This window comes from Dicentrarchus labrax, unplaced genomic scaffold (assembly GCF_905237075.1).
Source record: "Dicentrarchus labrax unplaced genomic scaffold, dlabrax2021, whole genome shotgun sequence".
Lineage (NCBI taxonomy): Eukaryota > Metazoa > Chordata > Actinopteri > Moronidae > Dicentrarchus > Dicentrarchus labrax.
Window position 1 is genome coordinate 12,699,982 of NW_026136702.1, and position 251,757 is coordinate 12,951,738.

The following is a 251,757-nucleotide window of genomic DNA, read 5'->3' on the forward strand; positions in this document are numbered from 1 at the left end:
TTTATTTATTTACTTACTATATTGTGTGTGTTTGTATTGTCTTGTTTGTTCTGAGGTCTGTCATGTTTTGTGATTTGATCTGCTTTTCACCATGTTAATGTAAAGTACATTGACCTTCAACCATTGAAAGCAAACCACTTTGCTATGACTCACAGGAACAGTCTTAGATTGACATATAGTGCCCTCCTGTGTTAAAATAGTAAAATGCACACACATACAGGCAGCCACTATGGTTTGTTTTTTGAATGCCAATGGCAATAATTTTTTAAACAATTATTTGATAATTAAAATAGAAATGTCACATTGATTGACTGATCTTCATTTTGGTCTTCTTATATGAATAAAAACTCAAAAAAGAAATGTACCCAAAAACAGCCACAGAATTGTATAAATTTGATAACATTTATAAAATAACACGTTAAGGGCTAAACTGAAGAGTGGGCAGAGAGAAAATTAAATAGGTGTGTGTGTGAGCTGTGGGTGATTTCTTCTGTACGGTAAAAGGCTAACCTTGTGAAACTTTGTTATATCATGCAGATCTATATATATATATATATATATATATAAATATTGTCACCACTGATAGAGTAGATGCCAAAAACCTTAAAAAAAAAGACCCAAGTTGTAATAAAGTAGAAGTCATCTTTTAATTATATTCACCTCAGTTGTCATCATTTTAAACAGCTACAGCTTTTCGTGTGTGGTCCGATTGTAGCTCAAGGCAGTCATTTCTGTCACTGATACATTCTTTCACAGATGCAACAGGCCTGTAAGCCACAAACTGACACTAAACTGCGAAGGCGTTATATGATTCTGACTTATTTCACACTCAGGAACTGAGTGTGCTTGCATGATAGCACAAGCTATCTCAAACTTTTGAAAGACAAGTTAACAGGGAGGAAATCAGAAAACCACATTGGAAGAATAATAAGCCTCTAACTACAACCTTTTTTCATGTTACTGCTCTTCACTGTCTAACTGGCTTTTATGTTCAGTGTTTGTTTTTGACTTTTTGGAAGTTAAAAGATTTAGAATCTACATATAATTATGCATATGTATATCATCTGTATTTTTGAGGATGATCGCAGATCACAGTGTGAAATAGTTTCCATGATGTCTTATTTCTATAGAAAATGCAGTAACATTAACCTACTTACCTGGTTAGTTTGCAAATGGGTTATATAATGAAATTAGAGTGATTTTAGATGCCAGAATGAGTATAACTGTAGCACTCACAAGGCAATAAGTTGTAATATCTTGAGCACAGTAGTACTAGGGTAATAACATTGCAATTACACAGGTATTAATAGCCTGGTAATAGCTTGTGATAATGAGGTTTCATTTCTGTTATGGCATAATGGTGGGTAAAAACTAATTTAAGGTTATAATGGGGAAAAACATTAGTACAACATTTTTACTTTTAAACTTAGAATTAGTGGTATTAGTAGTTTTATTATAAATTTGAACTATATAACACCATATCTAATATTATTTTACATATAGTGAAATTACTCCATTTTTATTGATAAACCTTTAACTTGAAATAACCAGATTTTTGTGAGATTAACCTATTGATAACCTGTTATTACTGAGATTTTGTACTTTTGTTTTTATTTATATATTCTTTCCATTGTGATACATATCATATTGCTAGGTTCTTACTAATACACAATACTGTTTGATCATTTGCATACAAAAACATAATGAGACATTGATCAAATGTTATCATCCTACTGTTAAACTTGTTAAATTAAGTAGTTACACAAAAACATTAGTTTGATAGTGTATAGAGGAGTAAATTTTGCCAGTTACTCTAGTATGACAGCACTATGTTAAGATAATAATTCAGTTATACTGAGATGACACACTGTTAAATGTAATAGACATTTACAATTTGAGATTTTACAATCAAGAGATTCAGCTGTGGCTGGCATATATTGCACAGCTGCTCTACTGCTCTTGTTATTTTCCACCTTTTGACACTGCCTGTACTGCTTTGATCCACTCTTTTCTTTCCTCGGCTGTAGCAGCTTGGAGGAAGTAGTGAGTCTCATCAGAGGTGATGATCTCAAAGAGGTTGCCGTCAATGTCGTATTTTTTGGCTGAAACCAGGAAAAGAGGAGGAAAAGGAGTTAAAAGGGACGAGTTGAAGAGAAGCTACTGACAGTAAACAGCAGTTATATTTCCTGGTTGCAGTCTGTCACAGTGGGGAAGCAACATGGGGCATGTGTAACAGTGTTTTCACTCACCATCAGGCACATACTCCACAGCTGTAACTACAGATCCACGGAGATGGATTGAGCCCAGGGGGTCATCACCCTAACACAAAGAGAGAAAAGGAAGCAGAAAGTAGGAACAATAAAAATTATGTGAGAAAAAGAAACTCTGAACATTTTCTGGAAGTAATATACAATATATGTACCTTTGTAGGGTCATAATAATGCATGTAAGCGGGGTCGTCTCTCAGTATGAACTTTCTGACCTTCCAGTTTTTTCTCCTATGTCCCTGTGATTTAAAAAAACACAACAAATGTTTGATCTGATTTGATGAACACCCCTAGCAAATGTGACATTGTTCCAAGCAAATATGAAGGACACTTCCTCTTTCCTCTCAGTTTCAAATTACTTGTCTAAATTTAATGAAAAAAAGTTAACACTTTCCACCGCAGGATTACATGTTATTTTTACCCACATGTCTGTGAATGTGAGAGTTCCTTTGAAATGTGGGGCATCTCATTAAAAGATTCTTATGTGAGTTCACAGCATTTATACCTTGTAAATTAACTCTGTAAAGGCCCACAGTACAACAAAACACTGCCACACTTTTACTTGTTTTTTGATTTACCTGTTTAAGTAAACAGCCCTGTTTTATGATGTTTCCTCTGAATTCTTCCTTCAAAAGCACATCTTCATCACTAGAGTAGCCTTCACAGAAGAACCCACTGTCTGCCTGCCAAAAAGCACAGCCAACCACACACATCAAATATAGATACAAATAAATAGCATAAAACACATCCACATAAAACTGACAATCAGTACTTACAAAGTAATAAAGAGCATTTGTGTGATCTAAGAAGGCTGTTTGCTCTGCACTCTCTGCTCCTTTTGACATGTCACCCGCAGGCTGGAGAAAACCCTCATTCAGGAGCCCTGTTGCTAACATGAGGGCCTCAGGTCTATTTCTCGCTTTTCCTTTTGAAATCAGCCACTCTACCACTGTTGCACCTGTGTAAAAATAGGGAAGGAGCGGGGGGAAAGTGATACAGTTAGAAGATAAAGAAAAAAAACAACTTCTTCCACACCTGTAACATCAATAAAACCAAGACAATACCGGTGAAACAGTGGTTGAAGACACGATTGTCCTGCTCCAGTTTTAACTCTCTCACTCCATCATCTTGGTCTTTCATCAGTGTGTACAGCTCACTAAGAAAACACAATGGAGACACAGTCAACATGTATTGCCATGCTGTCATTCGATCACTAAGCACAAGCAATTGAGCATTCACTAAACCTCTATCCAAAATCATTAGTGTCTAAGCAACCATAAGTAGACAAGACAAGCTATCAAGCTTTGCATTTTCTCCACATGCGGAACTGGTGTGGTCTACTGGTAAGAGCGAACGGTGATAAAATACTTGCTTTAACGTTTCTACGTCCGTTCAGGACAGACACATACAGCATGTGTGCAGCGGTCTTGCTACTTATCATGTTATAGTTAGCGGCTAATTTCAATGCATTTGGGGAAGTTTAAACTCCAGCAGTAACAGCCAAACTTGTTAGTTGCCAACCACATTAGTTAGTCCTCATCCACGCAGCCTATTCTCTTGCAACTTTAAAACATATTGTTTGAAACAACAGTAAAACACAAATCTAACCTATGTGTTTCTTGTCTATGTATGGTTTCCTGTAATAAACTAACCCTAATCATGTGATATCATCCACTGAGCTGTCAAGTGCATATTTAACACCTATTTTCAGGTTTGTCTTTAGCCACGGAGTTTTTCACTCAGAGTTACAGCCAGCAAAATTGATAGTCAATAGAAGCCTGGTTTTGTACGCCTTTCTCTGAAATTAAAGATTCTTTGAGTGATCTTTCACCATTATCACTGTAAACTAGGCTCTATAATGCTGGTCAAGAATGGAACCCTTGACAGGTGTAACACCAGCAACTAGCTGAGTCTAGAGTCAATTCTTAGAATCAAATGAATCCATTAATAGGTCTTTTCAAGTAATTGTTTCCACCACGAGGAAGATTTTGCAGAACATACGTCAGGTTGACTGTTTCAGGCAGGCGAATGGAGCGTCTTGTGGACTTCCTGGCAAACTTTTTTCCTCCCTGTATGCAGGTAATGGCCCTCTTGATGTCCTTGACCCAAAACTCTCTCTCCTCCACATGCGAGGCTTGGAAGAAGTGATCCTGCTTCTTCTCTGTGGTAATCTTGAAAACCATCTAAATGGAACCATATCAGTCAGTCACGCTGTTATATTTTCAGTTTTTAATGACTTATTCAGCTGTCTTTAATAAGTAATCTCATCAAATTCCATGATTGTATTTTTAAACTCACTAATCCTTATACTCTGCTAAGTATCATCTTTGCATCTGTAATTGTTCAGATTTTTCAGCAGGTATACATGACATTTTCTTACCGTCCTCTTGCCAAAATCCTGGCAAGGACTGATGAGTGTGGCTCCCTTCAGGGGAATCATTCCTTTGGGAGAATGGTCTGTTTTCTTTTTATAGAATTCCACCCCATCATCTGACAGCACCACCCACACAGCTTTCCAGGAGTTTAGCACTGTACCCTGAGGATCAATAAGAAAGTTGACAACAGGCAGCCATGAGCTGTGGAAGTAGCTGCTTCCAGTATGTAGTTGTTACAGACGGCATGTTGTACATTAACTGAATAGTATGATTTATACATCAACATGTATTTGTCATTACTAAAGGTACATGTGTCTGTTAGTTTGATATCCTCCCTTCCCTTTTCCCTAGTCCAAATATAACCACCAGAAATAGTACCGTACATCACACGTCTTTCTTTTAGCAGTGACCCTCAAATCAGAGTGCAAGGTATTGAAAGTCACTCAAAAGTAATAAAGTTTTGCATAAAAAAAAGGTTTAATTGTTGTTGAGATGATGTTACATGGAAAATGCAAAAAAAATGTTTGGTTTTACAAGAATTCCCCTCTATAAATATATCTTTTGCTTTGTGTTTCATTTCACACACTGAGTTTACGGACATGAAGTCGAAGATTAACGTACAGGCTTAAATAATGAAAGCACGCAGCTACTATCTGACCAGGCAGCATTTACCAGAAGCATTAAAATGCAGAAATGAATCTATAGTTAGGAGTTCTAGTAATACGTATGGGGAAGAAGAATCACTGGCTTTGCCAACCCCACTCTGGACCAATTTGGGTACAGGTTTCATTTTACTTGGTTGGGTTTAGAACAAACCATGACAAGCTTGCAGTGTACTCTGCTTCATTCCCTCCCCGAGGGAACAGAAGCAGGTTGTTTAACTAGTGTCACTTTTTTCAGAGAGGCATGTGTTTGAGAGAGTATAACATTTAAAGTTGCATAACTTGTGTTAGAAACAAAGTCTTCCCAAAATAAATCTACTGTGAAACACATGCATGCTTCAAGCATCCCAAGAAAACTGTGTGCAGAATTGTGCCTGTGCTCATCAAATTCAACCATGCCCAGGGATACATAACATAACAGAAATATGTAACAGATAATGGAGTTGGAATATTAGCCTTTGCCTACTGAACAGCTGGAGCCCTTAATCTTGTCATTCATGTCCTGCACTGTGTGTAATGGATACTTGATCATTCATATTTTCTTTTTATACGTACCATCGTGTATAAACTCTGTTAATCCAAAACACAGTTTTGGATTACAATAAGTATGTTATTAAATTGTGCATTCATAAAAGTGATTTCCACTCTCCAAAGTATCAACACAAACCTGGACTTTTCTTACTGTGTAACGATTTAGTCTTTCTTTCAATACTTTCCAACCTCCCTAAGCTGTCTGTGGCACTCAGCCCCAAGCCAGTTTGTTCCCACGGTGAAAGTACAACTACAGAACAAATGTATGGTTTTATTTTGAAAAAAGTATGCAATGACACCAGCAAGTACACCAGTGTTGATGGAGGTATTTTGGCACAGAGGAAGCTACTGTATATAAAGGTTTGGCTATACACAGGCACTTCTTATTAGTCAGATCAATTCATGTTTGACAATAAGAAAAATATAGAGTACAACCAGTAATCAATATTGAAATGTCAGTACTTAAATCTACAGATAGGAAATAAACAATTGAAGATGATTTTTTTTTTTTTTTTTATTGTAAGAGAGATTTTACTGCTGGACATTGATATAGGTTTTTTGTTTGACCCTTTGCCTTTGACACTGCCACAGTAAGTCATAGGCGACCCATTAATCAGTTGTTTGTTTTCATATTATCTTTTCCACTATGTACATGAAGAAAAGTGTTATCTGCTAACACCTCCCAACTTTAGGCATGACCATTGCCCACAGCTGTGTCTGTTTTTAACAACCATGTTGTCATCAGATTATTCACAGAATTCACACACACTGACACAGAATTAACAAAGTTTTCACAATAAAGGACAAAATGAAAAGAAGATATTGGGTAATAAAGTTGTTTCTGATATATAACACGGAATGTAAGAAACATCAAAAGAATAATAAACGTAAGCAAAAAAACGTTTTATCAAATACACTATACATGCCTTTGATTGGTATGTTAGATGTGTTGAAAGAAAAACAGTCACACTTGGCTCGATCTAAAAAAAACGCGTGAGTGGGTTGAAGGTGTGAAACAAACAAGTCATTGTACATTCTATATTAAATTCCAGTTTATGTGTAGAAAATTGCTTATGCATGAACACACATTATTCATATGTCTGACCCCTGTTGTTCCAGAAAGCAGTTTGAATGTGTTTTCTTTGTGTTTAGCGACGTCACAGTATTTTCATGACATATCGCAAGGAGGCAGCATATGTTTAAAGTCACTGCATCCTTTCTCTCCAAGAGTGTAAAACTGTTTGTATGTAAAACGGTGGAACATTTCATGTTTAGCTCTTGGTTCTGGACAGAAGCAGGAACTTGAGTTTTTGTTGCAACGGTAGAACAGAAGTGAATAGTTGTAACTTTCATGTGAGATGCTCATCTCTTCCTCTAGGTGCTAGTAATAACCATATTCTTTAACAGAGTTGTTTGTCCAGTCTAGCCTTTTTGAGATGTTTATTTATTTATTTTTGCCACAGTTTGGGTGACTGATGCAACAGTGACGGTGTTCATCACCACCACTGTAGTAGTATCACAAACCTGTTACCAAAAAAAAGTTTTGTTTTACTATATTGCCTATCAAGAGTGTGTTGCTTTAAAGCCAAACCTCTAAGTATCACTTGGAATTCAGAATGGATCTACTTTTTCTTACAGAAGCAATCATATCATTGCCAAAGTTGTCAGTTTGGTTACGATATTTAAATAGCGTTAGACTTAGATAAAAAGTATGTTCAAACTCTGCAAATGCAGTGCAAGGAAGTGGATAGCATTTTTTGTGTTTTCTTGTAGTTATTCTTACCTTTTTCACCAAGTATCCCTCTCTGATCTGTTGTGGCTCCATTACCCTGCTCTTTGCTGCTGTGAGCTGCAACTTTTGATAGAGACTGTTAAAACATTTCACACACTCTCCACTCTCTCTCTCTCTCTCTCTCTCTCTCTCTCTCTCTCTCTCTCTCTCTCTCTCTATTTCTGTATCTGTCTGCCTCTGTGCCTCTGTCGAAACCACAACCACACACACACACAAGCAGGAAGTTGAGCTGTTGGGTGTGTTACATTGATGATTGGTCAAACAGCTTCCTCTTTATTACAGCTACTGCTCAGCTGTCTCTAAAACCACTGACAGTATCTAAACTTTATTGTGGACATTTACTGTAAAATGCATCTCTTTTAAATATGTCTATAGATTTAAACAGAGGAGGTTGAACTGGAAAAGAAACAGTAAATGTGCCTCAACTTTAACCACATTTGAATCTAAATGTAAGTATTTTTTTGCTGTGCCTATGGTTGAGCAATTTCCTTTACTGGACTATTCTTCCCACTATTACATTTAGGAAAAGTAATAAAAAATAAATAAAAAAAGTTGATTCTACTTCATCTATTTCTTTATTGTCTTTTATATGTTGCTTTGGTGCATTTTTTGTCGTAAGTAAGGCACATTCAATGGGTTCTGTGAAAGCTGCTGTATAAATAAACCAATCAATAAAGCCTATACTCTAATTCGTATGAGTACATGTGGGCTATGTTTGGGTGCAGCTGACCTGAGTCAGACTTCGGTTAATCTATTTCTGTAAAAGCAAAGGTTCCTCTTTTCCTAATTCGTCTTGTTAATGTGGCTAAAGTGTGTTGTAGTTGCAGTGAAGTTTACAAGCTAAACGACTTTGCATACAACAGGAATTTGTTAAACCTCAAAAGGTATAGGAAAAACTGCAACTGAGAGCTGCAGTCAGCAGAGCAATGGAACTATAATTCTATGCTATGCTGGATTGTTTCACCCACGCTATAGCAGACCATGTGTCACAGCATGCACTTACACAAACTGTAATAATTTCACAACATGAGAAGTCTGCACATCTGAGGTGTCAGCTCTCATCAATTTGGTCACCCGACGGTTTGCATCAGTGGAAACCATCCGAGCAGATAATGAATTGGCTGACAGAGATAAAGATCTGGGTGCTATATGTGACAGAATGAAAAGGTGTTTTAGAAGATTGTAACTGAACCTACCTAGTATGGATTTGTCTTGTACTTTTTATTTTGTTTATCTGAATAATCCTTATTCACATATGAAGCAATTTACAGGTTGTGGACACAATAGAATTAACATCTGTATTGTATAACTGGTGGTGCAATGTACATTTTCTCAGGTTTGTTTTTTTTTTTTTTCTAGTTTTCTATGAGTATTTTTACTTTTGATATTTTAAGTACATTTTGCTGATAATACATACATACTTTTAAGTAAAGTACCTGAATACTTCTTCCAACACTGACTGTAATGCTCTCCAATACAATATCTAAGCAGCAAAATGTGATACAATTGTGAAAAAAAAGGATGTTTACTTTCTGTTCCATTTGCGTCAGAGGCCTTGGTTTATTTTTGATGTGATGTTGTCAGTGTTCCTCTAGAGGGTCTCATAAACACATGTAAGCTGAATGGCATCTGAGATGTGCTGTCCTGCAGTCAAGGGCTACAATAACCCTAAAAAGAGGATTAGAAAGAAAAAAAAGGGTGATAGATAGGAACAATTGGTCAATGAAGATAAAAGGGATGATAAAAATAGGTGAATACCTCATAAGAGTTAACAAATTAAATTAAATGTATGTGTATCTCTGCTGGTGAAACTGCCATGGAGGGGTTTCAGTTGATTGGGATCATTTAGGCGACTGGAGTTATTTATAAGCCTCTTATAATAATCTTATGTGTTCAGTCAATCCTCCTAATGGAAACCAAGTTTAAGCTAACTGCCTTGTTTTAATCACAGTTTTTGATGATAAGACCATAGTAAAAGTCACCTTCTGATGATGATCTCATTCCTATAAACGACAACAGGGACGTTCTCTGTGACCGTGGCGTTTATCAAAGGGGACACTGGCCATACTGTTTGTCTGTCACACTTGAATCATGCCTTCCTCGTGCCCATGCTATGAATAAACATCAAGGGAGCTGGCGTTTATGAGTTTATTGATGAATCTTGGGCCAGTGTGTTTCATTAACTGTCAACATAAGAGTCATAGCTCTGTGGTGGTGATCCAAAAAGGGGCTCGAGGTATGGAATGTTAATTTCACTGAGAAAACAAAGACAGAAGCGAAGAGGACACTACAGAGCATTTGTAATCTCTTGTTCTAATCAAGGACAGCTTCAGAGAAAGAAAAAACATGGTTTTCTTTGTATGAGACACATGAAGTGGCAATTAAAGCACAGAGAAAGGGAATCACAATAAAAACATTTGGTTTATTTCACTGAAATCATGTCTCTGCTCTTCATTCCTCTGCTGTCTTTTCATCTAGTGCACAAAGCATGTACAAGGTACTGTACATCCTGGGAATAGAGAGAAGAAACAGAACTGTTATCACAAAGCCTTGAAAAGAAGTTGAGTAAGGTACTGTAAGCATGATGAAATTGAAGTAACAGGACATCTTTATACCAAAAGTAAACATTCGCCCTCTTTCAATCTCACAAACCCTTTTCACTCACTCCTGAAATACCCTGTGAACATCTGTTGTCAAACACTTACCAGGAGTCATTATGTATATAATGTACTTTGACTATTATAAGGAACTGTCATTTCCTATATAATGCATAAAACGCTCTGTCCAGCTTCCTGGTGAGTCAGAAGAATCTGAACCATGTGCATTGAATATCCTGTGGCGAAAACTCACCCAGACAGTTTGGTACATTTCATCCCTATATTTCTCTCTCTTTTTTCTGAAAATATAGCGCTTTGAACCTGAAAGTGAAACTTCTCTTTAGATCCTGACGGAAAACCACCAAAGTCAGAGTTTGCTCTGACTTTGAAAAACATCACACTTTACTTCAACTGAAAATTATGCAAATTTAAAGTCTTGTGTTTTTCATTGAAATAGTCTGAATATTCCTATTCCTGACTAATTGATTTGTTTCTGTTTTCTCAGTCCTTAAATGTGGTATTACCAACACACAGGGGTGGACAGTAAGAGCACTTACTTGAGTACCATACTTAAAGCTGTTATCAATATTTCTGTAACAACGAGTCACATAACTACTTGGATGTTTGGGGTTGCTCTTTGTGTCAACCCACCGAGAATTATCATCTGATTGTTTTTAGCATTTCAGTGCACTTTTTTGGTTCACTCTCATCAGTTTTGTTTTCAGCCACGGCAGCATTACACCTATGCAGCTGTGTACCATTTTTTTCCCCCAAATTAGTAAACAGAGTATTCACAGTTTACGTAATCTGGTTGAAATTCATATACATTTTTTAATTGCTTAAAGATTTAATCATCAGAAAAGTGCACGTCATGCAAGAGAGTCAATAACAACAAATGTGTAATGGTATAGTGTGTTGATTGACAGACAAGGTCAACTCATGCACTGCGTAACATGCAAGAAAACATTCCACCTTAAAAGTTGCTGATAGCTACTGGTAACCACTGAGTGGCACAGTGAATTGAATTATGTTCCAGTGAGCAAATGTTAATCAGTAAAGATGAGTAAGTAAAGCCATCCTTTCATTCATCATTTACTCTTGACAGTTTCTTTACATGTGATACATTTTCAATGTAACATTACATATAACTTGGCCAGCTTGTGCTTGCTTTGCTATGTTTTTCTAGCCTAGATTGTGTGGTCAGCTATAATTGACCAATGTATGTAAACTTGGCACCACAGGAATGGTGGTTACATAACCTTTAAAACGAGCCACAACTTATCCGTGCGTCATAGGTACACTCTGGTACTACAAATAGCACTACACCTCTGCACAACATGTAAGTGTTAACAGTGAAGAAACTTTGATAAACCAACGCTACACAGCCTGCCCAGCAACATATAGCAGGACAGAGTTTGTGATAAAAGGCAACACTGTGTTCACCAGAACACTGCATATGTCTTTAACTTCAGTATTTCCCTGTCTTCTCTTACTTTATACTTGTAGTCCACAACAGCTTTTCCCCTATGCTGCTGTGTCAAAGTTGAATTTCTCACATAGGGGATCAATAGAAGAACATATTTTATATTAAACACTTATATTATCTTATTTTATCTAGGCAAATATTGTGCTTTTTACTCTTCTACATGTATTTGACAGTTGTATGCTAATAGAGACTTTACATTAAAAAATACATGATTAGATAATAAAGACAATAACATCTGTGTGTCAGACAGAGTGTGAATAATTATGAGGAAAATAATCTGTTTTTGAGCATTGAAGCATGCAAAACTATTGTAGAAGACCCCCAAATACAAGTAGGAACATGATTATTAGCATAATATGTGCTCTCTAATGCTTCTGTACATTTACTTAATCACCATTTTAAATGCAGCACAATTTTTTTACTTGTAACTCAATATTTTCATTCTGTTATTACTGCATTACACTTATGTAAAGGAGCTGCTTTTTCCAACACTGCTAATATAAAACAGCAATATAGGATTCAGCAGTATAGAAAGTTCTATGTTGCTCCAATTTTTTCCTCCTCTCTTTCCTCATATTGAACACAGCAATAAATACTGCATGTGTTGTTCCTCCCGCTGCCCCACCCTCTGCCATAGCTCTTGTTTTGCTGCCCAGGGATTGAGACATCTTCATCCCAGTCCTCTGTACCTCACAAGCGCCATCAATAATTCTGCTAAAGAGTGCACTGAGCTGAAAATGGGAGGGGAGGTTGTGAGGGGGAGCAGGTGATGGCTTTTCTATGGTACACTCAATCTCTCCTCTACCTCCTTCTATTCCTGATGTGCTCCCACACTTCCTAACATGACCTTCTGCAATGTTGTTCATCATTTTATGCTGTATGGACAACAGGCACATGCAGCAGGCATACAGCTCTTAGGCCTGACATAAAGGAGGCACACTTTGAAGCAGCTCGAGTAGGTTCTCAAGAGGGCTTTTATTTTCATAGTTTTTATTGCTGGAGCCATTATTAATCTGAATTATTTGAAAAGTTACCTTAAGCAAAATATTGCAGACCTATTATAAAAATGCATGAAGAAATGAATCAGTAGTTGAAAAACATTTAATACAGTATATTAAAATCCTGTCAGCCTACAGATATATATATATACATGTAGCAAGACTCGCTACTACGAGGGTTCTCCCAGCACACAGACCAACCACAGGGATTACTGCACAAGACAACTTTATTATTTTGTCTGCCGCACACACAATTGACACACGACTTAGCCTGCTTCAACAGTCCAATCAGGTCTGCTCCTGTTGCGTCTCTTCTGTCATGTGTGTTGGGCCCCGAGCTCCAGCACACTACTGCCTTAAAAGAGGTGAGTGATTATTTCATGAGTATCAGCTGAGACAACCAACTCACCTGGCGCTGCTCTCAGGACATGCACAACATACTGCCTCATACATGCTTTCATAAATCACACAAATGTAAATCAACTTAGTATCAACAGAGTGTTACAACATTTCCACACATTCCACTGAACCAATCGCTTATTTGAAACCTAGATCTTATGATACTTAATGAGTCAGACATATTTTTCTTCAGAATTAAGGGTCCATTCTCTCACTGGTATATGTAATAAGGCCTCCCTGACTGGTCTATATATATATATTTATTTTTAATTTTTTCCCCAACCTGCTAAATTAGCTTGATTTGAGAAAAAAAAAACACAGATTATTTGCATATTGGACATTTGTAATTTTGACATTACCTGATAACATGGCACACAGCTGTCTGCATCTAATACACCTAAGTCACTTTGAATGTTTTGAGAAAGCATGTAACTAGTTGTATGATGAAATTATAATTAATTAGTCATGTTAAATGCATGGCTTTATGGAAATGTCAGTTGACCACTTTGATCTAGCTATTGGGTGTAACACGGCTGTACCTGTTTAGTGCTAATTAGCAAATGTACTAACATTGTGCAGTGTACTAACACACTAAACTAACATAGCAAACATGATAAATGTTATACCTGATCAACTCAGCATGAAACACAACGCTTATGCTGTGCAGCCTCACAGAACCACTAGCACGGTTGTAGAGTCTTTAAACTTATCCGAACAAGCTCATTTTCATTCTATATGAGCACAAACCTATTTTTACAGAAATTAAGTGGATCTTTTTCTTACTCCCAATGAGAATCTCAAGGGGTGTTTTGATGAGATCTTGAAATGATAATTAATATATTTAATTTTATAAATGTGCAATATACCATACTGTACCAAGGCCATTTTGTCATATATCTTCCATATGGTGGATTTTTCTCTAATTACCTCTTGATTCAATCATCAGTTAGGGTGTGAAATGTGAGATAAAGGGCAAAGACATCAAGTACACAGCCTGAATTGACAACAAAGTGAAATGAATGAGCTGCTGAAGAAAATGGCCCACTGTGGAGGGACTAATAAACCTGCAGGCTAGTTCAGAAAGAGGAGGAGGCTCTTGCATCTGCCAATTAAATGAAGAGGAAATTAATGGATAAACAGTTTCATTGGGGATCAGAGAAGAATGATGGTGCTGTGAGCCCTGTAGGGAACTACACCGCATCCCCACCATAACCACCACCACCCTTGTGTTGTTAACAGCCTCGAGGAACAAGCAAGCTTATTTATTCTCCTATTTTTTTTTTCTAATCTGTCCGTGCCATTGCCAGCAACTCCCTTCAAGAGTTTAGTTCTAAGGCAAAACTATGTTAATGTGATCTTTTTTTACAGTATATTTGCTCTTATGCAGATAAGTCTTCTTATCCGCCCCTTCACACCTGCTCTGCTGCAAGCTATTCCTGCCCATTATTTTGGTTTGAGCGATTGGGTGCATGCACACCATGTTATGGCTTTCAAAAACTTTATATGGATTCATTCATATGATTTCATTGTACCTGTAACTAGTGAAACTGCCATATAGTAGCAAAACCAAACGTAAAAGCTGAAAGATTTTGAGTGCCTTCATGTGCCTTGTCTAAACCTTTTAAAAGGTATTGATTTGAGTAACAGCCCGGAGCCACTGAGGTGATTTCTTCTCATCATCGGACCGAAGAGCTGATGAAGCCTATCCATATGTCTGTCGGTTCAATCTCAGTGCCTTGATGATTGTTTTTACTTCTCCAGCTTTTGCATAAATTCTACTTGATCTCTAGTATTTTGGCAACACCTGTGGATGATGTTGTTGCGTTACGCCCCTGTAGCTACTGAAAATAGATTCTGACATTCATGCTTGTGGCTCCAGGCTGGCCCATTGTGCCCATTAGTGTACAAGTATTACTTTTTTTTTTCTTTCTTTAAGCTAGGATGAATGATTGTTGCTGTGCATTAATTTACCTCAGGCCATGATCTCCCTTTCTTTGAGACATAAAAACAGATCACACTCAGTCAGTAAAATATGACTTTGACAAAATAGTGTTTTTCCCTTTCAACAGTGATGGGATGTAACTAAGTATTGTTCTTTTACTTTTACAGAACATTCAGTTGGAAGGTGTCAGTTTTCATTCGGAAGGGTCAGTTTAGTAATTGTGAAGACATGTCTCGCTATTTTCAGAATTTTTACAAACGCAGGAAATAATCACCAGGTTAATCCATAATGAAATAATCAGTCACTGCAGTCATACAAAATAGTTAAAAAATAGCTCCACTTCGACCAACATTTAAATCAGTACAGTAAAATCCAGCTTTTTCATTAATTCTTGAGTAACAATAACCTAACAATATAATAATAATTTTTCTGCATTGCGTACTTTTAAATTTAATACTTTAAATACATTTTCCTGATTATAATTACTTACATTCTGATGCAGGACTTTTAGTCATAAACGTATTTTTACGGTGGGTTATTAGTTGATTTACTTAAGTAAATCATTTATACATTTCTAATAATAATGCCACCCCAAAAATACTACTTGGACCATTCTGCAATTTGTATCGCAATGCTTTATAATATCTCTATTGTTTTTGATGATCTATAGTTTGAATTAAAAGTGGGTTAATGTGGCAGCGTGAGAGCACTGGCATGGAAATAATATGTTTTGATGGGAAGGGCTGGCTCGCTTCTGCTCTGGGGGACAGAGGGTAGAAGGGAGTGAGAAGATGCCAAACAACAGACTGAGGCAGGATATAAATCAAATCTCTCTGGAGACAACAGGGCTCACAGCACACACACATACACACAGTGTTTTCTGGGGTCTGCCAGAGCTTTGGTGCCTCAGCCACCAGGTTAGTGACTTCAAAACTCTGTGGGAACAAAAGCATGAAAAGTGATTACAAAAGTAGATTAGTAATTAGGGTGGAAAGCATTAGATAGTTTATTTGAAAGCAATGTGTTGGAATAATAAGATATTATCCAGTGGTGGAAGAAGTGGTGGAAGAAGTAATCAGTGTTATATTATATCATTGGATCATTGATGAATTGATGTGTAAGCAGTACTTATTTGGTTTAGTAGTAGTAATAGTTTAATATTGTAATAACACATCTTATTTCATAAGATGATCATAAAATGTTAAATCTTAATATGAAAAGTGATGTAACGTAACTATATCTGTGTATATTGTGTATCACTTCCCTCTGAAATATAATGAAGTAGAAGTATAAAGACACATAAAATGGACATACTTAACTAAAATATAGTACCTCAAATTTGCACTTAAGTACAGTAAATGTACTTAGTTACTTTCTACCACCGGTTAGTTAGGTTTGCCTTAGTAAATTTTGTACGGTCTAGACCGACTCTTAAAACGTTTTCTTTTTCTTCTGGTATGATTTGGCACTATAATAATAAAATTGAATGGAATATGGTCGTGCAGTAGTGTGCATTATGTTTTATCATAACTGAAAAACAGAACTAAAAGAATCAAACAAAAGGCCGTGGTTGAAAATTGCAAATACATATGAAGGTTAAAGTCTCACCTGCTGCAGTTGTGTATGATTAGTTTCAGGAGCCAAGAGGCAAAGTAGGAAAATTAAATTAGGACATATTCTCCACCTGAATGTCTCCATAACAGGCCTGCATAATTTTGGGGTAAGGTTTTGTCTTTGTTAGCTTTGTCTTTAACTTTATTTTAGCTAACATCATCTTACAACATCTTTTTAATATTCGTGACAAATTGGGGTCTTGTCCTGGACAGATGCTGCCACAAAACTACTACTGAAACTACTCCCGCACCCCCAAACGAGACTCCAGCTTCACGGCTAGACTTAATGGTGCAAACATTTCAAGTTTATCACCAGAAGGCTGTCCTCAAACTGCACACAAAGGGTTAATACCACTGGGACAAATTCCATAATATTTGAATTTTCTTGACATTTCTCATCAAGACATCACTGGAAAATAGTGTACTAGATCAAGGTTGAATATACTCAAACAGCACAGACAAAGATTAGTGTATGACTGACATTTGCTAAATATTTATACCTTCCAGTGGCTTTTTGATTCAGCTCATATATTTGTGATTGATGTGTATATATTACATGGTTACAGGTGGTTTCATTTCCTAACTATAAAAGTAGACACGGGCCACCTGAATGTCATAAGACAGTTGTCCAGTGCACGCATGATTGTTCGATTCTGAAGGCTTCAAAGGATCCACCTGTATGCAGGGAAACTCCTTTCTTACCAATTTAAAAAGTGAAGCTGTATAGCAGTCACTTAGTGCTAATAAACACAGTCTTGTCCCATGGTGGCCTACAGGCAAAAGTTAAAAAGATTTAATAAAACGTATCAATCTTCTTCAGTCTGTCTTAGAAAAAAAGAATCTGGTTGATTAATCAACACTTTCCAGATGGTTAGTGCAGCAACATTTGAAAGATGGCATCCAAAATCCTTGCTGGAGCCCACACATACTGAGCGCTGAGGTTGACATTTTGCCTTGAGCAGCGATTCAAGTGGAGGTATTGTGGTTCTATATAAAACAAGTATTGATTGGCTTGGACTTCTTTAACCATAAGTTATAAAGATGGGTGTTTTCACCCAGGCCTATAGCAGTTTTTCCTTCCTTTCAGAGTGCATTTTAAATTAAGACCGTGTAAACTGGACAAATCGGGGTAGTCATCATGCCATGAGTTTAGAATTGAAAAAATAAAAACTTTAAGGACCTCAGGTCACGGACTTACACCCACTACCAATAAGCTGTTTATAGAAGTTTACAAAAGCACACATTCTAGGCTTAAATGAAAAATAAATAAATAAATACAAAGCTGACAAGGAACCAGAACATCACAGATTATAGAAGCAGAAGTGCCAGCACATAAAGAAAACCATCCTTGCCAGCCTGTACCCTCACCAGTTTGCATTCAGAACCAACAAATCTACAGAGGATGCCATCTCCACTGCCTGCCACTCAGTCTTCACACACTCTGGGAAAAAACAACACCTACGTCAGAATGCTGTTTATTGATTTCAGCTCAGCATTAAACACTATTTCCCCCGTGAAACTGGTCACTCAGGGCCTGAGTACAACACTCTGCAACTTGATATTGGACTTCCTCACAAACAGACCCCAGCAAGTTCGGATTGGTGGTCAAACCTCCTCCACCAGATCCCTCAGGGCTGTGTGCAGCGCCCTCCCGCACACCCATGACTGCATCCCCGACACAGACACAACTCTGTTATAAAGTTTGCGGATGACACCACCATCATCTGGTGGATTTTTAACAATGATGAGACTTCATATCAAGAGAAAATCAACTGTGTTGCAGAGTGGTGCACAGAAAACAACCTCCTGCTCAATGTCAAAACAAGGAGCTGATTATTGATTTTAGGAAAAAAGAGGCAGCCTCTACATAAGTGGTTCCAAACCTTTTTCCTTAAGGGACCCCTTTTCTATCATTTAGTAAACTGACAACCCCTGCTAAAGTGACATGTTTTATAGATATTCCATGATATATTGATAACTGTACAATTAGTGGGGGTCCTGACCCACAGGTTGCGAACCACTGCCCTACATCGGTGGAGCTGAGGTGGAGCAGGTCAACAGTTTTGGGTTTGTGGGAATCAACATCAAAGAGAACTTGTCATAGTCATCTCACATCTCCACCCTAGTTAAGAAAGATCGGAAACAAATGTATTCCTTAAGGAAACGTAAGAAAGCTCAATTCCCATGCCAAGTTTGTGCTAGCTTTTACAGAGCAGCGATACAAAGGATCCTGACAGGACACCCCAAACAGGCATGGGGTGTGCATGGCCCAGGGCAGGGGGATTCTGCAGTAAGTGATTCAACCCGCCCAGAAGATCCTTGGTAGTCATCTCCCCAGCATCAGTGATATCAGTGAGGTAAGGTGCCCACAGAATACTAAAAGACAATACCCACCCCAGCCACAGCCTGTTCGGCCTGCTGCCATCTGGGAAGAGGTACAGAAGCTTCTGCTGACTGCTCATGACTTATTTTACAATTTTACTGGATATAATTTTGTGTATATTTTTGTTTTTACAAATAGCATAAAGGGAACTAAAACCTTAAATTTCATTATCCAACTCATGTCATTATATTTTGTAAAATGACAAGTAAATAACATTGTTTCCTTGTATTTCAACAAGGTAATTCAAAGTGCTTTACATAAAAACATAACAAGACTTTTCTTCTGTTTATTTTATGTATGGTGTTGCTTTGCTATTGTCTTTGATAAACCAACAGAGACATCTCACTGCGGGTGGGACGCCCAGCCAAACAATGATACTCTCCCAGTTGTGTCCTTGCTCAGTGTATTTGTTTACCCAGCTGCAATGTCTGTGTCTGGCTGCAGCCTATGATACAAAATAGCCATACCAAGAAGTTTTCTTTTGCATTCGCTTGTTTGAGAGAGAGACAGAGATAGTGGTGGTCGAGAGGCATAGGAGAGCGTAAACAAATTAAAAGAATATAGCAAATGGTATTTTACATGTGTTGGCTTCAAACATGCTATCTGACATCATACAGTTTAATTTCCTGAAGGAAATTAAATTTGCGTTTCATTCATTATTGATAATGGTTTAATTATGTATTACATGTATTTGACACATCATATGTCATGCCCTGCATAATTTATAATTGTTACAAGATGAATAACATGAGCCCTTGGACTGCTCATTTTTATGTTGCAAGACTCTTGACTGTTGGAAGTATAGTACTGTTAGATGTGAAATTGTTTTGTAGCTACTCCAGTTTTTTTCCAGTATGAAGGATTACTGTGCTGCTGTCTTACTTGTGTGTATCTCCCAAAACCTAAACATATAATTTAAATTCCTTCAGTATTACAGTTTTTCTCCATTGGTTTGGCTCATTTCTCGAAACAGAAATTACATTCTCAAAACTCTAAGATCATTTGGTAAAACAGTCTTACAGTTCAGCACAACACCATAGCTCAGTTGCAAAAGCGCATATCTCTCCCAAACAGTTCACTCATGTGTCAAAACTAAATTTCTTTCTCATATAAATAGTCAGTACCTCCAAAATGCATCGTCCCTTTGGCATTGTGTGAGCACTGCAAATCAAAATGTTTAGATGTTTTGTCACAATGGCAGAGGACCATATCCCTCATGTCCACCTCTCAGTCTTAGCCAAGTCCTTCATTCACAATGGTTACTGTACTAGTCTAGCTAACAGAATACAATTGTGTATAAAACTGAAAAAATAAAAATAAAAAAACAGGATTTTAGGGTAAGAGTAGCCTCTAAGGTTTGACATCACACATTGCACTCACACTGCCAAGGAAAGGTAGCCATTTTTATTCACACACATAAAGTAACCTCCATATCAGAGTAAAAAGAAAATGTATAAAGCATAATATACTGTTATATAAACAAAAACAAGGAAAATTATATGTAGCCTACAGTGCTGTAAATAAATACAGTATATAGTATTCATGCTATTATGTTGATATGATTATGTTGACTAATTTTGACAATTGAACAGACTGTTTTGCATGTGATGACTTATAGAATGAAATGATGCTGACGTTTTGGAGAGAACAACCATTAGACTGAGAATCAATCAATCAGTTTAGATCAACGGGATCTATTCACTTGGAAATTGTGCTAAATGTAGGCTAACTGTACTTAATCATTTCCAAAGATGTACTAAGACATTTGCAATGTGATGAAATCAATTAGAAATACAATTCTGTTGTGAACAATTGCCAAGTGGTTTGGAGGTTTGTCCATGTTGTTTTGAGAATGTAATTCCTGTTTCAAGAAATGAGCCAAACCAATGGAGAAAAACTGTAATACAGTTACAATAATTACAAAGACGATAGGTGACACCCAAGCGAGGGAGTTGTGATCTGCAACTCTCTCAGTTTAGCTCTCAGCCATTAGTGAAGCAATGCAGTTTAGCTTTCAGCCATTATTCATATCCTTCAGCTGCTTTTTCATACAAATTCAAGCTGGCATTCAGTTTAGCATCAACCTTTCAACATCCAACATTGACAACCTTAATTTTTTCAGACATTGCCATAGTTGTTTATGTACTGTGTATAAAGTTAAATGGGTTAGCGCTGATTTGTATGCAACCTTTATAACTGCCAACCCAGCCTCACATCTGGGTTGTAACTACAGTGTACATAGTACTTAAACATATAGTTATAAAGCCCTTTTTCTGAGCTTACATATCTGAACCTGCTGCCAAATATTCTCAGTTATCTGGAGCCCTTGTACCATCTGGGCAAAATGTAATTTCAGCTATTACTTCAGAGGTTGTATTTTCCATCCTCTCCAGGATGGCCAGGGGATTTTGAGAATGCCTCATTATATAAACCGTTAAACTGAGTTCATGAGCCCAAGTGTGTTTATCTTAGGCTGGCTGTCATTTACTCTTTAATTAAGAAACCTTGTCAGCCTCAAGTAGGTAGATCAATTCTATTTTCTTGTCTTCCTCTAATTCACTGACTATTGCACCTATATTGCTTCTATTACATCTATTATCATGTGTTCATGATTAACTAATTTGTTTTAGTTTCTGCTGGTTATTTGACAATGATGTATGGAAATAAGAGCTGTCTGCCTGTAGGCATTGTGTGTAAATTATTTAGAATTTTATCTTTTGTGAGTTTCTCTAAAAATATAGGTTTCTATATATATTATATTGATATTAAGCTATACATAATTATTTTTTTCTGATATGTGACATTTTTCTTGCCAGTTTGATGTGTTGATACTGCCCTACCTTACACACACTAGTATACATTATTTTCATTCTGTATTTTTGCCAAGGTTCTGGTCTGACTCTTTTTTCAAGTGAAGTTTTTTGGCATAGAGCTAATTAGATCCGCCCCCATTTTTATAAGTAACCATTATCATGTCCAATTTCTCATGTTTATAGCATCAAAATTTTATGAAAATCGCTTCAGAATTAAGTGAGTTACAGTCGATTTTGTAGTCAAGCCTGCATCTCTCAGTATTGTTCAGTAGTGGATCTTGACCTCCCCAGCATGGCGACTGTGCAGACGCATGTCAAATCGAGAATTTACATCTATGGTGACTATATCTATGGTCTAGATGGCATTTCTTCCATGCTTTTGCTGTCACCCTTCGGTCTCTGGTCATGACAGTTGCCTTGTAAACAACGTGGAAAGGGGAGCCAAATCAGTTGGTACATTCATGACTGACTACCACCTGCCATCGACACACAGTGACTGGCAAACACCTGTCATTGGCCAGGCTCTTGTTTGATTTGATCTTCATTCCAAAATCCATCCCAACACGTGTGCTGCCTCATGAATACCAAGCAGAGGGCTGCCTGGGAGGTTTCATAGTTCATTATCTGATTATAGGGGACAATTTGTGGGATCACCAGTAATAATGCTAAAAGATGGTTAAGAAAAGCATCTTTAGTGGCAGAGAATCAGATTTGGCATTAACCCAAATGGATATTTTTCTTGCAGGGACAACACAGTGAGCAGTCACTTTGGGCATATTAACTAAATGTGTCACATTTTGTTCGCAATGCTGCAATATCTGTGTCATGTTCACAGTGTCCAAGATGTTAATTAATTATGAAAATTACAAGCACTGCATAACAACTTGCCCCTAATTAAAAAAAAAAAAAAAAAAACTAATTGAGGGATGGTTGTTCTTAAACTTAAACAATAAAAACATTTCTTCTTCTTTTTTTAATTAATGCAATAAATCAATAAATATTTTACAAAATTTTAATTAATAGCAATTTTTGTAGAATCTCTGACATTAATAAACAGACGCCTGCACAATTAAATAATTAAAAATTATGTCCTGCCATGAAGATTAATTAACTGCTTAACTGCAGTGGCATTCATGCACATTAATAAAACTTAGAGCCAACACTTTTTGACTGCAGACAACCGGATATCAAACTGTGTTTAAAAATAAAAGTGAAAGAGAAGATGTATACACTCATTTAACAAGGATAGAAACAACAAGGGCACATGTTACAATAGACGAGGTGTACAGTATGTGGAAATGACTGTGAATATGTTTCATATTGCCAGAAAAATAAGAGTCAAAGTAATATTCCTTATGTAAATCAGATGAGCTCTGGATACAAAGTCAGATGGATGTACAGCTCTGGTGGAGTGTTATGAATCATTCAAGCTGTCAAGAAATGTTACTGCACAGTAAAAGAGACCGTGATCTGACATCTGTATCTGCATAACAAGGAAAGACAGTGACTTCTTAAAGACAAAAACCTCAACATTTCTTTGATGTAATCCACATGTTTTATTCATCGAGAGCTTACTGTGAGATTTGTGGTTTGGCCAAGTGCTGCGTGCTGAGCCATTTAGTGCTAATTCCCCCTGAAATATCTGTTATTGTTTGTGCTTTAACAACAATACTATAGCCTTTAAATCTGTTGGCTAATGGATCTGTCAGACAACCACAAATGGATTTTAATTAGATTAAACATCTCTCTGCAGTCATTGGCCAAACTCCTGATTGGACCAGACGGATTGAGTTATTATGATTAAGCTCAGTGTTTATGGACGAATGATTCCAACCTACCTGAAAATCGATAAAGGACACCCCAAGGACCATTTTCATGAGAAGGAGCTTGCGTTGCATAATAAGGCTTCTTCAGCTTCTACCAGCTGATTAATTACATTCAATACTGGCATTGAGCTTAGTCATTTAGTTTATGTAGAGAAGCATAAGCTGTTTTAATGCCTGTCTCAGATTCAAATATGCCATTTAAGCTGTAATGACATTCCCACCTGAAATTCACAAATCTTTCAGACGTAGTATAATGTCAGGCATGTCTTTGGACTTTTTCAGTCATACTGTCAGGCACAGTGTATATGGTGTCCATTGCTGAAGGGGCTCCTCAGCTTCCCTCTTGTGCTAAATTGAGCGAGAATCTGTCAGCACCCAGGGGTTCACAGATGGGAGACAGCAGCACATTTGTGGAGGTAAAGGGTCATTATTCACCTTTTCATATAACAGTGCTGCACTGTTTATTGTATTTATTTATTTATTTTTACAATAATTCCATATCAGAGGCTTCGAAATTGAAATTAATGTGTGTTGCAGTCTGGTTGTCATTGTTGCACAGTATTTTCTCCCTTTACTGGCACGCAAACACATTTAACATTACAATTAACATAAAACAATACATATTTTACTAAAGACTACATTCTGTAATGCAATGAAATCAAATGAGATAAGATAAAATAATATATATGGGTGGTAGCTTTTCCTATGACCCAAACAGTGTAGCTTATTCTATTAACTTTTTATCCTCATATCATGATCTGCAAAATATCAAAGTAAAAGTTAGTCAAGGCCACAAGGCAGTATAGGTGTCTCACGACTCATCTTTTCTTTAATGTACGTGGGAACATGAGAAAGCAGAGTAAGTTATTACATGGTCTGCTTTTGCTGAAAGAAATATTGAAACCATGACCCTCTTGGGTCTTGGTTGCTGCAGTATCAAAACGGCAAATAAAATAGTATTTCATATGTTTCATGTCCCACAGTGCTAATAATGTGGGACAGTTTTAACATTTTGGTGTTCTGCCGTTTTATCAGACAGACATGATAATAGATGTAATAGAAGCATGTGAATCTCAGATGTGCATGTGTTGCGTTGCTTGACTGCCTCCATTTTAGGTTTGCAATTTTACCAGAGTTATTAGTGGAGGTTTTACATGATTCAGTAATTTGGTGTGCAAGACACTGTGCAGGAAAATGATTAGGGTTTATTTCTATTTCGTGCGTTTGATTAGGATTTATATTGAATAATTTTCAAGTTAAGAGACATTTTTTAACAGTTTTAACAGTTAATTTACTTATCGAACTAGTGAAATAGTTTTTCATTAACTTTTGTTTTTCTGAAAAATAAGTAATAACAAATTACTTAAGGCCCTAGGTTGTGACATGGTCCAAAAATACATAATGAGAATAGAAGATCATAAATATAACAACGGTGATATGGTGATAAGGAACAAATGAAATGGGAAAGAGTTTGTGAATTTATCCTCACTACAACAATTCTCATATATATCCCTCATATCCAGAGCGAGATGATACTATACAAATGTTTGGATGTGCAAGGCAATCATGTAACATAGTAATCTGTCTTCTTTCATTCCACATGCCAACATCCAGGCTGTTAATTGCACTGTAGAACAAGCTGGAAGAACACAGCAACATCTTTCAAGGAAGCAGCTCTCTGAACGTTTACAAGTACAATACACAATAAGCAGAAACAGGTATTTTACAGCAGTTTTTGAGAAGGTTTATATTACATTTTTTAAAAGGAGGAAAGGGAATCAAGTTAGTGCCTGTAGGTTTGTAACACTACCAAAATTAAATTACAAGGATAAAATAATTCTCCGAGATCTAAGCCTCCTCATATTATGTGAAGATTCCTAACACTACATATTTATTACAAGATAGGTCTGACTGGTCTGATCCAGTGTGGAGAGGCCATTTGACCGGTGCCATCTCCTCATTTGAGATGTTATTGGTGGAGATGACACAATTATCCACAGGATCAGTGCTTATGGCTGAAGAACAATTAGGTAGAATCAGAAGACCACAAATAAAAAGTGTTGAATCAGATGGACATTAAAATTGCATTTAACAGAAATGATTTGCTTTTATTTTGAAATTAACCTCTGATATTTCCCTTTAAGGACCAGTGTGTAGGAATTAGTGGGATCTAGCAATAAAGTTGCAGATTGCCACCATTTGAAAACAAGCAACTACACATGGAGAAATGGTGAATGGTGGCTCACTATGTAAATAAAAATGGCTCTTTCTATATTCAGGTGATCATACACTAATGAAAACATACCTAGGGATATTATATTCCATTAATGCCTGTAGATGCTCATAAATGTTACACACTGGACCATTAAGCCTTTAATTTTAGGTTTATGTCTTATCTTCTCTATTGCAATAAGACATGGAAGAGTTGAGAAAAGAAAGTGTGAAAAATGCTGATGTATTTGCATATACCAGGTCTGAAGTTTGGGATTTGCAGATCAGAGCTTACATGGGATCAGTGTGGGATGAGAATGGGAAAGACTTACATGTGGGCACTTTATATATACTCTATAGTCTCATGCAGATTCAGCACTTACATGTAATGCGCTTGACACTGAGGTTGTTTTCACTCTGCTTAGCGAGATTTACAGTAATGACAGAAACAAATAGACAAATCACAACTGATCTTTTCAGTCCTGTCTGATGGATAGATATTATGCAGAGCACACTAAAAACACAGTTCTGTTTTAACATAAGTCAGTTATAATGTCATAATGTTCCCATAGGCAGCTATAATTTGCTCTGGGCTATGGAGGAGTGTTTATAGAGCCTGATTTACTCTACCTCCCAGAAGCAACAGCAGACAGACATGCAGTATGGTTATTTCTGCAAGAAACCAATAGACTAACTGGAAATGTCAAATCTATGGAGTCAAATAAACAATCACAAAGTAAAGGCTCAGTGTTGCAGGTACTGGTTTTAACCCTTAGGTTTAGTTGACCTTGGCTGTACTTCCTCATTTTGTAATGAAAATAATCATAATATATATATATGTTTCCCCCTTTTCTTCTGACCCTATTAAAAACCAATATAGTTTTGCAACAAACTGGGCTTGCACATTTGATGAAGGTGACAAAATACAAAAATGACCATGAAAAATGGTTATTAGTACATATTTGATGTTTTACATGTTACATGTACGTTATGGACAAAAACTGTATATATCCATTTGTTTGCTGAAAGTCTGTGAGAAACAAAAAAACGTGTACAGTATGTTGTCCCACAGAGAGACACTATTCACTGTATGTCTGTGGTCAGTTAGACCCCAGAGGAGATTAACTCTCTGTTAGACATTTTATAAACTTTATATTAGGGATTCTGGAGGTGTAATGCTGCACTACCTCCAATACCAATTACAGAAATTGAGAATAAACATAGTTCGCCAACAGGATTAACAAATGGAGACTAATCCACAAAGAGGACTTGGCTGAGAAATGAGTCAAAGTGCTAGCCTATGTGCTGGGGAGCTGATTAGGGAATTTGGAACAGGTGCGGGTGTGACAGTCAGATGATGCAGGCTTTGTAATGACAGGAAGAACTATTGACTGGCAAACTGACAGCATACAAACTGGTTCCAAACAAGAACTAGCTGTAGCCTGATGTATATATCCAGCTGTATATTGAGGGCGTTCAGTGGGGCTCCAGAAGGATTTGGATTAGTTCCATTTCACTGCTATTTAATTCATTTGATTCTCAGTACAGAATAACAATATGAGAATGAAATCAGAAGCCAAATCCTGCACCAAATGATAACTCAATAAAATTAATCCATCCCTGAAAGTGTGTCTCTGAATCAAAATCTTATCAAGTGGCCCACATATTGTTAGGGGAGTTGGACAAGAAGACATTTGGGAATCCCTGCGTGTGGATAAAAACTCTCTAGCACAACTTTGGGTGGCGCCAGAGCGCAAGAAAAGAGGAAGAGGGAGGTGGGAGGTGGAGTGGATCAACTAATGGGTTAATCCGCCCGCTTTATGGCTTCGGCCGTCTCCACATCCCGCTAGATGATGTGTGAATCTCTTCAGCGGGTGGTTGGACTTGCCACCTGTCAGGAATGGTAAAACAGGCTTCATCGCTGAACACTGAGCCGACCTCTCCCACTGTTTCGTTGGAAAACGTTCATGTTTTTGTGCAGGATCGCCTGCGCCAGTGAAATAAACACGGACAACTTTGTCTGACCGGCTGCGCAGGGGAAAGTGAGCCACACGCATAAACTGGCAGTGGTGAGATTATAAACGGAGTCTCTGAGCGCCCGGGAGGCTCCGACCCCTCTCGCTTTGAAGATTAGAGGGTTGACGACGTCTGAAGGACACTAAGAACAGGATTAGGTATTGTGCAGTCTAACCTACTTCTCATCACTCCTACATCCTGTCCTCTGAATATTTGCGCAATGACCTTTGGTGCACTTGGAATACAGCGGGTGCGCCCCTGAGGTAAGGCATTCATATTGTCAGTTGTTTTAGTCTGCTGGGATTATTTACATTATGTGAAGTTGTGACAAACAGCTAAATCTACTCTGAACGCATAGCAATTGGTATTTGGAAAATGACAGCATTTATTGGAGCCTGTTACGCGCAGGTGCCATCACGATCCTTTAGAATAATATCATCGAAAACTATTTATATATGACAAGCATAAGTTAACGTGATAGTGGAGGATTATTCCTCGTGTTGCGTTGTGCGGCTTTGTCCAGGGACCATGCACCGTATTCACACGCTTAACACGTCAAGCGCTCTGAAGAAACAGCGCTCCATACGCGCGAAGGCTAATGTGATTTGCAGGATGTGCACCAATTCAGAGACGATCAATAGTTCAGGGATTCGTGTTTTAGTCTGTGTTGCTGCATGCTTGGGAAAAGGGTCAAAGCTACTATAACATGCCTCGACTTACTCTGATTAAGACATCGACACGATTTAGGTGTGAGCCATTCTTCTTTCGGAGTGCCACTATTTAAGGACCACATGTGATTTGGATCCTCTAGGACAGTGCCATCATTTATAAACTCCCCAAGCCAGAAGCAAAACTAGACATATTTCTTGCCGTAAGAGTTATAACATGGAGTTGCTTCACATAAGACTGACTTTTATTTCAGGAATCAACAAAATTAATAAAACATTGAAGAACATGACATTTATTCTGTAAGCAAAATGAGTTAAACGGTGCTCTCTTATATCTCTGTATCTCTCTACAGTCCCTGCATCGGCTTTAAATCATTTACAATTTGTAGTAAACCAAAAAAGGCAATAAAGCCGTATAAAATATTGCACCTGATCCTGACCAAACAACTGAGGGCACAGAAAGCTCACTTCATGAGCTTCTTTTGCCTGACTACAGTCTGTCTTTAAGATAAAGCAAAAAACTGCAGGCCAAATATATGAGCACAAAAGCCATTGTAATTTGTTGAGTGGCATGAATAAAGAAACCCCATCTGCAGCAATCTGCCTCTGCATTCTCAGGGCCAATGCTCAGGAAAAAAACATATGATCCTATGATCCTTTTCTTGATACTTTTCTTTCTCTTCTCCTATTTTATTTTATGTGTACTGTAGTTCCCGACAGCTACAGGTTTGTGCCCTAGAAGTGTGCAGGGAATACTTAAAAAGCATTGCTACAGGATTTCTTCATCAGTCCAGGGTTGGGCCAGTTCTTTCCAGAGGCTCACATTTGGGAAATGAGAGATGAAGAGTAGCATGGCTCAGGCCAGCCAGACTCCATTGATATTCTGTCTGTGTCCTGCTCCATAGGCAGCCCATTGTCATGGCCCGCTCAGTGGGATAGCATCTGATGATTGAGGGGTATGGAAGAGGGTTGAAAGTGAGCTTGGAAAGAAACTAGGTTCATTTATTGAAGGTTAAAGATATGTCCTCACAGTCAGCATGTATGCGTGTGCATATTGTGTGAGAGTTGCATTTAAATTAAGTAAATCCAAAAGATGCTAGTTTAGTTCGTATTTCATGACGTGCAGCCCACTACAAACTCAAACTAACATGAGCAGTTAATCGTTGTTTGCTAATTGAATTCACCCTGTTTTGGAGTAGAGATGCCCGATATGTTCCCTGAAGGCCCTTTAATTTTTTCTAACTGTAACCTATGGCATAAGAATAAAGAGAATTCCAAGCAACGCAGGTGCATCCCAAGTTTCAAAGGGTGCAGCCTAACGTCAGGTGCAACAGTGCCACACTGTGTGGCCACTCAGCCCTAGAAGATTCATGGCCAGTCAAGCAGAAAGATTTATCTGTCGCAAGGGTGTGAAATTGCAATGCTCTGCAGTATTCTGTCCAGGGCCGGTGAGAGAGACAGATCCTCCATTGCTTTGGGAAATAAAGAAGTAACAGAGACGAGTCACACACAAAAAAGTAGCAAGCACTAATGGCTGCCTGTGCTCTGTGTCAGGAAGAAGTGATCAAGACTCTTTTTTCTCTTTTTTGAAAGAAAGAAAGGAGATAAGTAGAAAAGAGCAACAAAAAGGGAGTAACAAAGAGCAGTCTGAGCTGTCAAACAATTAAAAGTAACTTTTGAAGAGTGAGAAGTTGGCACTGGAGTGCAAAGGTTTACAAGTGGCTAGTAAGGTTTTGTTCTCTGCTCAGCACTGATTATTTCTTTGCACATTTTTGGTATTGCATCTTCCAAATTTGCTTCCTTGTTGTCAAAGTCAGTGTCACTTTACAGCTTAATTAGCTCATATAGAGCAAATCAGTTCATGCTTAGACTTATGATGTGATTTAATTTTAAAAGGATTACACTCAGATGAATAAGAGAATCAGTCAGGACTACTGTGTGGACTATTCTTACCTGATCTTGTATAGCCTTAATCAATAGGTTCAAGGTATACATTAACATTTAAGAGTTTGCACTCACCTGTTATATTGATGTTTTTTTTCTTCCCTTCAATAATGACTATTTCAACATAGTTAAAACTGTATAATTCAGACGCCACATATATTATTTACTTTGGATATTTTTTTGGCCCTAAAAGAAGAACAATTATGATTAAAAGCTCCATTTGGTCGCACGATGGGAGAATACTGTTACTTTATTGAGTGCTTGCAAAAAGGTTTTGAGTATTTTGGAAACTTGTTTTTGTAGGGCCTTCTGCTACTCAGTGGTTAGATTGATTGAATAGATTTAAACTGGGATTTGTCAGTCCACAGTATGTTCAGCTGATATTCTGTGATCCAATTCCAATAGGGCTAACCCTAGATCAACCTTCTGTTTCTATCCTGAAGTTTAAGAATAGCTTTGTTAACACATCTATTAATTCCAGCTTGTTTTAGGCATTATCACCTGACACTGATACTATTTAAATCTGCACAGATTTTGATGCCAAGTTTCCAGTTTATTTTACCGATGACTGCTGATTTCTTAAATTCTTTTTGAACTGTTGCTCAGAGGTGTCTTTGTCTGTTTCTGTCCTTTCAGTTGCCAGTCTGGTTGAACCATTGTACAGAGTTTAGTTTTTCATGTACAAAACAACTTTTCTTGAAAACCCTTCATACAAAAGGTAATTTATTTGTAAAGAGGACTTTCTACAATCTAAAAGCATGAATGCCTTGTAACTATACTGAATGAGTACTAAATGAGTACTGAATACTGAGGTTTTCTGGCAGGCAATTCCAGACGTTTGAATGGTTTTGTAGCTCTTAATATGATATATATGTCCCATGTATTAAGTAAAAAAAAATTACAATGAAATTGTAAAAACAGCCAGTAAAGATCCAGATTTAGAGGGCTTTGTTTCACCATGGATGGACCCAGTGCTGCAGTGACCTACAGATCAAGAATACATCCTTTTATCTGCTCAGTCTTGAGGTGTTGTAAATTTATAGCCAAAAGCTTGCAGCTGCATTAGGTCTTAGTAAAGCTCGACTAACCGTCATGGCCAGCAGCTGTAGCAGAAATCTGTGTCCAGGCCCCCACTGAAGCATGAAGGGAGTAGATGATTTCATATAAGTTATCTCAGTGTGGCAATACCAATAGTCTCAAAATTAATGGAAATGGAACTTGATATGAATATGAACATCCATGCGTATGGGAGCACTGCAGATCTATGCTGTGCTTTCATTCTCAAGCACAATGACTAGCTCTGTCCTTTCTCATGCGGTTCTCTTTATCTCAGATAAGAACTGTTTTACTTGGTAACAGGTTTCTGAAATAATTTGATTACGAATATGTTGGACGCTTTTTCTTTTTCTTTAGAGCAATTTGTTTCTCAGCTGCTGTGCTTTCACCTTCTTCTTAAGTCTCCGAATGTCGAACTACTGCTGACTGCGCAGCTGTGTCTTGTAGAGAGAAGGAAGCTTAAAGCGTTAGACAAGTATGTTTGGGAATGCTGGGCTTTTGATTGGAATCACTGGCCTGTCTGAGTGTCATCTGCGTGTCATCCCCCCTCTCTCTTGCCCCCCTTTCCTGTCACTATCATATAAAAGCCCCAAAAAATACGTAAAAAAAAAACCAAAAACAGAATGATTACCTGTGTATCTTTGAGAAGGGCAGTGGTCAACAGTGGTACAAGAGTTGTGCTGATTAGCTCCCCAATGTGCCCGTAAGCTATGTGTGTGTAACCCACGTGTAACCTCTCCTCCATGTGAAATTCTCATCAGATGCGTTTGTAAGTATTAAAGAGGCTGCATAATAGTGTTCCCTCTGTATTGAATTGTCCATTTTAATAACGGTGTTGAACTACAAAGCCAACTTGCCGAACAGCAGCAAATGCTAAAATTGAGCAGCTATCATGCTGTTGATATTTGCGCCTTTGCCCCTTGAATCAATAATTAGATGGAGGCTTACTTGCCCCTCAGTCCATCTAATGAGCAAGATTCAACTGGTGCATCAGTAATTTGACATTAAACGCCATCTCCCTTTAGCAGCAGCCCTTGGAAAGAATTTATCATTTTACATTTTTGCTCAAGGAACCACTGACAGCTCAAGTTTTGAGGGGAGACTCAGAGAACCAGATATGCAGATTATTTTCATCTGTAATTTGTAAGGAAGTTTGCAAGTGTCCATATGTTTGCTGATTGAAATTCTATTAGCATAAATTAATATTTGCCCCAGCTCCAAGTCAATACTGCTGTACAAAAAGCAAATAGAGAGGAAGGATGTGAATCACCAAAGGATGATAATAGCTTGACTAAACATTGGCTGCACCATTTGTAAGTGTGGACAGATAACATTGTGGCTATGTTTTAATTTCACACTTCAGCAAGAATATTTATCTGTCTGGTGTGGCAGGTTATGCTATATTGGCTATAACTTTACCATGCAAGACCATTGCAGGGACCCTCTGTGACCTTGCTTCTAAATGTACTTTATCATCATTGGAATATTAGAATATTAACTAGTATAACTAGTTTCAAAACATCACATCCTTAAAATTTGCCTTTAATCTCTGGGTGTTACTTTATGCCAGCCATAAAACCAAAACCAGAGCTAAAACCTATAAACGTCTGTGTGTCCGTCACTACGAGCAACCCCTTTCACATTATCGTCATTTGATCTATGTTATTAGAAACTTATTGACAAGGGCAGCTTTAAATTAATGACAAAAAAAATCCAACTTTGGCACCACCAGTTGCAATATAAAAAGAATACACCGTGGCAGACAACACTGCACTGCTACACCTGGTGCTGCTATTTTGGACTGGTCATTCAGTTTGGATTCTTATAAACTCAAGGATGCACTCAATGAATGTACAAACTGACATTGGAGCTGTGCACTCAACAGCCTCGCCAGGAGAAGCACCATCAGTATAATGATGCTCAAACTGAAATCTATACATTTTTACATTCAGAATTTCCAACATGTAGGTTACACTGTATAGCAGACATTAAAAAAACATCAAGACCCAAGGCAAGATGCAAAGGCCTGTGAAGGATTTTAGTCTCAGAGGGATGAATCTTGAAGCATTTAAGATCCACCCCCCCACCTCACCAATAAAACATCTCCAAATTCTCACTCTTCCTCTCTCCCTCTCTTGAACACGCACTTAAACACACAGATGCGCACATACACAGCTCGCCTTGAATATCTATTTCAAGCCTAAAAATAGTAAGATGCACACAATACCATGGAGCTCTGAGGCAATCTCAGGTTGTGGGAGCACGATGTGTGATTCCAGGGTGACATTTAGCTGATTATGCTTTAAGTCACAGATAACCTAACACTGTGGGGTATTTTTCTCACCACACGAAGTGTACAGTTTGCAAAAATAATCATACAAAATGCAACAAAGTGCAGTGGAAACAGATATGCACAAAGCATCTAACTTGAACTTCCATTAAAGCATCTGCTTCACCAAAGATAATAAAAGTAGCAGCAGATGAAAACATCATATGTGTGTTCATCAAATGAACACATAAAACAAATATAAAAGCCATAATTCCATCGTGGTTTTTACATTGTTTTCCACCATTCGAGTTTTCCTGGCACTCTTTTAAGAATGTCATCTCGCTGCACCCTCCTCTTCTTCTGCAATAGTTTAATGGCACTTGACTGGAGAACATAGTGAATATTCATACAGTACTTGTAGTACGTGTACTTAGCCAAAACCTATTAGATGTGACATGTGAGTACATGTGAGGCTGTCAGACCTCTCTTGGCAAAAAGAAAGCTTACTTTTAACCAAGTGTAACTATTGTTTTAAGCTGTTTGAACAAACGACCAGTGCTGTCGTTTTTTCTGTAGAGGAGATAGTCTCAAAAGATCATATAGCTGGAGGGCCAGTCTATTTCTCTGGATGAAAACAATACCCAACTGTTAGCTGCATGCAGAGAAGGACTTCTTACCACATGCTATTTTAAGGTTTATGTTCATTAAGCATTTAGAATGAAACATCCCACAAGTTTGTATCTGTAAAGGTCCAGTGTGTAGTATTTAGTAGAATCAAACATTGTAGTTGCAGATCACAACTCACTCACTTCACCCTCCCCTTTCCATGCATGAGGGCACAGTGGCTGCGAAACACACAAAACAGCCAGTGTTTGGTTTGTCCATTCCCGGGCTACTGTAGATACATGGCGGTTCAACATGGTGGCCTCCATGGATAGCTACCTACGGCATATGTAGATATGAGCTTATTCTAAGGTAACGAAAACACAACGATTCTTCTTTTCAGGTGATTATACACTAATGAAAACATACCTATGGATATATTCCATATCTGCCAATAGAATCTCTTAAATGTTACACACTGGACCTTTTCACCTTGATAGCACCTATAGGTACATAACAATAAACAAAACTCAATCCCTTGTAGATTTTACTGTGAAAATTGTGCCTCATCCTTAACCACCTGAGTTATACCTTGACTTACAGAACACTGAAAGTCACACTGTTGTCCGCCTGAGTATCACCTGCCAATTGCAGGTGTAGAAGAAACAGAGCCCATCCACTGTCACCCTGGAGGGTCCTTGAGATATAGACTATCGATTCAGGAGCAATTGTGTTTTGCAAGGTTTATTTTTTATTTTTTTGTCACGTTACTCTGTGGAATGCTATAACATCTTTGTATTAATATGTCCTTTCCAAAACAACAAAGATCTTCTCACAGCTCTGTAGCAAAGTCTTAGATTGAATATTAATCAAAGCATACTTGTGACTGATGTGGCCTAAAAAAATAAACCCATTCATCATAAGAAAGGGACATCATTGTTCTGACGTCTGCTGATAATCGGGTCAGATGAAGTAGAGCTTGACTTGATCAAAACCAATGTGGAGCCTCATTTGTAACACACGTACTCCATTAGCCGCCCTACAATGAGCAGACCCTACAGCACCAGCTTAATGCTGTCATTTTGAGTAACAGTTCAGTCTTGTAAATGCATGTTTGATACTATAAATTTTCCACTTGAGAGAAACTGTGCCTAAATAATCCTTTTGGGTGGAGTTTTTGTTTGGGTGCAGGCAATTAACAGTCAGGTTTCAAGCAAATTGCTGAGAACCTTGATACAGTGAATTAATTTATTCTGACAAGTGTGTGTGTTTAGCAATGTGCTTGTGTCCGTGTGAGTGTGTCAGATCGTATGACATTTTTACATCACTAATGGCTGGTAAGAAAGAGACAGAAGGTGAGGAGAAAATTATATTGTGGCCTTCAATCGTCAACCAAGGCCAGGAACAAGATGGCACTTTTCTTCACTTTCTTCATTACCTTCTCCACACTGCTTGTGAATCACTTCCATTCACTGACTTCAACCATACCACTCTGCTGTGTTGTTTCAGATTTCCACTTCTTTATGTTTTTATACACATATAATAATAATAATAATAATAATAATAATAATAATAATAATATTTTTATTTTATTTTAATTGTACTAGAAGTGAAGTGTTGATTGGGAAGAGAGAGAGGGTGATGAGTAGTCCAGCCAGTCAATTAAGGGCACCTTCACCTAATTAACCTCTCTCTCCAAAACGGTAGACACTTGCTGATGAGCTTGTAGACTGAAATACCACAGTACATGTCATGGTACTGAATAATGAGAGTCCACTACAGGCCTTTCAGTTTGAAAAGGCTATTGTACATACAGGTGGCCACTGAAAGGGGAACATATAATTAGATACTTATTCCCAGAAGAGGAAGACTGATGAAACGGTTTAAGTAAAAAATCCAAACCATTTGGTTCACTAGTCACAGGTCGGGGTGTGTATGTGTTCTCCAGTTCATTTGAAATTGAAGTAACACCTTACAATGAGGAACTAAGTGCTAGAGAACCATCAATTATTGAGTAACTCATTATATTTATAGAGTAGCTAATGATTAGTTAATGATTAGTTCTTTAAAAAACAAGTCCCTCATTACTTCATCATTATCTTATGATTACTTACCATTTTGTGGCCCCTCAAGTAAAGTGTTGCCTCATACTGAGTAGTTACTGAAAACTGAATCATTACTTTAAAGATGTCCGTTAGTTACACGTTTCATACCCCCTCAAGCAAAGTTGAGGCTTATATGGAGTGGTTACTAAATACTGAAGCCTTTCCTCCCCTTAGTGGTGCTTCACACTCACTGACAAATAACAGTATTAGGCTACTTGAAATCCATCAATTCTAATGACTGATCCTTTCTTTAGTCACTAGTCCCCACACAGGCACTTCATGATTAGATTAATTCTAATGTGTATGTATCATTTTTGATAACAATCAATTCAAATTTAATGTTACAGGTCCCACAGCAACAAAAGAGAAATCTGTAAAATAAAGATAACGTTGAGCAGCAATAAATACACAGAGCTTTCAGTTCATCATCCAGACTGCATTTGTTTCCTAACTGCGTATAACATCCATGAATCCACTTTGTTCCACATCTCATAGAATGTTTTCACAACTGACTACCTCACATCCCTGGTCTAGAGTACTTCTTACAGTTTTCTACTTCAAGCCACATTTTAGTACACACAATCTCATGTACATAAGTGAAGGGCTACTATAATATAGTGCAAATTACAGGGATACTAAATTGTTCTTTAGCAGATAATGTCTAGTTTGCTCTGATACGGGACTTACACACTCACTTTAAATATAGCCATCACTCACAAAAGTACAAAACATTTTCAATGTAAATCCATTTGGCTATGGCTAAAGATGATATTTTACTCCGTGTAGGAGCCAAACTAAGAGTGAAAAGTAAATAAACCTCAAACCTAGCGACCCGCCTGCAAGACTTAAAGAAACCTAATTACTTGCAGTGCAGCGGGTTTCCAAGGTTTTTAAAGTATGTTTTAAATACTCAGAATTATATTTTTTAAAAAATCATTGTAACACTCTTCTGCATAAAGCTAGGGTTTAGTAAGTATTTTTTTTTTTACCAACTATTATCCTGTAAAATACATGAAGTTCAGCAGCAATGAAAACAAGCAATTACCGTTTGTAGGTGTAGGCGGAAGTTCTCCCCCAAAAGAACCCGGGGCACTCCTGCTGCTGTGACAAAAGTCCTGTGGTTTCCAATGTTCATATATTAATTGCATTTATTTTATATTGTGTTTTCATGCTCAATTTTATATATTTTATTTTTAAAATTGACTTCCTGCCTGACACATACTTACTTGATTACCTTAATAACCGGCACCTGCTCAACTCTGTCTCTTGACAATTTAACTGACCAATCGGACACAAGAGCTAACCCAGAGAGCAGGTGAAACAAGGAACTAAGCAGGTGAAAGGAGGAAGACAGGACAATAGAAAATGGGGGAGGCATGGAGACAGAGCACAGAGGGAGAGGAACAACATGCTTAGTAGAGGAAAAAACGTGTGATGGCGGCGAGAAGAAGAAGAAGAGTGTTGCGACACGTCACAGGGGCAGGGGCAGAGCAAGGAGCTCAGGCTGCCATGTGATTACACTTTAGGATTTCAGTAACACAAGAGACTTCCAGTTAACGTTTGTGGAGGTGTACCCGGTTACTGGCCATTTCTCTTTGTCCTTAGGAGTTCCAATTGGCAGACAGAAGTGTGGGTGCGTTCCCTGATCCGTGGAAGAGAAATGGTGACATTGGACCACACTGTGGTAATGAACTGTGCAAGTCCGACAGCCAGTATTGAACAGCATACCCCTATAATATTCAGACCTGGCCTTCCCTGATTTTAGTATTGGCCATTTAATTTCTGCTGTTCTTAACCTTTTTATGGTTGAACCTTTGTAATGATCATTTTAACTACTCTGCTTTTAATTAGAAATAATATTTGAGTCTAGAGCAGTGATGTGTTACCTGTTCCTGTATTGACCTGCTAAGAATCTCTCTCTGACTCCTTGGTTATTCACAAAATTGCTCACCACCCAATAAAGGACCCTTTAAGTAAGAAATAAAACTCAAATTCCCCCATTATACATACACATTTGACTTAATCTAATCTAATCACGGAGTAATGATGGGTGGCTAGTAAAACTGTTGTCCATGAGGGTAAAATGTTAAAGACAGGATCAGTCATTAGTATTGATGGATTTCAAGTAGCCTATTAAGTGATTTGTCAGTAAGGGTGAAGCACCATTTGGGAAAGGAAAGGTAGTTTTGGTTACTGGGCAGGTACTCATGAAGTAATGATTCAGTTATCACTCAGTATAAGGCACAACTTTAAGTGAGGGGGTACAAAATAACGGACAGATATTTTAAAGTAATGATTCAGTAATCAGTAACTACTCAGGATGAGGCACCACTTTACTTGGAAGGCCACAAAATATTAAGTAATCATAAGTAATGATGAAGCAATGAGTGTCTTCTGACTCAGTATTACGTATCACTACTTGGGGTACACATTTTTAGGTAATTAGTAATGAATGAGTCATTACTAGTTTTGTACCTTTCATTGGTTGCTTCAGAGTTAATGAGGAACCAATCCTAAAGAAAAAGGTCAGTATGAACCAAGTTATTGGTGGGCGAAAAAGCCTTGTGCCAATAACTCAGGGAAACTTCTGAATGAAGTGAAGAATGCAGCTGTCAGTCTTGAAAATGGCAAGTGGATAGACAGAGTAGCCTACAGTTAGAGGATCCGCCAGCATCATTTTAGCATGTTGTATGGAAGCATTATGCATTTATTGTTACCTGTGACAATGACGGCACAATGCAGGATTTCAGCGTATTAAGTATTGTGGGCATTTCTATATAAAATTAACAAAGCAGCAGTTTCTGTTTTTGTATTTATATATTGTATATTATAAAACCTATTTTTTAATCAAGATCAGTCAGTGAAGTGTGTGTGAAGTGTTTATGTTCCTTGTTATTAGCCAGTCAAAGTACACAGTTGTTAACCTCACTGTTCCACCCCTGGCAAGAACGGTGTGGAATTGCATGTTTCTTGTGTTAACAAACTGACAAACAATAGGCAAAAAAAACACATTTTCTGCTGTGTCTGACTGTGACCCTGTATTGATTATTGATTCAAGTTTGGTCAATTGGTTGCCGTTTTCTGACTGGTAGTGGTCAACAGTTGTGTGTCTCAGCTGGCTCAGCTCAATAGCAATAACATGGACCTCCAATGATTTTTGTTATCATACTGCAATGCAGCAATGTTATTACATGTACCGTATATAGCTATTAATCATCCTGCGTGTGTGTGTGTGTGTTTTTTTTGCCAGCAATCCAGCCCATTCAGAGCATGTCAGATTGACCATTTGAGCAGTGGACATTATGTTATTTCAAATCATTCCTTATCCAATACTCTGAATGCAGCAAATGTGTTCACACTCTCTCTGCTTGTGAACACGGAAGAACAGTCATGGTCAATATTTCAACATAATGCCTGTTTATAATTGACTGTTGAAACATTGAACAAGCAGTTCTGTTGAAGTGTACTGATAATGTCAGTTAGTTGCCATAACAACAGCAATTAAAGGAACATTAAGAACAGGATAACAATTTACTGCTGAAGGAAACATTTGAGATTGACAGCCATGACCACTGAGGCATTTCTTGGTATCCATTTGGTATCGTTAAAATACAATGAAAAGGATGAAGCAAGAAATCCCTAACAAAATCAGAGCATGTCAACTTGAGGTGAAGATTAGTTTCCTGTTTTTTTTTGAAAGATTTTCACTTGGTAGAAAAATGTGTTTCAGCTTCCGAGCACCGTACAGTACAGCGTAGGCTGTGGTTAAAGAAAAGGAAGGAAAAAAATACTGTACCTCATTATATTTTTCTCTCTCCTAGCGATAATCACAGTGGTCCCTAATCCATGCTGTTTTTCCCTTATTTTGACATTTTATATCAAATATTTCATTAATCCAGCCTAGCAAGGAGCTGAGAACACTGTTTGAACATGACAGGCTCAAGGGGATGAGGAGGAATGGGCTTTTAATGAAGAGGACAAGGTTTTAGCTTGGGAAAATGAATACCAGCAAAGAGTGGGAATTGCTTCTCTGTCGCTTTGAAGTTAATGTGAGAAGCTCAATTAAACTGGAAAAAAAAAAAAAAGTCCTATATTTTTCCGCACTTTGCTCTACTTAGCACAAATCCTTAACCTTTTGCATAAAGAGCCTTCCCACTTGTCCTGGACATCAGTGCTTCTGCATCTGGTTTCATACTATGCAAAATGGGGAATTTGGTGTTTTTGTTGCATGTGGAGGTATGGCACTCTTGGTTGACAGCAGCGCGTAAATGCACATGGTCAAGGCCCATTACCTCACCAGTGAGTAGTAGTACACTCAATAGAGAAAATTACTTTTTGGTTCAGTGAAATAAGTGATTTTCTCTCTATATGTGAGCATAAACACTTTCTTGCCACAAGGATTGGAAATGCAGCTTGCCAGCAGTCTGTTTCAGTCATTTCACAAGAGGCAAAAACATGATAAAAAACAGGATCTTATTTGCATGAGACGGGTACGTAACCTCACAGTAATCAAATTTGCACTGTTGCTTTGATGAAAGTTTACAGCACATGATGTGCACAATTTTTCAGGAAGCACATCATTTTCAGAGAACTGACACTGTAGATTGAATCAAGAACAATATATGCATTTAAAACTAACAATATGTGCTTCTACTCAGTGATTCAGCAGATTTTGCAAAAAAAACTGGAGACATCTGCAAATATCTCTCAAGTCTTGGTGCTGAATTAAGTGCACATTACAATAAGAATGGATTTAGTTAAACATCAGCTATCTTTTCATTTTCCATCTTTTGTATTTCAAATGTGATCCTACCCTAGGCAGTGGACTGAGAGCTCATGCTGAGTGTGAAACAGACTCTGAATTACTAGTGTTACATTTTGTAGGTCTGCGTACACTCAAGGCCACACTAGACTCTGAAAAATGTTTGGAATGACTGGAGGCAAAAAAGAAGCAAATAAAGAATAAAATAAGAGGGTCATGTTCCAAATATTTCTGATTTATTTTATAAAGAGACAAATTGTACTGTAAACTGTATACTGACATATTTCTGAGGTGTTTCACAGTAGACTGGCATTCTCTTAGGAGAATTATTATCTTATTAAACAACTTATTTCTACACTAAGTTGTATCAGATGAGCAATTGTTTTTAGAGTGATTTGTTTTGCTAAAATTTCACAAAGTATTTGGGTCATAGTGTTCCACTTCCAAATCCTTGATTATTTGGTCAGTGTCTTTTATTAATATGGCCTGCAGTAGTACAAAGAGCTCATGTTCATTATAACAGAAGGCACTAAGACATCTGTCATGTTTTGCCATGGCTTTAAATTGTTTGGATTCTCTCAGTTATGCATCAGTGAATGAGTCATTTTGAACATTAATATCCACCTGGCTGTTGACTACAGTGATTAGGGAAGTAGTAATTTGATGCTGTATCAATGTCGTTCATGTGAAAACTTCTAAAAGTTACATTTCCACTTGTCATTGGCCATTAATGACTTTTATAAATGAGAAAACATGTAGCATCACAGATGAACTGCTTTAGTTGATGTTTTTAATCAGGCTTTTTATATATTCTTTAATCTATTGCGACTACATTACTAGACTACATTACTACCAAACATATTGATAAATCTTCTATTATCATGCTTGGCTCCATGTGTATTGCTCTTTGCATTTTATTTGTACTTCTTTTCCATCTCGCTCTATTGTTTTCCTATTTTCTGGAGGACATCCATTAGAGAGGACACCAAATCAAACCGTTTGCCAGAATGTGCTCTCCTCTTGTCTAATCCTTACCCCTGCGTACCTCCATTATGAATTCTCATGACAACGTCAATAACACCAAACACTAGAGGGCTATTTATACACCAAAACTGTATTTGCATCTTGAAAACAGTTGGAGAACAATCACCATTTTCATAACACTCACAACAGGGGCTTCTTACAAATATTTCCTCAAGTTTGACAGTGCATTTATTCAGAGGACAGACTTTGGGAGCAAATGGCTGAGTAACCTTGCATCCCATCATGAAGGTTATCACTTTTCAAGCAGTGTTAAAATGTCTTGCAGGTGCGGTGACAATTTCACGACCAATTACGCTCCCTCTCACTCATCACTGGCTGACAATGTCGCCCTAGATGAAGCTGAGGATTTTACTCTTGTTAGAGCTAAACTTTGCTGTCCTCATCCTTCTTACTTTACATTTAGACAAATAGAGCTGTACTGACTGTTTAATAAACTTTTTTTTTAAACAATTTTTATCACTGAATTCTTCTATATATTCAGAAGGAAAATACTGGACAGGCCTCATGCTGATGGATGAGCAACTTGAGGTGAAAAAAGGGATTCTGGAGCCAGTGCAGTCCTCGTGTTCATAGACTGTCAACCTGCCAGCACTCAGCCGAAACCTCAAGTGATTGCATACAGACTTTAACACAGTCACACAAGGACCACACAGGCCTCATGATAGTGTACATACAGCATACTGCAGATGGAATCATTAATAATCGAATGCTGGCAGAACCTGCATAGACTGCAGAAGGCTGTGTGCAGTTTGAAGCCAGTGTGATTTATGCATTAGTTTGAAGTCTTTATTAATTAATCTGACAATTTGTTTAGTTAAGCAAGAAACTCACAAACATTTATTCCAGTAAGCCTCAGAATTTTTTTTTTCTTTGACTACAAGAGAAATCAAATTGTTTCTTTGTCATCAAACAGTTTTACCAGTTCAAGGAGTCCCAGAGGAGGTAAAACACTGTTATGTTTCCACTCCTCTGAGGGATGACATTTACCCCCCAAAAACAGATACAGTGCGTGTAGCCTTTATCAAAGCAACATATGACAGTGACATTTTAGAAAGTGTCACGTTGCTCTTGTTTGCACTTGTAAGGCTGACAATAAAGAGGCTTCCTCTCTGCTAGAGGCTTCATTAATGGTTTTCTGAATGTAAAAAAAGGGCCAGAGTTTTTATTGGCACTCAGCAGGATTTTGCAGTAGCCATACACACCTTGTGATCTAAGTAAATTAGCTGTGAAATGTGGAGTTGTGCCGATGTCAGGTTTTAATTGAAGCCCTCTTTCTTTCTCTCTTCCAAGGTGGTCTACATAAAGATATGCACTTTTTTTACATAACCAAATAGAGCATGAAAACCTCTGAAATTAAAAGGTAAATTGTAGATCACACTATTGATTTTTTTAGTCAAAATGATAACACCTTCATTCATTTTGTCTGCTCGTGTTAGCCTTTTTCAGAGTTGCTGAAGGCTGGAGTCCTTCTCAGAATATATTGCCAGCCCACCACATTACAAATATACAATAAAAATTATTTGTATCCAACGCAGTCCATTCTCTGTGCTCCTGTGCCCCTAAACGTGTTCCCATTTAGCAGCATTTGTTGCTTACCTTACTGTTCTATACTGCTATATGATGGGTTATCCAGCAAGATTGGACACGTCACCCTAGCTTATAGATGTTTTCCGTTGTGACCTTAAGTTCGTACAGTAGAAGTCAGTCCAGTGAAAGAGAAATTGCTATGGTCTATTTATGTTTATAGTTTTCCTGTAATCGATTTTCATTTGCAGGACGCAGAGAAAAATCTAGGCCACCTTTGGAAAGGCCACCAATGCCTCAATAAGCAATCAATAACCAGCATTCTTTTTTTACTAGAAATGTTTTAGTGGAAAAAGCTCCACACGAGACGTTTTTACACGAAACTCTTGTATGTTAAATGTTACCAGAATAGGGCACAGCACCTCACGAACACCTAACGGCTGTGTCTGTTTTCAGTAGCAGGTCAGACTGAGGTCTTGTTTCGGCATGAAGCTACAGGGTGTAGTCAGAAAATGGGGACACCAGGATACGGACTCCTCGCAGTGCCGTTGGCTTTGTAATGGTGAATTAAGCATTTTCAGCACAGTCATGGTCTTTCATCTCCTCCAAAGTAAGGTCAACGATAATTACTACTAACATAATCACTGCCCAGTAAGTGATAATCTTGGTCATCTGGTTATTGAAATCTCCTCATTATACATTTCAAATGGGACCACATGTAATTCAAACTGACATTCATCTGTTCATGAAAGGGATATTCAATGCAATCTAATAATTAGATTCAACCCAATCTAAGGAAATGTTTATACTGATTAATGCAGCTGTATGTTAATATGTTCACAAGGTGATCTTATTTGAATTTAGGGTGTTTTTTACAACATCAAATAGGGCTCTTTTTAATTTAGATGTAGCTACTTGGAAAGTACTGTAAATAAAAGTAAGTAAACATTTTAATGTTTTTTTGTGTATGAAGATGATAAAGACTTAAAAGGTACATGTGCTTTTGGCTAAATGCTAATGTCAGAATGCTCACCATGGCAATTCTAACATGCTTATGTTTAGGGGGTATTATGTTTACCATGTTCACCTTAAGATGTGTTAATTAGCATTAAAAGCAAAGTACAACTGAGGCTGATGGAAATGTTTATTTATTTTCATTGTCACAGATGTTACAACAAAGTTGGTTGAGCAATCTATCCCCTGTGTATTTAAAAAAAGATCTGTTTTGTGCTTAGTGGAGGGGGGGGCAAGTGTTCAAAAGTTTGCCCATGGATAGAAGGTGCTTCTAAGCCGGTTTGTCCTGCTCCCCAATACCCTGTATCGCTTCCCAGAGGGCAGGAGATTGAAGAGGCCATGGCCTGGGTGGGATGGGTCAGACAGGATCTTCTTGGCCCTGTTTAGCAGTCTTAGGAAGTGTAGCCTCTGCTGGGCCTTTCCAACTACCGCTGACGTGTTGGTGGACCATGTTAAGTTGTCAGCCACATGCACCCCAAGAAACTTAAAAGGGGAGACTATCTACGCGCAGTCGCCCTCTATCTGTAGTGGGGCAGGGTCTGCTCTCTTCCTCCTCCAGTCCATCACCATCTCCTTGGTTTTGCTGGTATTCAGCAGGAGGTTATTCGCTGAGCACCAGGCTGCGAGCCTCTGGACCTTCTCCTTGTATGCTGTATCATCACCGCCAGAGATGAGGCCCACCACTGTTGTGTCATCCGCGAATTTGACGATGATGTTAGAGTGGTGGAGAGGGGCACAGTCGTATGCGTATAGGGTATACCGGGAAGGGCTTAACACACAGCCCTGAGGCGATCCTGTGCTCAGTGTCCGAGTGGTGGATGTTAGGGTCCCAAACCTCACTGTCTGTGGCCGGTCCGTCAGTAAGCTGTTTATCCAGTCACTGGTGAGGGGTGGGAATCCCAGGTCAGTTAGCTTCTGTCTTTACAAATGTCATGGCAATCCATCCAATAGAACCTTTTTTATATGACTGATTGACTTGTTAATCGTTAGTGTTATCAGTTACACCTGTGTTTTCCTGCTTTGATGAGTCAAAATGTCGCACTAGAGGAAAAGTCAGTAGACTTCATCCTCTGGGGACCACGAATGTCTGTTTAATATTACATGGCAATCCATCCAATAATTGATGAGTGAAAATGACATATTTCGATCTGGACCAAAGCAGTGGACCGTCCAATACTGACATCCCTAGAGCCTTGTCGCTAGTGTTGGTAAAAGACAAGGAAGCCCCAGACCGATCGTTCCTTGGGCTAGGGAGTACTAAAAGATAAGAGAAAATGGAACAGAACAGAAGCAAAGCCACAAAAACAAGACTACCTGTACCATCTTCTCAAAACAAAGTACCACAGTAAACAAAGGTTCCTGGTCTCTTTAATAATCAGAACAGGGTACACCTGAGGGAAAAGAAAAAAGAAAAAAGATGAACGTTAAAATAAACACCACAAAGGACCAACAGAGGGACCACACTCATTAATCTTTCAAATCACTCTTGGTTTACAACTTCGCCTCGTTTCTCTTCGTGTTTTGTTTCTGCACACGTGCCACAAAGGTCATCCATGTACTGGATGCAGAAAAGAAAAAGAGCAAGAGGTCACCTAAAGAGCTAAGCTTCCTCATGAAAAACAATGAATACCAATGAGGTCCCTTTAGTTCTCCACTCTTCTTTTTACTACTAGCCTCTGGGCTACCACACATCCTTCTCCATTTGCTATATGTGAATTATCAAGTGACAAATGTAAACCTCTGTCAACCATGTGAATACCTATTCAAATACATTTGTATTTTTTCACAGAAGAAATGTTGGAAAATGTTTTAAGAAGCAAAAAAGGAATGGCTCAGAGTTTGATAGCAATTCAAAGTTGTTACAGGTCTATGTAGACAGTTCACAACGTGTAATGCAGTTGCTTCCTTTACCCTTTACCCGACACTTAGTGAATGGCTTGATGTAAACTTTAAGGCAGACCTTCAGCTCAACCCAGAGCCCTTAAAATGTGTTCTCTGGACAGTCATCACTGATCATCGCTGTGCTAAGAAATATATGATAAATCTCAATAAATTGCATTAATCGTCTTTCTTTGACTATGGATTTAATGGCATCTGCTGTGATTTCCTGGACTAAATGGAAATATCTCTGTTTCTTTCTATCTCTGTCTTGCTGTCCCTCATTTACTGAGTCTGCCCACACTTCCTTTGCAAAGTGGCAATTTGAGTGGCTGTTTTCTCACTAGAGAGTATCTCAATGGCTTCTACTTTCCATTAAAGCACATCAGCCATGACACGTGTTAATAATAAGAAATATTTCAGCTTAATAGCTACCACCACAGGTCTCGGGCTGTCAGACTGTGTCACAATTCCTAAAGGGGAGCTGCTTTTAGCACCCTGTACTGACTTCATGATGAGTGATCCCATGAAATCAGATGTCACTACATGCAGGATGACTACATTTGTGTACAGGTGTGAGAGGATTACTAAAAAAATATATTTCATCGTGATAACAGCAGTCATACGGTAAACAACCAGTCACTGACTGTATAAACTAACAAACCCATTACAGTTGCACAGAAAAGCAGGTCACATTTCAAATATTGTACCAAAAAGGGAATTGTCACAAAGTACTTTCTGATACAACATAAATGCATACTGTGCATTATTGAATTTAAACCTTTTACATTAGTTTTCACTGATTTATTATTTTAATAACATTATGTTATGTTATTATACCCCCCTGATCCCACCCTCTTCTACGAAGGTGTTTCAGCCAACCAGTATGCAGTGTCAAGGACATACTCACTCACTGGATTCTCACTCAGGAATACTGACTATAATGTTTTTTGAAACGCACAACCAAGCCGGAGTCACTGCTATCGATGATTGCATTGAATTGCCTTTTTCTTCTTTTGGCAGGCCTAGCTTTCCTCCTTTGTAGAATGGAGCTATTGTAGGTGAACAAGTACACACTCAGTCCAGATGTTGTTCAGTCCCAGTGCCTAGCTAGGTGTGCAGCATCAGCTGGTTTTATAATTGAGGTTGCTATATTCCTAGAAAGGTTCACTCAGTGTATTGTCAAGAAGAACAGATGCACACTACTGAATTGCAATGTACAGCTAACTTTGCTTTCTAAAGTATTTTATAAGCACAACGCAGACTCAGTAAATCCTTAATCGTCATACAAAGCAATGTACCCAAGCACAGTCTTTGCCAGCAAAAGGAACTGCTAAGGTAACAGATCATTTTACACAGTCAGGCTGCAGCCGAATGTAGGATAGGTTTGAGTGTTTATAGATGCTTGTCATCAAGTCATCAAGTTTCAGTCTCTATTGTTATTGGTTTTGACAGGATTGTAAGTGCTCAGGTAGAGGGATATGCATGGTTGGATTGAGTGAACTTTTGACATGAAAAACCTTAGTCTAACAACGGACTGCTGAAAACTCTAAAAACAATGACAAAATATTTAATTCATGCCTTGACTTGAGCTACTGCATTTAGAAAACCACCAGCCCATTTCTTGGTGTGTGGAAAAGCAGCACAGCAGCTTCCAGCTTGTTGATGCTTATGATTTATGCTTGTGATTTGGAACGTACACTGTTTACCCCATGCAGGGCTCTTAAGAGCCAGAGCAGCACAGTACTGTACTGTAATTAAATAGTATTTAAAACTGTTATCCCTGAAAGCAGAAACAAAACTTCACAGCCTGACCTGTAGAGATGTTCTTGCTGCTACCAGACATCAGGAAAAAAATTATAGACATCAACAGTTTCACTCTTATTCGATGCTTCTTTATCTCTCCCTCTCCAGTCTGGAGATGGACAAGCTCTTTAACTGAGGACAAATGTGTAAAGAGAAATACTTCAATTAATATGCATACTTAATAAGGATTCTGCAGTTATATTAGGATTTACCATAAAGCTGTTTGATGTGGCACTTCTGTGTAAATATGGCCAAAGCTGCAAGACACACACAAGGAGGCTCAACAAAGATGAGTCACATAATCATTCCTCATATGTCTTTTTTTATTAATATTTTAAGTCAATATCTCTCTCTGTGTGGCTAGGAATCTTAATGTCCCAACTGTCTGAATCTTGTTTACAAGACTTTGTTGTTTTAGAGGGCCACGTCCTTTAATCTTAGCTTTCAAAGTTCAACAAGACATTGATTTGCTTGCAAAAGAATCTCTTAAATACAACATGAACATATCCTTTTTAAATATCTGCTGGTATTAAATGAATGGTAGCAATTGATTGTCTTAATGTCAAAAAAGCAATACATTTTCCTCAAATTTGGTATTCCTAAAAATGCATTATTGAAATTACAAAACACCCACAAGAAAACCTACAACTTCAGTTTGGATTTTGAATGTGAAAGTCCTTTTTTAATACTATATGGACTAACTTTTTTGATACTACATGGACTAACTGCCCCTTCGTTGTCATAACAGCCAGTCTTTCCCGGTAATTTCCTTTTGGTTCTTCAATATGGTTGTTTTTATTATCCTCACAATTGAAGTTCAACTTTCATGCAAACATAAGTTTAGTGTTGTGACAGCACATCAGATTATACATTGTTTATTATTGTGTTCCATCAAGTACCTCCTATAGTCTTCTCATCACTTTGAGACTGTAAGATTTCACCCTGCTTCCAGAATGTATGCTAAGCTAAGCTAACTGTCAACAGTTTCATATTGAATGGATTAATATGAGAGTGTCGTTCCAAACCCAAAATGTCAAAATATTCCTTTATCCGCAATTTTTCTTTTCGTAACCTAAAACTAACCATACCTTTACCATGTTAGGTCATGTTTTTTTCAGTTTACAAAACCCTCATTAAGTGTTGTTTTTGGAGCGCACTGATAAAGCACCAATTTTATTTGTATGAGGACTTGTTGGCCCTTGGACAGGATTGCTAAATGTCAAAGGCGGTTGCAGTGGTGGGATATACTACTGCCACAGGGAGAAGCAATTTTGAAGGCAGACAAAAGCACCATATGGCCTCAACCGAAATGCTGTGCACTTTAGATATTACCGGTTTATATACAAGATGGCTGAAAACAAAACACCAAATGGGATTTCTATTTCCTTGTTATTTGGGAAAATGTTCAACATATTATTGGAATTAAGGAATCTGAGCAGTTGTTTTAATTTGACACTTGGCTTGTACTTTCTATATAAATCATACCAATGCAGTAAGCTTCAGTATAACCTAATAAACTTGCTCTGTGTATCTTTTCTTTTTGGACAGATGTAGCACATGGCAGTTTAGCTGCTGTGAAAGCAACTACTTGCATTCAAACTCTGTCCATCTTTTCAATTGGTATATTTTCCCTTCCACTCCCCTTCTCGGTTCCTTTGCTGCTTCCCCTCTGCTTTTTCCTTTTTCATGTTCCCTTTCTCACCCAGTGTCTATCATTTCCTTTTCTCTCCCTCTCTCTCTTGCTCCCCTCTCTTTTCTCTTGTTTCCTTTGAAGTGCTAAACAATGAGAGGGCTACACTCCCTGTTAAGCTCATAGGGAAATCCAGGCTGAAACTGCATGGCACAGTGCAGCACAGCAGAATCTTGTCCTCGGGACCACATGGGGATGGGAGGGGAGGAAGCAGCATCAGAAGTTTGGTCAGCATGCAGTGACAATGACAATGGCTGCACAGAGCTTTGATCCTCCAAGTCGTCACCAGACTACATCAGCACAGTATGGCTGATGAATGCTATGAGTCATTTCCAGAGACCATGCCTATCTGTGCCTGTCACTCTGATTGTTGAACCTTGACAACTGTCCATTTCTTGACAGGATGTGTATGAGACTATCAGGGTGTAATTATGGAGACCAGAAGATTTGCATGTCAGGACCCTATTGACTTTAATGATTGAATTAAAGCATCTCATTAGTCCAGCGTGTCAGCATAGAGGAGAAAGACAATCACTTGTCCTTCCATTGTCTTTGTCTTCCGTCTATTGTCTTTTTTTCCTTGCATATGCAGCCACAGACACATCCATGCTGTGATGAATGCTATTCATTACAAAAGGATGGAACGGGAAATGAAGCAAAATGAGTGCTTTGGGAAGCAATCCGTGACTGGGGCATATACTATCGTCTGCTGAAGCATCTGAGACATGTGTTTATCCACTCCCACATGCTTCCTTGGAGCTACATCTCACAGTTACTCGCATTATGCTGTATGCTGCTCCGTTTGAAATCTGATACAGCCTCTCTTTTCTCCAATTTCCACTTTTCTGTCTTTTCTGCATATGGCTGTTTCTCTTGCATGTATATTCATACGATAATGCCAACACCGCATGATAGTCTTTCATGTGGCCCTTGATGCATTACTTGAGTCAGTCTGTCTCACAGAGCAAGCTCTACATGTATAATTCACCCTCCATCAACCACTGTTAATGCAAGCAAATGCCTTTCTCCTCTTCATAGTGAAATGACTGATTCCACTTAGGGATTTGTGATGACAACTTGACATTTCATATTTATTTTAATGAATCAAGCATTTTATTAAGTTCATATCTGTGTAGAAATAGCATATGTATCACAATTGCTTTCCCTCTGCCTATAAATATCTGCACTGGTGTTTTAATCACTTTGTGAAGCATGTGTAGAAGATTACTTCAGTCCAGTGGTGCTCTGCAGTCTCATCTAATGGCTGTTTAATTTGTTTGATTACTCTGATGAGGTGAACAAGTCTTGAGGTCTCAACATGCTGCTAGAATTGCCTGAATTCTTAAGCTCTCTGCAGGTCCTTTCTCTCCATTAGAAACACAATTTGATAATTGCTAAGACAATACACATATTTTGTGTAGAGGGTGTGAACACACAGTACAGGTCACTGATAATTGCATAAATGCATTAATTTGAGAACTGATTAAATAATTAGGTTATCTTTTTATATCAACATACTTGTGTTGACATCAGTGTGAACCTTGTGAGGTTAACAACAAATGTAAACATAATTGATACTAGAATTTATGTAGCAAATGTCATGGCAATCCACTAGTAATATAGTAGATTGTTAGCAGGGTGAAAACTAGAAGTATTGTTAATTTACTGAAATATTAACTTAAACTACAAGTAAAAGTACTGATGAAAAAAATGGCCTAAATAGTCCTTTTTCAAAAAGTACTCATGTTTCATGCATTAGCAATTGCAGGAATTCAAAAGGGGGGATCCATGTAGATAACAAAGCACATTTCTCTGATAAATGATACAAGGTATGAATGGATCAAACTAAAGCAATTTGTTTTCTTAACAAATACACCACCATAACATTATGACCACTGGCTGAAGTGAATAACACTGGCACCTGTCAGTGGGTGAGCTATATCAGGCAGCAAGTGAACATTTTGTCCTCAAAGTTGATGTGTTGGAAGCAGGAAAAATTGGCAGCGTCAGGATTTGGGCGACTTTGACAAGGGCCAAATTGTGATGGCTAGACGACTGGGTCAGAGCATCGCCAAAACTGCAGCTCTTGTGGGGTGTTCCCGGTCTGCGGTGGTCAGTACCTATCAATAGTGGTCCAAGGAAGGTAAGAGGTGAACCAGAGACAGGGTCATGGACGGCCAAGGCTCATTAATGCACCCGGGTAGCAATCCAAAAGACGAGCTCAAATTGTTGAAAAAGCAGGAATTTTGTCCGTAAAAAATCCTACTAAAAATGTGTTTGATCCTACTATAAACACATGTAATTAGTATACATTTCTCCCAATGCACTGCAAACAAACAGCTAGGCTAAGGCCTAATGTGTCTCCGTTTGGTTCCAGTTTTTCCAAATCTTCATTGCCTCAGCGTCGGTCAATGTAGTCACCTCTCCAAAGCTGTGCCTGCTGCAGTTTGTTTTTTTTTTGTTTGTCTTCCTGGTTTTTATCTGTGGGGCCATAATTCATTGGCCTGCAGTGTGCTTTGCTTGCCGCATGCGGAAAAAATAGAACAGATGCTGGTGGTTGCAGATCGCAAGCCAACCATGGAGCTGGTTAACATGGTCAACGAAATTAAGTGGGTAGCTTTTCGGGTCGCGTCATATCCCATCATGTCCCTGGCATATTGTAAACAAAAAGTTTGAATAAAAATGGTGGGCCTACTCAATAGTGAATGATGATTTTAAAAGATTGCATAGACTAATGCATACTTAATTAAGAGTGAAATTGTTGTTGGGTGAAGCAGTTAGCCTCTAAAAATTAAACATATTATATATGATCTCCAAAACTATCCCCAGCTGTTTTGTTATGCTAGTTAGCAAGCTTAGTGATTGTAGCTGGCAACCCCACAACGAGGACGGCATCTCTGAATCTGAGAAGCTGCATGTGGTCATTCTGCTCAGCGGTTGTTGATCATCTGTCACTATTTTGTTCTGTAGAATTTTATTGTTGAGGTTATGGAGTTATTTAAAGGCTCTTCGCTGTTGATGGAGCTAACCTTCTCCTTGTTTCCAGTTTATGTAAACAGCAGCATGTTGACAACTGTCATAGAAAACTTTTAAAAACTTAAATATTATGCTGTTAATGCTGTTACTCACAGATCAACATCAACATCAAAGTTGAGACAAATAAAGTTAATTAAACCTCCAAACTAAACAGCATAAACAAAAGAGAAAAGATACTGTCTTATATTCAGGAATGGTGATATGCATGTGAGACCTTCCTGCACTTTAATATACTGATAAACACATCCAGGTGAGTGTTTACCACCAGTTGTGCCAGCTATATATAGTTGCATGGCTCAGTTAAACTTTTAACAATTCAAATCTGATCACGTAGCAGGGACCATGCACATTTACACAACAGCGTGCAGTGTGTGTCCAGCATACTATGTCTGAAAGATTTGAATCAAATAAAAGACAAATCAACCAGACTAATAATGCCAATTTTCCAGCCAAGCTGATCATTTTCATAAAAGTGTCAGAAATACTTATGCAGGTTCCATCATAACACATTACATTGTACAGTACAAGGCTGCTCTCCATCTCGTGCAAGACAAACTCAGGTGTAGGGCAGTTACTCTATGCATCACTGAACAGTATAATGGAGACTGACAGGATGTGTGAGAGAATGATGGGATAGTATCTGAGACAGATATTATGAATTGCTCTCATATTCTTAAATAAATGAGTAGATGATTGTGCTATAGTTAACTGAGACATGGTATGTCCCTGCATCGTCTGTATGTTGATGTTCTGAATTGTGCTTTGTGGATCTAACACTCTTTTTTACTTCATAGGTGTGTGTGTGTGCGTTTGACTAAAGGGCAAGATGTGGTGTGATCACAGGAACTCAAATCAGGTATTTCTTTCTCAGATTTTTGGTAGTTTTTGTAACCTGTAAAATATTCAGTATGTGTGCTTCTGTTGTGTGCATGCATGTGTGCATTAGTGTCCTTCTACTCAGCCAGTCAATTACGCTGTGATCTTGCTCTGGTGGACTAGAGTGGGACATTCCAGAGACATACTGAATCAGACAGGATGGGCCGTTGAGGTTTTTAAAGCATTGCTTTGCTATGTTTTATTGATGTCCCTAAGATGATTCGTCCTGACATTTGCTGATGCTCTCTGTCTCAAGAAAATCTCTTGCCATCATAAAACTGCTTGTCCAGGGTCCCCTTAGTAAATATTTAAGGGGTCCGCCCATCAGTGTTGACCATTCCCTAGATAGTCCCTAGTGTCCAGGGCCCAGGTTGTGTTTTTAGAGTAAGAATTTTACTGTTATTAGGGATTGCCAAGGTTTACACTTACCTTTAAAGTTAGGATAGAAAGTAGACTCCAAAAATACACAGCAACAAACATTTCAATCAATCAAACAGTCTGGCACCAAAAATTAGCGGAAAGTGGCTAAGAGCTGCATAGAGCGGCCGTTTGTAGTTAATTTCCATTGGGATTCACAGCAACCATTTCACAGTGCAGGGAATTATTTTATTCAATGTCAGAAATTCTGGTAAACAGAGCTGTATCTAGTGTTTGGCCTCAACATTAAAGACTCTATCACATTTTGCTGTTTAGGGGTTTCTATGACACATTGAATTGGCAAGCCCCAGACCCATGATTGATCCCCCGTGTTCATTATTGTCTCAACAAAATCTCTGTTCAACATGATGATTTTGTCTTTGCAGTTTGCTTTTTTGTTGCTCAAAGGGCGAAAGCAGCAGCGTATCTTGACAGTCAATATCTGTATCCTGATTGGGCGATGGAGGCGTTTAGAAGGAACTCTGCCTGGGCAGGACTTATGAGGGAACATTGTGTTTTGTTAAGAAATTAATTAGATGTTAGACTGTTTTAAACATTTACATTTATTGTAAACCAGAGTTATGTAACTGACAGACAATGCAATGTTACTCAATCAGACATCAATTAATTTTGGGGGTCTTCCGCTTAGTAACAGCAGCTCAGTAAAGCCCAAATCTATGTCTGTGCTGGAGGGCTCAACACTCAAACTGAGATTTATGTAATTATTGATAGAATTATTATAAAAATGGCTTTTCACACCAGGTTGTAAAGCGTTTCAGCTGATATTGGCGCTGTGTTAAGTCATTGTACTACTCTAATTAATGCAAGTTTTCCAGTTTTCTCCTGGAAAAAATCGTTTCATGCAAGTACTCAGAGTTTTTGCAAATGCAAATTAGGACTCATATGTTGATAATTTGAATTTCTGTGTGTGTGTGTGTGTATGTGTGTGTGTGTGTGTGTGTGTGTGTGTGTGTGTGTGTGTGTGTGTGTGTCACTTTCTGTTTTGGTCTCATTCACCCCCTCTCTGTTTCTATCATTTCTTTGTTGTGTAAATAGAAAAGGTCTGGTGTTGACTTTAGCTTTTGGTCCACCACTTCTGAAGGTAACGGGCCCAGTAACTTACACACACACACACACACACACACACACACACACACACACACACACACACACACACACACACACACACACACACACACACACCACAAAAAGGCACACAGATTTGCAATACACATACTGAGTGACAGGTTCAGAGTTTGTGTGTGAACTGAAGAACAAGGAGAAGGGAGAAGAGAGGCAGGAGAAATAAAGAGGCAGTGGTGCAGGAAGTGGAGCATGTACCACAGCATAGGGGAAATATGCGCTGAGCAAGTGGTAGGAGCAAAAGGGGAGTGGAGATGGAGCTGATGGGGTTCAGATGGTCATAACCATAGATTGCATTTTCGGTCAAGCTCAGGCGCAGATCATGCTCACATGCTGCTATAAGATGGGGGATCAGGATCAGAGATTGGACAGATTGTCAACCTTGTATGTATAAGGAAGTGCAATCACAGGTGTGGCTTCAGCTCAATGGTCTTTGAATCAATTATTGTATGCCTGCACTATATTATAGAGGAGTCAGTGAAGGTATTTTTTGTTCCAAAACCATAGCTGAACCAGAGACACTGGCTTCATCGTCTCATGATTAATTACATTTGTTGTTGTCTTTCAAAACAGTCCCTGCCTCTTCATGGGATTTCTATCAATATAAAGGAGAGGAAATCATGCCTTTGAGACAATCCAATTCAGTGCTTTACTGTAACACTAATATAATCTCCCTCCTTACTCAAGGTCTGAATGCATCTCCCTGACAAAACAGTAATCAGTGCACAGTTCCCTCTGCCTCCCATCCCTTAATGGGATGTTAAAAACTGCAGCATGTTTATTGCTGTTGTTTCACTCATCTCCAATTTCATTTGGATGTTTCCAGTAGGAAGAACACAGACAGCAATTCAGGGAGGCTGCGCTGTCTGACAACTTGGCCTTTTTCTTGTGTGTGTGTGAGAGTGGTGTGTCTTGACATAATGCAACCTGTACTGTACTGAACTGAGTTCACCTGGCAGTCGGTTGTAACAGGTTTAGGAAACAAATGGTGTGTAGATGCAGAGCACCCAGTAGGGTGATATTATCCGGAATAATCTTTGTGTTTGTGGTTTTGCAGTGAAGATCGTCCAGTCGTTGCTGTGTATTCAAAACATGTCCATACCTATTACTATTTCAGTGATGTTTTATTCTGTATTTCTTGTACATGTCACTGTGAAGCAGCACTGTATCTTCAATTTAAATCGTTCTGAATTTGTGGTGGCATGTGGAGGGAAGTGAGAATCTATGAATGTGGGAAGTGGCCAGTAACACTGTGTATTAAGAAATTGTTGGATCCCTCAGCATGGTTGGGGAAAGCAGGAGTATTTACCTTGGTGAGAGATGATCTCCAAACTCTGCTGAGAAGGTTTGGCCGGTCTAACAGTGTATCCTGTTATCTTTATACATACATGTATAGAGGTGAATGACATGAACAGAAAAGAGATCTATCTATCTAGCTACTTGCCCACTGACACTATTTTGGAAGATCACTGTCCCTGCATCTTGGGCTTAGCATTGCCCAAGATGATTGTGATTAGTTTACAGAAATACAAACAAGCCAGAATGTTTTTTTTTTAACTAAAATAAAGAGACGAGACTACAAGCCATCCTACCCTGGCACAAAAAAAATCTACTGAGTGCATTAACAGGTTTTCTAAAACAAAAGGAAATATATCTTCAAATCACGCTGAAAAAAGCGTTTTCTGCTTTTGCATGCCTCTACTCATCAATAAGTTGGTGTGTCTACGATGAAAGGTTATTTTCAGGAGACACAATATCTGACAAGTCATATAAAGGAGTCCTTGCTTCTAAGGCAAAAGCTATGATTAGGGCCAAATTGTAATGCACTTCATTTGCCGTTCATCTGACAGCTGTCTGTCTCCGGTCCTGTTCTGTCTCCAGTGTATTCTAGACATTGCGGCTGTGGAGTTCTTGAAAATGGCCCACTCCTTCACCACCTTCAAATCCAATCTCTGTCACATCACCTCTATCTGATCTCCTGTGTGAAAGGGGTTTATAAATGTCTGAAATCACATATTATTCATCACCCACATGCATGTACATACGCACCCGGTTAAACTCAGGAAACTGGAAAGCAGTGAGTGCGGAAATGAACTTGCAGTTGCCACTGGGACTGCAACAGGGTTTTTGCAGGTGGAAATGACAGAATGGATTTATAGATGAGGTGTGTGCTTCTGAGAGGGACAGCTATTATGCATGTGGAAATAAAATGGTCCAACTAATGTCTAGATAGAGAACAATGTAGGCTAAGCACATTTGGTGGAATTCAGTTAATCTGGAGTCACCGTCTTTTTGTCTCATATCAACACTAGTGAGGCAGATTTATGTGTCTGCATACAGGGACACAGGTCGAGGGCACATTTTCACCAAAGGGAAGTTGGAAGCTTTTGCTCTCTCTCTCTCCTCCTCTCTCTATCTGAGGTTACTTCTTTATCTTAGCGCCATCTCAGTCTTATCTCCCAATCACATCTACGTCCTTTATCTCCTGCATCTTATCTGTTGTGCCAGACACAATCCAAAAGAGAGAGAGACAGATAAAGGGAGAGTAGGACTCATAGAATTAGGGAGAAGAGTAATGATGGGGAATAAAAAAGAGAGATTCAAAGGTTTTCTGTGGGTACCATTAAGCTGTGTAACAATGTGTTAGTCGTCCTTTCCACCAAAGAACAGCATGAAACTGTATCTTGTAAAATTGTAATTTTAATCATTCAAATATTTCATAATGAAAAGGCCATTTTAGGCTTAAGAATTCATTTAATTTTCTTTTTTCGTAGAAAAAACAAAAAAGCCATTATCTTCTATATCTCTGTGGACAAAATACAATGCATCTTAACTGTCTTGTTGGGTATGTATTGATTGTCACCAGGTGATAAAAGATACAATCCTGGCTCTATGGAGAAACTCTGACTCCAATCAGTGCCCTTACAAAGCGCTCACTCTGGCACTTAATTGATCCTAGTTTGCACAAACTGTCAAGTTATGATGGATAATAATCACTTGATACGATTCCATCCAGTTTTAAAGTTGAAAGTCTCTGCTAGCCAGTTGAAGAAGTCAACTGCTCTTCTAGGTGCTAATGGACTCTCTAGAGGTTGCCCCTGGTTATAAAAGTAATAACCTGTGGTAGCTGTCAAAAGAGCTCTCTCCCCTAGGTTGCCAAGGTGCACTCCGAAGGGAGTGAAGAAGAAAAGGCAGGAAGGGGGTAAAAAAAAAAAAAAAACAGTAAGAGGGAACATTTTCATTACAGCCCTCAGTGTTGGTTTCTACAGCCTCTGGGATTTCTAGTAACAGATCTAGTGCTAGTGCTCTGGTCCCCATGTGTTCCAATTATCAAACCCCTTTAGCTTCTATGCCCATGTGAGCAGCCCAAAGACTCCTGTCTCATGAGTATTTTCTGTCACACAGCTGAAGGGCCACTGAAAGAAAGAAGTATTGCAATAATAACCATGCAATTATTTTGTATTTCAGTTGCAAGCAGTTTATTTCTTACTAGTAGACATTATTCCTTAAATCTGCTGTAATTAATATGTTTAGATTAACAGTGGATCACACGGTTGCCTGTATGTGAAAGGTGTTTCTTCTGTGATGAACACAGTTCACTACGCTGTTTTGTTTCAGCTTCTTTCAGCTCATTGTTTTGGTTTTCTGTGTTGGTTAAAGCTCGCCACTCTCCTAGCGTCACTCTTTGACCACAGCAGGCGATTGTTTTTTCAGCAAAAAAGCGCTGATATACCCAATGTCCACTGCCTGTCCAGTTAGTGACTAGCAGGTGAACAGAGGGGAGCATTTAGCAGCTAAAGTGCCAGGTATTTCCCTCAGGAATTAGCGGAGACCAAAGCAAAGCTAAAAGGAGAGTGAATTTTGAACTTACTCAACCATTCAAAAGTATGGAATCCCCTCTAATATAGATGTTCTTCTTATTTCCTTCAATAATTGTTATTATCACTTAGAAAAGTGTAAATGACTATAGTTCATTATTGAACCACAACAGGTCTTTCAATTGGGCTCTAAATATCTTTGGAACTGTTGTTTTTTTTCTCTGCAGTCTACTCAGTGAATAGGTGTAACTTGTCAGTCCACAGTATGTGCCTACAGCTTATGTTCTGTGATCCTACAGTGCTAGCTCTAAACCAATATTCTACTTCTATTCTAAAGTTTTAAAAATACCTTTGCTAAAGCAACACACCTGTTAAGTCCTGCTTGTTACACATTATTTTGCAGTTGACACTGAAACAGGAACATGATCTTTCAATCTGCACAGATACTGATGCTTATTCCAATTTATTTTACCATGCTCATCTGTTGCTCAGAGGCAAATTTGTCTCATTATGCCCTTGCAGTTGTAAGTAGTAGTTGAACCAACCACAGCAAAAAGCATTACTTTTTTGCAAACCATTTATACAAAATACAATCTATTCAAAAGATTAGTTTCTTCAACCTAAAAGCATGAAGAACCATTAAAAATAGAGGGTAGCCCTCTCAGCCATCTAACTGTACCGAATCAAGCTTTTTTGGCAGGCGATTCCAGTCTTTTGAAGAGTACTGCAGAAACATAACTGCTGCTTCATAACCACAGGTTGTGTAAATATTTGTTGACAATTTGGTGAAAATAACTTGACAAGTTAAGTCAATGTTGTCTTCACAGCCTGTGTCTGCTGCCCCAGAGTGGCCAAAAAAAAAAGTTATTTCAGGTTTAAAATCTCAGGACATACAGCTGTTATGCAAGGCTAAGAAAACTGCTGCATGTGACAAATACTTTTGCTCATGTTTTTGTTGGGTTGCGGTGATTGACCTGATGTACCTGTACAGTTGCACCGCTCGCAGATTTACCACACTACTAAAAGCCTTTTCACGCCAAGGACGATTTCTCATGCAGAAAACCCAAGACCGCAATAAAATATAAATTGACTCCAGGTCTGTACTATAAATACTTGCACAGTGGCTCAAATCTGGGAGCAGTTAGATATTTTGCATAATTATGCACTTTCAACTCAATTGAATAGGACATTGTCAGATTAGCTCTTGGATTTAAATTCACATTCTCGCTTAGCATATTTCCTACCTCAGTGAAGAACAGGGAAACACCACAACACGTTTCTGAACAAAATAGTCACAGTTATTTTTAAATCCACCCCCTGTGCAGACTTAAGCCCATGGATATTCTGGTGAGTCAGCTGTGTTGCTCTGGCTTCAACTCGCTCTTTTATTTTAGTTGGAATAACTATAAATAACTAACAATAATTTAATTCTAATCTTTTAGAGTACATCTGCAGCCCCTAAACTGTTAAAAATGTTCAGATTATTGACACTGGACAGAAGTAGCCGTATCAGCCTCCTCTTCAACTCACTCAGACAGTTAAGTTGTCAGCTTACAATAGGACAGAATATTCTAAGTTGATGTTATCAATTATCTCAGGGAATGATAAGTGTAGTTATAAGGCTTATCTGCTCTCCATGTATCTTTATTTCTTACTCTATCTCTTGTTCACTTGTTTTCTTTGACCTCTCTTTCTCTCTCTCTCTCTCTCTCTCTCTCTCTCTCTCTCTCTCTCTCTCTCTCTCTCTAACACACTCTGCCTTGTTGGCTTTCTCTGACCTCCCTCCCTGCCTCTCACTCTCTCCCTCTTGCTTGCCCGCTGTCTCAGTTGCTCTGACCTCTCAATATCACACAAGCTGTCAGTGCCAAACTATGAATGTCCCTTGACACTTATTCGACTCAGACTCCCTTCGGCATTTCCATTTGCACAGAGCCAATTTCAATTTTTATAGTCTGGTGGGGGCAGGGGTAAAGCCAGCAGTCAGAATAAGCCAAAGTTGGAGACATAGAAACAAGCGCCCTAAGCAGAATGTGTGTGTGCCTGTGTGTGTGTCTTTGTTTGTTTCCTTGAAAGGGTGGCTCACCCAACCATGGAGGCTATCTGAACCCACCTTCTGGCAAATCTACTATCTGAACTAACTACCCACGATCCTTTAAAAATAGCTTGACAAGTACAAATACTGACTTGTCAAGTGCATTTCATGGATATTTTTCTTACTTCACTTAGATAAATCAGCCTAATTCATAACAATAAACTGTTAAAAAGGTTATTAGCATGCTAATGAAGATTCATGGCAGAAAGCTCACCAGTAGGAGTGCATGGGGCTGTTGTGCTACAGAGCAGGCTCTCTTTCAGCACCACGGACAGCACCAAATACTTCACTCTGTGTGGGAGGCCGCCTGCTGCCCACATCAGTGTAACCAGAACGACACCATGCGTACAAACTCACCATTCGAGTGTGCAGGATTATTTAATTTTTATGGAAATGTTGGTTTGAGCTCTGATATTTCTTTGGTCTCAGGTGTGTGAAATAGATTTGGTCAAAATGAATATGTATCTGATCTGAATATGTGAGGTTTTGCGGCTAAATTGAGTTTGATCACAGAAAATTGAAATATATACAGTATATATTTAGATTATTTAAGGGATAGGGCTAGAACTATTCTATGTTTGACTTAAATTAAATCCCATGAAAATAAAAAATGTTTCGCTAGTTGAAACATTTTTAAGCTACGGTCAAGTCTTTGTCCTGACTTCATATGCAATTGCAGTGTATCAAAAATCTGCTCTGCATTCAGTCTGAACACATCTAGTTTATTCAACAGAAATTTAGACTGCTGGATTTGTTTTTGCTGTCCCTGTGTCCCATAAGGTTCAAAGTGACAAAGACAAAGTACACAATATGAGCGTTTCTTTTTAATCTGAACTAGTGGCTGTATTCTCTGTCTATTTTCCGTGAAATCAGGGATGGTGCTCTTTTAGGGGGACTGCATTATGAAGTCCAGTTCACATGCCTTTAGAAAATGTACTGGGAGAGGAAGAGAGGGAATGTGTCATTGCACCGTGCTGTGCTCAAAAAGCAAGGCATCCCTATCATACTCTAGATTTTCTTCACACATGGTGTCACACATCAGCTCGTCTAGAAGCTGTCTCATCTCTCAACCTGTGGTATGCGGCACAGTAAAGATGTCACAAAGAGTGAGAAGAGATTGGAAGATTTTGGCATTTTCTTATTTTTTGTGTTAATCTTATTATATCTCAGCCTCTAAAATCAAAGAATAACGAAGAATGATAGACACGCTTGTTTCAAATTGCTGTGCTAAATGCTAAGATTGGAGCCTTTCTCTTAGATCTGCGTATGTCTGTGTATGTGGGTGCACATGCACTTCTCGGCGTGTGTACACACTCCCATGGGATTGCCTACAGGGAGCTCACAGGCAGAGGATTTCGGGACTGAACAGCTGAGTGCATACACACAGTCCAGGGAAATGACGCTTCAACAAGAAGAATTGTTTAATTTGTCCCGAGTGAAAAACAATATTCAAGATGAAGCGTGAGTTTTTGTAGTGCCAGTATCTGCTTGCTTTTGATTTTTCTTTCTCACAAGGAAGCATCACTGGTGCTGCTTTGATGAGTTTGTTGACAATGTTCTCTAAATGCTCACCTTAAAGAGGCAAAAGTGATATCAAAGGGATTTTAGAAAGAAAGCATCTTAGGAATTGTGTTCATTTTCTGCTCATCCAAGTATGACCATGCTCTCCTAGAAATGAGCGTCTCAATGATTTATTGTGCCATTGATTCAAAGAGCTCAAAAAGAAGCACACACCACCAGTTGACTCGTTCTCAAATAAGGGGGAAGCATCGGTTCACTTGCACTTCCTTTCCAGATCCATGTTGACTGGATGGTTATTTAAATCTCACATTGGTGGAATAAATTGATAGTGCTGAATAATGCTACAGATGGTGTGCAACCAATTACCCAAACAGTGCCTATTCAAGTCTGAAAACATCCAGTCGCTCTTTGAAAACAAGTCATATCCAACCATTTTAATGACCCCAAAACCAATTTAATGGGTCTGCAAAATTCAATAGGTAAACAATGCACCTTCCAACCAGAAAAAAGAGTGAATAAACACTTTCCACAGCCCCCAAATGTGAAACAAGAACGCATTCATTGAGAATAATTAAACCATTTCTGTCTGTCTCTGCGGGGAGTTTACATCTGCTAGGCAAAATCAGTTTCTTGAGCTTTAAAGACATGACTGAAGGTGCCCTATTAATGCAATATCACTAATAGGAATTATTTTCCCTGAAGAAGACTTGCCTGCTCAGTGACTGAACCCTCAACTGAATACAAATAAGCAGTGTGCATCATTCATAAAGGGACCCTCAGGCTTCCCTGTATGTACAAGAAAAAAGCACAAACATTGATAGAACTTTGAGCATTCTCAGAAGAATACATGGTTACCTCAAAGTCAACTTAACTGCTCCTGGTTAAAAGTATGTGGTGCCTGTATGATTAGTTTATAGGAGAGAAAGCTTGGAAATTTCAGTTGAATTATGTATCACTCATCCAGCTCAATCCACTGAAACAGATCCTCTCTTCCATACTTTTTTTCTTTTATAAACATTATTACAGTTATAGGAACACACACTGCAGATATTTGCAGAAAGATATTCTGAATAATAGAATAAAGAAGTGGGAAAGGCTTGTTAATTTCTAGTTATGAAACTTTATTAGCTTGCAGCCATTATGATGTTTTTCTCTGCCTTATTCCTTTCTCATTTTTACTGATTAAGTGCTATGTATGAATGTACATGTCTGTGCTAGTATGTCAGTTAAACAAACACAACCCATGCAGACACACGCACCTGGATATGTATGGTATCTGTTTGGTAAATTTCTCACTTAGAAGACTTCACTGGGTCGCTGAGATGAGAACGGCATATCCCTTAATCACCCTCCTCTGTGGAGTGCCTTCACTCCTGCCTGAACCCTGGCCCCTCGTTTTCTTTGCAGCAACAGAGACGAGATGAGAGGGAGAATTAGTACTGTGGCAGGGGCTGATTATTAGAGAGCTTCTGCTCAAAGCCTTCCTCATACCAAAAACAAGCTAGGCCAAGTGGAGGTAGTGATGACTTAACCCGGATTAGCTCTTCATGCTCATCCAGGGCACATGCATGCCAGTTACGGGGCTATTTTTATACAAATTGTAGTTTCTTTGATAGCAAGATTGATAGACTAAATATGCAATCATCTTATCTTGACTTGTATCTTAATGAGCGCTCTGGTGTATCTTTTAAAAATGTGCTGCATATCTTTTGAAATGACAAATCAGCCACCTATAATGAAAAGAAAACCATACAGCTACGTTTGTTTGAAAAGATAGTCACTACCTCTGCCGGTCTTAAACAACACAAACTGACATCATGTGCTCTCTAATGAGCCAATGGTGCTGAATAATATATGGTTAAAATAATCTGAGCACTCATTCAATAATGACTGTTAGAGTTCAAAACTCTGAACGCTAGTAAGTGGACCTTTGTGTTTAGGTTGTTACAATTGTCAGAGGTGAAGAACGAACATACCTTCCACTCTGAATTATACATGTCAGTAGTATTATTTAGAGTAGTGGTTCTGAACCTCTTTTGGTCCGAGGTATACAGCCCTCAGATACCCTTCTGTTGACATTATTTACTATTTATTAACTAAATAAAAGTGGATACTGTTGCAATACTTTTTTTTTTTATACCAGAACATGTGATCTTGGAATTGTCAAGATTTAGGTTTGGTGTCTTATTTTTCTTCTTAAGCTCCCTTTTAGCTCCATAGGGAGTCTGTCTGTCTGTCAATCGGTAGGTCCTTCACTTTGTTCCAGACTGAAATAGCAACTATTAGATGCATTGCCATGACATTTAATTATTCATGGTCCCCGGAGGATGAATCTTACCCACTCCGGTGACCTTCTGAACTTTAGCATTATATGACGTAACAATTTTGCCTCACAGAGCCGCTAGCATGACTGCAGACTTTGACATGACAAAGTCTTGTTGCGGCCATGCCCAGATAATGGGACAATGGGCCCCTGGGCTCAGACATCTGAAAGCCCCTGCTGTACCTTCCAGCCCCACCGCCTTGTGTTGTTTATGTTTGTTTTAATTAGCATCTTTTCAGTGACATTTTTCAGCTTAATCAGAAAGTGTTGCTTTTGATTGAAACTGCAGCTGAACTTTGGTATTTTGTTCATCATTTTTCAAATTAGTAGAGCTACACTGCAATCTTTCTACATTTTGTCAGCTACTGCACACAGACCCCCGGGGGTACAAGGTGGGAATCACTGATTATCATAGGATCACATTTATGTAGGTTCACATTTTAACCATAATATTTGTTATTACATCTATGTTGAGTTTGAATGGTGGTCGGTTTCATTTGTTTAATAGTTTAATTGTGATATTCCCTGGTACATGTGTAATTTGAGTTTATTATGCTCCAAATGTGGGTGTCAGATTTTGTTACAAATCGTAATAGATACTGGGAAGTACTGGGAAACTTATCGAATTACATCTGCTGATTTTTTCTGGGGGGTTTTTGTGGTCATTTTGCTTTAATTTTGAGTAGTGACAGTAGAGAGGGACATGAAAAGGGGAGTGAGATGGATCACATGTAGCACATGCACATGGGCTGGATTGGAACACTCACCATAAAGTGAAAGCCTTTATGTGGTGGGCGCTCTACCAGGTAATTTACCGGGACACCCACATCTGCTGTCTGAAAAAAAGTATGTTCATATTGTCAGAAGAATTAAAATTTCACTGCTGTTGACCTGTCAGTTGTAAACAAGACCCCCAGCTGCGTCTCTCGTGTTGAAGTTGTTTTATTGAATATTCCCTGCAACCTTTAGTCGGGACTTATTTAACACGCCATGTAATTAGAGTATATTGATGGGAGGCTTTTTGTTGTTGGTTAAGCTGGGGGGGAAGAAAAGGCCAGTGATTGTTGAAAAGTGACAGGTGAATCATAGCTAACTGCCTCCAGTGATATTATTTCTCAGCTCGGTGCAGACAGACCAGACTAATGGATTTAACTCTGAAATAATTGACAACTGACAGTAAATAGCTTTTGTTGACCTTCAGTCAGAAACTATGGGTTCACTGTGGTGAGAGAATGGCATCGCAGTGCACACACTGTAATAAGTTATGGATTAGTTTAACCTTCCTGTGTGGGTTTGGTGACTTTCTTCCCTTCTTGTTTATCACAAAGGAAAGATAGGCTGTTGAATATAATATAATAATAATAATCTGTCTCAGGGGGCATACCTGAGTTCTTCAGGTGCATATCTAGCAGATATGAGGGGGATGGGGGCAACGGAGCTTTAGCCGGGCTCACCTTTACTGACCGGTGTAATAAGATTACCTGCTTCACACGTCACGTCCACAGAGAGAGGGAGGGAGGGAGGGAGGGAGAGAGAGAGAGAGAGAGAGAGAGAGAGATGAACAGGGCTGCTCTGTGCAGTGTGCTCGCATTACACCCAGGACACAGCCCTCTGGTGAAGAGTTGTCGGGCTAAAGAGGCTGGGGCAGCAGTGTGCTGATGTGCCCGTGTGAGCAGGCTGTAGCTGCTCCAACAGCGGATATTTGTGGCTCCTTTTGTCGTCCGAAAGGGGTTTTTGTGAAGTACTTCTGGAGCCACAACATGGTAAGACGTGAATGTGTTTTCTGGGCGACTATCGTTTGGCGTTATATTATCAGGCGCACGACTACGATACGCGTTACGATACGCGCACGCACTGTAGCCCAGTTAACGTTCTCGCTGCGTAATTGTCTGTTTGACCAGGGAGCAGGAGCTCGTTTAGGACGCTTGCTTTGCCAATATATGCACCGTATCATGTCGATTCCCCGCCGTGAAATGAGTAATCCATTGGCAAGGCGCAGCCGTTCACCTCAACTCTGCCATGATCTGTGCCGCTAATCTCTGGAGGGTGAAGTTTTCAAACAGTGACTGAGCGCATCAGCGTCCACTTCGGATTATCTAAAGGTGATATCCCATTAATGCCTGTGGTCGACTGCAAAATACAGTAATTGGTTTGACAGACCATGCAGAGCCTGACTGCAGCTGTTTTTTAAACCTTTCTATTGGTTTAGGCTATATAAAAGTGATTACCGAAATAGATTTTTTTTGTGAGGAAACCTCGATGAGTGTCAATTCACCGGCTGAGCGTCGACAGCTGCATTTCTTATTAGGTGACTTTTGTATCTCGCCTCATATGCATATGAATACCGGCATTCTCATCGAGAACAGGATTGGCGTGCAATAACTTCCCTCCCCCTGCGAGTGTGAGCAGTATCGCGCTGCAGGAGGCAATGCACGCCTGTTCAAAACTTAATTCACTCACTCAACGCCTATTCGCAGCCTCAGTACATACATAGAAATGTAAAAAGGTTGATTTTCTTTTTAGACTTTAGAAACCGTTTTAAATGTCCAAAATTGCTGCAGAATCATTTCACTTTTAAAGGAATGTCCCATGCCCCCTGTAGAAGTTGTATACCAACAACTAACCAAGCAGCATTATAGAGTCCTGTAAGTGGTTCTTGTGGCTTATGACTCTACAGGTGTCTGAGGTAAATTGGAGGCATATGATCACCTAATTTATTTTGCATGCTAGAAATAGCCTTAATATTAATTACAGCACCTACTAACCTGTCTGTTCAAAAGATACTCGGCAGGTGATTGGATCCATCTGTCTATCACCTTCCATCACTGTGAACTTCAGCCAATCAGATCAAGGAACCAAAATGTAGTCTTCCCGAAGCCACTCGGGAGAAGAGCGAAAACAACATTTCCATTGAGAGAAGCCTTCAGTGCTTCCTTAATGGACGCTGATTGGTCCAGTACTACATAGTTTAGCCCCAATCGCATAGATTGAAGCCAGACAAGATGGATTATCGCATCATTTTGTGATCTCATGTTTTTGGAATTTCTTTTTGAATAGTTGTTTCTGCTCTGATAATGAGCTTTACTAAATGAAACTTTACACACCAAACACACATACAGCTTTAAAACCCTTCACCAGTCTGCATTATTTTGGTTTAAGGTCACAGAATTAACACTGTGCCTGTACACCATGTGTCACCATGTCACAAACAGCAGTAGAACCCTGTAGAGTAATCATGTGTAAAGCAATTCAACTCTACATGACTGTTCCCCTTGAGACCTCATGGTCATTAACAAAACATCAGAGCTAAGAGAAAAATAAGCCCAAAGGTTATTAGGACTGCAGTTTAGCCAACCAAGCTATGAAGGATAAAGGATAAAGCTAAATACGTGTGGCATACTATGTCATAGAAGCAAAAGCATGGGCATAATTAATAACATTAATGACAATCTGCCATGTTCTAGTGCAGTGATTCCCAACCTCGAGGTCGGGATCCCCACTAGGGGTTGCCAAAGCTTTGTGGGGGGTTGTGAGGCTTTTTGCTTTTAAGGGGGTGTAATAAAACACAGCTGGCTGATATTTCTGGTAATCAGCTCAAAATGTATCCAAGTCACCCGCAGTTACTGAGTTCACTGTTTGGGTTAATTGTACAATTTTGAATATAATATGAAATATCCATAAAATATGTCACTTAGTCAGGGGTCGTCAGTTTAATAAATAAAAGAAAATGGGTGTATCCTGCTGTGACACTTGTGGATGGAGTCATTAATGTTATAGGTGTTGTTATAAGATGTGCTGTTCTTGTTCAACTATTTTAATATTACTCTTGAGCAATGCTTTCCAAGTGCCTGTAACTATAAATACCATCGTACAAAAAAAGTAAGGACTTCTGGTCTGAAACCACGTATGAGCTAATGCCTTAATGTTTGTAGTATAATCCACAGGTAGTTTAGGTGCTTCACAGATTTATTAATTAACAGGCAATGGTAATGGTAAAGGGACCTGTACTTGTATAGTGCCTTTCTAGTCTTCTGACCACTCAAAGTGCTTTTACACTACGTATCATATTCACCCTTTCACACACTGATGGCAAAGTCCATCGAACAGAAACTAACACTCATACACATTCACACACTGATGCACGGCATTGGTAGCAATTTGGGATTCCGTATCTTGCTCAAGGATACTTCGACATGTGGCACCAGGAGCCAGGGATCAAACCCACAACCTTCTGAATAAGGAACAACCCGCTCTGCCTCTGAGCCACAGCCGCCCAATGCTACCCTGATAGTGTGTAATTAGACATCTGCCCCTGCATGTTAGACAATCAACGTCAGATAGCCTCTGTACCATATGTTCACCTAGCTTGCGTGTGTGTCATTGCTTTTCTGTACACCTCCGCATTTAGCACATAACTGTCAAAAGATGAAAGATAAGCAGCCTGATGAGGTCCTGCAGTTTCTTCTATACAAGGACTTGTATGTTACTTCTAGTGGGCAGTTTCTATAAGGAATCACATGATTAGGCAGCTATGTCCTAAAGGCCCAAGGTGATGCCTTCACATTGCTTGTTGTTTATGACCGACAGCACAAAACCCACAAAAGTTCAATTTATGATTGCACAACAGAAAGAAAAAAGGTAAAATTCTAAGGAGAGAAATTAAAGTTGTTTGGCAATTTTTACTTTTTCAGAGACTTTCAAGATTAATCAATTATCAAAATAGTTGCTTGATAGATTCATTTTGTGTTGAAGGCCTAACCTCCCTGGTACATTGTGTCAGATACCCAAGAAGTATAAAAATATGTCTGTAATATCTTTGACATCTGTTTGTGAGTGGAGTTTATGAACAAGACTGTGTGAAATTAGCACTTTCTTTTGGGGTTTTCTTGGAGCCTGTGATTGGTGGCCATTCGAGGAACTACATAATAACATACTTCTGCACCTCAGCTTTGCTGGTTGCTGCTTGATTGATATGAGGTCTTTACCTCTGCTATGAGCTTCAGGACTGGTAAAAGGCATATACCATTTTTATTGTCATAATGGAAGACAGAAAGCTCAAGGCACTCTTGTCTTTAAGTATTAATAGGGTGAACTAAAGACGTTATAAAATACTCTGGTAACTGAAGTGAACCTGGAGTGAACCAGAGGGGATACATTAGACAGTGGTGAATTATCCTTGGAAGTAATGGAGTGTCTTGTTCATACCAAAGGATAGAGAGGAAAGCCTTCAGGGTGTGGTTCATACAGGTGGAAGTTAAAAAGAGACTAATCATTCCACTGGGTGGTCGGCCTTCACTACATGTAGCACGTTATTTCAGACGGAGCAGCTTGTTAGAGAACTGGATGGCTTTCCATGTTATTCCACCTCAGCATTATCTTTCAATATTGAAATACAATGCTCAGCAGTCCACAGTTACATAGCTGAAGGCACCTGGTGCTTGGATCGCTTTGGGTGAGCAGCAGTTTGCATTCATTTAGTTTTCACCTCTTTATTACATGCACTCACACCAGACTGATGTGTGTGCATATGTGTGTGTGTGTGTGTGTGTGTGTGTGTGTGTGTGTGTGTGAGTGATAAAACGGTAATTAACAAGGCCTGCAACACTCCCATGACTGACTAATGATCTAATCTTCTGCGTTGCATCAGTGCTTTACACAAAATGCATTCTGGTGCTGACACAAATAAGACTGCACTAATTGTGTAGCCCTTGAGCAATAAAGGCATTAAACAATCTTGGGAGTTTAAAAAATGGTCTACTTTTAGGCTTTTAGTATTCTCTAATGCTAAAATGTGTAACATAAGCTACTTAAAGGTGGCCTGTCTTTGGTTCCTACTGACGATGTAAATCTTTAAAAGCAGGTCACACATATGTACTTGCATGTCTAAAAAAAAATGCCATGTAAGTCATTTTTAACAAATATTACTCATACAGGAGTAAATTGTGCATTTGTTGGGGACTATAGTCAGCTGCAGATTTGGTGAGCAAGCGAGTATCTACAGCAGAGGGACCACATATGTGAGATTGACTCAAAATAAACTGTGCACATGTTGATCATAATGAAGAAACATGTCACCCAGTGCAATGGTGTGTTACACTGATGTGTTTTTAATAGTTTTTTGGACATGCCTCAGAGGAATGAGCTACAGTATATCAGGCTTTGGCTTCACAGGCAATACATGTTAGCAGAATCAATTTATTGTTGGTTTTGGTTTTTTCTCTGAATTTGTTGGCAGTAAGAAAAACACAGAATATTGCCTGCTGTATCCTTTAAACGCTGTTTGATTCAATCAGAATTTTTTTCTGTGTTTTGAGCGATGAAATGAGAAAAAATTCCCTCAGGGGTTTTATTTAAATCTGCATTTATTGATTTTTTTGGCACTTGGGGGCTGTGTAACAAGTTTTAACCACGGCACCGACATATTATGACTTTTTAAAGTTGTTTTAGCCAATGTGTTAGGCAAACAATTGCCTTTTTGCACATCTGGAGGCCACACTGATGAGAACATTGAGAGTAAACCAAAACTACAAAGTTGCACTCCAGAAAACTGAAACAATGAGCTGAGAGACGCTACAGTAGAGTTGTGGGCAAATGCAAAGTTGTGTGTGTGAAAAAGATCGCTCACAATGACAAACCCGCAAATAATTGTTACCCAGTCATTTGACCCATTGTTCATATAATAATATTTCTTAAGTTTGGCTAGATATTGTCCAGACTTGTTAAACATGGTAAAACACCAGAACTTCAACAAAACAGGCAAGATAAGTTTAAGGGAGTCATTAGGTGAATGCTTACAGGCTAGCACTGTAGAGCAGGCTTGGATTTGGTATATCAAAATAGAAAATGTGCTTCTCAATTTCAAATTTTTGCTCTTAGGTATAGAGTGAAGAAACAGGATGAGTTCTAAAAATGGGATTTCATCACAGGATAAAGAATATTTTCCCCACAGTACATTACTGTCATAACTTACTTATCATTCAGCAAATATCACTTTATTCATATGCACAATGGACACCTCAGGGTAACCATTTCAATATTATTTGATAAGAGACTCGTGGGTAGTGATGCCTGAAATGATTTGGGCCCAAGTGCATAGTGAGAGGAAGAGGAAACAGGAGCAATTGTGAAATGCTTTTTCTTCCTTTTCACCTTCCTCCTGGTGTTTCAATTTCTAATGATGTTCATTTGCGGATTCGGAGGAGATGCTGTGGGTTGTAAGCCTGCGCTATGATTTACCACCTCTTTCCTCCCTGTTTCCATGTGGGGAAGGGCAGGTACTGCACAGCAAGAATACCATTGTCAGATCAGCAGCTCAGTGTAAGATATCAGAGGTAGTAAACTCTATTTCATATCCGCCACCTGTAGTGGAATGAAACGGCGAATGGGAAGCATTAGTCCTGAACAAGTATAACCGGCTGCAATGAGCATGGAGAATGAGTCAAAGAGAAAGGTGTGTTGCGGGCGATTGACACATCATCTGATCTCTGCACCAGGGAATGGTGTCTGTGTAGTTTGAGGATATCTATTTTAATTTAATCACACAGTTCTTGAGTGGTGGATCTCAAATTGTCTCAATCCCACTCGTAACTCTGTTGCAGCTGTCCTCATTACTGAGAATTATAATTTCACAAGTTGTGCATGCCAGTTTACTTATATGTGAGATAAGAAATTAAATATATAAACACACCATGTAACATTATCTTTCTACAGTCCATCAGTAACAGTGTCTGTGCTGTCAGTTCTTAGTTTAAGCCTTATTCTCACCTTTGCAATTCCAGAGTGAGAGAACTTAAACAAAGGAAATAGCTCAAGGATCGATACAATTACTCATATTTATGGATTCTCTTCAAAAATGAACAGCACATGGTGTGTTAATGAAATAATAAGTGTGTCAGAATTTCAATTGTAAATTAAAAATGGATCAAAATTAGCTTTCAATTTTGAACATCAACAAAAAAACAAAACAAAATAACAACTCTTCAGAGACAACAAGCTTAGCAGTAACCTGCAGCTGCACTTTTCAGCTTGACACCTTGGCCACTGCTGGAGATATTATTTATTGACTCTTGCTGTCCACTGACACTACAGTATTCTAGCAGCAGTTACAGTAACAGTTATCTTTTGTAAGTAGCGTTTCACAAAACTCTGCTCAGGGCATAACACAAATGCTCTGTTTATCTTTACAAATCAAGACTCAAAAGTCTAACAATGGCATAGCTTTTGTCAGTGATAAAAACAAAAAAAGGTAAAATCTAATCAAATTGTGGATTTGGAGAATTGCGACACCACTAGAAAACAAGTCACTTTTAATAAGCTTACAAGAGATAAAGGTACAGAAGCCAAGCAGAAAAACATCGGTAAAGCGTGGGATTTCATACTCTTTGTTAATTAACTGTAGATCACATATCACATATTGTAACTAGATAATCAACATTTGTTAAGAGTTTTCTCCTCCCCTGAAAGGCATTTAGTAGAAATACCAGTACGATGCTATTGGCTCTTTGCTGAATCTCTCTTGGAAAAGAAAAAAAATGTGTCTTGGCCCAATTTTTAGTTTACTTACACTGTACACTGTAAACCCAGATAAGTTGAGTTTACTTAAAAAATTTGAGAAAAAAACATTGTAATCTTAATTGCTTTACCCAATTACTCCACCTAGTATCTTAAGAGTAAAAAACAAAATTCTATTTCATTAAACTGTTTTAAACCAGAAATTCTAAATTAAGAAAATAAAAAGCCAACCACAAAAGTACATTCTTTTCATGTTTTATTTTAACTTGGGACACAGGAAACATTTTTAAACCATATTATTTGTTTTTGGTTGACCCTGGTGGTATATAACATATTTTAGAAGGGAAAGAAGACTGCCTCTTCTCTGTTAACTTCTTCTGCTCTCTACATGCAAGAATTGGAAAGTGGAACCACAACTTTACCTTTGATGTGCACAATGCCGGTGTCTTCCATGCTCCCACTATGACAGGATTGCTGGAGCACTACAAGGACCCTAAGTCCTGCTAATAATAAAACCACAATAAAACCATAAAACATGCCTAGCAATATGGATGGAACCAAACTGCTAGATCAGTACAAATACCATCATCTGATCATCATCAGAAAGACAGTGGAAATATTTAAAAACATATCACAAACAGTGCAAAACAGTAAACAGGGTATTTTAGACGTGCAACAGAACCAAGCACTGATATTTGGAACAGTGATATATTTCAGAACACTGTTTTAGACAGAGAGTTGATTTTTCAGCGTTTGGATTTTTGGTGCAAGCTCACCTCTGCCCAGGTTGAGCATTACCTGCTGAATGAACTGGAAGGTGTTTTTCATGCACTTAGGGTAATCTAAGTGCAAGGCATAAATCACTCCAAAAAAGCCTGCGGTAGGTTGGCCAGCTCCTCCATGATCACAACCACCTCCAAGACGATGCCTACTCTGGATGGGTTGAGCTTAGAGGTGGGCGATATATATCGTTTGCGATAATATTGTCATTGTTGTTTTGACGATGTGCAAATTTCCATTATCGAGTATTTAAATAACCAAAAATATTGAAACGCACGCGGAAACTCCTCACATCCACTTAATACACAGTGCAGCAATGCTCTCTACAGAATGGCAGGATTCAGTCACATGACTAGTGGGCCTACTTGATCACATGACATGATCACATGACCTCTCGCTAGCATCCTCCTTGCAACAGTTTAGCAGCGCATTGTGATGGTAGATAGAAAACGCAAGCACCTCCAGTCCCTGAAGCTACCGGTACTTCAGATGTTTTAGTGCCGAGACGTGGGTCTACCTCTCTGGCATGGAAATGGTTTAGTTTCGAAAATACTTTTTTAGCGAAGCGCTTCAAGTTGAAATCTGTTCAACTTTTAACACCGCAGGGCGCTCGGAAAATGAATTTTTGAGCGCTCTCAGCACTAAGAACGCGTTTGGTGGACACAAGCCCTAATTCAGACAATTCCAATCACATTTTAAAGGATGTCGACTGATTATCGTTATCGCCAAAATCCGAAAAAATAACGAGATATTATTTTTTGCCCATATCGCCCAACCCTAGTTGAGCTGAGGATTTTTGTCAATGCAGAGGATTCCCACTGGCATCTGACTGTACAAGTCCTTGTCACTTGCGTCCTGACAGAAAGAAACAGACAAGGAGAATAAATATAACTTCTCAAACTAACAAAACACAACAAAGTTAGCAACTAGTAAACACGGCTTCCTCCGCCTCCTATGTCACATCTGCCTTCTTCTTCGCAAAGTAGCGGCTAGGGATGGGGCCGATCCGATCCAGTATCGGTATCGGGACCGATACCAGCGTAATTCACGTATCGGAATTTCCCGATCCAACCTGCGCAGATTTCCGATATCCATGAGCCATGTCTGTGCTTTAACGTTGTCTGCTGAAATGACTCCACAGGTGATTCCTGCCGGCCAGTCTGCTAGCTGGCTGCAAACTGTGGAATGGATTTCCTAAACAGAGGCGCGGCTCAATGAGACACAGAGTTATGAGACACGCCTCCGCTCAGGAAATCCATTCCGCAGTTTGCAGCCAGCTAGCAGGATAGCATTGAGCAGCATTGTGGCTAGCCAACATGTCCGCTGTGTGGAAATACTTTACACTAGAAACACCGCAGAGCAAGACAGCAAAATGCAATGCTTGCGAAGCCGTAATTCAGAGACGCGGAAGCTCCCTCGCGTCGTACAACACTACGAACGCAATCAAACATTTAAAAAAAGCACCACACGAAACAGCACGAGGATTTTTTAGGCGAGCTGTCAGGAATCACTTCTGGAGTCATTCCAAAAACAAGTTAAACTCCAGGCAGACAACGTGAAAGCTAAAGGGATTACTGAGTGTGTGTGTGTGTGTGTGTGTGCGTGTGTGTGCATGTGTGTGTGTGTGTGTGTGTGTGTGTGTGTGTGTGTGCGCGCGCGTGCGTGCGTGTGTAAGATGTTTACAGTTATTGCACTTTTCTTATATTTCAGATAATTGACATTTTAAAACCTTGATTTGTTGATGCTACAAGAGCCAGTGTACTTGATTTGTGCTGTTCAGATGCACACTGTTTTATTGATAGTGTGTGTGTGTGTGTGTAAGATGTTTACACTTATTACACTTTTCTTATATTTCAAGACTCAAATATTTGACATTTTGGGAATTTAATAAATATTGACATGACAAAAAAATTGAAACCCTTACAGTTGCATATTTGTTTTCAGGATGGGATTTTTCCTGTTAACAGGATTTCCTGTTTTTCTGACTTCCTTTTCTGACCTTATACTCACCTCAAGTTGCCTTTTGGGACATACATGCATACATACGTACATATCATACTTGCCTGTTGAGAGGAGTTTATTTCAGCCTCATATAAAATCAACAATAATGATAATAATTATATTAAGCAAACACAGCTCTGGTATCGGAATAGTATCGGTATCGGCCGGTATCCAAATTCAGGTATCGGGATCGGATCGGAAGTGAAAAAATGTGGATCGGTGCATCCCTAGTAGCGGCGAATCACTTCTTTGCAGCGGAAGATGTCAGCCTCCGTGTAGGGGGACCCGCGGTATATGTACATAAAAAGGCGAAATCTAAAGTAATAAAAACGTAACGACTCGTTTCATAGGGTGACTATATAGCACTAACAACATAGTTATATGTATTATATTACATTTCTGTTAATACGTCACCATAAATATTACACACTGAACCTTTAATCACTAAAGAAACAATGCACCTGCATCATTTACAACAAATTTAGTTACTTACAGGGAAGGTTTTGAAGAATTCAGAGGGATCATCCCCCAAGATGACTGGCAGTCCCCGAAGACAAAGGCACCTTATGTCTGTTGGCTGCGTGGTCTGCAAGATAGTGGACATAACTAAATCACATAAAGTTATGAAATACATTCCATGACTTCCCCACAGTTTTTAATTACTTTTAAGGCTGTCAAAGTAACATGTTAATTTCGATTAATTATAGAAAAATTAACGCAGATTAATCAGGCTGCATCCATGAGGAGAATTAGGAAACTTCAGCTCACTCTCCAGCACAGTAGATGGAAAGAGAAAAACAAAAAAACTAAAAAAATAATCAGTTGAAAATATTTAACTGCTGTAAACTGCAATTTCCATTAGCTTCCGAGCTAACTGGTCTCTATCAAATGGAAATATCCATATTACTGGTTAAAACAACGTTTTTACTGCTCACAAACAGCCACTGCAGCTAAATCTATGGACTATGGAGAGAGAAAATGTCTTTAACTGGTTAAAATGTTGTTGTTTTCTCTACTCTGGAGCTAAAATGTGACGAACGTTAGCATATAATCTTAGCTGGTTAAAACTAAATTTTTCACCACTCAAACAGCCAACTAACACACAGTGACAACTTTAAATTCAAATATTAAAACACAATGTGATCGCTAACTCACCAGATTCAGTCGTCCTGTCGCAGCACACATCGACTCGATAGACTAACCGGGGCGCAACATGTGAACACAAATGCGGGAGACGTAACGGAAATGCTGCATTCAAGTGCTGCCAGAATAATCGGAAAAATTATTCCAAACTTCAAATTAATATAACCTATACATTTTGCTCAGATGTAACGTGTAATACAATATTTAAGTTAATTGCTGTCCATGTAGAGTGACTATAGCACAAACCCTGATAACAAGTCAATATTTTTGTGGTTTTAGGGAATGTAGGTTACTCATGCAGCAACAAGTCTGGGACAAAATAAAGTTTCGAACCGTCTCAGCACGTTTGATAACGTGAATCTCCTCTGGTATGCTATCAATGTCTTTGTAACACTCTGAAAAATATTAAAATACAACACATCTGTTTTGTAGCATCCATGTTGCTCCCACATTATTTCCCACAAAGTCGGAAAAATTATTTCCCAACTCAGGAATGGCGAAACTTCCAATACAAATGAATGCAGCACTTATCATCAAGATTAAAATTCTGTTGTGATGGGAAATAAAGAGGCGTGGTCATGAACAAAACTTGTGAATTCCAGCCCATTAAACTTAAAAGTTATTCACACATTATATTGCTATCAAATTTAATATTCTACTTCTAATTAGTAGAATATACTTACATTTGATAGCAATGCAATCAAACTTAAATTGATTTATTACATTGTACTTTTGTTTGTTTGATTAGATATGAAATCCCAGCAGGGTAATGAGAATTTTATTGAAGTTTGATTTGTGTTTCACTCCATGCTGAGTTGAAGCAATAAAAACCCTATTTGAAATGTGAAATTAGGGCATTTCCATTATTTATTTATTTATTGTGACTTTAGTCAGGCTGGTTGTGTTCCAAATGTGAGCTGTTGACTAGAGGATGGCTGGCATTACATCTGTGGTGCCTGTCACCACTGCAGAAATTCCCTTGAGCCATGCTTTACACCCTGTGGTGCTATGCAGTGGAGACAACAGTATATGCTGAACTTTCCAAAAGTTTTACTCAGCCACGTTTCTCACCATTACAGTCTAGTACACCACATGTGTAACTAACTACATAACATGTAATACACTAATACTCCCCCAGAATCGCTTACTAATTGTTTTTGTTTAATTGCAGAATGATTTGTAGTTGCTTGCTTAATTGATTTCTTAAGAAAAAGACATAGTATATGTGGAAATGGAAATGAGTTAGCCATTTGGAAGTTTTTTCTTTGGTAAATGTAAATAAATATAGAATCACATCCTGACATCTCTTGTGGAGGGCAAGGACTACCTGTTCACATGCAACAGAGTGCATGAGGAAAAAAAGCAACTGAACCATGGCTTTGTTGAATTTCCTACTCTGCTCCAGGCAAAACCACACTACCTTGTCCGAGTGCCACCCTCACAGACTCTTACTCTGACCTCAACCCCGCTAAACCTCTATTGAAATGTAACCATCTTAAACTAAATACCTAAAGATTGTTACATCATCATTACTAAAATCATAGCCAAAGGTATAAATCCCTCCCTAATACCTTCTACTCCTTTGCCTTTATAAACTTTACATGTTCAGTGTCCAGCACCATTAGTGCACTTAATAAACAAACAAAACAATGTCTTTCATACCATTTGATAGCTTGCTTACTAAGCATTATAGTGGTTTGGCTGTCTTGTCTGTTCTTCTAATGACCTAGCCTCTGATGTACTTGAATCTCCCTGGATGTGCGTGTGCTTCAGTGTATCTTTAGGACATTGGCCTGAGGTCAGAGATGCCCTTTGGGTTTAAGCTTCCAGGCAGTGCCTTACTATGCTTCTACTGCATTTCTGAAGAATCACCGTGGCATATATTCACCCGAATGTTGCTCACAGAGCTGTGTTGGCACATAAAAGACCCATTTCAATACAAATGAGTGCACTCTGTCTTTTTACACCAGCCATCACAGAATCCTTTGAAGCATTTTAAGTAGTCAAAGGAGGTTACAGAGGTGAGTGGATAGCATTGTGTGATGGCTGACATACCACTTAAGCAAGCTTTTAAAAGGGGAGATGTAGGTTTTAATTTACATATCTTGGTTGAGCCCATAGCTTATATGTAACTTATAATAATAATAATGATAAGAATAACTGAGATGTCTAAACTCAGAGGCTATCTTTCAAATCCATACGGCATAATGCAGCTGCCAGATATAGATTTTTGAAATTGATTGAGTGATATCCCTGACCTTGGAAGACCAGATAGAGGGACAAGCTATTTCCTTCAGCTTATTGAGGCCTACATTGCAGGCAAGTGGAAGATGGCAATGCATAGTATAGTAGTCAACTCACTAGTCATTGCATTGTTACAAGTACTCTGAACTCTTTTCCAGGTTTTTGCAACACAAACTGCACCCAACTGAAACATTCTGTAGCAGGGAATTATAGTCCAACCAATTTGGATCTGGACTGGATTTTTTATATCGATACTGATATTTAAAAAGAAAACATAACATAAGCATAACTTAGCATAGCATAGATTTGTTTTGAAATGACCTCATGCCATATAGTTTAGCATTTCTGTACTGCACTTATTGTCCTACACATACACAGATACCAATATATCTAAGCTAACCAATGCATTGGGCTGGACAATTTTGGGTCAAGTATTTCTTGTGGTTTTGTTTTCCGTCAATATTGCTCATCTAGATAAATAAACCAGAAATTACCACATGCTACATAATAATTCTACACATTCCCTTTTGGATTTTAGTTTTCTGTGGAAGGATTAGCCATTCTTTTATGTGCTGGAGGCTTTGAGACAAACCCTGTGACAATCACAGCCATGCTGCGATTAGCAGGGGTAAAAGTCACCCACTGAGGTGAAAGATTTACAAAAAGTCAAGACTGTTCTTTTGTCTGGCATCAGCTGCGTGTGTTTAAGAACATGTGGCTGAGTGGTTCCTATTGTGCAGAGCAGTGCGCCTTGTGACATGGATAGGGCATTGTTGATGCTAAGCAGACAGCACAGAGTGGTCGTGGCACCCACATGGACTGAGCTCAGTGAGGGTTTAGAGATTTAGAGTGTGGTCATGAGATGACTAAGGCAGAGGGATTAGAACCTCTGAGATCTGTGCCTCACTCGCTCTGAATTAGAGAAAATGAGAGGTTTAGTGGACCACCGGGCTCTGTTGACATTAGATGTAGCTGAATACATTATCTACTTTATTGCACTGCGTGAAGGTTTACTTCTTCCTATTACAAGTTATTCAATAAAATGAAAGAATGAAAACCACAGAGCTACTGGTGTACAGTTAAAATTTTTAATTTATTTTCTACATTGCTTGAGATTTACTCCACAAAACAAAAATCTAAATATATTCTTGACACCACTGCTCTTCATCCATATCCGCATCCTGATTTTCTCCTCAGCTGCTTCATGTCTTGCAGCCATCACTTTCCCCTGACACTAGATAATACTGTGGAATAAAAGCCAACAGCCCTTTACTGCTTATCATATGTTATCCTGCTTTGCTTTGTAATATGTAATAGCCCATATCCAAATGTGCCGTAACATATCATTGTAGCCCCTTTGTGATTCTAGCTATAACTATGTTTTAGCCATATTCCACGTCATTAAAACAAAACAGTGCAGAATCAACTGTCCCTTCATTTATTTTATGATAACACTAGTACTGTACATTTCACATGATCTTCATCAGGTTACACCTGCTTGTTACGTTGGCTGTATTTTCACAGAGCCAGTATAGCCCGCCATAGTCACGCTGTGCTGTGCTGCTCTGCTGCTGTTTGGCAGCAGGGCCAATCAGGGTCACCCTGGGACAGTTTCCTCCTTCAAACCAAAGCTTTGTCTTGCGCTAAACTCGCTCAGTATACTGGGCTGGTGATCAGAGAGAAAGTGCTGGTTTTTAAATTTTTATGTTGTCAGTTCTCAGTACTTTTGTAGCCACGGACTTAATTTCTGTGCTGAGGAGGTTATTTTCACTTCTACATTGCTGTGTGTGTCTAAGCTTTCCACCAATATAAATGGTTTACGCAACAAGATGCAGAGATATTTGCCGCTATTTTGTCAGGTGGTCGGTTTTAGGGAGGAATAGAAAAAGACCAACAGCCATAGCGTGATGGTTAGGTGATTTGTCTGTGAGGCTGACCACTATATATATAACCTGATATATCATTTGATACTGGTCACCCTCATCACATCTTAACTTAGTTATTAAGTATGTCATCATTGCCATTAATCTAGAATACATCCTTATTATGCCTGCAAATATGCAACATGGCAAACACTGGAGCACTCATTTCTTCTTACCTCTTTGTTCTTCTATTTGGAACAAGTATAGTTTTCTCTGGGAAAGTACATTGCATAAACAGGTGCAAAGGGTTTATCATGTTCAAACCACCCTAGCCCATCACAATAATCATGAGAGCCCTTGAGGCCTACATTAAATCTTTTATTTCCTGCTAGCAGCACTGCAAAAGCACATAATGGTGTTTATACATTTTCCCATTAGGGTCAGTGTTTCCAGCTGAAATACCCAGGCTAAATATCCCAACCTTTATGTCTGTGTTTAGCACCAGCACCAGTCAGCTCAGCACACTTCCCCATAGGGAATATGATAAAATACACCTTGTAACAGAGGTGGGGAGAAAAGTTACATAATTAGAGAAAACTGAGTGAACACTAACTTCATAATAGCTTTTCATTTCTGTGTCAAGTGCACATTGAGATCACTGCTCTCACAGCCACCCCCATGCATACAATGAGCACTCAGTTAGGAATCACTCACATTATAATAACAGTTACATCATCCTACACTGGGAAGCACCTGCAGTGTTTGTGATTAAAGACAAACAAGTAAATTAAATTTCAGAGAAATCCAGGTGGGGTTTACTACAGCACATTACCAAAACTGCCAATGCAAATAATATTGATAGTGATAATGTGATTACTTTTGATGCTTTAAGTGGATATATATATATATATATATATATATATATATATATATATAAAAAAATATATATATCTTTACAGTAAATTGTGTGGCATAACATATTCCATCATCCCATTTTAATACACTGTAATGCCCCCTTTAGGACCAGGGTAAAAATTACATTTGTGCAATTGTATCAGGATAAGATGTGGGCTGCACAGGTTGGCTAAACTAACACTTTGCACCTATAGCTCTGCTTTGGTGTGTGAAATCAGGTGCATTGGATTCAAAGGTACACTGTCTAACCAATCTCAGGCTTTTGTTTTGATCAAACTGTTATTATATGGTCTTGACTTTCAGGTCACAGTTACATGTAAGTGTTTTAATTTCTTCATTCTTCAATTTCTTCATCAACATTATATTGTACTGTAACAACACGTCTTTGACAGCATGCTGCTGTGGCTTTGTTATTTTACTTTAACATATATATATGTATAATTTCTTTGGCATTTATAATCAGAAAGTAGGACAAAACAATATTTTTTTTTTAAAGGAGGATGAATATTTGTCGTAATAACAGCCATAATTTTGCAGGCCTATATGATATGTTATTATGTTGATTAATTGCCAAGCTTTTATTCAGTTTCTGGTTGTGTTCCTCTCTCTGCCCTCATGAGGCAATAAGTTAAAGCTTAAATAGTCAGTAAACAGCATTTTTAGATTGTCTTGCTTCCCTAATTTGTCATACTGTAATGAACGATCAGGGCAGGGAATAATGCAGGGAGTGATCATTCAAAAGCATAAACCAATCTAATATCTGTTAGGAAGAGGATTGATTGGGGTATCCGAGTTGATTTTGCCAAAATACATTACTGATTGAAGTTGGACTTCTGTTCCATAAGATAAACCATTAAAGATGCACTCTTTCGAGGACGTAAAACTAAGATTTGGCATTTACTGTTAAATAGGTGTGTATCATGGCATGGAAAATGGGAAAACTAATGAGGTATGAAAGCCATTTTTCATTTCACTGTGACTTTAAGAGCAAATTAAAAAGCTGTTTTCTAAATGGCAGCAAGTGAGTGCTCCATTCAAAGGGAACTGGATCCCCTAGTTCAAACATCACTGACCATTACTAAACACAAGCATAATGTTTGCAGTTTACTCATGTCTGGTCCAGTTTAAACAATTAGTTCTCATAGCAAACTAAGGTTGCCTGGTGCAGCTGAAATTGTGGGGGTGTGTGGAGGGAGCGTCTGGCCCAGCAGTGCAGAGCATGAGTTACTGTGTCCTCTCAAAAGTCTCATTGTGCTCAATGATCAAGTATTTTACAGTAATCAGTTAATGAATGGTCTTGGTATCTGTGAACTGGTGTAGGTGTGTTGTATAGATAAACACAGAGGAGGACAGAGATAAGGCTTGAGCACCAGCTGCTTACCTGGATGTTCAGCCTGATCTTGTTTTGTTTGTTATTTGAATGCTATCTCTATCTGGGTGTGAGCCATGCAGGTCAGTCTGCTAGCTGGGGTTAACTGCTCCCAATATTAGAGCCTCTTGCCAGCATTGATTACATATCACAGTAGGTATGACTAACTGCACTGGTCTCACACACCTAACCAAAGCGACTGAACATTTGCTTTACTTATTTTGTTTTCTTTTTGTGGATTTTGTGCACATGCATGCACATGTGCATCTGTGTGTGGCCTCGCTTAAAAGAGTGTCAGGTTCGTTTACAGTTTTGAGTTACACACTAGTGCTGAGCAGTTGGTGTTATGTTACTCTAACAGGTATATTACGTGCTTGATTTTGAGGCTGTTTCCAAGTTAAGATCAACTTACAGTCTGAAGTAAGACATTACATGCCTGACGTAACCTTTTCAGACTTTTTGGTCATTTACTGTAATGACTGATGCGCTGGGAGGCCTTATTCTAAGACCATAACGGCCCATTTCTTATGTACTAGCTCACTACTTACGTTACGTTATTCGTGTTTAGACGCTCAATGGATAGAGTGGGTTTTCCACTAAACACAGGGTGGCCGGTTTGCTAGATTCCTGTAAAAGTATTAAAATGGCATTACTACTGTATTTTCTAACATTGCCATCTACTGCATCAGTCCTGCCTTTGCCAAGCTCAAAGCTTTTCTTAGGTGATACTTCATGAGTCATATGTTGATCAGAAAGCTCACAACACAACATATATAAGCATATCATAGCGTAAAATACCATCTGTTGAGGAAGAAAATTCTTATTTAGATGTCTGGAATTATGCATAACATCTTTTCACTGGTGCTCTGCCAACTCAGTCAGTCTGGACAGCTGAGACTCTGAACATGTTTTGCAGCTGTGTGATTTTTTTTGTCCTGAGCTGTCTGTATTTCCTTAATTGGAGGCATTTTGTAATGGGAGAAATATATGTGAAGTGTGACATGGTTGGACAGTGAACTTAGTGGAAGAGTCTTCTGGGAATGCCAGAAGGGGTGACAAGCGTGGTTATAAGACATATTTTTACATAAAATATTTCTTAGTAAGCTGACAGTGCAGGTGGAGCCAGCATGCATTCTGCAAAAGGCTGGGCTATTGCAGGGCTAACATGTAGGCATTTACATTCACACATACGATGGGAAGTCTAGTTTCCACTTCACCTGAGATGCTGGTCTTTGGCTGTATGAAGAAGGCACTGAGAGGGAACCAAACACAGCATCTGTCAATCAAATGCTTTTAATCTCATGAAATAATTTACAAAGCACCCAGTTTCTTACCTGCCTCAGTGCTGTTCTCTTATTGATTTTACACTTTTTTTCCCCAATCCTTTTTTCTTGTGGTTGCTTGTTTGGTATCACAGTCAACTCAAAAAAAAAGCGCAATTTATTTCCAATCCATTTATTGTAACTTATTGTTCTCCGTGTTCCTGTAAAAGGGTAAAGAGTGTTGCCTGCAGGTGTTTTAAATATGAATATGACAAGACTGTCTGCTGCTATTATCATTATAATTGGGATGTAATAAGGTTGTAAACATGGTGATTAAACAAATACTCCTTGTGTTGCAGTTTGTGTGAGCATTCTGACATTATGGGTAAAATGGTGTCTGATATTTCATTTATGAACCCATGTGCTGCTGGCATCTCCCAGGTTTTATGACTTAGATCTTTGCATAATTTATAGTACATTGTTTTTCATTTGGTCGCTTGATCAATCAGATGACATGGCTCTGTACTGTAAATGGGGATGGGAACGAGCCACTTAAGATGTAATCCGGTGCTTCTCAACACTGATGAGTCTGCGATTTTCATTACCTGCACTATAGGGAGGAGGCTGATATAAGATTGATGAGGGTGTCAAATCTCTTGAGAAATGAATGTTTTCTTGAATTAGCATATGAGGCACTTTGTTGCTGAAGTTTCAGTTCAGTTAGGAAATTCAGTGTCACCAACTGCTTTCCACAACCTGGACAAGCTCGCTGTACCACTATACTATAACTATAAATCTCAGTTTTGTATCTCTTTGGAAAAACATTGTGGAACTTGGTATTTCAAAGTATAGAATTATAATGGTGGAAAATACATTACAGTAAAGTACACACAAAATGTGTAGCTGCAGAAATGATTGAATTAAAACGTTTTGGGGGGGTTTTTTGTTGTTGGGTGGATGGATAGACAGCATTTTCTATTATTTCTTCACATTCAATTTAGTGATGGTAGGCTAAATAACAGAACTACCTCTCTTCATAATGCAGTACAGTTCAAAAATACCACAAACAGCTTCCAAAATGATCGTACAGTTGGTTGAGCACCTCTCTAAAACAGTTTCAACAGGAACAAGCTGGACAGAGTTAGTGAACGTAGACAGTTCAAAGTTCAAAGCAGAGGCAACACATAACAGTTCTGTTGTGGTTGGCGCCTTAACCATTAGGTCTGTGATACTCAACTTAAGGCCTGCTGACCAAATCTGGCTTCCGATATCGTGTCAGGTGGCCCTCTGACCATTTTCTATTTCACAATGTTTATTCCAGTTAGTAAATGTTAAGTTATGTCCCTTGGCTGTTAGGTGGGAAGTTGCAGATTAGCCTATCAGCAATCTGTTGGTCTAGTGACACTTGATTTCTACAGACAGTTCACGTACAGCTGACCTACGTGGGGCTGCTGCAAATGCATTTGCCTCTTGGCAAAGATGAGTGAGGACAGCAAACGTCGAAAGGTTGATGATGTAAACAGGCAATTAAATGCAGATGAATTTGCCTTTATTTTGCCACCTCATACTGATCATAAACCACTGTGTTTAATTTGCCAAATTGCAATTTCTATATGCAAGGTTGCTAATATCAGGCAACATCGTGAGTTAAAACATGCTAGTTTGAGTGCAGCTTTCCCGCCTGGTAGGTCAGCAAGAAAAGATTAAGACGTTGAATTCATTTTATTCTGCCATATCAATGACATTTATTCGTTTTAACTAATTAATCATATTAATGTTTGTTTATTTACTGTCCCCTGACTTCTTGTCATGTTCCAAAAGTGGGCCCCGGGCAAAGAAAGTTGAGTATCCCTGCATTAGGACAGTACTTTTGATAATTGTAGGTACTTAATTTGAGGAAATTGAATTTATTAGTTTGTCAAATCCTTTTGGTGGGAATTAATCCCGGCTCATGATGTACTGTATTTATAGGCATTTCTGATCAAAAAGCAATGACTTTGAACAAACTGAATAAAAGCTACCAAGTTGTTGTTTTACGTCTTATGTAATTCACAACAATGGAGCCCTCTTCTGTGCTTGTAGCAGAAGATTATTTAATCAAATTATTTTATGTAATTTGTTATTATGTAATATTTGCCATACTATGATACTTATCTATTGGTAAATATCCTTGTACTAAATATTCTAATATTGATTTCAACCACAAAGCCCAGCACAAGTATTGACTGTAGAGAAATATGTTACAGTCAAGATAAGAGAATGTTGGAGTGGCACATCAGTCAGATTATGTCAGTGAATCTTAGCTTTTCTGCTTCTGGTCCATTTTGTTCTGCTACAGTGATGACTGTGCTGCTACATATTTAACAGACACTGGTTTTAGACTGACCCACTCAAAAATCCTCCGCTGTCAACTATCAAAGAGAAGCAGCATCCACACCTCCACTTAACAGCTGGAAAACAACAGTAAGGTGTCATTACTTCACCGCTTCAGTGGTCACCATCTGAGATCCACATTCTCTGACTGGCAATGTCAGCTATTTTGTAGAGCTGAATAGATGTATTTTGACATAAAACAGGAAAAACAATTCATGGAGACAAAGTAGCTCTACAAAGTGTCATAGAGCCTCCACATGACGGGAACATTTAGCTGCCGATTAGCGATACAATCTGTGCAGGTAGAATTTTTAGTCCAGTGGTATTGACCTGAGAACATCTCTCTACTCTGTGTGCAAGTAAAAAAATAAGTTTTATTTTTCAGCGCAAACTGGGTTTATTTTTTTTTTTGGGATATGAACACAAAAACCCAAAAGCTCTTTAAAACGAAACTAACTTAAAATTAGCTTTTGAAAATGAGAAAACAGGCAATTAAATTAAAAGTTTTAAAGGCATAAACATAATTATTTATCACACAGTCCTTTTTACATCATAGACAGTGGCCGAATATGGGCATGGGGATTAAATTCTGCTAGTTATGTGGCTCTGCTGTTCAGATGACACCCTCCAGTGTGATGACTCACATGGTGGAGCACATAAACAACGCCTTGACTCTACGTTTTATTAGACGTATGAATTGGAAGACTAGAGTTTTATCTGCTCCAGACACTTAAAAAAAAGCAACTTTGTAATGTTTTGTTAACTTGTTCATGCATAGACAGTATCCCAGTTGGTGCACTGGTACAATTGTGATAAGGGTGGGCCATCTGGCCAAAACATAATCAAAATTGTAATCTTTTTTCTCAGCTTTCAAATGTCCTGTAGACTATTAGCCAGACTTTTAATAGCTTATGAATCTCTCCATTTGCACCATTAAAACACAATATTGCATTAAAGATATTACACAGGTTTCAAAACAGTAATTAAGAGTTTAATTTGAAGTTAGTAACAGAAGTCAAAAGATCACATAAAATAACCCTTTTCAAGTACTCACAGCTCAGTTGCTTACAACACGTGGAACAGCCATGTGAAGTAATTTATCCAGTCAGCGTAGCCATCAGGTTGCCTACATTCCTCTTTTGGTTTGTTCACGTAGCAGGGCTCATCTGTGAGCTTATGTGTAGTTGGGAAACAGAACATTAAATGTTGCATAGTAGACTATGGATGCCTTCAATCACAATCTTGATTTGAAATCGTGAATTGCAAAATTAAAATTGAAACGTTTTTTCACCTTGTTCAATCTGTTCAATCACCTTGTTCAATCTGCTGCAAGGTAAATTAGCTATTGATATACCTTTTAATCAAAACTGATGACCAAACCTCCAGTGATATTCCAGCAAATAATACAATGGTTCCTTTGGTTGATGACATGTTTGGCTTTGAAGAGTTAATAAAAAGTTATGATTTATGTTATTGAGACATCTCTGACAGTCTGTCAACACCAAAGCACACGAACAGGAAGAAGTGGGAAAAGAATTCGATGCCGGAAGAGAGACAATCGAAGAAACACAGACAGAGGAAGAAAGAGAGAGACAAGCTGTTTGTTTTTTTTTTTCTTTCAGGGTGCGCAAAGCCCCTGCACTTAGGGGATAAAGAACTGCATCTTCACTCTCTGTGTAATCCATAACTGTGATTGCTTCATTCACCTCTCCCCACCCTACCTTTAACACCGTCTGCTCTTTCTCGACCACCCCCTACATCTTAAGTTTAAGCACTTTTTCCCATTCACCAAAGACATATAATGGCAGAGGCACTGTATAGACATACAGGCAAGCATTTTTATTTGGCAGAACCTTTTTAACTTGGAGGGAGTTGTGGTTTGATTGCGATTACATTAAGTGCTTTAAAGTGAAGTGGAATTGAACTGTTGCCCTTTGGGTTTCATCAAAGCATTTTATTGTTGTTAAAAAATACGGATAGTTGCTCATGATGTGACTCATGGGCCATTATAAGAGGACTGTTTGGAACCAGAATATTGGAGACGCTTTTCTTTCAGCACTTGGTCAGCAATCTCTTCAGTTCCCTGTTCATTAAGTTTGAAGGCACATCGTTGTTAGCCTATGTAAATGAGATGCAGCGTTCCCATGTCAACCAAGAGGAGATTTGGAGGAAGCTATGGAAAGAAATATCTTCCCACTTCAGGGTGGCTGGTTGTGCAGGTCTGACTGAGTTTTCTCCCGTGAAAGGGATCAAAGCAATCTTACTCAGGCCTCTTAAGAAAGATAGATGTATGAATGTGGGAAATCAGATCTGCTTCAAAAGGGAACACCACTGGGAGCCGGAGAGATGAGAAGGCAGTGAGAGAATAGGAAACCAGTGTGAAATCACTCTTGTTGTTGCACTGTAAGAGAAGAGAACACAGCTGTCTCTTGTCGTCCGCAGAGTGTTCATGCAGGATGTCTGTTGTTGGGGTTCAGTGGTGTAAAATGTGTTTAGGTTAGGGATGCTCAATATTGGCTTTTCTGCCGATATCCGATATTCCGATATTGTCCAACTCTCAATTTCCGTTACCAATATCCCCCGATACTGATATATGCAGGCTTTTTACACCAAAACTGTTAGGTAACAACATAACATATCTCCTATTGTGGAATTAACACATTATGCCTAATTGTATTGTGATGCCCCACTGGATGCATACATAAATGCAACATGGCTTTCCAAATGTAAACACTGTCTGTGCAAAATAAGAGAACAACTTCAACTTTCATTGTATTAATACTGAAAAGAGCGCTAACGCTATAATATAGGTCCGATATTATCGGACATCCCTAGTTTAGGTAAATGGCTGCACAGATTTGTGAGAAAGCAAGTGCAGTAAATACATACTCTACAATCTGTTTTATAGAGAAATGGGGGGGACTCGTTCTTGCAAATGAAGAAATGCTGATACATTAGAGATTTTGATTTTGTCAAACAGTGTTTGATATGATCATGTTGATGCTTGTGAGTCCCCTCTTGTCCCCTTAGCATATGCCATGAAAGCTGATTTCACAGCTTATCGCTTGCTCTGAGAGTAAGCCTTGTGAGGAAGGTGTGACATCAAATAGCTTAGACAGATAGAAGCTAAAAAATCCTTTATATTCCTTGAACTGACAACTTGCCTTCCTCTAGCTCAGAGTGGAGGCTGTGTGCTATGGATTTGTGTGTGCGCTGCACGACAAGGCTCAACGTACAATCTGTGCACACTGCTTTGCTTGTGATTTCCACCAGAGCCCGAATAGGTGTATTTACTGTAAATCCCCTCTGTCAGTAGTTTGGTTCATAATTTATGGAAGTGAATGTCTGCTGGTGGTGGTTGTTTGTGATTTTCGTTATACAAAGATGTTTTGTTTGTCTGTTTGTTTGTGCAGTTATTCCATTAACATAATATTCACCCCCGCTAGACAGTAAATAGTTGGTTAAAAAGTTTGTCGTTGGCTCTTTCTCGGGTGGAGGCTGTGTTCAGCTTAAATTGACCACTGAAATCTGAAATGGATTGTAAATAGATAAGACTAGAAAAAAGTCACATCACATTTTTCAGAGAAGCTTCTCTCATACCTCACTGCATAATCCATTATTCTGAGTATATTAAAGCATGTTTGTATTTAGTCCCTCTTCCATCAAAATTTTTCAGTTTCAGTCCTGAAGTCATGAGTCACGACACTATAACCTGTCGCATGGATACATGCTCTAGTGGGCAACAAAACAGACTGATTGGGAAAGGGAAAGCTCACTGTCCACCTGAGCCACCCACTTAAGACTGGCTGTGCTCTCACTGGCACACCAAATATTTTTGCATTAACTGTTAGGGAAGGGGACAATTAGTGCTTCTTGCTCTGAATCCTCCAAGGAAAAGTGAGGAAAGGTTTCACCTTAAATAGATTTCAAGCAAATTACAATAGAGATTTTACACATTAACAGTGAGTTTTGGATCTGCGTGGATGGTAAATCAAACTATCGCTGTGTTTTAGAAAATTCAGTCGATTTTGGGAGTAATCCAGAAGTAACTGCATAGATTCAGATCAATTCACATAATCCAGTGGATTATGTTATTTACTGTAAGCAAAGTTGGATTATAAGATTAATGTGTTCTTCAAAAATATTGACCTGATGATAATGCTGCAGGTAGATGTGCGTGTGTGTGTGTGTGTGTGTGTGTGTGTGTGTGTGTGTGCGTGTGCTGGCCACAGATGTGCATGTATTAGGGCTGGAGGGCTCAGTGAGACATGAATGAAAAATCCTCTCTCCCGTTTTTTTGTCCAGGTGGGCAGGCAATAAGGCTTGACAGAAGATGCAACGGGGGTGGTGGCTCGTCAGATGGCTCGGGACAGGAATGGCAATCCTCTCTTTGCTAACCCACAGCTGGGGCCAGGACACAGAAGGTATGAGCAGCCAGCACTGAGGCGAACACCCTCAGGCCTCCCCGTCTTCAGTTAACTGTAGCTGCACTGCCAAGAGGAAACTTGTAATGTGGAAAAGGCAATGTTTCTTTTAACTGTCAGAGGACCAGCGTGGTGGAAAAGTCTTTGTACAACAGCATAACACTTTTGTTACTGATAAATGATGTGCCAAAGTGAGGTGTGGACCGCTCGAACAGTTTTACAAACTCTTGCTAAATGGAGCAGAAGTAAAACTCATTTTGAAATATTTGAAAATGATTTTCTAGCTCAAAGGTCTTTACTTGCAAAATATAGTTATGCATTTTGTATTTATTCCCACAACATATTTTCTACTGTAAAGAGTTTCCATCTCTTCAAGACTGTGCGGTTTGAATGCTGTATGCGGCATTATATTAATATTTACTGTTTATATACTCCCACCACTCATTACTATACTTAGCTGTATCAATCTGTTATTGCAAATAATGCAATCTTTATGAATTGCAAGGGTGATTGTTTTCCATCACAGTGCCTTCAATAATAGAAATTATAGGTTTTGTTTTAGTCAGTGAATAGTTATAGAACTTTCAGAGTTAGTTCAAGAAAAGTTTGATTTCATTCAAGTGGAGGACCGTGGAGACGTTGCTCTCAGGTGAGCTCTCAACATTGTGCATAATGTTTCAGTGCAAATTACTTTGCTCTAACAGTATTCTTACTATACTGCCTTTCAAATTGACATGTTTTTCAAAAGACATTTATTTAAAGAGGGGGTGTAAATCCAGCTTTCTTCCTACACAGTTCACTGATCGTGCTAAGAGGATTCTCCTTGTAGTTTCATGTTTAAGTTCCCACATTACGGAGGGAATCTTAGCATTTATAGTCTCAACTCACTGACTTGGTAGCAGATGCCAGTTAAAAGTGAATTTCAGCTGTATAAGATTGGCAGGTCTTTAAAGATAGTGCTGAGGGGAAGCTGCGCATGCATAGAGACATGCTTCAATTCCCCTCCCAGTGTGGCAATATTGCACATAATTCAGGTCAATTTCCTTCCTCTTTTCATCCCTTTCCTGCTTCCCAGCTTTCCTTGACAAGCTCACTAATATGAAAGCATTTTTAGATAAGAGTATAATCTCTGCTTACTGTCATTTGAATTAAGATGTTATTTTGAGAGGTTTGCTTCATGGGATTGTATGATATCATTTTAGCAGAGAAATGATTTACTGTATGACTGACTGAGTCTTTAAAGGTGAACGAGTTCCTTGTGGATTCCCTTTGCGATGAAAACGGCTCTGACTACATTAATGTTGTTGTTATGTGGAGTCAGGAAACCACTGACCCAAAACAAAACAGCTGTGGAACAGTACAGCCCTATGGAATATGGTTTTGAGGGTAATAGGGTTGGGCGATATGTTAAGATTTGCCAACCATCAGCCCAACAACCAGTGATTACTGATATATTTTCATGTGTGTGTGCTACCCCATTTCTTGGTTACTCTGGTATCTAACCATCTAACAGTCTGTTGCTGTGCAGTGGCTCTCGTTCTTTGGAGACAGACTATTCAATTAGCTAAATAAAATTGCCAATAATATATATTTGTTCAATTGCCCAGTCCTAGTGGGTAATTTCTTTCACAACTTGTGATGGCATTAGTACACAAACGTATTGTTCATTTGACGAGACAGTTTATCAAAGCTTCGGAGGGTGTTGCTTGACATACAGAAAAAAAAGATCAGTATTAAGTAGATCTTGTGGTAAAATAAATCTCTGCTTCAAGAAACTTGTGTTTACTTGAGCTAATGCACACTAATGTAGCTTATGTGTCAGTGTTATTGTCAACACTGTAGGGCAGCAAGTGTAGTTGTTGCCATGGAAAATTCAAGCAGCGTGTGATATGTGAAATGATTTTAATATAGACACATAATGACAATATTCTTTAATTTGTCATTTCTGGTTGTCATGTTCAATGTGTTCAATAAAGACGCATTGAGTCTTTTTTTTTTAACATTCCAGAGTCTGTTATGCAGGTAAAGGAACATATTTTCTCCTTTCTTATCCCTCAGAGTTTCAATTCAACCCTGTCTGTTCTAATTACTTCTAATTAGGGATGCACCGATCCACATTTTTTCACTTCCGATCCGATCCCAATTCCTGAATTTGGATATCTGCCGATACCAATACTATTCTGATACCAGAGCTCTGTTTGCTTTACTATTATTATTATCATTATTGTTGATTTTATATGAGGCTGAAATAAACTCCTCCCAACAGGCAAGTATGATATGTACGTATGTATGCATGTATGTCCCAAAAGGCAACTTGAGGTAAGTATAAGGTCAGAAAAGGAAGTCAGAAAAACAGGAAATCCTGTCAACAGGAAAAATCCCATCCTGAAAATAAATATGCAACTGTAAGGGTTTCAAATGTATTGTCATGTCAATATTTATTAAATTCCCAAAATGTCAAACATTTGAAATATAAGAAAAGTGCAATAAGTGTAAACATCTTTCACGTTGTCTGCCTGGAGTTTACCTTGTTTTTGGAATGACTCCAGAAGTGATTGCTGACAGCTCCTTTTATCTTCCTGCCCCCTGGCTAAAAAAATCCTTGTGCTTTTTCGCGTGGTGCGTTTTTAAATGTTTGATTGCGTTCGTAGGTTGAACGATGCGAGGGAGCTTCCGCCTCTCTGAATCGCGGCTTTGCTAGCTGGCTGCAAACTGCGGAATGGATTTCCTGAGCCGGGGCGTGTCTCATAACTCTGTGTCACATTGAGCCGCGCCTCCGTTTAGGAAATCCATTCCACAGTTTGCAGCCAGCTAGTAGACTGGTCGGCAGGAATCACTTGTGGAGTCATTTCAGCAGACAACGTTGAAGCGCAGACATGGCTCATGGAACAGATATCTCCGCAGGTTGGATCGGGAAATTCCGATCCGTGAATTACGCTGGTATCGGTCCCGATACCGGATCGGATCGGCCCCATCCCTACTTCTAATATTATTTTTCTAATTTGTGACGCGTTCCATCAAAATGAGTCGGATGTCGCAGCGGCCCGTTTGTGTAGAAACACGTTTTTACAAGAAAATCGTTTTTGGTCTATTTTCAGTTTTTACATGTTTCTAATTAAATAAAGTCTCAGCTTTCATACCATGTCAAAATTAATGTAAAATACAAAGGATAAATATAGCTAGCATAAATAAAACGAAACAGGTGTCAGAGTTCAAAACACTGGCTAGCGTGTTTGTGTCATCTACGTCATCTGTCAACTGTCAGTTGGACACGGAGACAGATTGACTGATTGACTGATTGACAACCTAGACAAAATTAATTTTGGCGACGACGAAATTGCTCGACTTTTAAATTCAATTCTTGTAAGACATGCTACGACAACTGGATCGACCTTATTACGGACTTTTTCACCGCACCGGCAGCTGAGAGTGAGAGTGACAGCGGCGGCTCGACCTCCGGTATTTTGCGCTACCGACACCGGCCGGCTCCGATCGTGATGGCGAAGAAAGTGAGTGTGACGGAGGCGAGGAGGAAGATATTCCACTCGTGGCTGACCCGATGGTAGCATACAATGTCTCTGATTATAATTATGTAAAGCAGTAAAGCAGTAAAGTTTATTTATTTGAATATAAACTGTCTAAAAATGTCTTTCAATTAATTTGGAATTGAGTTGATTGCTATCTTTAGAGCGCTTTTTCTCAAAAACAAGGTTTGGTGACAGTCAACCTTTGGAAGGGCGAGTCTCATACAATTTTTGGAGTAGAAAAATAATTTTGGTATCGCCATAAAGCTGAGACTTTCCTCTTTACAGCCATGAAGAAAACTCAAAATGTGTTTCTGGGTCAAAGTGACTCAAAATGATGGAGCAGGTCACATTTGCTTTCTAAGGGGAAATGTAATGTTCCCTGGCAACTTTTTTTCTTGTGTGGAACCTGTGTGTGCCCCACACTAGTTGTAGGGAGAAGGTTGGTGTGGTTGAAAGAGCAGGATTGTGACCCCAGTAACCCACCCTGAGTCTTGCTAGGTTTAGTCAACAAGTACACCTTGGTGAAGAGTAAACATGTTTTTGACTTTTGCCGTATTAATCCAATACCACAATCTTTCCCTAACCCGAACCTTCAAGTGCTGTGGGTGCCTGAATAATACCACAAAAATCGTTCCTATAAGCAGATATATCATTGTGTTTATAATACATGTAATCTGGGCGGTATTACATTTCGTACAAAATCTATTTATTTGTTGTATCTAAGTTTAATTTCAGGGTTATTAAATCAGTTTGAAACTGTTCTGAAATGGAAAAAAACAATAAATGCCTGATTCTTGGAATTAACCTAAGGATGTGTTCCTTTAAGTTATCATCACTGGTGTATTGTCATCCTCTGGAATAGTCAGTACTGTGTATGCCATCCCACTTAATATCTCCACAAAAAAGAAACAAAATAAAACATGGATCAGGACTCTTAACAAAATGCATTTTTTATCTTTCAAATTTTTACTCATTCATACCACAACTAACAGCTTTCTTGTTTCCTTTAAGCTAAACAGGTATGCCTAAATGATATAGCTGGAAGGATAATGCTTTTAAGGTCCAGAGTGTGTCATTTAGGAGGATCTATTGGCAGATATGGAGTATAATATCCATAGTGTTTTCATTAGTATATAATCACCTGAAAATAAGAATTGTGTTTTCATTACCATTGAGTGAGCCATTTTAATTTACAGAAGCAGTGGATCCTCCACAGAAGTGGCCATGTTAAAGCAAACACTGATACTCCGCGGCGGCCGTAGTTTCTTGTACATGCTGGAGTTGTATTCAAAATGGTTGCAGTCACTGCTAGGTGCCACTAAATCCTACACACTGGTTCTTTAAAAGCAACTCTGTTACTTGAGATAGCACAGTGATTTTCAAATAACCCTACATTTATTATCTGCCCCGTTGAATATCATTGATCTATACTCTATGATCGATAATTATATATGATCAAAAACTGTCCTGACATTGTACTGTGACTGTGTTATAAAGGGGGGGGATCGTTCTGATGATTATAGATGTGGCTGCAGCCTGTAATTTGACTAGTTGCCCACAGAAATAATTAGAAGATTGGGGGATTAGCAATAGTTACCCTGCGTGCAAATGAGCTCTGATTGGATCAGAACAGAGTATATCAGGGTTGTTGTGATCTGAGGGGTGAGTGCAAATGTGGATGCTGTTGTTGCCTCCTTTCACCATCCAGTGTCACCCAGTGATGAACTTGGTTTGAGGAGGGATTTTCACCTCCTTCAACGCCACATCGCTCATCTTTTCACTCATAAATCTCCCTATTCTGCGCCCTTGGCTTTTGGCTCTGTCAACTTGTTTGTTGTCCGTCTATCAAATGAAAATAGCAACCAGAAATGTTTAGATGGCATTGAGCTGTGGAGTGATGCGACCAGCAATTTCCAGTAAGCATCAGAGTGTCTTTATGAAAATTCAAGGAATGTTCTCTTTCTGTTTTGGTTTGTCTCTTGCATTTTTCCTTGCACATTCCCTCAGAATGCTGCCCCTTCATTCCTTTCCATAACACGTTTCTGCTTAAATTTTTCATTAATCCTCTTTCTATGTGCGATTTCATTTTCTTCCCCTTACTCGCATCATCTGACTGCAACTCCACTGTACTGTAGGCTCACGTTGTCTTTCTCAACACAGATTTGTTTTTGACTGCACATGTGCGGTCTACCCTGCAGTGAACCTCGTGCATGTCCATCGATCCTTGCGTGAGTGGAGACTGATACGCCTAGCAGTTTAACAAATGGTAATGAAAGGACAAACTTCAATCCAGAGCGGAGTGGACAGATGTAGGCTGTCCATACCTCTAAATCCCTCCATCGCTAAATCCAGATGTCAAATGCATGTACGTACACTCAGACATGCTATTTGTGTGTGTGGTGAGGTGAGGATTAGTTGATATGCCTGTGGACACTTCTGCCACGTGACATCAGCCTACCTCTCTCACACTAGTTCCCTACCTCTGCCTGTCTCACTCCCTTCCCATCTGCACATCCATTCTGACCCACAATTGTTTGTCTATTTTTGGGATTGTCTGATTAGGGGCCAGATGTGCAGACTGTGTCTGGCTGCAGCAGAAGCCTGTGGAGTGGGGGAGCAGTGGAGTGACGGAGGGAAGGGGGAGGGTTTTAATCTCTCCGCCAGTAGGCTGTAATCAGGCTCTGGGCAGCAAAAGAAGGGAGGGGGCACACTTGGTAAAACAGGGCCCCGTTCTATCTGGGGTTTGTACCAATAGGCCCATACTGGAGCTCTGTATGTGAGCATGTGCATGCTGAACTGTTCACAGGGGGTGTGATTGTACCCTTTGCCCTCCTGCCTGTGTGGTTAACCTCACAGAGAGACAAAGATTGGCAGCAATGAGTCTGAAAAAGAGTAGGACGGGGAGCTTCTACAAGGGATTACACATCAGTAAAGTAATCCCCTTCTCTCCTCCATTATCAGCCACTAATGATTTACATGACGTTGCAAGAATTCATTTCCACCTCTATCTCTTCTCTCGCCACCATTACAATCCTGCCCCCCCCAAAAAAACACACACACACACACACACACACACACACACACACACACACACACACACTCCCTGTCTCCCATCTGCTTTCCTTTTCACACCGACACATTCTACCCCTCGTGTGACCCTTAAAAATAAGTACATACACACAATTACAGCGAGAAGCCCCACAGAGAGACCCACACTTCTAATGATGAGAGATTTGGAGAGATAGAGATGGAGTGAGACAGAGGCAGTGATTGCATTTCTTGTGCCAAACATAGACATGCTGCAAGAAGAAGCACATAACACTGTGTGTCTCCGCATCGATTTAGCTGTTTTTTCCTCTCAAGTAAGGGAATGGTGAAGGGCTGAATGCCTACATGTAAGAGGGTTGTGCTGCAAGATTTTTGGTTGTTAACAATAAAAGAATAGAGAGATTCCTTGATAGATTCACATTGTATGTTAAGTTGTTGAATTCTAAGATAATTAGCTGCTTGATGTGTAACTGCATTAGATCTGTTGTCTTTGGAAACTGCAGTCACGTAACATTAAAGCTGCAACAATTCCTTCACCATAAAGAAAACATATTATTAGATTCAGATACTTGGCTTCTGTTGCTTTGCACATGTGAAAATTAATATTGCTATTAAAGTATGTAGGCAAGTGAAGTTTTTATAAAGAATTGGTTTAATCATACATAAACTGGAATAAATCCACTTTTTTCACAAACCAAACCATTACCTATATGTAGTTACTGCATTCAAAATGATTTTTCTAACATGTTTTATGATCTTCAGCTACATTTGATTAATCTTTTACACATATAGGATATTTGTCCTTGATGGTTATACAGTAATCCGTTTGCAAAAGATTAGTCGATAACATGATATACTAATGTTACAATGAACAAAACGATGAAAAACTATAAGTAAAGTAGAGGGTCTTGGTTCCAATTCGGTAGAAAAAGATGCAAGGGAACGTGCATTGAAAATGTCAACTTTAACTCTAAAAAGACTATTTTAAAAAAACTTACCACTCAGAATGGAGCTGGTATTCATGTTTTCAATTAACAAGTCAATTACACATTGTGGTTGACAAGCTGGCTAATAAGCTATGTAGATCCACTTCCATGGCTAGCTAATAAAGTGCTAATAAAGTCAGTTCAAAACAGAATTGCCTTTGACTGCAATTGAATTGTTTAATTTGAATGTGTTAGGCAACTCATTCCAGGATGTGATAGTTGTTGGCTATTTAGGAATTACTGATAAAAAAAAATGTGTTTATGTTACTTAGCTCTGCACATCTGCAGGCAGCCAAGAGCACCCTTTATCTTTTATTATTTTTGTAAAGAAATGATCAATTAAACTAATTGAAATGTGCCTGTAGCATTAAAATGTAATTATCTGGTAACTGTTGTATTAAAGCCATAGCTGTCATGACATATTACTTACATGTAAGGGAAACCTACAATAAAAGGGTCTGAGATAATTAAAGAAACACTCGCACATTATAATGCAATTAAATACAAAAACATGCAATACGTGCTGCCTTTGTGAGGTTTATAATGTTAAGGGGTGTTTGTATTTAGTATTTAGCCCTCCGTGTCTTAATAGATACACATACCCTATATAATATACATGTATCAAGGAGACATTATGGAGTTTAAAGCAAAAAACAATCTACAATATGAACGGTACAAAAATCACTGACATTTAAAGTCTTTGAGACATGACAAAGATATGAGTGGAGTATACTCAGAACCAGAAGGGACCTTTACTGTATGATGTGAACTGTAATGCACAGCTTTGACAGCTAACCCCTGTGGACAACTGGCCTCAGCCTCCTTACTATAACACAGACTGCTCATCTGTTTTGACCTGCTGTCTCCCGATGAGCAGCCATTACCTGGCAATGAATGACACTGGACAGCTGCCCTTTGTCAGTCTGACCGTCTTTTGCCAGGTCCGACTGGACCTGTCCCAGAATGCCCCTCTGCCCCACTGGACGTGGATCCATGCAAAATAAACTCTATCAATCCAACTGGGAAATTAAAACAGTGTCCCTGTTTGCTCTGTCTGCTCTCATCCCTGTCCTGGGCTGCCTGCCACCCCAGGGATTAGTCATAACTTTAACCTCCAACCTTGAAGTTTTTTAAGTAGATGCTGGTCAAAGCAGAGGTCAGCAGACATCCCTCCCTCAGGTGGACCACTGGTATCGTGGCCAAAAGAAGATAAATGATCTCATCCACATTTCCTGTCCTTGCAGGAGGAGCTCTCCATAGGTTATGTTAGACCTTTTCCTACCATCACACAGAGCCTGATATTTATATGAAAGGGCAGAAGCATTTATGATTGCATATGGACATACAGTATAGTGTGAGACGTTTTATGATGAGAGGAACCTTGAATTGGCAGTTTGCCATCCATCTAAAGGATGATAAATTAGTTCTTACGTTGTTGCATCTGCCTGTTCTCAAGAATCTTTCTCTTTCTACCTCTCTTTCTTTGCTTCCCCTCCTTTGACAATTTTTATTGAGTGAGTGCCCACATCTAGAGATGGCAAGCTTGTTTCACTGAAGCTTGTGAAATGAATTTAATTTCTTCGTTATCTAAATAAGAAACCTCTGATTCCTTTGTAGGTTTGTTGTAAAGGTGTGTCAGATTAATTGAGACAGTGCAGCCTCTTGGACCATATTGTTTGTTAGGTTAGTTGTCCTTTAAGGTCTTTTTTTTCTTCCTTTTAGATCTCCACTCCCAAGGAACAGCAGTTTGATTTATTGGTTGCTAAAAAGGTGCTTTTGCAGATGAAGCCACAGGAAAGCACAGGCTATTGAATCGAGTGGCAGGTAAAAATGCCTTTTGAAACTAAATGTCAGTGAGCAGAATTCATCTTGCCACTGCCTTGTTGCTCCAGTAATATAGCAGTCGATGAGCTGCCTTGTAAAGAAATGAATTGCTTAGGAGATTTTCTGCATCTCAGACTGTCTCATTTGAAAAGTATAATGAAATAACTATGTATAGAAAAAAACCTATATATTGGTAGTGCATATAAAAGCTTTCATTTTCTCCAATGTAGGAGTATGTAGACACTCATTGCGTTCCCCAGAACACTTTTTAGTTGCCTATTAAATTATTCCTACCAATGCATATGCCAAAATGAAACTCATCTCCTTTAACCAGTTTGATTCATTGAGTCATAATGACTTTATTTGAAAATGTCGATATCAGAACTTAATGTAGAGCGGAGAATGTTTAAAAGTGTTAAACAGTTGCTGTTAAAAAAGGACAATGTTAAACACGAATGTTGTTTCAGTTGCATTATCTGATACATTCTGCTCAACTCTGAACAATGTAGTGGTTTTGCAAGGAAACATTTTGTTTTGTTCAATAACAAGCATTCTACAAAATGATTGAAGTTTACTTGCAAATTTTGTTTTCCACCTGATTCCTCTGTGAGGTACGCAGTAATCATTCTGTAATTGAAGCTTTACTGCGTCATGTCAACATTGTTACGTTGATTAGTGAGAAGACCTCTTTAGGTGAGAGGGAATTACCCCAACATCAAAGTTAGAAGATTTTGATTATATTTGCATTAGACCTCAGAAGTGTACAATGCCCTGATTATGAGTGATTTAATTCTGCTTGTTGCATTTGTCATGATTCTCCTCATTTTAAATCTCCTATGTGAAGCCAACTTGGAATAACATTGCAACAAACCAACAAAAAAGTTACCCTCAAATGCTCCTGCAGTGTGAGATAAAAATAAGTTTAATCAAATTGTTGGCTTTGAAGTCATGTACCTTTGGTACCTTTGGCAAAATATATAGTATGAACATCAAACAGTCTGCAGACTGACTTGCAATGTTTTTTTGACTGGACTTAATTATCTGGGCTTTACTTTTGTCTCCTCAACTGTTTGGCTTGTGAATGTGCTGAACACCTTCTGTAAGTTCGTAAATATTACAAACACAAATACACACACACACACACACACACACATATATATATATATATATATATATATATATATATAGAGAGAGAGAGAGAGAGAGAGAGAGAGAGAGAGAGATACCCAGTATTGGCCAAGAGTAAACAAGTTTTCTTGTAACCTTGCGTGTTTAGCAACCAAGCAAACTGCATCTTTTTACACTGCTGATACAACAATTGACAAACATAGGTTTTAGAAACATATTATAATGAATTTTAAGATTTCAGGAAATGTATTATCATTACACAAGACAAGGTTGTAAGCAAGAATTCAATCTCATGTTGCATTCCAGCCTTTATCATCAAACAGTACCCATAGGTATTGACCAATTATTATTTGCTTTAACCACGTCAAGAAATTATCGTAATATAGTTATAGTTAGTTATTTACTGAATCTGAAAACTGTGGAATATTTATTTACTCTACTAGCACATGGTGTCTCACCACTAGCTTCTTCTGTTGTAATGGTATTGATTTCTATCTAGACCAAGGCCTACAGCTCTTTCCAATGCAATAAACCTTAGGTGTAAGTGCTGTTTTCATATCTACACAATAGCTCAAGCATTCACCCACCCCCTTTCAATGCAACCAGAGCATTTTACCGGAGACGTAAAGCTGATAAGAGGCAGATACTTTCTGTTCTTAAATTGGGTTACAGTTAAAAACACACACACAACCCCAAGCCTGTTGAACAGACTTGTTGAAAGTCCACAGACGTCATATGCGAGCTCCCCATTTTGCTGCATATCCTGTTCTGAGCCGTGTGATCAACTATGTTTTTCATCCTGTTCCCACTTCTCCTCTGTGTTGTTTTTGACTGGTTACAATTTTAAACAACTGCGTCACATTTCATCATAAGATAGACACATTCCCTCGTGCAGACTGACAGGGGCACATCTCACTGAATATTTACACTCTACACTTTTTTTTTTTTCCGTATTACTCTGCATTTCAGACATGTATCCTAACATAGCTACTGTGTACATATGTAACTGGTGGGCTTCTGCATTGGGTTGTTGTGATAGAGAGACACCATTAACCCCAGGATCTTTTCACGGTTGACCTCTGTTTATTCTGATTAACAAATAGAGAAACAGAACACCCATGTCAATTCTACCGCCTGCTACACAAATAGATATAAAAAAAAGTTTTTTTTTTTTTTTTTTTTTTTTTAATTTTTTTGGGGGGTTTTTTTTTATATTTTTGGGGGAAAAACAAAAATTAAGGGGGGGAAGGGGGCCCTCGCGCCCCGCCTGTCATGTGAAAGACAAATTTCAGATGATTGCCATATGTGGCTTACTTCCTGTTTCCAGTTTGGCATGTGTGTGTATGTGTTTAGGGCAGGACCCTTATCAAACATGTGAAGTTTGGCGCAGACTTGATAATGTATACTGAAGTTACATTCCTGCTACCTGGAAAAACATCTAAATTCAACACCAAGCCTTGGACACGCCATTTAACGCTCAGTAACAAAGAGCACAACTTTTAATTGTAATGGTCTTTAGATTGCACTGACTAAATTTGTAGTTGATCAAATCAATTCTCTAGGAGGACTTAGTTAAAATACAACATGTGCAAATTGCCAATTACCACGAAATTAAAAACCACCGACTCTGTACTGAGTTAGCACACAGGTCCAAGAGGCTTTTTTGTTCGTCTGGACATGAAACGTTTGCCTACCAATTTTCATATCTAGTTGAAACATGCCGCCGGGGCTGCTTTGTTGGAATCTTCTAGGGGTCGCTATGGAGCCATTTTGCCACACCCATGCACAAGACCAATATCAGAAGTGAAATTATGTCACTTGTGACATGTGTGCCAAGTTTCACGAGGTTGGGAGGATGTTTAGCCTACTAAAACTGTCATCAACTGTAAAAAGTTAACATCAACATTTACCTTGTTGCCACAGCAACAGCTTTCAGCAAATATTCACAAGATTCATAACATATCATCATCAATGTCTTAAGAGTCTTCTGATCAACCTGCTATGAGTAGTACATGAAAGTATGAAACACATGATTTTGTGTTGCCAGTAGGTGGCGCTATGACTATAACTGAATATTTCTGCATAGATGTGTTCAAGGAAAAAAACTATAACCAGGGTGTTCAGATAGCTCACCTAGTAGAGCCCATGTACCAAGGCCCAGTCCTTGCTGCAGCGGCCAAGGGTTTGAGTCTGATCTGATCCCATTTGTGTCACTATTGATTATTATTGGATATTAAGTATTAATAAAATATTTTTAAAAATATATATAATAACCAGCTAAATTTTGTTTATAAGAATAGGAGATAAAGGCACATATAAACCTGGTGCACATTCTCCACATTTCCATAATATTAAAAGCTTGGCTCTTGCAGTTTGACACGCCAAATTATCTCTGGTTCTCCTACCATTTTTCTTCCTAAATCAAGGATGAAGCTTTTTTGGATTGGTCATGGTCTTCCAGATGAGTGGATTAGTCTATAAGTAGTTCCAATCGTGTATGTTTACTGTACATATGTGTAAGGGTCTGCAGGTTTCATGCTGCATTATTATCTTAAGTGCTGCAGGAGGGATTATTGTTCTAGAAGGCTTTTTAATGGGAGGAAAGCTTGATGTAAAACGTCATTAGAAAATATCGCCCACTGCTAAAAGGTGTAAATTTGGCAAGACGCTGAGATAATTTCCATTTTGTAGTGTATATGACTGAGCAGACTTTGTATGCACATGCATGTGTGTGCCTCACTTCCTCAGTGCAACATATGTTTGTGCTTTGATCGCAATATAGGGCCGTTAGCGCTGCAACTGGAGGCACAATTATTTACCTCTGCTTGGTTCTGCCTTTTGTCTTCAAAGCAGACTCTTTGCAATCTTTTTCTCCTACTGCCACAACTACCACTTAAAGCTACACACATGCATGCGCACCTACACCCACACACACATTTGTGCCTGAACACACATATGCAAAACTAACAAAACAGTCTGTCTGTGATCCCCTAAAAAGCTTCTCAAAAATAAGCCCAAGTAACTTTTATTCCGCACACTCGCACACGCATGCATGTGCACACTCTTTCTACTTTACACAGAGTATATTCTCTCAGAGCAGATTTGCATACTTATTTTGATTTTGCTTGTTGTTTATGTCTCCGATTGCGAGGTGTGACCCACTTGCTCTGTTCATTTTGTCGCTATTAACGGAAACTCTCATCCTGCTATTTCTTCAGCAGAAGGGTACAGGTTTTCTAATTGGTATAAAATCATAGAACTCTTAAAATGAACAGGGAGTACACCTTAGGAATTAGCAGTGCAAGATGAGTATGTGTTGATAATTATTCCTCAAGGATTTTAGATTATGCTTCCCGACTTATTGTTGTCTTGTCTCATAATGAGACAGGATTTTCACACAGACAGTCTCATGGAGCAATATGAGATGCTCTACATGAACTCTATATGAATGACAACTTAAATTAGGAAAAAAGGAGATGAAAATGATTAAGAAATCAATGATTTGCATTAAATATTCCGTACTGTAGCCTCAGGTTTTCATTGGTATTTAATTGCTAATTATTGTGTCTATGTGCACTTTGGAAACAGCCATGATTAAAAATGCAGCGGCATCACATCCTAAGGTTTTTATCTCTGATTAATATGCACTTTTAAACCACCACATTAGTGGAGGCTCAGGGGCATGCATATTTAATAAGAAAACTATCCACTGTTTTGCACTTGGCTACAGGTGCACAGTTGCACAACTGAAGTCAGGCAACAGAAGGCGGGTGTGAAACTTTATAGCACTGACTATTGATGTGGTGTCACTGACCATGTGTCTTTTTTTTCTGCTCATCTCTGATTACATGTAATGTAAGCGGATACCACCTGACGGCAAGCTGCTTGAGATTCAATATCTGACAAGATGGAGGCAAAGCTAAGAAAGAGAAATAGGAGAATGCTGAATAACATATGTAGATGTGGGCCAGTGCTCTTTCATGCTGTTTTTCCTTTTCCAGAGCACATGGTACCACTTAATTTAGCGAGAGAATTTGTTTTCGTTTTTAAATTGATTCATATTTGTAATGCACCCCACTACCTCTCTTGTGTAATAATGTCAGCCGGCAGCTATTGGCAGCAAGAAGAGATCCGCTGGCCATATTTGTAAAAACTGTGTGTGGTTCACTAACATACACCGTAGTAGAGGCTTCTACTGTATATCTTACCTGAAACTGCCTCTCTTTTCCCTAATTTTCTAATATCTGTTCTTTTTTTATAATTAATTAATTTTTCTCCTCTCCTAACATCAGAGCTGTTCCTCAACCAACTGTTTCATGCTTTTCTTTTCTTCCATGCTTCTGCTCTGCTTCCCTCTGGCTCCACTAACCCTTGACCCCTTCAGACTGGCAGTATGAGGGTAAGAGGGCAAACATCTGTTGTCTCTTTTCCTTTTGTTTTATTACATTCCCATGTTCGCTTTCACCATCTCGCTCTCTCCCTCTCTCTCTTCCCTGTTGAAAGACGTTTAATCTTGAACTTTCCTCACATCAGCTCCAGAGCGCGTTGCCTTGCAGCGCCTATTCCTCTACACTTGACACCTCCTTTCCTCCTGTCTCCTCCTCTCCACCTCGCCTGCTGCCCCATCTGGTACTGTCTGTCAAGCTGCCATTACCTGTGTCCCATGTGCTTGTACCATCTAGCTGCTGTGACCTCCATCTGTGAAGCTGCTCTCGTCAGTGCTTTCTGCTTATGATGTTGCCACATGCTTTGACCACCCCGTTTGTCTGGTGTCAGTATCGTACAGTCCATTCCTGTTGATGTTTTTTGTGGTAGGAGCCATTGATGCCTCCTGCTATAAAAAGATGTGTCAATGTGACAGCTTATGGCATGACAGAAAGACACAGTGTAACAATATTTTGAGGTTTATTTCCTCAGACCAATGAAATATTTACAATGTCAAGATTTTTACAGTGTTGTTCTATCATTGCTGTCGGCTATATTCAGACAATACTGTACCAGTCCTTCATTCAAAATTCTATTTAAGTAAAAGTTGGAGAGGTATTAGAAGCAAAATGTGCTTAAATCCTTTTCCTTTTCCTCCTTTTTTTAATACAGAGGCATCAGTACTGTAAGCACTGTAAGCAATTTTGAATACTTATACTATAAAGTTAGGTACTTTGGTCAAGTGGATCCTAACCTAAAGATTGTACCCTATTGTGGATCATAAAATAAACCTGGAGTACATAAAGGATTAATGGGAAAATGAGAAAAGACCAAAAAAAAAAAAAAACAAGGCCTTTCTGTATTGCTTTTTTTTGGTGAAACATTGGAGAATTTTACCTTTTTGGGACTCAAACAATCATTTGAAGAAAACTATCTGAAAAGTTTAAAGGGTAAAAGTCTCTTTGGTGGAACTGCTAAAACCTTATAAACATCGGAAATGTGACAAGGATCCCCAAGTAGAAATTGTTTTTTGTAGTCACAAGCCAAAAAGGTTGGGAAACGGTTGGGAAAAGGTTGATTTAATAACAGTAAGCTGAGGATATGCTTTGTCTAAAATGTAATGCCATGTAAATGCTGCCATGAAGCACAATATACTAAAGGGATATCAAAGTAAATGATTTATAGTAAATATAGCATACATGAATTGAGTTTCTTTTATGTTAATTAGATTTTTCTTTTTGCATATACAGAGTGTAAGCTGTCCAGACCAGGGCCCCCTGCAACCATAGTGACCATTGATGAGGAGAGTCCCAATGGTATGTACCAAACAGCTGCCCACCTACGCACCTCACTTATTTTTGCTCCACTTCATTCTGTATTCCACTATGGTAAATGCTTCTGCACTCAAGTGGCGTGGATTACACTGTTGGGATTGTTTCTGTACTACAGTGAATGTTGCTTTGGTAATGCAATACATATTAATTCTTTCCCTGTTGGGATTGTTATGTTGTAGTGTAATAGAGTCCAGTCGCTCAGCTGATGGCTCTTGGGGCAGGTTGAATATAGGAGATGTTTTGTCAGACGTACTGGATTGTCATTTTGATTGTATTTTAAATTAAAGATAAATAAATTCTAGTTTTTCTTGGTGTTTATTTGTTCTACTCTCCCAGGGTAACTTGGAGGTGTGCGTGTATATGTGTGTGTCTTAGTGAATGAATACAGATGGTGTTTGGCATACAGGCGTGACATGGGGCTCCATTAATGAGTAGTCTGCTCCCTACACAGGTTGTCTTTACTGTGGTATACCTGTGCTACAGCAGTACATGAATCACTGATGCATAGAGCAGACACGCAGCACTCAAGCGGGTCAGGTGAAACTGTCGTGCTCCTCTTTTTCTCTTCCTTTTTCATCTTCTTCTGGCCTCTCCATCACCTGCACCCACCTCTCAGCTCTCTTTAGAATCCCTCTCTTTTCTTCTCATGGCTCTTTGCTATGAGTTTTGAGAATTTGCCATCTGTGTTTAGTTGATGACTGTGTAGTGTTCGTACGAATATGTGTTTATGTAATAGTGAGTGCTGACTGCTGCTTGGGGTGGAGCTATATGTTCATTGAGGGAATGAGAAATGCATTCCCCTAAATGGAGCAGGTGTGTGTTTGTCTCACTTGGTTCTCCCTGCAGATATTAGTACTGCAGGTTAATAGAGTTTAATGAGTAGCTCTCACTGAAGATAGAATCCAGAGCTTGTTTATACAATCAGAATAGTGTTGCACAGATGCTTCACTTCCCTGCTATATGTGCTCTGGGCACTGTGTTGTGGGTGATTGTGTGTCTTAGAAAATGTGTGTGTGTGTGTGTGTGTGTGTGTGTGTGTGTGTGTGTGTGTGTGTGTGTGTGTGTGTGTACATATGCATGCACCTTATGTGCATATTTGTATCCAAAGAGCATGATCGGGTGGCTCTGTGTCAGATGAAGCTGCCATTTGTCAATGCAATAGCCTCCAATCCAGGCTGTCATACTGTCTCACCTACTCCTTCCTCTCTGTGTATGCAGCTGTGATTTGGGGCTTTGATCGATTGCCGGGGGAATGTGTGAGATGGAGGTAGCCAAGCCTGCATCCGAAAGCCTCCCTCGCCCCACATGTGCCGATGCTCTGTGTGTGAGGGATTTGCACTAATCTCCCTCATAAAGCACTCATTTACCTGGGATATGGGTCTCTTCTGGCTCCACCGTCCTTTTATTTATCTCTCCTTGATGAAACGGCCTAGAGCCCGTCCTCCCCATAATGGAATGTAAAACAGGCAACCCGCCGTTATTGACCAAAGCAATTATCCTTCTAAATGTGTTTCATCTCTTCTCTTCTGTCACACAGAAACCATACAAATGGCACATAATAAGATTCCATCTTTTTTGAGCAGTTGCCTCTATATTCATTCATGTCAGTGAATGGGAAAGCAAACAACTTAATCACCCGTCTGTCTGGCTTTGTTTGGTCTAGGTCAGAAAAGATAGACAAACAAATAAATGTGTAATCCTGTTTCCCTTGGCTCCTCAGAAGAACAAATTTAACACCAGTCAGAAGAGCCAAGAAAATGTAGGGTTCCTTGTGGAAAAGGTGTGTTGCTCAGAAACATGATAACATTTGTATTTGTCAAAGCACTGTATTTTATCAACGGTTCATTCATTGATTATCTAAAGTGGAATCATATTTGACTCAGTAAAGATAGTAGACCTTGCCACTGCGACCCCGATAAGTGGGTGATAATGGATGGATGGATGGATGGATGGATGGACCATGGCATAGACATAGTGGGATAAGCCAATTTTCTTGGTTCTAGCTTTTTTCAGTTTAAGCTTGCTGTGTTTTATTGGAGGTTTTCACTTTAGAGATGCTGAAAGTCACGAGGGTATAGCAACCCGGTTGCTCAAATGAAGCGTAACATGTTTAATTTATCCAAGCTGCTGCTTCTGCAGACCCACTGACAGGTGCCAGACACAGCACATAAAGTCTCACTCACTTGCAGAGTAGATCTCTAATGGGAAGACAAAGCTTGTTTTCTATAGGCTATAGGCTTTGCTTGTTCTGCCTATGAGCTAAATCAAAAACAGTTAATCAGATTGAAGAGATTTCTATCACATAGGGTAGGGGCAGCTGGATATAAGGAGGAGAGGAAAGAGAGAGAGTGGGTGTATTTTCTCATTGACAGAAAGCTTCCTACAACAGCAGTGGGAAATCAGTGTCCATAAATGAGGATGCCGTCTCCTAGCTTTCATCTTGTCTCTGCAAATTCATGATTTGTATCAACTGTTGCCTGAAGTGTGTGAGGATCCCCTCAGCCCTCTGCATATTGAGCAACAGCTTATAGGAAATCAGAAACAAGTGTTGCTGAAGGGCTTTATTTAAAATAAGTCAGTGTTGCATTCTTTTATGTAGTTTATCTGCCAAGGTAGATTCACTTTAAATGCTGATAAATCTTTACATGTTGAGGATGGCTGACACCCACTTGAATGAGGCAATCAAAGTAAAAAAGTAACTCTATCACTAAAATACATGCTTGACCTTTTACCATTACCCCCTAGATACACTGAATGTTCAAAGGAAGTGGTTTGATGGGTAAACCTGTTCACCAATGCTGCAAGCTTGGAGGGGTTCCTTTGGTTATCGCACCCCCTCTTTAGCACAGTAACACTTGCAGCAGGAGTGAGATATAGCCATGGGCCAATTTGTTCTCCTCAGATCAGCCTGAATATATATTTCATCCATTCGGGAATTAGATTGATTTATAAAATTGTTTAATGTTTCCATGAGTCCATTGCTGGTCCTGGCCTGGGCCTTGGTCCAGCCTCAACTTATAGTGGTCGCGATATACCTAGACTTGTAGTAATTGTTATGTCATGCTTTTTGATTGATTCATTTAAAGTATTCCATTAAGGCTACAGCCATCGCCACTCTTGAAACTGTGAAAAAGAAAAATAATAAAAAACTTCATGTCAGCATGGCAAGCAAGCTGTTAATATTATGACCTATTGAATAGCACGGCGCAGATTTAAGCACACTATCAGCTTACATGCCTCTTATTCGATGGTAATTTAAGTCCAGTTTCATTTAAATTTGTATAGGCTTCATATTTTCATTGTTAAATAAGAAATAAAGTCTTTATTTGAATAAGATAGTGATGTAAATGTTATGTGAGTGCAACACTCCAACACAAAGCACTTCTAACTCTATCATTTAATGGCCTTTCATTGTTACAAGTACTCAGACCAATCATTCATGTGATGGAAAGTAGACTCTTTTGAGAAGGAAAAAATATCCTTGTCTCGCCTCTGCCTCTTCACACTCATCTCTGAACATGCACCAAAGTCAACTACACAAAGCTCGTCTGCTGGAAAAATGAAATGACAACCGTGCCAGAGTCTGTGTGAAGACAAACAAAGTGAGCCGCTTAAAACTTCTGCAGTGTTTCAGCTGCTTTCTCTGGTCTATTGTCAACTTCTTGCTTTCATCGTCTTATTTGTGTGTTGTGTTTAGACTTTGTGCTTCTGTTTTTAGGCCCAAGACAACTGGCCACAGAGCAGCCTTGACACAGCTTTAAAAGATTTTACAGAGCTGAAATGATGGCAAAAAGAGAAAAAATAGAGTGCAGATGCTAAATACCATGTGGTCTGTTTAAAGGTCTCTCATATCATCCACAATGACTAGCTCTCATTGAGTTGTGCAGGCTTTCCTCCTGAGCACAATACCAGGTCCTGTGTGTCTACTGGTTTTCCTCCAGGACTCAAAGGGCTTGGAGGCAGCTCTAGAAAGTGTTAAATGTGTTAGCAGGTTTAAACAATTAATGAGATGAGCCAGCCTACGTGAGTGTTTTTCTCAGTCGCCACGGACTCATTAGCTTCTCTCCTTAAAGTTAATTCAATCCCTCACACTGTTTCTCTCCACCGAGCTTGTCATTAGTTCGATCATACTCTCTGTTGCTTCACTCCTTTACATTAAAATGAAAGCATCTCCCTTCCTTAACATCTGCTTCTTCTTTCTTTTTTTTTCTTTTTTTCCAGACACAACATCTAGCCAAATGTGGGAGCTTAATGCAGTCTGATCATGTACTATATGATGCATGATTAATTTTATGTACCTGTAGATACATCTAACCCTTGAAATATGGAAAGTGAATAATACCTTTGAATTTGTAATGCTTCTTTCGGACAGTGGATATTAAATCAGAATATAAAGTCGTTAGGTACATCTTCAAGAATAAATGCACTGGCTGGAAATTAAATATGTAGTTCAAATTTAGGGTCAGTTTCCGTAATTAAAACTGAACTACCTCAGACCTACCTGAGAAGTCTGTAATTTTCCACAAATTGCACCTGGAAGGCAGGAACATTTCCTCCCAAGGTTAGCCTTACCTATGCCTTACTATGATGAATTTTCAAACACCTTTAGTCCTGAATTCCTCTGGTTTGAAACAATAGTAGTTGTCAGCGGGGGAGCAAATTGATGTATAGGGCTTTCAGGGTAGCCCTGTACAAATAGCAAGGGCATAATTTGTAACCTTTTTGCCAAGTGCTATGGGATTGACCCCTGGCTGAAGAGAAGCACAAGGCATATTTATCCATCATTTACCACAAGTGAATAGAATTACCTAACTGTTAGCCACCTAGCTGCATTTGACTTGATGCCCAGGAAATAAAATAGCAAGGTGTGAAGACAAGGCAAAAACCTGAATTAAGCAAATTACATTTCATCACTTACATATGAAAACAAATAAAACCTCTGCTATATAAACAGTCTATCCACAGTAAATACATTCAGGAACAAATACTCACTGAACTATGTTACTTGCAGCAGCCCAAGGACATTCATTCTGTTTTTTTTTTTTTGTAACAATGAGATGATTGCGGTTGTGGTGCATCATTTCCTAAGTCAATTTTTATGCAGACTTTTACTGCTTTTTACTGCCTACACATTTAGTTGACTACTCCTTGGATATATGCACTTCACTATATTACTACTATGGCATACTTCAGAAACATGGGTACCAAGTAATGGGTTTCAATGCAGAAAAGGTAGAAACTGAAAGTCAGCTCACTGATTAATCTTCCCTTGCTTGTTGTTTGTTGTCATAAGCCTGATAACTGCAGATAGGTTAGCTAGCATTAGTCATCCGGATACATGGCAGGAGCGGACTTAACAAAGTAGAAATAGTAAGCCCCACTTACTCTGTCCTGACCCTAACCCTAGCACTTTTCTCTAACCCTTTTTTTCTCACAGCTTGGTGTTGAGGGATGGTCTTTTCCAAACCATCACAATTTCTTATGTCCAATATCTTATCCAGTGCACTGGGTTTGGTGAGCGAAATTGTTCATTTTAAATTGCTTCAAACCATATTGATATTCTCACAAGGTTGAATTTAATTCTGCTGATCAGGTCAGCTTTGGACATTCTTGTTCTGCCTAATAATTTCAATTTAACAGGAGAGGAAACATCAGGGAATATTGGACAGGAGCTACCCAAGTGACCAATTTGATTTTGTGGAGTTACAAAACAAGCACTTTTGTATGCGCATGCATCCTTGCATATGCAAAGTGTGTGTTTTGTGCTTGTTTCTATTTATGCACAGTTCACTTTTTTATAATTCTATCTATAATTAGGTTAATAATTAGGTTTGAACATGTTCACTCTATTCCTTATTCTGTCTTTTTAACACACGCACACACGCACTGGTCTCTGTTCCATTCTATGATCACACCCAGTTCTGATGATTGCTATGTCATCAATATATAATTAGAGCTGGGCTGAAAGGCGGGATTAGTGCGCAACACCTGCTCCTTGTGGATTAGAGAGAAAAACAGGAGAGTAGGGAAGGCAGTGAGTTACACTGTAACTACCTCAATACAACATCTATATTTGTGTATGGTTTGTACACCTAACAAGCCATTTTATTATTTTTTACTTAACATAATTTATGGTAAACTCTGTCTTAAGGTCTTTGTTTATTACATTTAAAGTGGCTTGCAACAGGATGTACCTCACAGTCTTCTTGCCCCTAATTAGACTACTAGTTGTGTCAATGCTTTTCTTTAGAAGTGGAGAACATATTTTAGTGTGCAAATAAAAACAGCAATTACAGAATATTGTGAAGATAAACGGTCAGCATAATTACTTCCATTCCTGTTGTAAATCACTTTGTGCTTATCGTCATTATGCTATAAAACAGGCCTTTCATGTGTTATGCTGCACTGTGCCATTATTTGCATGAACATACTTGTATTCTCTGAGGTTTTAAATATCAATGTAAAATGCTCAGTCTCTGAGATGCAAATAATCACTGAGTCAAATTGCTTAATCCAATTTAATGTCTTTATGCATGATCTGAGAAAATAACATGAAAGTGAGAATATGAAAATAACCCAAACAATGCTGTTTTCTCTCACCAGATTTTTTTTTTAAGATGATCGAAATAAATGCTTTTTTGTGAGTGCTGGTCCTGGCGTGAGCACGCAACCCTCACTGCATTATTCAGCTGGTTTTCCCCAGAATATGGTGTGATTGTCAACTTAGATTAATAGTGTCATCATAGACTATGTGTTTTTTTATTCACATCTCTCTAAGGGAATCCCAGTGTTCTTCCACTGCAGCATTCCCCCTTATGTACGTGAAGAGACTATAGAGCAGAATGATAGTTGCTAGTTTTCCACACTGTACTATGGCACAGGCGAGTGGGGAGATCACTGCAATATGTAAAAAGTAACTTGTTGGCCTCTGCATGAGCAATACCACAATAAAATCTCATGCACAAATACAAAAAACAAAAGTGGAAATTGTTTACAGATTATGTAATAAATGAGAAAATCTTTTATATTGTATTTCACTTGACATTCAAAGAGTTTTCCTCACACAAAGCTGTGGACCAGACCAGAACACTGTTTTGATGGCATCATCAGTAGAGAGATCTCAGAACGGTTCCACTGAAACAATGATGCCAAGTTTGTGGGCACTATAATGATGCTTGGGGCAATTTTAATGATGCTGGCATTTTCCAGCTCATAACTGTTAACACTGCAATGAAACCGAGGTTAATCAAAACCTCCTTGAGTCCTTGTAGTCGTACGCAGGTCATTGTCAACAGACAAGACCAAGGTTTTTTCCTCTGTGATGCCCCCTTGTTATTAGATATTGATTGTATATGCTACATTATACCAGAACATGTTGGATAGGTGGATTTATGTTTTTCCAGAATATGAAAGGAAGTCATTTTCCACTATAGGGGAACATATATGCTGTCTGTATCTTTGTGTGTGTGCGCTTGCAAGTGTTTTCTTTAGTAACCTTCATGAAACCTGCTCTGAAGGCTTATTTAGAGGCTGTCTGTGTTGTGTTTATTTGTGTTTGTGTGTTGTGTCAGCCAGGAATTTGCATTCCTCTGTTAATAAGATATGGAACATTCACCAATTAATTTCCAGCATATTGTAATGAGATTGTGGATTAGTTTAATCCTCACATTAGGCTGAACAGACATTAAAATGATTGGTCATTCATATTTCATGTTTGGATCTCATTTTTAAGCAATACAAATTTGCAAGCAGAATACAATATGTGCTGTTCAACAATAGAAATGTTGCTGTTGAAATTGAACCATCTAATGAAAATGAGGACCACACTCACATTTTTATTTTTTTTTGTTATTTCAACAGCCATGGTTGTAAAATAGTGGTGGTAAATGGACTGCACTTATATTGCACCTTTCAACCTTTCTAGGACAAAGTGCTTTAAAATTTGCTTCTGATTCACCCATTCACTCTCACACACTGGGAGCAATTGAAGGTTAGTTGAGTTGTTCAAGGTTTGACTCACTAACCCAGAATTTACCCAACAAACCGTTCTTATCTACAGTCAGCTCCATTTGTCAGTTGTTCCTTCCCAACAATGCAACATCTAAATCTCCACTGCCTTCTTGACCTTAAACATTCATGTGTAATGGCTGTAAGACTTTGCTGACAGCTGAGACCTGCTGTTGAAATATTTTGGCTCTAGGGTTGGCAATATCAATTACCTGGTCTAAACTAAACTGAAATATCTTAATAACCATACACTTTGTACAGGTATTTGTAGTCCAGAATGGGGATCGCCTGTCTTTTCATCTAGTGCCACAAGACAACAGGTCACATTTTTTTACCTATTCTGTGAAATACTTAATCATCTACTACCACTACTACTTTATCATCTTGTACAGACATTTGTGGTTCCCAGATAATGAATTTTAATGACTTTGGTGACCCTCTGACTGTTCCTCCACTGCTACCATGAGGTGATATGATCATATGATGTATGGTTTTGAGTGAAATTTCTTAACAGCCGCTGGACTTAATGTAGTATAGACGTTTATTAAGTTATCATATGGTGCTATCATGACGTCCAATCCATCTCAGCTGTACTTTTTGTTTTTAATAATTAGCAAATGTTGCCATGCTAACAAAATGCAATGGTGATCATGGTAGACACTAGACACCCTAAACACTGGCACTGTCATTGATGTAGCTCAAAGCACCACTGTGCCTGTAAGAACAGTATCACAGAGCTGCTGGCTTGGCTGTTCGCTCTTTATCTTATTGTTTAACAGGTTCATACTTGGAAATTAAGTTCTTGAGAAAATGTACGTTACAGCAGTAAGAAATGGCATAATTGCTGCTGGAACCTTGTTATGGTGTTAATTACTGTCTATAACACAGCTAAATGCCAAGACTGAGCCACTCTTGAACCAGCTTTCTTGATCTCTCAGCAGCATAGACCGTAATCACACACTCCCCCTATTTAGTTACAAATGAGGCAAGATGGGATTAAATATACTGTCAGAGACAACAGTGAAATTGGAGGATTTATGAACTTATTTTATTGCAGAAAGTTGACAGGGTTTTACTTGTCAGTGAGTGCAGTTTAGAGGCATATTATAATTTTTGTTCAGTTGAAATAAAACAAAACAATACATGAATGTTTGCTGCAAATATTGTGTTTTATGTTCCATACCCTTGAGAGGCTGTGTTTACATCTTTTCAATAAAAAAATAAAATAAATTGTCGAGGGGTGGCCAGACTTTTGCTATAACTATAGATCAGTTATATCAGAACTGAAGAGTAATTCTTCATTGAAAGAAAAGCAGGGAACTGCACTGAAGGCTTTTCTTGATGGAAAATGTGTTTTTGCTCTCCTCTCGACTGGCTTCTGTAAGAGTTTGACAATATTATGTGCTTTGATTGGTTGAAGTGCCTGTCCTTTCCAACAGTATCCAACTATGACTTCCTAGATTGTTCTGTGTAGTCTAGCACAGTCAGGTTAGTAGAGGCAGTGAAAAAGTGTTGAGCAACTACAAAGTATTTAGTCATGTTGAAGAGCAAACCCCATTCTTAGTTTTAAATGTGGTTATTGCATACTACACTGGAGTTCTTGCACAATGTGTCACACTTGTCTACATGGGACAACTTTATGATTCCAACAGATCATTTTAGGACATCATCTTAAAGAATGATATATTGTTTGAGAAAGAAGGTGAAGATTTTTGGATTATAAATATTTTATTGTCTGCATATATAGATTATAAATATGGATATACATCATTTAATGTGTTTAGAAAACTCTGCCTGGATTAAATCTAGCTGTTACAGTTAAAGAATAAATGCCATGTCCTTTTTCACTCACTCCAAAGGCTAGACACAAGACAGATTAGTTTAACCCCATCCTGATGTCATTCCAATGTACAGTTTCATAGAGAATTGGTTAAAACTAATGGCATAAGAGTTGCCATCTAGTACTCAGGACATCTTTTCAAGTCTACGTTATGTCGGTCTCACATTCATCATCAATGGAGCAGCTCCAGGCAGTAAATCAGAATGACATCACAGATGAAAAGCTTGGTTCTTGAAATTTGATCTATGGACAGACTGCATTTATGTGAGAATCAGATACTAACTGAACTTGTTACAGACACAGGTTCAGTTAGTGTCATGCGGTGGCGGTTTAGCTGTTTTTTACGACAATTTTGTGATTTTCAGGGTTATGTGGCCTCCTGCAGGATGCATACTGGTGAAGAATATATGACTCAAGGCTTGTCCAGTTTCACATCGCCATTACGCTTGATGTAAAATAGTACACCTGAATGGTTATAAACATCCCATAGAATCTGATCAATCAGAACAACCAGAATGTTATTCAAATCATTTGAGTACCCTTTTTAACAGAGCTATAAAATACGTGCCCTGCTACTTACGTGTGCTTTAAATGTGTTCATGTATTCAAGATGAATCACCATAGCAGTATAACCTACATGGATTATTCCACCCAACTAAACTCCCAATACAAAGTGCTAGCTCAAGGCTTAACTTCATTTCTTCTAGTAGCACAATGCTTTCAATACTGGTAACAATGTGTGCATGCATCACATACCATGCTCCATACAATCCAATACTCGCATTGTAGTAGACCAACGCTCCCCCACCCCTCCTCCACCACTCATCTTTTCTTTGCAACTGTCTTGGTGAACCAGCAACCCTCCCTTTTGTTTACATACAGTATGTGCCTCCACATTGTGTTAAATGACGAAAAAGTTGAATTGAATTTAATTGTCATTGTGTTAACAAGGACATGTGGGTGCTGTTGTAATATTTACCTTGGTTGCAATTTTTTTATTTTTTTGTAAATTTTACTTTTTTTTTTACTACTGCAGATTTTTATACATACAGGCGCACATAGTACAAACAAAAAAGACAGTAAACCAGACAATTAAAACAAAACAAAACCAAAAAAAATAAAAAACATACAGCCAGCACTTACTCATTATATAGAAAAGAAAATGTATAATTATACATGTCTATTCACCGAACAGATGTCCCAGAAAGTCCACTCACACAAATTGAGTCAAGGAGGCCTGAGCCGGAGGGTGGCAAATTAAAAAAAGACAGTGCAGTGCATTTAGGTCCCAGTTTGTGGTCTATCCTTCCTGATGTATTCTATGAAAGGGCCCCAGATCTTTTTAAACTTATCTTGGGAGTTAGACATAGAAAACCGAACTTCTTCAAGGTGTAAACAGGAAACCATATAATTTAGCCACCTCTTGAAGCAGGGAGGGGAAGCTGACTTCCACTCCTTTAGGATGACCCATTTTGCCATGGTCATACCAAACATGAGGGCTTGTTATAAAGCAGATGGAAGAGCCAAAGAACCGTTGGAGCAGCCCAGTATCACTAAGAGACAGTCAGGAACCAGTTGTCTATTATAAACAGCACTGTACAAACTGAAAATGTCAACCCAAAACCTTGTGAGCTTAGAGCAGGACCAGAAAAGATGCCCAAGAGTTCCATCAGCTGATTTGCATTCATCACAAGTGGAGGAGACAGCAGGAAAAATGCTGTTCAGTCTAGTCTTGGAATAGTGCAACTTATGAACTACTTTAAACTGAATGAGCTGAAGTCGAGCAATAATAGAGCATGCTTTTATCCTATTTAACCCTTTCGCCCATAGCTCGTCAGGTGGTTGGTTGCCATTTAATATTTTGTAAAGTGAATGTATCTTGGAATTAGAGGTTACATAAGGATATTTTTATATATTAAACAGCAGCTTCCCTGAATCCAGTGGACTACTTGGAAGAGTAATAACGTGGGAAAAAAAGCCTGTGCTTTATTGTTCTTCAGCAGATGAAGCAACAACAGCCTTGTTATCTATTTTAATGCTCTCTCCTCAGAGACAGTGCTGATGGTTTAATGTACTTTTTGGCATCATCCATTAAGTCTGTGTTGTCCATCTATTCTTTCACCTCACAATGCCCAGCAACAAAGCAGCCATGTTTCTCTCTTGGAAAGCCAAGACATTACTTGATTCTTATGTAGACAACATATCACCGTCCTACAATTATGTAATATGAGCTGCCTGCACTGTTCTGACTCTAGTCTGGCCAACAAAACAAAACCACATCACATTGTTATGAATTTGTGCAAGTTGCACTGTCAAAACTCTTTTTCTGGACCAATTTGCTTCTTTGACATACAATCAAAAGGAATAGTTTTATTATACCGAAAAATACGACATGTGGGTGAGACTCTAAATGAAATAATAATCCATCACATTTGTTAGCGTGTTAGTGTTCATTTTATCACTGTGTGACAACTGTACCACAGTGAAAGTTTTATTTTGAATTCTATGAAAGTTGAGGCTAATTTTCAACATGCCGATTTTTGTCAAGAGATTTAAATTAGGTTAAGAAAGTGCAACTATTTTTAACATTTATTTGCAAATGTGTGAAATGATTTAATCTTTTATCTGTTTTCAACAGCAGTTGATGTAGGCAGCCATTATTAAAACAAAAAAAAATACACCTGTGCTTACAGCGTTTGCATGCAGTAGAACACATAAAATCGATCTTATAGGCTTAGTTATAAATAAGCTATCATCTTCCTAAATGGCAGGTGGTGCCAACAGGCTTTTTAAGGGTGAAAATACTTTTACTTGAATTTCGCTAAAACCTTACCACCTTATCAACAAGTACAATTTATCACCACAGAGAACTGAAGACACAAATGTGTGTGGGAACAGGTAGGTGTAGCCACAATTGGCAACCAGCTCAACACATTATTTTTTCTAACTTTTAGAAAACCAGCATAGATCCTGCAGAGGCATTAGGTGCTGCTTTTGGAAACGGCACACAAATCATACAACATTATGAGAGGATGTTGGGAGAGCAGGGCTAAAGTCGGTCTAAATGTGGCTTTACTGGGTGATCATAGATCTGTCAATATAAACACATTGGATGCAAAACCATTGTTTTCCTACTCTTCTCTTTGGCTGAGATCTTTAGATGTGCATAAAAGTTAAAATATCCTCGACTTTTTAACACAAGGTATGGCCTGGGGCAGCCAATCAAATCAAGTAAGATTTGTTACTTTATCGCTTCCTTCTAGAGGAACAGATCATGTGAAAGGGAAAGAGGGAACTCATTGCTCATGTTGCCATAGTTTCATGTAGGTTACTTGTCTTTAGGAAACAGAGAGCAATAGCAAATTTGTATTCCCGTTTATCATATTTGATCACCCGGTTGCGCACGCAAATCCCGTGCACAGGCACACCAGCTGTTTTTCCCGATGTGCCAAGATTTTTTTGAAACGGCTGCGCCTGTAGTGATGCGTCTCTGTCTGATCGTTAGTGTTGTTGTAAAGTGAGAGCCATGTCTGTTCAATATGTGTATGTGTGTGCATGTCATTTTCTGCAACCTTTTCTATTTTAAATATATGGGTTTTTTGTTTCTCATAGCTGAATTGTTTTAAGACCTCTCATGGTGGTAATGTCACGTAAATGCATTAATCATGAGCTGCAGCAACTTGACGTCACTACATTATTGTACCATAGGCATTTCTATACATCAATTTTCAGTCAGGAAACAATGTTTTTATTAGGGCTATGTTTGGGCAAGCCATAGAGGAAATTACCTGCCTGCCAAAGTGATGGGGAAAAGTTGATAGTTTCACCCAGGCTAAAATTAACCCAATTCTGGAGGATGGCAGGGTGATCATTGTATGCCCCACATTGACAAAGTTATTCTCAGCATGCACATATGTATATGACAAATTATGTAAAAAAAAACTGTTGTTGTCAACCTTTTTAGCATCCCTGTTTACTGAAGGATACAGCTGCAGCTTTTTCCCTTTGTCTCTTTGACTCTAGTTTACTTTGGCCGGAATGCATAAACAGTCATGTCAAATTTGATCATAAGTAATTAGTACCGTAAGTAGTATTAATAATGAATTATTATTATTAAGCGTTTAGAGTGCTAAGATGGCAGTAATATTACATCCCTCCTCATTTGGTGGTGGCAGTATTACACATATTTTACTTTTGGCAATGTGTGCTGCACAGTGGGTCCCTTGACAGCTGGTGCACATGTTTGTACTGTACGTGTTTATGAGAGTCTGAGTCAGTATGTGGGCACAGCAATCACACATGACAAGTGGAAAGTAAACTTAAATAACATCTCAGAGAACATGTGTTTTAGCACCACATAAACTTTAGAGAAAGTTCTGCTAAACTTCTGTGAGGGTTATCTGAAATAAATTCCCTCTAGTCTTAACAGATGACAGCAAAGTGTGCTCTTACAGTTATGCTTTCCATAATTGCTGCTTGACCACCACTCACTGTGAGCATAAAGACACGTTTGGTTTCAAAATATCGTAGATGGAACTCATCCTCCTCTTCCTCTAAGTAATTTGTGACAGCATTGCTCAAACAACAATGATGCACTGCAGAGGATGTTGATGGAGAAAGGTGTAGGCTACTGGATTTTTTTTAGCAGCATCATTGTATACTTTCACTTTATTTCTATTGTGCACTAGGGAAATGTGCACTAGATGTTATACTTTTTGGCTGTGGAGGAAGAATACGCACATCTAAAAAAAGCAATACACAATAAAATATTCGTTAGGGGGCTTCCTAACCATATTAAAGAGAAAATACAATTACCAGCTGTTCCATAAAACACAACAGTCAGAATTAGCCATGCTCATTTAATTCACTTACTACAGTTTTCTCCGTCCTGTGTTTTTGTATATATGTTTATATCAGATATACTTTATATACCTTTCTTTCTTTTTTTATACATTTGCTTTGGACTATTGGGGGTCTGCCTTTCTTTTTCCTGTATGTTGTTTTCTTTTTTTTTTTTTACTGTCACTATATCCAATTTTGTTTTCAACATATTTGTTTTACACAATAAATACAGTTTAAAGTTAAAACATGTCACACACTTTTAAAGAAGGTGGACAAAGCTGAAAATATATGGATCCTGTCCATATATATATGGATGAATTTGTTAACATGGCTTTTATTGTATTAGGTTTGGCGTGTTTACAATGCCTGGCTCCGCCCCCTGTTTACCAGTCGTGCACATGCACTCACTTTTCATTGTTTTTTGAGCAAATGTCTGTAAAAATCTAACGTTGTTAGGAGAAATGGTCTTTGTTCATTATCAGGGAACTTGGCCACAGTCTCATTCCAGAGAACCTGAAATACGAAAGGCTGATCTCATTGGTCTTTAGACTTTTGAACATCCAAAACAGGAACTTCACACGATCTCCGCCAACAAGCTGGCACGTATGGTGGCCCCCCTGTGCTTTAAAGATAATCAGTAAGATCTTAAATCCCTTTTAATATTGGTAAGTAACCAGTGAAGTGATGCCAGGGTATGGGTAATATGTTCTCATTTACTGCCAGAAAGAAAGTTTTACCGTTTCCAGAGGAAGCAAATTCAATAATCCAGAAGGGACATTGCAAAGACAAATAGCAGTCTATAAGTTTGTTTTAGGGAGGAATGAATGCATACTTGCCAATTCTCCAGGAAAACTCAAATTTTGCATTTCCCTCTCCTGGTTTCCTCCCTGTGTCACAATTTTCCTGTATTTCTCCCAATTTATGTCAATTTATGTTTCACTGTACATTGTGTTTAACTGCTCATATAGACACCCAGAAGAGATCTCTCGCACCTCGTCCTCCTCAGAGGGCAGTGGGGTGCACATAATCTCTGTGCAGGGGCAAAAAATGAAAATGAAAAAAAAAAAAAAAAAAAAATAAGATGAAATTTTACAGTACTAAATATGGTCAAATATGCAATTTGGACATAAATATGAGACGTTTATTTTCATTTCCCACACTGGTAAAAATTTTTTAATAAATTTTTTTTTTATTTTTTTTTTTTTTTTTTTTTTTTTTTTTTTTTTTTTTATATAGGCTTTTTTTCCCCACCCTTTAATGACAACATCCGGTCTCAGAATATGAAAAACAGGCCTTTTTCCGTTTCTGTTTTCTAGTGATTTTAATTTTGTTTTATGAAATAGAAAATGAAAATCGAATAATTTTTTAATTCGCTATCCTTTCGACCAAAAAAATATTAGGTTATGTTAAAACCAGAAGTTAATGCAAATTCACACCAGAGGGCCAAATTATTTTGTATGCCCTCCACATAAAAATGCTGATGCAATGTACTTATTTTGTTATTTGTATTCTTCGAAAGTCACCAGAAAACTAGAAACAAGTCTGTGAAACTGGGGAAAAATACCCCACACCCAATAATTTTTGTGAGTTAAAGGGAGCCAGATTAAAAAAAGCTGATAGTCAGTTTAGTAATACTGAGTGTGTTCAACTGGATTTCTCCTGTGCCTGAGTAACAAACGGGGATAGAGAGCTTCAGGGGTTAGAAATCAGGGGTTTTGGCCAGTTATGAGGCTCTCAAGACTTTTTTGGCATTGAGCAGCAGCAATAATGGATGTCCTAGAGACAGCTGTGGCCACAGCACATTTGTGTTTGGTCATTGCCCAAGTAAATCTGTGTCATCCACAGAAAAGTGGAAATAGATAGTGAATTAGATGTTGGAAAAAGGCAATGTAAAAATATGGAATAAAAATAGGGTGGTCCTTGCAGAGAAGTTCTGAAATGACTCATACAGTCACTCAGGCCTATGCTAAAGGTTTTACCAGAGAGTTAAGACTTAAAATGTAAAGTGCCGTTTCAGTTTACGTGATATATTGCAACTGTATCAAACGTTGCACAAAGATGTAGAAAAACTGGAAAAGGCTTTCTCTCAGTTGTTGATAAAAGAAGACTGAAACTTCTTAGTCATATAGTTCCCATTCATAAAGCCAGGAGTTGATCTGAACAATTTCCTCCAGAACTTTTACCCACAAAAAAAGATCTTTGATACTGGTACAAAATAGTTAAAGTTGCTGGAAAAAAAGTGCAAACCTTTTCAACAGAGGATTAAATGCTGCATTTAAAAACGGGGGAGGAGGGGAAAGGAAATTGTGAGTGAAGAGAGAACCATTAAACACCTGTTAAAGAGAGCGTTCACACTTAATGAGTTATAGTTGTTGACCTATATCCTTCAGCTTTCAGCAGAGAGCTATCTGTTCATATTAATTGCAGCTATTTTCTCAGAATATTAATTTCAGCCCCCATCATTCAAAAGCATGCTATCATTTATACTTGTTTGCTTATTAACCACTCACTTTTCAAGGAAAAGATAATATTGTTTTTTTATTTGGTTTCGTAGAGATCAAATGATGTTGAACAATTCAAAAAACAGTAGTAGTTGTTTCACCGACTCAGTCCTGCCTTTGGCAACACTTACTTAAAACAATTATTTCCTTTGGTTTGCTTCCTTGTGTCACCCTGAACCTATTATGAATTAAGAGTAACACAGTAGTAGTAACACATTTTTTTCATACAAAACCTGGAGCCCAATCAGAAACAGGCCTCCACACTTATCTGCTGCCATCATCTACAGATGCCAACATTATTGATATTTGGGATAAAAGTAAGCCCACTGTGTTGTCTCTGTGGGGTTAGTCCACTCTGAAGCCCAGATCAGAGGCGTCTCTCTGACCAGAGATGACCCTGACTGAGTCACAGGCTACTAAAGAGAGAGTGATTTTATTTATTTCAAAATAACGTACATATAAAGCATCATAAACTCTGGGTAGGTTTTTTTTACAGGTCTGACTGACCTCTGCATCCTCTTGCCTGTTGAGAACAACAACTTTACCGAGTGACTGAGACTGAGAGAGGAAGTGCCCAGAACAGTGGGAGTATTGGCTGTCACAGCAGAAAAGCTGAAGTTCAATTAACTTGCGAAAGAAAGGAGACTCTCTGTGCCCTCCCTTGTAATATTATCAGCGGTGTAATTTATGACCCAAGAGTTTCAAAAAGATGTAGCTCACCACTCAAGCTATTGAGGCAGATATATTTATGAAAAGCTGTGTTTCAGATTAATGAAGCAGCAACAGGGAGGTCTTTTGACTTTTAAATTAAATTCCTAGAAGATCCATTTTTCAGACAGAGTTTAGCCCAAGTGAGACAGATAATTATAGGTCCTTGTGATTACAACACACAAATGCATCAAACCCTGACTGCTGCAAACAGGGAGCACAGTCATTAATAGTGGCATAAAAATGCAGCAGTGGGTATTATAATTATAAGGCAAACCCTTCCGTCACACCTCCATCTGTGCTCCTTCTTGAGTATCTGAGAGTCTGAGTGACTCTGCAAAGTGGATAAACCTACTTTATCAAAGGATAAAATGCAAGATGTTATTGGCAGTAATTAAAAAGCCCATTAAACTACCACCACCCTCTTAGGTTTTACAGCTGGTAGATGGGTGAGGCATGTCAAGTGCTTTTAGTCTCTACAGTTAAGTTCACTAGCTTGACACAAAACTATTTTTTTTGAGAAAACATAGTGTACTTTGAATCACCAGCTTATTTTAGACACATTGTTAATTACATGTGAAATGTGTTGAATGCAAATGAGATTAATTAAGGCAATAAACAAAATCCACCAAATACTTGAGCTCTCAGTATAACTATATGTGTATATGTGTTTTTATGCTTGGCACCTGTGATTTTACTCATGCGCTTGACCAGTAACCCTCACATGTTGCTTTATATACTTGTCTTCCTTTTAGAAATGCATTGACATGCGTTGAAATGGCAAATGTTTTCCGTCTAAGCTCTTGAAGAGTGTAGCAATGACAATCATTTTATTACAAATGTAATCAGCCAATTACATACGCAATCACAAACTGAAGTGATTTTCCCAGACTTACTATTCAAGCAGTGTACTGTGTAAACATATTTTACAGTATACCTGCATGATATGAATAACGTTTCTACAGCAAGGGTTACAAAAATATGCACATAAATCATATATTTGATCCAATATATGTTTGGATAAAACATGTTACTGTGTGTTTGGGAACTAAATTGGTTATTCTCTTGTTGTCATAGATAGTAATTGAAACATTTTTCATTTTGACACAAAAGCACTGGCACAGACTTATGTATAATATATCTGAATCTAATGCATGGTCTGTATTTTCTGATTTGCTCAAATTTTCAGTGGCATAGATGCATAGTGACTGATCACCTCAGCTTAATGAGCTATTATTGAAATTTTTTTTGCTTATTTGATGGCTTATCTATGAGCTCCTGGTGTTGGAGGTGAAAACTAAAGGTGTTGTCTGTATGTATGATGGTCAGAAGACAGTTGTTACTTATGTTACAAGCAGGGATGTGTATCTCTAGCATTCGGAAGCTTTATATTTTATAGGTACAGTCCACCATTTGATACAAAAATGATTGACATACATTTGTAACAATACTATACTCTGCAATTCAAAGCTGATTCGATATTTTTTCATATATTCGATTTTTTAGTTTTTTAATAATAAAACTAAAAGACTAAAAGTAATTATTTCCACAAGTTTTATATTCAAGAAATACTGAATCAGAAGCACCCCAGAAAATTAAACTAACACAGGCTGATACACTGAATAAATTTTTCGCCATTGCATAAGGGGAATGAATTTTGTGGGTCAGTCACTTTCATCCTTTTGAATTTTGTGTTTTCAGTTATGCTGTATTTTCATAATGCTGTATGGGTACATGTAGCTCTAGATAAAACAGCACATACCAGACAGGTAGAATTGAGACCCATTAGAACAGCAGTCAGCAATTTTTACTTTGAAAAGAACAATTTTTGGCCAAGAAACTACAAAAAGAAAGTCTGTCTGGAGCTGCAAAACATATTTGAGCCTTATAATGCCACTTCTTGGCACAAATCAAGTATACCTAGCCAGCGTAGTTGGTGGTGAAAGCAAACAAATCTGTCTGTGCACTATTTCCCTCCAAGACTTTTATTTCGATTTGGAATCCCTAGCTAGCCTAGCTAGGGAGACTTAAGACTAGTAACCACAGCTATTGAGGTATTGAGGCAAAATATATAGGAAAAAGTGCAAGGAGCCACAGGTTGCGTAATAAGAAGTACTTATACTTAAGTATAACTTTTAATTCCTATTTTACCACTGATCTCAGTTAAAATACCTGACCACTTCCTTCTGGATTGTTTTTTTCCATTTTTAGTTAACCACCAGTTGTTTCATAAATCCACTAATTTGGCCACTTAGGATTCAAGCAATCCTCCGATTTAACAGGCTTTCGCAGGGTTGTCCCAGAGGGCTGCTGTGGCAAAGTTTAATCAATCACTGATTAAAAGCTGTGGAATATAAACCAGAAAGTGTTGGTGCCCTCAAGGATAATAATTATCAGTGTTATAGATTTTTCCACATAAGATGTGGAAAGGTCTACAGAGATCAGAAGCAGTCAGTCTTCTAAGGCTGTTGTTGAGTGGTCAGGAGTAAATTTTAAAAATCATGTCTTTCTCCTGAAAGTTTTATCAAAAGGGCATACAAGATAAAAAGACAGGAAGAAAAAATAATTCAAATAAACACTGTGCTTCATTGGAATGTTATTCAACAAAATTGCTCCTTTGTTTTTTCATTTATTTCCATTTCAGCTGATTGTTTGGAGTAATATGACCTTCATCATCCAGTGCCTTTGCTTTTCAGTAATCTTTTTCAGCAACAAAACATTTTGTCACGGGTCTTTTTAATTTGATGTCCTTTATTTTCTACCACCAACCTAATTTATTAACATGCTGTAAGAACAAAACAGTGATTGTGAATGCCTTTCTACAAGACTGACATGTATTAAATTAAGACGTCTTGCCTTCACAGGTACAGTTTTGGTGGAAAACATGCAGATAAATGGCCGTGCCCAAGACCCAGGCAGAACAATATCACTGACATTGCTGGACAACTATAACTACTGGGTGATACTGGAACCAGCACGACAGAGACTCTACCTAAACAGCACTGGACGTGTCCTGGACAGAGATGTAAGTACAGGACTAATGGTGATCTGTAGTGAAAAACTGGTAAAAATGAAGTCACACTCATGACGTGTCTAGAAAGTAAAATATATATATATATTAATAAAAAATATATTTTCCATCATGTATGGATATGTAGATTAGGTCTTTTGTGAGCTCCTTTGTGGATAAGAAAAGAGTACTAGTATTAGTAGTATTAGCCACTAATTTCTGTCTCTGATGAGTTAATTCACCAGCTGAGAATCAACACAGCTTGATTTATGGCTCTCTGAACTGTCTGAGCTAGATTTAACTTTTCCATCTGATCAAAAAAAAAAATCAGAAACAATAGCGACAATACACTTTATGATGTGAATTGCTTTACTAAAGTCGGACTTTCCCTTTCCTCCAGCTTGTTCGTCATCAATACTGTATCTTTTACCATATCATATTTGTGGATTTACTGACTCACCGCTACCTAACTGTAGCAGATCAAGCTCATGCACACATGGCAGAGAATGATCAGGAACCTGGATAATGTGTTTACATGCCACTGATTCTTGGTTTCTATCAGAGTACTCCAGCTAGCATATCCAGGTTTCTCAAAATGGAGTAAGGATTTATGCAGATTTCTGAATCCAGGATATGGTGTTTACATGCTCAACACATTATCGGGATACTCCAAAAACCTGATCAGCACCTGGATGCTGGTGCATATGTTAACATACTCACTGTTCCTTTTGTCTCTTTAGTAGTTTTGTTTTGCACTTTGCAGTTCTTTGTCATTTTTCTTGCTTACAAACAGTGAACAGATAATAAATGTGATAAATAGAAGCATTTTGCAAATTTGACTAGCAACTGTGTGAAAATGATCAATATAATAAGGCAGTTAACCTTGATTCTTACTAGAGTTTCATCTTACAGTAACAGTTTAATCTCTTATTGCCTCATTGCTCCTTCATTTTAATACCAAATGTGAATTCACTTTTGTTTAGCCACAAAGAGCAAAAATACTAAATGGATTGTAGCAACAGTGTAGCATGATAATTTGCCTCTAGTGCTAAATATAGTAAGTGAATTAATAAATGCAGGCACTGTGTCTGTTTGTAATATGTTCACTTCAGTTATGTAGGGTATCCAATAAACCTGCAGCGAATACTGAACAATCTAAATGACACAGTTTAGGATGTGAGATGTGAAGTGCAGGGGGGTTAGCACTGGGTGTTAAGTGTTGTGACTGCTGTGGGAAAGAAACTGTTTTTGAAATGTGTGGTTAGATTATGTGGACTAAGAGGAGGGAGCTGGATGTGAAGCTACTAATGGGTATATATAAGGCCAATTAAAAGGAGAAGTGACAACAGTGGAGGTGCACATTGTAGTCAAACCGTTGCAAGTTAGAAGGGGGTTGGGGGGAGGGGGAGGGGGAAGCTAGACAGCTGCATTACACATATGGCAACATCATCCTTGTTTCAAAATTCAGATGATGTCTGACAAGCAGCACAAGCTGCTGCTCTACAATGTACATTTGAACAGCCCAGGCTCTTCAGGTCCAGTTTTGCAAACCTGCACCGACAGAGCTTAGAACCAGAACCGACCTGTTACAATTATCTCCAAATCAAATTCTGACCCGACCAGACCCAACCCATTAATACATAAGACCTGTGATCCAACTGGTGACCCGTGCTAATGACACGGGTCAGTTGCACAATTATAAGTTTAACATGTGGAAACATTCATTGAAATCATAGGCTAATTAACTGTTTGGCTGAATCGATCACCAACTACGACTCACTACGCTGCAGCTGGGCACCGATGTCAATTAAGCCTTGTGTAATTTTGCTTAATCCATGTCCACACACATTTTTAACAACAATATAATGTCCCAGATTACAAACAGTTTTTTTTTACAAATAGTTTACTGGGTTATAGTGTCCTTGTCCTCCTGCGGTTAGAGACCTGTATTATTGGAAAAGTTTCAGTTAACTGGCGCAGCACCTGTTCTCCTGCTGCAGCTTTATGTTTCCTCAGAGAGGATGTACGAGCTTGCGACTTTCACAACAAAAGGAAATCCTGACGGCTGATTAAATATTTTCCTTTCTGTGCTGTCATTTCATTTCTGATTTCTCCAGAAAAAAGCAACGCATTTTTGTTTTCTCCCACTGCCCACTTGCACTTAATTCATTTTTTATAATTCAAGTTATATAAAGATATTTTTACCCATTACACAATGTTTTTGTGGGTACCAGACTCAGGGCAGGGCTCTGGCCCAGGCTCACACCTCTTTGTTTCATCAGACATTTTAATTATTTCTTACATGTAAAAACACAAAAGCAGGCTCCACAGTCCAGCTTAAAATAAAATAACAATAGCCATGATTTGTTTACTCCAATATTATGCTGGCAACAGAATTAACAAGAGGATTGCATAGCAATTTGGGCTGAGTCTTCAATGTGAAGATACTGTCCACCAGAAACATTGTTACAAACTAAGTAAATTGGTTCTAATGATAACCCTGGTGGATGCTGGTAAACATTTTTGGCCAAAATCCTCTCTCCTTTCTTTGAACATTGTGTGTATTGGGCTGGTTATGTAGCTTGTTTACTGGAAGTATTTGAATCCAGCGAAGGTCAGTGAAGTTTATTATTCTTTATAAAATGCAAGATACTGTTCTGGGAAGAAAATAAAAACACTTATGTTATAGCTTATTATAGTGGCTGTCAACTGTAGGACTGTATGTTGGAAAAAAAGGAACAACTTCCATTGTAACACTTAAATGACATGTCTTTCTTTTCTCTCTTGCAGCCCCCAAACTACATCACCACAATTGTGGTGCAGGTCCAGTGCACCAATGAGCTGGTCGGCACTGTCATTTTCCATGAAGTACGGATTGTTGTGAGGGATCTGAATGACAACACCCCTCACTTTCAGCAGCCTCGTTACTATGTTGCAGTAAACGAGGTAAGGGAGCAAATCCGGTTGTTGGTTGTAGTGGCTTGCATTGCTGTCTGCTGCAAAAACCTTTTTGATACCAGTGGGGTCGGCAAGGACTTCCACACATAGTTGCTTTACATCTGAGGCCACTTGGGCAAACAGACAGTCAAAATGGTCCTGAAGTGTCCAATTAAGTTGTTGAATCACTGTTATTGAAGAACCTGACTGTCTGATGTCCTGCACTTATTAGTTAGTAGTTAGTTTCTAGTCAACTATACACTGTTATTATGTTTTAACTTTGACATTTAAAGTAATAACAACTTATATTTTACAACAATAATGTACAATGTGGGTCTACAGTCCCACACTGTGGCTGACGCAGACTGTATTTTTAGTACAACTTCCCTGTAAGATACAACAGTCAAAGTATTTGTTCTTTTTCCTCAAGTTTATACATTTGACACATATGTATTAATGCAAACTGGCAAGTCAGGTTCTTGAATTTTGTTGCAGCCTGCTCTGCAGTCAGTTATGTATATCTTCTAGCACAAGACAGGACAGCTCCAAAATAAACCTGCATCACCTGCAATGATTCAAGATAATTCATCAAGTCTTCTGACTTTACAGTCGGGTCTTGAGATTAGGAGACAATCTCCTGCTGAGTTTTAGACGACATCTTTAGTCTCCGTTGTTCACACCTTATGTACATTGCATGTTCGAACTTCCTGTCACAGTGTGTTATCACATCCATATGCAGCTGCCCCAACAGTATAGTGAGTCATTCTACATCGCTGTCAACGTCTCCCCTTGAACAAGCTCCCCTGCCCGCTGCCTGGTCCTGTGGACTTTGCTGAGGGCTCTGGGGAACAGCAATGGTTCCCATACTTACTTTTTGTTATTCTGTCAGCAGTGTGCATAAGCCTTTAGACTGCTGCTGACTGCAACATTTCCCCTTTTTGATATTTTTTTTCTTTTTGTATACTAATGGGGTGGAGTGGCAATAGTAATAGCTATATGTATGAGCTCTCTGCTGTAAGTAGACATACTCACAGGGGGCTGTTTGAGCTGTTGACTTTTCTTTTTTCCTACTCCCATATTTTCCTCTAGCTCACACCAGTTGGAACGACCATTTTCACTGGCTTCTCAGGAAATAATGGCGCTACGGACATTGATGATGGACCAAATGGACATATAGAATACAGCATCCTTTACAACCCCAATGACCCGGTATATGGACAAGTCACGCCATGATAAACACCCTCTACACCATTGTAAATTTCTTCAACAATCATGATTTTTTGCTTACATTCACCTTTCTTTATGTCTTATCATATCGATTCATATCTTTTTCAGGCCTCTAACAGAACAGTGAGTGTCGCAAACACCCTTTCAGGACACATTACTCTGGCGGAGAGACTAAACTATGAGGAAAGAACTCGCTACCTGGTTTTGGTCCAAGCCAATGTAAGTAAGCTAATCTGAACAATCACCATTGATCGTAAATGTGTAAGACCATAAAGGCTCAATGTACTGATTTATACTATAAACAGTTTATAAATACAACCTGATTTGTACATTTTGCTGGAGGTTGTCTACCTCACACCTGTGAGGATAAAGAAACTCTTAATGCCACTAAACCAAGGATGATTCTTTGTATTCAGTAGCAGCTGCAAATTCCCATGTGTAGTGTGGAATTAGAACATTCAAGGACCTGTTTTTTTTCTTGACCTCAGAGAGGGTTCCCACCATAATTTAGATCTTTCAGTCATTTTAGGGAATTGATGTTTTGAATATGTTGCCAATAGTTTGCTGCTTGGATGTGTTCTAGTCCTTACATTGCATCATTTCTATTCCTGATAGTAGTTTTACGTCAAAGTTTGGTGGATTCTTTTTTCAGAGATGTCATCATTGTTTGTCAAACCATCCTTTTCATTTTCAGTTTTACTGGCTGTGCCTGTATATGCAACTGCTCCTTCAAACTTGCTACATTTTTGTTTTAATCAATATTTTTTGCAACTTTATTGCTGAAAACATAACTTGATTTAATTTTTAGTGGCTGATCCAAAATTGTTAAAATCAACTGGATCAGGAGAATTTGACTATGGCAATGGTTGCGCATGCAGATGCTGCCTTGGATAGGCTAATTCCTCTGGGGTTTTCTAAATCTGTTTTCGGCTTTATTGCTGAATCAGAAAAATAAGGGTGGGGTTTGGATTAAATAGTAGCAGGACTTGTGACGACCAGCCCACCATGGCGGGTGCTGTCTATCCAGGAAGAGAGAGAAGAGAGCAGGATAGGAGACATGCTGGCCCAGTCTGGACTTAAGGCTGCTCCTGGCTAATGTCCGGTTTGGATGAAATGGGGGTAGAATGTAGGAACTGCAAACTTTTATTTTGTTGTACAACCTTGTGCTGTAAATGATTACATTGATTTCCTTGTTTTCTTGAAAAGAGGGATGCTTAAAATGTAATTAGAGATTTCTCAGTTGACAGTGTAAGGACATTGCATAAACACAGTTAACTAATTTAAGAGAATGCTAAGAGATTGCTCACAGTCAGCAATATTGAGAGGCCTCAACCCTCCAGTTTTTCATTTCTATTATTTTCTATCTTTTTTTCATTAAAAGTGATTGAAGATGTCTATGAGACGTTCCGAGATAACTGTCTGTATATACTAGAGAAGCTTTGCATATCAGAGTTGTTTTAATTATGGATTTTACTTGAGGGAAGGCATTTTCCTTCACACTCTCGTAAGGCAACATGACCGAGAAAATATTGTAACACAAGTAATTGAGTATGAAATAATGAAGGTGATTTTTTGTTCCTTCTCCGGCCCTTACCATTAGCCATTAGGCAGTAAATGTCTGTTGACCAAGGGCCGCCACAAAGCCACTGGCCAAGAATATAATTTTAATTAGAGAAACTCCCAGGCTGGGATCTAATAGTTTCCCATTCCTGTATGATCAGTACTGGAAGCCTTATTGTTTGAAAGTTGAGAGTCTCAGTTACAAACCATTATCATGCTTCATATCATTGTAATTCACTGATCACTGATTACATATTCACCCACCCTAACAAGCAGTCAGATCTTATTTTCTATACTATAAACTGGAAGAGGTGGAGTACTGGAGGACAGATATCATTTAGCAGTCAGTCTACTTCCTGTTCACTCCATTTCCTGCATGAGGGAGCAAAAGACTCAACCCTTTAGCCTGGTAAGAGGTCCTCCAGGGAGATTTCATTTTCTCCAGCAAGAGTATGTCAGAGTAGAGAAAGAAAGAAGACATGGTATTTACTAGAACTCTGCGCCGCTTGTGTCAAGAGTTCAATTACACTGACAACGCAAAATCTTTGAAGTGCTGTGCTGCTCGCTTCTCAGGATACCCCTCTGCCTAGCAACAGTACCACAAGGGTGAATCTTTAAGGATAACTGCTGTAAAGATGTCTTTTATTGCCAAGAATCATTTTCTTAAGAGGAAAAGGATGAGTATTGCTGTACCATCTGGATTGAAGTAGTCTGATATTGGACATTCTGATGACTCATAACATCCCTTCCATTCAAATGGTCAAGTGGCAGACTTTTTACCTGAGTACTAGTTGAAAAACTCAAAGATATGATTTTATTATGCAGCAAAACAAAACAGGTAACTTAATCAACAACATGCTTGTAAAAGACCAGTTTGTAGGATTTAGTGGCTTCTAGCGTTGAAGTTTCAGATTGCTGTGTTTGACGACCTGGGAATGAGAATTGGCTGTGTGTTTAGGCTAAGATATGGTGGCTGGAAAACTAGCAAAAAAGGCAAAAGGCCCTATCTAGAGAAAGTGGTTGGTTTGTCCATTCTGGGCTACTGTAATAACATGGCAGTTTAACACGGTGGACTCCATGGAAGGCAACCTGCAGCGTCTATAGATAAAAAGATCTTATTCTAAGGTAATGTAAACACAACAATTCCTATATTCAGATGATTATACACTAATGAAAACATACCTCTGAATATTATATTCTATTTCTAATAATAGATAAAGTTCTAAATGTTATACACTGGACCTTAAAAATATACAGTAATAAGCAAAATAATTTGGATGTTTATATGCTCCTATACAATCTACTTTTGAATTGTGTATTTTCTATCTTTATGATATAAATAAGTTTTCCCTATTCATTAAGATATCAAATGTGTTATTTAGCAGTGGTTATGGTCTGTTTCCTTAGCTAACCTGGTATTGAAGCAGTGTATTAATTTTTTTTTTTGTTGCTTTATTTGCTGTAGAAGGTATTTAAATACTGTTCTACTTAAAGCATAAGAAAATGTGTTGGAGTACGCTTTCCCCTCAGCCAAACAAATGAAGAATAAAAACAGAATTAAGGCATGACCGTGAGCTTCCATAATGGCCACCACTGTAATATATGCTGAAGAACAGCTACAGAGATATGTCATGGTTTTAACATGTTCTATTGATTTTAGCTCCAGCAGCGTGCAGCCCCAGTGCAAAAAGCAACAAATCGTCTGGGTGTTTGAAGGTTGAAACTGAAAGCCTTTGTTCATCTTCCAGGACCGTGCTCCATACCCCCCCAACAGGCGAACGGCTACCACAACTCTGACTGTGGACGTTCTGGATGGAGACGACCTGGGCCCCATGTTCCTGCCTTGTGTTTTGGTGAACAACACCCGTGACTGCAATCCCCTCACCTACCGTGTTGCTATCCCTGAATTCACTGAACCGGTAAGAACCAGGCAGACAGGCAAGTGTGAACACACTGCTGTTCCACAAGGTCATTTTAACAGCTTTCCTCCTGTTAATAATATGTGCATATTTGTATTGTCATGCATGCATGTTGTGTTTTTATCTGCTGTCCTGCGTGTGCATGGACGGTCATATTATTCAGATTTGTGATCCATTTATGCTGCATGTGTACATTCCTACTAAATGTTAAACTATGCCACACCTGTTAAATAGCATAATTGTCCGCTTACACTTTGCTTTTGCCTCCACACCTGGAGGCAGACTAAGCTTTGCTGTTTTGTCTCAGCATGGTAATTCCAGGGGCATTTTCTGGTCTGTTGGACCAGCAATTAGAGCTGAAGGCTGAGTTGACCTGGGATGACAGCTAAACACCACTGGAGTTCATAAAAGCAAGAAAAATACAGAGAGAGATGTGGCAGCTAAGATAAAGAGTCTGAGGTGGAGAGAACAAGTGGTGCAGCAGTAGAAATTGAATATAAAAGGTTTAACCATGTGTTAATCTATGTCTGTCTGTCTATCGATCTATCTATCGATCTATCTATTACCTGTGTATTCTAAGGTCATTAGAATGGACTGAACTCAAGTGAACTGTGCTGAAATACATTGGACAATCTCAACTCAAGGTCCATTTAGTTCTGCTCTGGAACATCAATTGGCAAAACAATCTTCACTCAAGGTCTACTGACTTGTTTGTTACGGAGGTTTCAACTTGATAACACAGCCCTCATCAGCAGTCTAGACTAGACTAGGATAGAACTGTACTGAATTGAATTGGATTGGAGTAGTCTGGATTGGATTGGATTGGATTTAATGGACTGGACTGGACTGGACTGGATGGGGGTTGGGATTGTGGCATCCTCAAGGCACGAGGGTTTGAATCTTAGCAACTTCTTTCTGTGTGGTGATTGTATGTTTTCCATGTCATTACATAGGTGTTCCCATAATCGGAAAACACAGTACAAGAGGTGTGAATTATAAACTCTTATATGTTGGAGACCTGCCAGTATAATTATTTTCACACTTCACACTCACTGTTATGAGGTATATGTGGTTAATGTGAAACATTTCAGCTTTTCTAATAAGTGGAATTGCTTTGCAAATAAACGCCAAGTTCCTTTGTTGTTAATTGTTCGCAAACCAACTTTTATTTTCATTAGCGCCACTAACTCGAGCGTGATGAAATTGTAGGGTACCTTGCGAATACTGCTCTGATGTAGTATTGGGAAAAGGCTGCATGTGTACTGTGTTGACATGTGACATGGGAGTCGAACTGAATTGAATTAAACTGAACTGAGACAGAGAGAGAGATTAGATAACAGAGAAGCTGGTAATAATGACACAATAAGGACACAATGGTAGCTATATATATTGAGAAAATATAAAAGTTATAGATTGATGCATGTACATTTTAAACATGTACTGCATGTGCATATCTGTAGCTGTGGTTCAGGGGGAGCTGCCATAGTGAGTTGTTTGTCCAGACTTTCCATTTAGAGTTTGCCCATGTAATGTATAATTTATGATAAAAGGTTTGCAGACTGCTAAGTATGCAGGACCTGAGAGCACCGGCTACACAAACCAAAGCTTTTTCATTAGTGTGAGAAAATGTTGGCCTTTCTCCCCTTCTTCCCACTACTCACTCTCTAAACACTGCATGGTTTCATCCTCCCATGGCCCCAAGACAATGTTTGGTGTTACAGACTTGTTACATTTACCTTTACTGTGTGTATACGCTTACATTACTCTCAATAGAATGTCTGTTTCATACATTTCTGGTGTATTAAGTGTTTCATAACATTAACCTCCTATTCCCCTCCTTTTACATTCCTAAAACAGTTTCCAATTTAATTTCACAACAGTTCTTATTTAGGAATGGCCTACATTAGCATTTGCAATTTTCAGTCAGTTTTTTGCTGGTCTCTGATTTTTCTCCATTCTGCAGTGTAACCATTATGCTAACATATCTGTCCACGGGGAGATTTGTCTTCTCATAATTGATGAGTGTATTGTAATTAATCACAATGGCTAGACAGGCATTATTAAGTTGATCTGTATTTATTTTTTTGCCCTGGGGGGATATAATGTGGGCTCTGGAGTCCCCGGGATAATGACTGCTGGAGGAGGGTATTATAGCTAATCATCATTGTGCAGAGCTAGGGGGATTTGATTTAGCGCACCTCCAGACATTGTAAAAGCGAGAGGGCTGGGTAGGGAGGGGTGTAAGGATTACTCCAGAGCTCCAGAGATATAAATATACCCCCTCAGGGAGGGATTCTTCCTGCCAGAGAGCTGTTAGCCATGTGACTGTCTACGCTAAGGAAGTTTAGCATAGGCTTCTTAGCATGCTTACACATACAGTATGAGCCATATGGAGGCATTTTGCATGAGGAGACATATTCATAAATGTGATGTGCTAAACATATTCCCACTTAGCCATATGTTGATGCAAAAGTGTAGAGGTAGAGCTGGGTAATTAGTGCTGATGGTGTCTGAGTATGCATGAGCAGGAAAAGTAGCCTACAGCACCACAAACAGATTATTAATGGTTAAACTCCATCAGGCATATTTAGAAGCATGCTCATGAGAAACAGATTTAATAGCACTGGCTTATTAATTAGACACTCTAGTAATTGGCCAGTGTGCTATGGATTATGACTGCTAAGGCACTGGCCTGCATCACGAATTTGCTTGTTGAATCAGAAATATTTCATTTATTTGTTTATTTTTGGTTTTATTCCATGTTGGCAGCATTTTTAAATAAACCACAATGTGTAAGACCTTTTCCTGAAAGTGTACCTGCTAGCACAATGTGGTGAAAAGACATAGGAACAAACATTATTCAGAGGAATACAGTATCAGCAGGTGGTAGGAGGTAGGTCAAGCTTCAAAAATGGCCAATCACAGCAGCTCCTTTCATTCCCTTAAAAGCAGATAACAGCAGATTACTGGGTCAGGAAGACCAGGGCGCCTCCTCTATAGAGAGTACTGTTTTTATCTGGAGGAGTTACATGTAATATACAACACATGACATAAGATTATACAGCAGTCAAAATATGAATATATTACACACAACATTTTCCAGGGAGGATGATATCTAGCATAAGTTTTCTTTTAATAAGACTGTAATTCCTGTCTCTGCATAATGAGGCACTCAGAGTTATTTTAGGAGACAATAGCTGTGCAACTTTAGGCTACAACTACACAGTCAAGAGAACATAAATGGATTTGCATTTGATTGTCTTGCTGTGTTGACTAACTCCCCCACCCCTTGTTGCAGAGCAAACTGAACCCACTGAATGTGACCCCTCCAATCCGGGCCGTGGACATGGACAGAAACATACAGCCGCCATCAGACAGGCCTGGCATTCTTTACTACATCCTGGTTGGTAGGTTCTTCACGTATCTTCATTGATTTGACACATTTTATGTTCTTTGACTCGGTCGGTATGCCATGACTTCTGATTGTTCATTCTGGTCTGTTCGTGATGGTATCGTAAAGTGTACTCAAACCAAATCTGAGAATTCTATTCTTTATTGCAGGTCATCCAGTCACATACTCAGAGTATTTCACCCTGAACAGAACCACTGCAGAGCTGCGTGTTCTGCAGCCTATCAGCAGGGACTTGTATCAAAGGTTCACGCTCATCCTCAAGGTAAACAACAGCATTCAGTTTGACTTACTCACTCCTTTCTTGTTGCATTATCAGAACCAGTGCTAGTTTAATTTTTTTTTAAAGATTACAGGATGTCATCAGTACTGATTGCAAGATTTACAAAAATTACACGAAACTAAAATCAAACAATAATCTAGTTGTGCTGTTAACTCACAGATGTGCAAAATCCTGTAAGGCTACCAAACAGCAAAACATGCATGAATTACAAATGTCCAAAAACCTTTCCTGGGGTTGTAGTGTACAGTCATAAAAAAAACTGGAAAAGTCATATTCATATAAAGTCATATATCAAATTGCATTTTCCTGGCCTGGAAGTTTTTGTAAAACAATTTCAGAAATATTTTAATGCAATTCAGTAAATATCAGTTTTAAATATGACATGTGTGAAATCACTCAATTTTGGAGCAGACGAGTGATCCACTTTTAACCTACACTCACAGTAGGGTAGTAGTACATTGTCTGACCTGGAGTGACTCTGAGACGATTGACCGGATTTATCGTGTCCACTGTGGGTCAGTTGTGAACCAAAAGAGTGAGAAGCAGTGAGATTTTAAATAACCTGTGCTTCAGCAGACAGATATTGATATGTTTTAGTCCTTGTTTCTAGCTTTTGGGTTTCAGTTATTGTGTTATGAAATTAGATCTCTCTATCTCGCTTTATCTCACCTTTCTTGCTTCACACAGACATTTTATATTATTTAAGGAGATCCCTGTACAATAGCTTATCAATACCCTAGTGAAAACATCGTCGTTCAATTCCTATGAAACTTTTTTCCACTATCAGTGTTGTGAACTGCCTTGAATAAGAACAAGGTACAACAACTGTGGCTAGATAATTATCACATATAATGTCTAAATATTACATCAAACATAAATAGATTAAGACATTTATATACATTTTTAAGTGGATATCTGCACAAGGTAAGCCCAATCAGTTCAGCAAAAATAATGGAGGCACACACACCTGCTCTGCTCAAGTGTGCAGACCATTCTGATATAATAGCAGACCGCCTGCTGTGAGCGCCGGTACCTCTCAAACTCATAGTTGTTGGTTTTATGCTGTTTGCAAAACAACTACCACTCCTCACAGCGAGTAGACCCACTACAGCCTGTCATCCAACACTCTACAATGTCAGATGCTGTATCTAAAAACTAAGCAACAAGAACAGATAATACTGTACAGGGCTTCCCAGGGCTTACGCTGTTTTTATGCTGATAAGATGATACTGAATTATCACCAATTCCTTCTTTACACAAATGGATACAGCATAATATGCTATTGTCATTACCAAAGTTGGTAGAATGGTAGAATATTGATTATCCTGCTGCTTCTGCATTTTATCATTTTAGTTCAACATCTCAATTCTGTAATGGTATTTTTTATGTACTTGTGTTACATTAAGTTTAACTCATATCTCTATAACTTAAGCATGCACCCTTACCCGCTCCACCTAGATAACCTCAGTCCTGAAGACCATTAACCTTATCTTTTGCTGCTTCGGAGATGGGGATGAAAAAGATGTTATGATTTATGGACTTAGCAGGAGGATGGGCTGCTGCGCCCTCATGAATCCTAATTTCGAGCAGAGTCAGGGATTGCCTCAATGCTGCTGGTGCAGAGCAGCAGTGCAGATGAACTTTCCATCCACCCATCACTAACCTCTAGACACCTCAGAGCACTGCGTGACCTGCTGTTTACCATGATAGCTGGAGAGCAAAGAGATGAGAGGGAGAGCTGATTTCCAGGTGAGGAAGGAAGCAAGGGTAGATTGATCATATTAGAGGCATTTTGCATGTCTTCGGGTGGATGGTGCATAGCTAGAGGAAGGGAGACAGTTCAAAGGGGAAGCAGGAAAAGACCAACATAGATAGAGAGATGTGTGTGGAGGATGGTAGGGGCCTTATCTACCTTAGTCATAGAGAGGGGGAGAAACCATTGCTCAAGGGGCTGGAATGTGAGAATTAGACTTTGGTATCTTGAGAGTGCTCTGATGCAGCACAGTATGTGGTGTACATAGCTAATGCTTTGGATGGTAAAGGGCTGATGTTGGAATGATCTGCAGCATCACAAGCATATTTTAGTTAAAACACATCTGTTGTACTTCAAAAGTCATGATTGATCCTGATGGAGCCATATCTACCAAGATGACTAGGATGAAATTAAGTGACAAAGGCGGATGGAGATGGAGAGAAAATGTCTGGTTAAATGAAAAAAAAGAAAGCATAGAGATACAGTATGACACTTTAAGGATGATGGAGTCAGGATGGGAGAATCATGACTGAGAGATAAACAGTGACTTTCGGTTGCATTGAATCTCCTGCAGGCCTGTGTGTTGTAGCAGTGGAGCGTAGGTCATTTAGCACTGCCTCCCAGAAATAGGGACACGACTAAAGAGCTAAATCGCCAGGGAACACTGTAATCCTACTCCCCATCTTTTCTCTGTCTTTGGCAAAAATGTGTGTGTGAATGGTGAGAAAAAGAGACAACACCGAGGCACACACACTTAGTCTGTCAATGGCAGCACTTTTCCCTCAGGTGTTTGTGCGAGCAGATTACATCTTTTGGGTCAGCGGAGTGTGGGTGTTCTTTATTATCACTCAGATAAGGGAAAAAGGTAGACGATTTTCGGGAAAGATAGTCTAGCATAACATTGCGATGGCAATAAAAACAGGTGTGAACTTGAACTGGAGTGAAACTCAAATGGATGTGCGAAAAACTGCAAAATTGTCTTCAGCGGGCGTCTGCAATCGTAAGGTATACACACCAGACAATAAACAAGAAATTACAGAGTTTTGTGGCCCCTGCACTTTGCCATTTAGCAAAACTATATTCTTCTGTTACAATCGGCACTCTACAACTCAAGCCCAGTGAAATTGAGCTAATGTGCAGAATTAGTTCCAGGTCATGGCTTAAACTGATGTCGTCTCACTCCCCCTCTCCATCTGTATTTTCAAAGCCTTAATGTTTCTGAAGCATCCCAGTGTGGGAGCCAACAGTGACATATGTGCTTAGGAGGGGGAAGATTGCAGTGACAGCCTGACCAGACCATGTTCATTTGGTCTGGTCTCACTGGGCTGGTGTCAGATGCAACTTGGTATTGATATATATAAAAGTATAGCTTCTTAAGGCTTTATACTGGTTTGAAGAACACACATTTTGATTTATGGTAATGTATTATGTTACTGAAGCTGTCACCCACCAACTGTGTCAGCTGTCAACATTTCATTGAGTCAACATTTCTGGGGATTCAGTTGCACTGCATGTTTTAGTGAATTTTAATATTTTATAGAATGTCTAATAGTTTATTAAGAAAGTCTATTGATTTCATATAGTAGGAATGGGATTTTTGGGGAATTGCTGACTTTACCAAGAACTATTACCCAATTCAGGTATTTTTCACTTTACTATTTATCCCATATTGCTGTCTTTAGGAGACTTTCAAAATGACATTTAAATGAGTTGTGTCCTATGACTGGATGCTGCATGTCTGTTTTTGGAGAAGGATATCAACATGCTGTGTAGGAAGAGGTGTTAGCTGGCATTTTATCATATCAGACAGTTCCACGGTTCATTTGAGCTTTCAGGCAAAACTGAGACACAGAAGCGCACGGAATTCAATTCAGTCAAGTTTGCACAACCAGCAATGGAGACAGACCGAACCGGAAACAAGTGCTAGTACACTTATTTACTAGTCAGTTGGTTTATATTTGCACCAACTTAGCCAGTAATATTTCCAATGAGTCCAACATTGGTCACTCGCTTTACGAAATAGCAAGAGCCACTAATTACTGTCTCTCCCCTACAAATGATGGTATTTGCATTAAGTGCCCTGGTAATTACTAAGGCCTAATCCTAAATGGACTCCTGATTAAATTTAGTCAATGTAGCTTTTTGTAATTGAAATGACACTCAGAGAAATTACTCCTTTCTGTCCCTGTGCTTGCATAAGAGTTGGGGCAGCATAATTCTTGCCTGTGTTATTCTCATCATCCAACTCATTATTACTTCTTAATAAATTTCCAGCAGACTGGTTTTCAGACTTTTTTAAAACCTTGTTGATATTTGACACACTGACTCTCTCTCGCTCTCTCTCTCTCTCGCTCTCTCTCTCTCTCCCCCCCTCTCTTTCTCTCTCATGATATTTTGTCTTTCATTTTTTTTCAGGCTGAGCAGGACAACGGTCACCCGCTCCCAGCATATGCTGACCTCATTATCGAGATCCTGGATGAGAACAACCAGGCACCATATTTCCAGTTTGCCACCTATCAGGGCTACGTGAGTGAGTCCTCCCCAGTGGGTACAACTATCTCAGTCAGCGCCAACCTTACTGCCCCCCTGGGAATCATCGCTTTGGATAATGACATTGAGGAGGTAGAAAGAAAGCACCTTCATCAGCCCATGCTCACTATTGTCTACACTTTACACATGTCCACTCATGCATATGTGCATACAAACACAAAGCGCTTGTAGTGCAATGAGTAAATATTGATTAAAGGTCCACGTTCACGTGTTTGTGTTGTGTACCACAAAAGTACCATGTTCATGAATCATTTTCCTGCTGTATTTGTTTCCTTGTTGTAGCTGGCTCCCGGTGATACACCTGTAGGTAAAGGGGCTGCTTGTATTTGTAGTGACACATACACACACACTCTCACACACACACATAGTGTAACATAGGGATGTCCCGACTCCATTGTTGGCTCCTATCACCAATTGCCAAGTCCTTTTAATATTGAGTGTCTTCTGTTACAGAGATTAATCCAATATTTATGTTTTCCTGCATAATACAGCTGCACTGAGCACAATAGCTTAAAGTAGTCCTACATTTATATCAGTAAAGCCAATTCAATTAAGGGGTTTGACTGCTTAACAACTCTGCAATAAACCTGCATCACAGCTTTAATTGGTTTCTTACAATATTTTGTATAGCAGTGAGGAAAGAGTAGTGTCAGTGTGGAGCTGTTGAAGCAGGAAAAGTTTGAACAGAATTTAACAAAATGCTGAAGATTAAAACCATGTGTTTTGTTTTCTTTGTCTGGTGTATCTGAAAAGTACTCTGTTTGCTCACTGTGGCACAATGTCAGAGTGGATATCATGAATTAAAACTAATGTTTATTTGCCCGCTATGCTACGCATCGGAAAGTGGTTTCAGTGTTTTGTACATATTGAAATTGGGCGGTTTTGACACCTGCCATACCTGGAGAGCAATAAACAAATGGTCAGAATCAGATAGGCTTTATGTAGTCAATGCTGATCCATTAAAAAAAAGTGTTGATCAGCTTGATCCCTACTCTGCAAATTGACTCTGGACATCCCTACTGTTAATTCATGCATCACTTAAAAAAAAGTTTTAAAAAGAATAAAGTGAGAGCACTCATCACTGCTGGAGACATCCTAAACATGCAATTATGAACTTTGTAACTCTATTTGAGAGAAAATAAAATTGTGAGGTTTCTGCTGTGTTAACAACAGCAGAAATTGTTTTCTGTTTTATAAATGCTGAATACTAAACAGGTCTCTGGTAGTGATCTAGTAGCTGTGCACTGACTTTTATATCCTTATGGGAGTGTGTGTTTTGGGTGGTTGTTGGGAGTGTTTTGCTGTGCTGTGTTCTCTTTCTTTATATGCAGGTGGATGTTTTTGCTGTGGTTTCTGCAGTTGCTTTGGTCAAAACTTGCAATTATTAAAATATGCAATTATTCTTTTTGATATAAGCTTTGCTCTCTCAAAATAATTTATTTTATCAGTTGATTCTTGTGTGTACTCAGATGAAGGAGGTGTTTTGATATATCTGTTTGATTAATTAACAAACTACATGATTGCGTGGGTGCATGTTTCCCTCGTGTTTGCACTGTGGAGAACACTTTCCATACCCTAACTCCACTGAGAGATCTATATTTAAATGGGTGGAAACATACCGGCACACACACAGCCAAAGCAAATGACTGCTACCTTTTGTTCATCTTTCAAAATATCCCTTTACTCAGTCTTTGGAGAAGATTAACAAATCAAAGTGGAAACAGAGATAACAAAATCAATAAGCCACCCAGTCCTAATGTTTACCAAACTCGCTTAAGAGGACTTATTGATGGACGTGAATCGAAGCCGACTCGCAGCAGTGGACCACAGTGGACTCCGGCTTTATTTGTTAAAAGTCTAACCACAGCAGTGATGACACATCTTTGGTAAATGGCTCTTCTAAAAAAAATATTTTTCAAGCTTAATTAGCATTTGGACACCCCAAACAGAAGCTGTAAAACTCATATGTTTTAACGACTACATAATGCGGTCAATATTTTTTCCCTAAAAAGGAACAGGGGCAATAATGGGTTTATGTTGTTTTAGCAGAAGTAATTTCCTCTCCTTATTGATACATTCATGTCAAAAAGACATTGGTTTCTGCTTCTTCTTCATTGTTTTCTGAAGAAAGATGAGAGACCTGCCAGCTGATTTCTTTTTCAACTCTTTGGCAGATCAAAATGTACTGTTTGATAGGTTTTCTCAGCCCTACAGCTGCGGCCTTGGAAAACAGTGATGAAACACTCATGTCGCCATGGTAACATGTTTCTTTTTGTATATCTTTCTGTTGGAAGACGAAAGACCCCATGGTGAAGATTACCCTGGATGACTACACTACGATCTTCAGCCTGACCCCAACTGGGATAATACGCTACCTGACGCTCCTCAAACCTGTGGATCGGGAGAAGCAGATGGCTTATACTTTCACGGTAGGCCTCAGACCTCAGTGTAGCTATCTGCAAGACAGCACTGAAGCCTTGTGACCTACATCTCCTATTCTGTGTATATTAATAGAAGTCACAGGTTAGCTTTATATCAAGAGGCCCTTGCAGATACAAAGCTGACCTGACACTTTTAGAGCACTATGACCTTTATCAGTGGTCAAATAGCAGTGAAGTAAAACAGCCTGTTCACTTGAATTTACCAATTTAGATCCAAATGTGAACCAAAGGCACATCAGACCTCTATAGTTGTGTATGTTCATTTGAAAAAATAGACTTAACTACTTTAAACCATATAGAGATACTGTATAGACAGTACTGTAATCTAGGAAAATGTCTATAGAGAAAGCCAAGCAAATTAAGAAACACATTCACTGATTTGATAGCAGATATACAATACGGCATGAAGAAACATTCTGCAAATACAGAACACAAAGAATTACAGAAACACTGCAAGTTATGTAGAAAACAATGAAAATATCCGGTCCACACTTAAAACTGATAGGTATTGGATATCTTGGCTATATAGAGTCTAGTGTTAGTCTCACCAGTTTTTAGTGTTTAGTTAGCTTTTCTCTATATTGCTTGTGTGGTCTGTATTTGCAGCATGTTTCTTTATATCGCTTGTGTATTGTCAAATTGATGAATGTGTTTCTTAATTGGCTTGTTTTTTATCTATTTGCTCGTGGTTCTTAAGTTGCAGGGCCTTGAGCTCTCGCAGCCACTGTACACTTCAAATACATGTCTTACTTTTAAGTCTACAGTAAAAATAAAACCTGTTTGCAAATCATTCAAACACTTACATTTTTTTGCACAAAAAAAAATTGACATTACAAAATATAACCTATTGTACATTTGATCAATTTGGTTTGACATTTAGCGGAAATGTTTATTTGCTTTCTTGCTGTGAGTTAGATAAAAAGATCAATGCAATACCTGTCGATGAATATGAAGCTATAGCCAGCAGGCTGTTACTGTAGCTTAGCTTTGTTTAAAGACAGGAAATTGATAAAAGCAGCTAGTCTGAAGGTAACAAAATCTCCCTATCACCACGTCTGAAGCTCACTAAATGTTATATCTCACTTGTGTAATCCGTACAAAAACAGAAACGAGAGCGTTATCAAGCTTCTTATCTATCCTTCAGCTAGAAAGCAAATCAACGCTTTCCCTAAATGTAAATCTATTCCTTTAAAGAGACATATAAAGGGTATATTCTGTGGGACCTCTCTAATCTCTTAATATGGATCAGATGATTCAGTCCCACTGAACTCCACAGCTACCTTCATGTTCCATTAGGATTCTGAAGTGGGTTACTCATAATCTTCATGATGTTTTATTAATCTTCTTACTGTATGGTGTTTTTAGCTGGTTTATATAAAGGTTATATGCGATTTATATAGCAGCAAACAACAATTTGCTATGTAAAGATATAGTGGAGTAATGGCGTTCTAAGCAGAGCATGAAGTCACACCCCCTCTGGGTCAAGTTTTTACCATTTTTGTCTATGGAGTCTGGTGGCAAGTGATAGCAATATAGCAGCTGTTAATCAAATGCCTCTATCTCTGTAGTGATCCTTTTCATGATGTTGTCTGTATCAACACACTTAATGTTGCTGAGTCTGTTGATGCTTAGAATAATAATCTGGGCCTGTCAGTGGCAAAAACAAGTATTTTTAGTGGACGTACTTTGACAGGCGCATTTGTCCCCAAGGATTAGCTACATGGCTTTGACTGCAGCCCTTTTAGCATTTTCTAACTGTGAATTAAGGGTTTATTTCGACCTAACCAGCGTTGGTGATTGTTGGGAATACCGTGCAAAGACTAACAAAGATGGTTTAGGTGAGTTTTTGTGTTTCTTTCCAGTTAGAAGTGTGTTTTACAATTATCTGCAAGGTAGAATAATTGGTTTTGTTAATAGAGTCTAGTCGGTCATAGTGTCAGTGAATTTCCTTAACTTTAAGTGTCAGCTTTACTGCTTTTACATTGATGTCAACAGTCTGGTAAGTAACTTGTTTCGGCTCTGCTCAGAGAGATGGTTGTATCTTGGGAAATACAGTCGCTCCTTCCATCCAGGGGGGTTTCTTCTGGATTAGAGGGAATCACTAAACCAACAGTGAGCTCTTTGGGAATGGTTCCCTGAAGAGTGCTGGAGTTTCTGAACAGGGATTATTCAGTTGACTCTAAATTCTTTAACGTTGAGTTTGGGGGGGGGGTTGCTTTCGACGTCAGGATCAGCCCCTTTTTCTGCTGTGTGTACAGGTTTTTATTTATTTACATGTCCGTTATAGATTTCTCTGTGATTTGGAAGCATATGAGGATTTTAAATGCTGGTTTTATTTCTTGGACAAGTGCTTAAAATAGCTTTTAAGCTCAGGATCCATTCTGACTGCACATTACAGTGAAAGCTGACAGTGTTCCCCTGCTTTTCAGTGGTGACTGTTCAATACATGGCATTTTTAGATTTCCGTTTCCCCCTCAGCTCTTTATAATGGTTTCTGCATTGCGTCTGCAATATCAGATGTAAAGGAGAAATTCACTTCCAGGATCATCAGCAGCATTGTTCTCACTATCTCTCTGACACATCCTCCACATCACAGAATAAAAGATGATGTTTATTGCATGGTGAATATTTTAGTTGCATTTGTTGATGTTTCCCAAGACCTGTAATACATAATATGCTTGATAGCTTCAGAGGTAGATGTATTTGTAATGATCTAACCCTTCTATACACTCTCTTGTACAAAACTCCACTTGCATATATTTAGTAAAGTATTACCCCCTTGCTGGTTGAAATGGGTCATTTCATCCTACATGAGGAATTCAGTCTCGGCCAGAGATAATACAATACTGGTTTTACCATTAACTTCAGTAAATTTTGATGATAACACCATTGAGAATTTCTAGTACCTTCATTACCATGAATATTTCAGTCTTCAGAGGGCACTGTGAACACAGTGCAATTCTACTGACTTCACTTAGGGTTGTATTTTGTTAGCCAAGAGGGAACAACTTGTTACTGGTCAAACAGATACAGAGTGCCCACTGCAGGATCAGTGAACCATGCTGTAGCTACTGCTGCCTTGGCTTACTATGCTGACATAGCTTAGTAGTAATGCGGAGAACTTTGCTGCACTACATCGCTCTTATGTTAGGAGTTCTTTTTTTAAATTATTTTATCACACTGCAGTTGACACTTACTACAAAGTCCTTTTGTTCCAGAAAGTCTTATAGACAGGTGTGTCGGAGCAAATTTCATAAACAAATTAATGGATTTTGAAACCACAAATGGGTGCATAGAATCTAAGAGACACAGATGCAGCACTACATTTAAAGTCCACTCATCTGTTAGCCTGGCATCGTCAGACTAATTCACAAATTCAAATTGGTCTGGAACCTCTCAGTTAATTTTTGATTTCCAACAGGCGCAGACCAAAATGCCTCTGGAAGGAATTGGATGTACCTACAACCAATCAGGGAGTAGCGTAGATGGTGGATTCAACAGTAACAGTTCGGCTGCAGCCATCTTGGTTAGTTATAAAAAAGGGCTAAATGGCCAAATAGGTTGCGCTCCTCAGAACAGTCATTGCATAAATCATGCCTAATAACATTTGTGATTGGCTCGACTAGACCTTGAATTGGTGAAAATCGGATGATTTTTGGCCACAATAATCATAGCATGAAAATCTGATACATACCTAACCTATACTTTAATCAGAGTTTGATCCATCTCTCACATTAGACTCAGCAATCATATTATTATATCACAAGTACATCCTGCTAGCTATTTACATGACCTAACAGGCTGTCAATTTATGATGTTTCAGTTGTCCATCTCATAAATCTGGTGGAATCAATACACTTCTATTTTAGTAATGGCTTGATTTTCATTCACACTTTACCTATCACCTGAAGTATCTTTATAAGTGACTCTTCTTCCATTTCATGGACATATCGTCAGTGATTCTGTAGTTGTGTTGTACACAGCAGGGCTGTGCCTGAATGCATCCTGTATACACAATGAGGACCGAAGCTGCTACTGACATCCTGCTTTCACAAACCAGCCTGTGTAGCTGTAAAAATCATTTAATAGAAATAAAATTGACCTCAGTTGACATCGTTTTTGTGCACTAACACTTCTCAACCAGTCATTATGTCCAAATCTTACATATGACTAATTCAGTCCATGAGTACATGAGTGAATAGAATGAGGTCAATTCTTGAGTCAAATGTTTTTCTGAAGTTGAAACGGGTTAAACTGATCTAGAAATGGTATCTTGGAGAAATCTTAATTGCTTATGTTATCAAACATTACAAGTGAATGCAAAAGCTTGCTAAAAGCTTGTTAACCTAATGTTTACTAGATAACAGTATAGAGGCTTTGGAGGTTGTGTATTTGCTTTTCTAAGATGATGTTATTTCAGAGATTGTTATTGAGAGAAATCGTGTCTTTCTGTAAATGCTAGTATCAAATCAATTTTATAATTACGCTGTGTATCCTGGGCTGGAAGGAGAGAGAGCACACAGATTCAATTTAGATAAATATCAGCCTTCAAAGATTATTATGTTTAAGTTTTGTTTCAGTTCTGACTGTTACTGTGTGTGTGAGAGAGAGGAAGAGAGCAATTAGGAGGCAGGAATGACGTTGTTTAAATCTGTTTTGTATAGCTATGTTTATGCAGAGACGTGTCAATACTTGCACATGTGTATACATATGGAGGGTCTATACATACAGCTATGATCACTCAGTAAATCCAAATCTGCTTCACCCCTTGGCTCCCACAAAAATGTCTGGCATCTCTCTCCTGGGGCTGGCTGAAGAACAAAAACACTGTTTGATAGGACAGAAAATAGCTGCTGTCGTATATGTTATCATGTGTTTCTGTACGACACCTTCGCTGCAAGTGTTTAGCTGCTACTAAAAACCCTTCCTGATGTATAGTGTACAGTATAACCAGAAGGATGTGTCATTTCAATTTCAGCATTGAGTGTACATTTTTTGGGGAAAAGCAATTTCCCCATGTTTTTCTTGCTGCTGCCACAGTTGATGTTTAGATCTCTACTCTCCTACACTTCATTTGTTGTTCTTCTCGGTCAATTTTCTTTCTCCCTTGCCAAGTAGTGGAGATCAGAGCTGCCAGGGACAAATAAACATGCAGTCCTTTAGGCAAGCTCTCTCCTCTCATCTCTGTAAAGGGTTTCCTAACATTAAAGGAATGAAAAATGAACATATACAACAGCACAGTGTAAGGGTGGTGGGAGAAGCATGTTGTCTTATCAAAGCAAAACAATATTAAAAGCATAAACTTGAATTTTACTTATTTATTTAAACAAATGTTGACTTGTTTTCCGTTTCCAAAGCCACTATACTTATTTCTTATTCTTGTGTTTACAGATGGTGGCATCAGATGGCGTCCAGCAGAGTAGCCCAGTAACTGTCAACATACTGGTCATTGATGCCAATGACAATACACCCACGTTTGCAGAGGTCTCCTACAGCGTTGAAGTCTTCACAGACATGCAGCCAGGAGAGACTGTACTACAGGTAATCAATCCAACAATTGTCCTCTTGTCTTTCTCCCTCACTTTTTGCTCTCTTGCTCTGGCATTCTGCTTTACACTTCTGTCCTTGTCTCTCACTCTCAAACATGTTCTTTTATGCTCAAAGCAAATAAACCACAACAATCCAGTGCATTGTGTTGACAGGCAAACCCCTGGAACAGTTCCCTCCGTCTCATCTGCAGTCATGACAGACAAATCGGAGAAAATGTCTTCTCCATCCTCAGTGCACAGGCCTGGGAAACCTTTAACTCAGTAGATCCGCTGCTATCATGACTGAAGTTATTTAATTGTGGTCGGCATCAGTGAACATTTTTCAATCTTTCCCATTGCATGAAAAGGATTTTAAAACAGGTTTTTTATTATTTTTATGGATTAGGAACATTGTTTACTTGATGTCATTAGTGAACTGGATTTAAAGGTTATTATCTTTTCATACACACACATATATGCATGCCAATACCAACTAAAGCAAGCATCTGTGCACAAGTGCATGACGTGAGGACATGCACAGACACATTATACATGCACGCATGGTCTTCAAAATAAATGTAACTCCATCCCCCCATTCTGCTATTAATCTATTAACATGGGGAATTCCATAATTTCATTGTCATCTTATTTGGTAGTTGGAGCATGATCTTTTCGTCTTTCAGTTCATCTGTCCTCTCAGTATAGCCACTCAAAAAAAATGTCAGACGCTGAAAAGGTCAAGTTTAATCTGTCTTAAAAACCAGCCGTTTCGCCCTCCCCAAAATGAGGCCAGGGGTCACAGAGTGTCTGGTATGACCGCTTAACCGATTTTTATAAGCCGTTTATGAGAGCCGCAGGCTCCCTGAGGATGCTGCTGCTTATTTGATGCTACAGCTTTTACTCCCAACGTCAGGAGCATGAAAAAGGAGGTCTGGGCAGCCTGGATTAAAGTTTCAAGGCCTTAAAGATATGAAACCAGCTACACCACGAGGGCTCATAATTACAAGCAGCGGGATGCCCTAAATAATTGGCTTGAAGGAAATGGTGGCTGCCTAATTCATTCGATAACAGAGTATGCAAGAAATTATCTATTTATATAGTGCTATATGTTTTTTTCTCATCTTACTTCCCAAAAAACTTTCCCCGGCAGCTGTCTTTCCACAACTCGGCGATCCATCTCATATAAATGGTAGAGGGAGTTAATTCCATCCAGTCCCAACGTTATTGATCATTAATGTCCCCAAAGTACAATCACTAGGAGTCAGGAGATTGGAGACAACAGAAAAAGTTGGTCAGCTTGCAACATCAGTAACACATACACTTCCAGCTAAATGCCAACCATTTGTTCCTATTTAATGTTAAAAACAAGGGTCATGTGTCAATTAGATGATAATATGGCAGCAAAATGAATCTACTGTAATCTGGCAACTTGACTGAAGTCATTCACAACCCCCTACTGAGAAATATTTACTGCTTGACTGGTTCAGTAAGCATGATACTGGCAGCTGTGCAGAACCCCCCCTGTAAAACTACAAAGTACAGATGAAAATATGATCATATTTGTATAATGTGTATCTGTCTATTTCTCTCCCTCTATTCTCCCAGTTAACAGCAGCAGATGCTGATGAGGGACTGAATGGTCTGGTGACCTATGAGATACTGGCTGGGGCCCAGAATGACTTTGTCATTAGTAATCGCACTGGACGCATCACAGTGGCGCCTGGTGTCACTTTAACCGTGGGACGATCTTATGCACTGACTGTCAAGGCATCTGACAATGCACCAGAGATCCAGAGAAGGTACTGCACAATGACCTTGCGTGCTAGATGTCTTTTTAGGTGTGATTTCATTCTTAGATTGAAAGCTTTGTTATTTTAATGCGATTGATGTGATGTGCTTTTCATTACTGTTTTATAAAGAACAGATGTGTTTCTTAGTTGTTTTAAGACTTTCCCATATGCAGTCAGTTTAATTTTTGTGTCTTCTCAGAGTTGTAGGGGAGCACAAGCATGCGTTGTTTTACAAGTCTTGTTTAATTCAATATGTGCTCATAGTGATTCACAGGTTAGTTTCTGAATAGAATGGAAAGTCTGAATTATGGAGAAAGAATATTTTTGAGCTGTTACAAGCCAAAAAACAGATGGCCTTGTTCCATATAACAATGCAGAGATTCAGGTTGATATGTTTCATACATTGTCTGCTCTTTATCTTGTTAATAAAAAGAAATTAATTAACTCAGTGCAAAAGCAAAGTATATTGGCACAAAGTATCAAAAGGTTGGAGTTGCAGTGAAATAAAATAACCACTTTGATTTCACAGAGTAAAAGTAAGACTGGCAGTGCCACATTTCAATGACCCAGGATTAAAAGAAGCTACAGCAGACTACAGCTTGACATAATGACACAATGTACTATGCAAAATGTTTTTTGCGCTCCACGTCAGATCATCTACAAGTACATTTGTACATGTGCATTTATAGCAGTTCACCAAAAGATTTCTCACATAATGAATGAATAAATAATGAACACAGTCACTTCCATTTTTGTGTGTGCTGCTGTGAACAACTGAGGACAAGCAAGCAGATTTTTCGTTCATGATCAAATCATGAACGAAAGGCTTGCATTGTGTTTGTATAAAGAAACATTCATGATACCATTGTGAATCAGGTAAAGATCCTACTTAAAAGAAATTAAACTAAAATTCATATTATCCATTACAGTTTTACATAATGACATAACAACACAGGAGTAATTAAAAACGAGTCAAATAAATGAGATGATAAAATAAGATAGCTCTAATTTGGGATTATATATTATTATAATCTTTTTCACTATAGGCTAGGTACTTCAGTATGTATTAACAAGTTGTCACAGTGAAACCGATGCCGTCAGTGGGCTGAGCGTGCTTTTTATTCTTCCAGGAGCTCCATCACTACAGTGTACATTGAGGTTTTGCCACCCAACAACCAGAGTCCCCCACGGTTCCCTCTCCTCACCTATGGCCTGGAAATCAGTGAAGCCATGAGGATAGGAGCTATTCTGCTCAATCTGCAGGTGAGTCACTGTCAGTATACTACAGTTTTTAAGCTGATTATATTTTAAATACATTGTTACAGTGTATTGTAGTTTTGGGCAAACAAAATCAACTTTTTTCCCTCCTCTCTCATGTTTCACTCTCCAGCAAGCAGTATTCTCACTTCCACTCTAGTCCAACATCCATGTTGCTCAACTGTCATATCTCATAACCTTCACCTTTAATGGTTCAATATAATCTTCAAGAGTCTGCTTTTCTTTTCCTTCTCCCAGGCCATAGACAGAGAAAACGACCCGATCACGTACCGCATTGTGAGTGGGGATTCCCAGAAGGTCTTCAACCTCTCCGAAACGTAAGCCCAGATATTTTTCATTTTTTAGCTACAGGCTACAGACATGCTATAAGGTATTCCCACCACAGCCTACTTGAGATGGAACACGTATATGGATGGGAGGAACGGGTAGTAAATTATTGATTGACAGCATTTTGCTCTTCAGCTCCTTTGACAAAATGATTTTAAAATGAAAATAGGAAAGGAAATTGTGTAGTTTGTCTTGTGTCTGCGTCGGTTTCCTCCAGGTTCTCTGGTTTTCTCGACATGCAGGTTACTGTAGGTGGACTGCAGATTGTAAATAGTTAATTAGTGTAAATGTGTGTGTCTATATTTTCTGTGCCCCAACTCTCTCCCAATGTATGTTTAATAGGATAAGCATGATGAATGGATTGATACAAATGCTTTGCGAGGTTGCAGTCCACCAAACATAACAAGCCCCTAGCAAACTATTATAGTTCTTCAAGGACACTCTTCAAACGCTGACATCTCAGTTTTAGAGTTTATTGAGGTTTTTGAGCAATAGGACGAAGCTGGCTGGTTTCAAAAGCTTTATTGAACTTACAACGGCTAGGCATGGACAAACAGTAATAATACAGTATGTTAAAACAGTGTTCTTCCCCTCACTGTGATGATATGGAAGAAGCCCTTCAAACAAATGTGTCAGCCAAGTTGTGGGGAAGAAGGAGAGAACAAGGGATGTGCAGTTGTGATGGTAGAGAGTAAATACTGACTTATTGGTTTTGGCTGATTTATTTTAGGTAATATAGTATTTTGTTTCATCCAGAAAAAACTAGTTTAAAAGCACACCTATTTACATTCACTGGCTGCTTTGGGTGGTTATTTGTGCCCATGACGCCAATGCTCTAGTCAAGTCAATTTTATTCATATAGCCCATAATTACAAGTTTGCCTCAAAGGGTTTTGCAATCTGTATAGCATATGACCCTCAATTCGGATGAGAAATAACTGCCCAGAAAAATCCTTTAATGGTAAAAAATGGAAGAAAACCTCAGGAAGAGCAGCATAGGAATGCCTCTTTCAGCTCATTGACATGCAATAGACATTATGTACATGTGTATGTTGGGCGGCTGTTGTTCAGGAGGTAGGTGTATGAATGTGTTTGAATGGCTAAATGTGACATGTTGTGTAAATTGCTTTCAGTTGGTCGGATGTACAGTCCATTTATCTTTTACATAATGGAGAATATGAATTTTGGAAAATGTCAACCAACTTCCAGGTGTAGCCTAAGATAGAATAGACTGCCTTATACCAATATATGGAACCAAGATGCAATCAATTAATATTTTTAATACATTAATTTATGAATTCATTAATTAACTGGGACTATATAAATAAATGTTTCTTAGATCAGAGGTCTACTGTTTTGCGATTGGTTACAATTTTCAAGAAGCTAATATATTGCTCAGTGGTGTGATGAAGTGATGGAAAGAAAGTTCCTTTCATATATCATCAGAATACCATTGACCTTTCTGCTGTAGCCTACTATGTAAACTGAAAGAAAACAATGGGAGATTTTTTACCAAGCCAGGGCAATTACACTCAACAAAATTATAAACGCAACACTTTTGTTTTTGCCCCCATTCATCATGAGCTGAACTCAAAGATCTAAGACTTTCTATATGTACACAAAAGGCCTATTTCTCTCAAATATTGTTCACAAATCTGTCAAAATCTGTGTTAGTGAGCACTTCTCCTTTGCCGAGATAATCCATCCACCTCACAGGTGTGGCATTTCAAGATGCTGATCAGACAGCATGGGTATTGCACAGGGTATTGCAATTGAAAATGTGCAGTTTCACTGTATTGGGGGCGTCCGGGGGGGTCCGGAAACCAGTCAGTATCTGGTGTGACCACCATTTGCCTCACACAGTGAAACACATCTCCTTCGCATAGAGTTGATCAGGTTGTTGATTGTGGCCTGTGGAATGTCGGTCCACTCCTCTTTTGCTGGACATTGGCAGGACCTGGAACACGCTGTCGTATACGCCAATCCAAAGCATCCCAAACATGCTCAATGGGTGACATGTCCGGTGAGTAGTCTGGCCATGCAAGAACTGGGATGTTTTCAGCTTCCAGGAATTGTGAACAGATCCTTGCAACATGGGGCCGTGCATTATCATGATGCAACATGAGGTGATGGTCGTGGATGAATGGCACAACAATGGGCCTCAGGATCTCGTCACGGTATCTCAAAATGCATTCAAAATGCCATCAATAAAATGCACCTGTGTTCGTTGTCCATAACACATGCCTGCCCATACCATAAACCCACCGCTATCATGGGCCACTCGATCCACAACGTTGACATCAGCAAACCGCTCACCCACACGACGCCATACACGCTGTCTGCCATCTGCCCTGTACAGTGAAAACCGGGATTTATCCGTGAAGAGAACACCTCGTGCCAGACGCCATCGAATGTGAGCATTTGCCCACTCAAGTCGGTTACGACGGCGAACTGCAGTCAGGTCGAGCCCCCGATGAGGACGACGAGCATGCAGATGAGCTTCCCTGAGACGGTTCCTGACAGTTTGTGTGGAAATTATTTGGTTATGCCAAACGATTGTTATTATTATTATTATTATTTATTTTATTTGAACAGGGACAGTGCACAATAAAACATTAACCCTGTATATAACAAGGAGAGATGCATTGCACCGGGTTTTAGCAAGTTGCTTTTTTCCACCCGTAGTCCCTGGGCAGGTAGATGGAACATACAATAAATTGAAAACAGTTACTAAATTCACCGTTGTGCAAAATTTCAATTACAAAGTTATGAATACACACATTCCCACATCATTAAAACAATTTAAAACAATTTACCCCCCTCCCGCCAACTTTTATAAATGAATATGCCCCCCCCCCATCAAATACACACACACACACACACACACACACTCACAAATGTTTACAAGTTTGCTCCAACGTTTTGTGTGACATGAAAATGTTTTAAAATCCGCAGTTGGAAGTGTGTTCCATTGATTTTTGGCAACAAAAGAAAAAGATGATTTACCAAATGAAGTCCTGCATTTAGGAATACTGCACTCTAACTGATCGGGTAGCTCTCGTTGTTTTTTCTGAGCAGAGTGTAACCATTTTTTTCAAAGGAGGAGCAGTAGCATTATGAATGATTTTAAACAGTAGGCATACATTTGTGTGCATTATTAGATTTTCAAGATTTAAAATACTATATTTGGTGAGTATATGACAGTGATGATACTGATGTGTTTTTTTGTCGTGAATCTTAAGGGCACTTTTATATAATGATTCAAGTTGTTTTAAAGGCTGTTTTACATGCCTGAGACCAACTTGTCATGCAATAGAAAAGATGTGGGAGAATCATTGCATTTTAATATGTATGTGATGCTTCAACAGTAAGAGAGTTTCTTATATGTCTGTAGTTTATGAGGTTAAATTTCAGTGTGTTACCCAGCTTTTTAACATGATGTTGCAGCAGCTGTCCGGGTGGCTGGTCTCAGACGATCTTGGAGGTGAAGAGGAAATATTTTGTGGAAATAATGATACAGAATAACACTTTAATTGATTGCTGGAGTTTGGTTCTCCTCACATGTTCTATCCTCTTTCTCTCTAGCTCCAGCCTTTCTGCTGTCTAAGAGAAGACAATATTCCTGGAGATGAAAAGGGCCCTAAATATCTTACCTTACCTCTCATAATCAACATAATCATTTGAAAAATCTAACTCTCTCAACCACTAGTAGGGAGCAAGGAGGAGGAATAAAATATTAAAGTGATCAGTGCTTTTTACCATCTCTTAAATAAGCAAGAAAATATGGAGAGAAGAGACGTGGGGAGAATGAAAATGCAGGACCCTGCCAGACACGTTTCTCACTAATTGATTAAAGCCTCTTTTGTCTGCATCCTCAGTCTCCCAGCTATGCAAGGGCAAGCTGTGTTGCAGCACTGTATCCCTGCCATTTGTTTACTCTCAATCTGCTCCACATTGTTTGTTTTATGGAGGGATGTTTACTTAATGGTTTCATAGTGTTAAGGGCAAGCAAAAACATGGCGACACGATCAAAACACGAGCCCGAGCTATTGTTGCCGATGTCACTGAAATCTCTTAAACCAGATGTGACCGAAATCTTAAGGAAATAGATACATGCACATTCTGCTTCAGTACATTGTCTGTGTGGCAGAAATATTACAATCCCATCAAAAGTTGTAGCCACCTAGCAATATAATAACTTCAAGCAGGTGCTGATAAAGCACATGAATCAAAGAATAATTAGCTGGTACGCTTGATGAGTGTGCAATATACAGAGCCTTACTTCACGCTCTCATTATTCAACCCTTCAGTACTCCAGGAAGATTCAGTGAAGAGATTTTTGCTTTGCTGCATGATCAGATTCAGGCTACATATGGGGGCTGGTTCAATCCAGCTATTATGAATAATGAACTCTGCAGTCTATAACTCCCTATAAATGGGGCAGGTTCCCCTGAGGGAGGTGGAAATGCTTCAGATACACTCGCCATTATGTTAGTGAGCAGGATGCAGCCATGAATCAGTGACTCAGAGTTTGTCAGCCACCAGGCACTGTACGCAGAGTATTCAGTAATGGCACGCTAAGGATCGCTGTTAAACACAATAGTAAACAAGTCTAAACAAGTATTTCTAATGAATTTTTTTCTGGGGAGACTGGCAGGTAAAGGTCCAGTGTGTTACATTTAATAGGATCTATTGGCAGAGTCTGCCATGTTGAACCCTAGAACAACAGTAACCCAGAAGGGACAAACCAAACACTGGCTGTAGATAGAGGTGTTAGCGTTTTTGGGGGTTTCACAACCACTGTTGTTTTTCCTTAGTGCTTGGGAAAATGAGTGAAGTGAGCGTGTTGTTCTCTGCATCTACAAAGCTAGATGCCGCTAATTCCTACATACTGGACTTTGGCACATATTCCTGTTGTAAAGTTGAATATTATGGCCAGTGTCAGTTTGGAACAAAATTATGTTTGGTCAAACAAAAATATTTCTTTGAAGCCAAAGTTTTTTTTTGTCAAGTCTAACAAGAAACTTGTCTAGAGGCCATGTCAACTTTGATACTTGAGCTTTTTTCTGTGCTTCCTTGTGGCCCTGTGTTCTAGTTGGAAGCTGGTTATCTTGCTTAGGAGTGAAATTGAAGCTGAAATCAAAAAAGAGTTCAGGAGAAGGTATCCTTTTTATTACCCTGTGAAACCGAAACACTCCACTTCAGTTTTAAATGAATAGACTCAAAAGCATTTTAAAAGACACAATTTGTAAATTTATGTCACAAAGTTTTCATTAATTTCTCCTTGGGGAATCACTAAAGTTTATCTTAAGTGAGAGTTATCCTATCAAAGTTATTGTATCTGAAATAAAACATCCATGCCACTTCAAACTAACATCCTGTACATCAAGTCCTATTACCAGATAGAGACACGATCTGAGCAGAATAAAAGATCAACAGACTGGGATGGATAGCCTCTAACCTGCACCATTGTCACTCTGTACTGTGCTGTTAACAGCATCTAGTCAGTCTGACAACATCTTTTCATTTGTGGTGACTGGGGAGAGGAGGCAGGACGCTATCACAGATGATCAGTGAACCTCTCAGACCCAACCGCTCGAGTGTGGTTCAGCCCTCCAGCTGTAGTAGGGAATAAACTCACCAGGCAGGCTAAGTAGCATTAATCATTCTGATCTTTGTCATCATCACCATAATATCATCACAATTATCACTGTATATCTTCATTATCATATTCACATCAAAGCTTACTGTACGTCTTTAGCTTCATTGAGCACAGAGAATATTATTTTCTACTCTTGTGCTTAAGTATAAATAAACATGAGCGCAGCAGCCACTGAAGGATGGTGCTGCATTTTTATGGCATTTTTAGCAAGCTGTGTTTGCCCTCTTGAACCAGCGGTCATCAGGTGTATTGGATTCAAAGCAACGTGTTCACCGTAACCTGGGGGGGAAGTGCGTAGAGAAATAGACAAGGTCAATCGAGGTTTCGGTAACACGCCTGTCAGATTTAAAGATGTGGCTCTATAGTTTGACGGTTATGGGCCGGAGAGGCAGGAAAGAAGTAGCGGTCCGGTTCTGCTTGGACTGTTTGGCCAAAGTAGCTTTAAATTAGAAATGTGAAGGTGCAAGGGGACAGCAGGGAATTGCAACGGGCATTAATCTAGCAGTGCGTTCAGATGCATTCGTCTTTCCTTCCATTTGCGGTTCTGGCAGAGACTCTCCTGAGTGTGGCTGTGAAATTGTTTTGTGCATGGTGTGTGTGTTTGTGTAGGTGTTTGTGTATGTGTGTTTGTGTGTGTGTGTGTGTGTGTGTGTGTGTGTGTGTGTGTGTGTCCACTTGCACTCACGTGTCTTGTGTGCCTGTGTGTGCAAACAAAGATAATTCAGTGTTCTGCTTGGGAATGCATCCACACTTTGTGTTTGGAATGCCAGAGTGCCAAATTATACCTTGTGAACGAGCAGGAGGGCCGCTGTGTCTGCTGCAGTCATTGGAAAGAAAACATGAATCTTTCTGTCTCTAGTCCATGTGCTTTGGGAGCAAGAGGCGGGCTATGGAGAGAGAAAGACAGAGTGGGAGCATTTAAAAACCCACCTGCTCTTCTCCCCAAACTCATCCTCCTCTATCATCGACCATGTTTTATAAATCTGTCTAATCTGGAAGCAAATAAACTCCAAAGTGCAGCCTTCTCTGCCACCCTCTATTGCATCAGCTATAAAGTATTGAAAACTATTGTTGTTTATGTGACATAAAGAAGCAATGCGATGCAATGTCTACAAAAAGCCCAATTTTGTGTTCCCTTCTTGTGAGGTTGTTGTATTGATGTCTCTAGTTGTTTGTGTGTAATAGTAATACAGGTGTCTTCTCTGACCCCTCTCTGCAGGATTGGCCTTCTACTTCTGGGAAAGCCTCTGGACAGAGAGACCACAGATCAGTACCGTCTGATTGTCACAGCCTCTGACGGCAACCCTGGAGGGGTAAGGCACAACCCTCTTAAGTAAATTATTGGCCTGATTCCTCGGGGTGGACAATCCTCAAACATTTTGAACACATTAAGCTCAAATAAGATCTTTTTTATACAAGCTTATTAGCTCAGAAATTTGGCTCACTGAACCCAAGTGTTTCATTAGCCTGGAAAATCTAATAGTGCATTTGGACTCAGAGTTTAATACCCTGTGGTTTTGTCACAGATTCATCAAATTTGTGGTAGTACTAGGAGTCAGTAGTGCCACTTCATTGTAGCAAACCAATGTGACACCAGAATAATAAGGGCTGCCTGCACCTATAAGGCCATAAATTGCTTTTGGAAATTATAATTTTGTGACGTTGGTAACCTGTTTAGTTGCTTAATAGGAGTTCTTCACCAGCCATTGAAAAAAGGAATGCTGTGAATATAATTGTGCAAGGGCTAATAGAAATTCAGCAGGTCCTTGCTTAGGGCTTCTTCTATCACTGTTTGTAGTGCAAATGGATGCTTACACCTGCTGTAAAAATTGACATCTGACAGAAGTATGTTTTGTTGGTGTTTATTTTACCTACAGCAAGTCTGAGCTACCAAAGCAGTTTTGCTCTACAGATGTTGAACAGCTGTGTGTTTTTTTAAATGGCCAAAGGGTTGTAACATTGTATCCAACATGCATGAGTTCAAAGTTCAGGTAAAATGAAAACTGACATTTTAACCCTTTAAGATTGCATCCTCAATTATAGTGTACCCCTATTTAACAATGTATGCCAACAGATAACAAAAACGTAATTCCATTGTATTTTTCTATCAAAATCCAATCATTTTTCGATTACTAACACTAACCGATTTCAGCCAATGATATTATGACTGTGCTGTTAACTGATAGCTCCCAGTCCCAGCAGAGTCAGCCGATGGGTCCACTACACCTGTTAGACTGGAGGACGTAACACACAAGTCCCTTCCTAGCCGCCTTTTTTTTACAGGAATAACCTAAATTTGCAAAAGCAAATAGCACTCTGATTTCCATTTCATGTGGACTGTCTTGTGTGTAAAAAGCAATGGTCAAGATGGAAGCAGCAGAGGTTGAGGCATCCAGACTTTCAGTTCCTAATATGAGTCGAGCTCCAAAAACACTGGATCCCACATATGATGCAACTGATAGCATCTTTTAATTAGACCATCCCCGTCTAGTAAACGCCCACCTTTTTAAAACTTGTTTTATAATTGTGTAGTAACCCAAACTGTGTCATCACTGTTACATCATCAGAGTTATTTTCTCAAACTCGACAAACCTCTTTGTTCAGAGCTACAGAGGAGATTATACAAATATTTTCAGCTGAGTTGTACTTACTAGTAAAATGATCTTTAATTGCAAAACTGGTGGAGTTCCCCTTTAGAAAACTGCTCATACGACATCATCACGAGTTGTTGTGTCTTTTGAGTATTTACATTCACTGAACTGTCTCTGTAACTTAGCCTAGAGAAACAGCAGACACTATAACTGAAAGTGAATGCTGACTGCTCCAGCTCCCACTGAGAGCTGATAATCATATAAACCGTCTTAATTTAATTAGACTTCACCTCAGTTGGCTCAGCTTTTGCAGCTGTCTCTGATCCAGACAGAGGTGAAATGTGGTTTCCTTTTTAAGATGCTGTGTGTGATAGGGTAATGAACATTAGCTGATGAGCTGTCACAGTAGTGATGTTGATTGCCCCCCTCTCACCTGGGCACGCATAAAGAGTCAGATCTACAGCTCCTTTTCATCTGTTGGCAGACTACGTATGTTGGTCAAGTGGAGCTGTATAAGGGGCATATGTTGCTGCCAGTGTGTCCCCGCATTTGTGAGTGCTTCAGAGCTGTTGGAGCGCAAATGGTGAACAGAGTCAAACAGTTAGCGACAGAGGCAGAGGAGATGGACAGTGACAGGGTCAGAGAGAAAAAAAGCAAATAAATAAGGAGAGTGTAAGGTAGGACTTCACCTCACAGAATGAGGTAACCACATGCTGGTGCTCTTTGTCCTAACACTGATGGACAGATTGTTCAAACTGACACCCTTTACCTGTGTAGTGTGTGTGTGTGTGTGTGTGTGGGTGTGTGTGTTTGTGTGTGTGTACGCAAAATGTCTTGTCCATAGAGTGAATTACTGGCTGACTCGTGTGTGCTAAATGTCACAGCTAGGAAGTAATGCTGTCAAAACAGCAAGGAAGTTGAAATGAGGAGGCAGAGGGGTAAAGGGCTGCAGGAGGGTGGATGTGAGGAACTCATTCAGTGAGACAAAGTACCACAAGGAAGGCTGGAGACAGGGAAAGGATCAAAATAAGCACAGTTGGAGGGGACAGAAAGGAGAAAACGAGAGAGGAAAGAAGGGGGACACAAGGGATTCGGATGTGTAATTAGCACAGAACTTTGGTAACCATGGGAACCTGACACAAGGAGTGAAGCAAGCCCCCCTGGTTCTACTTCTCTTTGAGTAGTCAAATCTGCACACACACAATTTTTTTTTTTTACTTGTTGAGTTTAAATCTAATATCTATTACTGTCCAAAATAAATTGTGCTAATCTGTGTGACCAATTCAAAATGTATATCCTCAACAGTGCAAGCTGTAATCATAACCACCAAGCACAGTCAGATACAAAAAACTCATCCAGTGATGCTGGATAAAGGTATTCTTCTGCCCTCTGAGGAGAGAGTACATGACTCCTAACAGCCTGATCATATCAGTCCCTGCAACATGGCTTCTGGTCAGGGTTGTCACATGAAAGGGAAAACACCATCAGTTACTTCTGGATCTTTCAGACAGTGAGGACAGGAGGCGAGACATCACACAGCTCTATCTATTATATGTTAAATAAATAATAGCAGCTCATTAATCACACTCATGGCCGTAGAGGTAGGATTTTTAGCTTTGATAAGAACACCCACGCTAGGATGGAGATGCTAATTGGCTTCAGGTCTTCTGTGAAATGAGAAATAAGTAGATTCCATCATCATGCTGATGGTGAGTGGCGTCCTCTTAGTTTTAGTAGTAAAAGAGCAAAAGAGGCATTGAGTGTGATGGTTTTCAGCATGGGTTGCCATGTCAATTTGTACTCGAAAGGACTGATTATGTACGTCTCAGAAGATAGAACAAAGGAAACAACAATGGTGAAGGAATTCCCAACAGACAGTGAGATGAAGGTGACACTAACTAGGCCATTTCTTTTGTGACATGTGCTGCTGAATGTCTCATCTGCCAGGGTAACTTCAAACAGCTATCTCTTGGGAAGTATTTTTTTCTTGCAAAGGCCAACTCCTCCCACAACCTACCCATCCTTCCTACCCCAAAGGAGTCCATTTACACCATTATTTGCATATAGCTTTGTCCCAGTGCACTGAGAGTATATGGATTGTGCACATTCAGCCATTTTTCTATGTTGATTTATAGGAGTGCTGTAGGTGTGTCATTGTTTGAAGGTTAATGGATGTTACATTAGTACATATTGGCCCTGCAAATGAATGAACACCTTAAATGAAGCTAAGGGGAATTTACTTTGCTGAATGAGCTTTGGGATCAGATAAACCCACATCAATAAACATTATATAAACCACGTATAAACATAATGTAAACATGAGGAAAGCAACTATGACATCCTGTAATGTCATAAAGAGTCCCAGTGTTGGTATAAATTTGTAACTGAATTCTGCATCCTTGAACCTTTACTCTTACAGTGAAAGTGTATAGGCTAATTAGAGGAAGGAAGATGTGATTGATCGGATTCCTTGCTTTAATGCCCGAGATAATGGGCCACCCACAACCTTGTAGTGTTCGCTCTTAATAATTACTGTAAATAAATCTGTCCCAAAAAGAACGCAGAAGGTAAAAACACCTTGAATTCCGAAAGACAGAGAACACTATGAATATAAGTATTCTGCAAACAAAGCATTAGTGTTGGCATTCAAATTCCACATAATATCACTTATACCAGTGTTTCTCAAGCGTTTTGCGTGCCACCTCTTAAAATCTTAGGCATTCGAAATGTTGCCTACCCCATTTAATTATGGACAGGTCATGCAAGAGGCAGGTTTATTCATATTAAAAAGATTATTTATTTATTTATTTGTTGTCAGCCACAGCCACGCTGTACTAATAGGTAGCACTAGAACCGGCAATTCCACACATTTCTCAACAAATCATGGATGTATGTGTGCATGTGTATACATGAACATGACTGTATTCATCCTTACATTTAATTCATTTTATCAGTAATAATTTGTATTCTAACAAGACTAAGACCTCTGTGAGGTTATAAGTAGGAGCAGGATAGGTATTGGATGTCAACCTGATGATGATGCTGGATGAAAAGTCAGGGGACCACCAAAGTTGTTACAATTCATCCTTTTAAGACTATGTACATCTGCACAGAATTTCATGGCAATCCATCCAATAGTTGTCAAGATATTTCAGCTAGGACCATAGCGGCGGACTGGCTAACAGACTGATAAACTATCACTAAAGCCCTACAGTTTGTGTGGCTAAAAAATCATTCTTAAAACACTATTTGTTTAAGTCTCTTTTTTTTCGTAGTCTGTATCTGATCTAATTCCCATGAGGTGAAATCCCAACAAAAGCTTTAACATCTATAGTTATCATGTTGGCTGACAAAATCATTGGCTGAGACTAACCACTGAGACTAAGACTTTTTATGAGAGCAGAGTTTCCCGAGTGTTTGCAGTATTTTTTACCTGTGCAAGAAGAAAAACTTGGATCTGACTAAAATAAGAATAAACTATGCCAGCTTTCCTAACTAACTGTAAATCTGCAGTTTTCAGATGTTAATAAATATGACTGGAAAGTTCTATGAGATGTCTTAGGTTTTTTTTCTTTCCTCGATGAAAAACATTACAGTAGTTTGACCAAAAACCTGACATATGAAAATGCGTTTTGTTAACATTTATGGTAGAGCAGTTGTTTCAAATGATTCGGCTGTTTATGTAATGGGATGCTTTTTGACATTTCCCTAAACTAGGAATCATTTGTGAGTCTAATAGTGCAAATCACAGGGTTTGTTGCAGCATATTATTGCAGAAGTCTGCCGCCTCATGTGAAATGTACTACAGTTTACCACTGCTAACCGTTGTCCTTGGAAAACCCTGCTTTGCTTAGTTGGCAATACCTCCTAACTCCCTCACTCAAGCGATAATATATTTGCATTCAATTTACTTAGATGGTTAATGATATTTTCACTGCTCTCTAGAATCTGTGTCGTCTTTTCCGAAATGTACAAATTTTGTCTGTAAATGCCAGTTCTCTCCTGAGAAGGAAGTGTCTGACAGCAATAACAGTTTAGCACTTGGACCTTGTTTCTTTTTTCCCATTAATATTGTCTACTCATGTATGACTACTATTCTACTGTGTCTTTTGCTAACCAGTAATGAAAGAAATGTTGGGTACTATTTTTTGCATCATTAAAGCCGCTAATCTGTGCTTTCTTCACAGCACGCTAGTCATCTTTTTTTAAATTACACCTTTTGTTTGTACTGTTTTAACGGAACACTGAATAACACTGGTATTTATTGTGCTCTTTGAATTTTTCTCCTCTAGACATCCACTGCCACTGTGAACATAGTCGTCACTGATGTCAACGATAACGATCCTAAGTTTGACCTCACCGTACCTACTAACTTCACTGTCCAAGAAGAAGAGGCCAATTTGTTTGTAGGACAAGTCAGGGTAAGTGTGACATTTATTTAAGACAGGTGGTCTTGTTCTTTTGAAATCAATAAGCTGCTGTTTCACCAACTTCCACATTTCCCTCCTTTTCAGCCATCCACAGTAAATCACATTTGTTTTTTTCACTGTTGCATATCCACATGTTGTTTCCTCAGAAATTCTACTGACCGCTAAGTCACAAATGTACCTTAGTTCTTAAAAAATTAACTCCATTAAAAAATGATCTAGCCTCTTACAACATGGTTGATTTTGTTGGACAGATTTGTCCATCAGAGCTGCATCCCTGTTGACTGGCTTGGTTCAGCACCACTGAGCAGCCAGACTTTTCTAATTACTGTAGATTAATTGGCCTGATGTTTGTCAGTGGATTAATCATGAAGTAATGACAGGAGACATCCTCTGTGAGTATGCACATACAGTACATGCTTACAACGTGGCAAATTAAGCAATACAATCCAGGGGTCTTGGTTTTTTATTGCCTCTGTTTCTCCTACAGATTAACTTCCTGATTTATAATAGCTCTGCCAAATTTTCTCAAAACTTGCTGTCTAGAAACTCAATACAGTTCTGCGTAGTTTCAAAACAGTGAACCGGGAGAAACTTTGGGTGGTATTACAAAATCAGACTGTATCTTTATGTTATAAAAAGACTTTGGTCTGAGCAACTGCTCTTTGATGCAGGTTTATTTATCAGAAAATTTAAATGGAATAATTATGGTCCACACTGTGATAATTATTAAGAGAGAAGTTTGATAATAAATGCATGTAATTAGTTTGATAATTAACAATCTAACCTAATCAATGTGCATGAGGTAATTCTTGTGTTATTCTGGTTGACACATTAGTGTACCTTGTACAAGATATAGCCCTACACTTTAGTTTGTAATGTCACAACACTATCTGTATGTAAAATATCTTAATTTTAAGTGGATACAGAAGTGTTTGTGGCATTAAACTTTATCAATTAAAAATGTAAAATATTAATATTTGTGTGATCACTTCAGGCAGTCACCAAGTACATTTTGAATAGAGTATTGGTTTCTGTGCCATTAAATTTCCCTATAATTACTTACACAAACATTTTACCAAGGATAAACAGGCCCTCTTATATCAGTCATTTTTTTCACCTTTCAAGATATATAGTTTTAACATTAGGCATCCCATTACATTTTTCAGGGGGTAATAAAATGGACTACCAGAAAATGTTGCAGGTTTATGAACTGTGAAATAAGACAAAAGGACATATGAAGGAAGCTTGGTGTTTGCAGGTTAAGCTACCTTCAGTCGCATTCCCAAGTGTTTCCTCACAAATGCAGCCCGCAGCCAGATTTTGGGCTTAGCCCACCCCATCGCTTCTCTCTCTGTCCTGCCTCAGAAGGTTTTCTCAGTTGGCACCTTGCCAACTTAAGCTGAAGCTTGCCTTTCTGACTGAAAGAAAAGTACATTAAAGTACTTAGCTCAACACAATCCTGCTCTCCATGCATATGCACATAGAGATGCTACAGCTTAGCCTGTTGTAGCTGATCAAAAAGGGATGGAGCCTTTTTTTTTTCTTTTCAATGCCGTAGTCATAAAATCTCAAGAAATAAGCACAATCTCTCAAACACATACATTTTGTAGTCAATTAGTGAACATGAAGATCCTTCAATCGAGATTACGTGCCATACCTACGCAGATGACACCCAGATTTATTTAGCTCTTTCACCAAAAGACTATGCTTATTATTCATTTACTGTCAGTGTTTAGAGCAAGTAAACAAGTGGATGTGTATGTAGTTATCTGGTCTTTCCAAAAACCAAAAACCATTAAACCATTAAACTGCTAGAGTTTGAACAAGAACTAGGAGAACTGACCACATAATGCCTACTCTTAAATCTTTACACTGGCTAACAGGTAGTCTTAGATTTTATAGAGTTCTGATATGTTCGAAGAATATAAACTCTTATTCTTTAGTTGGCAGTTATCTTGTAATGCCAAGAGTCAGAAACACATGCGGTGAAGCTGAAGTGCACAAATAAAAACCTGATATTCTTAAATTCTCCCCAACTTTTTCTACTTTCAAATCTCAATTAGAAACTGTATTTTCTTCTACCTTTGTATTATTGATTTAATTACATTGAAGCTGTTCTACAACTGTACAGTTTTTTTAGAATTCCATTTATCTTTATTAAAATGTTTCTATTCAAATATATGTTCCCTTTAATAGTCATGTTAAATGATTCAAATGTTGTTTATTCCCTTTGTAAAGCACTTTGAGTTGCCTCAGTTTATAAAGTGCTATAGAAAAGGGTATGCCTTAGTTAATTAAATCAGAATAACCTTGACTTTTAAAATTGTATGACATGTTGGATGCTGAACACAGTTATCTCAATTGAAGGCAACTATATACAGAGTAGACTAGAACCACAATGCCATTAAAATACAACATACACATGCTATCTCTGTCTCCACTGTCTCCTGCTAGTATCCCTGTTAGAGCTTTATTTATCGTTAGCTTAATCCTTTTATGGTGGAGATATATTTTTCATGCAAGGATTCATACTTGCATTTTGAGAGAGTGTGCTCATTGCACAGTATTTAAAGAGACCATACCATTCAGGTGGCTTCAAAATAAAAAAATCACCCGGGCTGTAATGTAAATAACACAATTGTTAAGGTGCAAGGGAGACAGACTATTTATACTCTAGAGTAGCTTTGGGTTCTTAGTTAATAAATTACCCAATTTCTGCGTCAAAGACATGTGGCATTTAAATTCTAAGTGCCAATCGCTGTATATAATGTGTATGAAAAGCCCTTTTTTTTTTTACATTGTCTTAACTCTCAGTTAGCTTCATAAAGTCATGCACAAGGCACACAGGCAGCCAAGAGGGATAAAAGGTAGAAATTCATGGGGATAAACTTTTGGTATTTTTTTTATTTAACAATATCTGCAATCCAAGGTTGCAACACAGAAGGAAGACCAAATGTTGAATGTTTTTTTAACCAATAATAGTTGGTTAAAGGTAAGGTAAAACTTAAGCAGGGGAAGAAATGCTGCTGCTCAGATCTGTCGAGTTTGTACTCTTAGGGGGACACCTGACATTGACAACTTCCACGTCGTCCATGTACCAATGGTGATAGAGAAAAAGGGAAAAGCAAAAAGTTGTGGAGCCAGAGCATCATCACTTAACGTATAACACTTAAGTATTACTCTGTGTTTCATCACCCATCCTGATAGGCTGACAAATGTTCTGTAACTGCCAGCTCTCTTTCCGCAGGTCTGAATAACATCTTGTGATGTGGATTTTCTTTTAAGAGCTTTGTGTGCAAGTGCATTAGAACATTATTGAGCAAATGTTGACCCTGTCAGAACAGCAGCCTATAGCCCACTGTAACATGGCACACTAAATAAAAGTCAAGTGACAGATGAAGTAAGGGATGAGATAAAGACAGCTTGACTTAAGCTACTATTTGCTCAATAATTCCACATTTAAATGTAATGTGTTACTGTAAAATCAGTTAATCTTTTCCTGTAGCGTTTTGAATTTACCTGCAGAGAAGGAGTAATAATGCAGCCAACCACAAGGCCTCAGGCACTTGCCAATGGTGAAGATGACTGCATAATACTATTAAGTAGCTTAATGCTAGTCCTAAAGCATTTTGGATTATTGTTACAGTAATTGGAACTGGTTCCCACCTGTTCTTATTTTATACACACTCACATAGACCGGAGAAGATTTACTAGGTTATCACAATTGACAGCATTGCCGGTTGTGCTAATATAATCATTTGTTCTGTGACTGACAAATCCTGCACAATACAAGCCCATTCTGTTTGCTCACAGCAGGGAGCCATAATCTGAGCATGCAGATGACCGGAAGACAAATCGATTAGCATTCGTGTCAGACACATCATGGAATCGTAATGTAGAATTGTTGCTAATTGGAGAGGCTGTGTAACATAATTCCTTTCTTTCTTGCCAAGCTGATTCCTTGATATAATGAGATCCTGCTCCTAACTGAAGACACTTGCAAGCACTGCTATGGTGCTTTTTACTTGTTAAACAGTTATCACGTTATCACATTTTTTTTTTTGTTTTGTTTTTGAGAGGCTGACATCAGTGCTTAACTTTCTGTTTGAAAATACTGTGCCCAGTGTGTAGTGAGACAATATAAGTGGGCAATTCAATTTTAGGTTTCAGCATTAATCATCCAGAGCAAGATGAATATGCTCTTTTTGTAAATGCAAAAAGAAAAAAAAAAACACTGGACCCAGGCCGACAGCGCACAAAGGAGGCACATTTCTCAGGTACTGCATATTAGATGGTCTGCATGGGCCTGTAGCTCAAGCTACTTTGTGTGCTGCAACCACTCGCACCTGCTGGATGTTCTGCCGCTCCCACAATGCTCACCAGCTCACAATCCAAGGTCTGTGCCAGTTACCATCACTGTAATGCAAAACTTCCTATACATGCTGATACAGTCTAAAGTAGGCCAGAGCTATGATTTAGACACTAAATCAGAATAGTCTGAAAATAGCCAAATTATTTGGTAATAATAATTTGTGAATTATGGTACATACAAACCAAAAGCATTTACATAGCCAGGCATTACAACATGACCATCCATGTTCCTCATGTCTGCCAATATCTGCTGTAAACCTGTGGACTGACCTGCCCTGCACAGACCTCTATAATATGTACAGTACTAGGAGGCTAAAGAAATATGCAAATTTGTTATTTATTTTTATTGGCAGTGAACTAATTGGATAACACCTCTCCAAAGGCAAGGAGCAGTGAGAATGTTTGTTATGTAATCACTGCAGAGAAATAGTGATCCGTATGCACATATTGACATGATGTGCTTTACTCGATTTTGCAAAGGCTTAATGCTGAGGTCCAATTTTTAGCCTTGGCTTTGAATATTTGTCAGGCACTCCATGTAAAACTAATTGGGTACAGCTTTTAACAACCATATGTTTATGTGTATTCTCCTCCCTCATCCACTGTTCCTCATATGCCTTTTTTTTGGAGAAATTTTTACCAGTCAGACAGATAAAGTGTTTTCTCAGTTTTTATTTTACTAATTTTTATTTAAATAAACACATATATGATATTTAAAGGGCAATTGAGAATTCAAGGATTTTCTTCTGATTGAGTGCAAAGTTTGCATATAAAAGGGTTCTGGCCTTTTGAAGCCACAAATGATTGCTTATAAGTCTGTGACTCTAACCTTGATATGGAGAATAGGAAATGAGACTCAAACGTACAAGGGTTGTTTAGGCTCGATTGCAGCACTGCAGCTTACGTGGCTTTTGTACTTGAAGCCTCTGTAAACATGTAAGGAGCTAAAATAAAGCCAGGCTCTAATGGATCAAGTAATGGATCACATCAAAGTCACAACAGCTGCTGTTTGCCTAAAGGGAAATCTCCTCTGCATTTTCTGCAGTCATTCATATGCTGTGTATTGGTGAATATTTACCTCTCTCTGCTATTAATGATATATGTAAATGGATTCTCAATGTTTCCCACAGGTTGTCAGTTTACTTCAGTAGCATCAGAAGGGAAAGGGAGTTTATTGATGATTTGTTACTGATGTTTCATTCAGCGGTCCCACTAGCTCACATTTTCTACAGCGTACGTCTCTCAGTCCACTGTAAGATAACAGCGATCGCAACATTAGCTGACTATTATGCTTCGATCTGTTTATCCAAGGTGTATTTTACGCTGTCTCTCTGTTCAGTTTGTGTTGGGACAGACCACTACTCGAACAAAGTGCAGATATGCTAGTGCATTATGGTGAATTATGGTCAATGTAGTTCACTTACCTGCTTTAGGAGCTTGGCAACATTTAATGGTGATTGTTTGAAAACTACATCAGCAAAAACCACGAGTGTCAGACATTTATACGTATACCTTTAATGGAGCCATGTGATCACTTTCTATCTCCCCAGGCCACAGATCCAGATGCAGGGGCTAATGGCGAGGTGCGCTACCGGATTGTGAATCATCCGGACTTGTTTCTTATCAGTGCTAACGGCAGCATCTACACAAGAGTGCCCCTTGACCGGGAGCTTAGGGGCCAATATGACCTGGTGGTAGAGGCCTCAGATGGGGCAGTGGATCCACGGAGGACCACCTTGACCCTCTCTGTCCTGGTCACAGATATCAATGACAACAGCCCAGTCTTCTCCCAGGAAACTTATGTGGTGAATGTACCTGAGAACAGCCCTGTGGGAACTCTGGTCCTGAAGCTAAGCGTAAGTACTTACGTGCACGTGTTAACTGGTCGTTTTCGCTCTTTCGCTCTCTCCATCCCTATATGCCTTCTGTCTTTTTATGTAATGCAGCACGGGTGCCTAAAACAAGAGTTGTAGTAACAGACTTTTAGCATCTTTCAACTTCAAGTGCAAGCAATTTAGTGTTTAAAATGTCAAATGCTCCCAGACGGAAACATTTACACAGACAGAAACATACACTTCCTTATATACACAGCAGAAAGAAAAAAAAATTCTCCTGTCATGACAGCTATTTCGGTACTTTTAGACACAGAATAAGACTTAATGCTGGATTTTTCAAGGCATAACTAGGCTTTAGTAGAGGATCATTGTTTCCATCAGTGCACATGTTTGCACTGAAGTGAAATATAGGGAAACTATGTGCATGAAGCGCAGACACAGAGCGGAGGGGCGAGTAATTGCTGGCATATTGTGAGTGACATTTCCCAGAGTGGGATAAAGCAAGAGGGGAGGGTGAGAAGCAGGGGGGTGAGGGTTGAGGGTGAGGGGTGTGAGTGACAGTGGCACTGTGACACCATTAATCTCCTAGACAACGTCACCTCAACTCTAAACGGATGGGGGTGGCTGGCAAGACACCTAAAGAGCAAATGTGAGATAGTATTTATCAATAGATATGATATCCATGTGTGTGCCTCACAATCTGTTTCAGCATCCATATACCTAATCATATCCTATTGCAGTGACCTTTACAAATGATCATTGTGATCAGTTGTGATTTTATGCAATGAGGACCAACTTAAGCTTTCCTTAGTGGTTTCATTCAATCAGAATCTATTAATGATTGATGTAAGTAACCCCCGCAGCATAAAAACACACAATTTAAAAAAGAAACATTAATATTCATTGTCCACAGCCACACTGCTTATATCTATTATATGTATCATTTTGAAAATATATGTGGCTGTTCCTCTCTTCTTCTGTCACCCCACTTTTTCTTTACATATGTGCTCTGTTGTCTTTAATGTACTGTAATATGTTTCCCTTACTCATCCTTTTACTCTTCCTTCTCCTAGGCGGTGGACTCAGACCTCTTCTCCAATGTCACATATCGGATCAAGACGGAATCGGCCAGACAGCTGTTTTCTCTGAACCCTGTCACAGGGGAGTTAGCTGTGCTGCAGACCCTGGACTTTGAGGACCTGGCAGCTATGGGCATGGGGGCCTCTCACACTTTCCAGGTGGAAGCTGTCGACCAAGGTGGAATCATGCCCCCAGGGCAAGCTACCGTCACAGTCCACATCACGGTAAGAGCCCCCCGGATGATCAGTCCACCACAGCCTCTGAATGGTCTATTCTCCTTCCATCTATCCTCATTGTCCCTCAGGAGCTGCAGCAATGGCAGTGAATGTTTTGTGAGTCATTAGCAGAGTTTTACAATAGTAATAGCTCATATAATCCACAGTCCAAAATGGGATTGTGGGCTTATTGTACAGTATTGCACCTGCGCTGCTTTTGTGATATGAAATTCAGCACTATGCAGCACAAAAGCTGAATGCACTTCCTTTGTAAAACACGTTTTGGCCTCCCGACCCGCTTGTCCTGGTAACATCACTGGGACAAAGACAATTTGATGGATAGATGTTTCTGCCGTGCACACAGTGCCGTTCCAGATCCGAATGACTCATTAGCTTTGTGACAGCAATTATGTCAGGTTTTTCAGGAGCCTGTATTCCCTTTATAACCTTTCAAGAGATTAACAGCTGAATCCCAACGAAAGGATTAGACGCCTTGTGTTGTGATACTATTGATGTGCGTGTGTGTGACTGTTTGTGTGTCTTTTTAGTAATTTTGTGCTTCAAAATCTGTGCATTCACATTTATCTCTGTGTATGAATTCAGTCCAGCCCTAGTGACGGTCTTAAAGTCTGCAGAATTAAGCTCTCTATATTACACAGAATGGGAGGAAGCACTTAAGCTTACTTAGGCAGGCTCGCAGGCTCGCTGCATGCTCTGCCAACCTGTAGAGTGAGTTTGTCCTCCGATAAGGACATGCTTTGTTGCATAGTTCGTGCTGTCAACCCGGAACTGTGTTTGATACGATAAGGCATCGCACAGCCACTGATATCAAACCAATGTCTGTTATTTGAAATGGCAGACATGAATTAGAATGAGCCTAATGGATTCATGCAGGCTTCTCTGGGACTAGAGATGGAGCTGATTCCAATGATTCCGCTTCCTTCCTCATATAACACCTCCAGAGGGTTATTTGAAGTTGCTTGTGTTTGATTTCCCCTTGTATTGTTTTGTTGCTGTCTCTTTCGTCGGATGCCTTGCAGTGATGGATTGAGTGTCCTGCGTGTCTTGTTGTTCTGAATGAGTCTCCCAAACTTTTCCTTCTATTCTTGTACTTCAGAAATGAAAGACAGACACCCTCTCAGTGTGTGTTGTCTGTGTGTTTGTGTGCACGGATGGAGAAACAGTATTGTATGTGTGCCCATGTTTCACGCAAACACAAGTGTGTCTGTGCATGCATCTTGTGAACACTTGCAGCACAAGGATCAGGCTTTGTTGTTCAAAGTAAGAACTGGATCATAGATTTTCTGCTAGGAAACACTAAACCTGTGTATAGATCAAAGGGATGCTGCCCTCCACCACTGGGTTTATAGAACACATACTGTTGCCCGTGGCTCAGTCAAAACAGTGGAAAGTAAAGAGAAAAGTCAAGAGAATGGAAGATCAGGCTTCAGCAGTTATACTACAGAGCTAAACTATTCCTGAGAGATATGTGAATGGCTTACTGAGTTTGCATTCTCACAAAGCGAAGCAAGGGTTGCACAGTTAACAAGATTTCATTTCTTCGCAGACCCATAGGATGGCGAGGCTCTGCTGTGCATTATTTACAGTGAGAAGGTGATTAAAAGCAAGTTTAAGTTCCCACATGCGGGAAGCATTGGGAACATGATATTACTTAATCCCAACAGAGCGGCGTCATCGATTTAAGGGGGATTAATGTAGGGAAGAGATTAGATTATCATAGTCTTGTTGTCGTGTGGCGGTAAGGACCAGTGTCATATGCCAGATTTGTTTTATAGTAACCGGTCAGCCCTCTTATTAAGTTTGATGTTGCAGAAGTCTTGACGTTGCTTTTGTGATTGTTTGTGTCAGCATGTTTATTATTTGGTTCAAGAAATGGGACATGTGGGACAGTCAAACACTAGTTTTCCAAAGGTCCAGCCAACAAAGTCACACTGAAAATACTATTATTAAGCGTCTAACTGTAGATTGAAGTAAGTCAGAAACCTCAACCTTGAGATTTCTTAGGAGATATTTTCAGAGAATTTAATTTGTTTTTGTTTTTTGTTTTTAAATAACCATTCGGAGCCTTAACACAATGAGCAGCAATTTATTTCTGTCATCTTATTTGGCAGTGACAATAAGCTCATCTGCCTACCTCCCACCAGCAGGTACTTTGGAGTGGAATGTGTATGTTTATCAAGATAAACAAAACACAAAGAAAAATGCATTGATTCTGAATAAGTACATTTCAAGCAGCAGCAGTATTATAATGTTTTCACAATTTAACTAAATGTTCAGATTAATGACAAATATGGCTTAGAAAAAGGGGACTTTTTTGTATTGCTTCAATATACACTTTTTTTTGTGTCTATGTTTATATGTAGTCACATTCAGCTCAGACACCCAGTTCTTAAAGTGCAAGGACAAAGCCTGGGGCATGCTGAATTATTGCAGCGGTAAAATTTGCCTGAATCCACAATAACTTCCTGGAAGCTGATATCAAACAAAGCAGCAGCTGCACAATCTGCACTGCTCCAATATTAGTCAGAATAAGCAAAATTAGTAGTAGAAGACACTGAAGTCAGCCACGGTTACAAATATCTCCAATTCACAACTGATATGCCTACATTTATGAAATCTGTTTTTGTTTTCAGGACATGAATGACTTCTCCCCTGTGTTTAGCCAAGACCTGTATATGGGCATGGTGGCACCCAATGCAGAGAAAGGAACAGTCATCACAACTGTTTTTGCTGAGGACCAAGACCCTCCAGTGAGTATAGACAAAATGCGTCTTTTAAATGTTTATTTAATATATGCAATGTGTACAAGATTGGTGATTAGATTTTATAGCACATGAAGCATGTTGTGTTTTTAATAAAGGTAGCAGACATCAAAGCTCTCGTGGTTTTCACCTCCTCACTACATGTTGCTCTTAGAACATCGGTCAATTTCAGCTGTAGCATGCGACGCGATGCATGTTAAAGATGTTTTCAAGACTCAGATGCTCTCATTAGAGCTACAGTGCTGTGTGTATTTATTATAAGGGTTATCTTGTTTAGCATCTTCACTTGCATGAGTCATCTACCAGTTGCCTCAGACAGCAATATGTTTCCTCAGACTCCTTTACTTCACCATATCTGAGCAGGTTCTCCTGGGACTGGGGCTGTGAAGATTTTTTTCTTTTTCTTTTTTCTTTTTTCTTTTTTATGGGAATGTGCAAACGAAGGACCAAAATTACACAATGCAGAAGAGAAATTGTGACACCCTGTTGAGACTAGAAATTGTATGACTAAGAGGAGGCAACATGGGAGCAATGGGGGAAAAAAAGTTGCGGTGGGGAGGCATCGCATGAATTTTTGTGGTTTGAGTCTGTCACAAACATAATGTATATCTTTAGGATAGTGCAAGTCCTGAGAATGAGAATGTCCCACGTCATTCACCTCAGCTGAACTTATTTTATTGGCAGTGCCACCCACTTTAATCTTTTAGTGCACATGGTGAGTCAGCTGTCTTCTTGCTCACATCCTCTCTATCTTTCTCGTCGTTCTATTTGTGAGTTTATATAGACCAGCCATTTCTCTTATAACACATTACAACTTTTCTGTTTCTTTTCACATTTTCACTGAAAAAAAAAAAATGGAATATGAATCCCCCAGTGACATCCCTGCTTCGTCCCGGTAGCTTCCAGCTCTGAATATGTTTAACAGAAAACTCCTGTATGACTGGACTTGGTGCTCGGTGTTGTCAGTGTCCCTCCTGCTGGTGGGATCTCACCAGGACTCGGTTAGCTTGTGTACTCTGCAGCACATAAATGCTGAGGGATATGGATGCTTGTCAATTCCAGCCGTGGGTGGTAAAACATCCCCGGAGAGGCACAATGACTGCTGTACATCTCACTTCCCCTCTCAGAGAGAGACTCTCCCTCCTCCTGCTTTTTCTGCCCCCCCCACCACCACCACCACCACTTTGCTGTCTATTCAGTTCTAAAAACTTCTCTTTAATGTGAATGTGCCATTTTCCCCTCATACAGGATTCTATCCTGAACATTTCTTATCGGGTACAGTAGAAAAGCACTGCTCAAACACAAATAACCATCATTATGTTACTATGAGCACAATGGCAGCAAATCGTGAGACTTGGGAGTGACTCTGCAAAGTGGTTTGACAGACAGAGGGATTAGATTTCCTAACAGGAGTCGACTAACCCAGTCTCTTATTGACCTGGATTTGGGAGCTCAAAGCATTTTATTGACAGGATGCCTGTCATAGACACCTCTGATGGAACAGAGCTTAGTTTAGTGCTTGCTAAATACACATACAGATGTGTGCACACATACACATTCTCTCTCTCTATTACACAAGCTTACAAAAAGCTGCACACACAATGAAAGAAAGGGAGGAAGAGACTCACTCTGGCCTGTCGCCTTGATGCTACAAACATGAGCCATGCATATTTTGTCTGAAGGCTATAATAGTCCTCCTATTATTATTTGTATGTGTACATTTTGGAAAGATGGATAATATCTATCCACCCATGCTTTGGGAGAAGTGATGCTAATGGTTTTTAAAAAGTGACTGTATTTTTGGCAGTGCCACTCAACCCCATAATGTCAATGTTAATAACACCTTGAATGAGAGAGGAGATCACCATGGAGACAAAGGTTGCAGTAAGAAGCTTTTTTTCTTCTGAACAAGATTTATAGTCTTTTATTTGTGACTGAAAAAGAAAGTTTCTTCTGCCGTGTTTATTAATTGGGGAAAGTGTTGCCCCTTCACATTTTTTTCATTCACCATAATTCCACAACTGACTAGAAAACAAACTCAATTATCCACTTTCCACTGAACATAGGAAACAAGCTCTGTTTCTGATATCCATTTTTTTTGTCGTAGCTTGACATGAATGTGAAATTTAAACATACGGTCTAGATCCATCCAGATGCCAAGGTATTTATATGCCAATACCCTGTCAATAGTTCATCCATTCAGGGTGGTAATATACAAACTATGGTCCACAATATATCTCGCTCTAGAGAAGTCCGGCTCTAGTATACATTAGCATTCTCAATTAATTTAAGATTAAAAAGTGCATCTTGTAATTTGTCTTGGCTTGCTATAGGATTTCAGTGGCTGAGTGTGCTATGTCAGTGATGAAATACAGAATTGTATCATCCTTCTAGCCACTTTCAAATCAAATCAGGCATTAATCATTTCACAACCCTAGCAAATGAAGTTGTTTTAACATGTTAGCTTTGCTGCTTTACACTCTCAGCTCAAGCCTTGCTGTTGTGTTGTGTGTCTCTGAGGCATCTTTCAGTGCTTCTGAACTTGTTTTTTAATTCATGAACTGGATATTTCATACTAAAGAGAATTGGATTTGTATAAAAGAAATACAAGCAAAACAAAAATGCATTTGAAAATGATCCTTCTTGCAAAATCTTACTCTAGGTTGTAATAAGGAAGAATTATTTTGATGCCAAACTACTTGGCTTTGAGTCGATTGCCAGACAAGAAAAGGTGTTGTAGAACTTAAAGTGTATGTAGTCAGAGACAGACTGAAATGTTACTCTGGCTGTAATACATTCACCACTTGACTCATTTTTAAACTTTCTGTCTTGCCGCTCTGAGTTGTAAGAAAAAGTACTTTGCCAAATGTGGAAACACCAATCACTTTGAAATTCAAGCTAAAGCTTCGAAAAGTATTGTGTTATGAGGAGGAAAATGTTCTTATTATTTCACTTTCTTTATTGGTTGGCTTTTGTATGGCCTGGATATTCTTGGGCTAAGTTTGACATATCGGTTTCAAAAAGCAAACTAATGATACAAGAACTAGAGTGCACTGTATGTTTAGCCTTGAGCAAAGCACTTTTAACCATCTATGCTGCTGTCACTTTAGAGGTATTGCCTCTGTATTAGATTCTTCTCTGGGAGGTGTTTTTTTATTAATGATCCTGTCCTGACATCTTTTCCATTACATGTTAGAAAACAAGTTGAGGAGCTTTTAGAGATGAGGCCCTTTTTGTGAGAATCCCCTTAGTGAATTCTCTCAGATAGTTTTGTAACCTCTTAGAGACACATTTGTGTGAGTAAGCCTCCCGGGGGATCCACTGCTACTACAGGATTTACCTCTCTCTAGCCCCAGGTTTTACCCCGTCCCTGGGGAACAAAATCAGTTCAGACAAGGGAGCACATCTTCAAAAAGCTTATTAAAAATGAGACTGAATTTGAGGTCCAAAGGGATGAAACTGGAATAAGATAAGCTATAGAGATGATTAGTAATCAGGAGCTGTGATTAATCTTAATCAAAGGGTCATATTAAAGTCCAGGCTCTTGCTAATGAATCTAAGTGTGTTACTCTGGAGACTAGAAGGGTGAGTTTAATGGAGAATTTTTTATTTTTTATTTTATTCTAAATGAAAGGGAAGAGGTCTGAATCAATGAATAACAGTGAGTTTATATTAGCTGTCTAATGAGCGGAGTGAGACATTAGGATAATTTTTCAGGTTACAAAAAGAGGAGAGGAACCATCAAATACGACGATAATAGTTGTGTTCCTAAGCAAATAACATTGCCATATTCTTATGCTTACATTTTAAATAACCTGATTACTTTGACACCCTGCATCCTCATTTGAAAATGTGAAAGGTGGTGTCCAAATAAGTGGATTGATGTGATTCATGTTCTTCATTCTCCTTCCTCCAGGGTACTCCGGCTAGTTTTGTCCGCTATAGAGTGGACGTGGACAGGTCACCGTACAGTGGGAGCATCTTTGATGTGGAAGAGGAAACTGGAAGAGTCATCACTAAGGTCAACCTCAATGAAGAGCCCAGTGTCACTTTCAAGGTGAATGGGAGTGATTATGGTAACATGATAAGCTGCTGCTGCTTATAATGTCAGCGTGTGGCTTCCAAGATATTCACATTATTCTGTTATCCAGTTAGAGACACGTAGATTAAGTCCAGGAATTGTTCATTGTAGTGAATGGTTTAACAGCTAGATTTGGCAGAAAGGGATCTCTGCTCTTTGAGGGAGCTCCTTAATAAACCCATATATGAACATGAAATCTTAGTTTGATAATGAGAAGTGTTGAGTAATAATAGCCGTGCTGTACACCTGCATAATTATTATTGAAAATGAGCAGTCAGCTGATAGCCACACAGCTGTGAAAGAGTCAGTGATTGTGAAGCATGAATGAAACCGCTGATGCCGATCAGCTAACGTAAGCGAGACTTTAGTGCTCTGCTCTGCTAATAAAGTACGACTAAATTATGCTGGCTTTTAATAAAAATGTCAAGTCAGTGTGTACAAAATATTTGTATTAGCTTTCAGCATTTGACATTTTGACTTAATAATGACGGTGGTGATGATGATAAGTATAATTGATGATGATGATAATACATCCTTGATCAAAAATACAAGAATATTATAATAGTTTTACTGCAAAGACTCTAGTTATTTGTCATAGTTGATGTGTATTGTTCTGCTTCACATGTTTTAGCGTGATACAAGTGGCAGTGAAGATCAGTGGTTCATATTTGTGCATATAGATTTTTTTAAAATCGAAGAGCATTTTTAGGGCATTATTATTTTCTTCCATTGTCTCCATGATCATGTCATTGCTTCTCTTGTTGTCTGTGACCAGTGATACTGAGTTTTTCTATCGATTAAACAAATTCCCTCCCAGGTGCTCACATAAAGGTTTTTTTTTTTTTTTTACCAACTAAAGATGACTTTACATCTGGCACATCTTTAGTTGTGAACGATGGACCAGGTTCATAAGTCCTGGATTTGCCGCTTACCCTCACACGTTGTCTGTCCTCCTCTATCTGTTTCACTTTCCTCCTGCATTTTCCTTTCTCTGTTTCTTTAAACATTATGTCTTTGTTTATTCTCTTTCTGTCTTTGCCCCTCTGCTTCCCCCAGGCCCCTTTCTCCACAGTCTATGTATGTAGATCAATACATTCATACTCGCTCTCTGGGAGCTTTGCAGGCCACTCGCCAGATCCTATTTTTCCAGTCTGTCTTTATTAGGATGCCGAACATGTCTACAAAAAATGCCTGGCAACCTCAAAAAGGGAATTATTTGTGTAGTTAGTAGTAGTATGGTTAAAAAATGTTTGTGCTTGTATTTGTGTGTTGCTTATGTTTGTTCTCTTGCCCGATGCAGTTGTTTGTGATAGCCTATGATGATGGGGAGCCAGTGAAGTCGAACAGTACTTTGGTGGAGATCACTGTCCTCCAGCCTTCACGCATCCCAATCTTCACCCAAGAGGAGTACAGGTACGTGTCCTTGACACAACTGTTGATAAAGCTGCCTCTGCCTGTAAATTCACACATCAAAGAGCAGCTTAGGTCTGTAGCGTCAGACAGGGAGAGATGGTGAAAAAGGCTGGAGGAAGTGGGCAAGGTATCTTAAGAACACCTTGACACACATTTACATCTGTGGTCACATCTTCCATTCAGCTTCTGTAATACTTTGATTAATATTTAATCACTTGATATATTATATATTCTACCTTGAACTGCTGCAAATAGCCATGAAGTCACTATTCCTCATGCATTTATTATCTTGTAATAACGATTACTATCTGAGCATTATTGCTCCCTCGTTGTCAACGCTCAGTAAAGTGGCCCCCAGTTTTGAGTCCATGTCTCTGTCTTTGTCATGCTCTCTTTTCCTTGCATGACTGATTAATGAGCTTTGAGTATAAATATGCATTAGAGCTTTCGGGGTAGATGCTGCAGATCATCACTGCTGTAAACCACATTTGTTTCTCTTGGAGGGCAAAGCAGGGCTTCCCTCTGGGTTTATTAAGAGTCTCTTTTGACAAGATTAAGTGTTTAGACTGTTAAACTGGCAAAGAGAGATGCAGGATGGGGGAACATAATCTATACTGCTCTGAGATGACTGTTTGTTACACATGCGATAAGCGGCTCTATTGGGCCAGGGCAGGGTGGAGTTTGTCTGTACTGATTGTACTGTGACTTAGCAGGAGGCCAAGAAGTCATTTATAATTAAAAATAAACATGGTTTATTAACACTCCAGCTGAGGCTGCTTTGAAAAATCTTCCATGATGAGTGAGTACTAGCATTAACAGTTGCTTTCTATTATGTTGTGCTGCAGTGGGTACGTGTCTGCAGTGCTCAGGAGATCCTAGCCAGACTGTGAAGCTTTAAGGTCTGGTGGCAAAGTTGCCTGGCACAATGCAGTCTCTGGAAGCTTAAAGTAAAGCTTGTTTTAAGTGGATTGATTTACTAGCTTGTGTGTCAGTCAAAGTAGGGAGTTTTGGCAGACTATCTTCTGTAACAGAATTTGATATGCCTTTATGCATAAGACAGGGAAGGTAACGCATGCCCAACCTGTCAACACATCAGTTGAACTGTTTGTATGTTTGTTTGTGCACAATTATGCCTTTGTGCCCATCTCACTGGCTTTTGTGAGTGTGTGCCTGTATGTGTGGATACTTGTATATTTCCTCATACAGATGAATGTGTGTGCATCAAACACACCCTTTGCAATCCAGCACTTTGTATGTGTCCTCACGTTCTTCTGTTGCTCAGCTTTATTCAAAGATTGATATACACAGGCACAGCAGCATAGCTGTTGAAAGGCCATTGATTAACGCTTTGAGTGAGTGCTCTGTCTGACCCACACATGGAAATGTCGGGACAATAGGCATAGACCTCTGTATGGTGTCACACTGACAATGCTAACCATACCCAGTGGCAGGCCTGCTGTAAATTGTGAGCCGTGAAAGCATTAGCCAGGTGCTCGAGCCTCTCTCCTGCTGGACGTGGTTCTCTCCAGCGGAGAGTGTGCAATCTGCTCGCTCTGCGATGAACTGTCTCCTCATTCCTCGCCTCTCTATCTCTCCCCGAGGAACCTTCTGAACACGAATCACTCTCTAAATGTCCACAGAAGATCTCATCTGTCTCTGTGAAGGCAGTTAGTTATAGCGGCAATCAGGTAAGCTATGCCTACAGCTCCAGAGCACACAATTAAAACAACTCTGCAGGGCTTTGGCTGACTTAATGATTTCTGCTCCTGCTTTATGGTTGGTCCCCTCCATCTGTCAGAGGGAAATGAGGAGCTCCCAGTCATTGTTGGCTAAAATAAATGGCTCATACCGTAGTTGCTACTGTAGCAGCATGTTGCTTTTCAGAAGGTTTGAGCAAAACACTTTCTGTTGTTTTTGTAGGATTACAAATATGTTTATAATTTCACAATTGTTTGAATTAACCACTCTGAAATTCATTTTAAGTAAGTAATATCATTAGTGTTAATACCAAAGCTAGTGTAATGTAGAAAGGTAGTGTAGTGCAGAACTTACAAACAACTGTAAAAAAAAAAAAAAAAAAACAACTCTACAGCTTTACACAGATTTAAAGCTCTTAGCTCACTGTTTTAGTTCTCTAGACCACGAGTAGACTATATGAGTCAAACCACAATCCTCAATCAAAGCCCCATATAATACTGCAGGCAGCCATGCTGAGTGTGCACTACCTGCCCAGCATGAAGTAAACCCTACACGTTAAACAAAGTAAAAACAAAAAAGAAAAGAAAAGGAGAATGAATATTGAACTTAGATTTGTCAAGTGGGCAGAAATGAGCTCAATGGAGTGGTCATGCTGCTCTGCATCGGTTGGCTGTGTTCTGTAAGTGAAAACAGAGATGGTGTATTATGGCTACCGTCGGGGGTTTCTTTGAGTTTGTTTGAAAGTCTTTCAGCCTTTAGTAGGGCAGCACAATTCTGTAAAATAAATCTGTAAAATATTCTTAATCAAACACAATATTGGGATTTTCTCTCACAATTCATAGAAAAATATTATTAAATAGAAATATTAATTGCATTCTTTTTTGCCTGTATCTATACAGAAACATAACAACTCTGAAGAGTATTTATAAGTATATGTAGTATTTTTCTACTGCCATCTTTACAGGAATTCAGTAATCACCTGCCCAAATTGCAGCCTCCCAACAACTCAACTCCAATCTGTTCCTATTGACTCTGTTGATCGAAGATATATCTTCTTCCAGGTGATAAGTGATTGACTCTATAATCCCCTTGTGCCTATATCTTATTGGGAGGGATTATCCAGGGCCTTGATAGCTCCATCATCTGCTGAAACTATGGCAAAACTTTTGCAAAGTATGTACAGTATGTGTCATTATCATCATATGTCTTTATTCTCTCTCTTTGATTGATTGTTGTTGTTTTTTAAAAAACTTTTTCTCAAACAAACTGTCACCCAGTTACTGCTTTCTCTTAAACATAGCAGATATGTTTTTTTAAAGTGTTCCTGCCACCAAAAGGCCAGAAGCAGGCTCTTCTTCAGTTTTGTCCTGAATAAATGTAATTAGCATGACACAAGTTGATCCTATCAGCTATAAAAAACTTGAAAAACGCTGTGCAACATCTCCTCCTCCTACTGCCTCAATATTCCACCTGCAGGATTTTTCAGAAATGTAATTAACTGCATGGCGTCAGATCCTCTGCAAATAGTCAACACTTCTCTACTCAGGCTATTTCCCACAGCCCCTGAAAACTGCAGTTATTAAGCTACTCAAATAAATCTATACCACTCACTAATGAAGAATTACAAGCCCATAAAGGTCTTTTTAAGTAAGGTTATTGAAAAGGCTTTTTTTCAACAGCTTAATACCTTCTTGGCTACAAATAATTGTTTTGATGTTTTACAGTCACGGGAGAAATTAGCAGCACTTGAGATGATGCCATGGATCATATGGTTATGTATGAATTAAGTTAATATTCTATTAGAAATTAAGTAGAAAATATTATTATCATGCCAACCAATAGTCAAAAATCACCTAATGCAGATTTAACTCATTTTGTAATTATTTAATAGCTTTTACAATGTTTTTTTTTTTTTCTCATTAAATATGTGAATTATTATATAATAATAACTAACTAACTATTATTATATGACAATTTTTTGGAGCCTGTTACGTCCGCAGTTGTGGGGTCCAGGGGAAAAGAGGAGTAATAATTAATAATTTACCCGGGCGTTTAAAGAAGGGCAGGAAACATAGAAATTTGTACCTTTAAACTATTTATTCCAACGTAAATTAGATCAAAACGTAAACACAAAACAACTTCCTAAAAAGGAAGGAAGTGAAAACACATTTAACTAAGCAAATCACGGATACAATAAATAAATTACGCTATCCCTCCACTGAGGGAATAATGGTAACACACGAGCACCACACAGCTCTGCTTTACACCCGACAGAGACAGGACTCTATCTGGTGGTTTTTGGCCCACTGGCCCCGTCTGCTTCTGTCGTAGCAGCTTTATAGCAATCCTCCTGATTGCTAAGCTACTGCAGGTGTGCCTGACCAGTCGGAGGGGAGGACGGTACCTGGAACAGGACACAGGACAGCAGAGGCAAAACATACACACGTAACAGAGCCCTATCGTAAAACTACTCTGAATGGCTCTTTTACATGGAACTCACGGACACAACCCTTTGGGGAAGTCTTTAGCACTGAGCACATGGGAAGGGAATTAATATTTATTTTCCCCCTGTGTGTGACTGGAGATGAGGAGGGTTAAGCCGCTATCTAACATGGTCCTACTCTGTGAATCCCCCCTCTTGTACTGAGACTACTTCTCTGGCCCAATGTTGCAAACCTGCGGTCTGAGCAGTTTTTCGTGGTGCTTATCTCCCCCACAGCACTTCCCCTTCTAAATCTACTCTAAATCACATGAGACTTTTGCCTCACTGCCTCTGAGTATGTCATTTTGCTCTCCTCCTCCTTTCACCCCCCCCTTACCCACCCCCACCCAAAGCCCCCCACATCCCCTGGGTTTTTCCTCTCAGCTTATATCTCTCTCTGTCAGTTTCTTTCTCACTTGGTCTTCCCTTTACTTCTCTCCTCACTGTACAGTCAGTAGCCCTTCATTTTCTCCGCAGCAAGGGGGTGAATTTCTCTCTGTGTGGGTATGTGTGATTCTGTGTGCATTCGCTCGCACTTGGATTTGTGTATTTCTCTGTATAAAGTCCTCACTCAGATTAGTGTAGGTTTTGTGGTCACTGTGATTAAATGGTCATTAATTATGTATTAGCCTGTTTTAGAATAAATGTGTCTTTGTTTTAAGCCCAATTGCCATTTAAACACATGCCACTGAAAGTACATGTCCATATTAACATCATTACATGTGTTTTTGTATTGTATATTTTAATACACTTCATAGAGCAGCATAAGCAGTTGGTATTTTTTGTTTGTGAAAGTAAACTTGTTAGACTTTCCTACCTTTTATCTCTGCAGCATGTTTCAAAAGTTGATCTCTTTAATGATTGAAGAGAATATCATTTGGGAGTGAAATGTCACGGCATTATTTATTCTCTTTACAGCCACTCTGTAGCAGTGATGTTGCAGACAGCAGATGTTATGCCATACCTGTCCCATTAATATGCAGTCTGGCAATCCTGAGAAGAGCACTAGAGCCCATTATTGAGTGATGCTCTTAGTTGTACTGTTAGCATAGTAAACAGTGTCAACATTGAGTATTACTACAATCAACAACATGCTGTCACTACTTATGCTTGCCGCCCCACTAATTACACAATTAGTGACAGTATGCTAAAATTACTGTCTAGGAGTCTTGTTTGGCGCTCAACGCAAACATGCACATTAAAAAACATTGTCTTGGTTTCAGCATACACTTTTAAAGACTTACATTTTTTAAAGCCTTGAGACATACTGTAGCTTTTTCCTATTTCTCCATTACTTTGTTACGCTGGCCATTAATGTGAATGTCAGTGGTAATAGCTCAAACTGTGGAACAGCACGTCTCTTTTCTGCAGTTTCTTGACGTTTACAGACCATAGAGACTGCCAGTGTACATTTTCCGCGGGTGTCTGACCACAATGTTACCTTTGATTTAATGTTCTCAGTGGTCTGACTCACAAATGGCCACACAGTACCTGAAGTATATAGATATTCTGAAGCCAGCCCCACTGGACACCACTACCATTAGCCACTAATCAAAAAGCAATAAATAACTCCTCAAATGTATTCCACAAAACCATTGCTGGTCATTTTAGAGGCCTTAAAAGGAAGACAATTAACTCAACCCTGTGCCCTCCATCGACTGTTCCTGATATCTGGAAGAAAATAGCATTCATTATTTTTAGAGAAAACAAATCCATCAACGTCATATATGCAATTCAGACAACGCTGTAATTCTTTCATAATTAGGCAGATGACATGCTTTCATAGCATACAGCTCTTTTATTGGCAGCCCTCTTGCAACTGTTGTTTTGCCAGACGTGTATACAAGTGATAGAGGTGCTCACAGCCTACTCATCCATGCTCATTGCCAGGCGTTTAAAGCTGTAAACCTTACGGTGTGCTCTCCCACACACTGTCATCACGCCTCACTGCAAATCTACATTTAAAAAAACAACCTAAATCATCTCTGTGTCTATCTACCCATCAATCTATCTTCAACATATCTTATCTATGCTTCCTTCCTCTTCCGAATCACAGCTATAGGTTGTGAAGCGCTTTCATCCTTGTGAAGGGCATGATTGATTTTCAGCCGCAGGTTTGAATCTGCTGCCCTGAGCCTTGAACCTCTTAGCACCAGAAGCGCACTGACCTTTCACTTGTCTCTGCTAAGTAGGCAGGCATCACTTGGCTGTCTAACAATCACCAAGTCACACTCATTGCACACATGCCAAATATCAGCTAAAGGTCGATGCTAAAAATCAGGGAAGAAAAGCAGTGTGACCTGTCATTAAAGTAACTTTCCAGATAATTATTAGTAACCATACCAAACCAACAGTATGGTTGGACACAAACTATCTAAGCCAGTGCATGCTGCAGAATAATTATGTTGTTTGTATTTGGATTTCTGAAGTGTTTGGTCGGCTGTTTCCCACTAGAAGGGTCAGCTATCACATTATCTTTTATTCCTGAGAGTGATGGTCAAGCAGAACATTATTCCAGGAGTGTAAGCTTTGGTACAAATGAAAGTGCTCCTCTTACATCTGACATGTCTGCCCTCACCATTGCTTAATTTATCTGACATACATGTTATTTTTCTCAATAATTTCCCAAATTCTAACAGAACAAGGGATGATAAGCAACAAGACAGGGAACCTGAGGGACAAGTGCAATGACAAACACATCGCTCCACTCGAATATGAACAACTAACAGTTAAAAAGGCAAAATAATTCAGCTCTTTCTAGCCTTCTATGAACTGAGGTCAGATGACTGACAACGAGACAAAGGCAATATTATTTTGCTGTGTATAATTTAAGAAGAGAAGAAAATTCATATATGATTAAAGGTATGTGTAATAGTGCTGGCACAGAACAGAAGGCAACCCACAAGCATGACACAAGCCATTAAAGGTAAGAGCAAAATCTGCAATGCAGTTATCAGGAAGAGGTTAAAACCAGATTGGCACACAAGACGTAAAACTTAAACAAGGCAAGGGGCAGGTGAAGAATCAAAATCCAGCGATCAGGCAGGGGTTTCAGGCGGGCAGGATCAGGTCATCAGGACAACGAAGGATGCTGGACTGCTTAGGATAGTGCAAAAGTGAATCTGGCAAGGGACTAGTGGAAGTGGGCCAGTGTAAATACTACTGGAATAATCAGAGGGAATGGGGAACAGGTGAGGTGATGATACTGGCAGGAACTGATTTATAACAGGCACAATGAATGATTGCAGAGATAAGGAAGGATTTGTGACAATATAAAGTAATGAATTAAGTTTTGAACTCTTTTGTACTTGTAAATTACAACTATGAATATCGTCTAATGAGCAAATAAAGGTCAGAGGAAATGGTTTGGGGAAGCACAACCTAATGTTCATGTCATATTGGAGTTATTTTAATTACAAGTTTTCGACTTCTAAATAGCATTCACATCCACACGACTAACACAATTAGCACTAGATTTTTCTAAAAGCTCTGATATATCCGACTTGCCACAAATGAGCACACCTCACATCAAGTAGTCTGCTTGTTCAATGTAATTAAACTGAAATTGAATGGATATGGTGTTATATTGTCAATGTATCATATTTTAATTTAAACATTGATGGCACTCAATAATAATAAAATTGGAATATTTCCTTTCTACCATCCATAGGACGTATGAGACATATGACTGGACCCTCACAGTGAACATTCAAAAAAGGGTTCTGTTATTTGTGGTTGCCTGTCCAGAACACAATTTCTGTTACTTATATTTCCTGCAACATTCTGCTAGTTAGAGAGATACTACTGTGTTTCTGTGGCTGAGGCCTCCAGGTGTTGGTATGGTAGAATAGATAATTTGGACAGGAGAAGTAATTTGACAGTAAAACATGCAGGATGGCATCAATACCTATATGGCACCGCGTGATATCACATTGCAAGCCCCAATGGCTGGCACAGTTTGGACAACACACTCATCCAGCGTCCAAACATTCACTGGCCAGGTCTCCTCTCGTGTGCTAAATGACCCAGTGGACGATATGTGAAGTGATGTCCTGTGGGCGGACATGGATAAGCTGGCACAGAGAGGTACCACTGTCTGGCTGCACAGTAAATGTTGTTTCTCTAGCTTTGCTAATGTTTTCCATCTTGCCCTCCAGAAGATTTTTGATTGAAGCCTCTTTCTTTCTTGTGGAACTCAGAAAAATAGCTCACTATGAATACAAAAGATATTCTGGGTCTGGTGTAACAAGATAAGTGATCAGAGGAATAGCTCAGGGAGGAACATGATCAGACGCGGGGTTGTAAAAAAATTTTTCTTTTTATATAGAACACGATAGTTTCATGTGAATACTTGCCTAAGTATTACTTAGTTTTAGAGGTGTTGGATTTCAGAGATGTTTGTTAGCACCAGAGAATTTCTTTGCTAAATCCTCTTAGCGAGTGTGAGTCAGCAGCTCCTAAACAGTCTGTGCTAATATCTGCTAGTGTTGAATTTGGTTTACAACTCAGAGAGCATTTGCTGGAGGAGGTGATGAATTGTTAAAATTTAAGGATTTTGAGGAAGCCTTGATTGGTATAGATAAAACGTATAATAATGCATTTGAATTGAAGTACCTCAGGACAGTGTAGTGTTTGGAATCTGCAAGGCTTTCATTTTTAGCATAATTTATGCAATGCTGGGAAGCTGGAATGACAGATTTACACTTAATGCATAAAAAAAATCAATCCACTTTAGATGAGCATTAGATGCAGAATGATTTTGAAATTCTCCCTATCTCCTTAATTAACAATGTCAATGCCTTGCTGGTGTCTATCTTAAATACATTTCCAATTGAATTTGCAACAATAGGTACTGAAAATCATTACTTATAAAGACTATATTACCATATGCACATTTAAATGAATTCTCTGTCAAAACAGAAGAGTTGGCCTTCTCATTCTTTAACACTAATGATATAGCTTTCTTGTAAAAATCGACTTGTGAAACAGATTAATGAGAAGGATGGCAGTGTGACTGTAAACCTACATTGATGACATAGGAAAGGACGTGCCTATGAAAGTGAAGTAAATCTTCTTTATATTAACACTGAATCAAAATACTTCCTGTACTGTGAAAGGGATGGTGGTGCTGTTGATCCCACTGAGAATCAACACAGCCTGCAGCAGTTGTTCCAGCAAGCTATCTCAAATAATCCAAATGTACATTACCTGCTAAGGTAAAAATCCTGAATGAAACAATTAGCTGATGGAACACTGCAGAACCACCAAAGACAACCACTTGTGTTTATTTGGAGTTGGAGGATCAAACCAGAGTTACTTTCGTTTGGAGTCTACATTCTACCCTCTAGCATTGCAAATTGCCTTATGTTGCTTTAATTGAGTGATTAATCAATCCACACAAATCCACAGAAAGTAGCCACAATAAATGCTAAAGTGTCAGATCACAAGATAATTCAGAATAAGAGAAGGCTCAGCTTCAGCAACAATATTGGTTACTGAATTTACCCATGCAGAAGAGTTGCCTCTGAAAGTGTACTTGCTAAAAATAAACACATATGAATCACATAAAGAGCTTTCCACATGTCAGGCCAGAATGCAGTTAGACCTTTCGCAAAAGACAGATTTTATTTTTCATCTATCATCACACTTTACACTGTATTATAATGTAGATGGAGCATTTGAATTTCACTAGCAATTTTGTATTTTAGTGGGCAGCACGGAGCTCTTGTGGAGGATGTGTGCCCCTGCATCCTTTATGATCTGTTAATCCAATTTAATCTGTACTTTCTGACAGGCCACATTAATGCACTAACCTTTATGCCACTGTGTCATTGTGAATATTGTATATTCTAGGTAGAGAATTGACTCTTGCCAAATGAATTAGCTTTGTAATACCCTGACTGTTAGAAAAACAGTTTTGAATAAACCTTTGAATATCGTGAACTAGGGAAGCTTGGCTCCTCTTAATAAGACATGAGCTCCCCTGAAAACATGATTTGTGAAATTTTGGGGGGTCTCTAAAATAATGACAATGTTCTATCAATTCTATGTTTTTGTATCTTCATCATCATGAATAATGAGTAAAATCAGGCAATTATTGATGTATTTTAATGCATGAGGGTGATCTAATTCACTAAAGATACTGACATGCAAGCTATCCTCGCCATCACCATTCAAACCTGCCAGAGCAATATCATAAACTGCACACACTGTAAGTCAAAGATCAGAAAACAACAAACTTTCACACTCAGCCTGAGCTCTGAATCGGTGTTATATCTATATATAACAGACTCTGTTTTGTAAGAATAAGTGAGCTCCCACGAAAGACGTGGTATAGTCCGCACACTGATCATGACTGGTAACAGGATCTCGTAATAGCTCTTTTTATCTCTTTTATCTGTTTCTCGTTTACCTTTCTCCACTCTACTTATCCGTCCCTCTTCGGTCTTGCCAAACATAACCTACAATCTTTAAAGTTTGCCCTTCAGTCAATAACACACTACAGCTCAAATAATATTACACTAAATGAGGGATGGCACTATCTTCATCTAAGCATGAACTTGGATTCCAATGGATTGCAATGTTTGAAAAAATATAATTTTTTTAAGGGCTCCATTTCATGGTATGAAAAGCAATATTTGTGGGAGCAAATTGACATCTATTGGCACATGATGCAGTGTTTACAGATGGTACTGGCTTAGATTATTACAATACAATACAGTTTCCAACATCTGGAACTGGGCTATGATTTAATGCAATACTGAAGTATTTAGACAGTCATTTTCATATTCATTTTGAATACCCTAATGAAATTTGAAAATCTATAGTAAGATTCAGGTTAAAAGGCTATTTCCTGTGTAAATCATGCTGTGTGACTGAGCTGACTTTGCCTTGGCTGTCAAAATCACTTAGAACCATGGTTTTAATAGAGAACATGAGCTTTGGATTCACAGCAGTGTTTTTCCTTTTTGTCTGCTTATGTTCCAGGAGTAGCTGAAATGGATTCCCTATGTGTAATTAAGTTCAAGTCAGAGGAGTCTCTGTTTGTCACTCTTCGAATTTGCTTCCAGGCAGGAACAAACAAGTTAACACCAGGGTGACATAACAGCTAAATAACAAACTCTCAAACACTTAAACAGGCACATATCCACCTCAACAGTCATCGAATTAGGCTGATTCATAATTGCTGAACAAAATGCGCGGCGTATTACCATCAGTCAGACAGAAATGTGCTGCAACACATTTGCAAGTGCATATTTATGGGCAATTGCACATACTGTTCATGATGATGTTTGCTAGTGAGCGCATTACAGTTAAATGACTCATGTCTGCCTTTGTTATTGTTCAAGACCTTTATGCAGCACTGCATCCACACACCCACTAGAAGAACACAGACTTTTGCACGCAGCGAGGTCACTCCTTGTATCTCCCGGCGTGTCCGTCGCCGCTTGTTCACTCGGTGATGCAATATATGAATAGAGAGGGAATGCGAGGTAGAAAGAGAGTCGACGGTAACAGCGGCCCCTGTGGCGTACGACGTAGTGTATACGCCTCTGCCTTGTCTCGTAAGCATCACTCCGCCATTGGCCCTGGGGCAGAGTGCTCGCTGACACCTGTGTGCCGCCCGCGCCTCTCAGTGGCGTTCCATTCACACTCTCTCATGTTGACACTGGGACTCTCTGCTGCTGCCTGTAGACATGTCAGCATCTTCCACTTCTCTTTATCTATCTCTCTCTCTCGCACTCTGTGTCTCTCTGGATGGGATTTTTCCTCATCTGAATATGAAAGGAGTGAAAAGTGGCTTTGGTCCTGCTCAGTAGTACATGGTATTGCATTATGCGTAATTGACTCTTTGAATTTGCCTACTACTTGACTGTTGAATACACAACTTATTTACCTTCTCTGGTATCTTCAAGTCTCAGTATATCAGCCAGCTCATAGCTCCCCCAACTTAATTATCAAAAATTGTTAGTCTTTGTATTCAAATAGCTGTTTAGATCCTAATTCCACTATTTTACATGCATACAATACATATTTCTATCTGCCCTCCTATCTGTCTATCAATCAGTATCTAACCTTTCTGGCATGCTTTCTGTCTACATGTGGATACACCTTTATACTAATCTGCACACTTCATACACCTTCACACCCCCCCTTGGCATTTCTCAACAGCTTACAACCCTCAGGCAGAGCCACTTTGTAGGGAAGTGATAACATGTCAGCTCTGCCTCTTCCTAGCAATCACACCATGCAGCCCAGTGCTAGCTCCACACATACTTTCATACCCAACTCACACTCAAGAACAACCTCAGGAAAATGTATGAATGGGTCAACACAGGTTATCCAGTCCTGTTGCAGACCAGAGTTTCACCAAAGCTGCAACCACCAAAGCTGAACACTTTGAACTATTTTGTAAAATGCCCAGAATCTCTGCAGAAAGTCATTGGGTGTCATGCAAGAACTACTTGTACAAACAGATTCATCCCTAAGGGGTATATGTGATTTAAGAGAATTTTCTCATATCCATAATCTGACCAAAATGTACGAGTGGTCCAGAGCTGTAATTCCAGTCACACACCTACAGTCTACCTTTCTCCACAAGGGGAAAACACTTGTTTTACTGAAGTATTATAACAACCTAATTGGAATGATAATAATGGAATAATGCAAGTTTAATCTTCTATTCACCATATGCAGGTGAAGTGTGTCAAACATTTTTGTTTTTCTTTGTGGATTTTGTGAGTTTATATAATTTGGCATTGCAGCCGCAAATTGTAAGTTCATAACCTGCTAGAAAAATGATCACACTCCAGTTGCTACCTCAGAATCCTTCTGTCATCTATCTCCTTGATTGTCACACCCCCTTGACTGCCTCCCATCATGGACCACTTTGCTATAGAAAGCCATTTGTTGGCATCGAACTTCATGCCAGTCTATACGCTACACATGTTATGTTATGTCCCTGATTTCCAGCAGAAGGAACTGACATTTTTGTGATTTAAATTTGCCCACAAGAACAAGTCAAGGTTTAGGATAACATTCTGAAAATGTTCTTGCACAAGACCCACTGCTATTGCTAGATACATTTTGGTTTTCAGTGGCTGAGGTCACAGTTCATGTGTAGTCTAGTGCTGATTTTGAAAGTGACTGTTACAACACAGCAATTCTCAAAAATAAGTATTTTGGGGAAATGTTTGCCTTGATTGGAGTGTCTCTTAGCCTAAAACAAATCAGCTGGGGTGGTTGGTGCTTGCTTCCACCTCAGCTTCACTGGCTTTTGCATCAAATGGTGGACACATTTTAGGTACAGCAGGCAATTGTAACAATAGCCTTGACAAAGATAATAATTTGCATAACCCTTTCATATGTTGGCCGAATAGAGGAAAGAAATTGAATAGGATTATACCCAGTTGTTCACATTATCCACCCTGATAGATAACCCTTTTGAGCAGTGGAATATGTACTCAATAACCTGTATCATAAAAAGGGTTTTTGTGTAAAATATATATTAGTCTCAGCAGCAATAGAGTTGTTAGTGTCGTCTAATCAATGACATCCCCACTTCTGGGCAGTTAATTACTCGAACAGACATTAGATTGCTGAAAAGTGTATTAAAAGTGAAGGCCCATACATTTAATGACAACCACTGTGTCACCCTTGGTTCCAGTGAATGGCACATTTATGTGACTGCTTTAGAGTCTCATGTTGGCCTGTACCGCACCTCCCTCTGCTCACACTGATTTGTGTTTTTGTCAGGCTTTTCCTGAGCCAAACAGGTAATCTGCTTATGTGAAGGCCACATTAATGAATTGGTTCTCATCACTGTGGAGCATGGTGTGGCTTCATGCTCCTGGATGTCACAGAGACAGCAATTATTCAGTGACAGCCCAACAGTACACAAAGAGGAGAGTCATTTAGTATTATCAATAACAGCACTGTATTTTTCATGAAAGGTTTTGTGAGCTCATGCAGTTCAGTCATTTCATTGCAGCATACACTCAACAATATTATTTTTCATGATGGCAAGCTATATTATCCTCTACCCAGGAGAATGGGTCCTATTTTCCAGAATTATTCCCAACCCGAGATGTCCTTGGGGATTGTTTGTCTCTAGAGATTGTAACTGTAGCCTCCAGGATGGATAGACAGATCTTTTTTACTGAATGTCCTTCAAGAACATACTGTTTTCGCACCTTTGTTTGCCTCTAAAACTTTGAGCGAGGTGAACACATACTCTGTGATGACTTTTATACTTTCCAACTGTCTAAAAAGTAACTGAGTGTGTTGTTTTACTCCAGTGAGCAGTGAAGACAGTGTCATTTATTGTCTCAACACCTATGTATCCTCTCAGCAAATAGACTTCTCTGTTTCTGTGTGGATTAAGTTATTCCCTCTCTTCATCTTCACCATGGCAAATTGTCTCAATCTTCCTTGTGGAACGTCTCACAACTGCAATCCTGTAAGGGGGAGTTGTTCTATAAAATAACAATCAACCCAGAAGGCTGACAGCCTTTTTGTTCTTTGGATGATTTCATTATTCATGGTGTAAAATGTGTTGGAACTGAGGGGTCAGCAAAGACTAGAGAGATGAAAGCATTAAATAATGCTATATCATAAACTTGGGCTGGAAGTGCCTAATCGCCTCTGGTCTATGTTTATAACTCTGACTGCCAAGATAGTGTCTAATCCCAAAAATACCCTTCAACACTGATTTTGACTGTATAACACAATCTGACTGATTATGGTGTGAGTATTACTCCCACGACTGTCACAGATTTCTTCCCCCTGCTGTGAATAATAGTCAAATTTTGTATGAAAACTGAAAAAAAAGGCATTACCACCATGCATACAGAAACACATACATACACACCTCAGCGGAGATAAGAAGCGAGAAAGCAGTATCACAAGATGGTGTCACAGTGAGATGACATTATTAGCTTAAATCAGCCCTCACCAACACACCACCAAGACAGGGTTCCCTGCTATTTATGGCAGCTGTAATTTCTGTGTAGAGTGGTGACAATCATATCTGCTGGATATGATTACCCACTTGTATGCCTGATAGTCAAGCATAGTCATTAGCTGTTACAAAGTCTCCCTTATCGAGGGAAAAACACTCAAATATGTTCACAGAACAATTCATGCTGTGTTTTCCATCAAATCTTTTGTTCTGATATTATTTTTTTTATCTGATAATAAAAGAGTCTGTCTGGCAGTTAGATTTTGGTGAAAAGGTCTTTGTTCAAACTTACTCAAAGAACATGATATTCAAATAATTAAAAAAATATATACATTTTATAAATATAAAACTGTTTAAAAAAAAACAGTTGTGGATTCACACTCCCACCACCAAAAAAACTCTTTTGCTTTGAGAGCAGGGTGTCCATGGTTAAAGCAGCGACAGGACCAGCAGAGCAGGGCATACATGCTTCCCCCCAGCAGCTTCCTCCAGCTTGTCCTGGTGAAGCTGAAAGATCTAATTCTTCCATAATATGCAGGGTCTGCCCCTTCCAGGCGGTCATTTCCGAAAACCCACCGAGAGGGAAGCAGTTACTAAGAGCTCAAACACACCTCAGCTGATTACCCTTAACACAAAGGAGCAGCAGCTCAATACAGAGGTTTTCCTGAATCCCTGAGCTCCTCGCATTTTCACATAGAGAGAGACCAGCCAGCCTGCAGAGAAACCTCATCTCAGCTGCTTGAATCTTCAATCTCATTATTGCGGTCACTACCCAAAGCTCATAGCCATAGTTGAGAGTCAAAGCAAAGGCTGTGCAGAAAAATGAGAGCTTTGCTCAGCTCTCTCCTTACCACCACACTCAGATACAAAGCCGGCGTTACTGCTGCTGATGCACCTAACCCATAGGCAGTCTTTTAAGTGTTCTTATCCTCACCACTATTATAGTTATTATTGGATATGTGGGAAGATCTGGCATCGGGCTAAGCAGTTGTAGCTTATTTATCTCTTAGAGCACAATGTACACATTCATTTACCAGGGAGGAGAAAATAATGTTCTGTCTTTAGTGAAGTTAAAATAAACAGTTCAGTTCAGTATTACTGAAAGAAATGACAAAAGAAACCATGCGAAACAAAATAATTGGAACAATAGGTGGCTGGTTTAACAGTTTCATTGAAATGTAATAAATTATTATTTATATATATTATATTTATATGTTTATACATTATTATTCATTGTTCATGCATTAAGTGAGAATTAAATCATTAAAATCAACCAACTTAATAATGTACATAGATAAACTGTACCTTTTATGATTGTATTCATCTTAACCCCTTTCTATACTGTACCTTTGATATTGGAATATCTGCCACAATTGTGGACAGCTTCATTGAGTCTTAATACTGTTTGCCTTATGATTTGTGCTCTGTCTTTCCAGGTATCCTCCAGTTAGTGAGTTGGCTCCAGTTGGCACACCAGTGGGGACTATTCTAGCTGCTGCTGTCAATCAAACCATCTTCTACTCCATTGTTGCAGGAAATGAACGAGGTACTTGTCTCTCTTTTAATTTATCCTTCCCTCTTGTTTTATCTTCCTTATCTTTGTATTTACATGCTCCCTGTTGGATCTCTATGTTAAAAAGGTGCTATATAAATAAAGCTGTACTTACTTACTTACTTACTTACTTACTTACCTACTTACTTACTACATGTATATATACCATACAGTCAGTAAAGCATACAATGAATGTTTTTAACTTAAAAAAAACATATACATAGTAAAAAACATATTCCAACACTTCTGCCAAGCACTTGCTTTTTTTACATAAAGCAAAGATACTTCTGTCCCAGAGTGTTAACTTCTACAAAGCCTTTTCTCTGTCAACTGCAGATGTCCACAAACCAGATTTCCATCACAGCAAAGAAAGCTGCAAAAAAGTATTTTTACTAACATCAAATTGTGTGCAATCAGATGTTAAAATAGTCCTGGAAAAGCTTCCACATTATTTTGAAAACTGTGGGTTGCGCATAATAGCTATAGGTACTGTTTGTCTTTGTCTAGAAGGAGCCAATTTTGACATGCTTGCAGCTTCAGACTGCTTTTCACACTTATACTTCTGAAGAGCATAATTACACCCTTGGAGAGAGAGAACTCAAGACGAGTGTGAGGTTAGCTCAGGTGTTAAAGCCTAAAAGAGGAGACATACCTGTGAGCTAGAAGGGTATAGAAGGAAGTAACCCCTTTTCACTATGTACCCAAAGTGCTCCTGCACTGATCTGTGTGAAACAGGAACTAAAGTCACTTTTCCTTAGATGCTCCTGGAAATTGCAGGCTCAAGTCCTAATAAGAGTTCTATAAATCTACCTCCAGGCTCCTAGCAGTAATATTCTCAGGGATAGCTAAAGTGTTCTGAAGCATGACCTTTTTACATAGCCACAGAGGAGTTTTTTCCATGCCATCAAAAGCGGAGAAATCAGCCAGATGTGAAATTTCCTTTGTCAGTGATCCAACTATCAGTCATTGACCAGCTAAAAGGCTTTTAAATCCATCATTCAGGCAACCTCTGCTATAATACATGCAGGGTTTGTATGATTTCCCTTTTTTCTTAAGTGCTGCCACTTATTTTTGTTATTTTTAATTTTTATATAGCAGATGCTCAGTGTTTGGTAGTAAGTGATTACAGGTAATCAGGATTACATAAAAATATATATATATATAGGAATTCTGAAACTTTTTTTCATGATAACTTTATAGATATTTCATTTAGCAATGTGTTTGAGATCAGAGCAGCTACACTCATGCCCACACAGCCTCTGAATGGTCGATAAACTCAACCCAAGGTATCATGGGATTGCTAGTGGATGGCAACAACAACAATGGCTTTCAACATAGAAAAAAGATAAATCACATTTGGCGTTATCTGATTTGACCAACTGAAACATGAATTTTATTTGCATTCAAAATGTTTTGAGATAACAAAGACAAAAAACAATATTTGTGGAACCCAATTTATGTCGCTGCGCCCACTTCTTATCTGATTTTGAAGTAATCCGAGTAATCAAATGGATTATGTTGCTAACTACAAAAACTGCCATGTAATTTGTATTCAGTAACTGACTTCAGTTCAAAGTAATTTGACCCAACCCTGCACATGTTTGGCATCTGGATAACTGAACTCAACACTGTTACAGATTCAATGTGTGAAAGGTGCTAAAAAGGCATTATTGAGATCTACACTTAAGGACCAATTAGCCATAAAGATAAATGATCCTAGGAAGGAGTATAAATGAATTCAATTGTTATACCTACAGAGTGGCATTTAAATATTGACCTAGAGGTGTGTAGTGCCAAGAGTGCAAACAAAGCCAAGCCCTGTATCTCTGATCAGAACAGTATGTAGTTAAAAAGGGGGGCATAACTATGCAACTCACCATCTATTCTGTTCCCTGTGTCTTAATGTTTGTCTTTTCATGATTTTCCATGTGCTCTGAATTTGTTTGGTCCCAGGTCATTTTCAGGTGAACAACAGGACAGGCGTCATCTCCACAGCTAAACCTCTGGATTATGAAAACGTGACCACCTACGTCCTCCGGGTCCAGGCAGACTCTATGTTGGTTGTCATGTCCAACCTGCGTGTGCCTTCTAAAAGTAAGACAATAAATGGGTGAACGTGGAGGTTGAGTTGTGTTGTAGGAAATCAGGGATGAAATTATGTTTCATGTGATTCCAGGTGTTGCATTTATATTTAATCATAATCCCCCACTGTGACAGATTATGATTAAATACAGTTGTAGTAATTCTATCGCAGCCAGATAAAAATATCCTTTCATTTTTATTTTCACATTTACTGCAATTATGTAGAGCTATTTTTCATTATATGTGTGTTCGTATTGGTGGATTATTACATGCTGAAGAAAAATCGGAACTCACAGAAACATGCTCTCTCACACCACAGAAATTTCCAAGACAGTATTATTATACACCTCGTACATATGAAATCCGTCTGTGCTACCCACACTGTTAGCCTGCAGATTTGGATCAGAACAAGGAAAACTTTGTGTATATCTGTGCTTTATGCACTGTTACCTTTTTTTACTGCACTACTAACTTGTATAATTGGTAGCAGGTTTGCGACACATGTGATTGGTTCTTCACTTCACACTCCATGCAACATTAAGCTGATTTTAATTTCTCTAAGGATGTACTGTATTTTGGTGGTTTTCTTGTCCAGCTCAGCAGCTGCTTTTTCAAAAATCTGCATTATTGATCATTTGTTAGCCTGGGTTAGTTACTCTACTATGGCAATTTTCAAACATTCAGGCTAAGATCAGATGTCATATTATTTGAGTAACTGTTTTGCAACACCAGCAATTATTTTTTATTAATTTTTTTGAATTACTTAATGCTTTCAAAATGTGTTAATATTTGACAATAATCTATTCAACCCGCAGGGTGGTAGTTCTGAATGAATCTGTTGGCACTATGAAAAGTTAAATTATGAACACATAATATGAACATGTGACTCTCATCTTTCAGTCATGGTAATTATTAAAAATAACCTTAAAAATATAATTTATCCCTTCCTTCAAAGCATAGTCCATCAGTCCAACAATGTCATAAATGGTTTAAAGCGTTATGTCCAAATTTTTTGCAAGGGTCTAACGATCAGAAATAGCACATTTGTTTTCACTTAGGCAGACCACCTCCAAAACGAGGGTGGGTGACAAAACACAATTTAGTTAATTCAACCTCCTGTGTTCGCATTGTTAAGGTCTCAGTATGCTTGAAACAAACCACATGGTACAACACGGCAGTCGATGATGGCCTGGCTGCTTCCCACTGCCTCCCGGATTTGTCACCAAGAATTTAGTGTCTTGTTGTCGTCTTTGAAGTCTACGCACAGTGACTCGTGCTAATGGGGAAATTGTGCATATTTTCGCTCCTCAAAGGCAATTATTATGTACGCAAAAAGTGCTGGAAGTACTTGATGAGAGCTTGAAAAACATTCCTCATACCTGTCTAATTAGACAACAAAAAAGTTACATAAATTGTTAGGCGCTATTCGACCATCCTAGAAACACTTTGTTTGAAGCATGCTGAGATCTTCGGACTGCACTACTTGATGGCCTTGCTTCAGCTCGAATATCATTAGGCTTGTTTATGGACAGTTCACTGACAAAAGCTCTGTAAGATGATGGATGAAGTGTTAACAACAAGTTGGGTTCATAATTCAACCTCGATCCATTTGAGCTAACAATGAATAATCAATGACCTACTCTACCTGCCTCTCTTTTTCTCTCACACATTCTGTCTCTCAAATGCTAATGGCAGCAATTACAAGTACACAACGCTCAGGCACACACACACATACTTCACTTATCCGATGGACGTAAAGTAGTGGACTCTCACACACAAACAAGAGAGCTTTCCTGGCATCTACAGGCTAACATCCTCCTTTGGCAGAGTGTAGAGAAGCCGACAGGGAATATCTTTCTTCACATCAATGAGTCTTTATTGAGTTTAAATTATCAGAACCTCAATGGCCTGATTTGTCAGACAGATTCCTCTTAGCCTAGTTAGGACCAGTGCACTATTGTATATGTACTCACATGGCCAATTTGCACACAAGTGCATACTCTGACATTCATATGCACATGCACACACATAATTATCCAGGGTAAGATTTAATTAAACACCTTTTCTAAATAATAATTCACTCTTAGGCACACTCAAGCTTACTCTGCCTTAGCAGCAATCCCTCCTCTTAATGGCCCCGTATCTTTCATGCATCTTTATGAGTGTATGTGAGCGTGAGAGAGGAGGAAGGAGGGGGGGGTCTATATTTATGTATTTTATGTACTGATACTCTGAGGTTGGAATATAGCTGCTTTCTACAAAGAGAGGGAAAAGAGAGAAACTCTGCAGACCTCTTCCCCATCCCCTGGAGTCCTCCCTCTGTGTCTCACACTACGGCTTTTGTGTCTGTAATTTGATGTGCTGTGTTTTTGTTTGTCCAATTCCCCTGGTGCATCCTTAGCTCCAATGCCACATGACTTTACATTTTTGTATGCCGCCAGAAGAAAAATGGTCCTTGACACTGCATATTTTTTACCTAAACTGCAGTGTTGGAAGGATTTTGCGCTGTATGTATTTATGCTGTACATTGCACACTGTAGGTGTAACTGTGACAAATTAGGGAGACAAATGTTTATAGTCCGTATATATGTGTGTTTTCCTTTTGAAGAGACAGGATGAATATTTCAAAGGCCTCACTGCAGGCAAAAGTGTCCCACATTCTATTTCTGTTTGAACATCAGATTCAGTGATATCTGATCTTTCTCATATGAATTCTGATTTGGGACACTTTCATATGTCGTCCAAATCAGATATAGGTCTGATTTTTATAGTCATATCAGAATCCATGCTACTTTTTTACGTCACTCTAGATCAACATTCATCACAATCCTACGCTGGCTTGAGTCACTTGGGGTGACGCTTAGAAACAAAACTTGAGGGGTTGAATCATAACCGGTCTGTGTTTGTTTCAGTTTTGCATCTGTACAACATGCCATAATAAAACTGTGGTTCTCTTTCTCCTCAACATCATTATCATCTGCTTACCGCAACAAAATCTGATCTGTACAACAAATCAGAATTGAGCTCTAAGGCTTTTCAGTGTGAATGAAAGGCAAAAACCAGAAAAGTTAGATTTGAAATACCAAAATGTCTTCCTCTTTCCCTGTTTCTTTCTCACAGTGTTTCCTCTAACTCCAGGGAAATTCTTGCTGCTTGATTATTGGATGCCCTTCACATTCCTATTCCCAATAATGTGCAAATTGCTTGCCTGTTAACTTTCAGAGCCTTTTTATTGATGATATTGTCGTGCACCAAGTTGTAGGGGAAATAAACAATAAATGATGCGATGTAGACCTCACTTTAAAATAAAGGCTTAGAAGACAAGATTTCATCATCATTTTTATTTTTTCACCAAGCCATATTTCACTCAGAGTCTGAGTGTTATCGCTAATTGGTTGATAAACAGAATGAAAACTGGTTCAGTTGTTTTTCTCATCTACTTATCGGGGGCAGTGAGACAGAAGTCAACAACATATTTTTTCTCGATTCAAAATATTTGCCATTATCAAAACAAAATTAACCTCCTCATTATTGACTCAAAGTTGCCAGCTTCCAAGAATAGCTTCTCACGCTGTTTCATTAGAAAGAGTTGAGTTAGGACTCTTTCTAGCTGCATGCAATTACAAATCCTCTTCCAGTCAGATTTCATAGGGTTGGTGAATCCGAGTTCTGAGATTCAAAATAAATAAAAATTGATTTCAAAATTGGTCGTCCACGGATGATAAGCAACTACACAAGTACTACTTTATTCAAAACTAGTGATGGCTAGCCAAAGGGATCCTATTTGGGACATACTGTGATGTTTTTCACTGATGACTTGCAAAATATTCTGGAAAATGATTTCAAGCTCTCTTTTGAAGTTGTGGACAAGCTGATGACCATGAAACATTTTATTGATGTCACTTTTGAGGCTAAATTATGCAACATTTGATTAACGCCATTTCGGATGACTTCAGAGATGTGTTTATTCAACAGCTAGTGGCCATGGTGATACAAACTTTTGGGCTTGTGTGTCCCAATTCTTATTTTGTGAGGAAGGGTGCAGCAAATATTGGTTATCAGATGATTGAATAGGTACATTGAAGTACACAGACTGGAGTGAAATGCTGTGTGTTTCTTAGTTTCTTCTTCCACACGAAGATAGATATCCATACAAGTAAGGCTCTGTATTGGTGAAGTGAATGGCTTCCACAGGACTTGAATGCATTCTGGTTTGCTTTTTGCAGCTAACACAGCCAAGGTGTTCATTGACGTGCAGGATGAGAATGACCACCCTCCCGTCTTCTCCAGGATGCTCTACATAGGTGGCGTAACAGAGGACACCAAGATCTTCAGCTCTGTGCTCAAGATAGTGGTAAGAAAACATCAGCTCTGGTCTTTGTTTTTTGCTTGTTTATATATTCATGTTTATGGAAACAGTCTGAAAGTTAAGTGCCTGATTCTGCTCACACTTTTTCAACACTTACCCTGCAGCCATGGTGGGAGAATTCATTCATTCGATCTGCTCTCTGTGGCACAGTTTCAAATCCTCCCCTATCGCTTGCTACATCTCTTCCTCAATTTCGCTCTCCCCACTGACTGCCTTGTCCACGAGCAGGTGGGATCAGAGTGAACTGAGCAGTGTAATCCGAGTATGTTCATAGAAATATGGCTGGACATCATGTCGGATTATCAGCCTGTTCTGCCTTTGTCATCCTGTGTACTACACTGTACTGTATGTCTGTATTTTTTCTTTATCTGTGGGTGGGTGTTACTGAAAGCTTAGGTTTGTGTCTGTGTACAAAATCCTTGGGAACCAGTGTCATGCTAGTTATGTGTGAAAGTATAATATTTCATCAAATCAAGTTTGTGTATTTGTCATGGTTTCAAGCTTTTTGGGTTTTGTTCTGTTTATGTGTCTAGTTTATCCTAATAGAGGCTCTAATTTGTAATTGAAGTATATAGTATTTAAATACAGTGTTAAGTGGTGCAAAAGAAATAGATAAAGGAGATAACTTGATTGATGTCTACTCAACCGTAGATAAAACATGTCGGTGCTCCTTTAAAATGGGGGAAACATATAAGATAAGCTGAAAGCTAATGCAGGCACTAAAAAATATATGTTTGTTTGTTAAGGCAATAGTCAGGTAGGACAAGACAACTGAGATGAACTAATCCTGGTTGTAGGCAGAAGTTAACAAGCCACCATAACTGCAACAGAATCTTTTTGAGGGGTAAAAAATATCTTCTAAAGTACGTGAAGGATATCCAGTAGAACCTGTTACATATCGAAAATAGTCTTTGAAATGCCATTGTAAAAAAAGGTCAAAATAACTGCTAAAGATCAAGTCAGTCTGCCCCATACCTCTCGCTAGCTGTAATTCTCCACATATATTTCCTGGCCACTTCACTTTAACTATTTTTAGTGGTCTGTTTCCAATTTTTTTTAAGGATGTATTTCATCTGATTATAACCTTAATAAATCATGGATTCTAAGTTCATTGATTTATAATAATACGTTTGCAGACTAATCCTGGCTGCTGTTCATATTTTGATATCCAGACTGTATTTTTCTCCCAAAGCCTTTGCCATAATTAATGTTAGACTGGGGGTTTGAAACTCACTGGCCTATCGTAATCAACCAAAACATCTATCTTTTCAATTTCAGTGAAAATCCTAATCTTTAATAGGAGGTCGTGTTGGGCAGCTAACCTGAACCTTGTACCTCATTTTATTCACTTAGTATCATTCACTTAACTTAGAAAGAAGTAATCTGTCCAAGTGGAAGCATATAAATGGTGCAGGTTAAGCCATCGCTGGTTTATTTGACTGTTTGGTTCAAGACTTTTATGCAGGGTAAGACTGATGTCATGAACTATGTGTCACTCGTCCTAACACAACACAAACCAACAACATAGTTATAGTGCATTATGGGTTTTACTCACTCCTTTCCAAATATTTTGGAGGTGAAAGGAAACTTCATTGGGAGGAACTGTAGCCATTTTAGATTAAACTGCTGGCCAAAAACGTGGGAGCTATTTTCAGTATAATGGACATTGGACTTAGTCCAAAGGTATCAAGAGTTGGTTTAAGAAAAGAAACAGTGTAATATCTAGCAGGCAACTTGAGGAGTACAAAGGTCATGAAGTAAGATTCATAAAAAGTATTTCAGTCCTCCCTGCAAATGCGAAAATCAGCCAAATCATCAAATGATACAGAGGAGGGAGCTGTCACTCATCTTATGCCCTTTTCCTTATTAATAAAATACGTAAGAATGTGTTGCTGTCTGAAAGTAAAAGACAGGAATACCAGGGGCAGACAGGGATTATATTCACTTTATTGATGGTCTCAAATAAAACTATTTGGTTGCTTTCCTGCTGCAGGAAATGAGCTTATCCTTAATCTTTATGTTATAACTTAAAAAAAAAAGCTCTTGTAGGACACTGAAACATTCCTCAAGGACTTGGTAAAGCTATGTGAATCATTTTGTACTGCATTTGACAACTCTAAACATGGGATTAGCATATATTTAGTTTTATATATAAGACAGACGACTGCATATGCAGAGATGCTTATAGGAGATACCTATGTAAAAAAACGACCTGAATGCATTTACATCTGCAGAAACGTCAAGTTAAATATAAGACGTTAAACCATTGTAACAAATGTACTTTGCTTGGCCAGTGCTTGTGGATGTAGCCTTGAGGTTTGATCACTGTAGAACACTCTCAGCCCTTTTTTCAGTACATGATAATGTGTGTGGGTGGATGGATAATGGATGATGATACATGTATATAAAGTGTGCAAGAGATAAAAATAAAAGGTTAAAGGTATAAGTCATATATTTATTCTGAGACCTTCAAACGGAGGGAAATGTTTCACATTGGTTGAAGTTTGAAAAACAGTATATCCTTAATTTGAACTAATATAATTCTTTTATTTTTATTTTTACCACGAGTTAGAGCCACAATCAGTAATTCAAATGGGTAGCTCCATCCCCAAAATGTATTAGCAGGTCTTTTGACACAGACATTTGATAAAAAAAAATAAAAATAAGGGTATTAATTAAGTTTCCTGATGGCCTCTATTTTAATTAATACAATGGCATGACACTCCAGCCAAATTTTAGTGTTTAAAGCTGTTGTGTTAGAGGGTCCTGAGATAACATTGAAAATTACAGGCTGGAAATTAACCATTCACAATTAATTAAACTCTTATGAGCCAAATTTTGTATGCTTGAGGCACACAAAAACTCACCTGAGCATAACAAGATTATATTGGTGTTTGAGGGACAACAAATAGATAAATTAAAATACATTTTACACCAAAACTGTAGAAATCCAAGCATCCTGAATACAGAGTGGGTGAAACTTAAAAACACAGACAATTGATCAGACACCAGTAAATCATAGTTTCATTCAACATTGTTTCTCCAGCTATGATTTAAAATCAGCGTGGTTTTGTGTGTCTGAGAGAGAGAGAGAGAGAGAGAGAGAGAGAGAGAGAGAGAGTATGTATGTATAAAGTAATTACATACAAACTGATAACCTGTATCAGGGATAGACGTTATTGTAGCTTTCAGATTAGGAATGCAGAGATTTTTTTCTAGAATAATTAATGATGGAGATGATTTTAAAATAATAGCTGTTTAACAATGCCCATTGCCTTAGTCCTCTAAATATGTAAAAACCCAGTGTAGTTTCAGATGTGGCATTGAATCATGAATTGAACACTGTGCAGTGGCTTGTAGCACTCAACCATTTCCGAATCCCTTTTCGGCTTTTCCTTTAACTTGGAATAGACACCAAAGTGTTGAATTATGGGTCAAGTGCTATCTATAATTTCCCCAGGAGGCACAGCTTTTTTGGAGTATGGCTAGTGTGAGGCGTTTGTACTTGACTTCATTAGTAATAAAGCTGAGCGCCCCTTTTCTCTGGAGGTAATCATTAGAAATATTGTCATCGTACATTTGGCATATTCTGACATTTCTGACCTTATGTTATTTCACGCCAGAAATAGTATAGTCACTAAGCAATAACTGGTCGACATTTTCATGTAAGCAAATTAACTTTGCAGTGCCAGATAGGTTTGCCGTATTTGCTGCTGAAGTCTTATTTCAGCGGAGGGGGAAAAGTGAATTGAAAAATGTTTCATTAACAAGGTAGAAGTGTGCTGTTTAGAGGGAAAAGTCTTGATTATATGATTAGACCCAGCTCCTTGTGACACTTACTTGACCCTGTTTTGTAATCAGTAAGTAATTGGATTCATGGGTAGCCAAATGACTGTCACTTTGTTTCAGCTCCTTCAATGACTGTTGGGCCCCTTGTTTTTAAACACAATGAAAAGCTTTTTGAACAACAAGGAGATGCTTCACGTTTATTCCTTGGTGTGGACCCATTATGCTTTTTCTATCATATAATGTCAAATAATAAGGTACATGTGAGTAAGATGCTCAGGTTTCAGACTGCTCTGAACACAAAATTTCACAAAAAAAGTTTTCACATTTGCAGATTTCTTTATGGTCATCTGCTTCAAGCACAGCACTCGCTCAGTCGGTTGAAGTTTTTTGAACACTCTATTCTGGACTACTCTTTGTGTTTTTGGAGGTTGTCTGTATGCCTCACAGAAAGTGCTTTTTCAGTTGTGAAGGAAAGTTAGATATTTTGTGCTCCTTCCTCTGATGCCCTTGGCTGCTCTGCCTTGATTCTCTGACAGATTGTTGTATACTTGATGCCAAAGTGGCTAACCACAAACTGCTGTTAAGTGTAGGTGCCGTTAGCTAGCTTTCTTATTATTTCTTATTAGCTGACTCTTGCCGGACTGGGATTTTGGAGCACTGGCGCTTCCTAGCGGTCCACAGCTCCTGTACTGGAGGTGTAAACACCAACACTCTCCCGGAGCTCTGAGCTCCCAGTCCTGGCAATTTCAGCATCTCACTGGCAAGAGGATGAAGCACTGGGTGCTCCCCCTCAGCAGGCATCTGGAAGTTTAAAAGTAGGCTTACAGGGAGGGGGGCTTTAAAGAGACAGGAGCTAAAATGGCTTATTTCATATAAATACATAAATATCGAGCTGTAAATTAGCATAATAGGTCCCCTTTAATGTCAACCATTGGAACCTATACATTTTCCCCTTGCTGTCTTGTGGTAGCTGGCAACCTCACACCAGTGTCCATCACATCTTTAAAATGTTTGCCCTACATATCTAATGCATGTATTTGATATTTCATTTGTCTTTACCCAATGAGGGTATCTCACTCTCTTGATTTATGCAGCCCTTTCATTGGGACCTTGCTCCCCATGTCCCTCCTCTGCCAATAGCTAGAGAAAAAAAGAGATTGCTCCTATTTATCAGTGTCACTCGCTACCGACAAGCACTTTGAAAATTGATGCCTGTGTGTGAGCTCAATGGCCAGTCAGAACTCATGCCTCAGGGAATAAACTCAATTTTACGTTGTTTTTTAGGATTAGATGTTAAATTTCAAAAAATGCAAAGTCATCAATAACATTTAATTACTTAATTAATTCATTAATTAGACTTTCCTATTTAAAGCGGCTGTAATCAATATTTTTTGAATAATTCTATCAAATCGTAGTCTCTAATGTTAGAGGCATCCTTCGTAGAGATGAAACTACAGAGAATTACCATCTGACACTGCTGCTGCAATTGACTTTACAGAGCTTTAAAGTGACTTTCAGCTCATTGATTAGCTGTCTGGCCCACAACTTTTCTGTTTGGGTTCACTTTTACCGCTCTTATTGTGCCGTTTTTGGCTGCAGCAGACAGTGAAAATACTCTAGAAGCCCATTGTACGCTACCTGCTCAGCACCAAACAGCAGACAGACACAGTTAGCGAATATTGTGGTGCTTTTAGCAGCTAAGGAGTCAGACATTTCCCTCAAGAGTTGGTAGAGACCAAAAACAGAGCTAAAAAAGAGTGAATATGGAACTTACATTACATTACAAACTATATTCCAAAGGAATGATGATTTTGCTCCATAACTTTGTAAATAAAGATGGGGTAGCTAGACTGGACTGCCAGATTTTGAAAGTATCTAACCCAAAAAATTAGGGCTGCCCTAAATATTCTCATTAAATAGGTATTCAGTTTTCAATTTTGGGGATTAGGATATTCGCACACACTCACTGGCTTGCCCTGCCCCGCCACTTTCTCTTTTCTCTTTTCTCTTTTCCATTGGTGTATCGTGCAGGCACAGACACATACAGGCTGCATGTCTGTTCTGCTCTGTTGACTTTCTTTGTTGCCCAAAAAATATAACTCTCATTTTGGAGCGTGTGGAGGAGGCTTACGTCTCTTTTTCACTCTGTGTTTCTCTGCAGAGCATGAGCAACTGTCAGTAGACTGTACGGGAGGGGGAGAGTGAGGGGAGATTTTCCACCAGTTAATTGATTGCGGATGTCGTCGGTCTCTCAGACGGGTAGAAAAATAAAACAAAACACTTACGCGCAGCACCCATTCGATTTGAATGAAATGATTGCCAGCTTATTACAGGCATGCAACAGCCACAGATACTGTAGGTTTTTTTCAGAGCATTTGATTTATTGATTGCTGTCGGGATATAAAAAGAATTTCAACAAATATGACAAAAAGTCCTTCTTAAATGCATTCCCTACCCAAGCTTTAAACAAAGTTTGCCATATCAGTGGCCAGAAAATTGATTTCACCTCTGATGAAACAAAACTATTCAACATTGAACAATAAAAGAAAATAAAGACAGGAAACTTTGGCTCTTCTCTAGCCTTTTGCCGTGGGTAACAACGGTTAATGCTGCAGCTGCGTGAAACAAACCACTTGAGATAGAGATAACTGATGAGCCTCCAGCTGCAGCTCTTTTCCCTTTTGTCAGCTACTTTTATAGAACACCTGCATGGAAAAAGAATTATGAGCAAATATCTCTGCCAGGAGGACATCACTTTAAAGCTCCACTCATTCACTGCTTGTTTCAGTTTGTTGTGATCATTGAATTGTTAATAAAAATGTGTCAAACACTCAGTGGTTCCCATCCAGCTTTTGTTTAACATAAGGTTATAATGGTTGTCCATCAGTGGTTTTGACATTATTACACAACATAATACGACACCGTGGCAACAAATCATGGCTGCATAAAAGGAAATGCTGCCTTCAAGAAAAAAAGCAGCATTAACCTCCAGTACTACGGCCAGGAAGCTCTGATAGTCTGTTGTCATGTGAAAATTTAATCGTTTTGATTTGTCACATGGCTGCAGAATAATTGTGTGATAAATAACAGCAAGACTGAAGCTCCACAGGGGAGATTTGGGGGAAAATCGACACTGCATCATCCAAGAAATAAAACCCCATCCTCAGTGTTTTCTGTTTAGACTTTCAAGTATATTGCTCTTCTGGTCCAATTCACTGATGTCACAGCAGGTGTTTCCCATCGGCTTTCAAAGACAAAATCTTTCCTATGATGTCATTGATTGGAAAGTGGCCAGAAGTGCAATATGCTTGGAACCACAACAGCCACCATCACAGTCAAGAGTTTGTGGAAGCTGGCTCGGGCTGTATTGATATTTCAGTCCATTTCATTCCAAAAAATCCTGACATTGTTGTCTGAATACAATTTTTTCTTTTTTCTTAAGCATATCACATGGATGTTTTCCTGTCTCACATTGTGTGTTACATGTGTGTTATAGGCCACTGATAAGGACACTGGGAATTACAGTAAGATGGCATACCGCCTGATTATCCCACCCACACCAGAGGGCCAGGACAGCTTCGTCATCGAGACCTACACAGGTATCATCAAATCGGCCATGATGTTTCGAAACATGCGCAGGTCCTACTTCAAGTTTCAAGTTATTGCCACAGACAACTATGGAAAAGGTCTCAGCAGCAGTTCCGAAGTGGTGGTGAGTATCCAGTATGGTGCTTTTTTACAGTGTATCTATGTTTGTAATGATCAATATATATGTAGCACATGTACTGAACTGTGTTCCCACTGGTGAGTCCTTGACTTATTTGTTACCTACACACCAGTGGCATATTGATTGTACGTTACATGCTGTTTCCACGGCATGGTATCTCTGCAGAGAACAGTGCTTTGAAGTGTGGAATTGGTTTGCAATGTCACCTGTCTATAATTCATTGATACAGGAGAGCCTTATTAAAGGGGCGTTCCAACAATTTTACACGTCAAAGTCAATTTAGTAGTTATTGGGGTGTGCTGCACAGCCTGTGAAAACAATGTCCTCAGTGGCTCTAAAGGAGCTTTGTCAAGTCCCAGTAAATTACTCAAATAACATCAGTTTTATAATCTTGGATTGGACTTGTGGGATTTTCAAAGAAAAAGTTCGACCTTTTGGGAAATACATTCTTCACTTTCTGGTGGAGTTAAATTAAAAAGATTAGATCACTCTCATGTCTGTTTGATAAATATGAACCTACAGCCAGTTTGTTTAGCTCAGCGCAAAGAATGGAAACAGCTAGCTGTGTCTATAAATAACAAAATTAACCTGCCAGCCCCTCAAATTCTCTATCTTCTGTCTATATACTAAGCTAATCTTTTCCAACATGCTGAATTATTATTTTATATAATTTATGCTGTTTGTATTATAGAGTGTTACTGTGGAGTTTGAAAGACTAGGTAGAGAAGGTCTAACAAAAGACAAGTTCAAGTGGCATTATAGGGTGTTTGGTCCAGGGTTTTGGAGCTTGTCCCATACTAGGGAGTAAAAGTCAGGATATCTGCTGCACACTCCCTCTACTTTATGGAATATTGAATCACTGGAGTAACCCTTTAACATGTTATTTGTTTAATAGAGTGATGTTTTATGAAGTAAACTGCAGACATGAATGGCTGTTTTAACAATAGTTGTGTCAATATATCAAAAGATGTCAGAGCACATTTCGTTTATTCACTTTGGAGAAATCTCTGCTCTGTATTCCTTCATAATAATGTGTTTAGTATGAGCCTAGATTATGTGTTTTTTGTTTTTGTTTTTTTGCTTTTTTTTTTTTTTTTCTTAGTACTAAATGTTTTGGTTCCAGTCTATTGAATTATGCACAGCGGGTATGGGGCACTCAGTGTGTGGCCTCTGCCACTGGCTGATGATCCAGTTAAACTCTTTCTCTCAGCCATGTGTATTAACTCATTATGTAACTAAGGCATTACGTACATCTGTCCATGTCCGAGTCCGTGTGAGTGTGTGTGTCTATATGTTTGTCTAAATGTGTGTCTGTGTGTCTCTATTCTCTGTGTGTATTTCTTTTTCCCTATAATTTCCCCATGCACCCACTGTGATTGGGCTCAGCTTTGCCCCCAATTCAATGCTTATCTTTCCTGACTGTGGGCAGGCTTATTTTTCGTTGCAGTGAAATATGTCTGGCTAACAAGCCTCTAACGAGACAGAAGGAGGGTCTGGGACATTGCCTGGATATGAGAGAGCAGCGAGTGCTTAACCATGGTGCTCGTTAATTTTCAAGGGGAAACCTAATTTCACAGGAGCCGCATGGGAGATTTGGCTTCGGAGCACAGAGGCTGTTGCCTATGCACTTAACTGCAGCATCAGAAGTAGGCCCTGTTAAGTTTGCCGCATGGCACCAATACAAGCAGGCAATTAGAGAGTCTCATTTTGTCCACCGAAAGAAGCATTTGAATGAGTCGAACAAACTCACATTAGGACGCATGTGAATAACTTTTTTCTGCTGTCTGTTTTACCTTGTGTTTTTTTTTCTCTCTTTCCCTCCATCCTACTCTCTCTCAGGTTTCTGTGGTCAACGCGTTGGATATGCAAGTTGTTGTGTCCACTGTCCCACCCACCTTAGTGGAGGAGAAAAGGGAGGAGCTCATTAGGTAAGACAACATTTAACATGAAATTCTAAAGTACAACCAAATTAAATGAGAATAAACCAATACCTTTGTTTGCATAATGTTAGGAGTACATATTTGGGTTAACATTTTATAAAGTAAACTATGTAACAAGGTGAAATAGCCATCAAATATTCATCTTTCAGCAGATGCTCATCACCACATCTCTTCTACCGCTCTCGTCCATGTAGCATATTATTTTCAGGACATTCCTTTGCATTCTAAAATGTCTTTTGTTGATTGATTTCAGGTATAATTTACACTAGAAAATGAATTGCATTTTTGTCCAGTGCTTTGCCCACTGCGATATGAGGTGAACTTGGTTCATGGTGGCGCCTTAATTTGCAAATGAAATTATTTTTGAAGGACAGGAGCAACATGTATGATTCAGCAGTTCCAAACAACTATTGAAAATAAACATTGACTAATAAAAATTAATTATGCCACCTTGTTGTTCAAAAACCATTGACCAATCAATTAAGATCATAGACTAGCCAATGAGACATTTGAGTCCTCTAGAGTCCTTTTTCCTAGTCCAAATTAATTAATGATAGAGATTCATGAAACATATTTTTTCAGCTCTTGGGGCACAGTGTTTAGCCTAATTAGTCAATCTGAAAGGCAAATGGGCGTTAATAGTTGTTTTTCAAGAGCTTGCTGTGTGTCTCTCCCACACAAGTGACACTGCTCTTTAGGCTGAAAAACACACACATTAGTCATGTTAAGCTCTTTGCAGTGATGTCATTTGAGAGGTCTGCGATTTTGCACAGTGCTGGTAATGATCCAGGGGGCATTTTACCTGAGTGCTCAAACTGTTTATCCACCTTGGCAAACGCAGACGGCAAGGCTTTCCTTTATTGGCTGTAATTTGAGGTGTGGATTTCTCTCTGCCTGAAAAGGATTATCGGAGCCTTGCTTTGCCAAGAGCCCAGTGTGGGGAAGAAAACTGCTGCCCAATGGGACAATCATTGCCAGAGTGGAGTACTTAAGATTGGTGGCTCTCATATTGCTTTGGGCAGAGAGGTGCCAGAAATGGTTTGAACTAATGTGAACCTGGATTATAGTTTATATAAGTCTAGACATTAACTGCTTTTTAGTATTTACGGATTTTTTTTAATATTTTTTTATATAAGTATAAGTATTTACTTGTGGTTTTGTTTTCAGTATTCTGGAGCGCCACGTCCAGGACCAGATCCCGGGTGCCAAGGTGATTGTCGAGTCCATCGGGCCACGTCGTCATGGCGATGGCTTTGAGCTAGAGGACTACAGCAAGTCGGACCTGATGGTGTACGCTATTGACCCGCTCACGAACAGAGCCATTGCGCCCAAGGAGCTCTTCAAGTGAGTGGGTGAATTTTATTACAAGAAGTACAGTCCACCGTTTGGTTTAAATTGATGTTCTAATGTTCCTGCTGTGCTGCATGTTTTCCCTGCAGTCTCTCTTAATCCTCTGTCCATACAGTGAGTCAGCAAATGTCTCTTTCTCAGGCCGCCCCTTGGCTTCCTCCTCTACAGTTTCTCCACTTTTTCACTGCCTTCACTTTCTCAAGATGTTGATTATCCTGCAGGTGCACCAAATCTGTCATATGTCATAGAAAAGAGGCAGATATAAGAGAGGGAGAGACAACGTGAGGGTGAAGCAGGGAGTATTTCAATCAGTCCATCAACCCATCATACCAGTCCCTCAAAGGCTGTTCCAAGAGCCTGGAGATATGCCAGCAATACATTTTATTCCTTTTTATATGGGGACAACGAGAGATTTCTATGTGCTTAAACCCTGTTTGACCACTGAGAGGCCATGTTCGCATGCTATTAAAGCAGCACAGAAGGTGCTTACAAGACACTTATATCTCAGCAGAAGAAAAAGACCTTGGCCTTAGCTGGCACCTGAGGACAATCTTGTCCTAACCTTTCTTATGTTTCTTAGCCCTTCTGTCAAACCGATCAGACACCAATTTTAAAAAGGCAACTCCATCAGAGCATGAGAGTAGCCAATCAATAGGAAACACCCCCATCTGAGCTGTCCCCTTCATTCTCTACCAATTTGCTTTCCTGCTCCTTACACTGAGCTGACACCATCTTCTGTCTTTATTTCTCTTTATCCATGGTTACTGCCAATTCTGTTTTGTGTGTGGCTCAAAGAAACGTCACCCCTTCTCTCTGTGATGAGATTCATTTGGAAATGCTCCACACATGACATTCATGGGTGCTTTGTGTACATACTGAATTAATCTATTGACATTATCTCAGTGTCCTTGACCATCAGATGAGTGCTTCCACTGTTTTGTGTGGTGTTAAGTGGGGGATTGAGGTTGGAGCCATTGGAAGGGTGTCACTTGTGTCATAAAAACATATTTTTTTTTAACTAAAACCAGTGACCATCACTGTTATCGCAAGTGGCAGCTTCTGAGAGGGCCAAGCTATTTTTTATTAGAGGCTTTAATACTATTCTGCTTCCTTAGATACAGATACTGTCAGGAAAATCCTTTAGACTAGAGGAGAAAGGCTTTTTATGCATGCAGTACATGTCTGACAATGTTGTGGGGTAATTGCATGTAATATATCTGCTGTCAGATCACAGAGAAAGAAAGAGAAAGACCACGTAGTGAGTGGATTCTTGCGTGTGAGTGTCCTTATGCCACCTTGAATACAGCATGTTCTACCATTTGGGCTCTCGAGAGGATAGATTTCTAGAGAAGCCATTTAATAACCTTCATCTCCACTCATTTATTCACCTATAGAAAAACAAAAATGACAGTAATTGGATGTGGCAGTGTGCACACGCCTGTGATGCAGAATGTTTGAAAGCCACTCTGGTTATTCTTACAAAATAACATTGGTACAACAGTGGGTGAATTTCTTGTATGCATGTTCATTTTACTACAATATTGATGCAAATTCTGCCACAGGTCTGTAAGTGAAACACTGCAGACGTGTGAATCAATACATTTTGGTCGAAAGTATTTCATTTTTTTCTTTTTTAGACAAATCACTTGCACTTAGAAGAGACATTTCTATGAACAGTATGCAGATCCCCAGTCACTTTTACATAATTCATAATGTGATCATCTAAATTACCAGATGCCACTGATCTTAAAATAATTGTCTCTCAGATGAGACACTTAAACCTGTAATAACTGTTTTTGGCCATTTGGGGACAGTGGAAACAAGAAACACAGTGTTGACATATTTCCTTTCAAGCTGATATGTTGCTGCTCTGTTTTTGGGCCATGTCCAGATGGTAACCATAGATTTGCAAAACACTCACCCATCCGTATATGATTCAACACAGTAGCACTTGACTTTGCAATGGCAGATATACCAGGATCTGCTTCAAAATATGGTGGTATTCTAGTTTATTCTAGAATAAAACCTAGACTAAATTTATTGTTTTAAAGAGCAACAAGTTTTTTGGAAAAACTGGTAAGTTTGACAAAGCCTGTAGGAAGTCAGGTGACATAGCATTCAATTCAATTCAATTCAATTTTATTTGTATAGCGCCAATTCATAACAGAAGTTATCTCAGGACACTTTTCAAATAGAGCAGGTCTAGACCGAACTCTTTAACATTAATTACAGAGACCCAACAGTACCACCATGAGCAAGCACTTGGCGACAAGGGCAAGGAAAAACTGCCTGTTAAAAGGCAGAAACCTAGGACAGATCCTCCGGCTCTAGGTGGGTGGTCGTCTGTCTCGACCAGTTGGGGTGAGAGAGAGAGAGAGAGAGAGAGAGAGAGGCAGAGAGAGAGAGCGAGAGACAGACAGACAGACAGGTGCACAGCAACAACAGTATTGGCAATGGCAGTCAAGCAGGACCATGGCAGGAGGCTCCACCAGGATCCATGAGAACCTGCGAGACGAGAAAGCACAAGAACTCCGGGGAAGAAGTGGAGTTAGTAACATGCATTAAAGGGACATGAATGAGTGCAGAAAGAGAGAGGAAGATAAAGACGTCCATGTAGGGAAGAGGTTGTGGTGGATGAATTGGTCAAAACACAGGAGACCTGGGTAAGAAAGCCCTGAAAGCAAACTTCTCCCACATGCAGAAACAAGTACAAATCAAGTACAATTCCCGCAAGAGTTTTGCAAATCTAGGCTGGCCATCTAGACACAACCATGTTTTTAGTCTATACCAACTCCTGAGGGAAATATCTGGCTCTATACCTGCTAAATGCTCCAAAGTGTTCACCAGCTATCTTTGTCTGTCTGCCATTTGGTGCTGAGCAGGTTGAATACAGTGGATTGTGAGGGCTTTTTCTTTGAAAACAGCTGTCTACTGCAGGCAATAACAACTTTATGAGAGCGGCTAGAGCTATTTGGTACATTGTTCTCATAAAAATATTGATTATAGTAGCTTTATGATAAATATGATATTCAAGAGTTTGCAAGATTAACTAACTAACTTTCCTGTTCTCATTATGTGATAACAGATTTCTGGATGGGAATGTGCTGGAAATCAACAAGGAGTTCCAGCCACACCTGGGCGAGGGTGGCCGCATCCTCGAGATTCGCTCTCCAGACATTGTGGCCAGTGTAAAGAAGGCGGCCCAGGCGGTGGGCTACACAGAGGGAGCTCTCCTGGCCCTGGCCATCATCATCATCCTCTGCTGCATCCCCGCAATTCTCATTGTGATGGTCACCTACAAACAGTGAGTTCTCTCACCTCAGTAATAATCACTGGCTTCTGTATTCGATTAATCACCTTTAACTGGTTGTCAAGAAATTAAGAGGGAAATTCATTCTAATTAAGCAGACCATTGTCTTGGGAGATATTGTGTTACACTCAGTTTTAGCTGAAGGGTTTGCTTCCTCACAGGCAAATCAGATATTTATTGTTGGAATGTAAACCATTGTTTGCATCCTGTACCCTGTGGTCTGTTAGAATAGAGCCAGCAAAACCACAAACAGCATTGCTGAAAAGTGTATTTGTCAAGTATTTAAGATAAAGCGAGAGCACTTCTTGCTTGGCTGCTGCCTTTTTGTGTGTGTCTCTCCCTCTCTCTCTCTCTCTCTCTCTCTCTCTCTCTCTCTCCCTCATCAGACATGCTGACTGCGCACTCTGCTGGGCTAATCTCCCTGCTCATGCTCTGTGAAAGCAGATTAATTAACACTCATTTGTGACAAATATCTACAGCCAATTGTGACCGTCACAGAGCGTCTTCACACTACTTAATCATCTCTGCCTGACACACACACACACACAGTAAACAGTGCTTTCTCAGTCTGGCTTGCTCTCATTCACACTCACTATACAGTTTTAAAAAAGATGGTGCTTTTTGTTTAAAGCATCATTCAGATTGTTGAGGTACTTGATCTCTTTGTTGGCAGGAGTCAGGTTCTTATCCCTTCTAATCATTGGCATGCTGCAAGTGTTCCATAAACGGTGATGCTTGGAAAATGTTTATTCACAGCAGATGGGTGGAGTGGTTGTCCTTACGCAAATGCACAGACCAAACACACAGCAGAAAGCTGTTGATGGTGACATTAGACCTAACACACAAACTGTCATAGCAGATGGTGCTTTGTTGGTGGCAACATTACTTTGGTAAAATGAAATGATTTAGGAAATCACTTTCTCATTTCTGTGAGTCAACATAATTTGCTGTTGCCTAAATTTGGAATATAATATTTAAAACATGAATCTGTTTATTCATGTGGAATAATTGAATTTTGTTGTGAATAAGTAATGGTGACATGAAGCATAGAAGATTCACTTAAGAAAAAAGCAATGGCTACTTTTTCATGTAGCCCTGCAGTCATTGCTGAAGGCTTGAGTGCTTCCTACTTTGCATAGAAATTAGAAACATATTGAAAGTTTTCTCCTGTTTCACCTGTTTTGTGGTTAAGTAGATAAACATAGTATGTTATACAAATATATTCTGTTGTCTTACTAACAATTGCATGAATACTGGTCATTATTTAATCTAACATGTCTCTCCAATTATGTAATTACTCATCTTTTTTGTCCCCTATCTCTTTCTCTTCCTCTCTCTGCTTCCTCTGAATCAAAACCCATCACCAGGTTCAAAGAGTAAGTAATTATTTTTCTTCATGTTTTACAAGTGATTGCTCTTTCATTGCTTGAAGTGTGTGTCAGAAGTAGAGTAGTTTGTAGTAGTTTGTTTCATCAGCATGATTCATTAGTTATTTAAAGATGAGTTGAATTTGTGAAGATGATGAACAAAATACATGCCAGCTAATGCCCCCCTTTCTAAATGTCTCCAGTATAATGACATAAAGCAACACTGATTCATCTTGGAGGTTACAGAATGAATGTTTAATTTGGCAGAACAGTTTCTCTTCATGTGGAAAATCTGATGCAATTCAAAAGGAAAATCAACCCAAAAATCAACAAGACTCATAGTTATGTACTAATATCCACTCACTCAACTCTAACATTACCTGCATCACTCTAATCTATCCCCATCAGTTCTGCGTGTGCATTAAAGCTGCAGTATAACATTTAGAAAAACTTTTTTGTCATATTTCCTGAAACTATATGTTGGCAGTACTACATGAGACAGATAACATATGATAAAATCTGAGTCCTAATGGCATTTGCAAGAATCCACCGTGGCTGAAAAACAACAACCTGTCAGATCCAAGAAGGATAGTTGATTGTTGAGTCTCATTCCCAAGTCGTCAAATACCAGCACTTTGGGACCTGGGAATAAGACTCAACTGTCATTCTCAGACATTTTTATAAAGGTTACCTACTGCCTAGCTACCTACCTACTGCAGCTAAAATGTTAGGCCTAGTTGAACCTACTAGGATTTTTTAACTGGTTGTGAAACAATCTAAATTTAATACTGATGCCTCTATATGACCTACAAAAGAACACAAGACCATCAGCGAGAAGATTGGCTATTTCTGTATAGTTATTCTTAGTGCCTGCCACCAGGTCAGATTCGGTCGGATTCCCTTTGAAATCAGTGCAACGAGGCAATGGAAACACTACCGCTTTTGTCCACAGGGCCCTACCAGAATCAACAAAAACTGAACGTTCCTTGTTAGTGCCTTAAGAAAAGTATAATCAGGCATAATGTAACTCTAAACCCCGTAGGTGAACACAAATAAAAGCTTCTACAATAACTTTTCAGTTGTTGGGTATCATAATGTCAATTTCTATTAGAATTACAAGGATCTTTGATTGTCTAACAACCTCAAACTTGATTTTAAAATGTTACCGGACTATGTTGTCATACCTTTACTGCTCCCTTCTTTTGTTCTTCTATTGTTCCCGTGATTAAAGCTCCATTAAGCAATAGTTTTTGTACTGAAACAAATGCCTCCCTTAAAGGTGAAAGGGTTGCTAGTATTGTCAATCCCATTAAGAATCAACCCTTAAAGCTCTACACAGCTTTCAAGATAAATAAGTAAATGATGGAGAGTTGAACTAGCTAAAAAGATAACAAACCAGGACTAAAATAGGAGTGAATATTGGACTTGCACATAGAAGACATATGGCAAGATGACTCCAGTGTAATAGAATAATATATCAAGGCTCACTGCTGTTTTGACCTTAACAGTAAAAAATAGCATGCAAAATGCAGCTTTGTATAAACATGAAATATGAATAGATGCTACCTATACTTCACCCCACTTTACCAAGTTACTCTTTTCCTATCCCCAACATCTCTTAAGACATGACTGAACATAACAGTATATTTAGTTTTACTACCAGTTACTGCATGTGCCTCTTTTTTTTACAAAGATTCTTTGTGAAAACACATCCTTAATTCATGTTAGACTTCATACATAAGTGATGTGTCTGGCTTCTACTCACTTTTTAACTGCACTGTTCTAGAAGGGAGGAGTTTATTCTTAACTACATTAAATGTGAAAGAAACAGATGGTATTTTGGGTTGATTTTTCTTTATGTTTGTGTATGAGTGGACTAGAAACACATATCTTGGTGATTGTAAATGTTAACATTTTTCACAGGCGACAGGCAGAGTGTGCCAAAACTGCCAGGATTCAGATGGCTTTACCACCAGGAGGGAAAGCACCTCCAGCGGGTGCTCCCACTGCTAACCTCTATGAAGAGCTGGGCGACAGCAGCATGTGAGTAAACCCTGACCCTTTATTATCTATCTCGCATCCCACCTGTTCCCATGATAAACAGCTATTTTGCTCTTCGGGTTCCTGTCTTTATATTTCAGGTTCAAACTCAGACGGAATGCTTTCATGTTGAATGCTAATCCTACTGCCTTCATATTTTCCTGCTTTTTACACCATCAACAGTTGGCTATTATTAAAAATCATATTACCCCTCTTTTCTATTATGACCAGTGCTGCTTTAGACAGATTAGTTGCTGCATCAATGAATCTCGCTGCTCTTTGGCTTCCTAACCATGATCCACTATAGATTTCTGCAAACTACACTATATGCCGCAGCGCAGCTGGTGATTAGACTTTAGCTTATGTATGTGTTTCATAATTGACTTCGTATGCATTTTTGCGAGACGCTCTGTCAAGGTAAGAGTGTGTTTAAGCTCATAAAATACTGCATAGCTTACTGGAAAAAGAAACAAATACAGAACCTGGCCTGTGCTTTATAATTGATTTTGTCATTAATTACTTTAAACCTTCCTTTCATTAATACCTATATTGAACGCTTCCTGAGCTTGCCTTTATGTCAACAGTGTTTTGCCATCAGCACAATCCGTTTTCACCTTTCATGTTAAATACTACCCTGAACGTGTAATGAAAAGTTAATGCGTGCAGATTAAATGAGATTGAATTGAAACTGCTGCCCCGCTGGGTTTAATAATTTTGATTTACAACTTGTTCAAGCAATACTGCTGCTTACATCACAATCACTGTTAAAAAAAAAAAAAGGAAATAGAGATTTAATGACATGCTGTAAAGACCCTTTGTAATGTTTACAACAGATGTTGACCAACACTCAACAACAAACAGAAGGTTTTGGATCTGTAGCGGGAGAAAAGCTCTCAAGGGGGTTGTATTGTAGCTGGGCATCATTTATTTGGGGGTTGTTTTCCAGTATGCAATATGAACAAGAGGAGTTGGTCTTATAAACAACCCCGTTAAAACACTCTGAAACATGAGCATAAAGTTTTTTAATCGGAAAGGTATAGTGTGTGTGTGTGTGTGTGTGTGTGTGTGTGTGTGTGTGTGTGTGTGTGTGTGTGTGTGTGTGAATGAGTGTATGTGTGCTTTGTGTTTGTGCCAACAGTGTTGCATACCCTCAGATGCACACAGCAAATAAATCAAAAAAAGTTGACGCACCCTTGAGCTTACACTTCATCCACACCTCTGACATTGCTGCTTTAGTCATCTTACCATCTGTCTGTGTTTCTATCTTCTCCATCATTTATATTCCCCTGTCTCTCTGGATTCAGACTGCAGTAAGTAAACTCAAAATATATCAGGTCTATGAATAGGATCAATATTATTTGTAAATATAGGAGCAGCACCTGTGTTTCCCCTCTTGCTTATAGCATTTGCTGAGCATAGGCATATACTATATATGGCTGTGTTTTTAGTTTGTACATAACATTTATTAAAATAGCGTGTTTCTTTTTTGTATCATTAATACCCTTGTGTGTAAATGCATTTTAACCTTGGTGGAATGGTAGCAGTTGGAAAGTTTTGTAATTTTTTTAGGTTTAGTGAAACCCTTTATTTAGAGGAACTGCACTTCAGTAGATATCACTACATCCGCTGTCCCTAACCCTTCCCATTAGATAATCGTCTCCTTTTGTATTCAGTCAATCTTACCGTCGAATCTCTTCGTGTTGTGACTGAATATGACTAATTCATCCAATATGGTTTGATGTTAGTTATTTGTATTATTCTGTATCTTTGGACCAAAGCCCAGCGTCTCTGTGGGCATTATAATATTATTATTTCAATATTTGATCGCATAAAAGCATAATGCATCCATTGATGTAGCCTGTGCAGACATTCAAAACACAGTTGAAAACTAAACCATACATCAAGCTATTTAAATCAGTAATCTGAGTCACAGTCACAATACCTAGTCATTATCAGTTAAGATGCAGGGAACAAATGATAGTGCTGTTGCTTTTGCCTCATCCCTTTTCCTTGCTTCGCTCATTCTTCATCAATCTTTACCTGTTTCAAGTCTTTTTTCTTCTTCACCTCCACCTTTTACTGGGGCAGGGCTAAAAAGTCTGTCATTGAGGAGGCCGACCACCAGAGGATTCTTAGCACCTTTGCCTGTCGTGCCATTGCAGCCCACGGCAACGGAGCATTGCATGTCAACTTGCCCAAGTCAGAGAGCAACGTGACCTTCCTCTCTGACTGCAACCCTCTCACTACTCACAACCCTGTCTATGATGACAACAGTCCCCTAAGCAGTCCTGATGTCTTTGCGCGGGGGGAGAGTCCGTCTGAAAGACAGTTCTACTTTTCTCCTTCCCAGTCAGCAGGATCAGGGTGCATCTGGTCAATGCCTGCTCGCATTCATGGAGGGTTGCATGGTTACGAGGTGCCAAGGAGACAAGCTCTTATGGACCCGGACGATTGGGAGCTGCAGATACTCGAATCAGACATGAGAGGCATGCGAAGGCCACAGAGTTCAGCAACGCTTAAACTGAGTGGCAGCACAGAGACCAAGTTGTCAGTCCGTGAGCAGGCCAGGCAGTTTGAGCAGCAAGCCCTTCAGGAGCAAACCCTCAGGCACAACAGAGGCTCCCAAGGCTCCCTCTCTTCCATCCTGGTCAGGGATAGAGATGGCGATGAAATGCTGGAGCTGACCACAGAAAACCTGCTCTCCATCATGGATTACTCCTACAGCCCCACGTCTGTGGGCAGGGATGTGCCTCCCAGCATTGTCATTACCAGGGGAGAAGAGTCATGGCCTCCGGTTAGCCAGAGACCAACTCCACCTGTCCTCAGGAAGTTCAGCTCCAGCATCTCCAGCTACATGACAGTTCAGCCTTGTCAGATCACTGTGGAGATCATACCAGACCCACCTGAAGATCCACCGCCTCCTCCTCCACATCGGCCGCCTCCACCTTCCCCACCCACATCTCCTCCCTCTAGCGCACCTTCTTCTCCACCTTCACCCGCATACCCTAATAAACCTCAGTATATCCCTCAACCCCCTCCTCTTCCTCCTCCTGTCATTAAACAGCTTGCTCCACCACCTCCACCACCTCTTCCTCCCCCTCCCTCACCTGCCATCAGCGATCAGCTGCGCCCAGTCATCCAATTTGTTCCAAGCTCTTTGCCACCCGTGTCCTCGCTTCGACCTGTTTCAGAACGGAAACGCCCCCCTCCTCCTGACCCATCACACACTGACGGGCAGAGGAAGGAGCTTAAAGGGATCCTGAAAAACATCCAGAATCTAGCCGACATAGAGAGGTCTGTTGCCAACCTGTACAGCCAAGTAGACAAAAATTGCAAGGTGCCCAAGTTTAACAAGAAACCGCAAGTGACTGAAGAATCAGAGGGTGCTAACCAACAGCAAAGCTCTGATCCCTGGGATGAGCAGAGCACGCCAAAACGAACCAACTCCAGCTCTGTAGTCCAAATCAACTCAACAACAAGTATGAACTGTGCTGAAAATGAAACGAGTCAACTAAACATGGCAGCAGAGGTTCAGCAGACAAGCCAATTGAACTCGAACAGCCCAAATGCTGCTGAGCTCAGTGAACAGTTTTCCTCTCAGTCCACAGTGTTCTGACTGTATCTCTTTGTCTCCATGCTCTCATTATTCCCATTTATACATCTCCATGTCTGTTTTCTGTTGTTTCTAAATACTTTTTATTTTTTTGCACAGTTAGTAGTATTTTATATAAGCTTTAGCAAAGTCAAAGAATTTTGACTGTGTGGGTTTTTTCAAAGAAAAATGCTTTTTTACTTAATACTTTGTGTGGAAATCCAATTTTAGTGTCACCTGCCAAGAAATGTGCTCAGCTCTGCCACACTGACTGTACAATATGCTTACAGGCTTGCATTAGAACATAAAAGAGGCTTGCCTATGCGGTATCAGTTCGGTTCAGTTAATTTCAATGTTTTAATTATCTGAACCGCTAAGAGACATGATAGTGTTTTAGCCCAGAGTTAGCAAATTAGTAATTTCCTCATGTTATAAGTATGTTATTTCAGTTCAGAATCTTAACATTAAAATTTCATTTCCAAAGCTACTTTAATTAAATTACTAAACACCAAACTATATAAATCCCACAACCCTGGGGTCTATTTCCCACAATTTGCTGGCTGCATATTGCTTATTTTCGAATTTGTTCTTCTTCTTCACAAAGATAATAGCATAAACATTTAGGATGCTTTTGCTTCATGCTGAATCCAAATTAGGCAGAAGAAAAAATGTAAATGTGAGGCATTTTTTTCAAATGAGGGAGAATTACCATAACTGTTAAGAATTTCCCAAAATTATGCAAATTCTGTGAAATAAGCTATAAGTAAGTTAGCTTATAAGTATTCAGGAAGGATGATCACATATTGGTTGATGAAACATATTCAGAAAGTTGTTGCAGTGACCTAAAGGACCAGTGTGTAGGATTCAGTGGCATCTAATGGGGAAGTTACAGATTGCAAACATTTGAATACAGTTCAACCTTCCAAGCATGTAAGAAAAACTACAGCAGCTATGAAACCCGCGAAAAAACATTTATTTGACAGTTTATACTGTGGATGCTTATTTCCAGGTGATTATACACTTATTATCTACCTGTGAATATTGTATTCCATCTCTGCCTATAGATCCTCCTAAATGTTATACACTGGACCTTTAAGCTCACATAAAATATGACTTCATTTTTAGTTGTGTTTTACAGGAAATACATACAGTGATGAGGGATACACAGCCACAAAGCAAGGGAACAGTAGGTAATATACAGATAATAAAAAACAAATCTAGAACTATATATACTGAAACCAACATTACGTGAAATTAAACTTATTGGATATTATACTGAGGCAGGCTACAAGAAATCCTTTCATTTAAATGTAATACAGTTGAATGCAGACTCGACAGGGCCTGGCACTTCTAAGTGAAAACATTTCCCCTTTTTGGTATTAAAATTGGTTATAACATCGACTGCATTCACCGGCAGGCTGATGTTGAATTAAGAGAGCTAACCTCTGGGGGATCTGTCTGTTCACATGTCTGCAGAGATCCTACCAGCATGATAAAGTAGTCACTGTGATGTTTGGCTGCACACTGGAAAAGGCTAATTAGAGAACCAATCAATCGTTAACCAGGGCCGCTGCCTGTGAGACTGTCAACTACTGTTACCTTCTCCTTTCCTTTTCCATCCTTCTGACCTTCTGCCTGTCCCATTTGTCCGTGATCCTCTCTCCCACTTCCTCTCCCATTGTAGTTAGCTCTAATACTTTCCAATCCTTGGCCCCTTCTTGTTAATCTTTCCTCGTGGTTCTCGGGAGATTCTATTACCTTCTTTACACTCATTGCAATGCGGCTTCTGTCTCCTCTCGCTTCCTTTTTATTTCTGTGCTCAGGTTTTTCACTTCCACTCCTTATGTCCTTCTCCCACATACCCTTCATGTGTTTGTTTCACCCTGCATGCCCTAAGGCAAATGGTCTAGGCATGCCTCCCTTCCAGAGCAATGTTATGTTTGATTCATCACACGTTCCCCTGATGGGCAGATCGAAGGCCTGCTAATTCTGTATTCCATGTTCACTACATGGGGTAATCTCTTTTGTAAAAAGGCTCTCAGCTCACATGCTGTTTTTTTCAACCCAAAGAGCAAAAAGCCTTAATGGATGGTATTCTTTATATTCCATTTTTACAACTGGTTTTATCAAACTCTTTTGTGTCCCGACTGATGATTGATTGCAGTAATATGAAAATGTGAACAATGAGAACAGAATTAAAGTGTTTGAACAATTAAAGTAGTTCTAAACTTTATTTCCAAAGCACCTTTCTAATGAAATGTTACAACTAAAATTTAGGCAAACTTAAAGCTGGAGTGCAGGATTTAACTACATATAAGTAAACATCGGTTACATTCAAGCCCTTGAGTTCACACAAAGCTGATTAAGCCTTTTACTGCCAGGTAAATCTCTCTGTATTTCGTAGTATTTCGAGGGGACATTCCTGCACAGGCACACCGGTAGTAATGCAGTTTACTTCAACCAGCAATGATAGTTTTGCCAGAGCTGAAGGGGAGAGCAAACGCTGTGACGGAGTGGGCTACAGCAGCTATGAGTATGGCGGAAAGCATCCAAAAAAAGTTTCTGATGCTCCAAATGAAAAAGAGGAAGGTTTACAGTGATTGACGGAAAGGACAAATACGGATAAGCAATGGTGTAGCTGTTCCTCATTGGAGATATTAGCACACATCTAGAGTGTTTGTGTAATTAAACTCACTGCCAGACGGGAGAGACAAAGTATGTTTTAGGTATACATTTTAAAACCATAGACCATTTTCATAGCAAAGGGTGTACAAAAAAACTAGTACATTATGTTTGCACAAAATGCTGATCAGAGAGATCTTTTGTTGTATGAAATCATCCACCTGCTCTTGCACCACATATTACATTATGTTTTCCATGAATAGTTCAACAGTACGCAAAATACGCTTATTCGTTTTTGTTTTTTGAGAGTTAGGTGAGAAGATCAATACCACTCTCAGTCTGGGTGGTATCAATCTTCTCATCTAACACCTGACAAGGATAAGGATATTTAACAGAATGTCAAAGTACTTATGATTTCTGCTACAATGAGCTGTATTTTGTTGGTTAATATATTTGTTGCAGCAGAATAATAAGACCTATTTTTATTACTTCTATATAGAAATATGCAATAAAAAATGTAAGTTATGTGTGAAACCAAGATTACCTTAAAAAATATAGATATAATACACTGGGTTCATCAGTATTCAAGTCTTGTCGAGCTCACCTCTTTCAGCTCTTTTTCTGCAACATTACCTTATCACCCATCTTCCCCGAAGTCCCCTCTTGTGCAAACTTCCTATGGCTGCTGTCCACTGGGCCATTTTTCTTGATGTTGTATGAAGCAGCAGTAGCCAGCAGCCAAGCCAAGAGGTCATCCATCAGATCCCACTCCCATCATCCCCTCTGCCTGGGAGGTGTGGCCATATGGCTCTGCCCTGTCCCCTGGTCCCTGCCCATAATAACAGATTACAGCCCTCCCGAGGAAGCTCACCTCATTGCTTGGCCATATATCTGAGTGTGAAAGTCGTCATTATTTATGGGCCCAGACAGGTTACAGTTGTACGCTTGTGAACCTGGAGGTTTCAGTTGGGTTGCTACATTACTCGCCGTTTCTCATTGACTTGTACTGAATGCACTGCACTGTTGTCTTCAGGAGCAGCTCTGAGTTGTTTTTTATGTGTCTGATAGAGTGAAATTCCTGTGATTTACTTGCTTCAATTTAGCTAAAAAACATTGCCGTCTGTTGAAAGAAAATGGCACATTATGACGTGACAACCGAAGACAATTTTATTAACTTTCTTTGAGTCAGTAATTCCTCCCTGATTCGCAATGTCCTTTTCATATCTGCTAGGAGATGCTCTAGATATGTCTGTATAAACACTGACTTTTTCAAATTCCAATCTTCCCAGCCTCTTTGATATTTGCATTTATTGTATCTTTTTTTTCTCTCTGTTTGGATGAGATAACGGAGGGGGGGGGACAGCCCACACCAGCATGATAACATTGTGGCCTTAGGCACCCTTTTTAAAACTGAACTGAGGTCTGCTACACTGTAATTTAAGACATGAAAATGCACAGTAAGTAAAGCTGCAATTTCCTCACTGGTCAGCAGAATGTAGACAAGCTAGTCCTGTAGACTTAACATTTAATTTATCTGAAAGCACTTGAAATATTGCTGTCAATCCATATTCATTATTTGTCTTATTCCCTCCTTTCTGCACCACACAGCAGGCGAGGCTACGGCAGACAGGTAAGCATTTCTGTTGTGATTTGTTTTTATCTTTTTGTTGTGCCAAGACATTTTGTCACTCTTGAGCTTGAGGCAGCTTATATCCTATTATTCTTATCTACAATTACTTGATGGAAACACTGAATGAGATTAAGATGAGATTCCAGTGATAGGACTTCTGACACTGACATTACAGTTTAGGTTCGATTCAAAAGTCTGTTGTATTCTCCAATGTTCCTGTCAAACAGCAGATAAGCATTTGGGTGAGTTTTTCTCCTCTGATGAAAAAAATAACAATCAGGGACCAAACAAATTGCTTGACAATGTTTGACACTAAAGTCTTTATTGTCACCTTCAAATAATCTGTGAACTGTCGATATATGCAGGATATTACATTTTTTTGTTGCACTTAATTGCAATTGTTTGGTTAACCTCTTCCCTCTTTTTCCTTGCTTTTTTTCCATATTAATTATTGGATATTTCATCAACCCTCTTCCATGGTTATAACAGACTTAGCAATAAACATAAGAGAGGTGTGTAGAGTGAACTCTTCCTTATGTTTGTGTGTCTCCTGACCGTCCCTTCCTTCCATTACCTTATCCTTCTTCTGTACTAATCTTTGGCAGCAACAGCAACTGCTGAGGCCATCTCTTCTGAGACCTGAGGTAGAAACACTCCTGCTTTCCTTAATTCACAGGGATTGTAGTCATACTGCTGTATACTCACCCTGTATGCTGCTGCTGCTGCTCTTCTTCTTTTTCTGTTTTTCTCCAAGGAGTGCTGAGTAATTTCTCTCTCTGCCTCTATGAAATGCAGGAACTCTCCATGGAGTCAGGTATCGATCCAGGCCAGGACTACTACACGCAGGACTACTATAATTACGACCAAGGGTGAGCATGCAGCCCACGGACTGTCTCATCTCTCATCAGTCTTTCTTAAATCCATGGAGCTGATCTCCATCGGTTCATTTAAAGTTAAAAAATTACATCGTTAGGGCTTATTTATCACAACCTTGCCTTCCAGCTCCCAGCGCTTAGGTCCTTGGGGGTTGGAGAACATTTTAAAGAAGTTCAGAATAAAAATGATGAGCATAACTTATGCTGCCCTTTCAGCAGTACATACCATCCAAGCGTTTACCCTCTCTACTCCCATCAAATGAAATCAATTATGCCGCCTTGAGTCGGGAACCTGAGAGTGTTTTCGCATGGTTTATTGGATAGACAGTGTTCTGGTTTGCTAGTTACATTGCCCATATGGTCTAAAGAGGAAAAACATGGAACTCAAAGCTGTAACAGCTGCTGAGAAATTGTTATTCATTAAGCGCTCCCTCTCTGTGGCAGGTGACTTGCACCTCTCTGGGGAATTACGCTGCAGTTTTATCAAAAGAGAGAGAAGCTTTTTGCACCTTACAGGCTCAAATCGCTGGAAGGAAGTGTGACAAATGTTAAAAACTGTCCATATTGAAATTAAGTTTTGTAATTACCTCTGTGTTGCTCACTGACCTACCTGTCATCTTTACCGACTATAATTACCTCAGCTGTTGCTCACTGAGTCTGACTCACACTGGCCTTGATTTGCAACAGGCTGTAATTACATTTTACTGGCATGTCACAAAGTTCATTGTAAAAGTTACTATTGCAAATGAGTGTATCATCGCTGTCAACGGATGCCTTTGATCTGTTTCTATTTGCACGGAGGGGCACACTTTAACGGCGGTCAAGCTTTTAATCCAGCAATCAGCCGACCGTATGGTCCTCAGAGCATGTGTTCAGATGGTGGCAGTGACACAAATTGCCATCAGCCTCTTTTGTTTAGGCTCCTCTATGATTAAACATTGTGGAGCAAGAAGAATAATTGTCAATAATAATCAATATCAATGATCTGTTCTGTATATTTGGCCATCAACACTGAAACAACCAAGCAATAGAAACATAATTAAATATCTTCATCTTCCTTTTGAAGAAGAAATAAAACAGTGCATTCTGCTCTCTTTAGTAGGGAGTGTGGTTGGATAGTCTCATTTACACTCCCCTGATAAAAGCAATGTAGCCAAACCTGCTCCTGAATTTAAAACAAAACAGACTTAACAGATTTTATCAGTTTTAAAGTGTTTTGATGGGCTTTTATTCAATACTTGTTACTCCACTGGTTCTCATCTCAGCATAAATATGTACTCTGCTATATTTATTTTTGTAAAAGCTTCCTGAATGTTTTTTCTCTCTATTATATCTCTCCAAACTTGCCAAGTGATTTTTAGGAAGAGCAGCAAATCACTACAGCAATTACTGCATATCTGATCAAAGATATTGCTACTACAAAAAAAGATCAAAAGCAGCAATGAATGGGGCCAGACTGTTATAATAGTGGAAGATTAAGAAGAAGGAGTTAAAAAAAAAAAAAGAACAAAGTAAGGAATTTTATGATTCTGGCAGTGATATTAATGCTTAGACATATCTGACAGTACTCGCTATGTTAAAGGATAACCTAACACGATGCAGAAGGTATGTTGGTTGAAAGCATTTGCTTGTCTCATTTTATCGTACAGAATGTAGAGAGAAAAAAAAACTAATCATTTTTTCTGATGCCTTCCTTATTATTTTTCATATTTTGTATGACTATTTCTCAGGTATGACCTTCCTCAGTACGGCAGTCGGAGGAGGCTAATTACTCCGATGTATGATGAATATGGAGAGGTGATCATGGAGGATGATGGGTATTACTACAGTCCTCATGGCCCTGAGGTATTACCCTTCCTTAGATGTGAATTCTCAAAGATAATGTCAATAATTATTGCCTTAATTGGTTGTGTGTCCATTGTATTATTGAAACAGCAGTGTCAGCCCTTGGTGACATTCCAACATTGTGGCTTTTTCATCACAAAAGGTTGCTAAATTAAATATGACTGTCTTAGGGCCGAGGCAGAGGCAGGGGCCGTGGCGGCATGCGGGGTGGAGGTACACCCAAGCGGGTTGCATTTAGGGATGTGCCGCCAGAGGATGAAATCGAACAAGCTGAGCCAGCAGCAGAGGGCGAGCCTTCTAAGGCTGCCAAGAAACTGAAGTCTGTCATGAAACTCAGCAAACTCCTGGCAGCCAGCAAGGGAGGAGAACAGCCATCTGATGCTGGTCCTTCTGGCCAATCTCCATGGAAAAAAGCCAAGATGTTCAAGATGTTTGGTGCCGGGAAGAAGGACAAGGATTACGCCAAACTGATGTCAGCCCGCCGTATTGACAGCCAGGAGAGTCTGACCGACGGACCAGCCCTTACGGGACCAATCGACAGCAAGTCTGATACCCGCAGCCGGCTTGGCAAAGTTTTGAAGAAAATCAACTTAGGCAACAAGTTACAGATCCGGAGGAAATCACAGAGTAGTGTGAGTCGTGGCTCAGCCACAGGCAGCGAGAAAGACGAGGAGGCCTCACAAGCAGCCAGTGAGGATGATAAGAAGTCTAAAGTCTCTATTAGTGTGACAGAAAGTGAGCCAGAAGCAGGTGCAAGTGGAAGCAGTAAGGAGAAAGGCTCTGATGAGGAATCTGAGAGAAGCAGTGTTGACAGAGATTATCTGAAAGTAGATTTAGACCGGGATGATGCTAACGAGAGCACTGTGGACTCAGAGGAGGAGCCTGATGAAGAGCTGGGCGATTCTGATGAGGAAGGCGTGTCCAAATCTGAAGGGGAGGAAACTGAGAAGGAATCTGTCAGTGAGAAAGAATCGGGGACTGAAAGAGAATCAGAGTCAGAGAAGTCATCGGGTACAGTGAAAGAGTCAGAAACGGAGAAAGAGTCAGAGTCCGAAAAAGAGTCAGATTCCGAGAAAGAAACAGAATCAGGAACAGGGACAGGAACAGAGAAGGAAACAAGCACAGAAAAGGGTTCAGGAACAGAGAGAGACTCTGATGAAGAGTCGGAGGAGGAAGAGGCCTCAGGGAGCACTCGAGAAAGTGCCTCTTCCGCCCGCTCTTCCATGAGATCATCAGCTACTGAGGCCAGCAGGGAGAGCAGCGCTTCAGGCGTGAGTGGGAGTGGTAGTGGTAGTGGCAGTGGTAGTGGCAGTGGCAGTGGCAGTGGGAGTGGGAGTGGGAGTGGCAGTGGCAGTGGCAGTGGTAGTGGCAGTGGTAGTGGCAGTGGTAGTGGCAGTGGTAGTGGCAACGCTGCCTCTTTATCTGGCTCAAGTGTTAGGTCATCACAGAGAACCAAATCATCAGGAAGCGCAGTAACCTCAGAGAAGTCCAGTGAAGAACTCAGTGAGGCCGAGTCAGGGACAGGGACGGCAAGCGAGGCAGAGTCAGTGTCAGGAGGTGAAGGCTCTTCCTCTCGTGGGTCCAGCCAGAGGACAGCGTCTGGGTCAGAGTCTGGTGGAGGGCCTTCATCTGGCAGTCAGATGACAGACCAGAGTTCCCTGGGCAGCGTGGCGAGTTCAGCGGGTTCCCGGGCCACCAGTGGCAGTCGGAGTTCCCAAAAGTCCATCCTGAGCCGTGGATCTGAGGACACAATCACAGAGGAGAGCGAAGAAGAGGATGAGGAAGAACCAGCTGACGAGAGCAGCCAGTCAGCCAGTGAGCTCAGTGATGAAGCATCATCTAAGAGGTCCAGTGTTGCATCTGAAGACCCTGGGCCTTCTGCCCCCTACGCTAGTCCCCTGTACAGCTCTGAAGAGACATACGGCGGACTGTCCCCTATCACTGAGGTGGACGAGGATGCCATCTCCTCTGACAAAACTTCAGCCAGTGGCTCAAGATCAGATGCGTCAAAGGAGCCGGGAGACACAGAAGGTGCTGATTCAGAGTCTGAGGGAAGCTCAACTGCCTTCTAGAGAGATATATTGTCCACTGTGAAGTAAGAGTGAATAAAATCAATTACCCTTGCATGGGAGTGAAGAAATATTGCTTTCCACTACAGTGTGTTTCAAACATCCACTTTTTCCTCATCTACCCTTAGCAAGGAGAACGTTGGTGGTTTCCCGCTGCAAAATATCAGTTTTGCTCTCTTTCTCACGTCTTTGACTTGTTCTTCTCTTTGATGTTTTCTGAGTGTGTTTTTAGGCCTTTACTGTTAGTATAACACTATGCTCTTGTTTCTGCTGTGAGAATTTTGCATGCTGCCATATTTTCTGCCTTGACTGAACGTTTCCTGTTGAAATGATTACTTTTAGTATTACTCTTTTCCATATCATAGAAAACCAAGATTTCTCGCCACGAACTCTAACACAGAACTGATACTTGATCTTAAAATAGGGTTTATGTTCCAAAAATATTATCACACATATAAAAATTATTTAGTAGTATTGTATGGTTGGATGTCAGTGTCTGTGAGGAAGTTGTCTGAGTCACAACTTATCAAATTCACATGACCATGAATTCAAAAACCTTTTTTTGTATTTTTCCTGAGACAAGGAAGTAAATTATGGCAAGAATTTTTGTGAATACCATGATCTCGATACTTAGTGTACAACTCTATCTGCTCTGTTTGTGTTTGTTTCAGTGAAACTCTAGTGTACCTTCTGAATAAAAATTATATTGACCTTGACCCCTTCTCTCCTCCTCAGCCTGGGAAAAAGAAGCGGATTAAGTTGGTGGCAGATCGGGAGAATGAGACCAGCTCCACAGGAGAGGAGAGCACCACAGAGACCCAGCGGAACAGGCTACCCAACAGCCACAGCAACATCAACGGGAACATCTACCTCGCACAGAATGGCACTATTGTCCGAACTAGGCGGCCACCCCACCCAAACAACTTGAAAATAGGCTCTCCGTGCCGGCTCGGTAAGCATTTTAAAAAACTTGACAAGTTGGGTGTGACTCATGAAGAACCCCCTCCAATTATTAGCATTGAGGGCACAGGAAACAACACAGAAAATGGAACAGGTACATGTGTTCCCTCTAACGTGGATGTCAACCTCAACACTCGGTCCTCTTGTGGCTCCCTGGGATCCACCATCACAGATCTTAGAAGTTTTGGGTCCAAAACCAATATTGCCAAGGCTTTGATTGACAGAAACAGCAGTGGCTCATGTGTCAGCGAGGAGCAAGAGACTTCTGTTGACAACCACAAGGACAGTAGGGAGACACTGGAGTCCCACAGTGACCACACATTATCAGACGAGGAAGAGTTATGGATGGGACCCTGGAACAGCCTGCACATACCAATGACAAAACTCTGACTGGCCATGCAGAAAATTAATTTCCTTTTTGTTATGTTCCAATCTTTATCATGTTGCTTTTGTTTAGAAAATGATCATAAAAATATTATTGTGCCTCAACTGGATAAGCTCCTATCACTGTCCACGACAGATGATTTATTTAACTATGATTTGTTAAAGCTTACTTGTACCGAGAGTTTATCACCGACTATTACAGTTGGGAACATAGAGCTGCAAGGCAATGAGTGCCTCAAAGAAATATTAAATTTTATGTGCACTGTGCTTGACTGTAATTTTAACTCTTTATTCAACACAGAAGACGGGCCTCTTTTATTCAGTGATTCAATGTTTTGCTTTCTTTTCTCAGCTTCAGTTTGTTTGTTTTTTAATCTTGAAAACAGATCACACAGAGATTGTCATTCATTTCACTATGATGTTAAAAATATTTACAGAGAAATCACAGTGAACATATGAAGAAATTGTGATTATATAGTCTATGATAAAGTAAAAGAAACTTATTTTGCTAATAGCATTTTACTTGCTAATAATTAAGATTGTCATTGATTATTTTATGTTGTGATCACTTGACAATGTTTTTGAAAATTTCTGAAAAATATATAAAATTATTTTTGTCTATTTTGTATCTAACAGAGATGGAGAATCTAACATATGACATTAAAGACATAATACAGTACCCACATGACTGTCATTGCTGTATTTCAACAGTGAAATATGACAGTATGACCATAGTGTTTTTATATCGACATTTGTAACTACAGAATGTGGTATTTCCAACCCCTTTACATCATGCAGATTTACTCTGTTCATGATAATTTATTAACGACACATCAGGACCCCATACGGGATAAAAAGGACTACCAAAAAATTAACCAGATTAAAACAATAAAGTTCTAACCTATTTTAATGTGTATTGTGAAGTATAATTGAAGGCTTTGACTATTTCTGCCACTTCACCCTATGTCCAACATCTAGGTGTGTAACAACACATTATGTAATAAGGCTGCATTATGTAATAATTCACCTACATGCAAGCAGTATGTTATACATTTGTACATTTTACCTTGTGTGTAAATTATTACATTATTATATTACTTAAATTAGACTCCTATTACCTGTGGTGTTCTGCTTGGCGTTATTTGGGGCTGATCTTAGTAGTAAATAACCACATAAAAGCAGAAGTAAGATCAGCTTGTTACCATCTTACAAATAGAGCCAAACTCAGGGACAAAGGCTGACCTGAAAAAACAAATTCATGCTTTTATTTCTTGCACGGTTGACTGCAAAAAGCTTCAGATTATTCAAAATGCAGTTCATAAAAAAGTGCAACTCCCACGTTTTTCAATGGCAACCACAATATTTAATAATTTATTGCAAAATGTGGGAAAATTTATTACATGTTGGGTTCAGGCTGTTTATTGCAAAATTCGGGAGATTGTTACAAATTGACTGTTATTACACAATGAAATGAAAATGTATTATATTTTGTGGAGTTATTACGTAATGCAGTGTTGGTGCTTTAGCAACATGGGCCTACATCATTGTGTGCCTTTATGACAATGTGAAGGGTGTTTGGGGTTATAAAGATACAGTTGCATTGCATATTGAAAATGAAAGTTGAATATAAGGCAGCACACAGCAGTAGAACTCAGCAGTAAGCTCATAAAAATACAATGTCTGCAGAGAGAGGTCTGTCAGAATGAGGCCTTCTCTGTGCAGTGGGCTTTCACACTGGAGAAGAGCAATGACAGGTCACCAAACATGGGGATATGGATAGCTACAGTATCTCTAAAAAGCAGTGGGAAGTATGCCGCAAAGTCTGAGAAACTGACACTCTTCTTGAGGCCAGTTTCTCACCTGTCAAGACAAAGGGCAAAAAATAAAATAAAATATATTATTGTGTTTTTAAAGATGGCAGTGATTGTAACCAAAAAGGCAGAACGCAATGGAAATCTCAAGCACATTGTCTTCATTTGTTTCTTGTTTTATCAGAGATTGACAAATCTAACACATCCGAAATGACATTTACAAAAAGTGTCCTGCAGTCAATCAAACCGTGAAAATGCCAATCAAGTTCACAGAGTTCTTTGGCGGCTGGAGTTCAGAAAGGAGCAGGAGCTGAATGCCAGAGTGAAGCATCTTGAAAAGCTGCTCAGAAAATAGGTCAGGAGGGAACCTTGTTCCCATCACAACAAGCCTGGTGTCCTAAAGGATCAAAACAAATCTTTACTGCACTATGCTGACGGAAAAAGAAAAAATGGAAGCAAGACCTGCAAAAAAGCTTAATGATGAGCCTGTGCTAATTGTCAGTTGTGTCTTTTTCAACTGCTAAATGTGTGACATGTGTGACGTGTGTGGATTGCTTTTTGGATCTGCACAGACAAGACTAGGGTCTCTCTAGTGTTCACTGTCAAGAGCCACCCGCTTCACTCTGCATGCACACTCACAGGAACTACCTCAAACCCTCTTCAGGGCAGATGGGGCTCAGTACCACGTGCTGTTTTTGGCAATTTTCTCATAAAACTTATGTTGCATGGTCTATTTAACAAAGTCTTAAAATGAGTGTATTCCAAGAAAAATTATTAGCAGCAGAGATGAAAATGCATCCTGTGCCCTCATCTACACAAACACAAGGACAAACCTCGCCAGATCTCTTTTTGGAATACTCTCCTGATGAATTGGATTAAAGTTCACCCAACAAATAATGGAAGCGTTTCTACTGAGCATTTCGGTCTGTCACAGGATTATGTCCCAAGCCTTTTTTTTCCATTCTTCGTCCTGATCAGTTGAGTTAGTAGATTCAATTAGAGCATTAAGAATGGACACCTTGAGGGAATGGATATTTGGTTTGAGAGAACCCACAATGCAATGTCTCCTCAAATGGGATTTACTTCTCATTTGCATTTAATATTTAAAAAAAAAAAAAAATACCATCTGAAGATCATGCTGCACACCTACAGAAAATTCTGCAGTTTCATTATTGTTCACTGTTACAACAGTTAGGTTATCTGTCATACCAGAGGCTTGTATAGGCAAAACTGGTAATTTGCAACAATGCAAAGATCTAATTTGCTGCGTTCTACAGAAAACCACAATCAGTCTTGAACAGGTTCCTTAAAGTGAAATGAGATCAAATGAAATAACACATCTGAACCTAATAAAAGACATTACGTTATGATCTGGTCTTTTAGAAGTAACAATCTAATTTTAAAGTAATAATCTCGAAGATTTTGGTTTAAATACATGTCTGTTAAGTCACCTTTTACATACATTCATATAATCTTCACCTCAGGGTTCATTTAAATGTATTTATACATCCTGCAAAACAGGTTCTGCCACAGTTTGTGTTTATGTGAAGCCATTTTCTGCAGCAGTAATTCTGTAATAGACCTGTGGATGTAAATCATGACACGGAAATACTGCTGTAGAGAGATTCATAAATCTCTATAGGTTTTATGGAGGGTGATTATTCATACGCCTGGGAGTCTGCAAAGTTAGCAGAGCAATGTATGCACCAAACAATGGCACAGGGTCATGGTCCATCTCTATACTAGTTTGTGACAGTTTGCTGAGTCTAATTGGCCTATCGAGGCCTTCTTCCTGGCCCTTAGTTTAATCAGTGCAACAAACTCACACGTGCATTCTGATGTGCCTGAAGCCTCTCTAACAAGTTAACAAATTCATTGGCTTGCTGAGGATGTAGTATCGCTGCAGCAGCTAGAGCCACATAGCTCCTGATATGTTAACATTCAATTTGACAGGAAGAAGAAGTGGGAGTAACTTCACAGAAATGCATCAATATTAAATCACCTTGTAATCAAATATTCATAGTGAATGTAAAATAAGAATATATGCTCAATAGGAATTGAGATTCAGATTTTTCTTTTTTCAAATATACAAGTGTCAGTAGTCTGATATGTATTAGCCCTGTGGCCTAATGATTCCATCTCTGCATTGTATAACTTCATCTTATTGCAGTAAAAAAAAAGTTTTCTTACGTACTTATGATGCTACCACAAAGAGTATAACTCCTGTTATTATCACTGATGTTTAACAACATAATCACATTTTAGGAATGTTTTGCTCTCAGGGTTATGAATCATTTTCTCTGCTACGCTGGCAAACTGTACCCGAGAAAACAAAATGGCACATTATTTTGAGGCTGCAATTTTGAAACACGGATGATTCAGAAGCCATGGGAACCTAACAAATACTGTATATAAATAAATACTGCACTGATCAAGGGGTCCTCATAAAGACTGCAGGGCCTTTGCATTATAGTGCACAGAGTAGACACAGTATTAGGATTACTATCTGATTTGTGTTTGTTGATCTTTACTCCTGAGTGTGTGTGTATAAAAGCAAACACAGCAGCCACACTTTTAGCACATGTAAATACCGAATGTCATAAATGTGTAAAGAGGTGTTTGATAGCTGAAGCCATAACATAAGCGTGCAGATTTGATTTTCTGTGTGCACAAGAGGAGTGGCTAATACATTAATACCGTTTCCACTCACTCAGGAATGTGTTTCCCAGGTACAGGTAAAAACTGTTCTCATTCCAAGTCCACCGGCGAGCCTCCTGAGTTTCGCCTATTAGCATAGCCTATATAGGATATCCTGGCCTACAGCAGGCAATATGGTAATCTACCCATGACTCATTCTAAAGGAGATTATCACAAATCCCCAACGGAGGCAGGAGAAACTCCTCATAATACCTATCCGTCACCATTGCTTATTGCATGCTCAGACCTGGAGGGCAGGACTCTGCGTTTCCTCCTAAACCTAGCTCCAAAATAAAATTATCCATTTCTCCACTTCAGTCTTAAAATTAGAGGTCACATATTTGTTGACTAAATCCGTCATGGATATTAATACAACTGAAGGGAAGGAATCAAGAAAAAACATATCATATAACCATACATTTTATAATGCTGAACCTAAATGCTGTGCTTTGTGGGCAAAAACAACAGCTACTGGTGAAATTACAGCTCTTGTCATGCATGTGGTGTGTCATTATTTTTGTTATTCTGTGAACTCTGGCTTTTTACTCATTAAACTAGATCAGGTCTTCCCTGCAGCCGGCACAGGGACAGATGGGAATAGTTCAGGGCTGCGAGGGAGACCGAGGCTGGTCGCAGGTCGGTTATTACAGTGGAGCCACATTAGAGGGTGCTGTGCAATAGTGTTTATGCCAAGCATACCATCTGGTGTAGGGGTCATTTCTTTGATAAACAACAAAACAGTGAGGTGAAGGTCTTTTTTATTATTAAGAAGCTGAGGCTTTGAGGATTTTTTTGACGGTAAACAGAATGCACGCTGATAGTGTTCCTGATTCTGGGGTCGGGTTGCACAGTACAGTACAAGGTGATGTGATTACTGTGTAACTTGTAAATGCTAGGCTGTTCCCAGTGATCTAAATTCTTTCATTGCTGTAAACTGATGAGCAGATGAGGGATTTTTAAAAAGTGAAATGTAAAAACATTCAGCTGAAATCTGTTTTATATCTGTATAAGAATATTATGTTATAGATACAATACAGGCAAGAATTCTATAAATGTTGAGACTATCTCTACGTCTTATAAAAATCATCTCAAGGGTTTCCAAGCCAGTGGTCTCCACAAGGGGTCGCAAGATAAATCTAAGGGGACTCAGAGTGATTAACAGGACATGGACTCTTTTCTCATTTTTTTGTGAATCAGTTCTCCCCTTTAAACCTCTAAAAAGTGAAATAAATTAAAATAAACTAAAATAAAACAAAAACTCTTACTCCCTGCAAGGAGACATTGCTTCATTTTAATGGGCCACAAGCCAAAGGCGTTGGGATCCACTGCTCTAACTGAAGCATTGCCTTTCTTATTGCTGATCTGGCTTTAATAAGATTTCGTTCAGATGACCTGGGGGGGGCGTGCAACAGATTTATGTGCACCTTTAATAGAACCGTACCAGAGGTCTTTTTTGTTTCTGTGTTTTGTGGGGCAAGTGATGCAGGGGTGTAGAAAACTCATGGATTATAGTCACTACAGACAAGACAAGGATATTAGAGGAGATGGAGTACAGATTTTGTGTGTGTGAACGGTGTTCTTTAGATTGGATCGTTAACGACAGAACGGAGGTTTACTTGAATTGAACTGAAACAAGCCCACAGTCTCTACTATGAGTCAGTATCTTTGGTCTTCACTCAGAGATAAAAAAAAAAAAAACAGAGATATCAGTTTCAGCCAGAAGCTTTCTTTTTTACATATTCACATATTTTGTGAAATACAAAGACTTTTAGCCACCTGACCTGAGCTCAAAACCACTGCAGCTATGTATTCTGGAGGTCTGAAGGATAAACTTAAAGTTGCACACAGCATTAACATTGATCCGTTATCTTATTCTCAAGATGATGGTATTTGTTGTCCTTGCTTCATTAGTGCCAGATGAAGTTACATAGCCTACTGTACTGTATTTTTCCTGTGCCCTTTTCCGTATTGCTCACACAGCTGTGACTCTTATCGAGCTCCGATGTTGTTGCAGCTCTCGATAGTTCATTAATCCTGCTGACAAGTGATGGTATTGTAGGAGCTTTGGCCTTTCCTAATCGATGCTAAATTCATCAAAGCTTCCCCATCGGCCATAACTTGATTAACCACACTTAAGTCCAATTCATAAACATTCTACAAATTCTCTTTGGGGCATTCAGAAACCACTAATTTCACCGGTGATCCATTTGGCTCTCACCTTTTCAGTTTTGCCTTGCAGCTCAGCCACCTCTTAAGATTACACTTAACCCAACTTCTTCACATTTCAGCACATCACTGCTTACTGATTAGATTTCCTCTGGAGTGTGGTGGAGTCGAAAGTCTGATCGGAGAGATAGCAGGAAAAGCCACCTGAGAATAACTTTGGGAATCCCTGCATGACCCAGCGGAAGCACCGAAAGAGAGACACCCCAAGAAATGATAAATTACCAGCAAGAACACCACTTTATTTTTTTAAATAGTAAACTATTTTGAGCAAAAAACTATTAAAGGCTAGTTATTCCCATGCATCATAAATATGGCAGAATTTCCAAGGGTTCACTAGAATTGTTTTGCCTTATTTGTTCATCTTGAAGAGTGAAGTTATGTGTCATAGTTATAAAATGTTAGTAAGCTCAGTCAAAACTCCTGCTGTCAGTCACTCAGAATGTATGTGCAAACGTTAGATTTTTACACCATAAAAAGGGAGGCAGCAGAGAGGTGATAATGAATATCGTCATGACTTAGGCATGGGGTGCCTTTAGCTTCCAAACACATTAGTCACTGTTACATAAACCAGTGTCTCGCTGTCATTTACTCTGTGGTACATTTGAGAGAAGAGGGATTTATGTATAAATATAATATATATATATATTTTTTAAATAAGTATCAGAGTGAAACTAAGAAAAAGAGTTGAACCAAAGAAAAATATAACATCATCTGATGTGCTAAGTGCTGTGAAACCATTCAACTAATTCATGATGCTGTACACAGATGTTGTACACACACAGCCACAAGATGGCGCCTGAACTTCACAGCTGTGGCTTCTCACGTCTGCCTGTGAGATGAGAAGGCAAATTAAATGATGCAAATTGCTTATAAAGAGGTGATACTGACAGAGTGGAAATTAAAGGTAATATATTTGACTTTTACTCACTTTGGACATTACATACATACAGTCTTTCTTAACTAAACTTTCCTCTTTTCTTGTTTCTGATGTTGATCTGTTTTTTAATTTCACTGTTTTTGTGGAAGCCCATTAAAAATTACTCAAACATTCATTAAATTAATTGAGTTTTTATGCTTTTGCTCTTTATAAATATGACCATGATGATGCTGTTTACATCCATGACCTGTGGCTGCTCCTGCCTGCCTAATTAGTTAACATTTCTTTCAATCTGATTATTTTCTTCTTTCTTTTCTGGCATGTAGAGGACAACAGATCACTCCTATTTTCGGAGAGCGGTGCTTAGGCAGAGGGTAGATTCAAGTCCATCATCATCTCCTCATTTCCTGCAGCTATTTAAGACTGTGCCTCTCCAAAATAGGCGCCCGATGACCACAACCGGAGCTATCTGGGGAACCTGCTTTCAAACTAATTCGAGGATATTAGGATGTCTCAGAATGTTTTGTTTTGACAGTTCTATACCTTCGTCGGCCGTTGTGTGTACAAAGCGTGTGCCATCTTACTTAATGCCATTTTAGAAGTCATCTCAGATGTTTTTGGGTTTCCATAACTATATATTGTACATCTTGAGTGCTTTATAATTTCTATGCTGCACATTGTTATTTTGGAAATGTACTCAAAACCCAAAGTAAGGTTTAACTGACAGACAGGTCATACACACACACACACACACACACACACACACACACACACACACACACACACAGTGCAGCTCAGTGAGCCCAGTCCTACAACATCCCGCCCAAAGGTTATATTCTATCCGAAATGTTGGGTGTGTAGTAAAATACATGCTCCACACTGTCTGGCTCTCCTAATGAAGGGGTTTATGACTGGTAGTCCTGTGTTTGTACCATGTATCATGCGCCGCTCTATCACTGGATACAAGGTCAGATCATATCTCATCCTATATCTGCCAGCAGTGCTAGTCTGCAATAAGAGCTCAGTCTATTAGACATAGTGGAGACATTTTTCCAGGACATGAAGCCACTATTTAAAAAAGAATGATTTTGATAGCTTTTTAGGCATAAAAATAGAATTTAATGCTTTTGGAGGCTTTTTCTGCTCTCATTGTTGATTTCATAAACAGCACATAATGGAGTTTTTTTCTCAAAAAGCCTCCCTTGTGTTATTCTGAGTCAGACGCAGCTGTACGTGGCCAGACTTGTCAGACTGCGAGCTTTCAGCACCCACAGTGTTAATGTATAATGTCAACGCAGTAGGGAGCCTTGTTAAAAAGCAATTAAGCCAAAATGATTTAAACATTGTGCGGTTTGGCCAATGGCGAGCCTCGAGGTACACACTGTGTTGTTGTCTTAAAATGAGAATTTCACTGTCTGCTCACACTGAAAACCGCTATTTGTGTGAGTGTAGCTCTAACCACACTTTCCCACACCCGCCAAACCATACCAAACCACAGACTTCAGATGAGTATGCGTACACACACACACACACACACACACACACACACACACACACACACACACACAGACACACACACACACAGTATTCACATGAAGAGTAATTGAGGGGTTTGACTAGTTTTTGGTGCATTAAAACAGTAGCTGTTTTAAATGACAGGGGCTGAGACATACTTGCATTGATGTCTGTGAGGCTGGTAAAGATGGCTGATTACTCAAAGAGGACGTGGCATTCAGTAACTCTTATTATATTTCTCTTTATTCAGTGGAGTTTTGACTGAATCACACCATTTAAGCTGTTCCTGACTGTAATACATTCTTAATCCGTGGCTTTCTCGCTCTGTATATTCATTTCTTGTGCACAAGCCTTCCTGTAAACAGTGTTATACTTGGTCTTATTTTTGACGATCAAAACATTATCGTTGACAGTTGAGAGTCTACAACAGGCAACCCGGAGCTATTAAGTTGTTCACCCTGTTTCCAGAGCAACAGCTCATCCCATATTCCATGTGATAATTTGCCATTATGTGTGTGTCTCCCAGTAAGTCTACCAGAGTTACGTAAGCAGCTTCAATTTTAGCTCCAGTGGCCGTTGTCTTAGACAAAGATTAGTGCTAGGCCAGAGTCAGACACATTTTAGCTGTTGGCAGATTGTTAGCTTACACTCTGTGTGCAAATGTGCTCATCACAGCCAGACTGCTTGGATGTGGTTTGGAACATCTGTGTGGTCCCCACTCCAGAAGAAGACAGACAGGGGAGAGACAGAGGGTGAGGAGCGGGAGAAGGGAGGGGTGGTGGGACCCCAGGGCTGCTGAGAAAGAAACCCTCAGTTTTTCCATCACTGCTGTCGCCACCACCACGGTGGTGGTGTTGCCTCTGAGCAGAGCCAGGGGACAGCATGAGGCAGATGCAAAGTGTGTGTGTGGGAGACGAAGAGAAAGAAAGATGGAGGAGAGAAAGCAAGATGGGGACAAAGCGACTGTGTGGGGAGCCGTCAGTCTGGTCGATGACTGATGAAGTTGAAGGTTAGGTCTGGCAATTCATGGAGCTGCTGGCGGGGGCGGGTGGAGGGGCGTTGAGAGGAGCCTTGGTCCAAACCTGCGGTCGGCTCCCCCACCACCAGCAGCAGCAGCACCACAGCCCAGCTCCCTGCCTGTATGCGTGTGGTGTTTATTTACGAGCCTGTTTAACCACGGCGCGGTCCCTGTGGTGGACTGACACAAGATGACAGCAGCCTAAATGTCTTGCCCTTTAAATCCAGCCTAATGGTCGCTTAGTGCTGTGGAGACAGGCACTGGGATAGGCGCCTGGGGTCTTTTCATAGGGGCCCTCTGAGTAACACATCAGCTAACACATCTATGGGCCACCATCCAGAGCCTTATTACTACCTGCTTCTGCGGCTATGGCGCCACTGATTTAGCCATGGCTGTGTGTGGAGGGACAATACGAGCATGGGAATAGACACTATCCACCTATTACAGTGCTCTAACAATGTGGATGTGAATGTCTTTTTAATATCTGTGTCTGTGGCGTCTGGAATAGTTTGAATAGCCACTGGATGGCTAGTTATATGTAGAGTTCAAAAAACAGCAATTGAACATGATGTTTGGGATGTCTGTGCTCCACAAGAGCTGAATTCTTAATTATAAACCTACAATTTAATTTCTAGAGCTGAAAAATTGCAGTCTTGTTGTTGTTGTTGTTGTTATTTTTAATATTTCATTGCTGTCAAGACTAGAACCCAAATAGTTAATCCCTTGTGTTTTTGCCTGAAGTAACTCTGTGGTAAGTTAATAGCAGATGTGAGTGTTATTGGGCAAATTATATGCAATATGAGAGCAAACATACACTTCACATAAAAACGACCTGCATAAATACACCATTCATAACTGCATACCATTCTGTGTGGGCTTGCCAGCCAATGCAATTAGACGCTTTCTGAGAGGAAGAAAAGATTATCATCCAAAACCTTGTGCCTTGCTCAATTCGTGTGAAAAAAGACATGTTTATTGTGAGTCAAATCCTGCCTGTCAATAATCCACAACAAATCTTAGTTAAAGTCATTCTGATCACACCTCTGGGATCTATGAGAGGAAACAGGCAGGGGGAAAAAAGTTGGCCACAAATCCCATGGGAATCCATCCCTGCAGAAAAGTCTTCTCCTGAATCACCTGTTGCCTCGCTCACTGTTGTTACCCCAACCTCAACTTGTTGCTCAATGAAGCACACACACACACACACACACACACACACACACACACACCACACACACACACACACACACACACGCACACATGCACACACACACACACACACACACACACACACACACACACACACACACACACACACACACACACACACAAAAGAGCTTTGAGCTTCAATCTGCATGCTTCTGTCCTGTGCAAACACAGATCAGACCATACTCATTGGGCCGTGTCTCTGGCACTCATCAGGCTGTTTGTACTGCAATTTCCTCGCCGCTCTTATCCATGTTTTGTCCACTGTCATTCCAGCAGGATTATGGGATGCTTTCATCATGCAGGAACATCAACTGAGGCAGTGGGGGAAATGCAAAGGAGGCATGTTGTTTTGCTCCTCTCATCACACATAGTGTTATCATCACATGCCATAATGAATGCTGCAGTCTGCAGTTATCCTTGGAGCTAATTATTATTTTGTAGGTCCTCTCCTGTCCATCTAAACAAATATAGTATTTAACTCATATTCATTCCACCTCTTCCGACCACTGGCAAATGCTGCATATAGTGTACATATCACACAACACTTTGACCAATATGTGTACTTAAAAGTAATAGGTATTATTGTAGTAATGTATTAATACTGTAGTTATGTCATCATATCAGCCAAGCAAAGTTTGACCTTATTTACCTTATGTACATGTTTTTAGTGGCATTCACTGGAATATATTGGGTCTCATTAATGAAAGGTTTGTACACACAGGTTTGATTGTAACT

At 39.1% G+C, this 251,757-nt stretch overlaps 2 protein-coding genes across 4 annotated transcripts; one reads left to right on the forward strand and one right to left on the reverse strand.

The window, feature by feature from the left end:
• Nucleotides 1-628: 628 nt before the first annotated feature.
• On the reverse strand, nucleotides 629-7,777 carry plek (pleckstrin). Its single transcript, XM_051376389.1, has 9 exons — nucleotides 7,619-7,777; nucleotides 4,648-4,803; nucleotides 4,269-4,450; nucleotides 3,332-3,423; nucleotides 3,044-3,225; nucleotides 2,846-2,950; nucleotides 2,423-2,506; nucleotides 2,250-2,319; nucleotides 629-2,102 (listed from the first exon to the last, which is right to left on the reverse strand). The coding sequence occupies exons 1-9, from the start codon at nucleotides 7,658-7,660 to the stop codon at nucleotides 1,963-1,965; spliced, it is 1,053 nt and encodes a 350-aa protein (XP_051232349.1). The 5' UTR covers nucleotides 7,661-7,777; the 3' UTR covers nucleotides 629-1,962.
• A 19,948-nt stretch (nucleotides 7,778-27,725) lies between these two features.
• On the forward strand, nucleotides 27,726-240,350 carry pcdh15a (protocadherin-related 15a). Of its 3 annotated transcripts, XM_051376221.1 has the most exons (39): nucleotides 27,726-28,174; nucleotides 54,105-54,166; nucleotides 92,266-92,384; nucleotides 107,282-107,296; nucleotides 108,573-108,638; nucleotides 129,419-129,579; nucleotides 132,355-132,510; nucleotides 133,591-133,710; nucleotides 133,837-133,947; nucleotides 137,037-137,207; nucleotides 140,506-140,614; nucleotides 140,769-140,881; nucleotides 145,068-145,274; nucleotides 147,497-147,631; nucleotides 153,035-153,184; nucleotides 154,777-154,970; nucleotides 156,092-156,224; nucleotides 156,477-156,556; nucleotides 163,447-163,540; nucleotides 169,111-169,239; nucleotides 175,170-175,475; nucleotides 176,528-176,758; nucleotides 179,404-179,520; nucleotides 183,449-183,589; nucleotides 184,914-185,026; nucleotides 201,603-201,712; nucleotides 203,672-203,812; nucleotides 208,027-208,154; nucleotides 215,455-215,670; nucleotides 217,525-217,613; nucleotides 218,793-218,969; nucleotides 222,061-222,279; nucleotides 225,576-225,695; nucleotides 233,515-233,536; nucleotides 234,142-234,180; nucleotides 234,332-234,405; nucleotides 236,142-236,256; nucleotides 236,427-238,351; nucleotides 239,061-239,157. In XM_051376221.1, exons 3-38 carry the CDS (start codon nucleotides 92,294-92,296, stop codon nucleotides 238,326-238,328), a joined length of 6,495 nt encoding a protein of 2,164 aa, XP_051232181.1. In that variant the 5' UTR covers nucleotides 27,726-28,174; nucleotides 54,105-54,166; nucleotides 92,266-92,293; the 3' UTR covers nucleotides 238,329-238,351; nucleotides 239,061-239,157. The 3 variants fall into 3 exon arrangements, with proteins under 3 accessions (XP_051232181.1, XP_051232161.1, XP_051232172.1); XM_051376201.1 differs by lacking the exon at nucleotides 236,427-238,351 and having other exon boundaries at nucleotides 239,061-240,350; XM_051376212.1 differs by lacking the exon at nucleotides 236,427-238,351 and having other exon boundaries at nucleotides 233,518-233,536; nucleotides 239,061-240,350.
• The last annotated feature ends 11,407 nt before the right edge of the window (nucleotides 240,351-251,757 follow it).

Bases quoted from the DNA above. Each gene is read 5' to 3' on its own strand.
- plek (XM_051376389.1), bottom strand. From the start codon at position 7,660: ATGGAGCCACAACAGATCAGAGAGGGATACTTGGTGAAAAAG. The intron at 4,804-7,618 runs GTAAGAATAACT...ATTGATCCTCAG, and splicing joins AGGGATACTTGGTGAAAAAG to GGTACAGTGCTAAACTCCTG. The intron at 2,951-3,043 runs GTAAGTACTGAT...GCTTTTTGGCAG, and splicing joins CAAATGCTCTTTATTACTTT to GCAGACAGTGGGTTCTTCTG.
- pcdh15a (XM_051376221.1), top strand. From the start codon at position 92,294: ATGCAACGGGGGTGGTGGCTCGTCAGATGGCTCGGGACAGGAATGGCA. The intron at 129,580-132,354 runs GTAAGTACAGGA...TCTCTCTTGCAG, and splicing joins GACGTGTCCTGGACAGAGAT to CCCCCAAACTACATCACCAC. The intron at 154,971-156,091 runs GTACTGCACAAT...TTATTCTTCCAG, and splicing joins GCACCAGAGATCCAGAGAAG to GAGCTCCATCACTACAGTGT.